At 39.9% G+C, this 267,677-nt stretch overlaps 11 protein-coding genes and 1 non-coding gene across 22 annotated transcripts; 5 read left to right on the top strand and 7 right to left on the bottom strand.

Annotated features, from left to right (window-relative positions):
• Window positions 1-71,842: 71,842 nt before the first annotated feature.
• On the bottom strand, window positions 71,843-84,137 carry dusp10 (dual specificity phosphatase 10). Its single transcript, XM_018743932.2, has 4 exons — window positions 83,841-84,137; window positions 81,714-82,543; window positions 78,216-78,584; window positions 71,843-76,214 (listed from the first exon to the last, which is right to left on the bottom strand). Exons 2-4 carry the CDS (start codon window positions 82,495-82,497, stop codon window positions 75,949-75,951), a joined length of 1,419 nt encoding a protein of 472 aa, XP_018599448.1. The 5' UTR covers window positions 82,498-82,543; window positions 83,841-84,137; the 3' UTR covers window positions 71,843-75,948.
• A 29,285-nt stretch (window positions 84,138-113,422) lies between these two features.
• On the bottom strand, window positions 113,423-119,981 carry taf1a (TATA box binding protein (TBP)-associated factor, RNA polymerase I, A). Its single transcript, XM_018743622.1, has 11 exons — window positions 119,848-119,981; window positions 119,286-119,409; window positions 118,785-118,948; window positions 118,514-118,627; window positions 118,021-118,219; window positions 117,693-117,814; window positions 116,974-117,132; window positions 116,752-116,818; window positions 116,460-116,583; window positions 115,082-115,236; window positions 113,423-113,600 (listed from the first exon to the last, which is right to left on the bottom strand). Exons 2-11 carry the CDS (start codon window positions 119,404-119,406, stop codon window positions 113,470-113,472), a joined length of 1,356 nt encoding a protein of 451 aa, XP_018599138.1. The 5' UTR covers window positions 119,407-119,409; window positions 119,848-119,981; the 3' UTR covers window positions 113,423-113,469.
• A 1,417-nt stretch (window positions 119,982-121,398) lies between these two features.
• On the top strand, window positions 121,399-139,432 carry mia3 (MIA SH3 domain ER export factor 3). Of its 2 annotated transcripts, XM_018743790.2 has the most exons (28): window positions 121,399-121,882; window positions 123,022-123,155; window positions 123,682-123,768; window positions 124,042-126,499; window positions 126,631-126,930; window positions 127,022-127,155; window positions 128,599-128,730; window positions 128,816-128,837; window positions 128,931-129,019; window positions 129,544-129,621; window positions 130,030-130,140; window positions 130,221-130,292; window positions 130,388-130,492; window positions 130,891-131,013; window positions 131,186-131,288; window positions 131,774-131,829; window positions 132,397-132,487; window positions 132,597-132,735; window positions 132,982-133,144; window positions 133,287-133,322; window positions 133,415-133,482; window positions 133,623-133,720; window positions 134,116-134,229; window positions 135,348-135,416; window positions 135,518-135,564; window positions 136,454-136,519; window positions 137,028-137,298; window positions 137,480-139,432. In XM_018743790.2, the coding sequence occupies exons 1-28, from the start codon at window positions 121,726-121,728 to the stop codon at window positions 137,791-137,793; spliced, it is 5,637 nt and encodes a 1,878-aa protein (XP_018599306.2). In that variant the 5' UTR covers window positions 121,399-121,725; the 3' UTR covers window positions 137,794-139,432. The 2 variants fall into 2 exon arrangements, with proteins under 2 accessions (XP_018599306.2, XP_018599307.2); XM_018743791.2 differs by lacking the exon at window positions 136,454-136,519 and having other exon boundaries at window positions 121,400-121,882.
• Window positions 139,433-143,206: 3,774 nt separating this feature from the next.
• Window positions 143,207-150,971, bottom strand: aida (axin interactor, dorsalization associated). Of its 3 annotated transcripts, XM_018743610.2 has the most exons (11): window positions 150,721-150,971; window positions 149,684-149,750; window positions 148,861-148,914; window positions 148,730-148,784; window positions 148,110-148,173; window positions 147,092-147,195; window positions 146,838-146,846; window positions 146,456-146,578; window positions 145,955-146,077; window positions 144,669-144,786; window positions 143,209-144,385 (listed from the first exon to the last, which is right to left on the bottom strand). In XM_018743610.2, the coding sequence occupies exons 1-11, from the start codon at window positions 150,825-150,827 to the stop codon at window positions 144,289-144,291; spliced, it is 921 nt and encodes a 306-aa protein (XP_018599126.1). In that variant the 5' UTR covers window positions 150,828-150,971; the 3' UTR covers window positions 143,209-144,288. The 3 variants fall into 3 exon arrangements, with proteins under 3 accessions (XP_018599127.1, XP_018599129.1, XP_018599126.1); XM_018743611.2 differs by lacking the exon at window positions 146,838-146,846 and having other exon boundaries at window positions 143,207-144,385; XM_018743613.2 differs by lacking the exon at window positions 148,861-148,914 and having other exon boundaries at window positions 143,207-144,385.
• A 792-nt stretch (window positions 150,972-151,763) lies between these two features.
• On the top strand, window positions 151,764-162,078 carry brox (BRO1 domain and CAAX motif containing). Its single transcript, XM_018743432.2, has 13 exons — window positions 151,764-151,851; window positions 152,490-152,609; window positions 152,816-152,922; window positions 153,117-153,213; window positions 153,407-153,502; window positions 154,011-154,083; window positions 154,261-154,366; window positions 154,935-155,024; window positions 155,513-155,598; window positions 155,823-155,904; window positions 156,367-156,517; window positions 156,900-157,059; window positions 160,300-162,078. Exons 2-13 carry the CDS (start codon window positions 152,509-152,511, stop codon window positions 160,384-160,386), a joined length of 1,236 nt encoding a protein of 411 aa, XP_018598948.1. The 5' UTR covers window positions 151,764-151,851; window positions 152,490-152,508; the 3' UTR covers window positions 160,387-162,078.
• A 454-nt stretch (window positions 162,079-162,532) lies between these two features.
• LOC108929097 (protein FAM177A1) lies at window positions 162,533-165,709 on the top strand. 2 transcript variants are annotated; one of them, XM_018743434.1, is made up of 5 exons: window positions 162,533-162,611; window positions 162,797-162,952; window positions 163,286-163,352; window positions 164,708-164,805; window positions 165,197-165,709. In XM_018743434.1, the coding sequence occupies exons 1-5, from the start codon at window positions 162,597-162,599 to the stop codon at window positions 165,317-165,319; spliced, it is 459 nt and encodes a 152-aa protein (XP_018598950.1). In that variant the 5' UTR covers window positions 162,533-162,596; the 3' UTR covers window positions 165,320-165,709. The 2 variants fall into 2 exon arrangements, with proteins under 2 accessions (XP_018598950.1, XP_018598949.1); XM_018743433.1 differs by having other exon boundaries at window positions 165,158-165,709.
• Window positions 165,710-166,053: 344 nt separating this feature from the next.
• trnas-gcu (transfer RNA serine (anticodon GCU)) lies at window positions 166,054-166,135 on the bottom strand. Its single transcript has one exon. It is a non-coding gene; the product is annotated as a tRNA-Ser (tRNA).
• A 576-nt stretch (window positions 166,136-166,711) lies between these two features.
• On the top strand, window positions 166,712-170,080 carry LOC108929270 (uncharacterized). 2 transcript variants are annotated; one of them, XM_018743649.2, is made up of 2 exons: window positions 166,712-166,853; window positions 168,692-170,080. In XM_018743649.2, the coding sequence occupies exons 1-2, from the start codon at window positions 166,724-166,726 to the stop codon at window positions 169,174-169,176; spliced, it is 615 nt and encodes a 204-aa protein (XP_018599165.1). In that variant the 5' UTR covers window positions 166,712-166,723; the 3' UTR covers window positions 169,177-170,080. The 2 variants fall into 2 exon arrangements, with proteins under 2 accessions (XP_018599165.1, XP_018599166.1); XM_018743650.2 differs by having other exon boundaries at window positions 166,712-167,397.
• A 1,753-nt stretch (window positions 170,081-171,833) lies between these two features.
• Window positions 171,834-224,051, top strand: disp1 (dispatched homolog 1 (Drosophila)). Of its 5 annotated transcripts, XM_018743807.1 has the most exons (10): window positions 171,834-171,911; window positions 189,629-189,702; window positions 205,942-206,127; window positions 206,266-206,429; window positions 217,601-217,630; window positions 217,966-218,089; window positions 218,661-218,788; window positions 219,362-219,459; window positions 219,544-219,641; window positions 219,938-224,051. In XM_018743807.1, exons 3-10 carry the CDS (start codon window positions 205,984-205,986, stop codon window positions 223,490-223,492), a joined length of 4,341 nt encoding a protein of 1,446 aa, XP_018599323.1. In that variant the 5' UTR covers window positions 171,834-171,911; window positions 189,629-189,702; window positions 205,942-205,983; the 3' UTR covers window positions 223,493-224,051. The 5 variants fall into 5 exon arrangements, with proteins under 5 accessions (XP_018599323.1, XP_018599318.1, XP_018599320.1 ...); XM_018743802.1 differs by having other exon boundaries at window positions 205,942-206,429; XM_018743804.1 differs by lacking the exon at window positions 189,629-189,702 and having other exon boundaries at window positions 171,853-171,911; window positions 205,942-206,429.
• Window positions 224,052-229,642: 5,591 nt separating this feature from the next.
• On the bottom strand, window positions 229,643-234,648 carry LOC108929385 (toll-like receptor 5). Its single transcript, XM_018743877.2, has 3 exons — window positions 233,781-234,648; window positions 233,419-233,530; window positions 229,643-232,419 (listed from the first exon to the last, which is right to left on the bottom strand). The coding sequence occupies exons 1-3, from the start codon at window positions 233,827-233,829 to the stop codon at window positions 229,806-229,808; spliced, it is 2,775 nt and encodes a 924-aa protein (XP_018599393.1). The 5' UTR covers window positions 233,830-234,648; the 3' UTR covers window positions 229,643-229,805.
• Window positions 234,649-235,163: 515 nt separating this feature from the next.
• On the bottom strand, window positions 235,164-242,353 carry susd4 (sushi domain containing 4). Of its 2 annotated transcripts, XM_018743880.2 has the most exons (8): window positions 241,480-242,353; window positions 241,027-241,236; window positions 240,078-240,251; window positions 239,484-239,672; window positions 237,333-237,524; window positions 237,023-237,164; window positions 236,531-236,919; window positions 235,164-235,394 (listed from the first exon to the last, which is right to left on the bottom strand). In XM_018743880.2, exons 1-8 carry the CDS (start codon window positions 241,610-241,612, stop codon window positions 235,357-235,359), a joined length of 1,467 nt encoding a protein of 488 aa, XP_018599396.1. In that variant the 5' UTR covers window positions 241,613-242,353; the 3' UTR covers window positions 235,164-235,356. The 2 variants fall into 2 exon arrangements, with proteins under 2 accessions (XP_018599396.1, XP_018599394.1); XM_018743878.2 differs by lacking the exon at window positions 235,164-235,394 and having other exon boundaries at window positions 235,405-236,919.
• Window positions 242,354-244,935: 2,582 nt separating this feature from the next.
• thbd (thrombomodulin) lies at window positions 244,936-247,016 on the bottom strand. The gene has a single exon (XM_018743608.2). The coding sequence runs from the start codon at window positions 246,740-246,742 to the stop codon at window positions 245,084-245,086; it is 1,659 nt and encodes a 552-aa protein (XP_018599124.1). The 5' UTR covers window positions 246,743-247,016; the 3' UTR covers window positions 244,936-245,083.
• Between the last annotated feature and the right edge of the window lie 20,661 nt (window positions 247,017-267,677).

Here is a 267,677-nt window from a genome sequence, read left to right as displayed (position 1 = left end):
TGAATGTGTGTGTGACTATGCTGCAATGGAATGATATCCCATCAAGGCCGAACCCCTCCTAGCCTGGCACACAGTGATTTCGGGATAGGCTCCAGACAGCTGCGATCCTGATAAGAACAGGCTGTTAATGAAAGAGAGTGAGTGTGTGAGCTACTAACTTTTCTTAGATTTTTTAGATTTAACCATTATTAAAAAAATCATTTGGAAACTCATTTAGATGTTAACTGGATTTTGGTAATTGGAAGAATTCATTTACATTAAAAAAAACCCAAAATCAGCTGAAAGCACGGTCTCATCCAAAACGTGTCCATTTGCTGACTTTGAACTTAGGCAAAAATGTTTCGTTCCTCGTGAATTTTGCACATCTTTTATAAAAATGTTCAATGAAATCAGACTGAGGTTTAAAATTCACATCCCCACAATAACTGACAACTGAGCTCCTGCTGCTGCAGTCATTGGCTGTTCCTGATAGACCCAAACTAATGGGTTTGTTTAACATCACTGCAGTTTCCATGTAACTCAGAACTCCAGCCTGCCAGCTCCATAGAGGAAAATGCATCTATAGTTAAATTTAAAGATGTGTTTCTCTTGGATAGTCGTTTGTGCTGCAAAAAACCAAGGGAGACATTTTCATACTTGACATTCCTCATGGTTTCTCTCCAGTTTCCGCCCTTCCTTTCTCACTCCACCTTGGCTCCAGAGTTACCTACTGCTGCAGCGCCTGTGCAACCACAGGCAGCAGGGCACCGGCGGGTTGGAGGAACGCCCTCCTGCCCCTGCACAGAAGGCCTCTCTGTGGGCCCGGCTAGTTGTGCTTGGAAAGTGCACAAAGGACGGCAGGCCCCAGAGAAGGAGCCACCTGGACACGAGTACTTAGAATCGCTGTCATCACTCACTCTTTGAAATCTATTATGTGTGCTCTTAGCTCTGATTGCCAGTGGTAATTAGTTCTAATCAAAAAGCTCCCTGACCCATTCTTGTAATGTGGCTATCATTGAACTTTCCGTTTTTTTTTTTTTTTTTTTTTTTTACTGAGGTTCAGTATACGTTTAGCCCACTCCATGAAATATAATTTACAAGTCATAGTGGAACTTGTAATTAACCTGTACCCCTGGATTTAAATGCTCACAGAGAGCAGAGGGAAAATGACGAAATGGGCGATTACGAAGACCCTCAGACGGCACTGTGCTGCAGGAAAACGAAATGTCCGCACATCTGCTGCGATCATGGATGTAGGCAGATCACCAAGAAATACCAAAACAGTATAGATGTCCTTTATAACAAATGAAAGAAAAAGAAAGCCATCGCAATAACGAATGTCACGAATAGATTAAAGAATGAATAGAGATAATAATAAATAATAAACAAAGAAAATAAAGAATATGTTTAACATTCAGAAATACTGATCCTAAATGGCCCTAAATTTCACATATACTGTATATCGGGGTTATTTCTGCTCATTTACAGAGAAATCTCAGGCACAAAAACAGCACATACACAGTGGGTTCAAATGCTATATTACATTTTTTGTGTTAATTTATTCATTAGCTTATACAGCATTTCTGAACCCATGACCCCAGTTTCTATCAAAGTATGGTTTCAACTGTGTATTTTTCACACCTGAAACCTGAGTCTGACTTTTGTGCATAAGGGACTCATGACAGTGTATGGGTTTCCACTCTGCCTTATGTTACAATTAATATGCCAAAAGCAGCTGTAAAAGTATGCCATTGTTGTGTCCTCTGTTTAACCAAACAATGCAAAGATAAACAACATATGAAAGATGGAGTGCAACTCACATTAATCAAGTTTTTATAGTTTGCTTATTACTGTTTGTTAGAAGTGAAAGAAGAGTGAATCCACAGAACAAAAAAAAAAGCCACACAAGGCACGTTCAGTAATCTTGTGTTTGCGAAGACAGATATGTGATGTTCACTTGCAAAGTTCCCGAGGTTTCCCCAGTTCCCCTTTTCGAGCTTATCGTGGCTCACAGATGCACATGTCTTGGGGAAGAGGTGAGAGGCCAAAATGAAATGCTGCAAGAGGGAGACTTTGCCTTGCACTCTTGCCTGCAGCATTAAAGGAATGATTTTCAACCCAGTGAATTTGGAGTTGAGCACAGAATCACACCGGAACACAAGGTCAAAAACGCAACGAAGAAATTCCCAGATTTTTCATTCCAAACAGCAAGAAGAGCATAAACTGAGCTTTGTTCTTCCTTTTACCACAGCACTCTAGGTCTAAAGTAATATACACTAGGACATTAGAAAAATGAGGAGACCTTCTACGTGACATTCATACTATAGAAAATCCTGCCTTTGTTGATTTTATGGTTTCAAATGAGTAACTAATTTGCTACCTCAATAAAAACATATTGGGGGACGACCTTTTTACGGTTTTAATGCCCTTCATTTACTTTATACAGGGCATCCAGTTAGAGTCTATGGCATGTTTATGATCAGTTTCGTTCAGTTAATACCCGACAAAGTGATGTCACAAGTACATAAATTTTGAGGAGTCAGAAAAAAAGGCAGTAACTGGCACGTAATCACAAGTGTTATACGGCACCCTGGTCCCTACTTTGGAGCGAAGTCAGTGATGAGATTCAGTGTTTAGACCACCCTGGAGCCTATCAGAGAGCAGACTGAACACCCTCATTCTTCATGCTCTCTTATCTGATAAGAAGCTCATTATCTAAACCCGAATTAGAGCGAGGGCCTTCGTCAAACTGCAAGGACTGAGTGTACATGCTCTGGCGATGGGGGAGCGGCCGGTGCGGTGTCAGCACCCTCCTGAAAGCACCCTCAGCCGAGACTGATAGTGACTGATTAACAAGGAATTTGTCTTCACTGTTCACCTCATTAAGAAAGCAAGCAAATAAGATGTCGCTACAGTTTGTCTGAGCTCATGTTCCAAAATAAACAAAGCAGGAGTGGATAAATAAGAGTCGTCAAAAGCGTGAATTCCAGCTGCCCGGTGCGCTTGGGCCCAGAGTTTGAACCTATGGATGCCTGATTAAGCTCTGTGCTCTCCTGCATGTCTCCGATCATCGCAACACTCACACTGACAGGGCGACGGAGCGCAGGATGCTCATTTTCAGCGAACACTGCTGAGTTTCACATCTCCATTTGCGTTTCCTTCGAATCGCCTCATTTCGGGGTTATACTTTTGCGTTACGGGTAGGGTTTTGCCTTTTTTGGTATGAGAATTTCCACAGTTACTTGTTCATTGCACATGGTAAGGAGTAATGATCAGGTCTAACCGCATTGCATATTGTGAAAAACAGAACATTAGTACCTACAGTTGTCTAAAATCTGCAGAGGCCAGTTCCAGCACTTTATAATCCATGTGAGCAAGGGGTCGAAGATCAGCTCCTCAAGGATTTGTTTGGGAACATATGACACTCTGCAGCTGGCCTAATCATTTGTGCACATTTTACTGTTAAACTTTATGAAGCATCTTGAACCCCAGCTGGTTTTATCAACTGAAATGCAGGTTTTCCCAAAAAAGACATGTTTTTTTATTGACACATTCTTCCTGTGCATTGATGTGTCATGTTTTTTCACTTAATCCTCAAAAGGGTGACACTTTTGAGCAATTAAAAAAGTTTAAACATTTTCTGGATGTGTTTTTTGCAGTTGTATGTGTTTTTTTGATGGGATGACAATGTTTTCATACTTAAGGCAATGTAAGTGTGTCTGGCCCAGTTCTGCTAAACCATGTGCTTTGAAAATATACTGCCTGCATAGGACAGCAATACTATGGTCCAGGGCATACTGTGGAGGTAAAGTAACCTATAAAAAAAACACACTATCAGAATGCAACTCTAGGAGCAATAAAACCACTTTTATCCAGAACTTTGCACTACTACAAAGCTATAATCAGACATTCTACTGGCTCTTTTCTGCATGTGCAGGCCATTATTATTATTATTATTATTATTATTATTATTACTGCACTACTACTACTACTAATAATAATAATGTTTGTTTTAGGTGAAGATGATCATGACAATGGTAATGAAAAACAAAAACAAGATTATAGTTATGGAGCACTGGGGCAGTGATTCTCAAATTACTTCAACATATATCCAAAACACAGAAAAATAAAAACAATAAAATAACAAACAAAATAGAGAAGGTAAAAATAATGGACAAATATGCTAAATTTATTTTTTTTTCATCCATATGCAATATATATACTTTTTTTAATATCAGTCAGCAGCCCACAGGAAAGCCACACAGAACTATTGTTCTCACATAAGAAAAAAGGCAACTCCATATTGTTCAATTACAAAGGCTTTAAGGAAGTTTTTCAAAGAGAATAAGTGCAACATACCACTGTCGAACAAATAAATTGTGTGAACTCAGATAGACAACATTCATCAGGTGGCCATTACAAGTCTGGGGTCATAACCTGCACCCCCTGATATTTAACTCTACATCTCTGTCTGGCATGATGTCTATGTCTGTGCTTAGCTAAAAAGCCATCCTTACAATTCCTGCTCTTAAGTGACTAATTCAGGTGACTGAAAACATCCTCCTTTAAGTTCCAAACAACATGAGCAGACTGGCAGGAATTGTACAGCTTTTGTCGACTCTGAAAGTAAAATATTTTCCCCTATGCAAACTGATGGCCTTCTGAAATTCCTTAAACTTAATGCAGGAAAAAGGCTCAATTTGAATTTCGACAGCCTTCTGTTGACACACATGTAGGGACTGATGCTACACCGGTGCCCCTCAACATCTTCTCAGACCAACAGGCTAAGTCTGAATGAGGGTGCTATTGATTATTAGCTCAAACATCTGGTTTTCATTAAGAGCTGGTGAAATGGTGCTGTGCTGGGCAGCACTGCTCTTAACAACCAGCAAAGTGAACCATAAAGTAAATGTAACATATCCCGTAATTATGGCCTGTGAAGTGTGGAGGGAATTGAAACCAGGAGAACTTAATTTAAAACTGAAACGTGTTTATTATATATGTGTCATTTATTTCTCCAGTAGCCCTTCTTCTCAGAACACGAGCCAGTACTAATGCATAAAAAAGTTTTGGAGCTGACATGTGAAAACAATGCCGAATTTCGCTGAATTTCCCTGCCTATTGTAGAAGTTTTCTCAAGATCACACATTTCCAATGTAAAGAGGTACTACATAAATAATACTCAGCACTTGTAATTATCTAGAAATAGAAAAGAAAAAGCTTTCAAGACACAAAATGAGCAGTGTCGATAAGCAGGTAATTAATATTAAATCATCTTTCCTAAAACTCAAACATTACCTTTTAATATCAGGACTGGATTCAGTTTTGGGATCTTGGATGTGTTTATTAAGTTGTTCGTGTGTTTGTTAGTTTATTTATGTTTAGAAAAAAGTAATCAGGTCAAAGAGGCTACCCAAAGTAATATTCCTCTAAATCCCATGATGGTGCATGTTTGCTGTCCATTTATGCAATTGACCTCAGTGGTTGCCTTTCCTGTGAAGTTTCTGCAACTGCTTCCTTCTTGTTTGGAAGTTCTCACGGCCATTTGCGCACATTCACCAAACCACACACGGTATGAGATGGAGTGTTTAATTCAGATGTGAAGTAGAGGTCAGCTGTTACTGTGAGACACAGTTAGGGAAGCTGCAGTAATACCAACATGTAGTTTTACTACTGTACGCCATTCTTTAAACAAGAGGAAGACCAACACCTTTGTGTGTCCTGTCTCAGTAACACTGAACATCCAGGATAAATAAATTCTTACTTAGAAGACTCTTCATTTATTGCTTATAGTAGATACTCTTAACCAGAGCAACAAAAGTGCATACAGACATTGTAAAACATAAAAGTGTAACAAAAATGGATTGAAAGTAGACACACACACACACACACAGTTTCAGAACCGCTTGTCCCATACGGGGTCGCGGGGGAACCGGAGCCTACCCGGCAACACAGGGCGTAAGGCCGGAGGGGGAGAGGACACACCCAGGACAGGACGCCAGTCCGTCGCAAGGCACCCCAAGCGGGACTCGAACCACAAACCCACCGGAGAGCAGGAGTGTGGTCCAACCCACTGCGCCACCGCACCCCCCACTGAAAGTAGACAGTAAAAATTAAAAACTGTGGGCAAATACTGCTGTAGCAGTATGTTAAAGTAACATACGTTGTACTCAAAACAAAATAATTATTAGTGCATGCAGACAAGTTAAAATAGTGTAAGGCATCTGCAAACACGAAACCACACTGGATGTCTCATTGTTTGATTTGTTTTGTTGAATAAACTATAATTAAGGAAGAATTAATGGAGAAAGGCAGAAAATTTGAAAATTACCTAAAAGCATGGGCAATAATAAGATGGACATCGAAGATTAAACTTTTATACAAAAGCTACTGCAGCACGGTGGTGCAGCAAGTAACGTTGTCACCTCACAGGGCTTGGGTGGTGTGAGAGAACATGGGTTTGATGCCAGCACACTCTTTGTAGAGTTGGCATGTTTGCATGGGTTTCCTACGGAAATGCCAGTTTCCTCCCACAGCCCTAAGACATGCGGTTCAGGTAAATTGCTAACTCTCAATTGCCCTCCATGGATGAATGTGGCTACTCTATAAAGGACTGGTGTCATGTCCTGGTTGTATCCCCTTTTGCATTGTGCCCAGTGCTTCTGGCATACGCTCTGGGTCACCATGACCATGCTCAGGACAAGCAGTTATTGAAACTGGATGGATGGATGGATGGATGGATGGATGGAAAACAAAGACTTTGAGCAGATGGGAAAACACAAATACAGAAATTCTGGAGAAGATCATGAAGTTACGGTGCATGAACTTTTATACCATGCATGAGCTGGAGAGATCTTGGGCAAAATGAGTCTGGAAAAGGTAAGTTTTCAGACCCTTCTTGAATGTAGCCAGAGTTTCTGCAGTTCTGAGTGAGAGGGGAAGGTCATTCCACCACAATGGAGCCAGAACCAAGAACCTCTGTGCTTTACCTTTCATGCGCGGGACCACCAATCGAGCAGAAGTAGACAAGCAAAGGGATCTGGCTGGGGTGTAGCAGTTGATCAAGTCTTGTAAATAGCTGGGAGCAGTTCTATTGATGCATTTGGAGACAATAACCAGGGTCTTCAATTTGATCCGGGTAGCCATGGGAAGCCAGTGCAGTGTAGAGCAGATACCTGGGAACGCTTTGGCAAATCAAACACAACTCGTGCAGCAGCATTCTGTATCAGCTGCAGAGGTTTGATGGCAGTAGCAGGAAGGCCACACAGGAGAGAGTTGTTGTAATCCAGACGGGATGTCACCATGGCCCGGATAAGTAGTTAGGCAGAGTCAGTTGTGAGGTAGGGATGGATCCTACGAATGTTATGCAGGATGTATCTGCAGGACTGCATTGTGGTTTCGATGTGTTGAGAGAAAGACAGACTTGAGTCAATCTTCACTCCCAGACTCTTAGCCGAGGAGGTAGGCAAAATGAGTGAGTTGTCCAGTTTGAGCGACAGATTGTGAAAGGAGGACTGGACAGCTGGGAGGTGAAGAATCTCTGTTTTGGAGAGGTTGAGTCAGAGGTGGAAATTAGACATCCATGCAGAGATGTTCAACAGGCAGGCAGCAATGCGTGCAGAAATGTCTGACACTTCAGGTGGAAAGGAGAGGAAAAGCTGGCTATCATCAGCATAGCAGTAGTATTTGAATCCATGGGAGGCTATGATCGGGCCGAGGGAGGAGGTGTAGACTGAGAAGAGAAGAGAAGAGAAGAGGACCCAGTACCGAGCCCTATGGGACACTGGTTGAGAGAGGCAGAGGAGAAGAATGAGAGCTCTGCCAGACCACTTGATACGATCTATCAGATAGGTAGGACTCAAACCACCTTAGTGCCACTTCTTTGATCCCAAGTTGACTAAGAGAGGAGAGTAGAATCTGGTGGTTGACAGTGTCGAATGCTGCAGACAGATCGAGGAAGATAAGGACCGAGGAGAGAGAGGCAGCTCTAGCAGATTTGGAGAGCGTCAGACACCGCCAGAAGCACCGTCTCAGTGGAGTGACCAACTTTGAAACCAGACTGATATCCATTGAGGAGATGGTTCCGGGTGAGGAAATCAGACAGTTGATCACAGGCCACCTGCTCTAGAGTTTTAGACAGGAAGGAGAGGAGGGAGACCGGTCTGTAGTTTTGGACAGAATTGGGATCCAGGGAGAGTTTCTTTAACAGAGGTGAAATGAGAGCAGTTTTGAAGGCAGCTGGGGACAGCCAGAGGAGAGCAAGGAGTTGATGATCTTAGAGATGAAGGTGGAGAGTTGCGGGAAATGTTCTGTAGGAGTGACAATGTGATCGGATCAAGCAAGCAGGTGGTAGCTCTGTGTGATATCAGGAGGCGGAGATTTTAGATTCGGAGAGCAGTTTGAATTTGGAGAGCATAACTTCACAGGGAGGTTCAGCACAAACTGTGCAGGATGATGCTGAGAGCTTGTTAGTGATTGCTTTGACTTTGTCTCTGAAAAAACAAAACAAAGCCATTAGCAATGAGAGAAGAAGGAGGAGGAGGAGGCGGTGGAGGACACAGAAGGGGATGAGAAGGTGGCAGAGTCTGTGTGGTTTTGTAGTTTAGTTGTGATTTTGTTGTGGTAGAAGGAGGTTTTAGCTGAAGAGAGAGCAGAGTGAAAAGTAGCTAAGAGTAACTGGTAGGCATCCAGGTCTGAGCGAGTCTTGGATTTTCACTATCTTTGCTCTACAGCTCAGAGTTTGGTCCTGTTAGCACATAATGTATCAGTCAGCCATTTTAATATGCTTCATGTTGAACCTAAAGGCTAAACAACATACTTTTATGTGTAATGCGTCGTACAATTTTTGTTAGTATCTGGCCTTCACCTACATTCCTCCAGGCCTGTACCTTATGATACAGCTACGGAATTTATTACATTTCTCTCCTATCTCTGAGTAACAATAAAGACCACTAAAAAACTCTCAAAAATCTGTGGTTAAAAAAAACAAATAAATATGAGACCACAAACTCTATCAAAGCTTTCTAATTATTTAATTCTGCATTTACATGTCAGGAAACAGATGCAAAGAATATGACACAAAAGAGTATTCTGGATATTTCATCCAAAAGTCAATTTTATCTTGATAAGAAAGATTGCTGCTAACATTCCTGATTTGTTTTTGTTTTTTTTTTTTCAGCGCACACACTCTACCTGCCGACAGACTGAGAAATAATGGAATTGTCTTCCTGGTGTTTCCCTTATCATTGTCTTAAAAAGAAAATCATTTATTTTGCCAGTCAGTCATCTTCAGGGAGAAATGGTTAAGTAATTACGTTCAGACAAATTTATACACCTATGTCTCTATGTCTTTGTTTTCAACATAGTTTAAACATGCACTTCATTGTAGTGATATTCATTTCTGAGTACAAAAGGCAAAATTTTATACAGAATAATTACATACAGTGTTCAGTTGAGTCAGACAGAACGCAATGGTTTCATATGTTGTAAGTGTATTTTCAAATGTTTTATGCCTTTTTTCCTTCTTCTGTTAGCATGTTGTAATGTGGAACTGAAACATTCTCTACCTACATTAAATCATTTGCATAAGATTTAATTTAAATTGCATCCTCCTATGTCAACCATGCAAATGGGTTTTTTGTTGTGGTTAAATATGTCTAGCAAACATAGTTACACATCAGTTAAACCACTTATTTTATAAGTACAAATTTGACTATTAGTAATGAATGATACATGCTTTGACACTATTGTACAACAAAGTCTGTATGGATGTCTCTCTGCATTCATTCTCAATGAATGTATGTCAAGAAGCATTACATTTCTTTAATTAATTACATATGAAATCCTAATAACTGGGGGGTGCGGTGGCGCAGTGGGTTGGACCACAGTCCTGCTCTCCAGTGGGTCTGGGGTTCGAGTCCCGCTTGGGGTGCCTTGCGGCGGACTGGCATCCCGTCCTGGGTGTGTCCCCTTCCCCCTCCGGCCTTACGCCCTGTGTTGCCGGGTAGGCTCCGGTTCCCCGTGACCCTGTATGGGACAAGCGGTTCTGAAAATGTGTGTGTGTGTGTGTGTGAAATCCTAATACTAAGCTATGTATTATTCAGACATGTCCTGTGTAATGAATGACTGATTCTGCAGGAGAAAAACCAACAAAAACATACGCACTATTTTCAAATGTGGCAGCACAACTCCCAGGAGATGAGTGTTTGGAGGTTTTTGGAGGGCACAGGAGGATGATGGACAGGTCAGGTGAGCTGCGTTGTTATAATTTACTAATGCACTTTACGACCAAACTCCCTCTGGTCGTCTAGTCCAGTGACTGATCTGTACTTTCCCAGGGATGGACTGCTGTTGATAGGGAGTGACCAGCGGTGGATGAGATAAAAAGTATTGAAGCACAGCAGCTCCGGATAACCCTGATTTAACACCGATGAATCCCTCATGGAGCATTCATGTTCCTGGAACCAACCTTTTTTTTCTTTGTCAAATTTCCAGTTGTTTCCAGCTTTGGAGCTTCCCTCTCTTATATTTCTTTACGTAAAAATCTTTTCTTGTCTCTCCTAACACCTGAGACATGACTTTCCTATCCTTCTTACTGACTTTGCACTTGTGTTTTCTATATGTCTGAATTAGATCAGTTCACCCAACAAGACTAAAAACAGAGGCAATTTAATTTGGCGAAAAATAAACACATAAGCAGAAAACGCACACGATCTGAAAGAAAAAATGGAGAAATAATGGGCTTACATTTGTTATTACATAAACAGAGATGTTTTAAGTTAAGATAACATTAAATATTGAGCTGGGGGAAAGGCATAGTTTACATTCTCCCAGGAGTAGTTTTGATAACAGGCCAAGAGAAATATGAGCTGATTTAAATGTGTGCATTAACATTATTTATTGGGCTCCCATTCAGCCCTGAAGCTCCTCAAGGTTTTTCCAAACAAAAGACAGTCTCAGGCTTCAAAATGGATGTGAAAGAGAAATCATTCACCCCCAGATAATCGCATAAAACAACACCATATTTGCAGACTAATAAGTACAAAAAGTTCCACAACTCCCTCTGATTAAGATTATTGCCCTTCTCTGTAAAGTCAGCATGATTGATGCTGAGTGATTTGGAAATGCTTTTCTTTGGGGAGCAGAGATTTCCTAACTCTTTTGTGTATGTCTGGAAATCTTCCACTCATTCTGATTTTTTTTTAACCAATTTACGTCCAGCGAAATGACCCTGGGAATTAATGAGGTTCTCACTGTCAGTTCCGCCGTCACAGGGTCAAGTAAATCATCCTTTGGACCATAATCCTTCTGGTGTGTGCTGTCTCCACAGCTCCACTTCCTGTGATAACAGACGGGCAGAGGCCACGGTGAGACGGCTGCACTGACACGTGTTGTTTTTGTGCTGCGACATATTTCACACTTTGCTCACCGCTCAGCTTTAATCTCAGTAAGTAATTACTGCAAAGCGAGTGCTGTGGATGGGGGCTGGTTGCAGCTTTTTCATTCCACAGGAAATAAATCTCAGAAGGGATTAGTGCGGTCTGGCACTTGTATCACTTTGTTTAAAGTTTCTCTTGCATTTGTTTTGGTTTTTATTTTTTCTGTGGGATTTTGTGAGTTTTAATTACAATAGCAGCATTTATAAGTAAACTGTTTGCATTTACAGTCTCATATCACAGTGCATTCTGGAGCACGGCTGAGATTTCACAGTTACTTATTGTCCTGTTTTTCAGTTGCAAGTCTATCACGCTATACGAAGCAGTTATGAACAGCTCCATTATCTTGTATTCCCTGCAAACAGGTATGGAAATGAACCTTTTTAGTGTAGTAATAATCACAGGCTGCTGTAAACAGACATCCTGTGTATCCTGCAGCTGATCTGCTATAGTAGCTGAAAGAAATAATGAGAAATACTTGAGTAAGAACTGCTAAGCTTCTTTTTATATTCTCAGTTTTATTTCACTTTCAAACCGTAACGTTCTTGGACAGTGGAAATATGTTACAATCAGTAAAACAGACAAATAATAAGGTAATAATTCTAGTCACAGGCAATCACAGTTGTTATTACTTTAAATTCCACAAATAGCAAGATCAAGCCAAAAAAGCATGTGTTCTATTTTCTTCATTTGTTCATAACAATTTAAAAAATATGTGTAATATCAAAGTCCAGATGCTTTAAATATGCTTCTTGGCCACTGACTCTGAGTCCTTGTGTCATTCTGCATGTCTTTTCTAAATAGTTGTGTCACTAAAATTTAGCCACATTTTTTGTATCTTGGGCACATTCAAAGACAGAGGCATACTTTACTTATTTAAAAGAAGGAATAAAAAGAGCCCTATGCCGTTCGAAGTAATGTGTCTGTTCATCTTCTTTATTCTTGAAGTAACAGTTAAGTTGATATATGGATTAGCTGGGGTGACAGTCCCCCATATAAATCTGACCTGTCCACAATTGGACCCATTACATACTTCAGCCACTTTTAAAATAAACTACAAGATGATGTCAAGCGAATGCTTTGAAAAGAAGCAGCCTCAGAATTCTTGGCCAGTATCTCCAGTGAAACACCTTGATGGCTGTAATTACTGTCACGTTACAAGAAGTATGAAAGATGCCAGAGATCCAAATAAAACACAAAATGGCTTTGTGTAATATATGTTAGCCGTTTTGTTTAGAAGACCTGAACTTTTAGCTTCATGTTTTCAGAAGGATGGATCCAAGCTTGACTTACTTTGTTAATATTTTTCCCGCAGTGACATTATTGCCTTAAAAAAGTGAAATGAAACAATTGGTGTGCATCTTCAGATATTTCGCCTTAGGCATTAACCATTTTAATAACTACTAGGAGGTCATTTGAAGGACATCTCCTCTCCAAACATACATATTTCATAAAGAGTCAGACAACTATGCTGGTTGCTAGAGACAAAATTAATTTTCCTTGCTCTGTAATTTACCATAAACAGAAATATAGACCAATTTCCTGTTAAATGATGATGATAAATGATGCTGGAACAGATTTCTTCAAGTTTTGAGTATATTTTTTCTAAAAGAACCATATGAACACACACGTACATTGTCTGAAACCACTTGTCCCAAGCGGGGTCGCGGCAAGCTGGAGCCTAAACCGGCAGCACAAGACGTAAAGCTGGAGGGGACACACCCAGGACGGGACGCCAGTCCATTGCAAGGCACCCCAAGCGGGACTCAAACCCCAGACCGACTAGAGAACAGTACCCAGTCAAACGTGCTGCACCACTGCACCCCCTGCCATATGAACAACACATCTGAAACCTACAAATGTTTCCATTTTTCTTTGTACCAACTATACGATTAGCCAGTTTAAGAGACTCCAGTTTTTAAGTATATACCTTTATGAGCAAGTGAAATTTGTACCTTTAACTCAGTTTATGAGCTACATTCTCCTCAGTTCCGAGGAAGAAAACAGGCAAAAAGCTGAAAGCCATCCTCTTTCATGACGCAGAGGAATTCAGTAACATTTACATTTTGTTAATGCTCGTAATGATCAGTGGTCTTACATATCTGGTCATGTATAGCAGAGAATCAAAAAACTGCAAGTGACAGTATTTATTGGAATTGGCTTGGATGAACCTTGAGAGATCACCTTAGCCATTTCCTTCTGCGGGAGCAGTGATGCATTCTTAGTCTATATTACATACCTGTAAAGCTGATGTGAACATCAAATATAGACAGCATCAGTTATTTCCTAGTTGTGGAAGCTGTACTCAAGAGGCACTGCGTTAAAGGTGCTCTGTATTCACTGCTGTATCATCCATAGCTGTAGATTGTACTATTGTGAATTCGGTTGGGCAACTGTCATGGCTTGTGTTCAAGTGGCTGACTGTTGTGAATTGTGGCTTCCCATGGTAACCTGCAGGAATTTTAAAGACTAGCCCAGCTGCTTAAAGATAAGGGTGCCAAGGGTGTTGAAAAAGATTTGGTCAATAGGTACCTTTGGAGGTGGACAGGTGGCTTGAGGGTGTTTCTATCCACTTTCAGGCCCAAGTCTAATAAGGCAGCTGGCTTGTAGCCACTATGGGTTTGTAACTACAAAAAACATGGTTCTGCAGCCTTTATCACTTTGGGAGCATAATTATTTTTTAACAACTCCAGGCCTGTGTTTAATAAATAAGTGATGAACACATAGATATAATGTATAATGTATGCCAGAAAAGCTATTAGGCATCTGTCTTCTACAAATCACTTAAGGTTTTAAGGACTGCTATATTTTACAGAGGAATGTTGCACTTGGAAGGCATAGATAAAATCTAATTTATGAAAATAGTACTAATGCATATATAATAGCAGCTCCTCAGTCACATAATTAATAGAACTATGATGTTATACGAAAGATCAACTCGATAGTTTCTGTGTCTGTTTTTACATGCATTTCCAGGGAATGATTTTAAAGAATCCTTCCAAACTGGGAGTGGGAGGTAAAATGAGTCATGCAGCGGCCTGATCCACTTCATAATGTTTTCTCTGGGCTCTCTTTTTCAGTCAGAGTTTGTCCATGGTGGGTGCTTCCAATGGGGATTCATGGCTTTTGGCAGAGAGTTTTTGTGATATTCCTCCAAATCCAGTGAGATATAAGGAATAACAAAATATTATTAAAAAATTTGAGTAACGGTCTCATTTTATTCAGAAGGAAAACGTTGCAATACTTTTACATTAAAATACAGAACAAAAAAAATTCCAAAAGTATTGTGCAATGATGTATGGCACAGAATACACAAACATACAGTGGCATCTAGTATCTGTGGTTTTTGTTAATGCACATAATGAACGGAGGTGTGAATTCTTTGTCAGGTATGGGAGAGAACCAAAAAATATAAGCATTAGTATTCAGTGGAGTTATACAAAAATATTAGGGGGGCAAATTAGGCTTACCTGAACACCATGCGACTGAGCACTATAGTCACCTCAACCAGTTCTCTTATACAGTCTCTGCACTGCTGGCCTACAGTACAAATACAATATTAGTAATGCTGAAAGGTTTATTTGCTTTCTTTGCTTTCTCATATGAATCGGAAAAACACAACACAATAAGGTGTCCCACATGAATTTTAAAACTGTTTAATTCTTCAGCTATGTTGACTTCTTTGAGTTGCAGTATGAGGCATTATTTACATAATTACTTCCATTACTTCTGGCACCATTTCACAGTTCTGAGGTATCTCTACAACTATGACATTATTATTTCATTATATTTATTATCGTTATTTACTATCACGTCAATATTTTCAAGAGTAGCCTTCTGAATACAGAGGATGTTTTGTTAGTGAATTAAAATTTCAGTGTTGACAGCTGCTGTGCCATATATTTTAAGTAGCCATTTAGAATGTATAACATATTGCAATATTTTGCTATTATTTAAGGCTCATTTAACCTATCAGTGATTAACATGGTTACAAGAATTATGTGAATTTGTACTCAAAGTGTATGTACTCTTGAATAATAGCGGAACACAAATGAAATATTTAAGAAACACTCACTGTACTCCCGTAAACTCAGGTCTTGTACTTAGATTGACATGAACTCACAGTCAAAGACATGAAACAAAAGTCCAGAGAGAATATGAAATGTTCCAAGGGACAAGTGAAGGCTCTTTGCAGCTGTAAAAAAAAAATCTTTTCAAGCGATTCAGAACCACAGGCATGATTTATGAAGCCAGGCTCATCGCCTTCACAGAATTAATGGTAGGATAAGCTAGAAAAATTCTAATGACTTGTCCAAAGTACACTTTCTGTGTGCTCCAAACCTATGGAAAGCCTGGGTGGCCCGACTCATTTCCTCTGGTTTTCAATGTTAATGTCATTGCTTTCGTTCACATAACATAACCTAACCACATGCTTAGCTTGGTGAAATAGAGAAATTTAAATATTGCTCACTTAACACAAAAGTAGAAAACGAAGGTTAAAAATGTTCTCCCCCCAAAAAAGCACCAAACTTTGGTTAGGTACTCACTAATTTAAAATGTAATTGTACAAATTGTTCTAAGTATCTGACATGTTCAAAAGCCACAAGATGCATTTTAGGGAATCGATGTTTTGCATTACTTAAACTACTAAAGTAACGGTTGCTCAGACCAATGCCGCAGAATTGTTTTAAGGCCATTTCAACCCATCACTTAAGTTGCTAAAATGAATGCTGAATGATACTGTCTGTTATTTAGATACTTTGATGTGAGAAATGACATTACATTCTAACTGTACTGCAATATCTACAAATTTTATTTTCCCAGTGGTTTTGGTGTAGTTTTCCAAAGTATTTAAGGTTTTCTCCTCACCACATCAAAGAAACCAGAAACACCTTCTTAAGGTAACCGTAGAAGTACTTTACTTCGCACTTCTTTTTCAGTTTCCTTGAGTTGGATTTAAATGCATTTGCTTGCTTGCTTTGCTTGCATTTGTCTGTTCACCCAATGATTCTGTCAAAACACACACACACACACTTTCAGAAGCCACTTGTTCCAAGTGGAGTCGTGGTGAACCAGAGCCTAACCCGGCAACACAGAGCACAAGGCTGGAGGGGGAGGTAACACACCCAGGACAGGACGCCAGTCCGTCGCAAGGCACTCCAAGCAGAACTCGAACCCCAAACCTACCAGAGAGCAGGCCCCGGCAAAACCCACTGCACCACCGCACCCTCCTCAGTCAAAACATTTCTGTTTAATTATGCTACAATACCAACACTGGGTCATAGTAAGACAATAACTGAAGCAAAAGCATGTTATCAGTACAACAGAATACAAAACACCAACACCAAGTTTCTGCAGTGTTTCTGATATCTAGTCAACTACTACTGAAGTTGAGAAATCCAATATCAAAAGTATCCTGCATTTATGTGAATCATCATACAGAATTTTTTAATGTCATTTTACATTTACATTTATTTTTTTAGCAGATGCTTTTCTCCAAAGCAATTTCCAATGAACTCTATGTAGTGTTATCAGCCGACACACCTTATTCACCAAGGTGACTTACATTGCTAGATACACTGCTTACACTGGGTCGCTCATCCATACATCAGTGGAACACACTCTCTCTGTGTCACTCACACACTATGGGGGAACCTGAACAGCATGTCTTTGGACTTTGGATTATACACTACACACACACACACACATTTTCGGAACCACTTGTCCCATACGGGGTCGTGGGGAGCCGGAGCCTACCCGACAACACAGGGCGTAAGGCCAGAGGGGGAGGGGACACACCCAGGACGGGGCGCCAGTCCATCGCAAGGCACCCCAAGTGGGACTCGAACCCCAGACCCACTGGAGAGCAGGACCTGGTCCAACCCACTGCGTCACTGCACCCCCCTTAGGATTATACACTATTCTATCCCAAATAATATCCATAGGAAGGACAGCTCTAGATTCCCGTGACCTTTAAGATGACCTGTTTTCAGTAGGAGCTATTATTTGCACACATACAAGAGCATGTCAAATCTCCAACAGTTACACATGCAGATTTGAGTGAAGACATGCATTTCACACCAGGTGAACCAGCTGCAGCTTCAAAGATTGGTGTTTGAAGGTAGTAATAATGCAGCTAGTAATGACTAAACACACACACACACACACACACACACACACACACCGAAACCACTTGTCCCATGTGGGGTCGCAGTGAGCTGGATGGAGCCTAACCCAGCAACACAGAGTGCAAGGCTGGAGGGGGAGGGGACGCACCCAGGACAGGACGCCAGTCCATCGCAAGGTACCCCAAGCGGGGCTTGAACCCCAGACCTGCCAGAGAGCAGGAGCCGATCAAACCCGCTGCACCACCCTGCCCCCCCTTTGTAATGACTAAACCTTCTGTGTAAACACCACTTTGTGATCTGAATCAATGTTGTTCTTATACAATGTGGAACACTTTAAATTGGCACATTTTTGGGTATCCTGTGTCACATTCTGCATTATAATAAATATACTATGCTGTTCAGCAGGGTGTTGTAATAAGCTAACCTGGCAATCCTAACATTGCATTTTTGATGAGAATAACAGAATCTGCTTTCTCAATGGCCTGAGAAGGTGATACAAAGCTTTGCACCGAATGCTGCCATATCCACACATCATTTCACTCCCACATTTCACATGTCAGCCCACAGAAGGGGGTTTTTCTAACTTTTGCCACTGAGGAAAACTTGGTGTTCCTCTGATCCAGCTAAACTCAGCATGCCTAAGTAAGTATCTGCTTTATCGGATCCTTTTCATTGCCTTTTTAAAACTGAATTCATTTAGCAAAGGTGTTTAATTTCTTTAATTCAGTAACAATGCAAGACAGTAATCATTTATCTTGTTTTTTAGCCATTTATCTCAGTTACCTAGTGAATACTTATAAACTTTATTGTTCACAAACCTTCATGAGAAAACATTTCATAACAGATTAATATAATTTTGTTAATGTTGAAATCGGTTCAGCGTCAAACTCATCTTTCAAGGTAATGTCTTATGTATCATTTTGGAATGGGCATAATGCGAGTACCGTGTACATCCATGTGCCTCTGCAGAATGGCATGTTATCTGCGCCTCATGGGTCATATCCCAACTCTAGGAAATCATTTTAACGTTCCAGGAGGGCGGAGGTGAAAGGACCAAAAGTTCAGCCTTGGCCGGCTGCAAAAGTGTTCAGCTGTGTACCACACAGATGAAAACACTTGTATGAGGATCAGCAAGAGTCTTGAAGCATGTAAACATGTTATTATTGCGTAACTACCGCATTGTATTGCAAACTGTAAAAATTTTACTCTATAATTAGGGATATTTTATGGCAACAAGGATATAATTCTACATTATTTTTTATTGTCTATTCACCATGGAGAATTTCAAAAAGCGTGCTACACTCAGGTTAGTGATTTTTATTTCTTTTTTAAGCAAAGTAACTGATTCTAAGTTTTCAGGTCTCCCATTATAGCCTCTTATAAGAGTTAATTTTGCTAGTGGAATATAGAATTTAGATTTTGGCAGAAGGAAACATTAAATGTGTGGTTAACCAACTGTTGAAAAGCTTACCAGAAGTAAGTCTTTCGTAAAAACGCATATAATCTATATGATAGTGTTTCTTACCCTGATCATATATAATTATAATTTGATGCCAGATGAGCAGTCATGATGGCTGAACAACTTTCAGTGATTAAGCTCATGCTATGTTTTTTTACTGCACATTAACAGCTTTTGACAAAGCAAAGCCCCCAGGGCAAAGTGAGCACGCTGCCTGAGCGCAGAGGCAAACGGAGTGAAGGCTCACGAAGGCTGTGCTAGAGCCAAAATGGCTCCTGGAGCTGGAGAGCATCCCGGTTTCTGTGGCATTAAGCCACATGACGTACAAGTACACCCCGTAGTCAAGAGGCCACATCATCCCGAGTCAGATTTACGGGTGGATATTTAGATCGCCTCCGCTGCATGAAGGCAAAAAAATAAATAAATAAGAAGAAGAAAAAACAACTTCCAGCCTCGGCCTCCAATAGCCGACTTCTTGCGATGTCTCCCATCAAAGGACTGACCAGATGAGCTTGGCGGTGCTTCTGAGGCCTGACAAGGGCTCAAACTAAATCAAAACTTCAAAACACCCAGCTATTGTAAATTACGTGAGCTGTGCCATGTGGCTTGTCCGCTGGCAGGGACACTGACTTCCTTCCATGGCCCCCCGCCAGTGCTCCAGATGAGACGTGCCAGCAGACACTGGTCTCCAGAGCTGTGGACCACTGGTGAGTCTAAACTCCATTTAGCCTGGCTTGGTGCGAAGGCCAAAAACCGAACCGGCCTTTAACATTCTTTTCAGTTTTATCATCGTTATTAATGATATTGCCCACAAAAAAATCCGTGTCACACTCTGCTGCTGTTCTAAGAATTTAGATTTGGATATTGTCCGCAATGAGTGCCGATGGTAAACATAGACATTACTGCAACATACAAAAGAGGAGTGTGAACGAAAGAAGCGCAGAACTTGAAACAAAAATAGTCCATTATTCTATTTTCATAGGCCCTTCGAACGAGATGCTCTGACTGCACAGTGTATTTTGCGAGCGAATTAACTGAAATGTTGCAGTTTTGTTATCTAGCAGACATTTAATGGGGTTGCTTGCGTTAATCAGATAAGGTGCAGAGCTCTTATATGAATTAAAGGAAGTGTTGCCAACAAATGTTGTAATTTTTAGAATGGGGAACTGAAGATAATGCAGTGGTATTAATACAGTTGCATCAAGCAAATTTAAACTGCACATTTTCAGTTCTTTTATTTCTGGGAAATACACCTCCTCTGAAATTATCTTGCATATCTTGTATGATATCATGAATCTGGAAGTCAGAGGCATTCCCACACAATGTGCAGCCTGTTCTAGCACTCCATAAAGAGTAGAGTTCTTATGGAACAGAGATACCACAGAAAAGAATAAAAGCATCTGCACAGAAATCTGAATTTCAGAAGTAACGCTTATCAGCAAGTTGCCAGAGGTTGGATGATGCCCACACATTTATTCTGAAACACAGTACTTCTTTTGTACAGATAAATAATATAATTTTACTGCATATCAGCAACCTTACAGTACAAGGTGTTTGCTGTGTATTATCTTATTTCACCGCTTACCTAACATTTTAGTTAAAGCTGCATACAATTTTTAACTGCTAAATATTTAACTGGAGCAATTCCCATTGTTTAACTTGCCAAAATGTACAATAGCAGGCCTCCCCCTCGCTCTCAGACTTGTAAAATTCTGCTGACAGGCTTATGCCTTTCATGCTTCATTTTATGTTATATATTGTATATCTTATGTACTGTATATTCTGCATTAGATGAGCATTATTGTAAAAAACTAAATGTGCAGAAAATAATGTGAACATTTTAAAAGGTAAAATATACAATTCCTCTGACAAGTTAGCAAAATCCTGTTTATTAATCTAATATAAATAGGTTATATTTAAACTACTTTACAAATGTTACAATAATTTTATGTGAATTTTTCTGAGTTGGTTTTCTCCAAAACTGCGTGTTATTTATTTATTTTTTTACATTTTGTGCACACTAAAATTATATAAAGGCTAATTCTTTTTACACTTTCTGACCATTTGAACTTCTGACAAGTTTTAACAGGAACGAATGATGTAAGTGTGACAGCAACTGCAAAAATCACTATATCTTTATCGACTGGTCTCTGGCGCTGTCTGTTCAAATGTTCATGCAGCTATAGTTATGGTGTTTTCTTGTCCGTTGCTGTCATTTCAGTTGGTAATTTAATGAAAATACAAAATTATGGCAATAGGGAAAAATGCGTGACCTTGTCAAAAGTTTTGAACTGTAGGAGATAAGTTTTTTAATTCAGTTTGTTTGTTCTAGCATTTGAGCTCCTTTGATTCAGTATCTCTGCTCTGTGTTTTCAGGAGTGCTGGCTTGAGCGGGATAGCGGTGGTTCAACAGGAGGATCGACGGGCCTTTTGCTGGTGGCATCCGGACACTCTCAAGCATCTGGCATGACACTAAAGCCTCTTTGTAACAGTAGCCACAGATACTGTAACCCTGTGAAGAGCCCTACCATCAGCAGCGTGATGGCTGTCTTCCACTGCCTTGAAGATACTACGCGCAATGAGTGAAATTCTGATCTGATCACCGCTTATTCACATAAATGCTGGATTCACCCAGTGTGCTCTGATTTTTACCTTTGTCTCAAAGCCAACATTTTTTAAATTCCAGGTTGTATGTGAAATGGAGGTAAATAACTTTAGCTCATGGCTGTTAAAAACATATTAATGTATATGCTTATATATGGACATATGTATATTAACTTTCCATCTATATGAACTTCATACTAATGATTAAAAGAAATTTATTCCCTGCAAAAGAAATTGCTAGCAGCCCTTTGCTCATTTATGTAACAATCCATACAAATAATTTGTGTGCATTATATTCGCGTTGGAGGATCACCACTGCAGCTCATTGTGATTCGTGTAAGTTTATTTGTTTGCTACCCCTATATTCCGACACGCATTCTCATTGCGTGGTTCTGCTTATAGGTAAAGTAATCTGTTGTTTTCTGTAGAAATGGTTGATTAATGGATAACCCTTTATGGAGCTACTCATGTGATGTACATTGGTTCATATGGTGGAATGCGACAAATTAACTGTACCTTAGAATCACATGCCTGCATCCAAGTCTCTCTTTCTGTTGATGTTATGCACTCATTGCATTTTCCTATGTGATGTACGTTGCTTTGGAGAAAAGTGTCTGCTAAATGAATAAATGTAAATATAAGTGTAATTTATGTAATAGCTTTCAGTTTCAGAATAATGTTTAACTAGGAAGTCAAAAATCTTAATGTTAGTTCACTACTGAACTTAATAGCGAGATTGGACAAAGACATTATTGAGCTTATGCAATAATAAGATACAGCCTCAATTTATTTTCAGTGGCAGGTTCTGACTCATTTAACTATAGCTTATTTGGTGTGCATATTGTCTATTTTATATTATTTGTGCTGCTCACTTTACAAACTTTGACATTGCATTTCTTGGTATTGTGCTATGTGTGTTTGGTTCCAATTTATTTGAACTATTACAGCCTTCGGCACCATTCCTGACCATAAGCAATCCCAGCAGCCCCATTTTGCTGGGGAAAGGGGCACCCCTTGAGGACAGCCAGTTGGACAAGCCGAGGGCCGAGCTCTAAGCGGGGCCAGGGGAAGCTGGGAAGTCTGCAGGGCTCACAGGAGTCCATGCGGCACATTCATCAAAGTCAGTGGCGGGGTTAATTTGTAGTACAGCTGTTTCCATATATGATGTGTTGAAACGCTCAATCAGAAAATAGGGCCAGACCAGCTTGTGCTGCGCTGCTTATGTGAAACTGACTCAGCCCTTAATGACCCTTTCAGAGCAGGCCGTACCATGTAATCAGTAAAAAGGCAGATGGAGAGGACCCATTTGCAGTAGCAGTGAGCCTCAGCTGCTCTAATTTGTAAACGGGAAAGGAAAGCGCTCCAAGTTGCGAAACACTGTGTGTGTGGCACTGCAGGCAGAGGCGTAGAGCAGCCACCCTTTGTGCACCACACGCATCTGATTCTTACAGAATGTAGCGTGGCGTGGCGTGGCGTGGCGTGGCGTGGCATGGCATGACGTGGCGTGGCGTGGCGTGGCGGGGGAGATACAGTAAAGCCAGGCAGGAATATGAATGGCAGCAAGCTCTGCAAATTCACCTGTGCAGTCTCATTCCAGGGAAAGGAACCCGTGCAGAAGGCAGCAGATTAACAACCCAGAACTAATCATTTAGTCACGTGCCATTACTCGCTTTGCAGATCACACAGGTCTACGGAAGCTTGAACGGTTCTGCACAAAGTCTTAACGCATACCATTTCTCAATAACGTATCTACACAGACAATACATCGGAGTGAACGTGTGTGCGTGTTTTGCCCTTTTCTGCGGAAAAAAAACCTTAAATTTTTATCATCAAATTTCAAGTACAATCTCCATCAGCGATTCTTCTCTGTGACAAGATGGCCTCTAGTGGCACCCTGGTGACTGACACAGACAGCTCAATCATTTCCTTATAGCTGCACTCTGCCAGCTCCAGCTGTCTTTGACATTAACACGGGGCTCTGACTGACAGGGGCCCTGGCCTTGGGTTGGGCCCCGGAGGCCGAGCGAGTCCATTCAGCTCTCCTTTTAGCCTGTTGATTTACTGTCCCCAGTGGCCGCTCGTTGATCCATTTCCCCTCTCAGTTTGCTCACAGGGGCACCCCGAAAAAACCATCCTCCAGCAATATATTTGCTTTATGATTTCCTGAGGAGCCAACAAAGAAAAACAACCCGCACACTGCACCTGCTCCATTTAATGTGCAGGCGGTCTCCGACGGGTCGGGATGGTAAGCCAAAGGGCTACTATGTCGCAAAATTCCATGTGGATCTTCCATTTTCCGCAGGCATGATCTTGGGGAACAGCAGGGATTTAAAATGGACAGTGTATTATACATGTCAGTTTAACACTTGGGTCACGTTAGCCTGGATCTTCAGAAAAGTAAGATGTTAAAGTCAGAAACACATGACACACCAAGTCAAGTGACTGTATTGTATGAGTGTGAACGGTCACACAACACAGAGTAGAGCAAAAAAAAAAATAAGGTTATGTAACTTAAGAATCAAACTGATACTGATATTATGTGAACTTGAAAATAATAAGAGGAGGGACCCAATCCTCATTCCAGGATGTGCAACATAATTTCGTTTCAGTTGTCTTGCTTTATTAGCTCTATAAAGTTTCTTTTTCTTCCTCATTTAATTGTCTGTATAAGCAACTTACATAATTCAAAACTGGATATTTATTGAAGCTAACCTTTTAAGGATTAAAACAGCAGTTTCCCTTGGGGGGGAATTGAACCAGTGAACTTTCAGTTCTAAGTTCAATTCTTCAGCCACACGTAGAAATTTTTTACAACATTTATTATTACAGTTTGAAAATATAAGAAATAATAATTTTATATAGCATTGTCATAATTCATAATCTGAAAAGCAGATCTCAGCATCATCTCAGTGTCAGAGGGAGTCTAAACTGCAGCTATTCCATGAAGTCCTCTGGTAAGTCGCTCTCAATGCTGGAATGTGTCAGAGGTTTTTTAAAAAAAGGGGGGTCGCTTTTTATCGGGTCAATCGTTTTAAAATCTGAAACAGCCCACAACTCTTCAGTAGTGTAACGGAAAGAAAAACCTTCTGAAAATACATTACACTCGAGCATTGTTTGTTTGCTTATTAAATGACAATAACATACCACCTGTTTAGCACTTGGGGTATTTAAATAAGCATTGAAACGTGTTTAAAACACATGACATGTTTACCAGATCCAATCAGCGCTCTACTTAAAAAGCTATTAATTTGGCATGATGCTAGTTTACATCAAGAATACTGAAGAGGTAATTGCACGTGCGTTTTTCCTGTGTGTTTCGCTTCTTGTCACTGATCAAAAGCATTGTCATCCTGCGGAAAGAAGGGACTTTCGAAGGGAAGCACAGAGAAGCGGCACATGATCTAAAACTGCGACGCGTCGACATCACACCGGGCTGCAAAATAAAAGAGAAGTGCGGCGGGCGAGAACGTTGGACAAGCTCCGTGTGTGCAGTTCACTTCGGGCTCTGAGGCTCATGCATCAGCTGGAGCAGTGAAAGAGGAAACTTCACAGGACTGCTGTGGATATACTGCTCACGCTCAGTAGCAACTTCTCTGCAGGTCCAGCAAAGCCCAAAGTATACAGGGGGTTTATTTGGCCTGATGAATCCACCTTGCTCTCAACTTCTGTTCGCATCCGTGTACCGTGTGCAGTAAAGCATATTTGATTCGTTAATGAAGAGATTTATTTTGGTCCCCACACTACCTCTATTCTCCATCCACTTCAAGCACCTCATCTCTCCTATACTTCACCGCTGGAGTCAACCACATGCAGCTCAAATTTCCGTCTCGGCAGTCCTTGAATCTCCCAGGTAGAGCAATGCATTTCCCATGTGCAGGCACTCAGTTCTGTGTACAGTCTTGGTTTTATTAAAATGAAGCTTTTTCAAAGCATGTTCTTTGTGTTCTCAAATAAATGCATGAGCCACATAGTGCTGTTCCTCCAGCACGTCCATTAACTTCTCAGCTATCAAGTCACAACAGAGATTTACAATTAATACCTTTTTATTTATTTTAATACTAACTTAAATTTATATAGAGAAAATTAGCATTTGCTTTAAATTTTTTAAATGATATTTGCAAAACAGCTATTCTATTAACTCCCTATTATGAAGAACTGAGTGCAATTATCTTACTAGCTTTCCTGAAACTGTCCCATATCCTGAACGTTGAAAATCGGTTTGAAGATATTCCCACAACATCACGTTACAATTGTCACGTCCCAGACGAGTAATGACCCCTGTGACAATAGGAGGCGCAACTCTCTCGTTCGCCCAAACGCACACATCTGTTCATAATCTGATACTCAACAGTCAACACCTATAGAAATAACAAAGAACATACACAAGGCTGTGGATTCTTCCGCTCTACTGCCTTTCTTGTAACAGCCTAGTGATCCTTGTTTACTCACTGGTTTCCCAAGTCCTGTCCCATGGGTGTTTGTGCTGGATTCCTGAGTTCTGTCTTGTCTGAGCCATTCTGTGCGCCTGTCCGTTTCCCGTGTTCCAGTCCTGTATTTCGTGACGACTCTACATTCTATTCACATATTTCTGTTTCATTTACTAACTTGTACAAATATCAAGTCCATCTCTTTGTTTTTGTTAATTATTTCACTTCTGCACTGTATTTTCTAGTTTGCGCTGTGCGCTTATGAATACACCCTGCACGTGGGGTCATTATAATTTCTGGACGTTACAGCAAGATGCGTCCGTGTCGGTCACATCCCCACGCGACACCAATAATAGCGGCTTTTAGTATTTTCCAGCGAAAGAAAGACAAGGACACCAAAAAGTTAATAACTGACAACCATACTTTTCTAATGTAAATCAGGAGTATATCCAAGTTTCCTTCAGAGCAGAGGTGAGGGGAACCTTTTGGATGCAGCTGATATTACCGGTGGTCCACATCTAAAGCTGCCATGGAGTTTGGCCCAGTTCACTGCTTTTTCTTGGACGGGGCCCAGTGGTTAATGGAGGCTTTTAGGTCAAGAAGAGAGGTGAACTTACAGAATTATGAGAGGAAGTATCCATGTGGCAAAGTCTGTTTTTTCAGTCATGTGCATGTAAGTAGCAACCTGACAGAGTAAATGTGTTTCGGAGTACTTGTCCCTAACTTAAGTCCAGTTGTCTTCCTTATGGCAGACAAATTTGAGCCTACGCTTGCATTTGTGTGTGTGCCTGGACGCGTGTGCACGTGTGCATGTGTCTGCATCTTAAATACTTTTTCCACATTTTAACAGTGTGTTAACCACCCAATCCCACTGCTATCAATCTTTATAGCAGTAGGTCACCAAAATGCACACAGATGTGTTCATTTAAAAGCTACGGTTTAAGAAATAATACCCCGAAAAGATTGTAGGCCCATTAACAGAAAAAGGTGTTTTGAAGAAAAAAACAGCCCCTGTGATTGCCACTTCCTCAGCTTTTCCACTTCATTGATGGTTATGTGACTTAAAACAACGTGCTTAATGGAGACCTCCTTGGCCTAGGGGACCAATTAGGGCCACGTGACTTCCTCCTGGGCTTCCATGAAAATAACTCTATTACAATGGTCTGTGATATTAATATCAGCTTTGGGAAAGCAAGGCCATGGCTCTGCAGGGAGCTCACTGCATGAGCAAACACAGAAGAATGTGCGGCATTCAACAGACAAGGGAGTCCGCTAGGAGGACACATGCTGTACTGCATGTTCCTCGCATCTTGCTGGACCTAGCAGGGGTGGGATTGCCTAGCAATAATGAGGTCAGGGAGCACAAAGGAGCGAGTCTGAAAAGTTTCACACATGGTTTGGAGGAAAAGGCAGGCCAAAAGTTTTTTTTTTTTTTTTAATTTCCTTGAAAAAAAATTAGAGGGTATTGTCCTTGTATTGCCCCTCTGTTTCTTACAATATTCTCATTTTGCATTTTCTAATATATTTTATAAAGCTTCTGCTGTTGTCATGGCACACCCACTTATTTAGAAACCCATTCATAAACACAAGGTTTTTTAGTATATCTTGAAAAAATATTAATTAAATGCACTTTGATTTGGGGGTGCGGTGGCGCAGTGGGTTGGACCGCAGTCCTGCTCTCCGGTGGGTCTGGGGTTCAAGTCCCGCTTGGGGTGCCTTGCGGCGGACTGGCGTCCTGTCCTGGGTGTGTCCCCTTCCCCCTCCGGCCTTACGCCCTGTGTTGCCGGGTAGGCTCCGGTTCCCCGTGACCCCGTAAGGGACAAGCGGTTCTGAAAATGTGTGTGTGTGTGTGTGCACTTTGATTTCTCAGTTGTCTATTCTTTTTAATGCCAAATGAAAATTTTATTTTCTGTATGGGTTTTAATACGTCTGCAGTAAATCTCATTGCTGCAGAATGAAAAGATGTGATTTGGCCATAAAGATACAATTATCTTCTTAAATTCTATAATGAGGTAATCGATTTAAGCATTTCTTTGTGTCAATCTAAACAGCCTTTTACTTTTTTAAGCAAAATCCTGAAATTCCCCTTGTAAAGGTTACAGGCACACTCTTAAAGAAACTTTTAACAATATATTTTAATAGGAAGCTGTTTCCGCAAACAGGCCTCGGTGAATGATATTTTGTTTCAGATTATCTTAAATCTTCACAGCTTGGTTGACAGAAGGAGGAGTGGGAGGCCTTGAACAAATGTCTAATACTAATAAACAAAGTCACTTTCGGCATGTTTCAGATAAGCCTTTTCTGTAAAGTTAAGCCTTCTCTGGTGTGTAGAATCACAGTATAAATAAATAAGCTCAGTAATGCATTGGTTCTGCCTATGGGAGAATCAATGAAGACATGCCTGAACTATGTTCACACACCCACAAATAAATATTTTTAGTATGTATTAGTGTATATTTCAGTATACTTATATAAAGCAGTTTGCTTGTAATGACCTGCATTTTCTTGTTTGTGACAGATTTTATTACTTCTATTGTGTCAAATAAGCAATACATACAGAGTGCACAAAATATAGTTATTTGACAGAAGCACAATTTCCTGTCTCTTGGCAGTGACAAATTTACTTTGCTATCTTCATTTTTTGTCACATATATATTCAGTTCTCTTAAAACATATATACCTTAGCTGTAATTACATGTACGGGTGACTTAAAGGAAGTCCGTACAAGTTGCACCACCTGGGTACTCCCTTTTAGTAAAGTGTACATATGTACATATGCCTTTCAGTAAAGCACATACTCAGATGCATAAACAGGTTCATTTCCCTGTAGCCTTGTCTCACAGATTTTCAAGTTATATTTTTCCAAAGGTACAAACATTTTCCTGTTAATTTATTTTATTTATTTTATATCAGCATTTTCTTCATCCATGCTGGCTCCTTAACTTCTGAAAACAAGTAGAAGTCCTTTGATCATATAATTAAATAAGTAAATTTAAAGTCCCTTACACCACTATATTATAATCAAGCAGACTTTAATAATACCAACATGCTTCTATTCATTTCATAAACAGGTATGACCTCCTTACTGGAGCACTCACAGACAACAAACATGTATTCAGTCCTTTACAGAGGCACTCCTGCAATGTAACATACATATTTATATGTATCTCAGAAAAAAAGTAAAATAAACTACTAGGAAGGTGATTAGGAATCGGTGATATTCTGGTAAAGTTTTATGCAGCTACTTGTGTGATGAACGTCAGTGCATATGGTGAAAGAAACAAACTAACCGTACTTAAGAGTCACACATCTGCAGCTATGTCTCTTTCTCCTAATGTAACGTACAAATTGTATTTTCTGTGAGATATATGTCGCTTTGGAGAAAAGCGTCTGCAAAATGAATAAATGTAAATGTAAATGTATGAATGACTCCTCTGTGTTTGAATACATTTTTCTGTCAGCTAGCAGCTGGGTGAAGAAACCTATATTTTTCTCTGCAACAATTTTTAGAAAATGAAAAAGTGAAGAAAATGTCATTAAAAGTAAACAAATAATCTTGAAAAAATGCTTGTATCTTAAAAAAAATGTAACGCTTGTTACAATTTCTGCTTGTTGCAAAATGAGTGCGACCATTGTTTATGTGTCCAGCCAATAGTTGGCAGTAAAATGCACGAAAATAGAATGATGGCACGGGGCTTAATTCAGCTCACTTCCACAGTATTTAAAGGCAGCGTGTTTCCAGGATAATTTATGAACAATTGACAAAGAACAGGTGAAGATACAATATTTTTTATTTTCAGAGATTTCAAATTAATTTAATTTTTAGTGTAGCTCAAAGGTAAACAAGAAAATAATTCAGCCGGCACCTTTCTGCAACATGACATAATGTTAGGCTTGTATTTTAGACTATATATAGTCTCATATATTTATTGTTACTTCAATGCTGGATAATTTCTACTGGAGCAATTCAGCATATGAACTTCAGCATGAGTAACGATCCTTTGATTTCAAGGTGGGAGTTCTATTCACTGTGATCCTAATGGCTCTAGTCATAATACTCTGCAATATTAAGATAAGAGACTTACATAGTATTTCTATTTGTTATTACTATAGCCAGGATTTTTACAGAATGTTTCCCATAAATAAACTGAGGGATGTCTCTATTATTAACCCTCTACTGATCATGATTTAATGGTAAACATATTTTAAAGTTACGTTCACAGCGGGTTAAGAGCAGATTTAATTTTCCCTTTGTGTTTGTGAGATAATGAGTCATTGTTCAGTTATTGCCGATCAACATCAGTGTTACGGAGCAGAAAGCTTCCAGTAACTGCAGTTGTCTGCTAAACATATGACTGTTTCACTTGCCCCATTCTATGAGATCCTTCGAGTTAGACTGTTTTAGTTAAACAGATGGGAAATTATATACTGTTATTTTTAGCATATGGTACATTTTTTTGAAGAAATACATCATATTTTAAAAATAAATAATGTGGCAAAATTAATTAAAAACCTGAAATACAAGAGTGCAGCCATGTCCACCTCCTGTATAACAGGCCACACCTGACTAACATTGTAGTCTTTTGTACTCTTAATTGTAGTCCTTAATAGACTGACAAAAGATAAGAATTGTCACCCTGTGGTGCTCAGACTGGTGTTGCTGCTGTCAATAGCTCCTGTTTTTTGTTTTCTCATATATTTGTTGATCTGTTTGTTTTGTGTTTTTAATAAAACGCTCCATAAGTCCACCCAATACCTCCTCATTCCTAGTAATTTCCAAAACCTGACATGTCTGGTTTGCCATAATATTGTAAAGTAGTTGTAATAATTTCTAACCTTTGTTTATAATGTGATATGATTGAGAAAAACACAGACGCTTTCAATAATAGAACATTCACCATGTTTTTAGTTTGCAATTAGTACTATTATTAGTATTTATAAGGGACAGCAAACTGGGAAGGTTTATTTTCTTTTATTTTCTTTATTTTTTTAATTAACATGTCAAGTGTATATGAGCTATCTTACTTTTTCTAGCATAAGAAAATTACAGTACTCAAAGTAGAAACTTCAGACATACACAGATGAACTCAGAGAACCCAGTATAGACAAAATAAAATGAGCAAGCCACCCCAAACTAGTAAAAGGCACAGTAAAAACAACGAAATCCATAAAAAAAACTTTCCACCTGCATAGAAACAGAACAGAAGACAATTCAGATCTTCTTTACTTAAAGTTAGATGTACATCATTAGACATATTTATTTGCAGCAAATTAGTGAATATTGGTTTTTATTCATTATACGCTTGCAGGCAATGCACATGCACAGGCTGCGCTGCCTGCACATAGTCCAGTATTACTAGTGGGTCATGCAAGTTTGGTCCAAGCTGTGGGCTTTAAAAAAAATGTCCTCATGAGCGTGGTCCCTGAACTGAGCATTAGCAAACATGGCCGAGAAATGGCCCTGTCATAAAAATTTACTGTTGCTAAACGTATGTGGTGTTAACCAGGTAATGGCTGTACTATAAGTCACTCTGAATTTCAATTTCAACAAAGAAGCAAAATAATAATATTACCCTAAATATGTTGAACCATGATGTGGATGAATGCTTAAGTTATTTTATAAACAAAATCATACATATCACTGAGCACGTTTTGCAATACATGTTCTGCCAAAAAATTGTAAGACTTACTGTCACACACGAAATTATACATGCTACTCAAAAAAAAAACATTTATAGTCTCTTACTATACTGAGCAACACAGAAAACTGAAGTTTTTGCTGCTGGACAGGTTGAATATTTTTTATTCTGTCTTTCTGGCCTCAGTGTAATGGACCTGTTCTACACCTTTGCCGTATGGGAAAGACATCCTATATTCAAGCTGAACTCTATGTCACTTGTGAAAATACCTCACTTTGCTGACTTGAAAGCCAGGCATGATTTTTTTATTTAAAGATTTATTACAGCAAGCATTTAAAAGTAGATCATTTACCTTCAACATTTCTGAAGTATTTTTGCCAGTGTTATTAATTCATTCCACATTCCCTTCTAGGGTCGTGACTGAAAAACTTGAGGTTTCATTGTAATAACATTATAATATCTTAAAACGTATAATACACTGTTCTCTGAGGACAAGACCCTACTTTTAAACAGTGGTGGTTTTTGGAAACAGCCCTCAGTACTGCATGAATTGCAGAACAGTAGGAAAATGTTGGAGAGCATACTTTCCTTGCAGTTTGTTACATTCTTATCAAATTATATTTTAAATTAGAACTTTTTTTGTATTGAAACACTTCATGCTCTTAAAAATTAATAATTTAATCATCATATGTTTAAATGTGTTGGTGCCCAATTTATGTACCTTTCCTGTCCAGGAACACTGAGTACTGAGAACTTAATGAAACGCATCGTTTAATGAAATGGACCGTATTTCTTGCGCTAAATCTGTTACCTTGGTTTTCGCAAACATGCATCCGCTTTCAGAAATCTTTTGTCCAGTTGAGGTGGTGGTCCAGAGCCAATCCTGGAAAGCATAGGGCATAGGGCAGTTTGCTCCCAGGATGGGACACCATGGCTTCTCAAGACTCAAGAAAGACATAAAAGCAATTTAGTCAGCAATTCACAAAATGCATTTTTGCACTGTGGAGGAAAGCCACATGAAACTGAGGAGACCCTGAGGAAGGGCTCCACACAAAGAGAGCTGGACTTTGTACAATACGGCAGCTGTTAGACGCAAGTATTACCTGTAGTGTTACCAGGCTGCTCCCAGCTCCTGCAAACAGAAAGCCTGACATTAGTTAATTAGAATCAGTCATTAGAACAACATTAGATATTAGTAGTGAGCAAAATGCTTTGCAAATCAATTCATTCTGCTTATTATTGTTGCAGCTGCTCTCAAATAATCAGAATCAGAATCAGAACGAGCTTTATTGCCAAGTATGTTCGCACATACAAGGAATTTGTCTTGGTGACAGGAACTACCACAGCACAGACAGAATGACAGTGACAAGACACAGATGAGAAGATAGAGTATGTGAGCAAGAGATTAAAAATATTTAAGAAATATAAAGTACCCAATATACAAAAATAGTACAAAAATAGTCGCTAGATACAAATGCAAGGGAGTGTAAGAGAAATGTGATAAATAGTTATAAATATAAATAGCATTATGTATTGCACGGTTTACTCTCTAGGGGAGAGATTTAGGTGTTCATGAGGTAGATGGCCTGAGGAAAGAAACTTTTCTTATGCCTGGCTGTCCTGGTGCACAGTGCTCTGTAGCGCCGGCCAGATGGCAAGGGTTCGAAGAGGAAGTGGCCTGGATGTGAGGGGTCTAGAATGATTTTGCTCGCCCTTTTACTGACTCTGGTCGAGTGCAGTTCTTGGAGAGCTGGGGGGGATGTGCCGATGATTCTTCCAGCAGTCCGAACTATCCGCTGCAGTCTTCTGATGTCTGACTTCGTAGCTGAGCCGAACCAGACAGTTATAGAGGTGCAGAGGACAGACTCAATGACTGCAGAGTAGAATTGCAGCAGTAGCTCCTGTGGCAGGTTGAACTTCCTCAGCTGACGAAGGAAGTACAACCTCTGCTGGGCCTTCTTCACAATGGAGTCTATGTGGGGCTCCCACTTCAGGTCCTGTGAGATGGTGGTGCCCAGGAACCTGAATGACTCCACTGTTGCCACAGTGCTGTTCATGATGGTGAGTGGGGATAATGCTGAGGTGTTTCTCCTGAAGTCTACGATCATCTCCACTGTTTTGAGCGTGTTCAGCTCCAGGTTGTTATGACTGCACCAGACAGCCAGCTCTTGGACCTCCTGTCTATAGGCAGACTCGTCGCCATTCCGGATGAGGCCGATGAGTGTGGTGTCGTCTGCAAACTTCAGGAGTTTGACAGACGGGTCTTTTGCGGTGCAGTCGTTGGTGTACAGGGAGAAGAGCAGTGGGGAGAGCACACATCCCTGGGGGGCTCCAGTACTGATTGTGCGAGTTTCGGATGAGAATTTTCCCAGCCTCACTATCTGCTGCCTGTCTGTCAGAAAGTTGGTGATCCACTGACAGATGGAGGTGGGCACAGAGAGTTGTGTTAATTTGGACAGGAGGAGGTGTGGGATGATGGTGTTGAAGGCTGAGCTGAAGTCCACGAACAGGATTCTCGCATAAGTCCCTGGTTTGTCCAGATGTTGCAGGATGTAGTGCAGTCCCATGTTGACTGCATCATCCGCAGACCTGTTTGCTCGGTAAGCAAACTGCAGGGGGTCCAGCAAGGGTCCAGTGATGTCTTTCAGGTAGTCCAACACCAGTTTTTCAAGTGACTTCATGACCACAGATGTTAAGGCGACAGGTCTGTAGTCATTAAGTCCTGTGATCTTGGGTTTCTTTGGGATGGGGATGATGGTGGATGTTAAGATGTTACTTGTCTCATCATAAATGCAAAAAAAACCTTGCAGGCTTACACATACTGTATGCCTACACTTCAAATAATTTCATGTTCTGACAATGGAAGAAAAGTAACAATGGAATTTCCTCTGGATAAGTCCAGTTTGGTCAAAAAACTGAGTTTCAAGCAAACTTGATACTGTTATTGTTGGATGGAACAGAAAACCAGAGGATTTTTTAAATCTTAAGGCATGCAATAGAAGAATGAGCCGGTAACATGCACTGCTGAAACAAGAACTGGATTTATAAGTTATCAAATAAATATTATCTACAAGATGTCCAAAATTATGTACTGGTAAAAAATGTGTAATAAAACCACCAGTGTGTGGAATTTTAGTTCTATCTGACCATTAGCTGCACACCACATGTGTGTATCATTAAATTATGACATGGACACTTATGGGTTCATAAAAATGAGTCATGTGATTGCAACGTGTGTAGCCTGCGAGTGAAGTTATGATCTGGCAAAATATTTAGGCTTATGAAGATCTGCTGGGATTTTAGTTCAGTTCCCAAAGCTACCAGTGAACATTTGGGTTGTGCTTCCCATATTGCTGGCCGTTGCCAAATCAGCTTTCCTCATCAGAATTTTGAAAAAGAAATAATGCTTTTTTCTTTTTTTCCCCATTATCATTAGTTCAAGAAGCTGCAGAGGGCCTGCTGGCATTTCCTGTAAATATCATAAGAAAAAAAGAGGATAGTTTAGGGAAAATATAATGATTCTAGTACAACGAAGACATATGTACATTTTTTATATAATGAGTAAATTGTGAAAGTGATAATGATAGTAATATCTGAGAAAAATTAATGAAGGATAAACACGTAATTTGTACATTTGTAGGTATCAGTCCAGATGTTAAGGTACTATTGAATTCTGCAAACAAAAGTGTAATGTGGTATCCCTGTTAACACTATTTGCTACATGCTGGGAAATCTAATGAGTAATGTTGCTGTGGGAAATTTTCCACAGACACCTGCACACAGTTCTTGTAGTAATGCAACACCTTGTGCAGCGGGTCACGTCTGCCCAAGCAATTTCTGCTGCCCTATTATTTCCAACTTGAAAAAAAGGCTTTAGAGGAAGTGACAGATACAAAGGCTACCATCATGTCATTACCTGACTTACCACAATACACTGATACTACATTATGTCTGATGCATGACTTTGGAACATCTACGGTTGAGCTCATATGCAGGTTTGATGTAAAAAGTAAGGACTGGAGCTTTGTCAACATCCACAGGATGTCCTGTTAAGATTTCAATCTGCTCCCACTGCTGCTTTAATGGAGTAATGACTAAGTATGAGACTATTTGATGTTGGAGGAGCATTCAACATTTCCTGGGCTATGTTTTTAGTTGCACAAGCCTTTCAGTACACCAAGTTTTGTTATCACACATCATCTTTTGCTCTCAAAGTTATTTAAGTTTACACCAGAGATACAAACATAAATTTTAAAAGATATAATATAAAAATATGACAATATATATATATTAATTTGTCCTGCTATTGGCACAAAACATATATACAAGTAAGTTTTTTTGATTGTTACAGCTTATACTCACATCAGCTCATGAGTGATTTATTTATACTGTAATGGATAGTAACTACAGAGCATTAAAATTTCACAACATTAAGCTTTAAATGTGCACTTGGCCATCCAAGATGATGTCTTACACTTTACTGGTTAATAAAAATGTAAAAGGGAGAAATGCATTTATCTCATTCAGATCATTTTGAGCAGGGGCACGGTGGTGCAGTGGGTTTGACCGGGTCCTGCTCTCGTTCATGGGTCTGGGGGTCGAGTCCCGCTTGCGGTGCCTTGTGACGGACTGGAGTCCCGTCCTGGGTGCGTCCCCTCCCCTCTCCAGCCTTATTCCCAGTGTTGCCAGGTCGGGTTCCAGTTTGCCGCAACCCCGCTCGGGATAAACTGTTTCAGCCAATGTGTGTTTGTGTGAGAGTGAGAGAGACATTATTTTGAATCACTGCAATTAGCATTGAGGAAGTCATAGTCACACCATGTATCTCGGTTAAAACACTAATGAGAAACAATTGACTTATTTTTTATATTAGTTCTTTTAAAGATGCACTACACTTTGCAGTTTGCAAGTGACTATAAAAAGTGCTACTTTTGAATACCTTTTAAATTTCCTCTATGGAAAAAGAAGGCTGTAGCTGAGTGATTTAAGATAGAAAAGGGGGTTGTTCTTTTTTAAAAGAGAAAGATTTTCTTTTGTGCCACCCTTAAGAGTTCAGTTTTAGCTTTCAGGAAAGGGATAGATTTATTGGCATATAAATTACATAGGTTTCTGTGGCAGGACCTTACGTGTAATGCAATCTGCATGTGTGCGGATATGTAAGCGTGTGGGTGAGTGTGAAGTTGATGTTATACGGCATCACTTATTCCATTTGCAGCGAAAGATATGCTTCCCACGTCGTATATTTTATTAACAGATTTTTGTGCGTGCGTCCAAGGACCTGCAAGAAATCTGTACAGTTTTATTCCTTTATTTGACTACTTTGACATTTACATTTTCACATGGCCAGCAGTCTCACATGAATACTGTAACGTACTGTTGTACAGTGCCTCTCTGGGCCACTTTTAAGTTCGTGCAGTGGCAATTTCAGCTGATAGACGCTGTTACTCATTTTGATTGATGCTGGAGAGTCACTATAATGTCTTTATTCTTTTCTATGACCACGAGCAATATTTCATACATTCGTCAAGTCAAAGCATACTTTAGGGTTATTTTGACGCCTTAATTCTAGTCCAAGTCTTATTCAGAAGTGTCGAAGGTCTTTCTCTGAAATTATTTTTCTGAAACTAGACATACTTCCAATGTAATTTGCTAACATAAATGGAAAAAAAAGCAGGTTTCCAGGTTGAAGTTACCAATTTAGTCAGAAAAAAATCTTGAATCATGCATAGCAAATGAGACAAACTGATTTTGGTTGAATGCAACAAGTAAAGCAAATATATTTACAGTATCAAACTGATATTTTGCAGATTCAAAAACTGCATTGGTATTATTTGCATGCAACTGTTTACACACTAATGGGGGTGCAGTGGCGCAGTGGGTTGGACCACAGTCCTGCTGTCCGGTGGGTCTGGGGTTCGAGTCCCGCTTGGGGTGCCTTGCGACGGACTGGCGTCCCGTCCTGGGTGTGTCCCCTCCCCCTCCGGCCTTACGCCCTGTGTTGCCGGGTAGGCTCCGGTTCCCCGTGACCCCATATGGGACAAGCGGTTCTGTGTGTGTGTGTTTACACACTTTGTACATGCTAAAATTATTTTCATGTGGGCCAACAGCAAAATAGCCAACCTGAGTGTCTTAACCTCAGAAAAAAGATTGTTCAACACAATTCCCAGCACTATTCCAAAAAGTGAATATGGGAAGGTTTACTGGCACCAGTTAAACCTGGTGGATGTTAATGGTTTCAGATGCTGGAATGTTCTGGGCATATATGTGTTATTTATTTATTGAACCATTTTCATTTCTATGTGTACAGAATCTGGAGAAAGCAGAGAGATTTGGAAAAACAATTCTAAACAAATACAACTGAACAATCAATCATATGAATTATGATGTCAGTGATACATTGATGTTGAAAGTTTAGGTAAAAGGCTTGGCAAATGCTTTCAAATTCTGAAATGTCAAAATGTATTTTTCAGAGAGATATATTACTCCAAAAAATTATTTGAGAAGATGAGCATTGTTTTTACAGGGTCAACATTAAGTGAAAGATAATGACTGCCAACAAATTAGTGACTCATTTTATCCAGTACAGAGGAAACATTTTACGTGATCAAGATAAAATTCACATGAAATCTTTATAAAATTTATAACATTCCTCCAGTAATTATGGTAAAGTGAGCATGAGAACAGATTGATGCTCCATATGAAAGCAGATTATTTGAAGTTGCCAAACTTTCTGCAAATTGGTTTTCCTCTCTGACCTTGCAAGGCTGTCGCTAGGCATCATGAGAAAATTCCTAAAGGGAACCATAACAGCCACTCAAGGCCTCTAAATTTTATGTTTGATGGCTTGAGGGTTTAGCCGGAGGATTTGAAATAGATGAAGAGGAGAAAATTGTACATCCTAAAGAAAGCACTGCGCATTTCCTTCCATGTGTCAAGGGGAAAAAAAAAAAACTCAAAAATATGTACTAATTCATCATTGGGTTTTTATGGTTCCTCCAAGGGTAATATTTTCATGCTACACTCAATTCCCTATCTGCTATATACCGTGTTTCACTGTTTTCTGTGCTGCGCTTTAGTAAACTTATCATGTACAATTTTACACCTCCCTATGCAAATTCATCACTTTCAACTTCCGTCTATAGTGAAGGTAACATATTTCATAGGAATTCATGAGATATACAGTGCTGTTATGGAATCATAGAAAAAAGGTTGCCGTTTTTTGCAGTTTAGTAGTATGCAAAAAAAATATTTAAAGATGTAATTGCATTATGGTATGATTAAAGAATGCAAAATTTAGAATTTCAAGTATTTCATCTACTTTATTAATGTATCCTTTTGATTTTAAGAATATATTAATAAGGGCCATAATGGGATTAAAATGTTTTGGTAACTAATGAATGAGTGTGACATGTTTGACAATTTCCATGAATGGTAAGCCTTTATGCATTAATTATGCTTCACAACCATATGGGAACTTAATATTGCTTGAGCTGGTTCAGTGAATTCCTGAAAAATGTCTGGTATCGTCATTGAACATCCAAAAGAAAAAGGGGAACTGATTTAGCATTCATTTCTACCTATTCCCTCCATTCCTTTTGGGGAATTATTTATTGTGTAATTGGTTTGAGGGATTTTGGGCAGGGTATCTATTCACACAGGCTCCCGAGACATTAGTCAAAATCTTTTTTTGACCAGGTTTAAGGAGTCATTTCCCTCTCTGGCTTTCAACTCTCATCGTTTTCATAATACAGCTACTTATTAAAATCAGTGGTACAGTAAGTTCCTTAACCTGGGCACACAGTATAATAATAATTTATAAAGGGCTAACAATGGAAGCATTTATTGCCACGTTAGTAATCGCACACTCCACTGGCAGTATCCTTTGGAAACTAAATCCATAAATTTTGGAACTATTAAATGTTTCTAATGGGAGTTGACAAATAGTTGAATGAAGCTGCTTTTCCCTGCACTTGGCACCAGAAGAGCAAAGGAAAATTCCATGCTTCAAAAATGAGGAACACATTAATACCACAAGCCATTAATCTCAATTTTGTTTGAGTGTGTTTTAAGACGTTTTAAACTGCCTGATGAAATTCAGTGTGCTACAGGGTAGTTGCAATCATTTTATTAGAGCAATAAAATTGCAGTTTCACACACGAAAGGGACAGAATCTAAGCACTATGTATGCATTTTGAAGCTGCACAATGGTGGTGTCAATACAGCATGGTCAATAAAAGGCTGCTAGGCTTATGTGTGCAAGCTGGCTATAATTAAGAGGATATACACTCACCGGCCACTTTGTTAGATACATCTAGCTTTTTCTAGGTGGCATTCTCTTTTCCTTCCACAATTGCATGACTTCAGAAACAAGGTGTTGGACACATTCCACAGGTTTCTTGGTCAATACTGGCTTAACAGCTTCACAAAGTTTCAGCAGATTGTTTGGCAGCACATTCATTCTGCAAACATCACCCTCCTGCTCCTCAAAGATGTTCTATTGCCTTGAGATGTGGACACTGTGCAGGACACTGGAGTAAAGTGAAGGCGTGTGAGAAGATGTGTGATTTGTGACAGAGTGTCATGTCCCCGACCATACCCCAATTACACACACTTGGCAAGAATCAAAGGGACAGGGTTTAAAAGCAGCCCAACCACTACTCTCAGGTTGTGGAATCTCCCAGAGACAACTGTCCACTCTACTCTCGCCTGCATCCCATTACTCTTCGCCCTGTTTCTCCTGTCTCTTCTCCCTTCTCTTGTTTCCTTACCCTATGACTTGACTACTCCAGTTCTGATCATCCCTCCCCACTATGACTTTGGGTAAGTCTGCTAAACGACGTTTGCACCTCGATTCCCAAAACTTCACCTATCCCTGACACAAGTCTTGTCTTTCCCCGCAATCATAAATAAAACTCAGCCGCAGTGGGGTCCAACCTCTTGCCTCCCGTATTGTGGTTGTGACATGGGGGTTCAGTGTTTTGGTGGAAATATGATTCTAAGAAAAGGCTTGACTGGCCTTGAAGAAATGCCCCTGGTCAGCAACACACACACACACATACACACACACACACACACACTGAGTGTGAAACCACTTGTCCCGAGCAGGGTTGCGATGAGCCGGAGCCTAACCCAGCAACACAGGGCGTAAGGCTGGAGGGGGAGGGGACATACCCAGGACGGGACACCAGTCCGTCACAAGGCACCCCAAGTGGGACTCGAACCCCAGGCCCACTGGAGAGCAGGACCCAGTCCAACCCACTGCGCTACCGCACCCCCCTGGTCAGCAACAAAGTTTTGTTAATTTGTGGAACTCAAAAATTCTCAACTAGTAATAGAAACCTAATCAGTGTCAAGAAAATATTCCCCACAACATTACACCACCACCACCAGTCTATACTACCAAGTGTACCTAATAATTTTACATTATAAAAGGCTTCAGCTTAATTATTTTCTTATTGCTGTATAAACTAAACTGATGTTCAGAAAACAGCAAAGCAATAAAATACTATTTCTCTCATATGTGATTAAAGGTGGCAGAGAGTGGTAAGCAATTGTTCAAACAGAGCACCTTTTCCACCAAGTTAACATACACACATGTAATGTATTTCTTTAAATAAGTCATAAATATGCAGGGAAATAACATAAGCCAGTGGTTAGCCTAAAGTTACCCCATTAGCTCATTTTGTAAATAGCATTTCTTCCAGAACCCATGGGGTTGTATGATTTATGCATGCAGTTACTGATGTACTTCAGATGCCTTTCTTTACTGGCCATTGTCTGCCACTATTATTCCACAACTGAATCACATAAGACAAATAAGTTGCTATCCTGGAGGACTCGAGACATTTATTACAGTTATACATCACACTGGACAATACTGCTGTTACCAGTTTTGCCTGGGAGACATGTGGTTCACTTTAATGGCACATTTAGACATTAAAACAGTTTTGTTCGTGGTGTCTTTCTGCACACTAGTATTATGTCTTACTTTTGCATAGCTTTTTGCATTCCATCTACTGTGCACTAGACAAACTGAATTCAGCTGGAGGTGAAACTATATATAAGAATTACCCTTGGCTCCATGCAAGGGAATGCCATGGGGATGAACATCAAGAAAAGGGTTCATTCCTTGTGCTCATGTTAAAAAAAGCCAACCACATTCCTAACATGCTTTATTAGCCAAAATTGTCAAATCATGCTGATTAACACACAAATGTCAGAACGTGAAAGCGATATGCTTATTTTTTTCAAAGAAGATTAGTTTTTTAAGATTTTTCAATTTTTTTTAGGATTCCAAGCAGAGAAGTGATTTCTGAAGGTGTAAGTTACAGTGAGAATATACAAAAATATCAAAGAATAAAATATTACTTTGTACAATGGCCAAGGTTATATTATTACCACGGTATGAAAACGTAAAATCTTATTATGTATCTCATATATATAAGAATTTTGTCTATTCAGATTTTTAGTGTGTACAAATAATTTTCTAGAACTCTTTCTAAGTTATGGCTAGATAACTCCTTGCTAGTGGCTTGACAGATTTTGTGTCTATCAGAGTAAGGAAAGAAATAAAGAAAAAGCTATGTGATGAATTTGTATCAAAAAGTTTGTTCTGTAATGCATCAGATGGTGAACGCTGCAAATTATTACAGTGTGGTTGCATGCATTTTGCAGCACTTTCCCTTTGCCAGCTGGTAGTACTCTTGAAAGTTTATTTCACTACGATGCAAACAAATGAACCATGATGATTAAAGCACATATTTACAGAATGTGAACTCTAAAGCGCAGTCATGAAAAGTCTGTTGATTACCATTAAGTTGGGAATAATGAGGTTTTGACTTTAAAGGTAACACTGAAACTAAGCATTCAATACATACATGTCTATACAGTTTATTTATTTTACCAAATTTTTAGTGCTGGTGCATGCAAAAATTAGATTTCTGATTTTATAAGTGCAAAAATTCTGCTGCAGCTTACTTCCAAAATTTTGTTAATGATGGAATGGCATAGCTTTAGTTGACAAGTTTATCAATGAAAATTACTGATTTTACTGTTTTTACCTACTTGCCCTCATCAGTGTCATAGCATTCCAGGGCCTGTCCCAGCATTACTGGTCACAAGGCTAGGGTGAGTATACCCAGGACAGGATGTCAGTCAATTGCAGAGTGGTCTTACACACACACAGACACATAATGGGCAATTTAGAGTATCTAATTCACCTGAATTGCATGTCTTTGGGCTGTGGAGGAAAACCCACATAGTCAAGGAGGTTATGTACACTCCACTCAGACTGAACTGAATTTGAACCTATACCTAAATAGCTCAGGTGCTCAGAGTCAGGAACACTACCCAATCTACCACCACACTGCCATGAAAATTACTGTTGCTCTCATATAAATTATTGTTACTCCAATATAAAGAGTAGAATATAAATAATTTCCTAGGATCCTGCAAACTGGAGAACTATCAGGAGCCTACTTGCTCATGGACTCCTTTTCCTTCTGGAAAGGGATTCCACAGGTGAATATAAAGAACTTACTGCTATTTGTAAGCCTGTGGGGTAGCTAGTAGCATAGTGGGTGGCATTGCTGCATTTGGACTCAAAGACACAGGTCCAAATCAGACCTCCTCCTGCAGCCTTCTTAAGCAGGGTGCTCAGCTTGAACTGCTTTAGATAAAATTCTTCACTTGTGTAAATGGGTGTATAATTCTAAGGTGCTTTGAAGAAAAGCATGAATAAATGCAAAAAATATGTTTTTACTAAATATGTTACAAAAGTATGTTCAGTAAGAATCAGATGGAAAACAAAGGGTTACATTCTAAGCCTCCACCTGCAGTGCTACACACATTGTTTGCCATTGTTTCCCAGGTGTTGAAAGGACAGTAATTTATTTTGTATTGCACTCCAAATTGCATCTTGGGAAAAGCATTCATTTGAGGCTGAATTTCAAGCGGAGTTCATCCATGTAAGAGAGGAGGCCTACCATTTGCTTCACAATATATTTTAGACTACACCCAGAATTGCCTCCAGCAACAGTTATGTCAAAGTTGTAAACTGCATTGCATAACATAATGCAATCGAAGTGATATTCAATTCAGCGATGCACCAAGAATTAAATGTGGGTGAATTTGGGCTACAGCTGTGGTTTACATGTTCTTTTAATGTGTGCCGGGGTTTCCTTTCCAGCACTCCAGTTTCCTTTCATGATCCAAAGATTTGCTGTTTAGGTTAACTGGTAGTCTCAAGCTGCCCTTTGTATTTTTGCATGACTGAGTAAGTGTGTCTTTGTGTTTGTTTTCCTATACCTTTAAAGAAAATGTTTAAAATGTGCCCACAAGGATAATAAACACCAGAAGTGACTGATTTTAGGGGCACCCCTGCAAAACAAAATTTTATTTAATTTGGTCTTGTTTTTTTTCTAAAGGTAGAAAGGGGTTTTGTTTGTTTCTGTTCTTTCATAGAGTCAGTGCAATATCCTTGCAAATGAAACAGGATGGTTGTGTTAGTAGACTCATCATAACATCTTGACAAATATTTTTCATCATTTGAACTAACTCTTCAAATCCAAGTAGCTTTTTTAGAAAAATGTCAAAATCTGTGTCTTAAACAGGTTGAATAAGTATGAGCTATCGGCCTTTTAATAGCTACATTTACCAGAATTTGGGAAACATAGGTAGAGTGCAATATTTATTACAACTTTATCTTGGAATGAATAACCTTCTGGGCTACCGTTCATTTTCCACGTAAGCTGCAGCGAGACATTGTCCGAGCAGTACTTGTGGAAATAAAGAAATAATAAACTAGATTAACATAATCATACTTCAATGTAAGAAACTCCCCTTTGCCTCAAATCTTTTAAACATCTGGAAAGCCCCTTGATCCGCATGGGGAGCAGCTGAAAGTGCTGCATGCGTTTTCTTTGTTTACTTTTCGACCCCCGACCTCCTTCCTCCAATAAAAAGGAAAACGCTAAGCCCTACAGAAGCAGACATCGGCTCAGTACATTACGTCTAGCTAAGTGAAGACTTCCTAATTCATAACAGCATTTAGCAACTCCTGTGTGGCTTTAAACCTGCTTACTATCAGCAATGGCCCTTAAGCAAAACTTAACACTCTGCCACTCCTGCTTAAAAAACTTGGCGCAATAATTTTAGTGTGTTGTTTTTTAAATTATAGACTGCTTAATACTTTCATTAACTAATTTGATTTTAAAGCTATTAGCACAACTCTTTTTATTGCTATAATTTCCTTTTGTACTAAATTTAAACCTTAAACATATACAATTACATTGCAAAATCAAGAACAAGGCTTCCTTCTGTTGGGATAGGCTTTGAAATGGGGCCTGGGTATATTTTTCTTTCTGCTTTTCACCTGTCTTCGGCTATGTTTTCCTTTTAAAGCTGAGCTGCAGGGACCTTCTCGGCCGCTTCCTTCCCAGACCCTGTGGAATACAACATTAAACCGCGGGGAGGAGAGAAAACCTGTAGTGCACTAAAATAAAGTTATGTCAAAACCATTCCACTCTTCCTGCGCTCCTTCCTCCGAGGACCCAGGGAACATTACAAGCCATTCACTTTATATGAATGGGCACAAACAGACTTTTTCGCCATTCTGATATATCTAAATTTGCAGGCATATCCTGTGGTCCATCAGAAACAGCCTTAGTTTCAATTTAGTGTCTCCCTGAAGAGCCCGTCTTCCTATTTCAAGTGGAAATTTTCCCCCTTTGCTTATAACTGCTTCAAAAGCTGTGGACCTCTCTTTTGCTTCAGAGACGAATGAGCTGACATTTTGATGTTTTGAGCAGGCTGGCAAATCCTTTCGAACCATTAAAAAATACTTTATGTGATAAAACTGGAAAGAATTTCACTTGGTGGTCATCCTTCTTGGGTCGCTTTAGACTATTGTCTGTTTGGAGTCAGAACTGAGATCTGGTCCATCAAGCAATTTTTTTTATCCTGACTTTATTATGATGATGAGGCAGAGTTCATTAATTCTGTAAAAGTATTTATCTTTTTATTGATGCACTGGTCCTGTATGACTGTGGTTGAATTCTATCTTGATAATATCTTCTTTTTTGATAAGAAGTACAGTAAATAATAGAATACTTTATACTATTATTTGAAAATAATTAAAATAATATTTTAGAAAATAAAAAGGAAGTTCATGAGCACACCTCTTTCCCCACCTTTCCAAATTCCCTGAAAGCAGCCATGATCGCTTGCTTTGTCCACAGAAAAACCGTAACAGTTATGACATCTGAGAACTTGTCATCAACAGGCCCCTGACAGGTAGGTCGGAAAGCCTTCTGTAGTGGCCATGGTGGAAGTTCCTATGCAGCTGTAAGCTGTACTGAAACCTGCGTCTTCAGTACACAACTAAGACAGCTCTGTGCTCCCCAGAGAAGCAGCAAAATCTCGAGTGATGAATGGGAGTTGGGCAGTAGGACTCTGTGCCTTCTCAAACAGCTTTTTTCACTAATTATTTTCTATATACGTACTTCTGCTGTTGCACATCATATTAAAAAGTCAAAACTCCAAAGCAAACTTTCAGTTACCACTCTTTAATACTTTCTTTCATTCATTTTCATTAACCACATATCCAACTGCATGATCACAGCAGTCTGGAGCCTGTCCTGGAAGCACAGGGTGCAACACAGGATACGCCCAGGAAAGGGAGCCAGCACATTGCAGACTCGTAATACTGCATCAGTTAATATATTATTTTTGAAACAATATTTCTATTTCTTAACGCGCACTATAATTAGTTGTTGTCAAGGTTCTTGTGCTTCTCTAAGCTAATTATAACTACCATTACTGTAGCAGCATCGGTTTGAAAACATTAAAACAATATTCATGTCCAAAAACCTGCGTCTTCAGTACACAGCTAAGACACCTCTGTGCTTCCCAGAGAAGCAGGAAAATCTCGAGTGATGAATGGGAATTGGGGTGTAATTAACATAGCAGGCATAATAGGTTGACGTGTCGAGTAATTACTCGCTCCTCTCTGACATGCCAGTTCCTGCGTTTCTTCTTGGTGCAGGTGATTCAGAAATCTAATCCCCCCCAGCTGCTGTTTTTAAGGGTCTCGCTGTAGTGATGTGACCTTTTTGAAAGCAGGGAGCCCTGAGGAATGTTACCATCAGTGGAGGAGTTGAGGCAGGACTGCACTGTACTCTTGTGTTACTGTTAAGTCAGTTCATATTTTCATTTTTTACAGCTGTACACCAGGATATAACACAATTTATGACATAATTATCTGATTCTCTGAACTGCTTGAATGCTGGCCATCTTTGCTGTGATGAAACCCCTTCCCTGACATTCTGAGGTCACAAAGCGGGCCTTGTATAAACCTGCTGCCTTTTAGCATTTTGACTTTTTAACTGTATGTGTCAGTAAATGCAACCTGAACATATTCGTTTACACACTCAGCAGCGTTAAATGCTTTCACGCCCAAGAGTTAATGCACTCTCGGCACCACAGTTTTCAGTGTCAGATTGTTTTCAGCAATTTACCTTGAACTGGGTAAGACGATCAGCTAGAATTTCCCGTCAGGCTTCTCCCTGCCATCTTGGAGCACTTTGAATCTTTCCCCCTACATCCTAATTAAGTCCTGAACACTGTCCCTCTGGGAGTGTGCCCTTAACCAGCACCATCCGGCGGGTCAGGTATGAGACGTTTGTACTGCCTTTGTCGGCAAACTGCAGAGAATTCCCAAAGAGAGAATCAAATGAAGCAGTTAATGAGAGCAGAGTTACAAAGAGCAAGCAGAAAACAAATCGGCATGTCTCTTGCGAAGACTACATACATACAGTACATTCAGATTTGAACACATTATTTTTATTGTTTCGCACAGGGCACAGTGTGACTATTACTACCCATTTTATTTGTGCGCTGGATTTGTTTTATGCTTTTTTGTGTGTGTACAGTAGGCTTAAAAATTCTTCCCTGGCAGTCCCATGTAACGCAAAGAACAGTCAGTCCACGTTCAGTGTTGAAATAGAAAATTATCATTACAGAATGCTGAAGACTAAAAGTCATTCAGTGCTTACACCAGTATCCTAGAAAAAAGTAGTGTCAACTAAGTACACCTGTGTTTAAATGGAAAAAAAAAAATAAATTACATGAATTGATTTGCATAAACTGTTCTATTTACTGGTAAATACAGAAAGGTTTCTAAAATCAGATTTACACAAGTTCCAGCATGCATTTTTTATCATGTCAGATTTTGTGGGAGGACTCCATTAAGCTAGAAACAGTAATTCCATAGTTATCTCTTTGCTTGCATTTATATCTATGTATGTGCTCAAGTTAAACGATCAAATCAATTTTTCTTGTTAATGCACTTGTAAGGGTACTTTATCACCTATTCAAGGGCTTTTTTTAAGCAAAAAAAGAGGAATATAGCCGCACACCGTTATCACCAGGCTGTCTTTAGGCCGCTCCCATGATAATTTGGCAGTAAAACTCTTCATGACCCTCCTTATTAATGTGGACGAGTGCCATGAAATGTGTGTAAGCTTGGGGAATGAGAGAGAGCTGTCATTAGGACGTGCTTACAGACACCAGCTTGCAGTGCTTGGCCAGCAGCCGGACTGGCAAATGGGACAGGTTTTGAAAGGAGAAACGAAGCTAGGGGGGCTAATTAGACAGTTTTGTCAGGGTTTGTTGATATAAATGTAGCAGGGCTTAGCCTCTCCCCTCAGTTCTGGATAATGATCATGTCCAACAGGTGGCAGACAAATGGAGGAACATGAAAGTGATACTACATTTCCTGCAGTGATACTTTTTTGGTTTAGTTTTCTTTTGTCCCGTTCTTTTCAAATCTGTTCGTGATGTGGGGGAGCATCCGACATTTGTCACCTCATTGCACAATATTTCTGGTATGTCTTTGGACGTCATCCATTTGTTTGAAATATCGTAATCAGGTAAAACTTTCTTTTTATGTGACAATCCATAGAAATATTGAGTCAAAAATTAATTAGTTGTTGATTCATTTAGCAAGAGCACCTGTTAAAGGTAATAGCTTTTAAAACGAGTATTTACTATAGCTGTGTTTACAGGTGCAAATGATATAAAGCAAAGAAAAACATAGAAATCTAAAAAGAATATTCCGACACTCCAAATTCATATCACACATATGTTAAATTATATTAAAATGAGACACAAATTTCTTTCCCAATTAAATTTAGCTTTAATATATAGTATAAAAAAAAACTACATATTGATAGTGCAAATAGTTCACTGTGCATATAAAATACGCACAGCAAATCCATTAGCATTAGCTTAGAACAAATAAATGGTTTTTATTGCTTTAGGTCATGGGATAGTGCATATAAAGGCATGTTCTAGACCATTTAAAAAGCAAATTCTAAATACATGATCACAATGCAGCGTTATCATTTTTAGGGAAAAACAGGCAAACTGAATTATAAAATTTCCTCTGTTGCACAAAATTAAATGCTTTGCATTTTTATTGAATGACCTTCTGAGCAGAACATCTGATCGTTTTTGTTTTATGACCACTTCAGAGCTGCCAGTTCAACAACAATTAGTGAACATGGCTTTTTCAGTGACCTATATCTGGTAGTTCGCATAAAACTAATGTGGAAGCTTCTACTCATTCCAAGAAGTGTTTCAGGGTGCCCAGCTCCAGAATCATCCCTTCAGCACTGAATTGACTGGACACCGGGTCACTTTCAGCGGTTGTGGTTGCGCTCTGCATTTTGCGAGTGCTCAAATCCAGCTGGCTTTTTCAAAACGATCAAGACCTTGAGCTGAGTGATTTATGGCGATGAGAGGCCATGCAGTGGACAAAGGCGGCCACATGGAGAGCCCAAAAACCACAGCAGAATGGCAAAAGCAAAGCAGCAGTTCATAAAGAAGGAAGAGCACCGGGCTCTCGGTGAAATACCAGGCTCCACTTCAGTGCAGTGTGTGGACTGGATCCAAGTTGACTCGCATGTGTGGCTTTCACTCTCTCCCAACAAACACTGTACTTTTGCTTTGTTTTCATTGCATGAGAGCCAGCGTGGGTGTGCTACATATTAAAGACATTCCTTTAGAGGAAGGCATACTTATTCTCAAATCAAGATTTAAATCATTTTCAGCAGCCAGCATAGCCATATATGCATGTATTGGTTTAGTCATGACCCATTTTTTTCAGTGCAGCAATGTTTTGGCCACCTTTGACAACATGAATTCATGGAGCTTTATAACTGTTGTCATAGAGCGGCGAGGCAATTTTGTGGATGGCACCTGGGTACAACATTAATAATGTTAGTTCTTTCTTCTGCCAGTGATTGATTTACGTGACTTTAGAGGCATTCAAACTGAGGGCACCCTCTGTGTATGGCATGGATCAGTCTTAGTGTGTCTATGATGAGCTGACTGCATATAGTAAGAGTCAAAAGTTTAAGTACATTTGCTGGAAACTTGAGTTTTTCACAAAGCATTCTTGATCAACAAGTCTGAAAAGGAAATCAGTGACCATGTCTTCCTAATTATTCTGCAGCAATTCCCAGAGATGAAGGATATTTGTGAGTTGCTTTGCTTTTACTGTTCTCTACAGTTAGTCCAAACAATACTGCACAGGTTACCCAGGTGTACTCGGAAAACTGGCTTGTTTTAATTAAATAGTTTTGAACTATATATTACCTCTTTTAATTTATAATTTAATTTAAAAAAAAGAATATATAGAAAAATAATGTTATGAAACAAACTTTTTATTACTGTTTTGCATTGTTACAGAGCAAACATTCTCCAAGCTTTAGTTTTAAAAGAAAAATTTTAGTAATCAAACCCATTTTTATTGTGGATTTTCTCAACTTATTTTTTACTTTTGGTCAGAGTTCATAAACTACTATATTCAGATGGGTAGTGTTTTTAAAGGATCTTTTATTTTATCCTCTTCAGTAACACAGAGATAACTCTCGGTTCTGGTACAGCTCATGGGTGGTAAGGCACAGGGAGTCAAGCATAGCTGAAGTAAAGGTCCATTGAATAACATATTGACCATCAGATCTAACGTTTATGTTTTGAAGCATTAAGGTTAAGTGAAGCAAAAAAATCTCTGTAAAATACTGGCATCATCATCATTGACATTTGCCGCATATACTGCACATCGTGTATAATGAAACACTTCAAACTAAAAAACGTACAGTTTCCAGTTTTATTACTTAGTACTCAGGTATATCTCAATATGTCCAAAATGGGATTTTTTTTACTAAATAATGACCTTCTAATTGTGACTTTACCTAAACAAAGGAATATATTTTCAGATATTTATATATTTAATAATGGATGTTTATAATGTTATTTTGGATGTTTATTTCCATAATAACAAAGAGTTTCAGTGTGAGTATACACAAAGGAAAAGCAATACCCCATCAGGTGACTGTTGCAGTAGCTTCGAGAGGCCAGTGTTAGTTTATTGTCAGACTTGTGTATTTTTGGATGAGCCCTAGTCCACTTCTAGTCACACTTCCTCTAAACAAGAATAATGGAACAAATAAGATGTCAAGGCCTCTCTTGAGCAGCTGCTAAAGTGCTCACCGTTTCCCCTAAAACCGTGCCTCATGCGTCAGTATATAAAGTGGTGAGGAGTTGACTCACGTGTGCCTAGAATGCAGGCCATTCAACGCAAGGGGAAGCAGCTTCCACACGGGCTATTATTGCGGGCATTATTGCAGGCATTATTTTAGTTCATTAATTTAATGGCCAATTTGGTGACGTACACTGCTTTATTCACAGGGTGAAATTGCCGGCAGTTGCCAAGTGGGGTGGACAAAGACAGGAAGATCAAATAATGCATTCATCACATTCCCTGGGGCCGGGGGCCAAGTTCATGTCAAACCCATAATAAGAAGAGTATCCTCAGCGCAGCTTGTTTCCCCATACGCACGTCACACGCTGCTGGAAATCTACGCAGAGGATGTATTGATCTTCCTGGCGTTTCCTTTCTCACAAGCTCAAAACAGGCACATCGCATCAGAAGCCACAGTAGAAAACAACATCCCCCCTCCCTCCTCCTTTTTAAACTCCATTAAACACAATAATAAGCTATTAGGCTGCCAAAAACACCAAGAGCCTTTGTTTTTCATCCTTACAGACATCGGCCTGGCACATGAGAGGTTTTTTTTGCCTGTTGTTTGCCTTCCCTGAAAAGCAAAAAAAAAAAAAAAAAATCAGGTAATCAGTGCATGAAAAAATAGTCAAAAACACAAAAATAGCCAGATGACCTTTCGTAGTTGACCTTCCTACGTATGATAAAACTGAGATAAACAAGGCCAGATGCATTCTTGCACGAGAATGTGTAAGCCATACCTGTTACTTTTCTTGATGTTTCATCATATACTCAAAATAAGAATTTTTTAAACATCTGGGTCTTTTGAGAACTATGTATCTGGTGAGAAAATTTTAAAATCTTTATCATCTACGAAAAAAGAAGAGTATAAATCCACTAATGTACACGACCCAAAAGGAAATGATCACTGTCATCACAAGAGACAGAAGAAAGCAGTGTTTCCTGCAGCCGCTGAAGCCCCCCACAAGCCAAGGGCGCTGTGTGCCAGGGGTAGGAACGTGGGGTGCTGTTTTCGATCGGCCTGATTAGCTCTTCGTCTGGCACACAGGCGGAAAGCCCTGATTGGGGTGGAAGGACAGAGGGGGGACACGACACACAATTAGCTGGGGATGAAGCCGTGGCCTCAGCTGCAGGATGTTTTCTACCCTCTTACCGAATGGGCCGTGGCTCTTTAGTCAGTGGTGGGGTGTTTGTGTGCATCTGTATCTGTGCGAGTGTGCGTTTATGTAAAGGGGAACACAATTTCTTACGACAACAACTCGTGCAGAAAGCTTTTTACGTTTGAGGGTGTGCGCTGTTTTTGTCAGCCGTAAAAGTTATCTCTGCATGCGACAAAATGCATGTTGTGCAAATATTTTTTTTAAAAAATGGGTATAGCTCAAGTACAAAAGTAGCAGTGAAAAATACGTCAGAACTTTGAATCATCTCTTTCGTGAATGTTGTGTGTATGACTAAATGATTTAACAGAATCGCTTAGTCATTCGTCACTCCCAAGAATGTAACATGAAAACATTTTAAAACTAAAATTTAATTTTAACTTATAGTGTTGAACAGGAAGGCTGTAGACTGCAGCACAGGTAGCATGGTGCGTTGAAGTATCTGTAACGTAGTACATTTCTGAGTTCTACATACCATAACCCCAAGCCCTTTCATGCTAGCCTTTATTTGTGGCTTTTCTCTCAGCAGCTGAAACTTGTACTTTCGCAAATGGTAACACAAACTAAAGCACGAGCCAGAAGATGTAATAGGAACCAAACTGTGGCCTTGGTGAACCGGAACACTTCTGTTAACTAGATTTCAGTATGGCCCTTCCCTGTCGCAGGCCGAGCAGAGCGTGAGCGCACACTTTCCAGGATCGGGATTTTGGGCCTGAGGGAAGAACTTTGCACTTTCATAAGGATAAGAACAACAGACCAGTCCTCAGTCCATTTCTCCTCCACAGATGGCTTGCTTACACATCCACATACAATGCAATTAATGTTCAGAGTGTAGTAGAGGAAAAAGTACTTGTCTCATAGTGTTAAAGATAAGAGAATAATGCTTAATGCGCCGCTAAAGCAGGATCTTTAACTTAGCTGAGTGTGTCCTGAAAAATGGAAAAATGTTGAAATATTAGTGAAATGTCATCACTATATTAAATTAATTATTAAATTATGTATGGTAACAAATTGTTTCTTGTAAAATATACAGCTCATTAAATGAATTTTAAAGATACAAATACTCTTTAGCATACTTAGCATGCTAATTTAGAGGGAAAAGCATGCAAGTTATTGTGTGGAAACATCACAAACAGAAGCAGCTTGTTGCACTAAAAGCTGTTCTAATTTTCAAACCATTGTCGACTGAGAAAAAAAAAAAACACACATTATACACTGATTGTCGTTTTGTATTCCAAACACAGACGAATACTGTGTAAATATCATCCATTACAGAGGCCGTGTGGGCGGCCATTAAAGGGCAGTTTACACAGAAATCCTGACACCTAGTGTCCGCCCAGAGAACTGCGCCTTCAGCCATAACGGAACATGACAGAACATTCCTGCATCCGAAGTAGAAGGAATTAGGGCATTATCTGAGGCTGCTGTATTTATTTTGTACGTTTTTTTCCCCAAATCAGAAGGGAAGCAGAAACACAGTGGCAAGATATTGTTAGTTTTGGTGATATATCAGAGATCTGTTTATTTAACCGCCGCAAAGTGCTTATATTTCAGAAGAAAAGGGAGCAGCGGGTAATCTAGGTCCTTTCGTTTAGTCAGTGTGTACAGGAGAAAAATATCTGCCCAGTGTAATGGCAATTACAGTTCACAGCTGAAATAGGAGAGAGATTGAGTAAGTGCAGAAAACTGTAAAAAGACATGGGTCCCCCTGGTCTCAGACCACCTGACCATACCGCTGATGCATTTAGCATTTGACCGTTTTATAACAACCGGTTCAGCTGCTCTGACTCAACCGTTCCATCTCATTCCCGACCTCTTTAAAAGGGGAAAATGAAGGCGGCGGGCCCGGCTGAAGGTCAGCGGCAGAATGTGCTTGTGTGTGGCCCCCTGCCCCCCACCCGCAGTCACACTCGCAGTCCTATCTGCTTCATTAACATACCGGGGAGGGTCAGCCCTTGGCTAATGAATCCGGGGTAGTGAGTTATTTCTGGGTCTAATGAGCTCTAATAAAAAGCATTTGTTTGGCAGGGAGGCCCTAGTGCTCATGCTTCTTCATCACATCTGCTGGCAGAATCTTGTTTAATATTGAATTACCTCCCGCTCAACGAAGCTCGAATTTATGGCGCAAAACTGCAGAAGGGGAGTATCAGATGCTGTAATATGGAAATTCCTTCGTAGCGCAGGCGGCTCTGCTATTTGATTGCCTAATTCTCCGAGTGAATTAGCTAAGCAAAGTTGGCGTCCTCCACACCTGCGCACCTGGATTTGTACCGACAGAATAGCAACTTTGTTGAATGTTCCAGAGAGCTGGCGTGACAGACCTGCCATGGTGTGCAGAAGAATTAGTGTGTGGTACAAGGTACTTGCAGATGTACTAAAAAAATCACAGTCATGTGGGGAGATGGTAGAGGTGCTGGTTCATAAGCGGGGAGCAGATTATTTCTGTCAACGCACTGGTTCACTAAACAAAAAAGAGAATTGAGAGTGAGATTATTTGACGGAAATGGGAAGCAAGTTAAGCGAAAGAACTGATTAATATGTTGACTCTGAAGTGATCGAGTGACCAAATCTTTAACAATTCTCTTTACTTAGCACTTTTTCCACAGTGTTAATAGCAGCCTTGCTACCGTACGTGTCACAATTTTTGCTGAATGAACACATGAGTTTTAGCTTCAGCTGCACTTCTCATTTTTTCTCTTACCCTTGAAAATTAATTCACAAAATATACACTATAAAATGTTTTGCATAAACCATAATGTTGAAAGGGGAAATATATTTTTAAAAAGTATGTTTAGAGATGCAGTGCAGTGCAAAAATACCGTAGCACGTGTGAAGCGCATTGAGCAAAGGGCAACATAATGAAGCAAAAGCAAAAAAGTGGCTGACAGAGAAAAGGGAAATATACATTCTATATTTAAGTCCCGCAACTTGAAAAACCTACAGTAGGATGAAAACAAAACTAGACCCATATCAAGCCTTAACCCTATACGTTCCAAAAAAATTGCAAAAAAAAGTCTTGGACTCTTAAAAAGTAATTGTTTGGGCTAAAAAAAAACCTTAAAAGACTGGTTTTAAAAAGCAAGAAAAAATATATATTCGTATTATTGTAGCCATTTGGAATGAAAATGATTCCATCTCCAATTTTTGAGGAATTTTCATGAAACGCGAAACAAAACTGCTCTTTAAAATGCCTGAAAAATATCATCTTAAAAGGAAGTTTCCACCAACCCATTAATTTCAAAGGTTAAAGACTGACCATACTGAAGATTTTTAGCATACATTAATCTATCTTATGAAGTTGGGTAGAGTTGCAGTTGATTTTGGTTTTTACTGATCCCAGTACCTTAAATGCATAGCCAAGCAAGTCACATTATGACTGTTACAAAGGCAAATTCTGTCATGAAAGCAATTTATTTACCTTCAGCAGATTATATGTGGGAACTATTACATGCAAGACTACAATATATCCTTAAACTAACCAAGCTACTTCAGAGAGCAATTCATTCTGAATGTAGAAAGAGGTAAATTGCCTATGTAAAACAGTTATATATAGAAAAATATTTTTAAATCATTAGTCACTAGTGGTGCTTTCTACTCCATTTGCTGCCTCTGCGAGGAGCCGCAGGTTCTCAGGGGATGTATAGCTATCAGGCTATCAGGTGATTTACAGTGAACTCTGCACATAAGTACTCAGTACACAGTATTAGTGTAACTCCACTCTCCGACTAGGGAGCTGACTTTCAAAATCACAGTAGCAGAGAGGCAGCAAAATAACCACGTCTAAGGAGATCTTAATAATAATAACCCATTCATTAAGGTAATTTCTGAGCTCAGCGGGACGCTTAAGTCAAAATGTTCCGGCAGTATTGCCATTTTGTGTTGAAAAATTAGAGTACGGAATATTTCTACAGCTAAATATTCTGACATAACACAAAATTTTAATAGGAAATATTAAGAAATATTAAGATATAGAAGAAAAATGAGGAAATTGTGTGATTGATGCACACTATTCAGCAATATAAATATGAAGATGTTGCAATGGATGATTTGTAACTTGCGTATTTACTCTGTCTCCCAGTTGTCTAGTTGAGCCTTGTAAAATCGTAGGCCTGTGTCTCTGAGCCAGTATGTTGCTGTCCAGCTGATTTAGCAGTACAATGTTAGATCCAACTCATAAATGAGCCAATTGCAGAAACTTGAGGTTATTAGGACAGTATAATATTCAGCATATCTGGGAAACTATATCAGTCTGTCAATCACCTTCTTCAAAGTTGCCCTGTAAAGGGTTGCTGCGTAACTGCATGTCAATGATTATTCCTTATTAATGACTGTCTTTTAAAAATGGCTGAAAAAGCAAGGATATGAAAATACCGCCCAAAATATATTATATCCTCTGTGACTGTACATTAAACAACTATAAAGCTGCTTGTTTTAAAGGCCACACCATTAGCTGATCACAAATTTGCATTATTCGTTTTTCAATTTATTCATGTCTACTCATTATTCAGTACTAAAGATTGTTAGAAGATAAGTGAAAGAAGCCTTTTCTGTAGTTATCTTTGTCGGCAGTGGACGAGTTCCTTTATTACGGTTATTCCGCCCCCTGGTGGTGAAATAGCAGTATTGTCCTTACGTAATGGACATGAAGGGGATGCTGAAAAATGTAACTTGTAATATGTTTTTATTTAAAAAGTGATTCACGGGTTACTGGCTACTTTACTCTTTATGTTAAGTTCACATTAAGAAAAGTAAACTTTTTCCTCTCCCCACAAATATCTCGGAATATTAGACGGTATATACTTGCATTGCGTAGCTCTAGAACCTTTTTGAATTTATGACAGACATCCATACTGTTCACGCATATATACAAAATAAAAATATTTTGTTACATTGTTGAATGTTGAATATTGCAAGAGATTACAAGAAAATAAGGCATAGATATAATAATATGGGGGGTGCAGTGGCGCAGTGGGTTGGACCGCAGTCCTGCTCTCCGGTGGGTCTGGGGTTCAAGTCCCGCTTGGGGTGCCTTGCGGCGGACTGGCGTCCCGTCCTGGGTGTGTCCCCTTCCCCCTCTGGCCTTACGCCCTGTGTTGCCGGGTAGGCTCCGGTTCCCTGTGACCTCGTAAGGGACAAGCGGTTCTGAAAATGTGTGTGTGTGTGTATAATAATATGCAATAATTTAGAGGCACCATTAAATTTTGCTAATTATAGGGACAAGCGGTTCTGAAAATGTGTGTGTGTGTGTATTTATACAGTATTGAAAATTAACAATATACTGAAATATTTACGGTACGCATAAGAAAATAAACAGCAATTGTGTATATAAAGTTGTATATGTAACGTTTTACTAGATAATGAATTTTGAATCACTATAATTTAAACTCTTTCCAAAAACAAATGATTTTAATCTAATAAATACATTAATGACAATATGCATTCAGTTACAAAAAAAGATTATTTGTAGTATACATAATTCATCTGCTTCCCCGTCTGATCTATTTATTAGCAACTGTTTTCTAATTTTTTAGACAGCCAGTTTTATACTTTATACTATAGTCATCATTTCTGAGACCACTATTTGAAGTAAATGGGTAATAAAACTCATTTTTATTTATATTTATTTTTCCAGAATTTATGCATTTCTAACAATGTACATGAAAATAGAATAATTGCAAATATGATAGTTTACGTTAACTAGAAAAAAAATCACATTTGATTTGCATAACAATCTTAATGAATTCTGGAACATCTGACACCCTTCTGGAAGTTATTGCAAAAAAGTGCTAAATGATCACACCTGGGATAAAATTGTAACATTTTGACCCCGAGCGCCCTCGCTCATTTGGATATATTTGCATTTTCCTGTTGCTCCTTCTGTGTTGTTTTGACCCAGTGTTGTGCATAGAACCAATATAATGAATGAATGAATTTATTTATTTATTTATTTGACTTCAGTAATTGGCTGCACCACGTTTTAGCATTTCTTTCCTTCGCACAAATCGCGACCATATACACAAGTGCTTCTGAAAAAAAAGGCACCATATTATACACAACTAGTGCTTCTGAAAAAGACAAACTGATTTAATACATTAATAAAACGAGGGAAATTGTTACTAAATCTGCTGCGTAGAGACTTGGGGCGCGCGGCTATGTAAAATTGCCTTATTAATTTGGGAAATGCCAAATGGGCCTGCTAAATCTATTATCAGTTCTTCGAAGGCGGATTGAAACCTGCCCGGGGTTCTGCAACGAAGCAGGGCTGTTGTTCTAGCTGCAGAAAGTCGCTTTATCATCCAATTCTCGGCTACCAGCGCCCTGCGCATTACAGCACAACGCGAGACTCTGCAGCGCCACCTAGTGGACACCTTTACCATTATTGCGGTCGCTCACAGCTCCCAGATGTTCCGAGTTCTTGGAAACCCTACAAAAATGAACTGCAGTTTCAAGAACAATGAAAAGATTAATTAACCCACACAGATAAACTACAAAGGGAGGTTAAGAAGAAACAGTGTGGGAGACTTTGCACAACTAACCGCCTTTTTTCCAGAGAGACTTGGATGGAAGTTATGTGTTTAATCTTCTCCGTGTGTCTAACGCTGCACCTCACTGTCACGTTTAATTGAAAATGACCTTTCTTTCGCATCCAGACCACAACTCCCACACACACTGGATTGAGTTTTGCTCGCGAGAATCACGGGAGGTAGAGACACTGAGGAGGTCCTTGGTTTATGGCACAGGCACATCGCCCGCTCTTGGCCTTGCCTCTGTGAAACTGGGATTTGTCGCTCACAGATTTATATTCCTCAGTAGGAGAACCCTTTACAAGCCTGGCGTATGCCAAAGGAGCTCTGGGAGCGGCAAAGCTTGGCAGGCCGGTGTCAGAGCAAGCAGCTCGCCGCAGCGCCAAGCCTCGCAATGGATGCTGATTCAGTACAAGCCTCAGCATATGGATAAGTGGCATTTATGGAGCCAGGGCTGTTCATGTATGCTCTGCAGGTACCATTCATAAAGGATAAATATTTCAAATATTTCAAAATTTCACATATTGTTAGCCTTACCACCAACCCCTATCTTCTTACACCCCCCCCCCCCCCCCCCCAACATCTTATTTTCCCCATCTTTTGATTATTTTTCCATCTTAGCATTGAGAAGGTAAAGCCATCTCTGTTCTCTGATGCTGAAATTCAGACTAAATGGATTGTTGTGAATATGAGCAACACTAACATTGGACTTATGGTCCTCTTGGCCCCTGCATTACTTCAAATATCCCTGTATCGAGAAGGTTTTTCAGCCTTTTTTTTCACATCAGCTGTTGGCATACAGGTACTGGTGCACAGTATTTCTTAAGGAAGGCATCTGAACATTTTGCTGTAGAGCCAAGCAGCACCAAAAGAGCCATTGTGGCATATTCAGACATAGGTATTTTCACATTCATCAGAAAGCACACAAATATGCAACATGCAAAGAAAACAGCAATAATCACAGATTTTAGCAGCACTGAACCAGTTATTGTGAAATACGTGACTGAAACAGCAATGAAAAGCAAACAGCAGAAGCTTGTAATTGTTTTAGTCTGGAGGTTGCCAAGAAAACTGTTATACGGTGCAATAAAACCATCCAATAACCTTTGTAATTCATGATTCCGTTCCTTGGCTTAGACAAAGTTACAGTCAATCCAGCTCTTAGCTCTGTAAAGTCTGTTGTGTATCTGAACAGATATACAAATCAGTCCAGGCATCAGCCAACTATTACGCTCAGGGAGCAACAGACATCATTTGATGACCATATGAGCTCATGAACTGGTGCTCCATGTTGAATAACACCATTGAAGAGACTCTATAATAGGTAATGTTTAAATCTGTTTAAATTAGGGGTGAAAAATGGTCGTTTTATTATGCTGATTGTCTATGCCTTTGGTGCGATTGTCAAAGGCACACTGGAAAATGCTGTACAGCTCTAACATCTTTAAAGCAGACACACAGCTGGGACCAATAAACACCTATTAATCAGAGGCAGGTCTGTGATACTGTAGTGACATTATGAGAAGAGATTGAAACGTGCCTGATACAGAACAGTTTCCAAACTTAGAGACAGCTCAAACAGCCAAACAATCCTTCATTCACATGCATTTTATTTAACATAGTGCATTTTACAAGCAAGCTGTCACAAAGTGTTTCTTCAGCACATTATTCTGGGGGACTGAAAAACAGAAAATGCTATTTGCTTGTATGGAAAAAACTGGAGACTAGAAGCAAGCATCCAAGTAAGTATCCTGGATAACAGCACCTAATTACATAAAGTATCAGTCAAAATTGTGAATCCGCTTGCTGGACAGTGGTGTTTCTTACAAAAAAATTGGTTTACACATTTAAGCAGAAAATACATTATGCAAACACGTCTTCCCAGCACTTCCGTTATGCTTTCAGGGATACAGATGTGGGATGCATTTATTTGACTGTTCTTTCCAGTTCATCCTGTACAAGTGTGCTCAAGCTTTTTTTGACTGCTACTGTATTAGTTTGTATACTCTCAGGGTATAACGAAGAGAAAGAATAAAGAAGTAAGCAGAATATGTTGATGGAACCTAAAGAGGATTTCTTGTTTTCTTTATAAAGAATGACATCAGGTGCCTTGGAAACAAAAAAAAATGTGAGAAAATATGAAAAATAAGAAAATAAACAATCACCATTCCTTTTACTGAATGTGCCACATTTTACAGAAGTCATTACAGAGACATTATATCTCACAGATGGGCACAGCAAGTACTGTTGTTTGATCATCTCTCAGTGTGTCTGCAGTTGGCATGTTCTGCCTGTCTGCGTGGGTTTCCACCAGGTGCTTCTGTTCCCTCCCACAGTCCAAAGACATGCTATTCAGGTTCACGCCTAGTGTGTGAGTGACAGAGAAATTGTGTTCCACTGATGTATGGATGAGTGACCCATTGTAAGTATTGTATCTAGCAGTGTAAGTCGCCATGGTGAATAAGGTGTGGGCTGATAACACTACATAGAGTTCATTGGAAGATGCTTTGGAGAAAAGTTTAGAGCCAATACTTTGTTGTGTTTATATCCCCTTTCCCAGTCTTGCTCCCAGAAATCAATTGTCAAAACATGAAATGTACAACCAAGGCCTCATGGGAAAGCTACTGTGACTGAAATTTTTCTACAAAACTTTACATTTAATTTTTTCTTTCAGACATAAGTTTTCATGAGAAAAAAAGATTTATGGTTTTTATATTATTATTATTATTATTATTATTATTATTATTATTATTATTATTAAGTTGAGCCTTTCTCCTGTGAACTAATGCAAATCTGACATGTAGAACATTATCAGTCCAACAGATGGCAGTCACAGCCCCTCAAGGTCTAAAAATCAAGATGAACTCAAAACCAAGGTTGTGGGCTGAAAGTGACTGAGCTTTAGTGCATTGCTGTTGTGGCCATAAGCTATTTATTAAAGCCCTGATTAGCTTTAGTGTGGTTTCTGTTGGAATTTCTGAAGAGGCTCCAGCTATTCATGTGGAGCCAGTGATAACTGACCAGTTCTTTGAACATAACCTCATTAAATCACATTGTGTTCTCCACAGATGTGTTATGCCAAGCTTCGCGTGCAGATGGGCAGCTTTGCTTTTGTCTGGAATGTGCGGGTAACTTAAATCGAATTGCTCATCTGTAAATGGATCGCCGTGATCACAGATTTAATCAGACTGTGCTGAAAGAACTGACTTCAGATACAGTGTCTTAACTGAGATCTAACCCAATGGATTTGAAACCGATACGGATATGTGTCAATACTCATAAAGGATATGTGTAAATGTTTTCTCCAGCAGCAAGAAGAGGCTTGAATCAACAGTCCACCAAGTTAGCACTGCTGCCTTAATCTGGTTTTGTAAGTATTAGTTGTGCTGATGAAAGGATGTTTCCTATAAACACAATTCCTATAAATGTGCTATGGCTGAATCACCTACACATGACATTAGATCAGAAAACTTGCAAGCTTGCAGGAAAGTTCACTTTTACCAGTCCAAATACTATGCCTATCTTGCTGACTGTTGAAAATTAATTTTTTCTGAGTTTTAAAAAAAGAAAAAATTACTCCCTCACCTTCAGTTAGAGGGATAATATTGTTCTGTGAGAGTCAATTTATTACTCTGCTTTAATTTCTTGAGAGGCAACCTGAAAAAGAAATAATGCAAGACGTATGAGTATATTGTAAATGCCTCCCACCATACAACTCTGAATGGGGTGGGGTGGGGGGGGGCTGCCACTGTTCATGATCACTTTACGCACCAGTGGTCTTCGTATCAGCTTAGAGCAATGGCAGCTGCCAACGGTCAAAAGGAGAGTTTTAGGCATAGAGAAATTTTTCCCATATACTTGAGTTAAATTTTTGAATACATAACTTCCTCATTACTGCTACCACATGGCTGCATCCAACATACAGTGTCAGCTGACAAACTCACTAGCAAGTGCGCTAAAAATGTGCATTTTTACAGGGTCACAGAGCTATTGTACTGTAGTCACAGACAACTTTATGACTAAATTAAGTTTATCATCATTACACAGGCTTTTGACTTAAAACATTTTTGCCAACAGCCTTTGGCTTGTAGTTAGAAATTTAGCACCGTGAAAGTTGTAGAAGGTAAAAAAAAAAAAGTGTGTATTTTTCAAAAAGCATTTGAAAAAGTTTCTTCACAAAATCTGTTGAGTTCCCTGCCACAACAGACACTGAAAGATGCAATAATGAAAATGTTTTCATTGTTAATATGACAGGTTTTTTTTTATTTTTTTTAAATTTAATCTTAAATGTTTTGCTTCTTGATTTCTTTCTTATTTTTACTAACTCAGAAGTTTAGGTGTGGAGCATGCTGATAACGCAATTCATAATACAACAGCGTTCAGATTTGTGCTAACACCTAAATAGAGAATAAAGCAACTGAAATCTTAACCATTTGAACAGCTGCCTCCAGGTCTGGGAATCAGACTGCAAAGGACCCTGTGTTTCAAGAGCTCTCTCATAGTAAATGGCATTTAGGGCAGCCCGGGTGTGTTTGCCATGATACAACATGTCTTTCAGTGACAAAAAGGATTGTGTATTTTTAACATTATTTCATTTTCCAGGCATGATATTAGACCACTTATGCCATGCTACATGCAATGCTTGTTAAATGCTGCAGCTGTTGTTTGTAAAAGTGTCCTAGGAAACAAGAGTAATTGATAGACCTATTCAGTTACCTCATATGATACTTGGACTGACTGAGATAAACTGCCAATACCAGAATTAAAAAAGTTTAGAAGGATTCTGACTGTGGCAGATAAGAAAAATAGTTTTTTATGAAGAGTAAAATCGAAATATAATGTGAATTTGTATACTGAACATGCTGTATCGTGCAGTTGTATCAAAGAAGCCTATACACAGAAAATACTTTTCAAAAACAAAGTGTCTAAAACAGTTAATTTTTAAATGATGTTGGACAGAGTAAGACTGCATCCAATGAACTCTGATAAGTTACAATAAATTTGACCCATGTTACCTCACCTACTGTTATAACCAAGTCCAAGCTTTAATTTGCATGGTACCAAGTACAGTATTATAAATGCAAATCAAATGTAAATTTATGTCAGTAGATGATAGGCCCAGACCACTTTCATTAGCAGGTTAAATGCTGTCTTGTGCAGATGACGGAGGAATTCAAATGTGTAGGGCGGTAGCGAACATCGGCCATGAAGTGGTGGATTTGGGAGTGCGTTTGATAGGCACTACACACAGTAATACTGCCACATAAATGTCTGCTGAAACCAAGCTTGAATCAGGCATGCCTTGTCTGCTCATCTAAAAACGCTGAAAAATAACATTTCCACATTAAAATACAAAGTCAAATAACAGCACAGCATGTGCCACTATCACAAATTTTGTTGAACTTCATATCGATTATATTCAAAAATGGAAAATGTATACATTTGCACTCTTGACAGGAAACCTAAACAGTACCTTTTATTCTGTTGTACCCATTTCTGTTACATCATCTGTTCCATTCTGTGTATCCCTCAAAATAGTGAAACTGAGAAAAACAAAGTGAGCTGCCTTAATGACTATCGTCCAGTGGCACTGACCCCCCATTGCAATGAAATGCTTTGAGAGGCTGGTGCTGGGACACATTAAGGACACCATCCCAGACGCTTTGGACCCACTGCAGTTTGCCTACTGCCACAGCAGATCCACTGAAAACGCCATATCACACACACTTCACACCACTCTGGCTCACCAGGACAATAAAAACTGCTATGCAAGGCTATTATTTGTGGACTATAGCTCGGCATTTAACACTGTCATCCCGACCAAGCTGATCCACAAACTTCTAGGTCTGGGACTGAGTGCCACATTGTGCAACTGGATCCTGGATTTCCTCACCAACAGACCCCAGCATGTGAGGATTGGCAGAAGTACCTCCTTCCCACTGACCCTCAACACTGGCACTCCACAGGGAAGAGTCCAGAGCCTGGTGCTGTATTCCTTGTTCACACATGTCTGTGGCCAGTCACAGCTCCAACACCATCATAAAGTTTGTTGATGATACCACCATTGTAGGTCTGATCACCAACAACAACGAGACGGCCTACAGAGAGGAGGTGAGGCTCCTGGCAGAGTGGTGCCAGGACAACAACATGTCTCTCAATGTCAGTAAAACTAAAGAGCTGGTTATTGACTTCAAGAAACAGAATAGGGTTCATGCACCAGTCTACATAGGAGGGGACATTGTAGAGAGGGTCAACGGCTTCAAATTCCTAGGGGTCACCCTCACTGACAAACGCACATGGACTGAGTACACAGCATCAACCATCAGAAAGGCCCATCAACGCCTCCACTTCCTCAGGTGTCTGACGAAAGCCAGGATGCCCACTACAGTCCTCACCACTTTCTACAAGTGTGCTGCGGAGTCCATCCTCACAGGGTGTATTACATCCTGGGGTGGCAGCTGCTCCATATGGGACAAGAAAGCCCTACAGAAGGTGGTCAAAACAGCTCAGGAAATCATCGGCACACAGCTACCAGCAGTCCAGGACACCTAAACCACAAGCTGCCTCAGAAAGACGATGCGCATCATAAAAGATCATGGTCACCCCGCACGGGCACTTTTCTCTTTTCTGCCGTCTGGAAAGTGGCTCAGGTCTATTCAAACCCGCACTGCTAGCTACAGGAACAGCTTTTACCCCTCTGCTGTAAGAGTATACAACAGTCACCAATGTGCCATCTTTTGTAACTAGAACTGGACTGCTTCTTCCAGGCACATTGGTAGATTACACTGTTACTTTAAGCATTCTCATGTTTTGAGTTCTCTGGCTGTCTACTTTTATTTCTTGTTATTATTGTTACTGTTATTTATTGTTATTGTTATTGTTATTGTTATTAGCATTACTCATTGTCATTGTCATTGCTATTTTGTTTTGTGCAGTATTTCTGTTGTTTCTGTTCATAGTCTGTGGAGAAGCATTCAAGAAGAATTTCATAATACTCGCACATGGTACTTGTACCTATGACAATAAACTTGAAACTTGATAGACTGTATTTATAGAAAATGTATTTGTGACAATGGAAATAGGAAAATGTAGAGAATTAAAATTACACTAGCTGACAGAAAGTACAAACTACTGTTGATGTCAAACAGACTACATTTGAGGTAAAAGGCATAGTAAGATGATGGGGAAAAGGGCAGCTGCATTTTTCTATCACTGAACTGATGAAACAAAACCGATTAATAGATATAAATGGAATCAGCCAGGTTAGAGATACAAAGATACATATATAAATTTGAAGCAGCAAAGGTAGGTGGTGAACTCAAAGGTAATTGCAGAATGTAGGCACATATGCACTTCACAGCTGATGTTGTTTTAATGTATTCCCTGCATTTGCAGAAAGCAACTTTCCTCTGACAATTGAGCGCTCCCTGAGGGTCCTCTGCATCCCACACCAAAAGTAAAATGCAATGATCAAGCAACTGCTGTTCTCATACAGAGTGGAAAAACAATAATAAACACTCCAGCTGAGGAGACATCAGAATTTGTCATAACATGTGGACACTATTGTTTGCAAATCAGATGATTAGCTTCATCAAATTCTGTACAAACATTATTGCCCAGCAGTTGGTTCTTTTTCTAAACCACAAAATATGTGCATAAATTGTTGACACTCATTCAAGTGCATAAACATAAGGAAAAACATCATACAACATCAGCAAGATCATCAGTCACAATGTCTTTTGTATATGTCTCAAGCTTAAAGACAGTTGAAAATTAGTTACAATTTTCAAAAATGTGTGCTTTGATTCTCAGAAAAAAAAAAATATTTTAAGAAATCACAGAAAATCCTCAGTATCTTCCTTTATGTAGTGTTGTTACATTTTAACTGTATAAATTAGAGAAACTTAACAGTTCCTTTAAGCGTGTCACTGTTTATAGAGACAAAAAAATGGTGAAAATGATCATGTACATATTGGACCTCGTTGCTTTCTCCCTCTGTGTCTACCTGGTAGGTAAATGGTGATGATCAAAAATTAGTGTATTTTTGTACAGAATTTGGACATTATAAGCTAAATAGTGTGCTATTTGGTCTTTGCACAGCACCTAGACTTTCCAGAGGTTCATTAAACATATGGTAGGGGACTAGCACTAATACTATGCTAATGTGATTTTCCTGCTCCTTTTACAATTAATGTCAGCAGTTTCCTTGTGGGTGGGGGGCATGGTGGCGCAGTGGGTTGGGCCGGGTCCTGCTCTCCGGTGGGTCTGGGGTTCGAGTCCTGCTTGGGGTGCCTTGCGACGAACTGGCGTCCCTTCCTGGGTGTGTCCCCTCCCCCTCCGGCCTTACGCCCTGTGTTTCCAGGTTAGGCTCACCTCAACCCCATATGGGACAAGCGGTTCGGACACTGTGTGTGTGTGAGTTTCCTTGTGTCCTTACAATGTCAACAACCGCTTGTCCTGAGCAGGGTTGCAGCAAGCCGGAGCCTATCCCAGAAACACAGAGCGCAAAGCTGAAGGAGGAGGAGGGGATACACCCCGGTTGGGATGCCAGTCCGTCTCAGGGCACCCCAAGCAGGGCTAGAACCCCAGACTCGTCACACAGTGTCACTGGCCAAACCTGCCACACCACCACCCCCCCACCCCCAGAGAAAAACCTTCAGTACAAATTAAAGTTTGCAATAGATTATTTTTCCTGTAGACGCATGCAGACCAAGAAAACTTGAGAAAAGTGGGTAAGGGTTTGAAACCAAACCAAGCTGATCACTTCCAATACCTCTTGCAGCAAAGCCCACTAATGTGAACTCTTTGGAACTGACACTACCACATTAAGTCAATTTAGGATGAACTGGCTTTTATTAATATTTTGCAAAGTCTATGTTTCTGTTCTGGCCAAGGGTAGTCTATCTCATGTAAAAGAATGAACCCAGAAATAAAGGGTCCCATTCCAAATTCTCTCTAAGGGAAATAGTTTGAGGTTGACATCATCAACAGTCAAGGCCAGACATTCATCAGGGCAAACCAGTGGACCATAACATTTCATTTTCCTTAAAAAACGCTCCTTTATGTGAACACTACAGTATTTTTTGAGCCACAGGGTGTGTGACAGTGATGTGCAGAGGTCTAGTCAGTCTGTGAGATAATGTATTAATTTATACTAGAGCCCTTTAACTGGGCTTGGGGGAAAACAACCATTTTTAAGAATATCATTGCTCTCAACTGTGTTTGTCCAGAACCTTGGGAACATTTTATCATAGTGAGTCTTCTTGGACGTGTCTACCTCCATACGTAAACTACATGCAGCCTTCAGAGGTGTCATGTGTGGTTACAGTGAATTGCAAATGCAATATATTCCATTAACAAACTGTCAAGTTCCCAATGTTGAATATTCTAAAAGTATGGGACAATATGACAAGCATAGTCAATTTCTAAGGAATTCTCAAAAGTTAAGGTGTAAGTAAAACAACCTAACAAAGCAGTCCTTTTAGGCTTGTGACCTGCTGTTGAGCTATTTCCTCAAGTTGAATGCAGCAAACCAAACAACTGTAGGCTGGGCAGGCAGGGAATACAGGTTTGGTGGTGGAACAGAAAATGTCTTCACTTGTCTTGGAGACATGGGAAAATGTTATGTTCTGGGTCATTTGTAGCAAAGTAGCAAATAACAAAAAATGAAAGATTCTCACAGTGAAGAGAAGTACTAGACTAAACACACGAACTTGTAACTATAATTTTAAAGGTCACAGCGCTCCCAGCACAGGCATCCTAATAAGCTATCCTCACTTCATGTGTTCGGCTGGTACTGTTCTCCTCATTTTCACTGTATGGATGTTATCTATTCATTAAAACCAGTTGGTGAACAAGTCATTTCAATCATTACTCCTCAGTGTTCCTGTGGGCAACTTCTCTGTGCTCATGTTGCAGAGGACAGCGAGTGTCACTAATGATTCACAACATAATAATAATCACTTCAGATGTTAACAAAAGTCATAGCTTTAATATTTAAAACAAACAACCTAAACCACTCAGGGGAGGTTTATGCAAGGTTACATCTGTAATTGAGCCCCGAGACACAAGAAAGGGGTTCATGCGGTGGCTCTAATGTCACACACACATGGCGTGTTTTGAATCAGGAAGGAGGGGGGGTGTTCATGTTTTAATTCTGATTAGGCTTAATTGTGCCCACCCGATAAGGCACAATTGAATTGAAATTGAAAAATTGAATTTATTTGCTTCTAAAACTGAATTTTGGTAAACCAGACTCTTTTACATCTGGGTAAGTGTCTGTTTTCAAAAATTGCTGTTATTCTGTTGCATTTCTTTTCTAACAAGATATGACAAAGTTATGAAGATTATTAGTTACATACAGCTTGTGTCTTAATCCAGGCATGAAATCTTATTGATCAAGTTTCCTTTTAGTGTCCTTCTATATGTCTGTTCTTTGGTGTGTGACAGATTCATATTCTGAGAATGTTAGAGCCACATCAATAGATTTCCCATCACATGCTTGGAGGCCCACTTTAATCACCTCTGTAAGGCTGTATGAAACGAGCAGCAGAGATGTTCATCTTTCAGAGAGAAAAAGTGATTAATCATTTTCCCTTGATAAAAAACAGCTGACTCCTCAGAAGCTTGTGATATAATTTGGAGACAGTTTCCACAGTAATGATTTCACCAAATGGAATTTAATTTTAGCATGCAAACTCCTACAGACAAAATTCAACAATTTGCTGTAGTTAATCAGTATGGGAGGTATGACGCTTAAATATATTTTTGGAAGTAAAACAAATGTAGGAGATGACATTGTGGGAAAAGTTTTAATTACTGTGGAAGTCCGGTTTTTGTGCTCTGAATGCGTATCATTTTATACTTTAGCATACAGTAACTCTTATCAAGAAGTAAGGGAAATAGATATCCTTTTTAGATTTTAAAAATTATAACCGCTCCTTTACGCTGTATGGTTAGTAGAAGAGGACAGCTTTCTAATCGCACAAAATGTAGTTCACCTTTTGACGAGGAAATCACACAACACGCATCCTAGCGCTGCCCCCGAGTAGAGAGACACTCTACTACTAGAGACTTGTTTATAGTGTTTGTGTATGTTATTGCGCTGTGACATTTGAAACTGTCCAATGGTGAACGCTGTTCAGCTGAAACGTCCTCTCTGGATTATTTCAGAATGTATTTTAACTATGCCCTTCCACTCCCTCTTCGCCATATAAAGCGCTGGGTGTGAGCAGGCTTCCTCTTGGGCCTGTTGTCTGAGCTTGCCTTTCCTAATACGTCCAAAAACACAGGCCCAAGGCCACATGCAGTGCCGCTAAGATCAGGGCTATTCTGGTGCCGCCGGGTTGTGGAGTGCTGATAGGGAAGGATTAATGAGCCGCTCTGCTCATCAGTTGTAATTAGAAACAACACTAAAACTATTTTGGGCCTGTTCCTATGCAGAGAACTTGACCTGCTTGTCCATGATGCCGCTTTCCCTCTCCTGTGTAACAAGGCCTAAAGGGCTGGAGTAAATATAGGATCTGCCGGGGGAAATGTGACACGAGGTTCAAAGGATAAGTTTAGACAATTTTCAAAGCTTATTTGGTGGCAAGTCTACTCATTCTTCCTTAAACTTCAGATTTAAAATAATTTTCATCATTCAGGAAAATTGTTGTATAGCTCTAGCAACGATATTAATAGCTTAAATAGATATTACTGAAGTCGTATACTGTGTGTATATCAATATACATTTTCGTGTATGTAAGTTTAAATTTAAACCGCTTTCAATTTTAAAGCAGCTCAGGAGAAAAAAGTTTTGTATTTTTAGAAATATTGCCCACCACGTTCACATCATGCAGTGAATGCATGGTACTGTTCCCCGCCGTGGTGTTATTTGGCTCGTACACTGCACAGCAGTTTGGCCAGAGTCCCCTCTGGGCCAGGCACACTGAGCAGCCCTGACCTTGTGTGCCTTAACCGCTATTTTGTCACTGCTTGCTGCAGTCACAGCATGTCATCTCTACACGTTACACGCACTCCTAGAGATGCGCAGCTGAGCCTGCACATGGCCTGGTAAAGCAAAAACAAGAGCAGCAGGCTGTTAAACTGCAATTTTTGTAGACCACTGAGATGTAGTTCAATACAACAGGCAAGTATTGGCTATTTACTTAAAAAACTTTACCTCAAAGAATAAATGCTGGTCTTTTAAGTACTACTGTATACAGACCAAATATAGATTCAGTTATTCAGTTATACAGACTTTAGCATGGTGCAGGGTGGTCAACTTTCCCATGCAGTTCTGCACTATTTAATGAAAAGGATCTAAATGTAATCACAAGACAAATGCACTCAATTTTTATCGTTAATACATTTTTGAAATTTGCTGTCTAATGTGTACATTAAAATATGCTCCCTCTATTTATACTAACATATTCACTGCACATGTTGAGTATTGTACTTCACCAGAGTGTATGTGCTTTGCATATTAAATTAAATACTGCAGACACTGTGTGCATGTGTGTGTGGAACAGACAAGAGTATATCAAAAAGTATCTGAAAAATATTCAAACTTATTCTCTTACAGTTGTATAATTTTAACTGTATGGAGATCCAGTGAAACAAAACAATATCCAGCTTCTATTGCTGTTATCTGATTTGCTGTTCTAACATTGCATTTTTTATGCCATTTCTTAAGCAAAGTTAGGTTTAATTACATTTAAGATGGTATTAGAAAATACGTTACGTAATGTTCCATAACACAAAACTATATGGAGATGACACACAAGAGGTTTATTCAATTTTTGTTTATTTCAGTCTTCACGAGGAAGGTAAGGAACTACAAAATTACAATACTTAAACTTTGACAGTTTAAGAAAAGAGAATAAATAATTTGGAAATATTTAACAAGTCATGCAAAAGATGTGGAAGAAGGCCTCCGTAATTATAGCACCCTTATGAAAAAATAAATCCTGCTGTTTATAAGTCAGTGCAAAAATATTAATGATTTATGCATAGAAATAAAATAATGAACGCAGACAATACCTATTGGACAACAGACTACAGGCACACACTAAGTGCATCTGTACTTGTATGAGCAACACAAGCAGCTCAACGAAGCAACACATTTCGGAAGCATACCTAGTGATGAACATTTCAAATCAAACAAGACAAATAATGTGTGGACCTTACACACAAAACCAGAACCAGGACCATTTCACCATTGTCAGAAATTCAAAACCACCTTGCTTGAGCATTGCAAACAGTCTGCATAAATCATGTGGCTCAGTCAGAGCCAGAACATCACGGGATATATTTGGCATGTTGTGTTCTTGTAACTAAAACACAAAATGGCCATGCTATTTTTTGCTGCACAGCAATATGCAGTATTTGTTTGAAACACAGTTATTTCTCACCTGTATATAGGAAGCGCTTCTGCTTTTAAATACAATAGGAAGAGAGTGAATATGCGTGGACAGTTAGCACATATTTTTGAATGTTATCACATTGGCTCAGAACAATGTTTCTTTCCAATTACACATACCTGCTTTTAACAGATAACAATATCGAGCAACCTTCAACAACTTTCACATTAAACATCCTTACGAGTGAACAGATACCAGCAACACACTATTCCAAAAAGGCCCATTCCACATTGTTCATGGATTGCCTCATATATCCAGTCCTTCAAACTCATCATTTGAGTGAAAGTTTACTGTTCCTATGCATATGCATATATGTACATGCACAACTCACAGTCATACTCATGAACGTATGTAAACGCAGAAGCCTTTTGCTCATGATCTCTCGTATTTTAAGCAAAAACTACGTTTGACCCAATGGTAGTCCAGAAGCTAAGTATATGATTTCAAAGTGACACTTGCAAAGATTTATAGACATATTATGAACAATAATATAAGATTAATAAGAAGAACAAACTTTGGTTAATTGCCAGTAATTTCATGTATAGGGATCCATTTCTTATTTTATAATTGTTTTCAGCTCATATTGACTGTACTGCTGACATTTTATGTCAACTGAAATGCAAGAAAATGTACCAGCTGAAAAAGAGAAATATCAGAAACGTAATTATCAAAGCCTTGGTAAAAGAATGTAGTTATCTTAACCTGGTAGCAGACTAGCTAGATGGCATCGAAATAGATAAACTGAATGCCAAGTGTGATTCAATTCATTTCAGTTTAACTCCAGTAAACATCAGAAACAAGGATATGTCCTTTGCCTTACACTACAACTTAAGATTTAATAGCATTGTAAGGGTTTCCTTCTTGTTCAGTAAAATCGTTTTATTTTTACAAAATTGCATGCCGGTCACTCCTCAGAAATCCTCTGCCATGCTATTACTGGGACATGCTTGCATATGTCACTCTTCCTCACTGTGTTCTGGATCTGATCACAAACAAATGACATGCTGGTGTTCTGTAGAGGTATATGGTATAGAGAAAAGGACAGGAGTTGAAAACATTTATTCTCTTTTGACAAACATTAGACATGGTTATGAATAAGAAATAGCTAAACAGAAGAACACTAGTAATTTTCTGTGGGAATACCACATGTCTCGAGCAAAAAAGCAAACACGTATATGCAAGAACACAGTGTGTTAAAGAAAGCTTCTTCATTTGCTTTCATTTATTAGAGAAGTGTTGAATCATCTTTGTGACAAAGGCGACGGTTTGTGCTCAGATATCCAAACTGCATAGACTGCTGTTTTCTGCAACAGAAAAACTATATCACATGCACACATAACACATATATTTTTCCATATTCACCTCATTTTACTCTGAAAGTTAAAATCCTTTTAGAATTAAATTGGATGGAAATCTGAAGAAAAAAAAAAAAAAAAAAAACTGTTTTTCCAAGATTATGTCTCACTAAGTAGGGTTCTACTGGGGCATAAATACAAAACGAGAACCACAGTCCCAAGAAGTCATTTTCAGTTGCAGAAACTCCGGCATAACATTTAATGCAAACAGGCTGCAGGATTATATGAGAAGTGCTGTAAAAGAGGGTACAAGGGAAGCACATTGTGATGCCAATCTTTCCCAGCCATTCAAAAGTTACCTAGAATTAACTCTGCAATGTCAGTGTGTGTACTGGAAACAATATGTTGCATATTGAACAATATATGCAAACCTGCCAAGTAGCATAGATAAACTTTTTTTTGTTCAAATATAGATTTGTTTCAATGTCGAAGTAACCACAGCCACCTATGTAATGATTTTGACTCTCAACTTTTTTTAAATAATTTAAAATATCTGTATACCCAATTCCCTTAGAAGATGTGTCCTCCAGTTGTTGAGAGCTTTGCTGTTCTGTAAATGTTAAAACAAAGATTTTTAATCAAACTTGGACGGACATGTGATACCATGGGGAGCTATTACTCCAGTTAAAAGTAAGTAGGGCCACTATAATTATAAAAAGTGCTGGGACGAGAAGAAATAGTACTACTACAATGTGCCAGAGAAACCTCCCTGGTATCCCTGGCTTACAAACACCAAATGTGAAACATTTTTATTCCATGACATTTGTTTTAATGCAAAAGTTTAACTTTTTGGGAAGACATCAGTCCTGAACCTGTTTTTTCAATGGTTGCAGATGAAGACTGGATTACTGCCTTAAAGAGGGCCATGAGGTAAAATATGGATTAAGGCAACCATACTGGCATTATTACAGAATGGCAACATCATGTATTGTGGAAAATCAGACTACTGCATAGCATGACCTGATGTGTCCAAAGATTAAACAAGGGCTACTTTTTTTAAAACCCAGCCTCTACCTATAACCTCTAAACATGCCGTTTAAGGTTACAGTGGTACAGTGTGTATTTATCTTAAAATTAATTTCAGAAATTCCCATATCTGTAAAAAATATATATGTATGTTACAAATGAAATCAGAGTACACTAAATACAAGAGCACTGAACTTCTGTCACTAGAGGCACATGGATTAACCAAGAAAAAAGGCGCAATGAACAACAAAACAAGCCAAAAATAGAATACTCTGCAGTGTATGGTCTTACTATATACTGTACAAAAGTAAAAGCTATTTTGGTAGCTAAGTCTCTGCAAGTGCTGCCACCTGTTTCCTTTTAATCGACATGCATATAAAGCATCTTACAGAGTTAACTTTACATTTCAAAAAGAATAAATTACACAGTTTGGGATTTCTTTACGAATAGTTCACTCTGTGTGATGACTTCAATGAAAGTGAATATGGAAATATATTAAATTGCTGAAATATACAGAATTATTTGGATACTTTCAAGTCCTTTTAATTGAACAAATGAATGAAATTATATATATAGCTGGCAACAGCAGATAGCTATTAAGTGCCAAAAAGTTCAAGAAATTTTTGCCTCCCTAACAAACTTTTATGGCAAATCATACAGCACAACACTTGTAATCCAAAACTGAACTAAAAAACATCATCATCACCCACAAGCTGGAAAATGTTTAATAAGCACTCAATTATGTACACAGATCCAGCTCCTGAAGCATTCCACGATGAAATTATTGCACAGTAAGCCACAGAGGGCATATTCTGGTCAGTGCCCCGATCCCCATGTTTAAATTCCCCATATAAAAATAGAGCAAGACCATGAACACACCAAACAAAAGTGTTTGGTTTTACATGGGCACACATCAGGCCCCTTTGGTTGTGGCCACTACGGTCATTACAAGACACCTTTTGAGCAACCTCAGTCTCTTGCCACTGGTTAGGGGACGACACTCTGGGCCTCTCACTCTGCATCTGCTCGTGCATATACCTGCACAGGCATCATGGCTCCGCCGTTCTCCGTACTTCTCCAATGCAGCCAGTATTCCAGGGCTTATGAACAGTTCCCTGCCTCGGGGAGGAAGGCCTCTCCCAAACTCATCCTCCAGCTCAGCCAGGTCACTCTGAAACCCAGCACCCCAAGAGCGCAGAGAATGCTGGGCAGGGTATTCTTCCTCAGAATCAAATGACCAAAAGAATGATCTCTCCCAAACTTTTATTTCTCTTTTTGTTTTTTCCTTTGTTAAACGATGGTCTCAACTCCAATGAGCTTTGGTGTGAGAATCCGCGGTGTGATGCCATTGTTGAGATCCTCTTCAAACTCCAGCAGCTGTCCCATAAAGTTGAGGTTAGGAGAAATTATTGGTCTCCTAGTTTTGACAAACTTGTAGGCATCAGTCATGGTCATCCACGTGTGCTTCATCAAGTATGCAATCACAATGGTGGCAGAGCGGGATACTCCAGCTTGACAGTGAATCAGCAAGCCTTGTCCAGCTTGATGTGCTTCTTCTGTTGATGAACAAAAAAGAATACCATAAACTAGATACATTAAAAAGAGTTAAAAGGAAGGTACAATAAAGCAGCACAACACCCACGTGAAGATGATCAATATCCTGTTTACAACAAGTGTGTATCACAGTAAATGGCCCAAGTGTATTCCTTAAAAACGATTCTATAGATTCTGCACTTTTATTCTTACTATTAGTATTCTATTTAAATTACGCTTGTACAAATATGCAGATTACTTAAAATGGTTGACTCCACCTGTAAATATGTGCATATGAACTCCATATCAGATATTCACGTAAGGTGTAAATGTTCATGCACTATAACTTTAAGATCATGCCCCCATAAACCTCTACAAAGCTACTCTTGTAATGTAAATGTTTATATATGTATCTCAAAAAAAATTACTAAGAAGGTGATTTGGAATCGTGGATACTGGGATAAAGTTTTATGCAACTACTCGTGTGATGAAGATTGGTTCATATGGTGGAAAGAAAACTAACTGCACTTAATCTCTTTCTGCTGATGTAGTGCACAAATTGTATTTTCTATGGGATGTATGTCATTTTGGAGAAAAGTGTCTGCTAAATTAATAAATGTAAACGTAATATTAACTCAGTCAGAATCGGAAACTGCTTGCATTGGTCTTGAATGAATACAAAAAAGGTTACATTTGCAACATTTCACTAGCAAAAAAAAAAAAAAAAAAACAACTCTCCTTTCTGTATCAGAATACACTATGAATTTCATTATGCCTTGATTTCAGTACACATCTGTACAATGCTTCAGTTTTGTTTTTGCAAACCCACTTTTATCCTCTCTTAATTAGCATAAAACTATTGTCTAGCAACAACATCAAAAGCTTTTGTTTACTCTAATTAAGTACTTGACCAGAGGTTTAAAATTAAAGGCTCATTTCACCCTTACAAATAATTACACCTGTGATATATTAACATCAAGCAGAAAACTGCTTCTGGACACAGTTAAGAAAATATGTATTCCATTTCTTTTATAGTCTGAGTTCCCTGATATTTTTTCAGTTTAACAAGAAAACTATAGTACTGTCACATCCATTTCCCTATATAAAGTGTTACTGGTGCACCACAGTAGGTGCTAAGTAGTAAGAATTCAGGTCGTTCCTATGAAAACAGGTTAACACTCCTGCTATGTGCAAGCTTCCATATACAGTGATTTTATTCATTAGCACTCCAACAATAAACTGGCATTTCAATTTAGCTCCAGCAACTGCTCTCTACTGCTGACTCTCTAGCAACGCTCAGTCTACTCCAAAATGAGCAGGCCATAAAGAACAGCCATATTTACTACTGAGCTCACCGTAGTCTTAAAATAATTTTAAACACATGTCCTGGGCCAGACAGGGGGTGTGGTGGCACAGCGGGTTTGGCCTGTGCCTGCTCTCTGGTGGGTCTGGGGTTCGAGTCCTGGCTGGGGTGTCTTGCGATGGACTGGTGTCCTGCCCAGGGTGTGTCCCCTCCCCCTCCAGCCTTACGCCCTGTGTTGCCGGGTTAGGCTCCAGCTTGCTGCGACCCCACTCGGGACAAGTAGTTTCAGACAGTGTGTGTGTGTGTGTGCACCCTGGGTCTTGCTGAAACTCATGATAAGTCATGCAACTCATGGAATTAATGTATAGATATGACTTCTACATTCAATGATGTCGCAGCAGAATAATTTTACTGCCAACAAATCAGCTTTGTTAGTCTACGCATATTTTCCTCAACAAAATTAAATTGCCCTAATTTCTTTCCTGTTTCAGAAATAAAGATAATATCTCAAAATAAGAGTCCCATTTAAAGGGCAATTTTAAACCTCCATCGCATCCACTAATGTTTCCACCTTATTTTTAACTTAATTTTTCATTTCATGAATCTTGTCTCGTTCCTTTGCATCAGTTCCACACTGCTCTTTATGTAAACATAAAATGAGGGCAAAGAGACGCAGTGAAAAAGCCAGGGCTGTGTTAATACACATGAACATTTTACATACCAATGAATTCAAAAGCCTCCTCAAAGTACTGCCTGAGGTTCTGCTTGTTGCTGTCCGTGGCAGGGAGGCGCTTGTAGTTGAAGAGGCCCTTCTCATAGTGGTACAACGGCAGATGGGTGGTTACATTGAGGATGTACCCAATGTTCAGCCGCTGCATTAGCTCCATGTCCTGAGCGTCATGCTCATTCCCCAGGTAGAGGAAGGGCAAGATGGCAGTCAGCTCTGCGTTCTCAATGTCAGGTGTAGAGGGCAGGGAAAGAGGCACCCCTGCTGACAAGGCAGATGCCCCCCCAGAATCCAATCCCTCCTGCAGCTGTAGGGAGTTGTCGCAGAGGTGTTCGTAGCTCTGTCTGAAACTACTGAGGCCTCCTGGAAAAAAAGCACAGCAATGGGGTAAATCAAAAACCATATTAAATCATACTGACTGGGCCACTGCTACAGGTGCTCATACTGGGAAACCTCAGTATCATTCTGTGTTTCACCAAGCACATATTCTTCACTTGGATATTTGTTTTAATTTTATCATTTATGTTTGCATTATTCCGTTCTCCTATTTTTAGCTTTTCAGATCAAGGGAATTAAGTTTCACTGAGCCATTCTACTCAGTACTGTATGACTGGAAAGATTCCAGTGACCTTTGCTATACCACTGAAAACAGCTACCAATTATTGAGATTTCCAATTATGATAAATATGTATACACCAAAAAAACAAATGCCATTCATATTTTCCTCAACATATAAATTACAAGCTTGAAATCAGATTTATGCAGCTTGTGAAAGCAGACTACTCAGTCATACAGCCCTTGAGCACCTGTTAGCATTACATCACTAACCGAACCCTCGACCAATACTCACAGGCTTGAGATATTAAACAAAGTATCAGTTAATATATTGTTCACATTACAAGCGATGATGACATGCCAAATGACCTCACCGTATACTCTCACTACATCGCCATGGAAATGAGCAGGTGGGGATATTTTATCCAGAACCAGGGAAGTATAAACTGTGTACTTACTATAGTATGCCCTAAAACAGTTCAACAGACCCTTTACTAAGTAAAGGTGGTGTTTTGAATTTGTAAGCAGTTTTTTTAAAAAAAAAAAAAAAAAAAAACACAACTGCAAAATTACAGCTCACAGCTGTAACTGGCATGAAGGATTTCACATGAACTATTTTCCATTTATATTACAGGAATCAATTTCTCCAGTGAATCACCTAAATTAATTTAACAACAGAATTTAGAGTAAATCATTAATCTATTCAAAATGTAGCAGGTGTTACTAAATGTATTTTGCTGCTGAGTTTATATATTTCTTTCTTTTTCCAAATGTGTTTGATCATTTCGAAAATGAAACCAACTAAACCTGTTCAAGCAAGGCTAAATGGCATCTACATTTCATCAGGAAAGTACCTTCAAGAACACATTCACTTCTCAACATCCTGTTACCGCTCTGAATTTACCACATCACAAGAAGCATCAAAAGGGCATACCAGCACTGTTTTCAGCAGCTCAGAACACAAAATTAAAGCTGGACAGTTTACACAAACTGGTTGCACTGCATGTCTAAAGGGTAAAAAAAATAAATAAAAAATGTGTGTGTACACTTAGAAAAATCCTGCAACTTCCTGTTACTGTTGTAAACAAGCAACTGTGAAGAACAGGTGGTCAATACAAGCAAAGTCGACGGTAGATGTTCAGTAAATGTTAGACAATCTGGTGAACTGCTTGACAAAACTGAGCAACTGCTGTACAACCACACATGCTTCATTCGGCCTCTAGTTTTCCTTGATGAACCTTTTGGCTGAGTAGGAAGATACAGCAAGACATTTCAAACGTGAAGAACAATAATCATAATACTGCATAAATACAGCTAAAACTAAGTTTGCCTGGTCATTTTAAGAAATAATGAAATTTTTATGAGCAATGTGCCTGAATAATTTCATTAAAACTGTTCCTGTCTTAGAGACAAAATGACAAACGCGGACACTGAAATGACATTTCAGCACAGAAAATGGTTAACACACACTTTAAACCCTTTCACTGACTATGAACCAATCACATCTTCTTTAAGCACAAAGATCTCCTAAAGGAAAAAAAAAAAAGTTAATACTGCAATGCCCAATTAAAAGTTAGTTTTATTTCATCACGATGTCCTCACTAAACTGCTAAGGACAGTAAAAAGATATCGGCAGAATTACACATAGGAAGGATTTTAAAGACTAAGGCGGAGTGCTGAAAGCCAAGAGCTTTCATCTTGCCTTTTCAGGGAACAAAAAACACATACTCCTGAGACGGTCCTCGGGCAGTCAGCCTCTCTCACCCTTGATTCTGCTCTCAGATAACAGCAATCCAGAGGGCTTCCTCATGTACTGTCTCCAAACAGGAGGCATAATGCGTGCAAATGACATTAAGGTGCTACGATCATATTCTTCCCAGCACGACAGCGTCTGCAGCACAGACATTCTTGGCCCCTGGGACTCTGCTGCTTTACACCACAGACAGAGAAAGTGGCCCTTGGCCAAAGGCAGCTGCTAAGACAGAGCTCACTATTTACAAACAGCTGCCATGCAATGGCTTCAGTATTTCGTTTTGCCAGGCATGAGAGCCAAGTTCAATAAGCCTTTTGTGTTTTGGATTCCATTTGTTCTGTATATTATACACAAATACCTGCAGACTGCATTAAACACTTGGGTGTTCAGCTAAGGACTAACATTAACCTTTAACAAATGGATGGATGTAATGGAAAATACTGCTTCAGATGACAACAAAAAGTTTCCTCGGTACATGTAATGGCAGTACATGCATACAAACATTAAGAAACACCGACACTTTGGTAACTGCTATGTATTTGATTTTGGAGGCAATCAAGCAATAAACGTGTCCTAAGACCATCTCCTCACGGTGATGCAGACTCGTATATTGCACCTAAAACACAATTAGAAATTACTTATCTTTGCAAGCCACCCATTTTTCCCCCAAATGCTGAACTTCTTCCTAATGTAACATCTAAAACATTTACAAGGAGAAACCTACACAAATCATGCATCTTCGGAGGACCAGCACACATCAAAAACCTTTAAAAGATAAAGCCAGCTTTGTACTTTAACACTTGAAACTTCCACGAACATTCTAAGAAGAAATACAAACACTACATCTCAAAAATTAAGAGTACATGTTTATTTTGCGGCAGAAAGAGTTTTGGCTTTGGACAGAAATCCCTTGGCATCTGCTGCAGGTGCACTCAGGAAGTCAAACCCCTCCCACAGCCGGCCTGCTTCAGAGCTGGATATGCTGCCTCCATGGAACTCGGTGAACGAAATTGCTGACACAATGCAGCCTTCTCATCCACTGATTAATCAATAAATCCAAACTAATGTATGTGCTTCAACTAAGCAACAAACCTTTCTCAGGCCGTTCAGAATTTTGATAAAAAATGCCCTGCCCCCTTACAGCACCCACGAGACACCAAATCAATTGGCAACATGTTCTTTACCTTTCAGAACAATGGGGTCTTTCCCTTCCCTCCTAAGTGATTCCAAAACAACGTGCAAAGGTTGCGACGGCATCACTCTGCTGGGATCGTTCGTGCTGTCATCATAAACCACAATCTCTTTAGAGAAAATCCCTTTGAAGGAGTCCTTGCCTTCCCTGCACGAGATCAGGTCCAAAACCGTGATCTTTCCCTGTTGCAGCCTACGGCGGCTGATCTTGTCTGAGCAGCTGATGTGCACGGCTCCCCGGATGTGGCTTTTGTTGTACTCCATAAATGGCCGACAATCGATGACGACTGGCACAGGGCCAATTTGATGACCTTTAGGGCACCTGGTCATCTTCTTGGCCAACTCATTGGGATGGATGACGCGGACAGCAGACAGGGTCTTTGCTGGGCCAGAGGTGAGGATTCCAGCTGGCGCACTCAGGGCCTCATTGTTGTTAACCATCGGGCTGGTGGTACCCGCGTAGCAGACTCCGGAGCTCAAGTTAGGGCTGCTGACACTGACCTGGCTCTGGGTCTGGCTGTCCTTCTCGTAGGAGGTCACCGTGCAACAACTGGCGCTGCTGCATCCGCAAGACAACGAGCGCGTAGAGCCGTTGGATGAGGGCATATAAGTGAGATTGGTAGCCCTTATCTTCACCACAGTTGTGCTGATGACTGTCTTACTGGTGGTGGTGACAGAATCCAGGTAGCTGGCGTCCAAGCAGAGTTTGAGTTCCTGAGGTCGGACAGGCCTTGGGAGCGCCACCACAATTCTGTCGTCAAGGGGAGATGGAGGCATGGGGAGGCTGAGGGCAGGCAATCCAGGAAGAACTGAAGCACCCAGTCTAGAAGTAAACACAACCAGGAAGTAATCGTATTGAGCTCGGTTTAAAATGTAAAACCAACGCACACGGGAAAGTAACAAATTCGGTGGACTCATACACAATAAGAAAGCCAGTTTCATCCACATTTTTTGACATCAGCAAGCAGACCGAAACACTTACCATTAAAATACCTGATTGTAATTACAGGCCTGTGTTTATGCCTTAAATTCTCAAGTGGTAAAAATCAGAGTAAAAATCAAACCATAATTTGAGTGTAATTTTAGTGTACTATTAATCATTAAATACCGAGAATGAATTCAAACACGGGATCCTTAATTAAGACCTAAAATTAAACTCTTCGCCTTGGTATGTATAGCCTTTCCACAATTTGCTAAGCAGTCCGTTTGGGCACCAGTGATTCCCTGTATCAAATTTATTATTAAAACAGATCTTATGAGACAAGCACCTTACAGATGTCAAATCTTAAGGACAGGAGGAGTTAAGGACAACATTCACTATAATGTTTGTTGAGTTATATTTGTCTGCCCAAAAAAAAAAAAAAAAAAAAAAAAAACAGCCAATATCCACAAGAAAATGCTGCACCCACTGCAGTCGCGTTTCTGCACAACATGTCTGGGACAGATGAAAAAGCGGTCTGTTTTCTAAAAGACGCTTCATTTCTCGGTTTGGAGTGAAGATACGCTCAGGCTCACGCATAGGCTATGTTCATAGAGAAGAACACAGACACAGTCGCAGTAACATGGGTCGATGTGCGAAAAAATGAAAGGAATAAATTAATAACAGACACCGGCATGAGGACGTGCGGAGAATGAATATATACACGGGCTTGGCACCAAGCCGGGCTTTAACAAGTTTTTTTTAATTTTTTGAAAATTGTTTCATATCATAGTGATGGCTTTTGAAGCAGCTGCATTTATGAAATGCGCATGTATCATTCTATATAATTTATATATTATTATTGACTGATATCTACTACTTATTTCAAATTTGACTGCGGAGTATCCTATAATTTCAACTGCTACAAACTCACACACAGAAAAGATAAGATTCACTACGTAAAATTATTCATTTAATGCACTAAACACGTATAATCTTACTGCTGACCTGCCTGTTCTCGCTATGCCTTTAACTTCGCTAACAAAGGCACATTAAACGTTTGAAACGGATACAGCGAGTGAGTAGGAAGCACATCTCAGTCAGTGTTAGGTTAAAAATGCCACGGTAGTATGTGCACTTCAATTAAGTGAAAACTTTTTAGCTTGCTGTGTACATTTCATATTTTAAAAGGCTTACTTACATTTTGGTCAGCCGTATCCCCCAACGAGTACAGTAGCGCGAATTTAATTGTTGCCTTTTATCAGCGGTGTTGCTTCCATTCAGCCCGTCCCATTGCCATCAACCCGCAACATTTTTACTTTCAGCATTGCGCTCCTAGTAATATTATACATAAGACGGTCAACCAACCTAGAGAAGTACTATTTCACAACTGACGTGCGGAAGAACCAATGGAGGAATTGATTAATATTAAATACGCAATGATATAAAGCGAACGCCAACCCAAAAACGTAGGGGGTGGAGTTTGTCGGATGAAAAGTCAGCTTTCTCAGGTTCGCCGACTGAACAATGCTTAGGGTCCCGTGTGTGAGAGCGCGATGATGTCATTGGCGACCAATAGGAGAGCCGCGTAGCCGGAGCGAGGCGGAGCGGAGCGGTTAGGCTAATGGTGTAGCGCCTGCGGCGCGAACCCGGATGCGTGGCGGAGGACGCGCGTCCTTTTGTGTCGTTCGATGCTGCCGCGTGCGCGAGGTTGCGCTCGGAAATGTCCCTCACTATTTTCTGACACGAGATAAAAATGGCCCTGAAGTCATACTCGTGGCCGTAGGTGTTTTTGGCAAGATTATGCTTCAGACAAATAAGTGATATATGGTGTTACCAGTAATTGAAAATAATGAATACATGTTAGGTTATAGCAGGAGTACGAGCGTCAGTTAGGAACTAGACTTAAAATCCGGTTGTTACTGGTTCAAGTGCCAAGAGAATCCGCCCGTTACTCGTCGTGTGCCCTTAAGCGGTTTATATGAGCTTCAGAAATAATAGTGTGAATGGATAAAAGATGAGGTTAAAAAAGGTTCTTAGAGCAAATGCAAGCGCGAAGCTGTGCCCAAATAAAGCCTTGCTTGATAGAGCCACTGACTGTAAGAAGAGATCTTTTCCACGAGATCAACCCCCAATCAATCATTCAAGAGATATTCATTGGTATTGTATGTTTTAATATTAATTTGTCCTTTATATTTCTGGTGTAACAACCGTTTACACAAGTTATACAAAATTTGCTTATACATACTGAAGTCCTGTTTTAATGAACTTGTGTTTATGATCTTGGAACAATTTGTCAAGTAATAAACCAATGCTACTGTGACATTAATACTCCATTAAGAAATTATTTTTATTTGCACAAACAGAAAAGTGTCTCTGTGCAATCTTTGCATTTAACAGCAAAATCAGCAATGTTAACACTGGAAGAGTTTACATAGTCCCTGCTGACTCCCCAAAGCTGATGTAACTCCCTCAGAGTGGATGATATAATTTACACTCCTCTTTGAGTTTCCTTGCAATGTTTTGTCTACAGTGACATTTTAGCCTGTTCAAAACAAGGTTAGTGTTTTTACTGTTTTTCCATAGAGCCATAAAGTGACCTATCAAGCCAATGAAAAATGTCAGGTAGTATTATTGGCAGTAAATTGTGTTTTCTGGCTGGGTCCCCAGTATGAAAGTGCCAATCTGGCACACACTGTTATGCTGTATGACAGGAGTCATGCCACTCTGAGAGGCCCTCACCCGCATCCCAACCAGAAAAACATCTACATGCTCTATTTATATACCAAGGCAGCCTTGAACAATGCTGAACATTTATTATTGCTTCTATAAATAGAATCTGCTCAAGGGTTTATTTATAAATGCACAGTCGCTACTGATTTTAGTTTTCTAAATGAAATTCTAAGAGACTGGAATGTTCTTCTGTTTTACTAGAAGAAGATGAAGTGAGAGATAACTTTTATTTAAGAAGTCACAGTGAGAAAATCTAAAAATACTGTAATGTTAATATGCATAATATTAACCATGCCTTATGGCCTTATGAGGTTTCATATTCTCTTACAAATGCATAATGAATACATTCACTGCATCTCAGTACATATGAATACTGGTTGTGTGTTTTTTTTTAAATGAAGCTGTCGAATAACTATAAAAAGACACTGCACAAAATTTCCATTGTCCAGTTTAAAGACCTAACTGAGAAGGAGTGCTATAATAGTAGTAGTTCAGCAAATTGAAAAGAAAAATAATACGGTTCTACTGGAATGTCAATAAATAGAACTTGACTTATACACAAGTTTTATAATTTTGAGGCATCTTTCATTCAATACAATGCAGCCACTGAGTTTCAATTGTATTTCACTATTGCACTTAACGAGATATAGAGAACAGTGAGAATTCCCTGTCTGTCATTCTAATATACACAGCTGACAAGTTGCTGCTGCCAAAAAGAACAGAAGAAGATGCTTGGCATACAGCATACAACATCTGCATGCTTTTTTATTGTGCCATTATTAACCATAACTTATACTGGATTCTTGGGAGTTTTTTCATTTTCATTTACAGTCATCCTGGAGTTTCAGATGAAGCCCTCTAATTCTTTGTTTCTAACTTTTCCCTGTCTTTAGCTGTTTACTTTTCTATTTCATGTTGACTCCATATTCTTTCATTGCTTGCTTCTGAAGGATTGAGGTGATGAACAGAACTAATTTGACTGACTGCCTCTCTAAGCTAAAATTTTATTTTTAATGTAAAATAACACACTCATCTACAAAAATGTGAAAATTGTAATCAGGAGTCACAAGAAAATAATATACAAATTAAGCAAATGGCTTGTACTGTATAAGTCTGCACACATAGTGCTCAGTAAGTTGTAAAAAATATAATTTTCAGAGTTAACTGGAGCCTGCAGTCTGGACATTGGTTTGTGGTATTATGAACTCACCACTGGAAGATTCTAACCTTCTTCCAAAAAGCTCCCGAGAATCTAGTACCTCCGCTGCACCTGTCTGCGTCAGATCACAGTCTTCTCATAGCTGTGTAGGTTTTGTGAAACTTGTGTGTGCCCTTTAAAATTTAGAGGTTAGTCTTTTCACCAAGTCTGCAAATTTATAAAAAACACAGACTGAGACTGCAGTTTTGAAATATAATTGAAATAATTGTTTTACTAGACAGAATTATTTGCCCTGATGCCATAAATATTATTGCCTGCATTAGTTCAATTTTTTTATAAAACATCCATTTATGTCTTCATTAGGGTTTGTCAGTCTATCCAGAGAAGAAACAGAATATTCTTTTGAATATCATTTAATTATTTAAAAATGCAGTTTTTCAGATGTGCCTTGTGATTTTAAATAATTTGTAAACAGTCATACTGTGAACTTAACAGCTTGCATAAACAATATATCCAGAAATAATGAGGAGGAAAAGGACAGCCCAATATTTTATGGTCTGTTGACCTCTGTCCCTGAAATATTTTATTTTGAACCCTTTTAGTATTCATTATTTAAGTATTCATGAAACCATTTTCACCATCTCAGTATGATACAATCAGAATTGTTGTGATTACTAATTTATTTGGAAAATATTCTTATTGAGAGATATTCAGAGGTACAAAGGCATCATATAATTTGCATTTTTTAACAAAACAAATGAGGCAAAAATGAAAATAATCTAATAGCAGTTGCATGCTCAGTGCAATACCTGAAATTTAATCTTAATGTTATTGCTAATGGCCACATTCTATGCAGAGTGAGTTACTGAGAAGAATTAATATGATTTAGAAACACCAGAAAGCAGACCTTATTGCAAAACTGAAAACCTCCACAATCAAAAAAGGTCTGGTTAAAACCCACAACGACATCATTAAAATGAACAGACAGCAAAAGTAAGTACCAGATGTAAAAGAGATCCGCTTTGAGAAGGTGGAAGAGTGGTGAATGCCTCCGGCTGCTGTTGGTCTGATAGGTAGTACACTTCATTACGTACCTGTATTCTAAGCATCGGAATTTGACAAATGGCCAGTAGTGGAGAAGGTGGGTAGAGGTGGGAATGTGTGGAGAAATGCTCTGCTAAGGCTGTGTAGGTGTAATGTGACCAAGGGTAGGCTACACACCAAGGCTTTTGAAGGAATACAAGCTACAAATAATATGCAGTGGAGGCAGAGAAGTTAAAGCATGGCTTACATGTAGGTGGAAAGGGAAAGACCAGCAATGCTACAAAGTCACAGATGATGTGGGTGGGTCAAACAGAGTTAGCAGAGAGAGATCCAAGGATAGAATTATAGCAGTGCTACAGGTGAGCAGCAGAACAGCAGCCGGTGGATCGAGTAGGCAAGTGGGATAAAAACATCAAGGTTAAGTATTCACCAAGGAGTTAGTTCTGGGTAAGGGTATATGTCAGCAGCTAAAGACACACACACACACACACACACACACACACTTTCTGAACCGTTGCAGGAAGCCGGAGCCTACCCAGCAACACAGGGTGTAAGGCCGGAGAAGGAGGGGACACACCCAGGACGGGACGCCAGTCCATCGCAAGGCACCCCAAGCAGGACTCGAACCCCAGACCCACTGGAGAGCAGGACCCGGTTCAACCCACTGCGCCACCGCACCCCCCAGCTAAAGACAGTTAACACATTTTTTTCCTTGAAATTAAACTCAGCTTTTAAATGTTCCTTGTCTTGAGTATTATTTGCAATTATACATTTTACAGATTTATTTTGAAATTAATATTCAGTACAGCAACCCTGTATATACAATTTACTTCATATTTATCTCCAAAATGCCCATCAAAATCATTTGCATGTCATTTATGGAAGTTCTTCTTCTCAATATTTTTTTTGCCTTAAGGAGTACTTTGTAACTTTATTAAACAGTCAGCTAAGTGGGTCATGAGAGGAAATGTTTAAGATCATTGACCACAGGGCTAAGTACAGTGAGTGCATTGTCAAGTACAGTGAGAACATGGTAAATTGCAGTGAGCACATGGCTACGCAAAGTTAGCACATGGTCAAGCACAGTGAGAGCACGGTTAAATATAGTGAGCACATGGCCAAGTACAATGAGTACATGATCAAGTACAGTGGTCACATACTTCAGTACAGTGCAGAGGGCCCATGGCGACGTAAGAACGCGCTCAGATACGAATCCGCACATTGATTAAAAATATCTCTCTGCCTCAACACGTGTCCTCTTTTTCATCCACCCATTTACATGCCCAAGATTCCCCAAGTTTCTCACTACCAGTCAGTGTTGGTCTTCTTCCTGGACAGAATTATCTGTTGGTCTTGTTTGGTAACTGATGGCAGTTTTGCTATGTTTGCTATTAACGTTTTCCTTGTGTTTTTCTGCTTTCATTCTGATTATTGCAATTTGACAAAAAGACATCTAAGGCATTGTGTGGTGTTGTTGAAAAGCCAAAGCATGAAATGAAAGGTCTACTATTAAGTATCAGATTTACTGTAAGTGCTGAAAATCATCATTGAAGGGGAAACAGAATTGTATTCATGGTCCTTTACAAGTATGTAACTTCATATATAGTAATTTAGGAATTCTTAAATATTGAGTGAAAAGAAGATGTTTTGGGTGGCCAGGAACATGGTATAATTTTTCACTCTATATAGGCTCCAGATCACCACAGCCCTGCACCAGAGAAGTGGTCATCATATGATATATAAAAGTGAGCGAGATTATTACTACATTTTCACCTTACAGCCACACACACACACACACACACACACATACACACATTTTCAGAACCACTTGTCCCATACGGGGTCGCGGGGAACCGGAGCCAACTCGGCAACACAGGGCGTAAGGCCGGAGGGGGAGGGGACACACCCAGGACGGGACGCCAGTCCGTCGCAAGGCACCCCAAGCGGGACTCGAATCCCAGACCCACCGGAGAGCAGGACTGTGGTCCAACCCACTGCACCACCGCACCCCCTACCTTACAGCCAGTTTTGAGGAATAAATTGTGTCTGTATATTGGTCCATGTTCATATAGTTCAAAAAGTCCAGTCATTTATAAATAACTTGGTCTTTTTACGGAACTAAAGCTTCACAGTCATTTGCTTCACGAGCGAATAATGCAAATTCCATTGCACTGTGCAATTTTGTTTCTCATGGGACACATTTTGTCACAGCCTTGCCAATGTTGAACAAATGGTTTCTGCTTTAAAGCAAACACATTCTTTGATGCTGTTTTCGTTGAGATTTGGTGTCACCTGAGCCAAAGGTCTGCTGCAAAAATGTAAAGGTTAAATATCTGCCATAAGATTATCTTTCTGTTTTTGATGGGTTATGATAGTTTTATGGTGCTATGAGAAATTTTGCTTATACCTTTGTCTCTATAAGTCAAGTCACTTGGCTTCTTTTAGTCAATACTAAAATATAATTAAAGAAGATTCATCCTTTTGAAAAAAAGGGGTTTTTCTGTATTTATTTTTAGTATCATACTCCCAAATTTATCAAAGTCCATGTTGTCACATATTGTTGGTAATCTGAGGTACAGTCTGTGAGCTGACATGCTGTAGAAAGCACTACTGAAGAAAAAGTTAAGTGAACTGACTTGCAAAAATTCCTTACACTAATCCCTTATATCCATATTAGTATCTGAACTGTGCCAGAGAAGATATTTTCAAATAGAACAAATAATTCAAATTGTACTAATTTATCCCATTTAAGTTAAGTTTGGAAGATCTGCTCCTCATTAGTCAACCAGACGGGCATACCTTTTACCCAGAAGAGGGGGTGAATCATCCTCACAGTCACTTAGCAACGGCCAAATATTGTTTTGAGAACAGTCATGGAAGCAGACACACATATAGTCTGTGCAAAAGGGACGAGAAGACAGAGAGTAAAACAAAGCGCTTGCACTCTATAATTTCACAGACTTTAAAAAATATTCTATACTGATCATGAGTGTAACACATTATAAGAACAGTGCTGTGTTCTTTGCAGCTTAGCAGTCTAACAGTGTCAAGTAGGGGTGATATGTAAGTCTGTCTTCTTTATAATATATGCAGCATTTATAAAAAATGTAGGAGGCCATTTTTTCATATTATTAGAAACAGATGTGTCGTCAGTCTTTTATGAAGAATGTAAAACAGTAAACATCAAATGAAATCGTTCAAGTAGCTCTACTGATACAATATATAGAAAATTTTTTGCAGAGTTCCATCCAAATAATGCATTTTAACAGTATGATAATAGTGTTTTTAGGTTTACTTCGTTGATTACTAAAAACATAGATTGCATTGTTTCAGTTTTTTGCATATAATCCCATATGCATTCGTGTGAAACTGCCATTTGTCAACTGACAAACACTGGATTTACTTCAACCGGCCTTAAGTCAAAAACAACAACCTGGAAACAGTTAGACTACCACTGAAATTGAAACAGCGATCATAGTTTACTATCAAACAGCACGCAGTAAAAATAACATTGACACATGGAGCGGTTGTTTCTAATAATGCAAAAGAGCAACTGCTTCTAGGACAGGAGGTCACCTGCTCAAATGTGTGTAGGGATGCCAGAAGTTTTAAACACAATGTTGCTCTCAAGGGGTGGGATCTCAGCCGTCATGAGCAGCTGTTCTCTTCCACTGGAGTACTGCCGCAGCCATGATCAACATTCCCTGACAGCAGTTCATGAGGTACATGCTGATCTGCGCTTGCCAAAGGGTACACTGTTGTAATAAATCAACTTTGTGTGGGATAACACTAACCAGAGTGATGGGTTATACAAAAAGCGAACCAAAGGATGTCTTTTTTGTTTTTGCAGTCTGTATCAATAAGAGCACTAGAGGCAAGTCAGATGTTGTTTTCCAGCAACCATAAAGGAAATTATTAGGTGACTAAAAATAATTACTATTTTAATTCCAGGGTAATGATGTAATGATTTCTTTCTTTTTTCTTCCAACAAGTAACAATTTTTTAAATAATTACTTTTGCTGTTTGTATACATTCTAAACATTTATAAACAGGCTGTTTTTTTAATTCTTTGTAAAGACAAGAGGTTATACTGTACATTTCAGTGCTAAGTTTTTATAGCTCACATTTGTTACGTTGAGCTATGTGAATGGGAAGCTTCCTAAAATAAACATGTTTGTGTAACACATCTGATTTTTATCTCTTTAATCTGTTTGGAAATGTTCAACAAAAGCACCCACCGCAATTTTGAGTAATACGTTTCAAGGAAATAAAACTCGTATTTATGAAGTAGGATAAATGAAGATGTGGGAAACTGGGAACTTATCTAGTGACGGAACACTGTGTCCTATTACTAAACAAGACATGACTTAACCCCACTGGCTAATGACAAACTAGGTGATCTCATCCTCTTCTTTCTTTCCTAGACTAATGCTATGGTACCATTTTGAAAAAGTGATGACTCTGCAAATAATAGGGTTGATTTTGAGGGAGGAGTGCAATTCTTGCCATTTGCTGATGGGGGTCGGATAACATAGTGCCACTCGTGGTGGTGGCGGCCTGAGTCAGAGGATGACATCAACCCTGTGGCCCATCTGATAGGTTGCCTTTCTGCAGAAGGGCTTAATCCTCACACTCCTATTGTGTGGCAGTTAATACTGGTATTCAGCCATGAACAGTAGGAAACATTAGTTAATCTGATGAAACACACAGTTTAATGATATGAGCAGCACAATCAAATGCTAGTTTGGATGGACCAACCGTACAAGACATGACTTAAGAATAAACTGCTACTGTAGCAGTTCCTGCTCAAAGTACAGTGTGTGCAGAGTGATTGCTGATATTTTTTGCTGTATATTGTCTGAATTACTTATTCCCATTAAGGGAAAACACTTTCTAGTAAAATACGTCAAAATGTGATAAATGGGGTGTGTCTTCATACACTCATTTACTTTACTTTGAACAAGAGAAAATTATGACTTGATGCAATCTTTTTAACTGAATGCATCATTAAAATCAATGTTCTGTTTTATAGCGAGTACATTAAAATATCCCAGTAAGTGTTATGTTTTATGCATTTACCATATGTTTCTATCTCCAGTAAACTTTAAAATTTAATTTCAGTTTTTATACAAACAAAAATCTTGTGAAAGCATCAATTGTGCCATGTTTAATTCTAATCAGTAGGCACAGGCCCTGGAAAAAAGTAAATGTAAAAGATATGAGTCACCTGGGTACTTGCTATCATCAGCAATAGAGAAGTGTTCACTTTATAGAATTTATCTGTTTACTGGGGTGTTCAGAATTGGTTCATTTTATACTTTAAAGTATGAACAGTGAAACAACCAAGATTGTGGATACAAAATTGTGTGGAATGGCGGTAGTATATTAGGAAACTGGAAGAGCAGTAATTGGAAATAAAACTAAAACTATTAAAAATTTGTTGTGTGAGCATGGGCGCAGGCTATATAGTTGTCCAGTGCTCTGCTTGGCTCAGTTTGACTACAAATATGTATAATAAGTTGTTACATAAATTGATGAATAGGGATAATAAATCTGTTCATAAATGCAGTTACCATCCTGCATGTGGCTAAAGAGAGGAAGTGATCTTTTTCAAGTTTCTGTTCACTTTTTCACTTGAGCACAAAGCATACCTGCATAAAGGTCAGATGCTAATCTTGAAACTATTCCATGAGTAACAAACCAGGATGTGAAACCATGCACAAAACCCACAAACCTGCCATGACCAGATGTATCATTACAATACATTTCAACTGTTCAAACCCACTCTGCTAATTTCACTTGCTTCACTATGACTTTGTCATATTTGCTCTTTTTTAAAAAACTACATTAATTAACAGATTAATTGTTCTGGTGTTAGTAAAAGCCCTATTTTGACATGCTCAGAAAATATCAGTGGATGTAAAGGAGTTCTGATTAATCATCTGAAATAAAAATGTTTTATCATGCAATGTTATGTAATATTTGAATTTCTATAATAATATAACACTATTCAATTCGATTTATTTTTAAAGAGCTCTCTTCTGATGGAGGGGGCGCAGTGGCGGAGCGGGTTTTGCCAGGTCCTGGTTTTTGGTGGGTCTTGGGTTCAAGTCCCGCTTGGGGTGCCTTGTGATGGTCTCGTATGCTGTCCTGGGTGTGTCCCCTCCCCCAGCCCTATGCCCTGTGTTGCTGGGTTAGGCTCAGGTTTGCCACGACCCCACTTGAAACAAGTGGTTTCAGCCAGTGTGTGTGTGTCTTCTCACACAGTGACACAGAGTGTTTTAACACAGGCATAAGGAAAGAAAAACAAATATATCAGATAAGAAACAACTAAGACAGTTGACTATTGACTATCATAATATAATACTTTTATAGAGCTATAAGTATGCCTACTGGCTACGGAGGAAAGGAACAAAAACTCCCAACTGAAAGTCGAGGGAGAAAAAAAACCTCTGGGGGTCCAAGGGCCAGCGGTTGCCCACCCCTCCTGGGCATTCTAGATTAAGTAACAATTCTAAGCCAGTTAACAAGTAATAATGATATTGTTGCTATATGGTATCTTGAATCCCTAGCTCAGCATGGTATGTCTCATCCATCATGGCAGTTGGTCATCATCTTCAGTCAGCATGGGATTCGTCTGTCACCATGTCACACTATATTATAAAACATGTATTTAATATATTATTATTCATGCAGGGGGCACAGTGGCTCAGTGGGTTTGGCCAGGGCCTGCTCTTTGGCAGGTCGGGGGTTTGAGTCCTGCTTGGGGTGCCTTGCGACAGACTGGCATCCCGTCCTGGGTGTGTCCCCTCCCCCTCCAGCCCTGTGCCCTGTGTTGTCAGGTTGGTGTAGCGTCCGGACGGGAGTCCGACACGGACGCGCGTTGCTATTACGTCCAAACACAGACGAAATATATAATGACTTCACGTGCAGTGTGAGGTTAGACGTGTACGGTGAGTATTGTAAGACACTCGGTGGAAGTGAAACAAGAAACACGAGACCAGGAAACACACACGGTGTTGGAACTACGGTGAACAGTGAAACGCTAATCTGTGAGTCTGACCGCAACCCTGAGACGTGACGAAATACCGGACAGGAACGATGGACCAGGACTGAAGAACAAGAGGCAGGAACTGACGGGACGGGCACTCGGGACTGGAACATGCACACCTAGGAAACAAACTGAGGGAACCAGAGACTACCAATCGCCAACGAAGCACAAGAGAACTGCTGATTAAGAATCCGCGACTAGTTCTGCTCCGCTGGCTCCTTTTATACCTCCATGTCCTACGAGACTGTGAGGTGATAGGTAAGCGTTAGCTAGCGGCACTGAGTGGCGCCACCTCTGACCAGGAGGGGCAGTGACCCCGTGGGATGTGACAGTTGGGCTCTGGTTTGCCATGACCTCACTTGAGACAAGTGGTTTCAGACTGTGTGTGTGTGTGTGTGTGTGTGTGTGTGTGTGTGTGTGATTATCATTCATAATAAACAGGCTGTCTAAGATGATACACATCTGAAATTTGCCACTCTTTCAGCCAAGTGCCTAAATTTTGAACACATAAGTGAACATTTTGAACACTTGGCATAATTCAACATTTTTCCAAAACCATTTTTTAAACACCAAATATATAGTTCTAATGAAGTAAATAATAACAATTTCTTGTAAATTAAACTGTGTAAATTTCATTGAGGCATGTAGGAACTCTATTTGTGTTACTCATGGGAATTATTTAAATGATACAATGCAACCTTTGTCTGTACATAACAACATGTGATTCGTGTACAGTGGTCAGAATTTTTTTCCAGCATGTAAAGGACAGGGAGTCTTTACACCCTCTAAAGGTCTGGAGGAGAACTACGCCTTAGTGAGAGCTGGATGACAAGTTGGGACCAAGGGTATGCAGGTTACCCTACCCTATAAGGGAAGGACACGCAAAGCCCCTCTCATCAGAGGTACTTACCCCCCCTTGAACACCCCATACAGTCCTACCTTAAACAACTCAACCTCTCCAAAACAGAGATCCGTTACCTCTCAGCTGGCTTGTCTTCTTGTGAAGATCTCTCTGTCACACTGGACAACTGAGGTAAACATGGGCTGGAAAAATATGGACTGCTGAGGTACTACATTTGAATATCAAAAAGGTAGACTGAATGGAACAAGAGCAGACAAGTTTCCCAGCATCTTTTTAAAATGGAATGAGGTTAAGCGTTACTGGAGGTCTAGGGTTTTACATTGAAAGAACCAGACCTAAAAGTGTTAACTGACAATTGACCCTTTTCAGATGACTTTGTTTTCTTCATCCAGAATGCATTAGGTCGTGTATTCATACATTGAAGAGATTCAGGTGCATTGGTGTGTCTTCTGCTGTGTTTGAAACTGCCTTTGCCTTCCTTCATTATTACATGAAACATCAACCTCCTCAAAACAGAGATCTTTCACCTCCCAATTGGTCCATCTTCCTGTCAAAAACTCTCAAACTGGACAAAATTATTCATTTTGCCTGCCTCCTCGGCTGAGAGTCTGGGAGTAATGGTTGACTGCAGTCTGTCTTTCTTTCAGCATATTAAAGCCACAACCCAGACCCGCAGATACACTCTGCATAACATCCGTAGGATCCGCCCCTCTCTAACAACAGACTCTACACAACTCCTTGTCTAGGCCATAGTGATATCTCGCCTGGACTAGTGCAACTCTCTGCTGTCTGGCCTTCCAGGTACTGCCATGAAACCTCTCCAGCTGATACAGAACGCTGCTGCATGAGTTGTGTTTGACTTGCTGAAGCGTTCCCATGTATCATCCCTCTTCGTCTCTCTGCATTGGCTCCCTGCAGCTGCCCGGATCAAATTCAAAAACCTTGTTATGGCCTACAAAAGCACCAATGGAACTGCTCCCAGATATCTACAAGACCTGATCATCCACTACGCTTCTCCACATCTGCTCGCTCTGTGGTCCCACGCACAAAAAGTCCAAAATCCAAAGCACAAAGGTTTTCAGTTCTGGGTGACCACCACCTCTCACTCAGAACTGCTGATTCTCTATCTTCATTTAATAAGGATCTTAAAACTCACCTGTTCAGGACTCACTTCTCCCATGATCTCTTAAGTGCATGTTAATGTATAAATGTTTCTGCTTATTAACTGTGATCATAACTGTTGAGTAACCGAAAAGTTTTTATTCATGTAAATGTTTGTTGCAATTTTGTGATTTGAAATCATTGATTAATGGATAAACTATGCAGCTACTCATGTGATGTACATTGGTTCATATGGTGGAATGTAACAAATTCACTGTGCTGTCAAATCACATGTCTGCATGTAAGTCTCTCTTTCTGTTGATGTTATGCACTCATTGTATTTTTCTCTGAGGTACGTCGCTTTGGAGATGTAACATGTACATGTAACAAGGTACTTACCGTGAATTGCTACCGCAAAAAAAAGGCAAGCTGTATAAATGTGCAGGAAATCTTTTTCAAGAACTGTAAACTAAATGAGTAAATGACAGTACAATGTTCAGTACAGTTTTAAGCCAAACAAGAATTTTTTAACTTCATTTTGAAATGTTGAACCTCTTATCTGCACCTCTTACCCACACCTATTTTAGAGTGTTGCTCATTTCAACTATAACAAGGGAATCTCATTTTTAGTAAAAAAAAAAGTTGTTTTAGTTTCATTCAGCTGTGCAGAACAGCCTTTGTAATGTTTCATGGGTGCAGTACTGTGCAATATTTCTAGGTGTCTGCATTTACAAATTTTCCACTGTTCAGAGTACTAAGAAAACAGTAACACATTTATGCAATTTTTCGACTATTTTTTTTTTACTTGAGAAGAGTTCCCATTATAGTGAATTAGAAAAAAAAAAGAACTTACCTAGCTGAAACATGTCGGAAAATTTCCAAGAAAACAACCTTCTGCAATTCCAAGTTAAATATGGTCTTTTAAATGTGGGTGAATACAACTGCGCTAAAGCTTATTCTCAAAATAAAATATAATGAAATACAAGGGGAGAGAATCCCAACCAGCAGGTGCCACAGTCGCTCTTATTGTTGCTCTGCAACCCAGAGGTTCTCGGTTTGTATTCTGATCCTTCTATAGTACCCTTGATCAAGGTATTAACTGTGAATTTCTCTAGTAAGGATACCCTGCTGTTTAAATTGGTAAATCATTGTTAATTAGCTTATGTGATATTGAAAACTGCCCAAGAAAAGGAGATCAGCTAAAGGTTAATGATAATATCACACACCCAAGAAAACATACAACTATCTGGCAAGTGTCTCATGGTGGGAGTTCAAGCCTGGGTTCTGAGAAGATGATGCATTAAATACTGACAGAGAGCACAAACTGCACGTAACTTCTTTATTCGTCTATTTAATTCCTGTATTTCCACTATAACAATATAAATAATATAAATAATATTTATTTGAAACAGTTTTTGACTGTATGTTTTTGAGGTTTCTTCTTCATCAAGCTGATTCTAAATAAAATTTTTGTAACTAGCTGACATAATGGCAATATTAAGTAACCACAGCAAATATTTTTGAGCTGATTTCTTAAAATTTTGTGTCCATTTTGCTAGTCCATTTGTTGCGGACAGCTGTTCTCCTCTTTAAGCTGTGTTTGTCCATCTGCTGACATTGGTGAACAGTATGTCTTTGCACTGTCAATATGGTACCTCTCTTAATCACCAGGAACAAGTCACTCCATCCATGTATGCCAACATACAGAACAGAATAAAAATAGAAACACTCGGTATCAATAATCACTCATCCTGTTGCAGCGTCATAGTTGTTCAGAGGCTATCCCAGAAGGACGGGGCACTAAGCGAGGCAGGGTATGTGCTGGACAGGACAATAGTTCATAGTCACACACACATATGTGTACACGATAGGCAATTTAAAGTTGCCAAGCCATTGAAATTCTTGTCTTTGAAGAGTGGACAGAAATCTCAGGACCCAGAAAAAACCTATGAGAATATTGCAACAATATGGAAAGAACATGCAAACTCCTCACAGACTGAATGGGGATCAAACCAATATCTGTCACATAGCCCGGGAGCTGTGAGGCACCTGCACTACCTGCTGCAGCACTTCGCCACACAGAATAAACTGAATCTTTAAATATTAAAGTATTTATGAATTACTCCATTCAATTCCATTTAGTTCCAATTTTTCACTTTCAGGGGGTGCGGTGGCGCAGCGGGTTTGGCTGGGTCCTGCTCTCTGGCAGGTCTGGGGTTCGAGTCCTGCTTGGGGTGCCTTGTGGCAGACTGGTGTCCCATCCTGGGTGTGTCCCCTCCTGAGTTGCTGGGTTTGGCTCTGGCTTGCCGTGACCCTGCTTAGGGCAAGCGGTTTCAGCAAGTGTGTGTGTGTGTATTCAGTTTCATTTAGTTTATCTTTGTACCAATTTAACTCTAATGCAATGAAGGGTAACATACAGATCTGCAATATTTCGATAGAATCAAGCTTTTTTATTTCATCAGCATTCTCAAGAAGGAAACTGGTGTGAGATATCTTCAGTAAATAGGAATTATAATTCTACTGCTGATCATTCCTTTTCTAAGGTTACACATCTAATCTGGTTGTGCCCTTCCTTCAGAAATGATACCACCTTTGGAAAAATTTTGCTTAGAAAATGTTTTTGTCATGTACTATCTCCAGACTGTGAAACAATTGCCGTATGTTTAGACAGTTGTGTTGCCATTTGTTTCTCAGATATACCTCTCATATGTAAAAATATATTTTATGTTTCCTTAGCAACTTCTCTTCCATAAAACATAGTATTCTAGTTATTTACTTTTGTTTTTGCTTAATGCTTCTGATGATAGCGCTACGGAGTATTGTTTCCTACCGAAGCCCTCTGGAAAAGCCTTATTCTAAGGGTATATGATGAAGATTTTAAATTAGTCGTTAAAGCTGTATCCCTTCCCTTGAGTGAACTGATCATATTGATGGAGATACATATAATATTAATTCACCAAGCTGTTAAACATCATTGTTGTATTTTGCAACCCTGTCATGACTGAGAAACAACTGATATGAACGTGTTACTGAACTGACCTCAGTTTTTTAACCAGATATAACCTTTTGTAAAGATCTGAATTACTTATTAGCATTTGGAGAAAGTGAAGTAAATCAAAATAAATGAATTCAATGTAATAATGTGTCAGTAATGTGGCAAGTCTTTGCAACCAGTTAGTGAGTCAGTGATGTATTCATTGATGCATTCGTTTCTTTTTATAGAAGACTTTCCATTGAGATGAGAATGTATAATACATCACATGACTTTATAAAAAGACAAGGGGCTTGTGTTTAGTTTTTTTGATATATTGTATCATTATGGCAACAGAAAATAATTTTACCTGTGTGACCAATAAGGAAAATTATCCTTTTTCTGAAAGCTTAATTTTATTGTTATGGATGTTTAAAAAGCATCTGTTTTATAAAAGTGACTTTATTGTAATATTTATGTTAGATAGTGCCTTGTACACAGAAATTCAGAAAAAGAGGCTATTGTATTAATTTCATTCAGAATACAGTATTGAGTAGTTCAACAATAATAATTTAAGTCAGCTGAGACTGTACAAGGTTATCTCTTTGAAATGTATATCACATTATTTACAAAACTTTAGTAGCTCCCCAACTTTGATGTATTTACCATCTCTGGTAAAATTCCAGCAACAGTGCTTTTAAAGACCCTTTCCTAGATTCAGTCTGTGATGTTATACTTAATTTTGCACTCTCTCAGGGACCCGGAATGTATTATCCAAATATATCTATATTAAAATTATTTTTGCCATATTTATTTTTGCTGAGCTGTGATTATTTTGTGTGCTCGGTGCTCATCATAACCAAAGCTACATATGATAGTCATTTAAAGGATTACCTTTCAAAAAAGAGGTAAAAACAAGTTTATAAACAACAAACACACACACATTTTCAGAACCGCTTGTCCCATACGGGGTCACGGGGAACCGGAGCCTACCCGGTAACACAGGGCATAAGGCCGGAGGGGACACACCCAGGACAGGACGCCAGTCCGTCGCAAGGCACCCCAAGCAGGACTCGAACCCCAGACCCACCGAAGAGGAGGACTGCGGTCCAACCCACTGCGCCACCGCACCCCCCTTAAACAACAAACAGATTTTAAAATTCTATTTATGTGTAAAATTTATTTGAATGTTAGCTTATAAGTTCAAAAACAGGATAAGAATTTGAAAGATACTTCTGCTCTATTCCTGTTTCTCATATAAATATCTGCCAACATGCCAGTGTCATCTGTGCACATGCCATCTGCTGTCACTAAAGTGGTTGGTAATATAAGAAATGGGCTGAAAATATGTACATGTTGCAGATTGCTGGGGGTGGAAACAGCTGTGGATGTCACCATCACGACTGTTGTCCTCATGTGCCAATGACTCAAATGCAGGTTTTACATGTTAGGCTCAGCATGTGACACTGCAGGCATGGGCTCATAAACAGGAGCTGAAGAAATTATTTTAAAGAAATTCAGTACAAAATACACCAGGGTATGATTCAATATGGAATTGCACTAAGCACAAAAAAAAGCAAATCTACTCATTGAAAGCTTGCGCAAACCTTTTGCTGAGACATGACTTCAGAGAAAAATTAAAAAAAAAAAAAAAAAAAGCTGCATTCCAGACTGAATTAGTTCATAAGGTTCAACGCTCGTGGTGTCTTCTGACAGAATGTTCCAGCCTTGCACATTTTTGTGTCGCAGTTACAGAGGAAAGTCACGTTTCGGGTAAGAGGCGGCTTCCTCTGTGCTGACTTGCATTGACACTGATCAGTTTAAGATGACCTCAGAGTTACAGCTGATTAATTTGGTGATCCAAAGCCATGAATGCAATGCTGCTGACATGTTGACACATTGACCTTTCAGAATCCCAGCACCATGAAATACTATACGCAATGCTTATTTAAAAGTTTTTTAATTTTAAAAATTTTATATTTATAAAAATCCCTAAAAGAAATTGATGGTAGTCATTGTTATCTATTCCAATGAGCATGCAGAGAACCAAAATTAGTATAGGGTTTAGCCAGGAAATATATTATAAAACAGTGCTGGCATCTATTCAGGTTGTATATGAACTGTATCTATGATCTAGTACAAGGTTTGAAAGTCATTAAAAATCCATTTTAAAAGACCAATGAATAATTAAAGTGGCTGTTAAAAATAAAATATCTTCTTCTAAATAAGACATTTAGTAGAAAAAACATTAACAACATATGCCTGCTTATTTGATAAGAAGAAATCTCACTGGAGTTAGGGAAGTAATAATAGGGGCACATTTTTGTTTGTATGCTAGCATAAAGGAACAGGAGAATCTCTTTGTGTCTTATGCTTTCTCTGGGTGCTGATTCCCTAAGCGTGATGGTGGAGAAGTTGGCTCTGGAGTTGCTGACAGCAGGCATCCTGAAAAAAAATTGAGTAAATTAAAAACCAGTCCCTGCAGAAAAAAGGATCCAGGTTAAGGCGTCCAAAGCCCCAGTGCTCGGCTCTCTGGGGTTGGGATTTGATTTATGGTGGCGTTTACACATTGACCAGCAGGAAGCTGAGAAGGAGCACTTTGTCTCTGCATCCCCTTCATTACCATGGCCTCCCTCAACTGCGGGAGCCCAGTGATTTATGCCGTCGATAGTGGAGTCCTAAGGGCCTTGCTCAGCTGGGGTCTCTAGCAGCCACGTGGGGACAGTGGGGCTCTGTTTGTCCCTAAGCTCACATGTTAGGTAGAATGCTGGGAAGAATGCTAGAAACATGCAAAATGCCTTACAGTGATACGTGTGAGAGCGAGATAACGATCCAATATAGACAAACAGTGCAGTGCTGTATACACACATACATACATACATACACTCACTTTTTTATGTAAAAAATATCATTTAATATTTCACAATGCAATCTGTGAGTAGGAGCATTACTTCTTCTCTTACACAAAGCTTATCCCAGACAAAAGTTTTTTACATTTAACATTACCATTTAGGGGGGGCCCGGTGGTGCAGCTGGCTTGGCTGAGTCCTGCTCTCTGGTGGGGCTGGGGTTCGAGTCCTGCTGGGGGTGCCTTGTGACAGACTGATGTCCTCTCCTGGGTGTGTTTCCTCCCCCTCCAGCCTTGCACCCTGCGTTGTCAGGTTAGGCTCCAGCTTGCCGCAACACTGCATTGGACACAGGGTTTTAGTATGTGTGTGTGCGCGCGTGTGTGTGCATTGCCATTTAGCCAGTCTAGGCTATTTGTGAGAGCAGACAGAACCGGCACAAAGTGCAATCCCAGTTTAGTTTCAGAGCTGGTGCAAAATGCAGTTTCAGCAATGCAAAGAAATCCTAGTACCCAGCATAGCTTCCTGCACTCTGCATTCACTATAATCAAAGGAAGAGAATGGAAAGTAGGGGCTGGCATCTGTTTCAAAATATGAAATCAGCAATGAGAATTATGCATGAGTGGAGTGAAGAAAAGCAAACTGCAGGGAAATTAATTAGCAGACAGGCAAACTTTCCATCACACATAAAGCAGCTCTTAATACAATTTAAAATACAAATATCACATAGCCTTATTTGTCATACTGAAAACATTCCTGTTCATTTTGACAAAGGTCTAGAAAATCCAGATATGCTGCTTTATCAGACGATACAGTCCTTGGATGGAACTATTTTGATCACCTTCATATTTCCTTTGCAGCTTCCTGTGTATAATTTTAGGAACATTCAAATGAATTGCCCTTTTTTTTTTTTCCTTTCATAATCAAAGCCTTACTAAACTTATTGGTGCTCAGATTAAAATGGTCACAAAGTGGATCACGCTACAATCTCTTGAGATAAATACAGCCTCCTTTGAAAGAATGGCCTTAATTCTCCTGATACACAGGACACCTTGGATGCGGACACCTGCAAAGAAAACAGAGTGACGGCCGCGCTGTCGGCACCAGGCACCGAAGCCGGAACAGCTGCCTGGAGGCAGAAGGAGCCTTCACTGACTGAACGCTCTCACACTTCACAGTGTCATCGTCACAGACGGATGCAGCTCCATATTGAAGTGTCACTCCCAGTCAGCAAGCATTTTCATCTTACTCAGGGTGTTAGTCTGTGTTTCACTGGGTTTGAGTGCATCCAACATAGCAGGCACAGGAAACCAGTGGCCCCTTTGCCTTTTCTGTATGGGTCTATCACAGGCAGAATTGAAACCTATTGTAAAGCATGTGCTCACACCGTGTTTTTCATTATTATTAGAAAAAACAATTTCCACACTTACCTCTTCTAATTTCTCCCCCTTGCTTTCATTAACCACCAGTCCTTCTCAAGGTCAGACCAGTCTAGAGCCAGTTCTGGACTTACTGGGCTTAAGGGGTCACCCTGGGCAGGACATCAGTCCATCACACGGTAGCCACACTACAGGAAATTTATCTTTGCCAAATAACCTGTAATGCATATCTTTGGACTGTGGGAGGAAAACCCTTGCAGATATGACAAGAATACACAAACGCTACATAGGCTGGGCCAGATTTGAACCTACACCCTAACAGGCCAGGTTGTAGGTTCCACTGCATCATGGTGCCACCTCTTGTGATCAATATGACACTTTAGGATTTTTGTGACGACATCTGCATTACGGATGCTGATGAACAGCTTCAAATTCTTTAATAAACAATCTGCAGTGAAAAATAAAGAAAAAAAGGTATAATACAACAATCAAAAAGATATATGCAAAATTTTATATAGCAAAACAACATCCATTTGTGGCTTGTTGTTCTCCTTTCTTTGAAACCTCAGACTGTTGTGTAACCGAGTGACCTTTCCCTTGTGGCCAATACAGTAATACTCTTGTTAAATGGGCTCATTGACATGCACCCTTTGGGCTCTTTTTTCGACAAAGAAAATCACAACACCCCCCTTATAAGCAGGTAAACAAGTTGAATAGTAAGCGTACTTTCAGTAGAGCTATGCTTTTTCCAAAGTGAATGCATCATGGACATTAGGCTGACAGAGTGCACGTTTCATGTCGCCTGACATTTTGGTGAATTGCCATGGCAACTGCAACTGAGGTTTTAAGGCGTAAAATGCAGTCGTTCCTTGCTAAACACGTGACACGCACCTCTGTACAGCAAACAAATAATTAACAAACAATAATTTCACACCAAGCCAGCGCTTTTGGCACCTGCCGCTGACAGCGCTGGTTCTGTCATCCAGCGAAACGAGTATTTTTTTCGTCTTGACACTGCCAGAATGTTTTGTGTTGCTTCTGATAAATGAAAAGTTTTGCCATCGTACAACAGCATTTTGCATGCTGGAACCAAGAGCGAAGCTGAGAGGCCTTGGGCCGTGGCTTTTCCTGTCAGACGCAGAAAATTAAAAACACATCCAGTTCTGCAGCTACAGACATAGGGTCACCCCCAACAAAAACAAAAAATGTATAATAGAACAATGATGTAATCTAGTAACATGCTCTGGCCAAAGATAACTCAAACCACAAATTCTGATACAATCATTGCATTGGTATGCTCAGTGTGGGTAAAAGAAAATAAGACAAAGGGAACTGGGAACACGAAAAGGGAACGGACAAAATGTACCCCCTCGCATATACATTATGTCTGTATATGAAAATGTGAAGAAAGAAACAGAAGTTAAAGTAACGCTGACGTTGCTCATCATATGCCTTCTATTCATATTTGCTCCATATTGTTTCTTGAAATAAGAACAAGGATGTGATATGGTGAATTTCACTGATTGTACATTAGCATAAGGCATAAGGCAGTCAAAACTACTTGTCATTTATGTTTTCTTACATTTTTTGATATGGATAAAAGACATTATTCAGATTTAATATGGAATGGACAGAATAACAACAGCAGACTCACTCAACTGTCTGTGAAAATGCAGATAGTCAAGTTTGGACAGTACCACAATAGTGCTTGGCTGTGTCACCCAGTTGCCTTGATATAAGAATTACTGGTATCACTGCACGACCACAGTGTTTGGGATAGGAAAAATCCTGAGCATTTAAGTTCAGTTCACAACGTTTTCCTCATCATGTGTCCTGCTAATAAATTTGTTAGCTTTTTCACAATTGAGAGTGAAGGTGTTGATATCCAGACTTGAGGTCCAGCTGTAGATAAGTGTCTAGGCCAAAAGTTTCGAACCCTGTTCCTGACAGAGCCCTCTGCGTGTTGAGTCTTGCAGCAGAAAAACGCTTCATTAATTATGCTTGATAAAATTATTGATTTATTGATTTGTGTTGGGTAGTAAATAACTCCACTAAATACATCAGTAAACATGTATATTAAAATTTCTTAGCCTATAATGGATAGTCCAGTACTCTTCATTTCACTTAAACAGTTATTGTGTACTTTATTGTTTAACCAATTAATACATGGAAAAATTCAAATGAGGTTTGCCTAAGTCTCTTCGGTGGGCTCACCACCTGCCGGAGAAACCATAAGGGGCCGGTGCGTTGTGATTTGGGCGGTGGTCGGGGCCGAGTGCCCGGCCGACCCAAACCTCGGGCGCCAACTCTGGTTTTTGGGACTTGGAATGTCACCTCACTGGCGGGGAAGGAGCCTGAGCTGGTGCGGGAAGTTGAGAGATACCGTCTAGATATAGTCGGGCTCACTTCCACTCACAGCTTGGGTTCTGGAACCACTCTACTCGACCGAGGGTGGACTCTCCACTATTCTGGCGTTGCCCAAGGTGAGAGGCGGCGGGCTGGTGTGGGCTTATTAATAGCCCCCCAGTTCAGCCGCCATGTGTTGGAGTCTACCCCGGTGAATGAGAGGGTCATCTCCCTACGCCTTCGGGTCAGGGAACGGTCTCTCACTGTCGTTTGTGCTTATGCGCCTAGCGGCAGTGTAGAGTACCCGGCCTTTTTAGAGTCCCTGGGGGGCGTGCTGGAAAGCGCTCCCACTGGGGACTCTGTCGTTCTACTGGGGGACTTTAACGCCCACGTGGGCAGCGACAGTGATACCTGGAGGGGCGTGATTGGGAGGAACGGCCTCCCTGATCTGAACCCGAGCGGTGAGTTGTTATTGGATTTCTGTGCTAGTCGCGGTTTATCCATAACGAACACCATGTTCATGCATAAGGGTGTCCACCAGTGCACTTGGCACCAGGACACCCTAGGTCGGAGGTCGATGATCGACTTTGTAGTCGTTTCTTCTGACCTTCGGCCATATGTCTTGGACACTCGGGTGAAGAGAGGGGCTGAGCTGTCAACTGATCACCACCTGGTGGTGAGTTGGATTCGATGGCGGGGGAAAAAGCTGGACAGACCTGGCAGGCCCAAACGCATAGTGAGGGTCTGTTGGGAACGTTTGGCGGAGGCCCCTGTCAGAGAGGTCTTCAACTCCCACCTCCGACAGAGCTTCAACCAGGTCCCGAGGGAGGTGGGGGACATTGAGTCTGAATGGACTATGTTCCGCTCCTCCATTGTCGGTGCGGCTGTTCGGAGCTGCGGCCATAAGGTCTCCGGTGCCTGTCGCGGCGGCAATCCCCGAACACGGTGGTGGACACCGGAAGTAAGGGATGCCGTCAAGCTGAAGAAGGAGTTCTATCGGGCCTGGCTGGCTCATGGGACTCCTGAAGCAGCTGACGGGTACCGACGGGCCAAACGGAGCGCGGCTCTGGCAGTCGCCGCGGCAAAAACTCGGGCTTGGGAGGAGTTCGGTGAGGCCATGGAGGAAGACTTTCGGTCGGCCTCAAAGAGATTCTGGCAAACCGTCCGGCGACTCAGAGGGGGGAAGCGGTGTTCCACGAACACTGTTTACAGTGGAAGTGGTGCGCTGCTGACCTCAGCTGAGGATGTTCTCGGGCGGTGGAAGGAGTACTTTGAGGATCTCCTCAATCCCTCCGACACGCCTTCCGTAGAGGAAGCTGAGGCTGGGGACTCGGAGGGGGACTCGTCCATTACCCTGGCTGAAGTTGCTGAGGTAGTCAAAAAACTCCTCGGTGGCAAGGCTCCGGGGGTGGATGAGATCCGCCCCGAGTTTCTCAAGTCTCTGGATGTTGTGGGGCTGTCTTGGCTGACACGCCTCTGCAGCATCGCGTGGAGTTCGGGAACGGTGCCTCTGGACTGGCAGACCGGGGTGGTGGTCCCTCTTTTTAAGAAGGGGGACCGGAGATTGTGTTCCAACTACAGGGGGATCACACTCCTTAGCCTCCCTGGGAAAGTCTATGCCAGGGTACTGGAAAGGAGAATCCGACCGATAGTCGAACCTCGGATTCAGGAGGAGCAATGTGGTTTTCGCCCTGGCCGTGGAACACTGGACCAGCTCTATACCCTCACTAGGGTGTTGGAGGGTTCGTGGGAGTTTGCCCAACCAGTCCATATGTGTTTTGTGGACCTGGAGAAGGCATTCGACCGTGTCCCTCGTGGCATCCTGTGGGGGGTGCTTCGGGATTATGGGGTTCGGGGCTCGTTGCTACGGGCTGTTCGTTCCCTGTATGACCGGAGCAGGAGCTTGGTTCGCATTGCCGGCAGTAAGTCAGACCTGTTCCCGGTGCATGTTGGACTCCGCCAGGGCTGCCCTTTGTCACCGATTCTGTTCATTATTTTTATGGACAGAATTTCTAGGCGCAGTCAGGGAACGGAGGGTGTCTGTTTTGGTGGCCGCGAGATCTCGTCTCTGCTTTTTGCAGACGATGTGGTCCTGTTGGCTTCATCAAGTCAAGACTTGCAGCGTGCACTGGGGAGGTTTGCAGCCGAGTGCGAAGCGGCGGGGATGAGAATCAGCACCTCCAAATCCGAGGCCATGGTTCTCAGTCGGAAAAAGGTGGATTGCTCCCTCCGGGTTAGGGGGGAGTTGCTCCCTCAAGTGGAGGAGTTTAAGTATCTTGGGGTCTTGTTCACGAGTGAGGGAAAAATGGAGCGGCAGGTCGACAGACGGATCGGTGCGGCGTCTGCAGTAATGCGGTCATTGTACCGGTCTGTTGTGGTGAAGAGGGAGCTGAGTCGTAAGGCGAAGCTCTCAATTTACCGGTCGATCTACGTTCCTACCCTCACCTATGGTCATGAACTCTGGATCATGACCGAAAGAATGAGATCGCGGATACAAGCGGCAGAAATGAGTTTCCTCCGCAGAGTGGCTGGGCGCACCCTTAGGGATAGGGTGAGGAGCTCAGTCACCCGGGAGGAGCTCGGAGTAGAGCCGCTGCTCCTCCGCATCGAGAGGAGCCAGTTGAGGTGGCTCGGGCATCTGTTCCGGATGCCTCCTGGACGCCTCCCTGGGGAGGTGCTCCGGGCTTGTCCCACTGGGAGGAGGCCTCGGGGCAGACCCAGGACACGTTGGAGAGACTATGTCTCCCGGCTGGCCTGGGAACGCCTTGGGGTTCCCCCAGAGGAACTGGAGGAGGTGTGCGGGGAGAGGGAGGTCTGGAGTACTCTGCTCGGACTGCTGCCCCCGCGACCCGGCCCCGGATAAAAGCGGAGGAAGATGGATGGATGGATGGTTTGCCTAAGTTTTAGAATGATCAAATGAAAAAACATTGTTGGAAGCACATATTAGTTTTTGTAGACTGAAATGAATTTGAAAAGCGAATAATTCACTCCAGCTTGTAATGATGCAGTTGTAGCTATGTTCTTTAACTGTTTCTTATAATTTATGCATGGTTTATGCAATGATTTTGATGTGTTGGTTATGTTGCTAGGCAGCCTTTCCTACTCTGCTTGGTAAAGGTGAATACATTTCAGTTACTCTCTTAGACAAGCAACCCTGTGCAACAGTCAGTCAGTCATTTTCAGAACCACTTGCCCCATACGGGGTCGCGGGGAACCGGAGCCTACCCGGCAACACAGGGCGTAAGGCCGGAGGGGGAGGGGACACACCCAGGACGGGACGCCAGTCCATCGTAAGGCACCCCAAGTGGGACTCGAACCCCAGACCCACCGAAGAGCAGGACCCGGCCCAACCCACTGCGCCACCTCACCCCACCCCACGTGCAACAGAGCTACAAAAAATAGGACCGAAATGAGTATCCTGTACTGTATGTGCTGTAATGGTGGGTTCCTATGAGCCGATATATGAACTTATTCTAGAGGGAGGTGGTGATGCAGCGCATTCAGTCAGTGCCTCCTGTGTGGTGGGTCTGGGGTTCAAGCCCTGTTTGGAGTGTCTTGTGATGGAGTGGCATCCCATCCAGGGTGCATTCCCTCTCACCTCAGCCTCATACCCTGTGTTGCCGGGTGGGCTCCAGTTTGCCATAGCCCCACTTGGGAGAGACGGCTGTTGCCGAGGTACAAATTTATTTTACTTAAAGTGGGAAATCTGCTTTTCCCCAGGTCAACCTCTAAACCTTGTCTCTGTGAAACTGCTTTCTATGATAACGTAGCCAGAGGGGGAAAAGACATTGGCTGATTTGTTTTACATCTGATTGTGCCTTTTGGCTGCTGTCGACCTACACTGACAAAACAGTCTTTGAAACAATGCTAGAGATAATCATTGGTTTTGAGAATGTAATACATAAACTAATTTATATTGGTGCAAAATCCCAAAAGAAATGCCTAAAAGGACAGCCAAGTACACAAAAGCACACGGAAAAACATGACTAACTTTTGGTTACTGAAAGTATTGTACTCTTTTGCTGAGTCTTGTATGTCATCCTTTTATTAAAAACTAAGTAATAAATTTAGCATTCAGTAAATATTGATCGTTACAGATACGACTTTACAAACCATTAGAAAATAATCACAACTTAAAGTCAGTGTGAAATGTGAAACTCAGAGGAAAATAATACAGGAAGGATCATTAATAACACTGCGCTCAAGACAAGATACAGCTAAAGAGAAAGTGCACTGCCAACTGTTTCCTTACAAAACATTAAGGTTCAATTTATCCTAATTTCCTGCAAGTGTAAGTGACTAAGATTCTTTTTGCACTACTGCACATGTGATACTTCAGCATAAATGACATGATTTATGCCCCTTAAATAATTGTGGCATAAACTACCTTGGGCAAAGGACTTGTGTTTTGCATAAAGATGCAGTTGTGGGCACTTTTACAATGTTTTTATATACCTTCTTAATCAATATCGAGAACGTCAGGTTTGTTAAATGGTCGAAAGAATGGCAGGAACAAAACAAAGCTCCACAAGCAAGGTGACAGACTGGGTAGAAGCCCTCCAATGCCCAGTTTCTAAGAAGAAATGTCTGAACTCCAAGAATTTATAGAGCAAAGTGAAACACTGAATGTGAGCTGAATCCCATCTCCACCATGCATACTGACATACTGTATAAATATCATTATGGTTCTCGGTGGTTCACTTTATTTTGCGAGTGACAAAAAGAAAGGCAGGTAGTTTGGGGGTAGCTACCTAGGCATATAAACATGCATATCACATAAATATTATAAACCTTGCAATGTGCAAAAGATTGCTACTAACTGCACCAATGTACTTTGCCATTTATGACATTTGAAATTAATTTTTTCCATTTTTTCTAAGTTGAATAACACTGATTTTAATATAATTTTCCTTTGTAAGATACAGATTTTAGTTTTTATACATTTCTGTCTATTGGCACTGGGGAAACTGGTACTATAGTATTTAGAGCTGCTGCCTTTAGACCTGAGGGTTACTTGAATCCCATCTCCAGCTATAGTTCCTTTCAACAAGGTACTTTCCCTGAATTGCTCCCGTAAAATTACCCAGCTGTAAAAGTGGGTAAATAATTGCAAGTAACTTCACATTACAAATTGCTTTGCAGAAAAGCATCAGTTAAATAAATGTAAGCACCATAAAACAGTAAGTGTTTTATTTAGTTTGGCCTCAGTATTAATGACATTCTAAGTTTCTAACAGTTTTTGTTTTCTTGTTCCAAATGCATCGCATATATATGGCAGTATGCAAGATGATGTTTGTGGACACAGACATAGCCGGAAGGCTGGCGGTCACAGTCCCACAAGAGGCCCTGCTACAGTTCCACGAAGTAGGATTCTTCACCTTAAATGCTCTAGTAAAAACATGCTATTATATAAATGAGGAAAATTCTATATTGCTTTGACTAATACACACACATTGACTGAACCACTTGTCTTGTTTGGGGGTAGGAGGGAGCCAGAGCCTAACCCAGCAACACAGGGCATAAGGCTGCAGGGGGAGGAGACACACCCAGGACAGGACACAAGTCTGTCACAAGGCACACCAAGCAGGACTCAAACCCCAGACCCACGGGAGAGCAGGACCCGGTCCAACCCCCTGCGCCACCGCACCCCTGCTTTGACTAATAACACACACACACACACACATTTTCAGAACCGCTTGTCCCTTACGGGGTCACGGGGAACCGGAGCCTACCCGGCAACACAGGGCGTATGGCCAGACGGGGAGGGGACACACCCAGGACGGGACGCCAGTCCACCGCAAGGCACCCCAAGCGGGACTCGAACCCCAGACCCACCGGAGAGCAGGACTGTGGTCCAACCCACTGCGCCACCACGCGCCTGTTTTGACTAATAACAATAATGTAATAATCTGAGGAAAAACTGAAGCGAACACTCAAGAAAAAGTTCTGAAAGCAGATTTCACCCCTTCAAGTAGTAATATAGGGCATTATCTAAAGGTGAAGGTTCATAAGGACAGTCATAGGTTTATCAGATGAATCATACTTTTTTCATGGTTGTCAGTATATGGTAATAATGCACTTTGACATTTGTATATTAAATGAGTCATAGTGATTTTTTATGTCAATTTAAAAAAGTCACAGGGAAAAACCCATTAAATCACAGAACGTGTTGCCTGAATGACAGCTGATGAATGTAAAAATGATTCATTCAGACGTTCAGATTCAGACTATGAACCATATTTGTTCAATCTGCAATAGATTAATATGCCAAACATGCACATAAGGTACTTGCAATACTTTAAAGACATTCTGTTTATCATAAGCTACATTTCAATCAATCATCTAATGAGCTCCTTTGAACCTAAATTTTTGCTGGCTGTTTCCTTTCCTTCTTTGGAAAAAAAGCTGAATGTATACAGCAATGGTAGTAATACAGTGAGCGCCACATGGTGGTCGAAGCTTCACTTGCACGAATTAATGCAAAGCAAACCAAAAAAAGTAAGCAAAGTCAACCTGGTAATGATGTTTTGGTGAAGTCAAAAATGCTACAGGCAGAAGATGAGGTGCAATGACGGTGGAATTTTACTATTTTAACACACACACTATCACTCGAATGAAAGTGTAGTTTATTGCAGGCAATTGATTTTTTGTGATCAGATGTCATTTTTGCCAACTCCAACCAAAATTGGGCCCATGGAAAGATATTTTAAATGATAGGCACTTTCAGGCAGATACAGAGCATTTCTAAATGAATAATAAACCAGCTCTTTGAAACACTTTGTAAGTTGTATAGATGGCTACTCAAGAAAAGTTGTTGTTGCCACCATTCTCAACAACCTGTTTTCATAAATCTTACTTTGCTACTTCTGAAAACAGAATCTAGATATCAGTAAATGGATTTATTAGAATGAACAATTGTCATCCTCAATCATTGGACACAGTTTTAAGCTCTATCCACATTTTCATGAATCTGATGTGCAAACTTTATTCATAGGAGAGTAGTAGTCAGGACTACACTATAGTATTCTATTTTCAAATAAAAACATTCTTTTTAATCTAAGGTAGGAATCCTTTAAATAGCATGAATTACAAGAATACATCCTAAATGTCTGTACAGAAAAATACATTAATCATTTCCATTTTTACAGTTAGTTTTAATTTTTTCACATCTCAAACTTTATAAATAAACCTATACATACATTACATATAAACATAGATATATATATACACACACACACAAAGAATATACACTTTTTTGTATTTATTACATATATACACCAATATGCAGATGGTCAATAACACTTAACTGCAGCTGAAATGATACAGGACTTTTCCACCCTAGTAGTGGCCTCTTGACACCTCCTGTGAAGCTATTGGTGATGCAGTCCGTTTCACCACATTTCTCACTTTTTTAGCATGTCCGTTACTCTCTTTAAAAAGTTCAAGTTTCTTTCTGCAATATATGCATTCTGAAATAAAGTAAAACATTTGGGTCATTTTAAATTATGTTAAGATCAATTTTATAACATCACTCAAACAGTGACAGTACAGATGATTGTCATATTCCATGTTTGCACACCCTAAAAAAAACTTCATCTAAGAAGAATAAAGGAACATTAAATTATTCAACTCTTACATTATTATTAAAATTATTTAAGTACTACATTTACTGCTGCAAGCCATACATTTTATGTCTGGATATTCTTCATTTGCTGTATACACTTTAAAATACCAAACAGTTCTTAGGAGTGATTTGTGCAAATTACTAAGCTTGTTAGTGCCAAGAAAAAAAGTTAATTTAAAATAAAGTCTCACAATAAAGTCTAACATTCCAAACATAAAACTCCATGTAAAAATGGACATGTTTTCTTACTGATGTCTCATGTACATTCGTTCCCCATTAACTGGTCCCAATTCATTCTTGAAAAGGGACTTCTTATCAAATTGCCAGATAAGGAAATTACTCAATTACTTCTTTCTGAGAAAAATTTTAATTCATCTCAAGTTCTGCCAAGTTCACTACAAAACAACTCTAAATGATGCACAATTTTTCCTCTTTTGATGTTAGGCAACACTTTAAAACAGAATGAACACTTGGGCTAAGATTACTTCATTTCATCTGATGGTGTCTGTGAAGTTTTTTTGAATCACAAAGGTGTTTGCTGAGCTTTTTTCAATCGTTCATGTCCTCAAGCAAGTTGTTAATAGCAAACATAGGTGAGCATATAAAAAGCTTCCTCACCCCTCTAAATATGAGTTTTATGTCTACATCTGGAATAGAGGTAATAAGCATGAATTTCTCTTTCATTATAACATTTTCTTCTACTCTAAATTATAAATGCAGAAATTACATTTCTAGCTTCTATTTTTTAAAGGTTTCCTAGGTCTGTAGGATACCAGCAAGCTACTCACAGAAATTTAGTGAAGGGCCACATACATAACTTTTAAAAAAACAACTTCATAATGTAAACTTACTGTCACAGTACGGTACTGAGACATGTCTGCAAATAAATGAATGTGAGCAGCTTGAGGAAGATTAATACTATATCACATTTAAATAAATGAATATTTAAAAAATACAACGGAAAAAGGACGCAAACAGAAGTACATGAGTAAGAAAGTGACTACAGAGTTTGTGGGAACACGATTCCTACAAAAGTGCGTCTCACAATGAAATTTTTTCCGTTTATCGCACCAGACTAAATATCAGGGGTCTCGACCAATGTCACAGACTGAATATATGGAAATCCATATGCATGAAAAAAACTAAATGTTGGGAGACCGGCTAATGGAGGGATGAGTGTATTCTAATAAAATTTAACTCATATAAAGTAATAACACTAAAACAATCTGTGTGTACATTTCAAGTGATATGAAGTAGAAGTGGTATGAAAGTTATTAAAATACACATTTGCAACTCCATTGATATGGAGACGATACGTCAACTTACTGTGTCCACTTAAAAGTGAGGCAGTCTTGGCTTTCAGTGTAATCAGTTCTTTGCTCTCTTCTAAATCTATCTTTGCGTGATGTGTTCTGAAATGAAAGGCTGGCCACCAGTCTTTTCTAGTCTCCCACTCCTTGGTGATTAAATGCATCAGTTTTCTACAAGCAAAGAAATACAGCAAAACTTAAAACTCTAAGTGACATACAGTAAACAACTCACAATGGTATGCAAAAACTGAGTTTTGGCTACAAGATGGAAGAGGCATGTAAACTTTTGTGCATCGATTTGCTTTCAGTTGCAGTATTTACAGGCAATTCCCATTCCAGTTACAATTTACTTCTAAAATCTGAAGGATCCATTCATCAAAAGTAACTGCTTCTACAAATGCCGGCACAGTGGTCCGCAGCCTGTCCTGGAAGCATAGGGCATGAAGCAGAGTAAACCGTGATGGGAGACCAGCAAACTATTCCTCACAATAAAGGCAATTTAGAGTCACCAATTCACCTGAAACACGTCTTTGGACTGTGGTAGGAAAGTAGAGTACCTAGAGAAGCCATACACACTTAGGGAAAACATGCAAACTCCTCACAGACTAAGCTGGATTTAATCCCAAATAAAACCTACACCACAGAAGCTGCGAGGCACCAGTGCTATTCACTGCATAAGCATGCCACCCTAAATTATAAAGCATTAGAAGGTAAATTCTACACCCGCTGAGGGATGTTGGAGGCAGCACTGTGGTATAGCGAGTAGCGCTGCTGTCTCACAGCGCCTGGGTGGTGCAAGAGGACATGGGTTCAATCCCTGTTCAGTCTGTGTGAAGTATGCATGTTCTCCCCGTGTCTGCATGGGTTTCCTCCCACAGTCCAAAGACATGCTGTTCAGGTTCACCCATAGAGTGTGGGTGAGAGAGAGAGTGTTCCACTGATGTGTGGTTGAGTGACCCATTGTAAGTAGTGTACCTAGCAGTGTAAGCCGCCGTGGTGAATAAGGCGTGTGGGCTAGTGACACTACATAATGTTCATTGGCAGTCGCTTTGGAGAAAAGCATCTCCTAAATAAATGTAATGTTATTTTTTGAATGTCAATAGTAATAAGATATTGTATATTCTGATATAGTCTGGTGAACTTTCAATATTCCCACAACTAATTTTTGGTCCAGATGACAATTTAATGGCATATAACCAAACATCTTGCTCACCCATTGCAGGGTAACAAATTCCAGCTATCTTAGCTTGCCATGTACAGTACATTTCATGTCTCACTACAAAAGTCTGGCTTATAGAAATTGGTAACTTCCACAACGAAGTACACGTATATCATACATAGTAAAAAGCCTTTCATATAAGGATAAACATTATATAGTATAAAATCATCCTTACTTCTTTTTAAGGATTTTAACAGTGTTTCTTAAATAAGTCCATGCTTCTAGGTTTTGTTTCCAGCTGCTGTAGTCAAGAAGGCTAAAAATTACACCTGTTGCTTCTTCAAGGTGTTTTTCATCATCTGAAAAGTACAAAAATTACACATTTGTATACAACAGAAGCAATCATAACATTTTGCTACAATTTAAAAAATACATACACCGAGAAACCTCTTAGGAAAATACAAAAAACAAATAGAAGACCGATAATCTAAAGAAAGGCAGCAATAAAAAATAAAAAAAATGTTTACCTGACTTAAGCAAAAGAGAACATAATTCCAACATCAGCTCATGACTAGGAACCAATGCCTGGAGAACCTGTGGCGAGAGAATCAAAAAAAAAAAAAAAAATCTGTCACCACTGCATGAATAAAAGCATCTTATGAGTGTTTGTAGCTCCTATTCAAAGGTGTTCTTTGCAGAAAGATACATTCTTAGGGTCACTGTCAAGCTTGCTTCAAGCTCACACACACCTCAAGCACCCTGATCAATTTCTTCTCTGGAGCGTCGTGCCTCTTTAAGAAGTCATAGAGGAAGACATGAGCATTAGGATTGGGTGGGAAGCTGTTGTCATAGGCATACTCTTTCAGTATACTCAGGGCCCCATCCTGATCATTGTAGAACTCTAGCATCTGAAATAATCATACAATTGTAAGATGCAGATGATCCAAAGTTACACCACACTAATTCTAAGTATGTAATCGCATTTTCAAGGCATCTATACACACCCATTTCACCAAATGAAACACACCAATGGCAAATACGGTATCAGGGAATAATATGAATTAACACAGATACTATGGAAAACATAAAAACTGATATTACACTAATAATAGTAAACAACTGTACAAATAAAGCATGGTACAGCTGATTTACTATGAAACTTCCTGATTAGAGCCATGACAGCAACATGTACCCTCACATTCCACTCTTAAATTCTGAATACTGGCATATAAAAAGAACATGTTTTGTTCAGAATGACATCAGGTATGTTTTACTACTTTTCCAAGCCAGAAAAAAAAAAAACTCACCAGGTAAAATCTTAAGCCCTGTAAAATGGAACAAATAGTTTTTCCTCGAGAGTTTCTTGTTCTGCCTCCCTCTGCACAGTTCATCTCCCAGCAAAACACCCAAGCCTACATTTGACATGTGCCATGTTTAGCACAACCAAAGATCTGAAGGTATCACTCACATTGACATAACCTATTACAAACGGATCCCACACTCCTGGCTGCTTTAGTATCTCCTGAAGATTAACTGATGCTTGCCGGAAGTAGTTGTGCATCTCTTTATGGTCAGCGACATCAGCATCATCTGGATGAAAGGGGCAGAGAGTAAGATAGACCTTTTATACATTAACTAATTGAAGTTGTTTAAAGTCAATCACAAAAGCTGCTATAGTGACTTTATTGTAGTTTCACATTCCATTAGAAGATACGACACTCCTTTGTGATTTTGGCGGTGGGTGGGAAAACAGGGTCACTCAGATTAACCAGTACAGTTTGAACACATCCTTTTACCATCTCCTGAGGTGGCGTTCTTCTTAGAGATCCAGGAGAAGTAGTCAAGGAACCCCCTATAGGCATGGATGAGTTTCATCTTGTCTGCCTGAGAGGCAGACTGTCTCCCATACCTCCAGCTCTCAGCTATCGATAGCTGTTGTTTGGCCTCATCAAAATGTCCAGTCAACAACAGATGGAAAGCATGTTCCAAAGAGACCTACAAGGAAGAAAGCTTTTTTCATGCACCTGTTTTGTGGGGGGGGGGGGGGACAAAATAATAATAATAATAATAATATATATACCCAGAAAAATGTGTGTTGCATGAAGTCTAAGGCAAAACATATAAGGGATAACTTGTTTTTAACACTAATCTCAAAACTGACATTTTATAGAACATAATTTTACCACTCGTCTGATTTTCCATTATTTATCTGAATACCTTTAAAAACATTAAACAATTATAAGAAAAACAACCCAGTCTATACTATTAATACTAGTTATTTTAAAATACCTTTAAGTAACTCTTCACTCCAATATTTTTCATCTGCTCTAAAAAAGAATTGAAATCTTCCGGATTAGAGTTAGGGTGGTGATGGAGAATCTCGGTACCTAACCTCCAAATAATCTGTAAAACAGCAGAAAGAAACACAGTAAAACTAAACATGCTTTTTGCCGTAATATTGATCTTTTCCAGGAAAATGGTAAAACGGAATGAAATACACTAACAACCAAATTTATTACAAGTACTAATGAAATTGCACTAATACTAAAATCCAAACAACCTCAGATGCCAACAGCTGCTTGGTTACAGTGGTGTCCTCCAGCGTCTGGAAGTAACTAATCATATACTCAGCAGCTTCCTGCCACCGATGTTGTAAAAGATCTTCCCGAATCTTTCTTAGACACTCTCTAGCACTTCGGTGAAATCCTGTCTCCTTGGGAGTTCCTTAAAACATAAAGAGTGAAATCAGATACAGATTTAAATATGCTCACAGAGCCCCACAATCCTAACCTTAAAACGGTGTAAAGATATGGAGTCAACGACTGAATGTGAATATGACACTTTGCACAGTTTGTAAACATATGTGGCCTTGTTTATGGGATTTATATGTTCCTGCAGACTGTTGTTAGTCTACAAGATGACTGTGTAATAAGAGCACACACAATTACACAGGAGGCAGATTGTTGTGAGTGAGAATATGTAAAAGGTATACAGCCACTGGCCACCTACGCCCTCCCATCACTGCCGACACCGAAGACCTTTAGACTAAAAACGTTCGTACTTTTGAAGCACTCTGCTGATAGAGGCACATATAATCGCCTCTTTTTACTTCGCGGTTCATCATCAACAGAGGTATCGTCTTCTGAAATACAAGTCCCAATTTCGGCACCAAGGTCATCCATATCCTGCAAAACATGATGAGAAGAAGAAACACTGCTGCACTTAAAGACAGACTACATTTTCATTTACCTCAAAGTTTAAAAATAATTTTCATCATTGGGAGTCTGTCTAAATTTAACCTGAAATGAAAAGCAAGCTCATAAATATATAATAAAAACACACATTTTGTTAAAACTTTACTTTTCATTCAGAGGAGCAAAAGTTATTGGAAGAACGTGAAGACTGTCTCTGCTAAACAGAAAATTAAAGTTTAACCCAAAACCAAATTCATTTTGACTGTAATCTTACTGAAATAATAATAACTTCAACAGACAAATTTATGAATCATCAAAGTTGCGTAAATGTCGACCCTACTACTGTGGTCAACTCATAAACACATTTTTCACCAAATTGAAATTGCTTAAAAACGCAATTTTATTCACAAACTAGTATAAAATGCTTACCTTAACACACAGCTAATAGACACTGAGAATATTCGTTTATGTTTATAAGGCACTTTCTACTGCGCACGCTTACATTAGAACTCTACTTCCTACTTTTCTTCTTGTGAGCGTTTTGGTCGTATTTGTATCAAAAATTTGCACATCGCCCCCTGCTGTACTGGTGGTATAATCCGAGCGATTTTTGAACACCACCCCCTCCTGTTCTGGTGGTATAATCCAACCGATTTTTGGACATCACCCCCTCTTTTTCTGGTGGTATAATCCAAGAGATTTTTGAACACCGCCCCTTCCTGTTTTGGTGGTATAATCCAAGCGATTTTTGAACACCGCCCCCTCCTGTTCTGGTGGAAAACTCCAAGAGATATGTATATATCGCCGCCTACTGCTGTGGCGGAACAAACCAGGACAAACGTATACACTGTCCACGTATTGTCGAGAGGTACAAACCAAGCAATGTATTCTATCGCCACCTACTGTTTTGGAGGTACAGCATTTCTCGCTTTCTGCAAACAGTGTTGCATACGTATTAGTGACGCCTATCAGCTGGAGTGAGGAAAGTTATTGTCATTTCAAACAAACGATATACTGGTGCACCTGTAAAACTTTTTAGAGCAAAACAAATTTTGATTTTCACAACTTAAAAAGTTCGTTTCCTAGTAATGTATTTAACGTGGTTTTGCAGTCGATTTTCACTGAATCGCGAATGCAGCTCGTTAAACACTGTGCCGCGCTCTGTGTGTCCGCAGCCAACAGACACCGGCGCACGTCAGGAATATATTATAAACGGGTGCGTCCGAGGACCGGACTCAGAATCATGTCCACTTTGGTCACGCGTATCTTATTCCCCACTGTCCACATAACCATTATGTTATGCATTCGTTGCAGGTGTTAAGAGATTACTGCGCTTAGAGTGTACTTAAAGATCTTTGTTTAACGTTTTTTTGTTTTATGCTTGGGGGAAATCGATAAACACTACTTTCTAGTCTTTCTTTCACTTTTTTGGGCGGATGTGCGCCCTCATCTCTTTGAGGACGTATTCTTCCTGAAGGACTGACACAATCCTACCGTAAGGGGGCGTCTCTCCTCCTAAATTCATGGAGGACGAAAATATTTTTACTTTAGGAAGTAGTTGTCATTTTTGAGTCTCTGGGTCACTATAAAATATTGGTCATAATTCATAATTGAATAAAACACGTCGTATGTTGTGTTCCGACAGGGGATAACCCTCGCTAAATGGCGTAATTTTGCAATTTCGTGTGGCAGTACAGTATTTCACTTTGGACTTTTAAATGCAAGTCATATGATCCCAAGGAGAATTTGGTTTTGTATTTTAAATAGTCTGCAAACATTTCTAAAGCGACAAATAACCCAAGAGCAGTCAATGCACATTTGGTTTTAAATAGCTGTAGAGCACTGCACTCAGTCAGTGAAGAATCTAAATGTCCATACGGCCTTAGTCGTACTCGTTCTGTATGGACAATTGTTGGTACAATCCTGCATTTAGGTGTGGTTGGTTTAACGTCTGTCGTTGGTAAACATGAACCTCCCATGTTTAATTTGTAAGTGCGTTTTATCCCAATACACATACAGCCACCTATGTAGTAGGCGAGGCGGCTTCGTCATAGCGTGCTTCTGAACAATTCTATTTTAATGTAGGATTTATTAAAAACATTTAACGGCAGCACCGAGCATTATTTAGAGCACTTTTTGAAATTACATCTTCGGCTCTTCAACTTTCCTCAGGGCATCGGGTGGCTGTAATTTGACTCCGCGCGGCCACATCCTCGAGGAACGTCCTGCGTGCTCCACGCGCCGCGCTCTGCAGATCTGCTGACGTGTCGGCTCGGCTGGCTGTGGCTCGCGCAGCGCGCACTGCTCATGCTCGGCCAACCAGCGGCTGTAGCCGTCGCACCGCGAGCCAGGATGGCGGTTCACGTCGCGCTTTTATACCTCTGTATTTTGCTGCTTTGCATAAACGCGTCGGCGGACAGGAGGTTTTCGGACTTTAAACGGTGCGCCGACGAAGAGTGCAGCAGTAAGTATCGGCGGCCAGGTGAACTTTGGATGCCGGGAGCCTCGGGCTCCCACGATCACTGTTGTTGTGTTGATACGGTTGCCCTGTAAACGTCCTGGGAAAGGCAGCGGCGCAGTGTGAGGAATGCGATGGACGCGCTTTTCGTACAACTGAGGACGACAGCGAATAAAGAAAGATTTTCGGAATACGGCACCGATGGATAATTCGCCGAGACGTCGCGTGACTCACTCGTTGTGAACACCCTCTGTTAACTTGGTTTGGCAGTAACTCTGTGAGCCCACTTTATAAACGACTCACACTTATTATAGAAGATCTTCGTTTGCGCAGCTGTCCTCGTTGAGTTCAATGAAAGTGACTCTTATTATGTAATAATTTAAATGCGATCTTGTTGCTGTCACTTGCTAATGAAGCGCTTTTTCCACTCTCGAATAACGGCCGGATACACTGATTGACCAAGGCTAGGTTTTATTTATGTTTGGGAAAAACCCATTAGGTAATACACATAAGGTCATTTAAACAAAAATATCTCTAACCTAACTAGAAATTGTATTTGTGTATATTTGGTTCCTTATAATATTCTCTCCATATAGTTTTTCTTGCCAGTAAAATATGTATATACTATGTGCCTTAAAAACGGGGAGGGGTGTCCCCCATACCCACTGCCAATATTTGTGTATATTTAGTACAATTTTTTTTCTGATGCCAATATCTGAGAAATTGTTATGCCACTGACATGTTGTAATGCAAATATTACATTTATTCCTTTATCTGATGCTTTTCTCAAAAATGACTTATGTTAATCTACCTACAATTATTTACCCCTTTGTACAGTGGAGTAATTTTTACTTGAGCAATTTGAGGTTGGTACCTTGCTCAAGGGTACTACAGCCAGAGGTGAGATTCAAACCTGTGGCCTTTGGGTCCAAAGGTAGCAGTGCTAACCACTACACTACCAGCTGTCCCCACATTACATCTTCCAAAGGGTTTTAAGAATTTATTTTTTGGGAATGTTATGTCCTTTGGTTTACTATTTCAGTGTTCCATAGACAATAGAAACATATACTGTAAGTAGGCCTTCTCAAACTATAATGTTTCTGAGAGAAATGTTGCAAATAACTGCTTTGTTTCCTTCTCCACAGTGTTGTTGTGTAGGGGCAAAGCCTCACAAGATTTTACTGGACCGGATTGTCGGTTCCTGACTCTTAAAAAGGGAGAGACAATATATGTCTACTATAAACTCTCAGGAAGAAGGCCAGATCTTTGGGCAGGAAGTGTAAGTATGAATTGAAATGATTACCTTTTCAGTTGGTGTTTAGTTGTTATACTTATGTTAAGCATCTATGGTATTTGCTACATACACACACCTGGGCTTTTGTAGTACAGCGTTCAACAGGAAGCATCTCGCTGAGTGGCAATACAACAGGAACAATGTGTGGGGTTTGAACTGGACACCTTCTGTTAAACTTTTTGGGAACTGGTAGTGCCGTTGCAGACATGTATAGGGGTTGCTGATGAACAAATAATGTGGAGTATCAATGTAGAAATAACCAATGAAAAATTACTTCCATATGTTTAGAAGTGATCTTGTATTTGTGTTTTGCATACATGAGAATATACTGGAATTTATTAGACAGATGTTGGGCAGTTTTCTTATGAGAGAGTTACCAATTAAAATGTGAAGTTGTCCAGTGAGAACCTATGGCAAAATCACTCCTTTAATCCAATCAGTAGATGTAAAGTATGAATTTATGTTCTTTGAAATAGAAAAAGCATGTGTTTAATTTGTCAATGTTTTCTAGATTGGAAACACATTTGGCTATTTTCCAAAGGACCTGCTTGAAATCAATCACATATACACAGACAAAGAGGTAGAAGTTCCTGCAGAGGTAAGCAAATATTTTTTAGCCTATTCTTTAATCAAGTAAGCAATTAACATTTTTAACAGTGACTTCCTGGCAAAGTAGACAAAAAGACATTCTTATCTCCAAGCCATATTTTGAAAACTTTGTACTTACTGTAACAGCTATTGCTTGTTTATATTGGGGTTCCTTAAATATTTTTAACAGGCTAAAACCCAGTGGCAGAGCCATTATTTTAAAACAAGCTGTAAACATTATGTAGTAATGTTCAACTGTTGTTTCTAAATTATTTTTTGACAGGAAACGGATTTTGTATGTTTCGATACGGGTCTTGATAAATTTGAAAGTTATGACCTAGATGCCTTATTGGCAGCAGCTGCATTGTTAACCAAAAATGATGGCAGTGATGTTGAGATCAACGCTGATGTGGAAGAGCTGGCCAGTGAATTGTCACGAAATGAAAATGATCACAGAATGAAGGAGGATCTGCAGTCTGTAAATAATGACCCTGTAAAGACTTCTGTAAGTAAGACTGACTTAGAGGAAAAAGAAGGGAAGGATCTTGGTGATTGGGGAACTGAAGATTCCACTCAGATCTTGTCACAAGAGCAGAATGAACCTTTAGATACTGAAGAAATGGAATATGAAACTCAAGCAGAGTTGCTAATTGAAAGTAAAAAAGATGACATGAATGGAGACCAGTTAACAGGATCTACAGTTTCAGATGTTGCTGAGCCTGAGAAAGACCGAGCTCATACTGCTTCTTCAGACAAGCACAAAACAATTTTAACCATAGACAGTGTTGATGTGCAAAAAGAGAAAACATTTTCAGAGGGAAACGTTGTCCCTGAACTGAAAACTAAGTTTGGGTCAACATTTGATGCTGTTACTTCAGATGACATAGACACTTGGCATGTGACCCCTTCAAATGAGGTGGAGAAAAAGGAGATGGAAAACCAGTCTGTAAATAATGACCCTGTAAATGATGAAACGACTACTTTGAAAGAAACTCCACTGCTTTCTTTTTCTGAGGACAACAATTTTCTGTCAGAGCCAAAGGACATTTCAAAAGCTTCTCATTCAGTGGAAGAAAGTGACTTCCGTACAGTGCTGACTGAAAACCAGGAAGACAAGGGTGTCGAAGTGGATGAAGCCGTGGGAACGTCATTGAGTGATACTGTTTTTGCTGTTGATGATGAGGAAGAGGCAACTGCAGCAACCACATTAGAAGAGGAAGATGGGGAGAAAGATTTTCAGTTGGAAATGTCTGAAAATGATGAAAGAGCAAAGGAAGAAAACGTACAACTCCTAGCATCTGACTTTAACCAAGAACACAAAGAAACAACACATACAGACAAACATCCTCCTGATGACTCTATTTCTGATGAACATTCAGAACCTAACATTAATGACCCTGAAAATGATGTGTCTAGTATCAGTTCACAAAAACCTTTACTGGAAGAAATACCTGATAAAGCTGAGTTAAAAGTTGTAGAAACATTTGACAAAACTTCTAATCAGCTTGAATTGTCAGTACCTGGTACAGATACAGAAAACTCTGAACATTTAGATGAACATGAAGGGGACTCTTCACAAAAAACAATGTCTGAACAGTTATCTGAAAAGTTCAGTGCAGGAAATGGCATCGTGGATCTTGAAATCAGCAAGGTTACAGTTGAGGCATCAGATAATCATCTGACTGAACAAGACTTGGACACAGCAGAGAAAGCAAGTGTCACTCCCACACTGACCCACAGTAAACCCTCTGAACTTCAAGATGAACAATTGTCAGGTAATGCATCTGACCCCAATTTAGATATAGCCCCTGATGTGGAAATGAGTGAGAAAGTAGATCGGGTAAAGAATGAGATCACAGACATTTTCAAACAAACACTGGACAAAGAAACAGATAATTACAAAACAGAAAATGAAACAAAATTTCGTGAAGTATTTGATTCCAAAGAAGACACAACAGACCAAGAGGAGTTGTTACTTGAAGATGAAAATGCTATGCTGTCCAAAGTATCCAAAGTAGAGCATTTAGAACCACACAAGGATATAAACATTGGACACAAAAATGCAAATCTACAGGACAAAGAAATTCAGACCAATCCAGAGGTTCAACAGCCTGAAGAATTTTTGGAAACTATTGAAATGGAAGAACAATCTCTTGGCTCTCCTAGTCAAGGTGGAGCATCTGTTTCTCCATCTGAGAATGTAGAAATCGGAAAGGAGATTGTGTCTGTAAATTCTAATGAAGTTGTTTCATCCTCATCTGATGCAAAAAGCACAGAGAAGCACACTGAAGAACTAGATGTGCAGAATGAGCTGCAATATGATGACTGTGAAAAGCAGCTTCTGCTGTTAAGAAGCCACGTTGAGGTTCATGATTTAAAGCGCTTTTACAAGTATCTGGGCCCTCAGAACCTTCTTACGGTGGAGGCTATGTTCTCTGATCTAGACCAGGAGATGAGAGTAACAAAGCTTTCACATGCTGGCACAAATGAAGAAATTCAGCAGTCACTGGAAAGCATATTGGAAGCCTCAGAGACCTCCATTCTAGATGAAATTGAGAAAATGCTGGATACTCGTGAGTTGAAGGACACAAACTTACAAGAGATAGATGGAACTTTCCTTGATGAAGAGGCTGCAATTTTGGATGACTTCCAGGAGTTAGCATTCCAGCTGCGTCAGAAGTATTCGACAGCCAGTGAAAGTACTCCTCTGGCCTCAGAGGATCCACTCCATACAGATTCAGGTAAGAAGTTGGAAAAGATGTCTACATTTGTAAAAGTATACATTTTGCACTGTACTTTTATGTAAGCAGATGTTTGTATTGTTACAGTTAAAAGGGGAAAAAAATTAAATGCATACAAACCATGTTTTCAGATGAAACAGAAATTTCTGCAGTTGCAAAGGACACAGAGAATCTTACGGTGACTACTACTGGGGATGCAGAACCAGCAAAAAATGTAGAAGAACTTCAGAATGATTCCCTGGGTAGTAACCCTGGCACTCCACACCATGGGACAGAAAGAAACTTTGAGGAGGATGGAGGTCACTTCAACAAAAACAAAGATATTCAGGGAACTTTCAAGGAATCCGAAGACATCCAAAGAAGCCCACAAGCAATTCTGGAAAACCCTTTGGATATGGGATTTGGTTTTGAGGTTGAAAACCCATCTACAGGTATTCTTTGATACGAGTAAAGCAATTCTTCAGTTTTGCGGTACATGAACTTCCTAAATGTTTAACAAAATATGTAACATAACATCCACAGGGTCTATGGATTCAGCTGGCATTTCAGATTACCAGGAAGAAGAACCACAAATTGATTCCTCCACATCTGACATTCTACCCTCTGATAGCTCATGGATTTTAGCACAGGAGTATTTGGGAGTGTATGCTGAAATGGTAAGTATAAATTTCACTGTCTGAAGTGTGCGTATATACTATTTTGCATGCCGGCGGTTTTGTATTGTAAAATGCTTTGTTTGTATTAAACAAGTAAATTGTTGGTGAAAATTACATTCGATAAACCTTGTATGTTTTAAAATGTGAGTGTCACAGCTGCTCGAGTCTCTTTAATTTTCTTAGCGTGAAAACATTAGACGCAAGTACAAAATTGTGTTGGTCTTGTCTGCAAGGCAGTACCGCTGTCGGAAGATGTTTACATGTGTAGCTGGTTGGCCGCAGTCTGATGACGCACTAGGTTTGTCGGCATATTAACGCGTCGCTCTTAGTGTGACGCGAAATGTTAGGGTCGTTCACCGTTGACGTGTTCTAATTGGGGGCCGAAGTTCACTTGCAGTTCACTTGGAAGACCTGCTGGAATTTAGTAAACTTACTTCCCAGTTTTATTTCGGGGTCCGGTGTACATTGGAAGCAGATGTTTAAAGTAGAATTTAATTTGATTTTTAGTAGATCGGTGCGGTTTTAAACTCGTACGGAGGCCTCAGAGATAAGTCTTTTCTGAGCGCGGAACCGTTGCTCTCGCGGCTCTGAGATCATAGTGCGGAGGTGGTTCGTGTGGCCTGATCACCACCATGACGGGATTTTAAAGTTTTCTAAATCCGAAGTGGATATCTGGGTTGGTGCAGCAAAAGAAACGCGCTTTTACTTCACGATGGATTCGAAAGACAGGACGACTTCTGCAAACGCCCATGGACTGGACCGCATTGCTGCATGTCACGTCTTTTTGAGGAAGACCGCCTCAGATGTGAGCACTGCGATGTGTAGCTCACTTCACTTGTCCCCGTTGATCGATTGATGCTCATTTAGCTTGAGTAGAGTGCTAGCTGTGTGTCCGTTTTGCACAGCACGTTGTGGTTGAAACGTGAAGTGGCAGAAGCCGGATTAGCTAATAAATAAATGACTTTTTTTATGCTTTCCAGTGGCTGCAAATGTTTAAATGTAAAAGTTAACTTCTTGTAAAACGTTTACAGTTCCTTCACTATGGTATTTTTAAAGGCACAGTTTCAGTTTGCATCGTTATCGTAGTCGACGTTACACTTGCTATTCTGTGTAATTGTTAGTGTTCAGTAGAAGTTTAATTCCACTTAGTTTTCACAAATTTGTTTTTATGTTTAATTTAAATGCAGATGAATGCCTGTCCTTTCCATACCACTAAGTGCTTTCTGCCTAGTGTGAGGTTTAATAGGATAAACTTAATCCTACAAATCTTTAAACTTGGTTTTGTACACAGACCTGCTGCTTCCACAGTACTATGTACATGGCTTTGCATAAATTTTTCTCCTCTCCGCATTGTACGCAGAGTAAATAATTTTTGTAACATAAATAATTAGATGTATTTATTTTAAAGCAAATCATGGTAATGAGTGTATCTGTTCTCATAAGGTAATTGCTGCGCTGCCTGAAGAATGGAAACCAGGCCCGACCTTCTACGGCTTTCCCTGGGAGCCTGTGGTAGTGACAGCTGTAGTGGGAATCTTCACCATTCTGGTTTTTACCTGGAGAACCGTTTTGGCCGTAAGTCAGAAAGTACAGCAGCCTTGAGTGATTTGTATAGCTGACTACTACTACTTCTTTTAACAATGCTTTTTCCTCTCATTAGGTTAAAAGCAGAAAGTATCAGCGTAAGTCTCCCAGTTTTATTTGAAACAAAATAATCAACATTGTGTCACTCATATAGAGTTTAAGTTTTTCCATTTCTGTTTGTGCTTCTTTAGTGACAGAGAAGCAACTTTCAGATCACATAAAGAAGCTTTCCGATGAAAAGGGTGATGCCCTCACAAGAATATCACAACTGAAAAAAAAGGTAAGCAGGGTTGACTGCCTTACTGAAATTAGTGCGTGCAAACACTGTACAGAGCCCTGAACTTCATCCTGTTTCCTGAAGCTGTAATCCAGTAATTTATTTTTATCTTGATGAGGACAGTGTTTAGATTTAAATGTTTGGTAATATTTTCTCAGATACATTTAAATGGATGGTTTTAGCCTAGGTATTCAGTTTAGTATTTCAATTATTATCCATGCTTGTTCTCTTATTTATTCAGATGCTCAGGTGAAGTTCGGTATTTATTAAAACACCTTATTTTCAGATCAGTTAACTGCTGGTGTGCTTCAAATTTGTATATTTATGTATAAATATTGGGTAGCTTATTATTACAGTTAAGCATTTTAAAGATGTCAGTTTCATTAATTAACGGGAAATCAGATTTTGTGTAGGATATGTAACACTAGTATAGGCATTCTTTTACAGTCCATCTCTGAAGTCAGGGTTTCATGATTAGGTATAAACATCTAACATTAAAGGAATTTGCTGTTTTTCTTTCTTTTTAGATCTCTGAAAATGAAGAGAAGTTAAAAGAATCTGAAAAATGTGCATCTTTGTCACAGCGTGAAAATAGGAAGCTTGAGGTGAGTTTCTGTAAAAAATTATGAATTGATTAGCCTTCAGTAATTGCTGTGCAGTGCTGTAATGTTTAGTATCTGCATGTTGTGTTTCTGGAAAGCTGTTCAGAAACAGTGCATGTTCAGATTAGTTGTGCATTAAGTAAATATTTTGTTTGTTTTTATTTTGCAGTAAGTAGCTTATTATTGCAAGTTTATATGGAGGAAAGCATAAGCTAAATCAGTAAATGTCAATGTCAGACACACTGGTACCCAGCAGCAAAATGTTACTGTTTCCCTTGGACAATTCTGCCTTCTGTCAGTATTCTTACTGAAGTTATCTGGCTACTTTGATATAATTCACTGTATGAAGTTGCCATATCCTCTGTCAGCATCACTAGGGGTTTTGTAAAGATGTTCACTTTTGTCCAAAAGAAATCTTTAAAGGAGCTCCAGAAGCGAAATGAACATATGGCTGAGAAAATAAGCACCTTGAATTGTGCCATGAAAGAGGAGAAGAGGAGGAGCCTGGAACAAGCTGATCTGGTAAGTTGATTTTCAGTAAGGGCTCTCTTTCACCATGCAGTTAAGTTGCTCTGTTTTAATTGTGTCTTCTTTGTAAACAGATAACAAAAAATGAAAAGGCAATTGAAATGTTTAACAGCATCGTAAATTCCAACAAGGATGAACTTGCTAAGGTAACTTGCCTAATTTTTTTTTTTTTTTCCCCCCAAAGCTGTTTTTTTGGTTGTCTTTGTGTAATAATCACATTGCCTTAATATTTATGCAATAGGTTCAAATCCTCCTGGATGAAGCCAGAATCAGAGAAGAAGCTCTTAAAGTTCAGTTGATGTCCTTTGAAAAGGAAAACAACTCTTTAAAAGAGCAGAAAAAATCTGTAAGTAAAATGCAATATAACTTTTTTTTTTTTCTTTTATGTGTACTTTTTTTCTTGTATTGAATAGCATTTGTGTTAATATGTCTAATGGGCAGCTGATTGTGTAGGTATTAAAACTGCTGCCTTTGAACCCCAAGGTTGCAGGTTCAAATCCCACCTCCAACTGTAATGCCCTTGAGCAAGGTACTTAGCATAAATTTCTCCAGTAAAATTACCCAGCTGTGTAAATGGTTGTAGGTAATGTAACATTGTAAGTCACTTTGAAGAAAAGCATTTCCTAAATGAATAAATGTCATGGTATTTGACGTGTTTGAGTTTACAGATCTACAGTTGTCTGAGATGGTTATAAGATAGTTTGTCTAAATACCTGATTTTGTTATTAAATTTTACTTTCAAAGCTATTATGTGATGCTAAGAACTGGGAGGAGAAGTACCAAAATCTTAGTGAAAAGATTAAGATCTTCCAGAGGGCCCAGAAAGAGTTAGAAGACACTCTTGCACATAAAGAAAATGAGATTGAGGTGAGTTACATTTTTTTCCCAGTAATCTTTTTTTTGTCATTGGTGAATTTCTTTTCAAAAAAGGCCCATTTCATCTGCCTTGCATAACTGTACTATCTTGGTACACTAAAGGAATTAAGATGTTACGCAGGTTGGAAAAGTCTGCTGAATGGACATTGTTTCTTTTGTGCAGATTCTGTCTGATTGTATTGCTGAGCTGCGGCAGCTAGAGGTTTGTGAACATGCAAACCAACAGGAAGGAGATGATCAGATCCTGGCAAATGGAGAAGCTATGAGTGAGTTCCTTACTTGTTAGATATTGTTTTCCTTGACTTCTACTGTAAAATAAGGGAACAGATCACCAAGCTAAATTTGTAGGGCTTTTTTTTTTTTTTTCCACTTCTCCCCCCCTTCATGAAGTTGTTTTAATTAAGCTCCTCATTGAATAAATTGCATTTCAAAAATGTTTTGAATTCTGTGTTTGAGGACTACTTGAAATCTTTGGTCATGATGAATTGTGTTGAGGAAATCCCATTATCCTGAAGATATCAAAACATTTGCATTTAAGTGCAAATTGAATGGTTCACAAATTAAGAATGTATTCAAAATTTTCATATGTTAGTCATTTTATTTTTTGTATTTCACCAAAAAGAAACAATTAAACTTCAGTTTTATTGGTATATACCATGACAACACACAATTATATAGTTATGTCCTGGTACTGAAAATTTGTTCTGTGGTTCTTTTGAATTTATAATGTGTTTTTTATTATTATTCAAAGACAAGAAGAGTGATGCAATGAAAATTAGGATCAAACAGATGATGGATGTCTCACGGGTAATTCCGTTTGTATATCGCTTTGCTCATACTGTGCACACACCTTTTGAGTATAGGAAATATCACAGAAAATATGAACTGTATGCAGTAAATCAGTTTATCTGCCATGTTTGCTGCAGAACACTTCATATGGTTTACACATTGACAATGAGGACACTACATAGGCATCCATGCAATGAAGGGTGGGAAGGTGATTTACTTATTCACATTAGGCACAATTTAACAGTACAGGGCAACAGAGGAGAGGAAAACAAAGGCTCCTGTAGAGAAACAGTTTAGTAAGTAGTAAATAAATCTCTGAGGAACTAAGGACACAGTGGCTGCCTCCTTTCCAGGCACTGCAGTTACATAACCAAGTGAGTAGAAGACAGAAAGCTGTAGAGCTATATAAATACTTTGTCATTTAATTAAAAATAATCAAAAACCAATATATTAACCAGATCACAGGCAGTAATGTAGTTGGTTACCTTTTTTTGCTTTCTATAAATATTTGGTTAAATTTGGATGCTTTTTCCAGATGCAATACTTGACTTCTGTAATCATATGTTAAATAATTATACATTATAGGTGAAGGCTACTCTGTCAATTGTTGAAGAGGAACGGAATACATATTTGGCTAAACTGTTGACTGAGGAGAAACAGAGGCATGAGCTGGAAGGTTGGTAATGCATTTTGTTTATGAGCAGCTTTGTGTGTGTGTGTGTGTGTGTGTGTGTGTGTGTGTGTGTGTGTGTGTGTGTATAAACTATCCTGAATTTTCATCCCAGAACAAATCAAGAAGATGGAGCATGACCGAGCTTCCTTGAACAGTGAGAAATGTCAACTGGAAAACCAGTTCAAGACCATTCAACAAAAACTAGAAATTATGAATGAGATGTACCAGCAGAAAGAGAATGCCCTACAGCAGTAAGTGAAGGCCATTTCAGTGGAAGAGTGCTTTACTTGAATTGTAAATTATGTAACGGATATGTGGTGCATTTACAAAATTTTGTAGTGCATAAATTGTGTATACTCCATTCAAGAAATATGTAAAAGGCCCTTTAAAGGGCATTAAAAAAAACATTAAATTAGGGCATCCAGGACATCAGAAGACTTACTTGGAGCTGGTCCTTGTTATAGCAGCATCCAAAGTACACATTTTGTTCATTGTAGGAAACTATCTCAGGAGAAATTTGAGCGCCTTGAGAAGGAAAACAAGCTTTCTGAAGTAGATGGGAAGGCTTTGCAGGCAGAGGAGGAACTCAAGGCTTATAAGAGGAGGATCCAGGAGATTGAGGATGAGCTGCAGAAAACTGAACGTTCATATAAGGCTCAGGTCAGCAGCTCCACTCTGTCCATTGTCAGTATAAGGCACTCAACTTTGCTGTACAAACCAAACTGTGTTGCTTAGTCATTTGCTCTATTCTTGTAATTTTGTCAAATGCACCGTGTCTTCACTGCCTCATGTTTTTCCACAGATTGCTGCTCATGAGAAAAAGGCACACGAGAACTGGGTAAGTAAGCACAGTTAAAATTACTTTCCCCTCCCCCCCCCCCCATAATGGCTACACTGTAGTCACAATCTGTGAATTGCATTTTGCTGTAGCTGAATGCACGTGCAGCAGAACGAGCTCTGGTAGAAGAAAAAAGGGAAACAGCCAATCTTCGTCAGAAGTGAGTTCAGTAGCTTCATTTGTGGGTATTAGTATTGGCAAATTCATAAAGTTATTTTAAGACCAGCAAACTGCAGATTGTGTATTTCATGATAAACAAATTAGTAAAAATGGTGGCTTTTTTGGGGTTGGGTTTCTTAGGCTTGTCGAAGTCAGTGATAAACTGGCTGAATTCCAGAGACCACTTTTCAAGCCCACACCTTCCCGCTCTGATCGACAAATGCAGCCTCTCCGTAGAGGTAGGCCCTTATCTATTTGTAGCTCTTATCCTTTCTGCCATTGTAGTTGTCACTATGGTAACCCACACACTCCTGGATTACTTTTATGGTTTTGTTGATTTTCTTCTGTCACGGTCACTATTGCTCAACACTTGGGGAAAAATAAATTAAATTAATGCATTAAATCATTGGTGTCAGCACAAGCCTTATCCTATGGTACCTAACGACGTAAATGGTCGTTATTTTTGGGAAACAAGAGAGACAACATAATTCAAAATGGAAAGTATTAAGTTGCTAATTTAGAAAATGACTATTATGGCTCAGGCTACTAACTTTGATAGAATTACTAGTATTACGCCTAACACCGGTCATGCTGCAATATATGTTTAAAGAAATGGTTTAAATAATTTGAACAGATGATTCCTATGGGCCCTCTCCTGTGAGCGGAGGTGCTCCATCACCTCCTTTAATGATCGAGGGGCCTGGAAGATCCCCCTCAGCACCTGTTGGCCGGCGAAATGAACCCTTTGGTGAGTCTGTTAGGTCATTCCTTTATCCACTTATCTTACATTTATTTTTTTAGCAGATGCTTTTCTCCAAAGCAACTTCCAGTGAACTCTATGTAGTGTTATCAGCCCACACACCTTATTCACCAAGGTGACTTACGCTGCTAGATACACTACTTACAGTGGGTCACTCATCCATACATCAGTGGAACAAACTCTCTCTGTGTGACTCTCACACTATGGGGGAACCTGAAGAGCATGTCTTTGGACTGTGGGAGGAAACCAGAGCACCCGGAGGAAACCCACGCAGACATGGGGAGAAACTCCACATGTAGCGTTTCGGACCACAAGAAGATAATAAAGGATTTTTTTAAAATAACCTCAGTGGGAAATCCTTACACGACCAGTGTCTTGTGTTATGTCTCAGGAGTAATAATTGTCTTTGGGGTAGGAAATGGCAAGGCTTGCAAACTCCACACAGACTAAGAGGAGATCGAATCCATGTCCTCTCACACTACCCAGGTGCTGTGAGACAGCTGCGCTACTTGCTGTGCCATAAATTATGGATGGAATAAAGTAGCAAAAATCACTTAGAGGTAATTTTTGCTACTTTATTCCATCCTTAATTTACATGGTCTGTTACACCATTTTTCCCAGTGCGCTCTTCATTTCTTCTCATCCATTTCTGTATTTCTGCCACCTTGTAGTTGTCAGTGATTATACTTTACCTTACTGTTTCCTTAGATGTAGCCTCTTCCCCCCCCCCCCCCCCTTTCTACAGATACCGTTACTTTGTTTGCACAGTCCTTTTTACCTATGAATAAACTCAAGTATCTTAAGGCTTAGCCACTATACTCATGCTGCTGTACTTAAGTTGCCTCCTAAGCGGATGCCAGTCTTTGTGAGCCATCCTTGCTTCTATATTTTAAGTAATATTAGTCCCCAAATGAAGGTTGCAGCTGTTCACTTGGAATGTTGACACTTTTTTTGGGATACAGGCATCCTACTATGTTTTCTGTTCAGTTCCTCTTAAATGATAGATGGAGAAACCTGTACCTGGACTGTTGGAAACAGGATGTTTTATGTTTATAAGGCTGGTAAAATAGGATGAGCTTTTTGATCAAATTTACTTTTTATTGCAGGTCCACGGCCCCCTTCTGACCCACATGGAAGATATTCAGACCTTGGACACCCCTTGCCTGCTAGATCTGGTATATTTATACTCATTTACAGTGCACCACTTATAAAAGGTATGCTGATTTCCATACATCTATTTCAGTGATTCCAAAATACTGCATTACCTTTCCCATAGATGCGTATGCCCCTCGGACATCTTCTCCCAACACTCCGGATGGATCTGTGAGTAACCCCCCCGCCCCCCCTTTTCTAACTACACATAGCAGAGGGTATCAGTCATTCAGTAATTTCTGCATTGAGTCTATACTGAAGTCACAGAAATTCAATACCTAATGTGTGTCTGTGACTCCTGGTTTTAATTTCACCAGTTTTCCTACAGATGTACATTTTTTTGATTAAAAATGCATGTACATTTTTTGGTATCCGTAGTTTAATAATACAATGATCAGCTAAACGGATTTTACAAATATTGATGTTTCATTTGCTTTTAATTTAAAAATGCATTATCTTTATGCCTCTTTTAGGTTTCTTGAGTTGTGCTATGTGAACACCATGTCACTTGTGTTACCGTGCATATTAAAAGAACAGATGCATTTGATTGTATCTATTCTTTAAGTAGAAATAAACTGTCCACTAAATCTAAGATGGTTTTCCATTTTTATGTAAATCAAAAAAGTTAATTTTTCAGACATTAAATCTTTGATATAATGGGTGGTTGTGGTTTTTGTAATCCTTTCGCTAGTGAATGCAGTGCACAAGATGATCAGGAACTCTAGACAGTTCCTTCCATAAAGAAGCCCTGAATTACTGCTGTCTGCAATGTTTTGAACATGTCACTAGGATTGATATGTTGTCCGGTGCACTGAATTAAAGCACCAGTTTTAAAAGTGGTGGGAGATAAAGGGCTACTTGTGCTAAAGGTGAACAATAAACTTAGTATTAACTTAGTACTTATCATAAATGGGTCATTTTAATAACTTTTGTAGGAAAGTGCATGCTAATTGATCCATTAGCATGTTTTCATTGCGACGATGGTGAGGACTGCAGCCTCTCTGCGTTTTGGTCACAGATTGTCTTGCTGTTTTCCCTGGTACATGTATATGCACTATAGCAGAGTGCCCCTGTAGAGTCAAAGGCTCAACCCTCTGCCGAGAGCTCCAGCCAAACAGCAGAGGCAGTGAGTATATGAGTGTGGTTCCTGATGCTGTTAGGAGCATCAGAAATCCTAGGTTTTTGTGGGTTTGAGTTTGGTGGCTGGACAACTTCACATAATGGTCCTGCTCTACATCTTGCGGCTCAACAAGGCTGGCCCTTCATATTAACGTGGAGTTATCTTTGAACGGGGGAAAAAGGGACTTGGCATATTTTCCTTTTCAAAAGATTCTACGTTAAGCTCTGTTAAAATCTTATTTCACAGCACGTGGTCTGATTGCTTGACTTGTTACATGGAGCTTTGTGGCAGGCTAACTGTACATGCATGTACATGCTAAGTGTACATTCTGGTGGGTTGCCGGGTGTGTATTAATATGATCTCAATGCATGATGTCCTTGTGGGGTTTTTTGGTTCTTTGAAAATTTGCAAATTCCTGCAGTCACCGTGAAGGAAATACATGAATTTGACCTGCTTTTTTCAGAGTTCCCCATTCACCAGTAAAATATAGATATTTGTTGTTCAATTTTTATAGGTCAGCTCTAAATCTCAAGGTCATCCATCATTCCTTGAGTCTCCAATCAGGGATGCTGCAGTCTCTGGTCCCTCCCCTCAACCTAAGGGGCATGGTCCTCCTGCCCCAAATGGACCGCCTCCTGCAGTGCTGCGCCCTCCCAATGGAGTTCCACCTTTGGTTCCACCTTTGATTCCACCTGTACCACCTCATCCTGCTATGGGCCCAGGCCCAGGACGCTTTGGCCCCACTGGACCTCCCCGCCTCTATGGGCCTATGCCTCCACCATATGGTAAGAGCTGACCACACCTCAACACTCCCTACAGTAGAATTTTTTTCTTATGTATTTTACAGCATTCTAACGCAGTCTCATGCTTGTAGTCTTCCGTGTGTGTCTTATCTGTTATGTATTCAAACTTTAATAGTTCTGTAAGGTGAGGAACATTTTAGTTCTTGCCTTCAAATTTCCTCAGTGCGAGGGCCACCTCCACCACCGAGAGGATATCCTGTAGGACCACTTCCTCCTTTTGGACCCCGAGAACTTCTCCCTGGGATTAGGAACCCCATGGCTGGTCCTCGAGAATATCCATTTGCATCCCGACCCCTGCCCCCTGGAGCCAATCCACCACCTGCTGGGAGGGACTACATTGGCCCTCCTCCCCACAATGTTCCCACAGGCCCTAGAGACTTCCCAGAGGGACCCCACTCTGGCCCTCCCATCAGAGACTCCTCCCCACAGCAGGGGCCACCTAAAGACACATCAACCACTTCGCACATCGAACCATGAGGCCACCAACATCATCAAAGCATGAATCCTGTATTGTACCAGGGATCCTTGTTTTGATTCTTGCAGGAAGAAAATAATAAAGGATTTTTTAAAATGACCTCAATGGGAAATCCTTACACCACCAATGTCTTGTGTTAAGTCTCAGGAGTAACAACTGTCTTTGGGGTAGGAAATGGTGAAGCTTGCAACTTTACTGGAGTCACTTGTGCAATATCACTTCCATCTATGTGTTGAGGATATGTTTAGAGGTTTTTAAAGAAATAGGGATAGTGTTTATGCTCTAAGATTTCCTGTGGAAATCCCTAAGAAAACTCAAACAGAAGAAGCATTGTTCATTCAGTCACTCAATTATAAAGTATTTGCTTTATAATTGTGAAGATCAGTTGTATAAAACAATGTCAAATGTTGTCTAGTGTTCTTAGAAATTTTAATAAATTTTCCAAAGGTAAAATATTTTACTGAGACCCTGTAGTACTTAAGGTTTGTTTCCTAATGGCTTTTATGGGGGGGGGCTTTAGAATTTAGTGGGAATTTTAAAAAAAAAAAAAAAAAAAAGAGTACTCATATATTGGTACTAACATTATTGATACAATGTGGCAAATGTGTAGGAATCATGGTAATGGTATATCAGTTTTGGTGAATTTCCATTGCTTCTATGGTGAATTGTAAATACTGTAAATGTCAGTCAAACACAGTCGTGATATACCCAGTCCAGACAGGCATGCTAATCCTAATTATTTCACTTTATCATAATTTACATTGTAAAGAAGTTTGTTTACGACTAATGTCTGTATTATACCACTTTTTGGTCATTTCTTTTAGACCCTAAAGTATGACTTGCGTTAATAAAAATTTCCAGCAGTATCACTAGAACAGAATTAAACTACAAATTTCTCAGAATGCTTTTGGAGTTTTATGCTGCTGTAACATACAGAATGCTGTTAACAGTTCCAGGGTCTCATCCAGTGGTTTACAACAAAAGCCTTCCTAATACAACTGCATTTTTTTTTGCCTGCAAGGCAATATGGGAGACTTGTCACATTGACAGTCTCAACATTAATGTATGCCACACACCCTGTGGTAACAGTGCAAGTACACCAGTAAAGAATGAACCTAGTAGTAATTAATCTCTGTGTGTCTTTGTTTACCACAACCATGTCCCCCGACTCCATGTTCCCTTGTCACTTCCCCAAGTGTACACACAAATTCCCCCTTATACCACCTTAAATAAAGCCTTAATGTCAATATCAAATGAAGATTATCTGGCAGTGTATTGGTTAGTGCTGTTACCTTTAGATCTAAAGGTTGCTGGTTTAAATCCCACCTACTGCTATGGTATCCTGTATTTGCACACTATGCAATTAAATAAGCTCAGGAAAAATGTGCTAATGTGCAGTACACTGAACAAAACTATTAACCCAAGGTGAAAAGAGGAAACCCCAAAACATCTACAGTTCTACAAAATTTAGCGTAAATGTGATTGTGAATCATATATCACACAAACATTCTGTGGTCAGTATCACACAGGTAGCCAGCGCATGTATTTTACAATATCTTGAGTCTGTTTGGAAAAATGGGTAGATTCTGTTAGGGGGGTGCGGTGGCGCAGTGGGTTGGATTGGGTCCTGCTCTCCAGGGGGTCTGGGGTTCAAGTCCCGCTTGGGGTGCCTTGCAATGGACTGGTGTCCCCTCCAGCCTTACACCCTGCGTTGCCGGGTTAGGCTCTGGCTCCCTGCGACCCTGTATGGGACAAGCGGTTTCAGAAAGTGTGTGTGGGTAGGTTCTATATAAGCTATGCAGATGCAAAGGCATGTTTTAGGCAAGGTTGCTTTTAAAGCTGTCACAGGTCTCCCATCTGACATCATCTCAGGAGAGAAAATGCCAAATTATCAAATGTAATGGTACAACACTGGATTCTCGCACAAAGTGTAGCAGGTCTGCATGGTGCAAATGTAGCGATCAGGTGTACAGCATCTGCATCGATTACAAAGACTTAACTTTTCTGTACTTTGGCAGATATGTGAAGCAAAAACATAATGTTATTAAAATTGTTTCCCCTGGAATTTTTTTCATTTTAATTTGTGCTATATCATTTAGCAATACCAAATCAATAACTGTGTTTGTAATTTTGTTAAAAAACAGCTGCTTCATATTTTACTATACTTTTACATTGTAAATTTACTTGTATAAATAAACTGTAAAGTTTACATTGTTAATATTTGCATAATTCAAATTTCTTAGCTTACTAATGTTGAACATTTCTTAAAAAAAGGTCTGGTATTTTCTGATTTAATTACACTGCCTGCCCAAAAAAAAGTCACCACCTGGATTTAAGTAAGCAAATAGGTAAGAGCCTTCCATTGGATAATTACTGCAGTGATTAATATGTTTCAGCTGGCAACAAGTTATTTAACCGTAACTGATGCAGTGAGTAGCTTCTCATTTCTTAAACAACCCTATTGGAAGACATCTCCTGTGGTTGTGGGGAAAAGATATTACACTGTTTCATAAGGGTCAAATTATTGGCCTGCATCAAGAAAAGAACTGAAGCAACTGCTAAATCTGGGTTAAGAGCTTTCCAACACATTATTAAAACCTGAAAGGATAGTGGTGAACCATCATCTTTGAGGAAATGTGGTTGGAAAAAAATCTTGAATGATCGAGATCAGAGATCACTTAAACGTTTGATGAAATCAAATCGTAAAAAAACAGCAGACTTCACGGCTATGTTTAATAGTGCAAGTAAGAGCATTTCCACACGCACAATGCGAAGAGAACTCAAGGGATTGGGACTAAACAACTGTGTAGCCTTAAGAAAACCACTTATCAGTGAAGCTAATTGTGGAGAAAAAGGCTTCAATTTGCTGAGGAGCATAAAGATTAGACTCTGGTGCAATGGAAAAAGGTCATCTGGTCTGATGAGTCCAGATTTACCCTGTTCCAGAGTGATGGGTGCATCAGGGTAAGAAGAGAGGTGGATGAAGTGATGCACCCATCATGCCTAGTGCCTACCGTACAAGCCTGTGGGGGCAGTGTTATGTTCTGGGGTTGCTTCAGTTGGTCAGGTATAGGTTCAGCAACATTATGTGCCCAAAAAATGAGGTTAGCTGACTATGTGAATATGCTGAATGACCAGGTTTTTCCATCAACGGATTTTTTTTTCTTCCCTGATGGCACGGGCATATTCCAAGATGACAATGCCAGGATTCATCGGGTTCAAATTGTGAGAGTGGTTCAGGGAGCGTGAGACATCATTTGCACACATGGATTGGCCACCACTGATTCCAGACCTTAACCCCATCATTGAGAATCTTTGGGATGTGCTGGAAAAGATTTTACGCAGCGGTCCGACTCTCCCATTATCAATACAAGATCTTGGCGAGAAATTAATGCCACTCTGGATGGAAATAAATATTGTGACATTGCATAAGCTTATCGAAACGATGCCACGGCGAATGCGTGCCGTAATCAAAGCAAAAGGCGGTCCAACAAAATATTAGTGTGTGACTCTTTTTGGCAGGCAGTGTGTATAAGCAATAATATCTGCTCTCCATTGAGCTACATCATTTGCATAAATACTGAGGGTGTGTTAAATTTAAGTAGTTATACTGTTAATCAAATTTATGACAAAATTAAATGTTTCTTATTAGAACTGTATTACCATTGCAGTGATACATAACAGAATATTATGTTTGTGTATAAAACTTAATTCCTAGATTTGGGAGTAGGAATAATCTTATCGGTGAAACAAAATGCCAGTTACTCCACGTGAACCTACATCCTGTGTTTAGTCCAGTGCGCATCATAACGCATCAGATTCCCTAGAAGACGCAGACGACGTCGGCGGCGGCGACGACTGGGGAAGGGGGGGGGGGGGGGGGGGGCTGGTTTACACTAGATGATTTAAAGAAAGACGGTCTGCTTAAACTTATTTTAGGATTCCGTACAAATTCATTCGATATTAAGACTTAATCTTCCAAGCCCTCAACACAGATACTTTTAAGTATTTGCATACAACAAGCCAGAAAAGAGACGCGGTTTAGTTCCTACTGTCCCGGGCTTCTCACGCGCCGTCGTCTCGCGGTCTCCTCTTTCGTGCACGCGCCACCTCGTGGCGACTGATCGGACGAACGCCACAAATTTCCCTTATAAGGGATTTAGCCTGTTTGATTTCTCCAGTGTCGCAGCCTAATTCGTCCCTGCAAATCCGCCTGTAAAGCCAGGGCCCGCGTACAAAAGAAGCTCTTCCCAATATTTCTTCATGGAAAAATTCTGTCGTAAGTTATATCGAGTTCATTGTCACTAAAAAGTACTGTGTTATGGATTCTCTACCAGCAGACTTTACAATTAAAGTTTGTACGGTTTATTTCACTTTTAGCATCTTATTCAGTAATAACTATTGGCAGTGTTAAGGAATGTGCTAAATCTGCCCTGTACGAGTAGCGCGTATAATTTTGAAAGGCGGGGAACACAAGAGAACCTGGCCACGGGTTATCAACAACAGGACTGAGAACTTCAACAACAATCTCAACCAAGTGTGCTGGAAATAACTAGAAATGCGCTTTGATAGCGTATGATATAATACAGTTATCGTCAAAACGTTGTTTCCTACACTCAGTGCTTTTTCAGCGCTTCCAAAATGTCCACTTTTTCTTTTGCATTATTTTTTTATTTCATTTGGTTTATTTTGCTGACGACTTAGTATAGCGTTACGTTTTGTACATTTTGTACAAACGACTCTAATTACCCATTTGCAGCAGTACATTTTACTGTAGTGATTCAGGAGTAAAGACCCCAGCCAGCATCCAGCAGCGTACTACCGCAGCCTGGTAACACAGTTCGAACTTGGGACCTACACATCACGGCAGCTGTAACCAGCACACAGCGGCTACTTAAGAATATGCACCGTTCTTTCTGGAGTTTACATTTTTACAAATACACCCCCCAAGTTTTTTTTTTTTTTCTTTTCTTTTTACTTTCTTTGTGCTCACAGTAGACCCAACAATAACCCAAAAAAGTAGCACCAAAATCAATTAAACGAGGAGGTGCACACAAGAACATGACACCGTGCTTCAGCACGCACACGCAGTAGGACAGCGCTGTTCCCAACCGCCTACTCACACCCTGTACACAGCCTTGTGTTCATCCGCCCGAACCACTGACCGCGCAGGAGCGGGCGCCACTGTGTCCGCCTGTGTGACGGGGAGGGTTAGGCGCGTGCGCCCTTCGCAGGGAACGACCGCCTCACGAATAGGGCGAACAGAAGCTCAAGTTGCAGTAACTAGGATGTGCAGAAATTTGTGAGGCCGCGCTCATGTGGATATCATGTTTGAACTGTTTGCCAAATGGAAGCGTTAGGGATCCCAACACTCTTGGCAAAAATGTGCTACGGCCTGTTAGCTTACTGAACCTTTTGAATGAATGCCCATCATCTCGCCTTATTAACTAGAGCGAACAGCAAGAAATCCTCCACGATGTACATTACCTTACTCTTCCTATGTCACACCAGGCACATATTAAGCAGCACTTGTATTATTTATTAGAACTTAAAGCACTGTAAATATGTGATTTGATGGTAAACAATACACAATGCATTATTTCATGACAAATCAACAAGCACAAAAACGTCATGAATAGTAAATCCACACAAACTGCACACACGCACACATATCCATCTGCACTAATTTAGTGTATCTTTAGTATATTCTGCTATAGTCTTCATTCTCTGACATTAAAAAAATAAAACCATCTTAAACAAAGATTAAGGAATACAACATTAGAACAATGGCTGAGGGGAAAAACTGCCATGTTTCGTATACTCAAATTGCTTCGGTGGCAACAACATAAAAAGATAAATAATCCACATGCAGTACATGCAGCATCCTTATTTAAGCCCTTTTTGCCAAGATGACCCAAAACTTGTCTGTATCAGGGACTTGATTCCACTTTTCCGCCACAGAACAATCACTCTTTGAGATCCAGGTTTAAAGGAAAAAAAAAAAAAAGCGAGCGACATGAGAAGACCCTTTGATCATCCACTGTACGAGAAACCCTGTTAGTGAGCTGTTACATTATTGGAAATCTCGCTGCGAGGGGATAAATCCAGTTCCATACAAAAGATTACAGGGTAGGGGAGAGCGAAACCGGTAGCCGCAACGTTCATTTCTGCGGTTTCCTGACTTCCTGATTGACAGGTTACAAAACTTTTACCATTTCACAAAAAGAAAACTGAAAAAAATGAATAAGTAAATAAAGTACCCTGCATCTGAATGACTTTGAACATTTTGCCATCTAAAGCTGGTAGGTATTGCATGGCTAAGAGGCCATTAAGTCACTTTCATTTTTATAACATAGGTGGTGTCACTATGCCCTACACTTGATCTGAGTTTAATATTGCTGAGTTCTGTGGAGGTACACCAAATCGGTTGAATGAGAGTTGTGTAAAATGGTGTGAATGTTTTTTATTTTTCTCCTTGCCCTGCCTTAGGACCTTGCTTAGTCTTTGTGCAAAGTCTGATGGAGATGAAGATAGAGTGGTTTCTTTGTAAGGAGATGCAGCTTTTTCCTCTTGAAGTCAGTTGGCTTCTTGTACCTAAGATGACATAATTAGGTCAGTGCTGCATTATGATGCATACATATGAGACTCTTAGAATAAATAAATCAAAGTATATACTTTACATGTTCAACAAAAGTGAAAAAGCAAAAGCCTTTATAGGGAAAAAACCCCAAACTTAGATATTATACAACTATGGAAAACAGCTGGGAAAAAAAAGGAATTTTATTTATAGAAAAAAAAAGAACTCATGAATCTTAATTTTTAAAGATAACTTTACATTCTGAATATACTGCAGATTCATAATTTTAGATGTACTCACAGTTCAATTACAATTGGACCAGGTTTTATTTCATCCATTTCCATGAAAGCAAAACATTTTGTGCTGGTGAATTTTTTCTTGGGTTTGTAGTGTTTAAACTCAAAGAAAATAGCTGCCCCTGAAACAAGAATTACAAGAAATGAAATCATTTCAAAATACAGTACATAGTGTAAGGTGAAACAGTTTAACATTATAGATTTCCATCTATTGAAATAATCATTCAGTCATCCTCAATAACCAGTTAACCTAATGTAGTGTTGCAGTGGATATGAGGGTATCAAAAAAGCTTAAGGCACAAGACACTGTACACCCTGGATGGGGCAGCACCCCATTGAACCACAAACACATTCAGTCATGCATTCACACACTACAGACCATTTAGAGTCACTATGTCATCTGAAACGCACTTGTTTGGACTGTGGGAGGAAACCAAAGCATCCAGCGGAAATGCAAGTAAACATGGTGAGAACATGCATATTCTGCATAAACTAAGCCAGACTCAAACCCATGCCAGACACACAGCCGTGGTGCTGTGAGGCATCAGTTCCACCATAAAACTCATGTAAAATATTATAGTTCAATAAAGTTTAAAAAGCAAAGTTACTTATCTTTCAAATCAATTGTGATATTATTTAGTGTTTAATTAGATTACATAATCCATATGCAGCTACTCATATGATGTAAATGTTACAATTTTGTGATTAGAAATTGACAATTAATGGATAAACCTTTATGCCGCTACTCGTGTCATGTATATTGGTTTATATGGTGGAATGTAACAAACTGCTTAGATTCACGCATCTGCACCTAAGTCTCTTTCTGTTAATGTACTCATAGTATTTTTCTGCAAGCTGTATGTCGCTTTGGAGAAAAGCATCTGCTAAATGAATAAATGTAATGTAAATTTTATAGAGGATTAAATGTAAACAAAGCTTGCCTATAAAGTTTGTGTTCATTTTTAATGTGGAATACTTTGGAATGAAAATAGACATTTACTGTCAGATTATTTTGCAGGGAAATAGGAAATGTCTTTACAGATCATTTTTTACTTGTAGATTTTTTTCAAAATCCAGCAATACTAAAAAGTAAAATCTACAAAATTCAGCATGCAACTGGCCATGAAAGCATGAATATGTGCAATTATGACAAAATTAGCAGTTTTCCAAATCTAAAAACCTGTCAGTCATACCAGCAGCAACTGAGACATGCCAACAGCAAACACTTCATATTTGTTATGAAAAGTTACAGTACAACATAGACAAATGAAAAACTCTATTAAGGGGGACCTTTTGATAATTCCTCGAGATGTTTCTGGATTTCCACATCCACACTGAAGTGAATGTATGTGTCCTCCTTCCTTGTGGCCACAGGGGTGTCCTGCACTGGGTTCAAATCCATGCCGTTCAGGTCTACGAGTACACAAAACTTTGAGTATCGTTAGTTTCAACAGAAGAAACAACCATACAAAATTAAGAAAACTACTCTGAAATAGTGAAATATCTATCATAGCGGTACAGCAGCTTGTCAGACATTGGAGGAAACAAAAAATACTAGCAATTCTTTTTAATGGAATTATACAGAAATAATTAGACGAACATTGAGGGACATCCCCCCCATTATAGTATGAGCTAATACACATTCACAAAAAAATCTGATTTAATGAAAAGAATTACAGATTCACTCACATCCAACAGTTCTGCATTATTATATTACAAATTACTTCTTGGTTTAAAAAATAAAAAAAATTACATTTAAAAAGGTCAAGCATAAAAGGTGTAACTGAATACCTTTTACACTAACTGTAATGTATGGATCGATGCACTGTCCTGCATCTTTGAGGCCAATCTTCTCAATCTTTATTGTGAGAAGTGTCATTCCTGGCTCTGATGGTAACCTTGGCAACAATGTACCTATCAAAAAAAGAATTTAATAGATTATAATTTTTATAGGTTATCTTATTAGTAAATTAAAGTCACAAAAAAATCAGTAAAGTTTCAGTAAAGACTGAATGAATGATCAAATTATTAATCTTAACATTTCATGAAAAAACAACTCTGTGGCTTGATCATTCAGAAGAATACAGCCAATGTGCATTATTTATGTACGTGACTCAACTATACTCTGAAGGGGGAATCCCACCTCAGTGGAGAGCTTTCAACATATCCATACCTTGCAAAGCTGCAAACGGGACAGGCAGTCAGGACAGAATGACAACGCCATGCACAGCACCGAAAGAAAAGAACGGAGGATAAAACAATAACTGGACTACAATACCACAAGCACACTGGGAAGCATATTTCACTGTCAACACTTCTCCTGCACAATTCAAAGCAACAAAGGCAGCATTCACCAGACAGAACATAACACGCCAAACCAAACTGCTGTGTGCTCAGCCTTTCCCTGCATGGCGGGTGGGGGAATACCTGGAACTCTGGAAGGAAAGGATTCGGGTGAGCCTGCACCAACAGCTGCTTCTTCTTCTTCCTCCACCTCCAAATTTTCCTCCTCACCAGGGGCAAGGATTTTCCTGCAAGCAGAACAGTGACAGTACTTTTCTGTACTATAATTGTTCCTTGAAACAAACTTTACAGGTAGCTACACTTCAACGTGCAGGATTATTTTGCAATTAAGCTCAAATTTGAATAAACTGTTGATTGAATTCATGACACAGTTCAGTCAGTGGTGAACCTTTATATAAATGCTAGCTCAGACATTTATCATTTGCAAAAGTTATTATAATTAAAAACATAATTGTTCTTATGAGTCAACATATTTAAAGTTCAAACTAACTTAATCAGTTCTGCTTAAATTTCAGAAATGAGCAAAAATTTTAAAAATCATTGGTGTATCTAAGCTCATACACCAGAACAAATGTGGTATCACATAGTTGTATTATGTCTAGTTATTACTGAATTCAGTCATTAGCTGAACTGTACTAAATTAATGAAGCTGGAGCAGAGACCAGCATGCCCATGGGACTACAAGCACCAGGGCTGAAAAGCAATGGTCTGGTGCCGTTTTCTATATGTAATTTGTTCCACTTGTTTGTATAGCTTTTTGTCTTCCCCCATTGCATTCCAGGGTCCGATGTGTAACGTTAGTCCGCAATGTCAAGGTGATTTTGAAGGAATGTCACAAAATGTTACCCATGTGCATCTTGTAATTTGTCCAGTTCCTTAACACAATACACCGAGTTCTTTTAAACTGATCATTTTTACTAAATCCCTTTTACAATGCCGTTTTTTACCTTTTATTATCATCTACTGCCTTTCACATCAAAGTAAATTATCATCAAGTAAAATTTTGAAGTTTTTTTTACCACAATCTTTGCTTCTGTTGTAACACAAAAGCAAAGTGTTAACTCAGCACCGCTTGTCTTTGTACAAAAGAGATGAGAACTTAAGGGAACATTCTAAGAAACAGATTTTAAATTACTTTTACCTTAAAGGCACCGGTTGTACATCAAAGGGAAAACTTTTGTTATACGTAAGAATATTCTTTATGACTGTTAAAAGAAGGAAGAAAAACAATTCATCAAAACATTTCATATTTAGAAAATGCACTGAAATACCATGCACTTCAGCACTACTATGAAAGCTGATTTTGTCAGGAGTGCACACTCTGTCATAAAGAATCCTATAATATACATAATCCTTACATGAAATAGAAGATGTAAACTGTGGTTTCTGCCTTTAAACTGCTTATATAACAACAACTACTTTTACTATTATATTTGTTCGCTGTCTTTATCTAGTCCTTTAACCCAAAATTAGATTTATTTCTGATACATTTCAGTCATGACATTTTCATTATATTCAGTCAAGTTAACTGTAAAGCTATTAAAGTAGCGTTTCTGTTTATTGACACAGACTCTTGTTACCAATAAAAATGTACATGATAGGTTATTCTTTCTCCAGAAGGGTCCAAATATTTAATACATGCCTCTTTCTCCAGCAAGGCATTTAAGATGGAAATGTGCATTATTCCATTTCATTATTCTCATGACGTTACAGACCAACAAGATTAAAACTCAGTTGTGCATGTCTGTTGAAAATACATACTGGGTTCCAGTTTCTTTAAATCTTCCAGCTTGAATTCCTCACTGGATTGTGTGCACTAAAAAATTAAATATACATTAAACAAAAAACTGTAGCACTCTGGATTAACATGTTTACTTAATTTTTGTACATACCTGCAAGGCTGCACTTCTCATTTCAAGACATGTTGCACATTTCCCTAATGTTTTCTGCAGAGGAAAGATTACATACACAGATTGTTTTGTACAATCCTAGTACATCACAAGGAACATAACAAATATGAAATTGGTTTTGATGCAATTAAGCATAAACAAACTTCCACACTGCAGGTGTGACTTGCTGAACAAACAAACAAACAGATAGGGTTTGACTTTGCATTCATCTAAATTCTTGCAGAGAAAAGAACATAAAAAAGGTGTAATGGGCAAATTAAGGGGCTCTGAATAATCTGCTAATGGTATAAACACTGGATTTATACACTGGAACAAGGAATGAACATGGTGAACGCTCATATTTATGAAACATGGTCTATTTATTTTATTTTTTAAATGCATTCTGGAAATACAGGTTTCTGCAAGGTCTGAAAGAGAAGCAGGACAAACCAAATGAGAGTGAGCAAATGTAATTCTTTTGCTCATAAAGTGCTGCACTCTTCCCTCAGATGGGTTCATGTATTTAATACATTGCTCTATTGTTTCAATCATCTGTGATACATGTAGCAATACTTGCTAAGTAAGTCTAGTTACAAAAGATGGCTTTTTCTGCTCTTGGCACTGAGTTATAGAATCTCTGATTTAGTAGAGTTTATTATCAGAATAAGACAAAGCCATTTTTCACTGGATTGCTTCCATCCTCACTCCGAAGAAGTGCAATGTTAGGTGTAAGACAAGAACATGCAGCAAAAAAGTTAATAATAAATCATCCTTAGATGGAAGCCTTGCAAAAACATGTTTCATAAATTCTATGAAAAATACATACCTTTTGATCCTCTGTAAATTCAGATGAATTTGATGACTGAACTTCTTTCTGCAGCTGCCTTGCAAGTCTGGATGGAATATAACAAAATGCAGTCTCTAAGGAGACATCGGCTATGTTCCCTACACTGTTCAGCTATTTTGACGAGCCTGACATGTACACAACAATAAGAAACAAAGCTCTTCGCTCCTGTATGAATTGCATCAATTTTCTGGAATCTGGCACTTTTTTTCAATTGTCAATAATTGCTCAATTAAATCCTAACTAAGTGTCCTACGTACAGCTGAGGAAACATTAATGATTAAACACTGTGACAGCATTGCATCTAATTAATTATTTGGGGTTTAAAAGGCTCAAGGAAAAAAAAAATATATAAATAAAAGTTCATGTCATGGTTACAACAAAAGAGTGGTAAAAATAAAAAATACACAATGTACTTATGGCTATTTGAGCGCTGCAAGCTACTTTGTGCAAATCGTGCTTTTTTCATAGCGGTGTGACACATTTGGTGCTGGCAGTTTTAACACAGAATGACAGCACAGCACAGCTCCACCCAAAACAATAGGGTTAGGGTGTGGCAGAGTTTTGCTGAGGTCTCCGAACATCTCCACAGCTCGCACTTGCCAGTTGCCTGGAAGTGTCACCAAACGTACAGTGGTCCAAGAAAAAAAAAAAAAAAAAAAAAAAAAACTAACTTTGGTGGCTCCACATCCATGTTAGAAAGCTGCAGGAAATAGGCAAGGCTGCAACTTCTCCGCTGTACATGATGATGTGAATAAGTTCATCGGCAACTTGTCAACATTTCGGAAGAAGTTACAGTAGAAAATGTTATCGGTGCTCACTTGAACCCTGCATAGCTACCAAAAAGTGCAGGAAACGTACATTTATCAATTGGAAAAATAAGTACAGTACGTGATCGACACCCTCACCACACAACGCACAATAAAGGCAAGCCGCGGAACAATCAAAAGTGTTTATTTCGCCCCCCACCTAATTCCTAACCGGCCAGTTTAATTCACAGAGAAATGTTTGCAACTTACATTTGGTATTCATCAATTGCTTCCACTAACTGTCCCCAGGAATCAAAGTCCGTGCCTTTCTTAAAACTCGCATGCCATTTCTGGATCGTCTTGGTCACATCCGACATTTTCACAAAAGTCGAGACGAGTGGCACGATGTGCTCTCACGTTGGCATCGCCGGTAGGATTTGATTTCCCTCTCCCGTGTGATCGAGTCCCAGGTGCGGGCGCTCCGACTGCCCGGTGTTACAGTCCACACCGACCCAGCCCTTCTGTCCTCTCACCCAAACTTGGCTCCGGCGAGAGAAACGGAAGTCCCGCCCCCCGATCTGCGTGGAACGTCCATGTTTGAGAGCCCCCTGCCATAGAAATAGTGCATACATTTTTCGGAGGGAGCCTCTAGCTTGTCCGTTCAGTAAAAACGAGCTACTATTTATGTAAATATAATGGGACACACGTATGAGAGAGGAAACCCAACGTATTACATTATTTTACACGTGCTGTGCAATAAAAGTCTTCTTCAGGAGGAGCCGGTGTTTCACCGAATCGTCTAGCAAGAGAAAAGCCCCATCAGTTACGAAAACGTAAAACAGCATGTGCTTCATTGTGGCTTGTTGTGCTTTGTTTCACTCCCACTTATTTATTCACATTACAGTCAGCTTAATACTTGTGGGTATGTTACTTTCTAAGCTGGTTCAGTTTAATTTCTAGTTACCAGTCCTGAGACATTTCGAAACGCCGGTGACATTAACTTTACATTTAACATTATTGGTATAAGCTTTGGAGCATAAACACGTATCGCATGATCAGTTCTCGGCATTCAGAAACCTAATACACGATTAGCTGGCTGTATTTGGTTAAATGTCCCTTCAGTCAAATTGCTGCACGTCGTTCGTTTGTACCGTGACAGAATCATGCTAGTGTGACAACACCTAGCACGCCTCGTCCTCAGCGAGCGATCCCACCAATAGTGTTTTGCATGTGAGAAGCGAGGACTCCAATAAAAAGACGACGACATTACGTAATTCTGAATGAGCCAATCGTAACGTAGAAAACGAAAACAACTTCGCAACGTCATTGCGTCAAAATACAGGAAGTGGATGTTGCTTGTTTTTATTTCCTCGGAGGAATTTCGTCGAAGTAACAAGAGAGGTATGACGAATTGAAATACAATCGCTACTTTATTCAACTGTAGTTAGAACAGTCTTAACGGTGGAAAAGTGTTAAATAATGTTATTACTTTTATATGTTGAATTCCTTTGTAGTAATATTTTTACCAGTTCTGTCACTGCATTGATGACTGTCGATGTTTACGCAAACGTGGGCCATGGACATAGCCATGGCGATAGTCCCTGCTTCCCTGCCCGGGCCGTGGTGTTAAGGCTCTAGCTCCAGCGGGTTTTCGTGTGTAATACTTCTAATTGCGGTAGTATTTTACATTTTAATCCGGGACAAATTATTATAAAAAAAAGTGGTTTCTAGTCTTTGCTGAACGTTGACTTTGTTTATACATCGACGTAACGTAGCCTTGCCCAGTGTGAACAGACATTTTTGAATGGAAAATAACTCTCTCTTTTCGATTTAATTACGCCGGTGCAGCGTGTATTGCAAGTGTAAAAGGACAATATTTGCCACTGTTATTCTTAGCGTTGTCGATGCCTTTGGCCAAGGCAATTTACAGAGGGGTGAAATGGTCTGGTGAGACACACTGATTAGTGAGGCTTCCTCGTGCCCCCTGCTGTTGTGACGTGTCGCGCTGTCGTTGTCGTGACGTTGTCGTGACGTTGCAGGTTCCAGCGCGATCGCACAATGGCGCACTGGTTCCACCGGAATCCCTTGAAAGCGACGGCGCCCGTCTCCTTCAACTTCTACGGAGTGGCTTCAAGTCCGGCTGCCAACAAGATATGCAAGTAAGTGATACATTACATTGTTCTCCATCTGATTTTCCCGAAGTCACTGTGTGTGTGAGAGTTTTTAGTGACTGCTGCATCCTCAACAATCTTTCTTTTTCAAAATTGTCTGTACTCATCCAGAGTTAAAACCTGTACATTTGAAGTTAATAAGTCATTCCTTTTTCTTTTTAGAAATGTTAATGATTTTTTTTTTTCCCTCGCAGTGACTTGAGGGCTACAAGAGCAAGACTTTTGGAGATGTTCACAGACCTCACTTGCAATCCTGAAATGATGAAAAATGCAACTGATGCATACTTTGCCCTTTTACAAGGTGAGTCATTATTTTTAAAAATGTGTCTGAAGCTTCCAGTTACCATCACTTCACTTAATTTTTGTGATTTTCAGTGGGAGATGTTTAACTGTCTGCATTACTTTTAAGTGGACTGTTTGGAGACGCTTTTTTGCCCTGGACCTCTGGTACGGAATCATGTTTGACCTTGTCTTTACCTGTGTGATCTAACACAGGATTTATTGTTTCGTTGGATGGAACCACACAAGAAAACAAGATGCGATTTATTCAGAATTTCAAATGGACAGACACTTTACAAGGAAACGCAGCAAGGTAGTGACTCATATTTGGCCATGTTAGGTCCTTATAAAGGTCATCATCCTCTGGTGGCAGTACCTTGGGTTTGTGATGTCAGTTCACATTTTAGCACTTTTCCTACTTTTTAATACAGTTACATGAAACAAAAAATACTCCCTTTTTACCAACATAACAAAAGTAACAAGACTATTTTATGTTGCTTTTCCAGTGCCCAGCAAGATGCTGTCTTTGAGCTGGTTTCAATGGCTTTTAATGTTGCAGTATGGTACACTAAGTTTGCTTCAAGACTAGCAGGAAAAGAAAAGTAAGTGTTGGCATTTCATGCTGACTTTTGAAGAAACATTTTTGGATGCAAGGATGTTATCAATCCACACAATAATCTTGTACTTGTTATAACTGAGTGATCTATTGTAAGTAGTGTATCTATCAGTGTAAGTCACCTTGGTGAATATGTAGTGTTATCAGCCCATACACCTTAGAGTTCACTGGAAGTCGCTTTGGAGGAAAGCATCTGCTAAATAAATAATTGGAAATAAATGTAAATGTGACTGCTCAAGCTCATTTGCATCTGCATCAGTATGCCTTTTGATAACTGGATATATACATGTTAAATGTGGTAATACAATTGTAATTATTTCCATTTTCTACCAAAATTAGTATTAGTTGACCTCTAACTGCAAGTATTATGTCCAAGGCAAAAACAAAATGTAGTTTTTGCACTCAGTCGAATAGCTTGATAAAATATTTATCCAGATCTCCATATTGTTTTATAATGGATATGTTTTTAAATATTTCTACTAATTCATTTACAGCATAACAGAGGCTGAAGCAAAAGAAGTTCATAAAAGCCTGAAAATTGCAGCTGGAATATTCAAACATCTAAAGGTGACAGCTTTTGTGTTTATACACTAATAATTTTCACATTGATGTATAATCTCAGTTTTTTTAAGGATAGATTTTATATTGTGTGGTTAAAATAAGGATTTTACATGGCTGCCAAACTATTAACCAAGGTGATGGAAGGGTTTCAAGGTTGTTTAATTAATATGTTCCTTTCACCAGGAGGCCCACATTCCTCGACTCATAACTGCAGTTGAGAAAGGCAGAGATTTGGAGGCCCGAGTTATCGACACATATATTGTCCAGTGCCAAGCAGAAGCTCAGGAAGGTATTGCAGTTAAAAATCTTATTCATCTGTCTTTTCTGCTTTTTTAGAAAAGAAATGAAACATTTATTCTTGATAATTTGTAGATGTCACTGTTCTGCATTAGTTTCCTATATTCTTTTATGCAGGCCGTTTTCTGGTCCATTAAGAATCAGTCATTTTGTTGTACAGTGCTCACATTAAGAGTAGGTCCTAATAATGTGTTCAGTTTTAACAAATGCAAATGTTATTGAAGTAATCCGACTCTACCTTTTTGCACCTTGCAAAATTAGTGGTTTAAATTTACCTAAATATGTTATCGTTCTTAATTGATCCGCTGGTACTTATGTTCTTGTTTTGCTCTGATGAAATCATATTCTTTTTGGATGTGTGATTAACTGAAATCTTGATGCTTATGAGCATACAGCATATTTAATAGCATTTCCACACTCCAAGTGGTACAAATTTTGCCAAAGTTTTAAGTTTAATTTCATTCATCGTTGTTGAGTAGTTGATGGGGACATCTGCTTGATTTTATGAAAAGTGAATTGAAGCTGCCATAATGTCATAAAAAGCATTGTTTTCCTTTTAGTCACTATTGCAAGAGCTATAGAGCTGAAGCATAATGCCACTATAGTAGCTGCCCTGGCATTTGAGACAGCAAACTTCTATCAAAAAGCTGGTGAGTTTCATGATCTCCATTTTGATTTTTAAAACAAATAAACATAGCCATAAAGGTTTTTCAGAAATGAATTTGTTTAGAGATCAATTAAACACAATTTATAATTGAAAGATGAGTACATATATTTGTGTCCTGATGCAGGATGTCAAGTGCAAACACGGTAGTACTAAAACAGGATGTTATTTGATGTTCTGATCCATAATGAAATTTTAATTGATATACTCTGCTGCACTTGCTGTATGTTACAATAGGGCAGTGTCTTTAATATTTGCCTGCTTCTGAAGTCCACTACCATTTCTCTGAGTAATTCTGTAAAAATTCCTTTAAATGTCAAAGTATTTAGCTTGAAATATTTGTCCAAAAATATGAATTTTCATACCTTTTCTGTTTTTTAATTAAGTAGTAAATCCTTTTTTCTAAATATGGTATTTCTGCCTTCTGGTTTTGTCCATAGAGTGTGACTTTAAAGCTGAATTTTGTGTTTGCAGATCACACTCTCAATACTCTAGAACCCGACTACAGCAGCAAGTGGAGGAAGTACTTGCAGTTAAAACAGCACTTTTATATGGCCTATGTAAGATGTGTGTTGTTGGTTATCATCTGTTATTGCATTCTGCTGTTTTCAAACTTTTACTGTTTTTAGTTGTAATATAAGAACAACATCAGATCATTAAATAACACTGGAAGTTGACATTTCTTTACATCATGTCAGTGAGATGGGAAAAACAAAAGTTATAATAGATATGATGTTCCCTATGTAAATTGTTCTTTTCTTAATTGTTCCTTTCTTTGCCTTAGGCATACTGTTACCATGGACAGACTCTTCTCTCAAGTGACAAGTGTGGAGAAGCTATCCGCTCTCTGCAGGAAGCAGAAAAGTGTGAGTGACCTTCTCCATTTTACAGGCTTTAAAGTGCATTTTAAGAAGAATCCACATAGTATGAATCAGTTTTGTCTTTCCACATGAATGGTTTTGTAGTTAAAAGAATAGCAATTTTACAAATTATTTGTATAATGCAGTTGAAACATAGGCTGGTTTTAATATTTAGCTTTATAAAGTTTTTTTTAGATTTATATGATAAATTAAGTTTTTGATTTTTTTAATTTAAAAACATGAATAAATCTTGGAAAAACATTATTATTATTAACAAGCTGTTATTCAGGATAAAACTGTGTTTGGAGTTTGAAACAGTGATCTTTGAAACATCCTCTGGTCCTGATACTGTTCATAATTTGAGCAACCAGTGTATTTTGTTTTGAGTATGTACTGTCCTTTATAATATTAAGGTGCCAGAGTGTATTCATAATTTCTGAGCTAAATTTTCCCTATTTGTTTTCTCAGGCTACTCCAAAGCTGAGGCCCTGTGCAAAGAATACCGGCAGACAAAGGGCCCTGGCAGCACAGCGAAGCCTTCAGAGCAGCTTTTCTTTCTGAAGCTTGGTGGCTTGATCAAGAACACCCTGGAGAAGTGCCAGCGGGAGAATGGTTTCATGTGAGTGTCAACCCATCAGCCGTAAAGCTGACAAAACCAGTTCATAAACCGCTATGAGATGCCGTTGTTACATGGTTGATATGTTAAGTGAGGCTAACTGTACAATGTCATACAAGTGTAATGTTCATAGTGGTGGGGGAAGCTCATAGTCCTTACTGACCTCACTGCAGAGTGACGATTGACCTAAAAGTAGAGCAAGTCTCAGTGTTAATTCACTAACTTCTGTTACACTTGTGTATGCCAAGATAAGATTGGTAGCTGTATTTGGACATAAAAGTGAAGAGGAAAACACCGAATTATTGGGCTGCTTAAATATATTGCTTTTAAAATAGCTTTAGTACTTCAAATGGAGTTGCAGTAGTGCTATTTGTTTGTCAACTAGATATTTCCACAAGATTCCCGCTGATGCCCCTCAACTGGAACTGAAAGCCAGCTATGGATTAGCAGAGCCAGTTTCCTTTGAGTTCCCTGCGTTGAGTGAACAGTGGAGCCCTGGAGTGTATGCCACCTTTGACCTCACCAAGGGGGCCAAAGATGACAAGGTGATCTTATTCTCCCATGTCATTCCACAATAAGAAAAACACTGTTTATGTTTACATTTACATTTATTCATTTAGCAGACACTTTTCTCCAAAGCAATGTACATCTCATAGAAAATAGTGTGTGCATTACATTAGCAGAGAGAGAGACTTTAATGCAGGCACGTCATTTTTAAATTCAGTTAGTTTCTTTCCACCATATGAATCGGTGTGCGTCACATGAGTAGCTGCATGAAACTTTATCCGAATATCGACAATTCGTTCCTTGTAATTTTTCTTTTAATATGTATATGTAAAAATTTACATTACATTACAGGAGGAGTAGCATGAAGGTTTATCCATTGTTTAACAGGCATCATCTCAAGGTTATACAGCATGAACACTTACACGTTATATGAACTTAGTAGATAATGTTCGAACTGAGTCTGTTAGGGGTGAGTTTTAAGACCCTTTTTAAATGTGGACAGAGGTTCGGCATTTCTGAGTGGGAGGGGAAGTCATTCCATAACAACGGAGCCAGAACCGAGAACCTTTGTGCTTTACTTTTCGTGCATGGGACCACCAGGCAGGCAGATGTGGAGGAGCGTAGCAGTCTGGTTGGGGTGTAGCACATGATCAAGTTTTGTAGATACCTGGGAGCAGTTCCATTGATGCTTTTGTAGGCCATAACTAGGGTCTTGAATTTGATCCAAATAGCTGTAGGAAGCCAATGCAGAGAGACGAAGAGTGTGCTACGTAGCAATGCTTCGGCAAGTCAAAAGCAACTTGTGCAGCAGTGTTCTGTATCAACTGTAGAGGTTTGTAGTCCAGACGGGATGTCACCATGGCCTGGACAAGTAGTTGCGCAGAGTCTGTTGTGACATAAGGATGTATCCTCCAGATGTTTGACAAGATGTAGCTGCAAGTCCAGGTTGTGGCTTCGATATGCTGAGAGAAAGATAGATTTGAGTCCATCATCATTCCCAGACTCTTAGCCGAGGAGGCAGGCAAAATCAGTGAGTTGTCCAGCTTGATAGAGAGTTCAGAACAGGAAAACAGGCCAGCTAGGAGGTGAAGGATCTCTGTTTTGGAGAGGTTGAGTTGTAAGTGGTGATCAAACATCCATGCAGAAATGTCCAACAGGCAGACAGCGATACCCATGGAAATGTTTGATGCTGTAGGTGGAAATTAGGGAGAGCTAGACATCACCCGCATAGCAGTGGTAGTTGAATCCGTGGGAGGCAATGACAAGACCAAGGGAAGAGGTATAGACTGAGAAGAGTAGAAGGCCCAGTACAGAGCGCTGCAGGAAGTTTTGGAATGTTTAAATGACATAGTATCGACAACAAGTACAGTTGTTTGTGTGTTATTAGTTTAAACAGATGGTGTTTGTCTGTTATTGTGACTTTTTTGAAAAACTACGCCATATTTGATGAGTAATTAATGCAGAAATACAGGTAATTCTAAAGGGTTCACAAACTTTTATTTAAACTGTATATGGTGATGTGACAAACTGGTGTCCCCTCCCCTTCCAGCATTGCTCCCTGTGTTGCCGGGTTAGGCTCCGGCTTGCCACGACCCAGCTTGGGACAAGCGGTTTCTGTGTGTGTGTGTGTGTGTGTGTGTGTGTGTGTGTGTGTGTGTGTGTGTGTGTGTGGTGATTAGCCTTCACTGATTTATATTTACATTTGTATTTTATTTCCTTTGTGGATGCAGAGGTGACCTCATAACACATTATGTTTTAAGTGCAATAGCAGTAAACACCAGGAATCACTTCAGCAATTTTAAGTCAGTGTAAACTCTGTGAATCAGAATCAGAACGAGCTTTATTGCCAAGTATGTTCGCACATACAAGGAATTTGTCTTGGTGACAGGAACTACCACAGCACAGACAGAATGACAGTGACAAGACAGGTGAGAAGATAGAGTATGTGAGCAAGGGATAAAAAATATTTAAAAATATAAAGTACCCAATATACAAAAATAGTCACTAGATACAAATGCAAGGAAGTGTGAGTAAGAGATATGTGATAAATAGTTATAAATATAAATATAGATAGCATTATGTATTGCACGGTTTACTCTCTAGGGGAGAGATTTAGGTGTTCATGAGGTAGATGGCCTGAGGAAAGAAACTTTTCTTATGCCTAGCTGTCCTGGTGCTCAGCGCTCTGTAGCGCCGGCCAGATGGCAAAGGTTCGAAGAGGAAGTGGCCTGGATGTGAGGGGTTTAGAATGATTTTGCTAGCCCTTTTACTAACTCTGGACGAGTGTAGTTCTTGGAGAGCTGGGGGGGATGTGCCGATGATTCTTCCAGCAGTCCGAACTATCCGCTGCAGTCTTCTGATGTCTGACTTCGTAGCTGAGCCGAACCAGACAGTTATAGAGGTGCAGAGGACGGACTCAATGACTGCGGAGTAGAATTGCATCAGTAGCTCCTGTGGCAGGTTGAACTTCCTCAGCTGGCGAAGCAAGTACAACCTCTGCTGGGCCTTCTTCACAATGGAGTCTATGTGGAGCTCCCACTTCAGGTCCTATGACATGGTGGTGCCCAGGAACCTGAATGACTCCACTGTTGCCACAGTGCTGTTCATGATGGTGAGTGGGGATAATGCTGAGGTGTTTCTCCTGAAGTCTACGATCATCTCTACTGTTTTGAGCGTGTTCAGCTCCAGGTTGTTATGACTGCACCAGACAGCCAGCTCTTGGACCTCCTGTCTGTAAGCAGACTCGTCGCCATTCCGGATGAGGCCGATGAGTGTGGTGTCGTCTGCAAACTTCAGGAGTTTGACAGAGGGGTCTTCTGCGGTGCGGTCGTTGGTGTACAGGGAGAAGAGCAGTGGGGAGAGCACACATCTCTGGTGGGCTCCAGTACTGATTGTGCAAGTTTTGGATGAGAATTTTCCCAGCCTCACTATCTGCTGCCTGTCTGTCAGAAAGTTGGTGATCCACTGACAGATGGAGGTGGGCACAGAGAGTTGGGTTAATTTGGACAGGAGGAGGTGTGGGATGATGGTGTTGAAGGCTGAGCTGAAGTCCACGAACAGGATTCTTGCATAAGTCCCTGGTTTGTCCAGATGTTGCAGGATGTAGTGCAGTCCCATGTTGACTGCATCAGTAGTTAATTAGTAAAGTATATAGTCAGCCAGTACTCACTGGGTTTAACTCAGCCTTTATATAGGTCTGCTCTAGTTTTCAAGACTTTAAATCATATTTTAAGTATATACTCACTGCAAAAACCAAATTTTGTCTTATTGAATTGCAGGCTAAGCCAAAGCAGGAAGAAGAAGTGAAACCAGTGAAGGAACCAGATCTGAAACCTCAGAAGGATACAGGCTGTGTCGTTTCCTAAACACAGGGGAGACCTGCACAGCCATAGACAAACATATGTGCTGTAAATATTCCACATAATTGTGACTGCATTCCTGTTCATACTGAGTAAATTCACATATGCAAGCCTTTACAGTTGAGTCTCTTTGAATGATCTTGTAGGTGTTGTAGATTCAGGTAATATCTTGGATTCTTAACGTTCTCGTATGTTTACATTTATCCATTTAGCAGACGCTTTTCTCTAAAGAGACTTACGTCTCTGAGAACAATACAAAAAGTGCATTACATCAACAGGAGGGATTTGAATGTAGGTATGTGATTCGTGAGTACAGTCATGTAGGAAAGTAAATTTGAACCTCTAGAAAAAAACTGATTTGAAGGTTTTAAAATACAATACAAATAAGATACATATAAGAGAAATAAGTGAATATTTCAGAATAGGAAGAATACATTTTTATTTATAGTTTAGGAAATAATTATACAGAATCAAATGATGTTTACTACAATCAGCTGCTGGTAAAGTTTATATTTGTTACTTTGCTGCCTATCTTAATCATTATTTTCAGTAATTTCATCATTTTGAAGACCTTTATAACAATCTGACTGCTAGATTTTAACTATTAAAGATTCTGCAGCCTTTTATTGGAATGTTAATGAAATGAAATGTTGCAGTCAACTCCCTTTGATTAATAATGAAGCGAAAACCTCATTAAAATGACGTTTTGTAAGCATATGTTTTTGAATATAAATATAACACGTAAAAACTATTTACTTAAAATTAATATTTGTGTTTCTAGTTGCTGTTGTCAACTTTATCAGGAAGATCCGGAAGGAGCAGAACTTATTTTACAGTATTCATACCAGTTCATTCCTAGGCTCTGAATGACTAAACATCCTATGGTGTAGTACCTTTGATGTGTACTCGTGAACCAAGAGACATATGACATGGGCTGTAAGCACTGGGCATGTTCAGAGTATGTATATATTGTACCAGTGATTCATGATTTCACATTTCCTGCAGTTTAGAGTGAACCCACACTGTGCTTTTTTCAATATGGTTTGTCATTATTGAATGTGTTGTGCAAAAGACCCAACAGCTATCAGCCTGGAGGCAGTACCCTCAAGACACAAAAAAAAAGACAGTGGTTTCATGGATGATATTGAACTAGTATTCAATACAGCTTCTGTAGTTGCTGATTTAAACAATAAATCAAACTTACAATATCATTTCTTACTATATGCATATTTTCTCTGTAATATATGTCCTTAAAGTTTGTACACTACTACATTTATATGCAATCTCATCTTCCAGATATAACATAAAGCTCTGGAACTACTTATGAAAAAGGAATTGAAAAGTGCATTAATTGAGCTGTGTTGATCTTAGAATGCTGGTTTTCAAATCTGCGTTACTTTTCAGAACTGAGGATTTCTGATGTTCACAGCTGAAAGCATGTGAACATTTCAGTTTATTATTGCACTTTATGAAATAAAAAAGCATGCAGTTTTGTTTGCAAAACTCGATGTTTGTTTATATATATAAAATATTTAAAGCCTTCTGCATATCTCCCTGTTATGTGTTTGTCTCTGTCCTTTGTCTTTGATGGACCCATACAACTATTTTATTTTGCTCCTCAAATCAATCATCCCATTGATAACTGCTTCATTTCTTTTACCAGTTCTTGATCCAGGACTGTTTCCCCCCCCCCCCCCCCCCCCCCATTCTCTCGTCTTATTTTTTCTAACTTTGAATAAATATATATTATGCTGTACTACTGTATTACAATGCTGGACTGTGTTATTCCTTTTGTTTCTTAATATATTGTATTTTGAATGGTTAATAAAAAGACTACATTCAGTTATTCAGTCTTTTTGCAGTTCACTTTTGAGAAATATATTGTTGGTAAAATCACGGGAAAGACCAGTCTGCAATGTGACTGCAAGGTTGACAATTTTCAGCAGTAAGGCACCAGTGAGCTTAAACATTTAACTTGGTACAAAGAGCAAAGTGCACCGTGTTACGGCTTTAATAATGAAGTCTTTTTAAATGAACGTCACAGTTGCATTCGTGCAATATTTTACTTTGGCACACCTGCATACATGCGTATCGGGTTTCAGCATAGAGCTGAAGCAGGACCTAAGAATCCGGTTTACAGTCCTCAGCGGTAGGGTGTTGTCACCAATGAGGAAATAAATGCTTTTGTTCTGCACTTTCCAATCTGAAGAGTGAGCATGGACGTCAACAAAGTAAGTGCCTCTATTTTCTTGTAACAATACATTTACAGTACTTTTATTAGACCTGCAGGTCATTTTTGAACAGTGGTCTGATCAGGCAGTTCAAAAACTTTCAGTTTTCACAAAATAAAGCCCTCTTAACTTTGATTCTGAACAAGAAGAAGGTACTCGGGGTACGGTATGTTACAACCTCTTAGGGTCCATCTGTAGAAGAGACGCAGTTTGGTTTTCCATCTCCGTCTCAACGGAAACGGGTCCTTCACTTCGCCAGTGGCGAGACCCTGGAGGAGGACAGCAGCGGTGAAGAGGACAAGGAGACTCACAGTGATGTACACAGCGGCCCTGTGAACACGGTGAGGTGAAGCAGGGTACCACACAAGACAACTCTTGTTTTTGAACCAATGGAGCAACACTGAGCTTACACCAAGACAGTTTTCAATATAGTCCTCATGGATTTATTGCTTTAAGAAGTGATCTCATTCTGACAGTCTGTCATTTCTGACGCATTATATCCCTGTGAGCTTGTTATCTGAAGATGACAGTATAGATGGGATGATAGACATTTTTACTGTATGATCATGAGAGGTTCACTTCAACAAGCTGAGGAGATGTTAACTTAGGGGGTTTTCTGAAGTCAAATGCATGCCATTATCATTACTGTCAGCTATAGTTTTCCTATTTTTCAGTCTCAGCAGTCATGGAAGATGTATTCTGTCCTTCTGTGGAGGCAGTTTTGCAAGAAGTCATTACAAAGTGAGTATGAAGTGAACATACTTGCAGTGGTTTATGAAGAACTCTCAGGCAGCGATTGTGAAGAACATTTATTACAACACAGTGAGAAATATAGGTGCGAACACAAGAAAATGTTCTGCGGAGAACCGCTTTTCCTCAAACACATGCCCCTCAAGCCAGTTAACTTTAGCAAATAAAGTTTTTTTTTTTTTTTTTTATCAATAATACACAACCAAAACAATACATTAAAATCCACAATCCAACAAACCCAACACCATTTTCCTACAGTTGGTCAACAAAGTTACTAAGCAACCATTACATAAAACACATTGTCAAGACAAAGTATTTCCCATAACAATCCCTTTCTGACTTCAAAAAAAAAAAAAAAACTGACCCATGTCTTCCCCACACCAACATACCGAAAAGGACTGCCCCCCAGTAGCAGCTCAACCAAAGGCATCATCATAATACATGCTTCCTTCAAAACACATAAAATACTTCTAAATTACAACATAAAACTTGATCATACACCTAAAAACAGACAAATAAATACAAAACAGACATATACATGAGTAATCATCAGTATAAAACTCAAAGGGCACAGAATCACATGAGAAAACATGGCCATTAAAATCTATAGACAAAACACTATACAAATAAAACCCACACAAGTTAAAAATATTAGTTAAAAGTGCACAAACCCAAACCCTAAACTACTAAAATCTGTGAATAAATACTACACAAACCACAGAAACAAGTTTAAAAATACACACACACACACACACACACACACACACACACACACACATAAAGGAGTAAGATACAAGAAAGTGCAATATGTTTTATAATTAATTAATTAATTAATTAATTAATTAATTAATTAAAAAAAAAATCTTCGCCACTTGCTCAACATCTCTCAAACATCTTTCGCTGTTTATTGGCCAACACAGTTAACCCCCCTTATATTCCCTGTGAGTTCCCACAGCGGTTGAACACAATTCCCTTTACCCACAATCCAACTATTTAGAATAAAGCAATTTTCCCGCTCAAACTCCCGGTAACGCAGATGGTTTCAATATATATTATATGGGAGGAATGCTCTTCACAGTTACGAAATGCACGGTTATTTAGTCATAGTTGTGTTGCTTTGTTAGAGAAATCTCTGCTAAATGAAAACATGTAAATATAAGCAATACAACAACGGAGACTGTAGCTGTTATAAATAAACGACTCTGCACGAGATGCAACGAATGTTTTTGCGAATGAGTGCAACATGCTGGATTTCCTCTAAATACAGCTGGAGGGAACCCTTGTATGTAGTAAACAATACAATATGAATATAGCGCTGAACTGTGGACTCCTTCATGTGCACACAGCCTGCGATTACCTAGGAGAAAAACTTGCAAGTTTAGCGGGATTGAACACATCTAAGTACCAGTATGCTGTTGACGAATATCATCGTAAAAACAAAGAGGTAGGAAAAACTTTTTTTTTTTTTTTTTGTCCGCCAAACGGACTGGAACGGATTACTAGAGCGCTAAAAGTGTCTGGTACCACAGACTGTCCAATAGACACGGAATCTCTCCATTGGCTATACCGCCGCTAAACTTAAGGAAGCATGAGAGTCTAGAATGTCTTTAATATAGCTCGTCTTTGAGTATTGAAGTGTTTTGTGATTATATTATCGCGAAACGCTCTGCATCTTAAGAGGAAAATGGTTGATGGAAATGTCTGTTGTTAATATACATCAGCTGCGGTGGTTAAGCTCCAAGCGGAAACGGATCGTCTCGTCAGTCCCTGGACACGTTGGTGTGATGTGTTCACAGGGGTCGGGACTGGAACAGAGCAGGTGTTTGTCTTCCCAGAGGAATACGGACTATGGCTCGATGGGCCGAGCGGGCGGCGCTGCGCACCTCAAGTCCGACCGCAGTGCGGGACTGAGAGCGGAGGAATCTGCAGACGCAGCACACCTCCAGCACGGCCACTGAGCTGCAGCTCCGCGTCTGGGGCCACAAACACGAAGCATCGTTCTTTTTTTTTTTTTCCTCATAAGCGCTGTGATTTTCTCCGGCTCTTTGGCTTTGTTTTTCAGTTCACCAAGCCCCTGTTTAAAATATGTGTTATCATAGCATAAAATAAAGTTCAAAATGTTTCGATTATTCTGGATTTTTTTTTTTTCTCAAATTAAAAACACTGGCATGTCTGTTCACGTTACTGTTTCTGCTTAAAATGATCATGTTGTAAGATATTCACTTTCTAAAGCTGAAGTTCTTTTCTGTGAGAAATGTTCGAAGCTTTTCTTCAGGATAAGGTAAAGTTTTATACGTTTTGACAGGTGAATGTTTTTTGTTCGTGCACTTGTGTTAAAAGTCCTTAAAATAAAAACAGTCCTCGTATCACTGTGTCTGGCGGTTTCACTGACAAGGGGCAGCACGCTGAAACAGAGTTCAGAAAAATGAACTTTTTAGATATGAAGAACAACTATTTTTGATGTCGGATAAATCCTATCAACCGGATGCAACTCAATGTCAGTACCCATTCAGACCGCTAGGTGGAAGTAGAGTCAGGAAAGTCAGAAAAAGCACTGCACGCGCTTGAAAGTGAAATTAAAAGGCAAGTCAATTAAATGTACGGTCAAATTGTGAAATTTAGACTATAACTTTTACTGTAAAGAAACTGTAAACAACGTGTATAAACATTATCAGAGGGAGAAAAAAGTTGTCGACGAGGATGGGATTCGAACCCACGCGTGCAGAGCACAATGGATTAGCAGTCCATCGCCTTAACCACTCGGCCACCTCGTCTTAGATAGTGAAGTTTTCTTCTTATGCGTATGTATACATCTATACATAAATATATCTATATACTACATCTATATATATATATATATATATATATTTTTCCTTTAATATTTTCAAAGCTAGTTTTTTTCCGAAGTGCGAATGGTGCTTATGAAACTTTGTAATGAAATCAGTATCTGACACTGTTCTTTATTACATTCACTCATGTGTCCTGCTAAGAATTTTTTCCAGCAAAAACGTATCGGTGAAAAAATGCTTGTTGGCAAAATAATTCCCATGCAGAACTTTCCATTGAATATTATCATAATTATTATTTTAAATCACGTGTTCAGAGAAAAACGTTAAACACGAGTATTGTGTTGGCAATTTGTGTGTATTAATACATTTTCCATGTACATTTTATGTTATTATACAATTTACAAAAACAAATCCTAAGTTTCAGTCACAGCAGACAAAACAAACACCAACAACAACTGTCGCTCCCTCTGACACACACGGTCACACACTCACACGACCACAATGCTGCGAGAAAAAGGTTAGTGGATGCGCGTGCGCATGCGCAAACTGTCGACCCAAACCGACGCCAGGATAATGGAGGAAAGGTTGATATCCGCAGTGTCTGATTACCCCGAGTTGTATAACTCAACTTTAAATTCATACAAAGACGTCGACAAGAAAGCGAAAGCGTGGAGAGCTGTTAGTCTGCAAGTGGAATTGCCGGGTAAGGAGGATCGGTTAGAACGGGCGCCGGAGTGGCTAGCGAGCAATGCTAATCAAGTGGTCACTGGTGAATGAGCCACTCACAACACAAGGCGAAGCGGCCGTTGTTTCTGGAAATTAAACGCATTAGCGACCCCCTTCGCATGTCTCCACGGTGTAATAATGCATCGTAATATCATTATATCAGTACAACCCGAAGATATTACTGCTGGATTCTTAAAACAAAAACTCTGCTCGCAAGATCATGCTGCTGCTGCTCGTGTCGTTAGTTAGCTAGGAAGGAATACCAACCTGGCCGCTCGGTATCAAAAAAAAGTGTCGAGAGAGACAAACCCTGGAAACTGGGCTTTCGGCCTCATTCATTCAGTGATGCTTCAACTCGAGCCAAAGACCCGTGCCACGGAAAATACTTGCTCCCCCCCTTTCCACCGGTTTCCACTTTTGAACATGTAAAGCTGCACTCACTGGAGTTGAAATTGACCTAAAAATGTTGATGATATGCTCGTGCCGCAAGTTCGCAGCTCTTGAGTTGGGAATTTTCCAAGGTACATGTGTTTTTTTTTCAGTTTTTGTTTTCAATAGCATTGTCCTCACGTACCCATTTTGTGCTTTTAATAATAGTGAGCGTAACCTGCGTTGACCCTCCGCGTCAGCAGGTGGCAGTAAAGTGCACACGAGCGCAAGTGTGTGATCGCCTACTTCACATCTAGCGGTCTGCTCAGCTAGACCGATTGAGTAAAGCCAGAGAATGTGACTGACTAGTGTTTTACCTTTCTTTGGGTTTTAACCATTTCAGCTGACTAGTCTTTTTCATGTATTACTTACTTGAAAAGTGCTACTTTGTTTGTGTGCGGTTTTCTTATTATGGGTCAGTAGTGTAACACTTAAGGATAATGACTTGTCATCTACAAACTAGATTGTTTTTTAATCCTTGTCCTCCACTGCTGTACTGCCTTTGAGACAAGTGTTTATCCTGAACTTCTCTAGTACGGATACGCTGTTGCTTAAATAGGTGAACGGTTGTAAATCATTTTGGATAAAAGGTGTCAGATAAATGGAGTTACATACCTGCATTTGAGGCTGTTGGAAGCACAGTGGTAACACAGTTTTTTACCTTGCAATGAAAAGTACAGGAGTTTGAATCTATGCTCGCGCTGTAGTTCACTTAATCAAGGTACTTGCCTTGAATTGCTTCATTAAAGTTACCCACATACTGTACTTATTATTTTAATGTAACAGTAATTTTTGTATGATTACTGTGTTTAGCTACTTTACTGACCTCTGATTTTGTCTGATGTTTGTGCTACAGAACTTACCCGTGAATAAATGGAGGGAAACCTGTGTTGTTTAGCTTTTATCAGTTACATTTACATTTATTCACTTAGCAGATGCTTTTCTCCAAAGCGACTTACAATGGATACTATGTAGTGTTACTAGCCCACACACCTTATTCACTGTGGTGACTTACACTGCTAGATACACTACTTACAATGGGTCACTCGTCCATACATCAGTGAAACACACTCGCTCTGTAACTCACACACTACGGGTGAACCTGAACAGCATGTCTTTGGATTGGACAGTTGTAACATAAGGGTAAAAATGACATCAATGTTAAAGAGAATACGAATTACAAACAGCGCTCCATTTCCAGTTGTGTTGATAAGGTGTGGACCCAGTGTGCTTAATTAATGGCATGACAAGAAAGTACTTTAGAGTTTTAGACTAAAGTAATATGAATGCATGACTCATTTAGGATCCCCCACACTGCATTTGTATGGCATCTAATTAATTGTCAATTTCTTTATGTAGTAAAATGCTGTTTCTTGTTTTTGTTAGAGGAAGACTGTCGGAGGAAATGGAAGAGCTTGAGGGACATGTTCATTAAGGACAAGAGGTCTGAGCAGCGGAGGAAAGCCTCAGGAGGGAATCACCGGAGTTGGAAATATAGCTGGCACATGGCTTTTCTGACTCCATTTATACAGTCGCGGTCAACTCACGCTGCGGCCACTGCAGATGACCTGGATGAAGAGAGGGAGGAGGATGAGAAAGAGGATGAGAAGAATGAGAACAGAAATGCTGCTTTTGCCATTCATGAGCTGGAGGGAGAGCACAGTGGTATGGAGACTCCCCCCCATTTCCCCACCTCAAGCTCACATGTACCCAGGCGGAAGCGGAGACTGCAGGTGGACAGTTTGGAGGGTGCTGAGGACGAGATGTTTCTTTTGAGTCTGCTCCCTTACCTGAAGAGGCTGCCTTATGAAAAGAAAAGTGCCATCAAACTGAAATTTCATCAGTTGCTTTATGAAGCTGAATTTCAATAAGTTTTTGGGAAAAATACAACAATATTTGCTGTAAATATTTGTTATAACAGGTCAGGGTGCAAGACAAAAATAGGCTCTTTTTTGAACACTGCAACAAGAAATTACTAGTGTTGATCGTTTTGCATTTTCCTTCAGTAGTAGGTGGGGCAGGTGCACTGACAAAATCTGTTTTTATTATATGAAAAAGGTTGAGAAGGCATGTTCATTTCCTATTTCATTTTATGATTTTTTTTTTTTTTTTTATATTTTTACATAGAGGAAAAATTATGTTCAACTAGTCTAATTACTACAGAAACTGTAATTCTTAGGGAGATACTTATTTGGCAGTTTTTGGGATGTGTGGTATACACGTTTTTAGTGTACAAGAGATGAACATGATTGATGTGGTTATTTTTTTACCAGGTGTCTGGTGAATAAACCTTGATATTTCATAAATACATGGACATAATGGGGGTGGCTTGTCTCAAGCAAGCATTATGTCCCCCAGAATATATATGTGCATAACTCCATAGAGTACTGTTACTAATGTTTTTTTTTTTTTGGTCCTTCATTACCTGAAAAGATGTTATGACACTGCATAAATCTGTAAGACTGTAGTATGGTTGAAAAAACTGTTAACATAAAAAGAAGCATTGTCGGTGTCGGAGAACATTGCAATGTGAGGTCTTTTACCAACCTCTTCTGTATGAGAACATCTTTGCCGTTTGACTGTGTGTCATGGAAAGTGTCTTTTGGGCGCTTTTAGACGGTTTTTAATGTTTTACACCTGACGTGTGGAGATGGGTTGAAGACAAACCACCTTTCAACCATGCTATCAGATAACTTCCTCCAGATAACCTCCTAAATGCAAAATGATTTAATTTGTTTCACTCTAACAGGAATTGCATTGGACTCTGTCTGTAATAAAGGCTTGATTGGCAAATTTTTTCAGGCTTTTGTGTGCATTTATCTCCATGACCAGCTGCATGTAAGTTAATTAGTATTTCTATACATTGGGGTAGGAAATATTTGAGTTTACCATAAAGTAATGTAGATGTTTGCTGAAGTTTAATTTTTAACTTTTTTGCTTTTTTTTGTTAATAAATGGGCTGTCACTTTACATAAAGTATTAGAATTCATACTGTAGTTTTTCATACTCCTGAAACTCATGTTGGTTTAGTAAGATAATTATGAATTGAAACTGACGTTTTGGTGAATGAATTTGTATGACATTTATAGATTGAGTGTATATTGCAAGAGAGCTATTAATGCTAAAAGCACAGAGAATTTCAGAAGGCAAAGTTCTGTAAGAAGTGCCCAGAAATCATTGCAATGAATTAAACTTGGTCCAAAACACACTGATGTAACAGTGTTTAAGGATGTAGAGTAGTAACCAAACATCTGTTTATTCAGCACAGAATTGCATAAATGAGTGCATTAAACTTTGTAGTTAAACATATACATTTAAAAATGCTCTGCAGTGTTAAACATCCAAAATTAAATGTAATCACATCGCTTGAATAGTTTCTTAAATGTGTCATGCTAAAATAAATTTAAAAGAATACATGGTTTTTTATTTTTCTTTACTATGAAAAGTATTATACATAATTTTGGCTGATAAGTCATCTCTAGCTCAAAATACATGGGTCGTGTTAGGAAGGGTTGAGATACGAATTTTTAACTACAAGTATATTTCAGTTTATTTTAAATTTCATTTTCTTATCTATATTCTGGCGGGCGCGGTGACGCAGTGGGTTTGGCCTGTGCCTGCTGTCCGGGGGGTCTGGGGTTTGAGTCCCACTTGAGGTGTCTTGTGATGGACTGGCGTCCCATCCTGGGTGTGTCCCTTCCCCCTCCAGCCCTCCGCCCTGTGTTGCTGGGTTAGGCTCTGGTTCGCTGCAACCCCACTTGGGACTAGCGGTTTCAGACAATGTGTATGCGTGTGTGTGTGTGTATGTGTATATCTATATTCTAAAATTTCCTTCTGCTACAGCACAAACCTGACCTGTGCGTATCTGACCAGCCGATATATGTCGGTAAAATTTAAACAGGTAAACTGATTAAACGTGTGGAGCTGCAGCAATTTACCTCACTTCCACAGTGTTTACAGCTCATGTCAGTGTTCCTGAGTGCTGGCGGTCATACAGTAATAATCTGACATGCAGTATAGATGTTCATGTGATCAATAGATCCACATTTGGCATTGAACAGGAGTTTTAATTTAATGTATATGGAAGTTATTAAAAATCTAAAATGAAAAGTATTTTGTAAATTGATTATAGTTATGTATCAGACTTATTACTGAACTTAAACTCTATTGTTTTTTAAAGGGACAGACTTCCGATCTACTGTGTTCCTAAATTAAGGGACCAGCGTAAATCGTACTAACACGCATTTTCCTTTGCATCTAGAATATTACTGAGACCCGACATTGCTGCCCACCCAGAGAAATTTTATTTGCTTCATTTTTTTATTTCAGATGTCTGGTGTACATGTTTACATCCTGCATCAGTTTCTTGAGAAAAAAATCGACCCGGAAAGTTCTATTGATTCAAACTCCGTGTCGCACTACATATCCATGAATGCACCGCTCTCGACGTTACGTCCTCCAGCTCGTTCCCCGTCCAGCTTGATAACGGACTGCACGGCGCGTGAGTTCACTTCCTGTCTGTTGTGCGCAGGCGCAGACGCTGTGGAGTCGCACTGAGCTGCTCTGATTCATGGAAGAACTCCGTTTAGAGTCGGCATACGTTAAAGTAAGGCATTTGAGATAATTATTTTACTGTCCGTGGAATTTTCCCCTCCAACACGTTCTGAAGCTGTTCCTTTGTATTAAACGTAGGAATTGTGATGGGTTATGAAATGAAGTTATTCACGACGCGATAATCCCCCAGTCGACCTTCTCTCTCTGGCTCTGTTTTCTTTGAATAGAAATCCGACTGTTGCGCATTTTTCATATGAGTGATGTTCGGGGCCAGTGAGTTATTAAACGTTTTCAGGAGTTACAGAGTTATTCTCCGTAGTTGCTTTGTAGTGACTAGGAGCAATGATGCCTTTTCTCGCTGACCTAACGTTTTGTGTTGTTTTTAGTTCCTGTGTATTATTATAGTCTTATGAGTCAAAAGTTAAGCGAGCTGTGGCACATTGTTGTTGATCATCTTCTTTGGATCTTTGTTCATTCGGTTTCTTAAGTCTGGTGCCCTTCCTTTTTTTTTTTTTTTTTTTTTTTTTACTCAGTTTTAATAGTCTTTGACAAAATCTCCAGTCTGGAATATTCTGTAGATCATATTGTTGAGTGAAACTTGTTTTTCAGATTATCATAAACAACACGTGTGACTAGAGGAGTCTAGGGAAATTTTTCTTAATTATTTGCATTATGTAAACCAGTTTTTGCAGTTTTGAAACTAAACTATTTTATCTTTTTAAAAAATCCACCATGACATAATTCCATCATGTTACAAGTCTGTGTGAATTTCCTCTACAGACAATTTAAGTAGTAAAATAAAGCAGTATTTTTCCTAGTCTTGTAGCAAAGATTCCAATCAGTCTTTAGATCTATACTTAGTTTAATATGATCTGGAAGATCTGCGTTCGTCTTCGTTGTTATCACTGGAAATCTGCATCTGCTGGTTCTTCGTCTTTCTGTGTTTCAGCAAAGTTTTCTGTCAGTCTTTATTTTGCATTTGTCAGATTTTATGGTTCAATCTTACCCTTGAAAATGCTTGGCTATGATTCATCTGGGATGTTGCATTTCATAATATTTAAGATCTACCCCCGCGCCCCTATTTTTGTATGCTGTTTTGTGCTGCTGGTTTCCTAGTAATGGCATTGGGTTAAAATGAGCAGCAGTCAACCCTTTAGTTTTTTTTTTTAATTTTTTTTCCCTTCTGGTGCCGTTAATATTGTTGAGTATTGTTATTGGTTTTGGCATTTTGTGTGAATTGAGAGATGCATGCACATTTTCCAGTTCCCTCCAGTTCAGCTGTGATCACGTAATAGCAACTGGTGCCACCCTCATTTCTTCTCAGGTCCTTTTCTTTACTGCATCCCCTCCCTGAAGTGGCTGTTCTGCTGGCTCCTGCTCCCTGGCAGAGTCCCAGAGGGGCTGATTAAATCAGGGGAGTCTGCAGCACCCACTCGATTGAGAGCGGTGAGAAATTTGTTTGAACCCGTGCCCTGTTTTTTTTTTTTTTTTTTTCGTTTTTTTTTTTTAAATTTAGGGTGGAGAGGAAGGGTGGATGAGGAATTCTGCTCTCAGCTTTGAAAGATACCCCCTGTTTTCATTACAGCTAGATGTGTGAGCAATGAAGGTAACTTTGTCCTCAGTAGTTTTTTGTGGTGTAATGTCTTTTCATCAATAAACCCCTCCAGCTCAATACTGTATGAGTACTGTATGGCCACTCAGCACAAAGTCAATTATTATTGGATGTGTTCCCACCAGTGATCTCAGAAATATTAAAATGAAGGCACAGCTTGTTGTTAATATTAAGTGAGCAAAAAATGTTGAGAAATAGTTTTGTAGGTCAAACTTAGACATAAAACTTTCAGCATTAATACAGATTTTATAGACATAGTATTTGCATTGTTATATGGGCAACAGGTACAGTAGTGATTACTGACAAGTGTTTCTAACCCAAAGGCTGATGTTTAGAGTAGAAGGCCACCGTTTTGAAATTCTGAACAGATGCTTAACTAAACTTGCAATTATATCTTCACATTATATAAGTAGGTACATTTGTATGTACCTTTTGATTAAAAGAAAAAGGAAAAAAAAAAATCAGCCAGGCAACAACAATCAACATTAGAATGAGGTCTTTTGAACATAGAAATCATTTGCTTTTCTTCAACAGCTTGGAGAGAATTTCACACTGTTAAGGGCTGTACACAGGTTTAAGGTTCATAATGAATCTTTGATGGAATTGTTCATATTCCACCATGGTGCCTTGTCTGCTTCGATGTATGTTCTCTGCATTTCTTCAACCTTTTCTTTTACCACAAAACTTCTGGATAAGCTAACCCAGCTGACAGAACAAGAAATTGGTACATCATGTAGCATCGGTTGCAAAAACAGATTGCATTAGTTTTTGAAAGCAACATCCTGCTTTGAGGTACCAGGAGAGATTTCTGTTTGGCTTGTAATCTACGCTTGCAGTAGATTTAGCATTGTTATTGCTAAAGTTTTGAAACCTTGTCTGTTTTATAAAAATAGCTCAGTGATTAAAAGGGATGGTCTGTTACTGCGTTGACTGGTTTCCCTCAGTTCTAGTACTGATGACCATTTCATTCCATGTAGATTTTTTTGTTTAACAGGATTAAGTTTTAAAGGGTTTTGTGAAAACTTTTCTTACCATACCACTGAACAGTTGTGAGTTTCTAAATTATCAATTTTTTTTTTTAAAAACCTTTGCTCATTTCAGAAACCTTGTATGTTAAATTTTATTGTCTGTGATTAAAACAGGATTATGTCCCTTGATGCTTCCTTGATGTGAACTGAACGAATACAAACATTTTACCATGTTGTTTCCATAGTTTAAGTCTGTCCTGTGAAGCCAGTAAAGTTAGGATGCTAGTGGCACAGTGGTTAGAGCTACTGCCTTTGGATTTGCGGATTTGATCTCGACCTCCGGCTGTAGTATCCTTAAGCAAGGTAGTTGGCCTAAATTGCTCTAGTAAAATTACCCAGTTGTATAAATGGGTAAATAAGCTTGTAATAACTGTACCCTTAACATTGTAAGTTGCTTTGGAGAATACCTAAATGAATAAATGTAAAATGATCCTTTCCATGGCATTAGCGACTATGCATTGTGCTTTCTGTAGAGGGCGCTCTCATGCTTCTAAGGCTCTTGCCCAGAGAAGTCATGTGGCCTTTTCATTTCAACCATATACAGCAGCTGGTACAGTACACAGTGAAATGAAACAATGTTCCTCCAGAACTATGGTGCTACATAAAATCTCTCCACTGCCAAGTGAAAGTAGCCTTATTCAGTATCAACCGCTACACCCTAACCAGACCCCTTTGCTCGTCTACTTCTGCTCGCTTGATGGTCTTGCGCACGAAAATTAAAGCGCGGAGGTTCTCGGTTCTGGCTCCGTTGTGGTGGAATGACCTCCTCCTCTCACTCAGAACTGCAGAAACTCTGTCTACATTCAAGAAGAGTCTGAAAACTCAACCTTTTCTGCACACGCTTCACCCAGGATCTCTCCAGCTCATGTTTGGTGTAAATGTTCATGCACCATAACTTTATGATCATCCCCAGATAACCCTTTACATAGCCACTACTCCTGTATTGTATGCAAATGTTTGTGTACCTTAAAAAAATTTCTAGGAAGGTTATCAGATTCATCTACCCTGCGTTTGATGCACCTACTCAAGCGATGAACATCGGTGCATAAAGTGGAAAGAAACAAACTAGGTTTACTTACCAAATGCATGTCTGCAGCTATGTCTCTTTCTCTTAATGTAATGCACAAATTCTATTTTCGCTGAGATGTACGTCGCTTTGGATAATAGCATCTGCTAAATGAACGAGTGTAAATGTAGAATATACTGTAAGTATCAACACCATATTTATAATTTTGTGATCATAGTGGTTTTGGAAATTTCTGATTACGTGTTAACTTCATTTATATTGGTACATTTGCTAGACTTTCCTGTTAATCACAATACTGTATCACCGTTAATTTTGTAGTCTCTTGTCTGGAGTGGTTTTTAAGATTACAAAAATACCTCTTCCCAGAGACAGAAGAAAACTTATGAGAATGAGAGGCCACAGATTTATGGCCACAAATTTAACTTTTTGAAGTATTTATCTGTTTTGTAATGTGAAATGACGATCATTTTTCTTTCTGTGGGTGGGTTGGATTTGAGACCAAATTAATGAAACTAAGGAAAAGATCAAGCGGTAGAAACAATTGGCAAATTCAGTTTGTGACATTCAACCAAATAAACAAGCAGGTTGGCATCAATGTTAATATGAAAAACAAAAAATGGAGCTCCTCTTATACAGCAAGATGTACAGTAGAATTCTTTTCTGGCCTTGCATAGGAAACGTATGTTTTGCCCTCTTAATTACAGCCACTGTGTGTTCAGTGCTTGGCATGTAATGATGATGGATGGTTAATAATATAAAGTACTTTATGGGAGACATGCATTTTATGATTATAGCTGAAAAGGTCAGTGCTTTTCACTTATTCAGCCAAATTATCTACACATGTGAGCTGGAGTTTAACTATCCAAACTCATCTTTTTTTCTGAAGTCTGATTTTATTTATTTATTTTTTAAATTGTAATTATTGCCCATCTGGTGTTCCAGAGTATGCAGAGTGTTCTATTCATGTACAGAAAAAACAAACATATTCTAAGTTTTATTAAAACTTCAGAAGCTTATTTTCAGTTTTTTTCCCAAAAATGGCAAATGCACCTGTTTGAGTCTTTAATTTTGATTTGCTTCAGCAGGATTAGTACATGAGTTTGTAAAATGGAGAGCCAATTTGTGTTGTCCCCCCATCTCTGCGCATCTGGTGTTATTTAGTGCACTGGTGCCTTTACCACAGTACAAAGGCATGTGAAATTGTTCTGTTTTTCCTGCATCTGTCATTTGCAGGTTTATTACCTCACTTAAATAAAGGTTGGTGATGCTGTGGAAGGCAGTAATGTGTGCAGAACAAAGGGAAAAGAGAATAAGTACTTACAATTTTTATCATTTGATTTAATTTTGTACCAAATGAAAGCAACCTGAATATAAAAGTGGAATTCTTGCAGAAGTGGTTACTTTTTCAAGAAGACAAGTGTATCTGCCAAACTTTCGGAAATATGTGACAGGGTGACACTAAAGTGTGGGATTTCATGGGTATTGACCCATAGTTGTGGTTAATTGGCTTGTTGACTGACACAAGGCCTCTGGGTTCTCCTCTGCCCTAAGAAACAATCGCTGTCTTTGTGACTTTGTATGGAAGGCCAACTTTGAACACAGAGAAGCTGTTCCACATGTTGGGCTTGCGGCTGCAACTCCATCCTTGGCTTTGGCATCTTAAAAGTTCTGCATTCCAAACACTTCCTTCTCGCAGTCACGCAGCTGGCCGAGACAGCTGCTAATAGCCTCAAAACCCAGACTTCCTGCTGCGAGCGTTGAACCACTGCCATATTATCCAGTATTTTCAAAAGAATCGGGGGGTAAGTACCAAATATTTACATTGTAGAGCATTACAATTAAAGTTGAGATCTTGCAAAGCTCCCCCCCTCCCCACCCACCCCTTGTGTACTCATGAAGGAGATTTGAATTCTCCCTACTGCGTTGGCGTCTTTAGTGTAGCTGTTTTCAGGCTGGAAACTTATTCCAGTCATTTACTTGATGATAGGCAAGGAGATGAATCATGAATCGTTGTGTATCTTTTTTAAAAAAAAATGGTTGGTTGTTTACAGTGAAATGTCTACTTCAGATTTTTTTTTTTTTTAGTATGTTTTGTCACTGTTCATTTTAAATATGTGTAAAATTAAACCTATTTTTGCTGCTCATCTGAAAGTTGGTTACTTAATGTTTTTATTATTGGACATTGCTTTGAACTTATACTAAGCAATGTAAATTGTGCCATTAGGCTTTAGATGCTGTGTGTATTTAAAATGGAGTACTGTACGTTATTTGTTCTCGGAAAGATTGAGTTTTGCTGCATTGAGTTCCTGCTGTGGGACCTGTATTTTTAATATAGTAAATCTAAACTGTTATTAATGTTACATAAGAGCAAATACCCTAATTGTCAACTTAGAAATAATCCAATTACTGAGAGGTGATACAATTTTGAATCATTTCACATTTAAGTGATATTGAGCAGGGGTATACTCATTTCTGTTGTATACTGTATACACACACACACACACATATTTAGAAAGGGGTGTGGTGGCACGGTGGGTTTTCCCTGTGCCTGCTATGTGGCGGGTCCAGGATTCGAGCCCTGCTTGTGGTGCCTTGCGGTGGACTGGCATCCAGGGTGTGTCCCCTTCCTCCTTCAGCCTTGCACCCTGTGTTGCTGGGTTAGGCTTCGGTTCACCGCAACCCCGCTCAGGACAAGCAGTTGTAGACGTGTGTGTGTGTGTGTGTCATATATATAGACTGCTGGTTATATTACAATTGCTCTGATCTTTTTGAGTGCATACAACACTTATTTTAGAGTACTGTGCAAATGATTGTAGGAAGGGGAAAGTGCTGGTAAGGATCCAGATACCTTGATTAGGAATTTTGACTGGTTAATTAAGGTTGACTAGAGTGCCTAGTGAAACACGTTACAGTAGTGCTAGCTACGGTTGTCTGTTATTTTAGAGGAAAGTTGATATATATGTTTATTTATTTAGCAGTCACTTTTCTCCGAAGCAATTTCCAATGGATACTATGTAGTGTTATAAGCCCACGCACCTTATTCACCAAGGTGACTTACACTGCTAGATACACCACTTACAATGGGTCACTTCATCCACATATCAGTGAAACACACTCTTTCTCTCACATACTATGAGTGAACCTGAACAGCACGTCTTTGGACTGTGGGAGGAAACCCACGCAGACGTGGAGAACATGCAAACTCCACACAGACTGACTGGGGATCGAATCCACGTCCTCTCGCCCCACCCAGGCGCTGTGAGACGGCAGCGCTACTCGCTGTGCCACCGTGCCGCCACATGATGTATACAAAGGCAGTCTGTTACAGTATATAAAAGGAAATCATTTTTATAACAGGCATTGCTTTATTTCATATACTGTAGTATAAGGGTTTTAAGATTTTTGTTACTGTTATTTATGACCCAGTAATGATGCATTAAAGTGAAGAAGTTTCAAGAAAGTCTTCTCTCTTAGGGGATTTAATTTTGCCTATAACTGTGTGGGAGATGGTTAAGAATTTCTTGTGTTTAGAAATTTGCATAAATGGAAAATGGAGGTAATGATTTTATAATTTAGCTGCTAGTCATGTTTTCTGCTAATGTCACTTAGAAATTACTGGTGCTTTGTCTTTCAAGGTCTGTAAGGCAGCTAACTATAGCTGTGTTACAATGACACTGGAAACAGTAGTATTTCAGGATGACTTGAACCATAGCAGCCTTTATGTGGAAGTAGATATCATTGTGACAAAGGTCTTCTAAGAATGTTTTATTCAAGCTAGATATTATCAGTGTTAAATTTTGGATCGCTCTACATAAAGTAATGGTATTCTTCAAAGAGATATTTGAGATATATGCTTCAAATAAAATTTTGCAGTCTTGGCTATTACTCTAGATCCAGTTATTTGACCAGGGCAAAGCTGAATGCACTAGCTGTCATTGGCATTTCTGGCTTATTTCATTCTGCTCTGCAGCTGTCACTGTTTGTACATTTGATATACTATGGATGCTGAAAGGAAACAGGTGCAGTGTATTAGTTCAACCTGTTATTTGCCAAAGAACGTGGACTGGAGTCAATAGAGTTGTCAGAGTGTGTTATGATAATATATTGCAATCTGATGACTAGTTTGACCCCTACCACAAACCAAGGTGCCCCTCTTGGGTGAAAGAGGGAGAAAATATCTTGTTAGGTGAATTGAGCACCAAAAGGCATCTGAAAATGGTAGTTGCTTTATGTCTTTTTCTCCTTCTGGTTTGAATTAATTATTTGTTACTCCTGGGTACTGTATCGGCATATCCTTAAATTGTTCCAATTTCTCATGCAGTCTTCTGGACTTTGTTCATGTAGTGCAAAAATAGTGCCCAATGGGGCGGTTATGACTCTGATGTACCTGTCGTACTCTCAAAGATTTATGATTTACGGTTACATTTTCATTAATTTAGTTTGAAAAGGGTTTACTAAATATTAATCTGATTTTTGCTGTAATTTAACTTCTTCTGCTCTGCTTTAACCAGAAGCCAGTAGTCATATTCTCTTTGTCAAAGTTTCATTAGTAACCCATACCATTGGTTTTACCCAATGTATACGATTATTCAGTCAGACCTACCTTAGTCAGTTCCAAATCTGATTGTTTATGCTATCCAGAAAGAGGCATTATGCTCTCTCTTTGTATGGACATGCTGTATTTGATATTTTCACTCATTAATCCACCCATTTTCATGACATACTTGTTTTTCTCCTGTTGAAGACTAAATACACAGCCCTAAGACCCTTTCAGCTAATTAGATAAATTATGTACAGCTGTCAATAGAAATTATAATAGTTGCTCCCTTAAATTTCCAGTTGTACAAGTAAGAAGCACAGTTTAAAGCAGAGTCAGTCTAAGTTAAATATTTAGGGATTCAGTTATGGATGTTACCGTATATAGATTACGGAGAAGATGATTGTACATTGTGAATCTGTACGGTTTACAAAAGTGTTTTATTAGCAGAAAATGTTTTAACATCACATATCTTTGATACAGAGGCTGAACTCCTGTAACTTTTAGAGCAGGTATGTGGTGCTATTCTTAACTGTATCTTAGGAAAATTCTGACAAAGCAAAAGACGTCGTCAGTGCAGAAATCGTTCCAGCATGTACTCTTATGGGACTCGGACTTGGTTTTTAAAATGTGTTTTGAGACATTGAACTTCTCCCTTTTTATTATGCAAGTTGACTTTGTACGCTCCTTCATCCGTCAGGGTAAAATTGGATGCCATCATGTCACAAGAATATTAACTATTTATGCAGTGCAAGGATAGTGCAGTTCAAACTTGTAGTTAGGACAGATATGGAATCAGTGTACAAATGAAAATATGCATTTTAGACTCTTTTAAAACTGTAAGCCTATATGAGTGTTCCTGTTAGTCTAGACTTGTAACAGTTAAAAAGGAAATGGTGTTTGACTGACACAGAAAGGTGACCGGTAAGTGGCTCAAGTACCTCTCTGAGATAAATGCATGTGGTCTGTTGCTCTGGCGCCATCTGGGAATAGCCCCGGCATGTTAGCGCTCAAGGTTAAGAAGATGACAGTGTAATTCTTTATTCTTGCACTATTGTTTTTTAATACTGAAAAATTTATTAGATTGTACTTTTCAATTCAGTTTGAGACTTTATAGGCAACACAAGGCAATCTGTTTTGGTTATAGAACTTCAATACAACCTTCAGTTTACTAGTTAGTGGTTGTGCATCAATTTGAGTTAAAAGGTAGAAACTGTTACCTGTAGAAGTCCATGTTTGCATCCTCTTAGACTGTAAATGAGTGAAAATTCCTGCGAAGGGTAGAAGTAATCAGTTTCAAAGGTTGAATTGTAGTAACGTGTTCAACTGGTAGAACTTGTAGTTTTTCTTGAACAATTGGTCTATATATATATATATATATTTCCATATTTCCATGTGTTATTCTTGAAAAAATTTGCATGTATCGTTTTGGACAGGTTCCAAAGCATTATGATAGTTTTGAAAATAAGCCCTCACTCCCATGGATGATGAACCTAGTGTTGCTCCAGTAATTTTCTGCTGTCTGCTGATGAGGAATGGTTGTCAAATTCAAGCATGAATCTTTATTCCAGCTGAATTTTCCCATGGAAAACATGAATATCCATGCACACAGGAGTGGTAGGTCTGTATCTAGTGTCTGGTTTTCATCATTTACTGATCGGAGAGCTCTTGGAGGGGGGGGGGAGAATATGTTAGCAACGTTTGCATTCCCCACTGACTTATTGCACAAGCATTCAGCTAAGTATTTCCCCAATACATCATTTGCAGAGATGGAGGTTTCAGGAATTAGTACTTTAGAACTGGACTTGAAGATTTCCAGTGCATTTTATCTAGTGATACATTAATTTTGTGTATTTTTCTTGCAAAGTTTCCTGTTCAATTTTTTTTCTCCCCCCCCCCCCCCACCATATATTAATGTTTTCATAATAGCAGTACCAGCATGTTAGGAAGGAGGTAAACCTGATACTGTAAACAGGAGTTTTCGTCTTTCTTTGCTTTAAACTTTTGTGTTTGTGCGGATGTGTGAGTGACCTTCATACAGCTTTTGTTACCTCCCCCATATTGAATGGATGCTCATTTATTTTGGATTGTTGCCATAATAGCACCCCTGGTGCCCAACAAAGCAGATGGCTTGACATTGCGCAGCAATCAACTGACTTCTGGGGGTTTTTTTGGCCAATTTTCTCAGTGCCAAGGTCTGAGTCAGTATTAATGAGAGTTTCTGTAAAAGTGGCAATGGTGTAACAGAACGAAGCATAGGACACACAAGACTTTGTTCACCACATCTTGACAAAACTGAGGGCCAAATGCTTTTTAACCACTTCCTGTGTGTGTAGTAATGGCTTTAGTTTCTGCATCGTGTCACTGTTTTAACTCTATGTCATGGTTGACTAATGCAGTGAATTCTCTCTAAAGGGAAAAAAACCTATAAATGGCATCAGTGATCTTATAATTAATTATTTTTCAAGTCTGTTCAGTGGTCACAAAACCAGATCTGTTTAGCTGTCAGGTTATTCAATGCTGGTTATTCAAATACTGACATTGCTTTCCAATACAACTCAGTCATGCCACCTCCTTTGTTTGTAGGAAGTTTTTTTTTTTCTTTTCTTCCCCCCTCCCCAGTTTTCTCTGCATCCCCAAAAATATGTTGTGTGTTAAACTTTTGGTGTCATTACTACTGGGGCCCCACCTTAGAATAAAGAAAAAAACTCTCTGGTCATGTCTGTTAAATCTAACTACTAGGTCACAATTAATAAAAATTTAATAATAAGGATGTCCCTTGACTTACTCATAGACTAGGTTCTGGGGGGAAAAAAAACCTCAAGCTTTTTTTTTTTTTTTTTTTTTTTCCCCCTTTTTTTTCCTTTTTTTAAAAAATTGTCATACTAAGCAGGGCTATTGTGTTCCTTAGCCTACTCTGGAAACATGAGGTTTGAGGCAGGGTATTCCATGGGTGGGAAGCCAGTCTGTCCAAGGATTTTGTAATAACTTGAAACAGCATGTGCAGTGTTGGTCAGCATCTGTCCACTTTGTTTTATTACCTATGCAGTCAACAAATTGTAATATTAATATAGGTGTGCCTTGACTTATTTGCTGACAAAGTTGATGAGCTTTTGCTCTATTGTCTAAGAAAACAGAGGATGTATTTGTGGTGTAAATCCAAATTAATGCTTGACTTTGTCCAGCGTTTTCATTTCACTGTGTTGGATGGACGTGTGACGTTGCAGTTAACAGAAGCACTCGGGAAAATCCAAAGGGTTAATGGAATGCATGAGTCAGTTTTATTAGCTCGTTCTGTCATCCAGGTGTCCTCTGATTTTAACCCTCCGCTGCTCAGCTGTAGATTCTGATGACATACAGCTGCCGTAAAACCTTCTGGATTTCCTTCTTCTCATTCTCCCAGACCACTACCCTCTTTCTTGCTTAACCTGAAAATGAGTGCTCTTTTTTTGCTAATGTCTCATGATCAATGCAATTTAACACTCTACTTACCCAGTCTTATCGAATTGCAGTTCAGCTCTGATTAAAAGACCTATCCTCACTTCACATGTAACAGTTTGTCCTTCTCTTGTTTCTTGTAATTTGGATTTTTTAAAATGGTCTTGGAGAAGAGGAGAGGCCTGTTTTCCCGATGCTGCCAAATTGCTTTTTTTATGATACAGTACTAAGTTGGTGAGACTCTCAGAACGAAAGGGATCAGGTATTAACAGCTATTTTTCCGTATCGACTTTCTCTAAATTAGAAGTTGAAATATGTCTTAAACCAAAAATGGTTAATGCAGTCAGGCAGACATTTAGGCTTCTCAGTAAACTGAAGTTTCACTGTTGCAGATTGATGTGGATTAAACAAGTATTTTTACTAATCGTATTTGTACTATTCAAGTCAGTGAAAATGGTTGGAATGTCAGAAATTCATGTAAGCTGAATTTTGCACAAATTGAGGCGAATTATCTGTTACAGCAAAATCAGTTCTTTGCTAAGTTTTTGGTTTGTGAGGGGAAAAATGAAATTGACCAAGTTTCTTCTGGCAGCTGTTTTAGTGTCATACTTACTATTTACGCAAAATACATCTAGGAGTTTTTGCTATGTCTCACACCTTCTAGTTTTGGCAAGCAATTTGTTGAAGTACCAGAAAGGAAAGGGGGCAAAACGCTTTTTAAAAATATAGAAAGCGTCACAGATGTGGTATCCTTACAATAGACAGTGTCCAAAGTCCATGTGCAAAAGGGATGTAGGCAAAAATTGCTTTACGGGAATTCCATGTACATGCAACTTGAAGCTTACCAGTAAACATTTATTCTTCCTTAGTCCTGTATGTTCTTTTTTTTCCTGTTCTTCAATCCTACAAAAGTGATCCTTGTGTTAAGCTTTAGGAAAAGCTCTATAAATGTAGTGTACACATCTTTTTAGTCTTTCTTTAATGGTATGAACTGTTTTGCAGGATTCATTTGCAAAATTTGTGTCTTCAGTTATCCAATTCAATTGAAGTAATATAACTGAATCGTTGGATTAGTGGAATGAGATGTTTTCATTTTTCAATTAGTCTAGCTCAGAAATTGGAAATTTTCATGTTTTTGAAAGTTTATTCTCTAACATGTTTACATTGGACACAAAGAAGTATGGTAAGAACTGCAGCTTTATTGTTTATGCCAGTACTCTTTATTCTTGTCTAACACAATTTTCACTTGGCTTTTTTCCATTTAGAATGCAGCCTCAGCTGCACAGTTGTGGGACAGGGTGTGTTTTTGTTTGAACAGGGCAGGACTTTGGCCAGAAGCTCATCATTGACTCAAAGCTTATAACCAAGATGGGTTGGTTGGCAAAAATGGCAAGAAGTGGATTTAATTTCTGGGAAGTTAGATGGCTATGTTATATAGAATAGCAAAGTACTAAAAGATTGTGTGTGTGTGTGTGTGTGTGTGTGTGTGTGTGTGTGTGTGTGTGTGTATTGTGTACATATTTTAAATGTATCCATATTACAGGCAGTCCCCAAGTTACGAACATCCAACTTACACAAAACCCGTACTTATAACCCCCCCCCCCAGTAAGGCTTCCTATATTTAAAAAATCTGAGTTGCGTACAATGATTCGTAATAAAACGGGTTGTACTTTGCCACCCACATCAAAACATTGTGCATCTACAGCGATTGTCAACTCGTGGGCACGTAAGCCCAAGGTAGGACAAAGACCTTGTTCTTTTCACTCAGATCAGGTTGCTGTTAAGTGTCTCGTGTGTTACTGTATTTGGCTTTGTTTTTGTTAGCTCCTGACGTCCACGGCTCCCGACATTTGCATCACCTCCTCGACTATGACATCGGCTTCTCCTCAAGACCTATCTTTGTGCATCGACTGACCCACTCCTGCCCCCAACCACGAGTCTCATCCGCTCCCTTGTATACCAATAATGATCCCACGATTGGGTCCACACACACATACACCTCAGTCTCCTGCCTGCTCAGTATGACATGGACCACATTAAGTGTCTCGTGTTTTACTGTATTTGCCTTAATTTTTTTTAGTTTTTACCCTCCTAACCATGGCACCAAAGTGTAAATGTGATGCAATTGATGGTGATACAACAAAAGGAAAAGCGATCGAGATTGAAACTAAAGTGGACATAATAAAGCGACTGGGAAAAAAGGTGAAATACCTCTCTATTATAAATACTGTACAGCTGGTCCCCGATTTACGTGGTTCGACTTGCAATTTGTTTCGACTTTACGATAGTGAGCTGGCAGTAGACATTCAGTATAAACCGTACTTCGCATTTGGATTGTTTTTTTTTCTTCCCGGGCACGCGATACGCAGAGCTATACTCTCTCACGATCCTGGGCTGCAACAGTGATCCGCATCTCCCATTCTGTCACGCAGAAGTATGTATTAAATGCATTTTCGACTTTCAATATTTTCAATTTATTATGGGTTTTGGGGAATGTAACCCCATTGTAAATTGGGGATCACCTGTAATAACATTTATCTCTGTCCCTCGCTATTATAAATACTGTAGTTACATTTATTATCATTACATTGTATTACTGTATTTTGTTAGCTGTTTATCTGGAAGTGTTTCTTTAATGTTTATTATGCTTTGAAAGGTACGCTATATACCAGGACAATCATTTGACTGACATTACACACAAACCTTACCTAAATGTTCTGACTTGCGTAGAAATCCGCCTTAAAGACAGGCTTAAGAATAGAACTTCTTCGTAATCCAGGGATTACCTGTGCTCCATGTTTTGTCCTATTCTAATGAACTGCTTCTGATTGTCAAAAGCAATTTCTTATACATGTGTAGTTTAAAATGTAAGAAAAAGGACTGAAATAGGAGGCACCAGGAAGTCTTGAGCTGGCAGACTGCCATAATGGCTTTGGTTGGTTGTCTGTTTTCTGTGCTTGCTTTCTCAATGTCCCTGTCTGTTTAGAAGTGGGAAAGTGCTTCTGTTCCATTAAGTTATACCTAAGGTTTTTGATTACATTGAGATTGTCAACAAAAGAGATGCCAGAGTAGTCCAGACACATGGCAAATACTGTTCTAAAATAGTTGTATAGTTCTGGTAGGAAGTAATAAGCATGTAAGAGTTTGTTTCTTGGATGTAATTTCTTTTGGATTTGCAAAGTTGAAGATATCAGTACATGTATTCTGATTTTACAGATGATGAGAAAAGACCAAATTTGAATGTAGTAATTTGATATTGGCCAGTACAGGAATGCAGCAGCATGTTGATTTGGTGCATTAGCCTTCAATTCTCAAACCACCTTTCAGGTAAATTGGGTCAAGCTTCAGGTTCTTCCTTTAACTTTTGAGTATTTTATGTTCAGCATAGTTTTATAGGAGTGTCATGTTATTCAGATTGTATTTATTTTCCCATGTTACTCTATACTCCCAGAATTCTTTCCTTTCTCAAGGGATTTTGTTTCCAAGGCAAAGGGTGGAAAAATGTAGGGATTGAGCATGTAATAGAGAGGATCTTGGTTGTGTTCTCCTTTGGAATTCTGCTGTTTGCTGTGTAGTGAATCCTATTAATCCTGAGGAATGCCTTGAGTCTGCCATCAGAGGCAACACTTTACATGTAAAAGAGACATAAAAAAAACAGAGGTTCACAGGAGGTTGAATATATTCCTTATCAAAAACAGTGATGGTAATTTTTAAACAACTGATGTATAACAGCATAAATGTAAATTTTTCAGTTGTTAAAAGAGTGACCTTGGAAGGTTCTTCACTACTTCGTGGACTGCTTAGATAATACTAGGAAAAATCATGCTCATGCAGAGTGACTTTATTGGAAATGAGGATTGACCAAGGCACAAGTTCATCGAAGTAATTGGCTTACGCTGTACTTCAGCTGCCATGTTCAGTGATAAATTAGCTTGAAAATATTTGCTGTGGGGGGAAATGTATCGGCGAGGCTCCAAGGGCCATACAATGTGAATAGGAAAGCATGTGGCCAGTACGTATACATGACAGCTGTTTGAAATATACAGGAATATCTACACATTCCTCTCTGTGTATATGTAAGTAGGCTGCTCCTCACTTCCGATATTAAGAGCCAGTTTGGCTGCCAGGGCAGAGAAGGATTCTTGTGGATATGCCAACCGAAGATGTATGACCAATCAGAGTCTCTCCGAAGCATGGCTTCGCTGCCCAGAGCAGACTGTGTTTTTCACTGTGTACTTAATGTCTGCTTTTTAAACGAGTATTTTGTTAAACAAGTACCAAAACCAGTCCCTTGTAACTGTGTCTTTGAATTAAGATCATTTGCCATTTTACTTGCATTGCATGATTTGACACATTTGTCTACTTCCTCTTAAATTTATTCTATAGCTCCTGCTATATTATAATGCACCCCAAGAACACTAAAGACTGTGTAATTGCATTAAATGCTAGGTATCAACTTTAAAGTGCTCTAAGGAAATCAGTAAAGATGTTAGTTGGCTGTAAATGTGCATTGAAACACAACATGTATAATATTGTCAGATACTAATGATTTTCCTTCCCTAATACACTCCACATGTTTCCTGTTGGTAATTACTGAAATACATACAGTATAAGGAATTTTTAAAAATATGTGAAAATTTCTTAAATTAAAAACTAGGACCTTGTTTTTGGAAATCTTTTGTGCTCATGAGTTTACTTTTCTAGTCACATTTGTGGCAAATATTTTGTTTAAAGCTTAATTTTTCTTAAGGTCTGCATTGATCTCTGGAGCAGGAAGGTGTGTAGAGGTGCACAACACAAATTAACTAGAATAGCATGCACAACTCATTCCTTTTAAAATATTACACAGATTCAATTTAAAATCATGGATTGGACTAAACGTAAATTATATATTAAATGGTGACTGTAAATCTCATATCAGCAAATACACAATCCTGAGCGGAAATAGTGGAAAGTTTTCCGAAATGCTGTAAGAGTGAAATTTAATTGTGCCTGATATTAAATGTAAAATATCTGAATAATGCCCTCAAAAACATGTTAATGTAGAAAATGCCTGTCATAAGGATTTATTCTGCATCTTGTTGAAAATATGAACATGAAGAGATTAGCTCTCCTCTGTAATAATGCACTATTTTTGCATCAGTTTTGCTTTTATGCATAAGTTGTATTGTGAATGTTTATACAGAATAAATTGGAGTTGTTTAAAAGTACTTATGCAGGGGACCCGTCCCTGTGTTTTGGTACATTAAACTACGTATAAATAAAGCAAGTTTAGCCTCAAATTTTTTGTTGGCAGATGGTTTCAGTTCTTTTCAGTCTTACAAATATTTTCTAAACAAAACCTATTTTCTCACCTATTTCAGTGAATGAGCACCCCCCCCCCATGTACTTAATTATGTACCTCAAACACCTTTTGTAATTGGTTGTGTGGACCATACGACAGCTTTCAATGGCACCCAGTTCTGAGGTATTGGAACCTGCAATGGGCCATTCAGCAGCTGAGCTTTGTAACTGTTTGCCAAGGCTGTTCCAGTGCTGCTAATCTTCACTTTGACCCCACGACCTTATTAACAGTGTAAAAGCAGCAGGGTTGTGGTGACCTTTCCCTCACGAAGGTCAGTGTTTCAAACCGCACACAGCCATTAGCACAAGGCCATTTTGATGAACAGCTTTGAAAACCCCAGGAAACCTGTCTTGCTTTTGCTTCTTTGCCCCAATTAAAAAGATTTCTGTTTAGTTTCCTTTAAGCACATTGATTGGTGACGATATTTTCAGGAGTTGCACTCCAGTGCAATCTCTTTTTAGAATGTAAATTGTGTTCTTGATGTTCAAGTTCAAAAAATAATCCTGCATCTGTATGCCACTCCTATGTCTAGGTTTATATGTCTGTGCTGACACCTCTGAGTTCAATATGAACAAATAAATAGGGAACTGTTAAGAAAAAAAAAAAGTGCCATTATCAGGACTTTGATTTGGTGTATGCTGCAGAGGAACATCTTGTTTACATCTTGTTTTTTTGTTTTTTTATTTTAAATAAATATAGTTGTAGAGCTTTTTTTTATGTGCTGGCTTTCAACAGGTTTTCTTTGCAGTTTCAAATGTTTGTCCTCATTTTCATCTTTTCTAGCTGCCATTTGGTGGAGATATTGCAACTCTGAACGTATGAACAGTGTCCTCACCACATCCGGAAACATTCCCTCGGTAAGGAACTGAATACGATGCTGTCCTTCCCCTTGTGCACTTCATGCCTCTGATTTATTATGGGATCTGTGAAAGTGGCAGCTGGAAACACCGGTTCATTCAAGGTCCGTTTGAGCCGATTGCCTGCCCTTGTGGGGTATCTTGCATCTCTTTCTATACATTTTCCACGCATCCTGCACCTTGCTCATTTTACCAGCCAGCAAATAACTATTTGATCTTGGTTGGCAGTTTGTTGCACATTATGTGGGAAGTGCATCTCAATCTAAAAACCAGCACTTTGCTTTTGTTAAGTTGTGACTGTCAGGAAGAACAGCTTGGTTTGGTTTTTTTGAATTATAGAAGCAACATCTGGGTTTTGTACACAAACGCATGAAATGATGTCCATGCATCCTGGGGAAGGTGTACAGGGTTTGTTGCTCTATTAATGAGGTGATGAGACAAATAAAGGATTAGCAGGTTTACCACTGTTGGCAATTAGCTCAAAATTTATAGGATTGTACCAAAATATAGTCTTTCTGTAAGCTTGATATGTGCTCTCCCATCATTGCTCAATCTTGTATACAACAGGGTGTTTCAAGCACCCAAGCCCTTCAGTACTTATTTTAGTACAAATTGAGTGTCTTTGTTTTTTCTAATAAACTCACACTTGCCATCCCAAAGCTTCTGTGGAGATAGACATGTCCACCATCATCAAATCTTTTGTGCCTTTTTGTTTATAATAAAAAACACTCTAAAGCTTTTCAGGATGCTATTCCCTGCACTGTGAGATAAATAATAAAAGTAACTGCATTCCTTTGGCCATATTGAAGAAATTTATCTTGCAGATTTACTCTCCATATTGGCAGATATATCAGGTATAAGCAGTTATGCTGCCTTGAGCAGAGACTGATTTTAGATTTAAAAACTTAAGACATAGGTCATGTTTGGGGGGAGGGAGGACTGACTCTCTATATCTACAGCAATTAGCATCTCAAATTCAATTAAGTCACTTAGTTGGAACCAAAAGTAGTTGCATCCAGCAGCAAAGTGTTATCAGGACTGCAGATCAACTTGGATAATGTTGGGTATTTAAAATGATGTTTAAATAATAGCCTGTCTTTTTTTAATATTAAAATTTTATGTAAACCACAGTGTGAAATACTGAGAGTTATCCAGTGCACAGTCATTGCAAATGTAGTGTCCCAGTATTGTTTGGTGCCTCCCTCATTCCCATCCCCTTGCTTTTCCCTTTTTCTCCCTGAGTTGTCTAGGCAAGCTTCTTAGTGTTAGCCACAAGTGGCTTATCCCAAGTCAGTAAACAGTGAAATGCAACCTCTTTGGCCTGCTCTGTAAACAACCTTGTTGTCTTGATTTTCTCTGCTTCTTTGGTTCAATTCACCTTCCTGAACATCTGCAGAGAACAATGCTGAAATGGATGGAGTTTCACTGTAGGCTAGATTCTTCACTGTAAGCTGTTCTGAATCACAAGATGTCCCCGTACCCCCTTGTTTGTGGACAAAGAGCAGTCTGCACAGTTGTGGCTACCCTATGGCTCACGTAATGCTTCTAATGAATCACCAACACACCTTCCCTGTCACAGCTGCAGAAAAAATATCTTTACATTGATGTTCAAAGGTCCATCTGCTTGCAGCTTGTGGGGGCAGTTATCTGAGCTCAAAAATGTATCGCTGTATAGAAATAAAGCAGCTGTGTTGACCATCTAGCCAAAGGTGTTGATTATAAACACCATTTTGCCAATGTAGTGTGCCAAGTGAGCAGGTCCTTTGATCGTTCCCTATTTTTAAACCCTCTAGGCCCTTATAGGCTTAAGTAGTCTGTTGCTTTGTTTGCTTAATGAATGCCCTGAATTGTTTATCTGCAGTGGAATTAATGCTTTGAAGCTCATTTATAGATATCTTTTTCTATGATCCTGAGTGGTGTGGCTCTTTTGAGAAACTAATGTTGTTCCTTTACGTGCCGTATGTGCCGAGAAGGTTTGTTTTTTTTTTTTTTTTTTTTTTCTCCCCCCTTGTCTGCTGATTGGTGGTGGTGTGTTCAAAAGGATGCTGAAACTCTTGTTGACATTAAGATTTGTGACAGTTCCAGCTGCTTTACCCAGTTTGAATAGTGGCCAAACCAGATAAGGATTCCATGACATGTAATGGAGAGAGCATAGTGATTGATATCTGGTCACTTCATTCAAGAAATAGTTTGTTCTCTTTAACAACCTATTTTTTTGATACTGTCAATCCTTACCTATATGTAGTTACACATCTAGGTAAACATACTAAATATTAGCTATATATTGATTAAATATGGGCAACTTCTTAATTTAGAAACAAAAAATTCAAATTGTACAAATCCTACTTAATTCTTTTGTTATGGCGGTGCTATTGTTGGACTATGTGAGGTCTGCACAGGGATTTTAATAGCGAACAATCCTCCAGTTTAAATGACATAATTGATGGCTGAGGTTGCATAGTCCTGGTGTTTGGTACGAAGAAGGAGGTGGATTCCTAGACCCTACCAGTAGCAAGGAGGTCCTCCCATCCCTCTCTTGCAGAGCTGGGAAGAGTAAATATTTAGCAGGGCTCTACAACAATGGCAAGCTGAGTCACCAGATCTTATGCCAGGAGAAGTCTGAATTCAGGGGGCTTTTTCCTATTCTGGAATTGAATAAAGATCATGATGTCACTTCAAAATTACATTATTTTAGAAGAGATGCATATGAATTTTAGTAATTTTCAAAAAATTCTGTTCTTTGTGATAATTTTCTGGTATATACACTTAAATTCTGTACCATTTTTAATACATGGAACTTGTAACCACTACTGAAATGGCAAACTTGGTAACCCTTGCATTAATACACTTTTTCTATTCATGGATTTGTAAGTGATGTTAACAGCCTTCTCAGTTGCTGTACTAGAGGTACTTAGAATGGTCCCACTTGCAAAGCAATGAGCCTTTTCATTCAGATCACAAACCAGTTTACTGTAACTCATAAATCTCCAGGATTTACTGTAGTAATTACTTCTCACTAACTGTGTGAAGTACATCAGCAGATGACTTGAATGCAGTGTCTCACTGTGGAATGGGTCAGGACTGTTTATATTTGAGAGGGATGAAACAAGATGACTTGAGTCTGAAAGGTAAGGAATGAAAAGTACTGTGTAATAGTGTACTTTTGCTATCTCCAAAATGTATTTGACTCAGACCACTACACATTGTGAATAAGTTTAGTACAAAAGGTGTATTTGTAATGCATTTCTCTACAGTACTCTTAATATGTGTAATAAAAGCTGCTTTGTTGTACTGCATGATGAAACCAATGCCTTGAGGCAGTGAGACAGATTGGTACCATAGGGACGTGTTGAATTCATGCCAGTCTTTGTGGCTAGTAACTCGTTTTTACAAGCCATCTTGGCTCTACCAAACAAGGTGCTACACTTCTCTCTGCTTCAGGAAAAAAAAAGAAGCATTCAGTACAGTTGAGGAGGAAAACGTGCTCATAATTTGGAAAGTGCCTTCTGGGAAGGCCTGGTGACCTGGTGGATGATGTAATTCGATAACCCTGTCACTAATAATTTCCCTCCGCTGTTAATGGTTAGGTGATTAATTCAGGTCTTATTTAAAGGCCCCATCATTTTAGGGTGGGGAAATTTCTGTTAAAATGACAATGCATGCACATACATAAATAGGAGAATAACATAATACTTTAGTAATCCCTGCTGGGAAATTCACACACAGCAGCTCAATACAACCCATAACAAGAAAGTGCTGTTATGCTGGCAAAAATAAAACAGCAAAAGGAAAATGACAATCAGCAGTTACTAGTTACAATTGTACAGAAAGACAAGTAAAAGACTAAACCAGTTCAATGAGTTCAGGTACTTAATGCTTCTCCCTATAGCACCGTGTTGAGGAGTTAACAAGGCACTAACAGGCTGGCATTATGTAGGAGTATGGCTTTTGGTAAGAAGGAGCCCAAAAGTGCCTCTTTGTGCACCGTAACCGAACAATCCGGTGACTAAAGTAGCTCATAGTGATCACTTCGTGGAGAGGATATGGGCTATCGTCCATAACGGACACTAACTTTGTCCTCATCCTGGCCTCTGTCACTGCCTCCGCTCAGTTGAGGTCAAACCATGACAGAACCCGCTTCCTTCAAAAGCTTGTTGAGTCGGCAAATGTCACCAGCAGAGATGTTTTCCCCCAGCACATGACAGCAGTGAAGACGACATTGACAACTACATTCTGATGAAACATGTAGAATCTTGCTACACATGTTAAACAACCTTAGTCTTCCAAGAAAGCACAACCTGCTCTCTTTCCTTTTTGAAACAGTGTATAAAAAAAAAACCTAAAGTTTTAGCTTTAAAATGTTAATGTAAATAATACTGGGCATCCATAAATGGAATGTACTTTTGTAATGCTTTTCAAGAATGAATTTCAGTAGTGAAATTTAATTTGTTGAAATGTCTTTCAACATGTTTGTTCATCCAATTTTTTTTTGTAAATAAAGTACTTTCATAGCAAGACCTGTTTTTTTTTCTCTCTTTTCCTAAAGCCACCTACTGCCTTTCACATATTTTTGTGGCTTTGTTTGTTTGGGGTGAGGGTGATTAGAAAAGGGTTTTTTAATTTAAAAAAAAAAAAAAAAAAAAAAACCGCGTAATGTGCAAATCCTTCTCCATGACCTTTTAACGATAGTGAAGCCAAGATGTTTCTCTACAGTGTTTGGGACCATAGACAATGGCAGACAGCAGTACCCACACACAACCATTAATGGCCCACATTTGTCAGAGAACACATTTATCATTTTTTCCCCAGCGATGTCAGACAGGGTGCATTCCCATGACATAGTCTCTTCCACATCTGCTGGTATTCTCAAAGCTTTTCTCTTTTCCACATGATTGCCCAGCATCGATAAATGACATTTTAGAAAGTCACGGGTAAGTTTATTCTTGTATTAAATGTCATTAAATCTTCCACTGACTTGCAGGTAAAAGTACGTTCTTATGTGTCCCACTCTTGCGGTATGGAAGAAGTGATTGTAACAAAGACATAACACCATAATGCTTTTTGTGTCCGTTTGCCTTAAGCAGCCAAATTAATTAATTTGCTTGGTGCATCGTGGTCACTTTGTTTGGAGAGGACAAAACATCTTGGAACTGGAAGAAAGCAAGATCACTAGAGTAGCCATGGCTCACTTGTTAGTGCTTTAAACTGACAATGCTTTTAACTATTGACAATTTCAACATCAGAAACCTGCTTGTTCATAATGTTCTCCTGTGGGGGTGGGGAGGAGTGTTGCTGTATTTCATGAATACCTAAATACTACAAGTAGTAGAAGGGCAGAATACAAGTAACCCATTGAGCACCTTGTTCATGTTTCCTAGAAGGCTTCAGTGAATTTTTTTTTTTTTTTTTGGGGGGGGGGGGGGGGGTGTTGTGTGACTTTAGAGATTGTGAAAGAGTATATTATTGGTCAACTGTGGATAGATCTAATAACTGTGCTTGCGCTTTAAATGAATTTAGGAAGGGAGATGTGAAACACTCATTGTGCTTTAAATGTCAACACATTTGTGTCTGGCGGAGCAGCTGTGGGAGTCGGACCCCAGCCCCGCTCCACGGGGAGCGTGACACAGCCGAAATGCCAGGACTCCCCCCCCCCCCATCCCACCAATACTCCCGGTTCCGTTAACAAAGACCTGCATGTCCTGTGGTCCCGTCTTCCTGTCCTCAGGCAGATGAGTGACATGGGCCAGGGTGAAGTCGCATAATTTGGCAAGGTTTTTTAGGCAGCCAAACTTGTCTATCTTCATGCTTAATGAGCTCTGAAAACAGCAACCATTGTAGTATAGCGGTAATGTGTGTGTGTGTGTGTGTGTGTGTGTGTGAGAGAGAGAGATATGAATGATTGTTGGCTTAGATGTTGGACTTTCCCCCCATATTACTGTTCATAATCAAAAGGTGGATTTAGTTCTTAGCGCAAAGCCTTGGTCTTGTTTAATTGGCTTAAAATCAGTAACCATTTTGTTGCACTTCTTTTTAGCCTATTGGTTAGTGTGCAGATGTGATTGATGTACATTAGTCCATTAAGTGTCTTCATGTGCAGTGCACAAATGCAAGGTGGGAGTGGCAGATGAACTTCATTGAAGGGAATGAGCTCATGACCATTTGTACATGTCATTTTCCTTGCCAAGGCTTTGCACTTAATGTCAGGGTTGCATTTGTATGGAAACCCTTATCTTTTACTTCTGAAGCCTTATCCTGCAAGATAGTGGGAAAAAAAGGTTTCCATAAACTGAGTAGTTCAGTTGCAACATTAACTTTTTTTGGAACCAGAATGTTCGGAAGAAATTTGATGTCCTCCTTCCAAACTTGCACAGATGGTTTCAGTGTGTGAAGGGTGTAGGTCATGATTTATCAGAATGCAGGAGCATTGCATTCCAGAGGTCCTCTCTGTTTGCTTAGTACTGGCAGAGGGCAGGTTGACTCTGGAGGGTCAGGATGGTGTTTGGGTACGTCCTCAAAGCTGTACCGAGCTGTTGAGTAAACGTTAAATTTGGTCTGAAAGAAGTCCTTTCCCCTGTCCCTCACACACCCACTCCTGAAGCCACCCTTCCTTTCCATCTCAGACATTAGTTAGCAACTCGGCAAGCCCGAGATCAAATACCTTGTCCGTCTTGTTCACAGGCTTCCTCTGCTGTGCTGTTAAAGCGGGCAGTTTATCCGAAACGCTCATCTGCCATTGTATGGTGCCTCAATGTCTAGTTTTTCACATGGTTGGTACAAGATTATTCATACTATTTATGGTTAATCGCTGGATTTTCATTTATCCAGTCTGCAACATCCAGTCCAACTGTCACTTTTGGTCCAGCTCGATAAACTGAGATTGCATCGGAAAACTCTGCCGCGTGGCTGCGAGAAAGACCGATGCCTTGCTTTGTGACGACAATGTACTCGTGTTCTGTTGCATTCTGACATGCTATGATGTCATTTGCATACTCGCTTATCTGTTTTGCACCATTGTGCTTTAATTTTCTAATTGCTCATTTATATAAATGCAACATAGAGCCTTTCTTTTCCTCAAGCCAGTCCACACACACATGGTGAGCTTATTTTCTGAAGTCATGACTTTTTAAACTTATTTTGTATACGCTAAATCTTTCATGTTCACCCTTCATGAAAATTACTGTTCCTGCAAATACCTTACTACTTACCCTATAGACCCAGAAACCCTTAAAAGCAACAATATAACATTTCTAATTTCTACATTTATTTGTAATTTACAGTAGAATGAGAAAAGTTAAACAAAATGTATTGAAATAAAATTCATTGTTCTGTTCCAAATAAATACTTAGTCAACTTCTACATCAAAGTTTTTCCAAGTATTTTACATATAGCAGTTCAGATTTAGGTTAAAATTTAGCTCCCTCTGTGTAAAGTTTGTATGTTCCCACATGTCTGCATCAGTTTACTCTGGGTGCTCAGGTTTCCTGCCACAGTTCAAAGACATGCAGTTCGAATGCATTGATGTTGAATTGCCAGTGTGCGAATGGGTGAGTGAGTGTGTACGTGTGTGACTACACTGCAACTGACTGGCTTTTTTCCAATGCAGGAATAAGTGGCAAAAAGTAAAATCATGTTTAAAAAAGTATATTAATATGAATGACTGAGTGTATCATATCATCATTGCTCTTTTTTTTAATGTTTGGCTACCCTTTTGTTATTAGGCATCGTTTCAAGTGATTTTAAGATGGCCCTGGAACAAATTGCAATTTTTCACTAACATACAGTGGAACAAGTATTTTCATAATCCGATTTTTCAATATCAGGTCTGTTCCCAAGAACAAATTAGGACAAGTTAACAGTATATAAATGTGTAAGGTTGTGTGGTTCTCTTGGTCTAAGTAGGAGGACAGCCTCAGGTGGCTTGACCATAGATAGAGGACAAATGCTTAGAGGAAGCTCTTTGATTTGCTGTCCCGAACTTCAAAACTCTTGTGAAATGAATAGTAATTAGAGGGAGGAAAAAGGAACTGAAGCGCTTGAGCAGGGCGTACAATAGCCCCCGTGTGTTTGTCCCGGGGAACCACTCGGAAGCATGCCCACTTTTGCTTGGACACAGAAAAACCTCTTCAGTCTGTGTGCATACACAATATTGAGAGCTCCCATTGTAAGCCCTGGACAGATGATACATTGTGAAGCAGGAAAGAAGAATTTGTTTTTGTTTATGGTGTGAAGTGTCATGTTTAACGTTTTACTTTTATCACTCTGAGTTTCATTAGGGGTTTTTTTAATTTTGATTAATTTTATTTTTTTTGTTTTATGTGAAATCAAAATGATTCCCTTGTGACATTTGGCATCAGCCCAGTGTGTGCTATTAAATGTGGTCAGCGATGCCCTGATACCAAAATTGGACCAGCTACTTTTTGAACCATGAGTGTAGAATTGTGAACCCCTGCCATGGTCTGTGAAGCATTTATGTTCTAACATGCTGATCCTCCTGACAATGACTTGTTACTGTTAAGTAAAGAATGCAGCTAAAGCCTTAATGAGTTACTGCTTCTTAAATTGTTGGCATATTTCTGCTAACACATTGTACGCTTTCCTCGTGTGCCACTCTGTAGTCAACATGAGGCTCAACATACTAGGTATAATATCTGTAAATTATTTTTCTATGTTTTAAGTTCCGAGTGTGTTCCTTTTTTAATTCAAATGTTTGTTATATTTACACTTTCTAACATTATAATAGTTCTAATGTCATTCAGATTTTCACATCTGAACCAAAGTGTTCTCAGTATACTTGCAAAGCATTATATTAACGTGTAACAGAGCAGCACAAATTGATACAAAGTATCAAGATGATTTATAATGTACTTGATTAACCACTGTGGGGAAATTTACTCAGGCAGCCACTGCAATAGTGCCAAATATACGTCTTTGGGCTGTGGGAGGAAACAGGAGTACCCCAAGAAAACCCACACAAACATGGGGCGAATATGGAAACTCCATGCAGACTCAGCCAGGGTTGAACTTGTTTTCTCCACCCGGGCACTGTGAGATAGCAGTGCTATTCGCTATGCCACTGTGTTTCCCCAAAGTGCATTTGAAAGACATGTTTTAAGACCCTTTGTGTGTGGTGAGAGGAGTTGAGCAGTTCTGAGTGGGCAAAGCGGTCATTCCACCACGTTGGAACCAGAACCGAGAATTCTTGGGCGTTTCGATTTTGTACCTCTTGTGCGTGAAACAACCAAATGGCCAGCAGTTTGGCCTGAGCACAGTGAGTGATGAGGTCCTTTTGGTATCGGGGAGGAGACCCGTTGATCTTGTTGAGCATAATATTGGCTATTATAGGCAGCCATTGGAGAGAGACAAGGAGGGGAGATACGTGGAAACACGTTGGCAGGTCAAACGCAACTCGTGCAACAATGACATTGATCATAAGGCCAGTCAGGAGAGAGTTGCCGTAGTCCAAGTCGTCTGGACCAAGATCTGTGTGGAGCTTCTTGGAAACGGAGGGTAGATCCTGTGGATGTCATGCAGAATGTTTCTGCAGGACTGAGTTATAGCATCAGTGTGTTGCGAGATGTAGTGGCCTCAGTTAATAGCTATATGGCATGCTTATTTAAGTGTAATACGCTGATTGAAAACTTATCAGTTATTTTACCTGCAGTCCAGCACTGCTGCCTACTGATCTTAATCTGTTTCCATCCTTACAGTTCTGGTGTATTTGTTTGATTACATCTGATTAATGGTGAGTCACTTTGGGCAACTTTTTCCAGTTAAGTGAACAAAGTATACCGTAACCGTTTCCTGCGACAGTTCAGGTCGTGTTCTCAATGAGCTTGGCTGAAATGCATACGTCACTGGGACAGGTGCAAGCTTTTCAGGAATATTTTGGCATTGTTTAATGGAGTTCAGGGTAAATAAAGCTTGCTTCGTGGCTTAATTTCTTGCTTGCTAGCTAGCTAGATGCCACACTAAATGTGAAATAGCATCTCGTGAATTGTTTACTTGGAGAGAAAGATTAGATGAGGTGGATGACTTTTTATAAAGTTGATTACTTGAAGCAGAATTCTCGTCTCTGTTTACAAATATGGCTGAGGGTAACATGCAACATATTGAGTTGCCTGTCTTGATATTTTAGATAGCTGGAATACCGGCCACGAAAGGTAAAAAATTTTTGGCATGATCCTCATAATGAAATCTGTTCAGTAAAGACTTCAACAAAAGGACAATGTGAGTTGTAATTAATGCTCTCGAAACATTTACTCTGCAGGATACGATAAATCAGCTCTGGTAATGTTTACTTTGTGGTGTGGAGTAATACATGAGTTTGAGGGGTTTCGATCAACTGGTAGGGATCCATTTTTACTCTAGAGGATTTACACAGGCTTCTGTTTCCCACATTTCCCAAACCCAGATGAAGAGAAACCACAGAGCAATCTTAGTGTTGCTGCCTGCAGGCCTAGTTACATGTACTTATGTAAGTTTATTTTGATCACCATAAGGCTGCTATATGCCTGCAAATTTTACCGTTTTGGTTCTTGTCACTGTCTTAAAGTCACCATTAAAGCACCCTGGAATCAGAAATAAGTTGGGTCACGTTAAGTTTACTGCAGGAAGCCGTTAAGCTGAAGTTTTATATACAAGGAATGTTTAAGTGAGCATGTCTTAGGTATGCTTTGAGGTACATTTTGCACTGTATTCCCCAAGATTTTAATGTAAAGCGTAAACCGCAGAGTAATCCTTATATTAAGTTGACTGTCGTTGCAGCCAGGGTAGGTGTTTCATATTCCAGATACCTTCAGAAGCTCTGAATTTGCCTGGCAGTCAAGATTTATCCCCCTTAGCCCAATTATCTTCCACACAGACTGGGCCCTTCATTTGTCTGACTGGCAGTCTGTCTGATGAGTCGCTGGAAGTCAGCGGCAGAGCGCTGTGCTTGGATTATGGTTTCATCCAGCATCGCTGCCCTTTGATGTTTTTTTTCCTGGAATTGACGACCTTCTGCATTTCAAAGAGACATCCTTGCTCAACTCAGATGGCCATGAACGCTAAGCACATGATCGTGTGCAGACTGACAGGGTATTAAATGTTATGCTTTAGCAGGGATAATCCTCTCGGGGAAATTCTTCAATGATTTTATACAGCTTGGAAGATTTAAGTTTGTGTGAAAGCATTAATTAAACCTGAACCGAATGTGCCTGATTGATATATACATGTATTTGGGTAGGTTTTTATAATTACTTAATGGCCTTATGCCTTGTTTACATTATTACAGTCATTTTTATATTTTATGTATCTCTGTAAGACACTTTGGACAACAGTGTCAGCTAAATAAATAATATATCAGAGTGAAAGAAAATTTCAACAGTGTTTTGAAGGCTCAGTTTCATTTGCAGATTGTTTATAATGAAATTTATAACGATGACTTCACATTCTGTGGTTTTAATGAAATGGTACAGCTTATGTGGCAAAGATGAAAACTTTGTACTGCAACATGATTCAAATACATTTTCTGCAAGATGCGGAGAACAAGAAAATGCAAATGGTCAGTAATGGCAAACTTTCCTCAAACAGCTTTTTTGGGCAGTAGCACTGGATGCTTATTGATGGGCAGTTAGGCACTTTGCCTTGCTGAAGATATTGCACTGCAGATTATCCTTACTGGTTAGAGAATACTAACTTTTCTCCTGCAAACTCTTCCCAACATGGTTTTTTAACTGAATGCGAGCAGATTCCAACCCTATCTGTCAAGATGTGAAATAAAAAATTTAACCTACTGGTGCCAAGAAATGAAAAACCTTGGATAAGGTCTTCTGTTCAAAATATCTAAAATCTACACACTATATATGAGCTGTTTGAGCTGCTTTATGCAGAAGGAAAGGGGTCCCATGTGGTCACTGTGCACAAGTTAAATAACTGGATATGGAAAGAAGTGAGATGTTCAAAAGCAGTTCTGTACTTCCTTGTAAATGTAATTCCAGTACAAGTACTGTAGAAAATGTCAGAAAATTCTGCTTTGGGGAAAAATTAGACCAGTTCCTTTTGTTCTGGGGGGGGGGGATAATGAAAATACATCCAATATGTTAGGAACATATTTACTTGTCTTGATGTTCATCACCAGCAGTACTTAAAACCTTGCAACATAAATTTATTGTAGATGCCTTAAAGATTCATACATAGATTGTCTGTAATATTCATTACAGTGAGGAAAGAATTAACAAGGAATAAATGAGAAATGCACTCCTGTAAGCAACAGGAAAATAGCTATTTTACCAGCTGCCAGCATCACCATATAGTTATTTTGCAAAATGAGCTGGATTCTGATGGGGAGGGACAGCTGAAATTAAAGCCAGGTATTGACTTTCTTCTGCCGTGACTCCATGTGATAAAGCTTCCCCCTGCTGCTCGGAATGTGGTGCGCTTGGATGTGTCCAGTGATTCTCATGACCTGAAACATGTAGGATTTGGCTGGGATAGAAAGTTCTGGCTTTTCTGCATTGAGTTTTAATAGCTTTATTGCTGCATGAAGCAATATCAGATGGAAAATGTGCAGTTCTATAACTTTCTAAAAGCAAGCAGAAGAAGTTTAATCTTTTGGGCAATTCTGTGCAATTCTTCTAATCAACACACACTCACAAACATACTGTATCCCTACAATTAAAAAAAAAAAAGAAAAAGAAAAAAGAAAAACTAATGGTGTGTGTACAGATTGCCAAGTGTAGTCAGTTCCCTAAGGTATGTTTTCAGTATGGTCTCTAATTTGGTTTACTGTAGGAGGGTGGAGTTTTGCTAAATGGTGCTAATAAAACGGTGAAAGAAAGATATTTTACAGCCAAAGAACCACCACACTTTTGTCAGGTTTCTGAGCCTCCCTTTCAAGTCTTCAAAGACTCTTGAAACCCAAACGTTTTTACTGTAGTTGCGTTAGATTTGATGTTTATCGTCCTTGAAGTTGTTGTGAGAAGAAATATATGAATATCCGTGTATCCATCTGTATATTCAGTGCTGTCATGTTGAAAATCACATTGATTTTTAGTTTCTTTTATCCCCACAGCAGTAAAGCAGGTGATGGAAGGTTCTTTGTAATATGAGAATCTTCATGAAAGATCTGTGACAAATCATGATGAAAATCTTGGTGCGCAGTGTGCTCCGAGACATGGCTAACAAAGCTAGGAGTTTGTGTCACGATCTCCCCCTTTTTAAGATTCTGCGTAGGAGACGTGTTTATTACGCCACTTTGTGTGTAAGCGCCGTCTGAGATGTTTATTCCAGCAGCCGGTGACGTTCGAGGTACGTCATTAAAAGTGAGGAGGCGCCGCGTCGCAGTGGAAGGTGCTGAGAGTGCGGGCAGGAGAAGGTGCGCTGTTCCTGCTGCGGTGTCGCTGAGCTTCGCTTCGCTTCGCTTCCACCCGCCGTGCTCCACCGCGGACGTCTCAGCTCGCCGCGCGAATCCGCGCGCGCACGACGCCTCTTCCTTTACCTCCTCCTTGCCTCTATCTCATCTTCGCGCGGCGGCCAATGCGTTTCGTCGCCGCGCGCGCGCCGAGTCAGCCGCCCTCTCAGACTTGTTGCTCCGCTTCCCCGCGGACTCCGTCCTGAGGCTCTTAGCGCCGCATACCCTGGAGAAAGAAGAAGGCAAGGCGCTGGGCTGCACGGTGACTGTAGCCCGGTTCACAGGTAGTACGGCTCGTTCCTACACACGCACGTTCTCATTTCAGACAAGCGCGCTTTCAGGCTTTGTCGAACCTTCCAGCGACTGGCTCAACGGTTCCGCTGAGACTCTGGAAATCCAGCGCCGCTCACTACGAACTAACTGACCCCGCGCCTCACGCTCCTGCACGGACCGCTGCTTCCGCTAATGGATGCGTCCGCGCGCTCGTAACCCTGTCCATATCCGTCACTTTTTGTCGTGTTTTGCCTGGCACTACTACCGTGGAAAACGCACGTTATCCGTTTTCGTGGTGCTGCATTGTGATACTGTTTTTTTATTTTATATTATATATATTTATATAACGCCATATGATTGCCTTCCAATGACTGATTTAATCAGACACACACTCTCTCAGAAGGTGGTTGATCTCCTGAAAGTCCTCGTTTGCGGCACTGTATATATTGTAACCGACCCGCGTGTCCACAGCACTGCCGGAGAGAGAGCGTCTTCATTCTAGCACGGAGACGTGCACAGATGTGCTGTGTTTGCAGTTGTCTCGGAATAAATTTCACCAAGAGGTACGAAATTAATGCACTCCGTTATGCAAACATGAGCAAGCTTCGTAGAATTGCAGAAGTGCGAATAACGCGTGTTAATGTCTTATTACTGGTGGTTCGTGTCGGGGTTGTGCATCATGGTTCAAGGAAAAAGGGTTGAAATGATTTACCTATTGTTCATTTTCCAGAGTGACTTGCAGTGATTTGCCCATTTGTGTAGCCCACTATTCTTACTTTATTTATTCAGGGTATGTACCTTGATCAAGAGTACTGTAGCAGCACTGGGATTCAAACTGACAACCTACAACCTTGTTTCTTCAGCCTAAGTCTAGCTGTATAAAAGAGTTTCTGAAATTTAGGGCTTCAGTGTTTTTGGCCAGGGAAGTAGGTGTATGGAAAAAGATGGCTTTATTTACTGTCAGTATGTTTGGCTCAAAAAAAAAATCTGTCAATAATATTGATTATATAATAGTTTTATAGCTGTAATGCACATCTCCGTTTTAATCTGAACGCTGTAAAGAAACACTGCCTAGTTAACTGTTTAATAGACTGTAATAGTTAAGGACCCAAAGTTTAACAGTTGGGGGCATGTGTCCCAGAAGGGGCACTGCTGCCATACTCTAGGTGCTTATGAAACTTAGATAAAAACCTAAAACTACAGTATACACCTTCTCTAACTGTGCACTTTTAATTCTGAAAGTGTGCGAAGTAGCTACATTGTAACATTTGTACATTTTGAGGCATGTAGATGAAAAAATTGAAGCAATCTAACCTGGGTAGCAAAGAACTTATGTGCTTATATAATCCTACACACCTCTAGGTTTGATCTTATTAGTGTCTGTATGTATGCGTGAATGGCCCATCTGTTTGTTAATGTGTAACTCTGGTCCGCAGAGGCTCTGCAGCAGTGCCTGACAGCAGGGAAAATGGTGATAGTGTGTGTTTGTACTTAGTATAGTTCTGCTGAAGGCAGCCCTGCTCAGAGCTTCTGACAGGAACAGCCCAGAACACATTGCTGACATTCACTATGTTTCTTGTACTTTTCCCATCTGAAGATTAGTGTTTAGGGTCTCCCTTTAATTTTATGTTTGGAAGTCAAATGAATAAATCCAGTTTGTCGGTGGGATGATATTTTAAACACAGTGCATACAAGGTGACGCCCAGGTGGGGAACCCAGCAGTATGGGTTCTTTCCTGTCAAATAAACCTCTTGTGTTATTTGCAATCCTGTTACTTATTTAGAGTTTGACTCATAAGGTAAACTCTGTTTTTCTGTTTGTCTTTTTAGTTATGCTGTTCCATAAAATATTTAAATACTGATGTGGTTATAGAAGACAGCTAGTCTTCACAACATTCATATTCACAATACATCTTATTTTTACATGCTTATTTAATTTGATAGCTTTTATTATGTTTACATTTCATTAAATGTATATTACTAGTTAAATTTTTTTCTAGAGACATTAAATTGATTTAAGGCAGGAGCATTTATAATTGTAAATGTTATAATCAATATTCCATTCTCATCCTGAAACATTGTACATTGCCTTGCATCGCTTGTGTCATAACTCATTTAATCTGTAATGAATCCAGACCACAGACATTTGTTTTGTACAGCTGTTACCATTTTTGTCAGTGAGAAGTAGCTCTAGTTTTTAATTTCTCCATATGTCTAGTCCAAGCGTCTTATGCGGTCTGGTACTGGAACATTGTGTTTAGATAGTGGTGACTAGTGGTGTAATTGCTAAACTGAATATATGACGAAAGGAATGCAGGTTTACCTCCAAGAAATGAAGTCTTATACCTTTTGAGAAATGTCCTTGCCGCTTAACCCAAATTGACTAAGGCAATATTTTATGGAAGTGTTAAAACTGTGAAATTGTCAGCTATCTAAAATATTTTAAATATCTAATTTTTTTAAATGAAATGAGACCCTTGAAGGAATCATTCTTTTAATGTTATAATTGACTGCAGACACTTCACCACTTCTCAGGGTCAAAAAGATTAATCTGCTGTGGTTATTTCTGTCTTCTAGAGGAGTGGAACAATCTTGGAGAGGTGAGCAGGAGAGAGTAACATGGCCCTTAGTGATGGGAATGGTGACACTCAACTTCTCAGCAATGGCAGCATCCCGTCAAGTGCTCCCAACGCCAGTAGCACCCCTGGACCGGTCAAAGAAGGTGCCTCATTGCAGCACCCTGGGGAAACGGGCCTCGGAAAAGTGAGTCAGAATGGTGCTGTACGAACTTGTAGTATACGCAGGCTTCCCCAGCTGCCCGCCTGTGCTCAAAGGCCAAGCGCACTTCTGCAACCCTCCCTGTCCACCGCGTGCTGCCATTGTTGCCCATTCCATACCCAGCTGTGCTGCCACAGCAACCAGCAGGAGTGCCACATCATCCAAAACCATTCGCCCATCCGCCCAGGCTCCTGCTGCCTTCAAGCCTCCCCATCCGTCTGTTTGCACCAGCGCTGGCAGGAGCACTTGCAGAGCCAGCCTGGCCCTCCCAATATGGCCAGCATAAGGTATGTGTGTCTCACCCTCTCCCTCCTGGTTGTTGGATGTAAAAAAAAAAAAAAAAAGTAGCCACAGAGTAGTTTCTCCTGTCTGAGAACAACTCCAATGTAAAGAATTTATAATTGTTCATATGTGCCACCAGGTATCAAGTATTCTTCAACAGGCAATGGTTTTGATAACTTCATACTGTAGTAGTTATGAACACCTCTACAGAGATATGAGATTTTCATTCAGGTTCAGTATGGTTACTGCCAGGTAATTGCCACATAATTCACTAGACAAAAGTGCAACAATTTGCTGTCAAAGCTGGAAAAAAATCTTAAGGTGAAAATAGAATTCCATAGCTCTTGCAAAAAATGTGCATTCATTACCCACTTGCAGCACTTTTTGATTGATAAATTTAACGTATTTGAATTCATAGTGAATGAGTAACAGTTTTGAGAACCACAAAGTAGAAAGGACTTCAAGATGTGTGGAGACTTCACTGAAAGAGCACTCTCTATGGAGGAAGGAGCACTGTGCCTCAAATTCTTTACTGTCCCACCCTGTCAATCCACACAGCGTGTCTTGCTGCCTCTTGGTATCCCTGCCTCACTTGCCAGCTGTCTTGGTGTTATTCGAGGTGCTGAATGATGATCAAGCTGTCCATTCCCAGGCAAACATAGTGCAGACCTTGCCAGCAGCTTAGGAGGGCAGATAATTGTTTGAACAGCAGTCAAGCATTCTTGTCTTTTATGCTGCATTTTCTTGTAATTGTCTGTCAGTGTCCTTTTCATCAAGACCTTTTATTTATGTAATTATAGCTTTTTGTGTAAGAACACACAACTTGCCTACAGTGACGCAAACTTGTTTGCTCTTGGCTGGGAATGTGATATTGTACTTGTTTATGGTCATGTTTTTGTGCCATATTTAGTAACTGCTCCCCATGAACCAAAGCCGTGATCAAACTTTTCATCTTTAATGTTCAACGTTGATCACTTCCTTTCACGTCTTATTTCAGTTCTCAGCTGCCTCTTGTGAACAAGTGCATCTTAAGGTGTCCAATCTATACTGCTCTGCAGTCTAAACTTTTTTTTTCTTCAGTGCATTGAAGCTTCAGCAAAATTTAAACCTTTTTTTTTAAATTTTTTTTTTTTTTTTTTTTAAAGTACTCCTTAGATGTTTTGAGCAGCTGATGCTGAAATGTAGCAAGCTGCATTCACTATTTATGATGTTGGTATGTGGGAGATAGCATTGCAGTAATTAAGTATTTGCAGAGGTTCATTTTTTGGTTCTCATTTAATGAATTACAGATGCTTGTTTTCCCTCAAACTCTTAAGTGTACCCTTTGGTAAGGGGTCCTCCCTTCTCCAATGATAGATTTAAACCTTGGGTATGGCAAAATTGTTAGGTTACCTGTATAGTGCTTTATGTCTCCATATTTAGGTCTAAAAGATGTGGAGAAAGATAAGCATGTATGCTGGAGATGTTATAGCCTCAGTATTAAAAAGTTCCTGACTTGCTTATCATAAAGTGAACTGGTGTGCCTTAACCATAGGCATCTGATTTTCGGATTTAGTCGAACATCGGGTATAATCAAATCAAATGTCACTTCATGTGTTTGCAGAAAGCTTAGTTCAGGTGTTCAAAGGGTAATTTATGCTTTGCATAGTTTGGCTCAAAGGCCATTTAGTGTTTCATGTATGAAATGACATGTTGGGAAAATCAATGCAGGTGAGAGAACCAATAGGGAGTAGCTATTAATTTAATTCCGTGAAGACTAGTACGCTGTTTGTAGCTTGAAGACCTTGTGCAGCTTCAGAAATCTTGCTTTTACAGCATAATCTGGAGCAGTTTTTTTTTTTTTTTTTAAAGCCAATTTGGAAGAAACATGAGACTTGCTGACATGCATGAATACTGGAAAAATTACTAGAACCAGTCAACAGGGTCTCTAGGATTGAGTCATACCATCACAGGTCAGTGAAAATGTGTGAATAGGATATTCTTGGCTGGATTTGTACTGCCAATAGAGCAGAAGTATATGAGGGCTACCATACTTAGCTTGGATAACTGTCATTTTGTCACTTAATGTATGTGTTTACATTTTACATTTAAATATCATTGCCTTAGCTCAGCTTTATTTGACATACACTAAAAAGCATATGAAAGCTGTCTTTTATTTAGCAACAACATGCATACTTTTTAAATAGTCCTGTCCTGGACTGTCCTGTCATTTGAATATAAAAGGAATTGCATAGTTATTACTAGACTAATATTCCATCACATCTGAATACCTTTTTCAGGCTACAGAGTCTTTGTAATCTTTGGAAGCCATCCGTTCCATTGGAGTGCTTCAGTTGGCTTTCAGTAAAATCCCAACATTTTCAAGAATGTGTCCAAGGTTTTTTTTTTTTTTTTTTTTTTTGCTTGATTTCTCATAGAACCCACACGCACACATTGACTGAAACCGCTTGCCCCGTGCGGGGGTGCGGCGAGACAGAGCCTAACCCAGCAGCACAGGGCATAAGGCCGGAGGTGGAGGGGACACACCCAGGACAGGACGCCAGTCTGTCACAAGGCACCCCAAGCGGGACTTGAACCCCAGACCTGCCAGAGAGCAGGACCCGGTCAAACCCGCTGCGCCACCATGCCCCACTAGTCTCATAGAACCCGTAACCTAAATATAAAGGAAGCCTTGACCTGTAATAGCTTAACAGTAAGGTGTCTCATCATGTTTGTGGTCTCTTTCCACCATTTTATGTGTGTCCACAAAAAAGACATTAGATCCCAGTAAACGCTGACAGAAACATAGAAATCTAAGATTGTTCTGAAGCCTTCCAAAATGCCAGCAGCCTTGAAATTTCCAACAGAAGGTCATGTTTTGTCATATGCATTTATTGCACAATTCACTTGTGCCTTACATAGCAGAATTTTATACAAAAAAACCAGTACAATGGCTAACAAAGCTGGTAGCGTTGTGGTTGGAGGTTTGATTCCCACTTCTGGCTGTACTATCCTTGAGCAAGATATTTATCCTAAATTGCTCCAGTAAGATTTCCCAGCTGTATAAATGGGTACATAACTAAGTAACTTAACCTTATAAGTCGCTTTGGAGAAAACCCTCAGCTAAATGAATATAACATATACAGCATATATACCCTTCTATTAGTTTACCATGGGTATTTTATTCTAACAGCTTGTATCAAACAATCTTGGACAGAGATGCACATTGGGCATCAACTCCTACAGGTTTTTACCCCTTAGTAGCATCAGTTGGGCTGTTGGTCTGGCTAAATATAGCATTTTAACCCCTACATTGCCCTAGAAACAATGACCTCTAGCATAAAAAAAGCATTAATCTTGGCGATTAGTTGAAAGTCATCCAGCAAAAAACATTTGGTTCCACAGCACCTCTTAACAGCATAGCATGTGCATGCTTTGCAGAGTGAAAGACATAGGCACTCATTTTATTTCTTCATGTGATAAACATTTGTGAGTCAAATTATCAAAATACCTCCATCCAGGTTATACTCTGCCTCATGTCCCATTTTTCCTGCTTAGCCTCTGTGATTCTGAATTGGACATGTTATTGATAATAAAAAAGATACAACATCAAAAGACAAGCTATAAATCATTTTGTTAGAAAATATATTGTCATTATTTGTAAAATCCATTTTATTTTGGTATTTTAATAATAGGTGATACATTTTTAATTTGGAAACCAAATATTTTTCCCCTGCATATGCAGTAATGATAATTTAATCTCCTCACAATAGGAATTTGAACTGGGGTGATTTCATTGAATGAATTAACCCCATTATATGAAGGACGGGCTTATTTAATTTTCTGTCTTAAATCGCTGATTTCCATGATGCATTGAAAATGTTGTAAAAGCTTAAAATCTTTTCTAAGTAAATTGCATGGGGAAACTTGCTGGTGCTGTTTATGAATGGCTTACAAATTGTCAGTAATACAGCTAGTAAACATAGTCATGCAGATTGAATTTCACTGGGTTCTTAACACTCCGGTCTATCGGAGGCTTCTGCATTTTCTTGTAAAACAGCAGCTAAATAAATTTTCTTCCATTACCCAGATCCAGTTTAGTTACCTTATGAAGATCAAAGGAATTATGAAATGTTAACCATATACAGAACATAGTTGTCTGTCTGAAAGGTGCAAGTCTCAACCAGCACGGGTGCCTTTAAATGATCTCTCTTCCCATCAGTTTCAGGTGTCCTTTCAAAAAGTCCCTTACATTATCACAAAAAAACGTGTGGTTTCTGCTACTGTCTGGGCATTCAACTTCAAGTGAAACAGTCTGGAACTCTTGACATTTGTGATTCAGGTACATTGCTTTAAATGATTTAATGGGCAAAAAAATGTAAGTGGCATTTTTCCAGCATGTGTTTCTCTCCTGAAAACCAGTGAGTAGATATGCTAAAGCACTTATGAGTGTTGAAATGTGAAGTGTTGTTATTTCCAGTATTCAGTAATTCAGTGATGTTAAGTTATTTCTAGAACTTAGTTTATTACAGGTGAGGCAACATGGATTTTGGCAGATAGCATGGTGTAGTTTATTGCTTGGTAGAACATGAGCTGTGTATCATTGGAATTGGTACACGTTTGGTTCTCATTTCCATTCTACCAAGATGAACCTTAAGGTTTCTTTGCAGCATTCATCCCTAGACTTAAAGTGGATAAACAGCTCAATTTGAAATTAGTTTCACTTTTCACACTCCTACATAGTACTTGATGGAAATATAATTGATTGAATTCATTTGTTATAGAACATTCTAGCATCCTTAGGTAATGTTAATTTATCATGTTATTCATTTGCACAGAATAAATGTGTAAAACCAAGCAGCTTCTTAAGGCAGCCCTAGAAATGCTGCTTTGCATTAGGGGGTGATGACACATGGCCTCATGCTTGGGACATTGTTTTCCTGGAAAACATCAAGGAATCTAGATCATATTGTAACTGTGCTTCACGTACATTGAGGTGGTTTGACGCCGAGCGGGGAAATGTTCGACACACCATTCTGGAATGGTCTCGTAACCTTCTGCTCTGGATGCCAGACTCTGAGGTATATAGTTCTGGGCTATGTGCCTAAGTTGTCCTTCATTTAGCCAAGCTTATTGCCCCCTTGGACTCCAAAAGGGTATTGCCAGTTTTTTTATAAGTGGTGAAGTCATAGGCAGCTGCCTGTGCTGTTTGCCTCTATAAAGTCACATTATTGTTCTGGATGCTCATGACCCACACTAAGCTCTAAAACCACTTTTATATTGTTGTCTCTCCTCAAGATCACTTCAACACCTGCAGATTGTTTTCAGTGCACTCTTGTCCATAGCTTGTCTTTGACATCTTATTTTTTCCCGCAACTGCTGTAGAACCCCTGACACAGATCCCTTTTAAACATCAGCAGCATCTCCTCTGTCTGGCAGCCGTGACGCTGGAGTTAATGCGCAGTCGTCTTATGTACCACACATCAAGAGAATTTCTGATTACAGACTAGGAAATTCGCACATCAATCACATGTATGTTGTGGCTACAGATTGTGTGCATACGTGTGCACCGTGTTGCTAGATTTTCATTAATTCAGCCTTGCTGAATGTTTTCTGTTTTCTTAAATGACAGTGTTCTTGGTTTCATAGACTGGAAAAGCAGAAGGATTATAACGTGTGAGATCGTTTGTAGCAAAGATCTTGATTCTTGTCGTACAGTAGAGCCTCTGTAGATGGAAGTCAGACACAGAAGATGAAAGGAAATATTTTCCCATAAAAACAAAAGCTGTACTTAGGGAAGTGTCATAGCCTCAAATTAGTATTGGTTAGTCTGTGTTTTTGGGAGGAATAAGTTTCTGGTTCGTATTATGTTGATGTCCAAGAGCGTCAGCTATCCTCTATAGGTTGTGATTCATAGTGGAAGCCTTAACTGCCCTATAAAAGGAAATATGTTAAGGAATCTAACTAAGACTGTACAGTAAATGATTCGAGAAAATAAATACCGAAGGATCAAGTGATTAATGTTGACCTCATTCTTACCTCAGAGTGTGTGGATGTTTTAAAGTTAATTTTTACGAGTCTGTAATTGCTGATGCGTTCAATAGTTTGGTCTCAGCAATTCCACAAGGCATGTGTTATGATCAGTGTTTTCAGTCCTTTATTTAATTTACTTACTTACTTTTTTTTGGGGGTGTACCTTGAATTAAAAAAAAAAATTTCATGACAGCCCCAGGCAATAACAAGAAAGACGGAGGCCCAGAAGAGGTTTATAATGTCTCTCTACGCTTTCAGGGTGTAATATCTCTCCAGTCCTGACACTGCCCTTCCTTGTACTAGAATACAGTGGACTTTGTCTGCTTGAAATTTCAGGTTTCTGAAATTGTTGTTTGTAGGCATTATCCTCATGCAGTGGTGGAATGGGTGGGTAGGGTAATGATTTTGGGTGTGATTTTTACTTTTTTTTTTTTTTTTTTTTTAAAGATTCTTTAATAGTACATGCCATTCTGCATGGAAGCAGGCAAAATCTTTGTTTCCTGGGCTCAACGTTGCAATGCTTGTAGTTCGGCATGCAGACATTTTACAGCTAATAAATAAAACTGAAGCCATTTCATGGGTTTTATACTACCTAACTTTAGCCAAATATTTCAGAGTTATAAATTTCTGAATTTTATTATCTGTTGAATGTCAATAAGGCCAGTAAAAATATGAAGAAAATGTTCCTTTTCTATATGTGGACATGGTCTGGCGTGGGGAAAAAAAAAATGTTTAGTCAGAGCAAATGAACAGCGGAACTATTCTGAACTGCAAATAACAGAACAAAACACGTCCATATACTGCCGGACCCATGTTGTGCGTAAGGGAAAAAATACCTATATAAGGGTAATAGAGAAAATGTGTCATCGTCAAACATCTCGTGATGGAGTTAATTTACTAATGCTGTCTTAAGGTGGTGTTTAGTAAATGGCAAGACTTGTCACACTGTAATGAACTATGAGTCCAGTCCATTTGACACGTGTGCAGCATTGAGTCTGCTCCTTGATGTGTACAGTGTACTGCTGGCAAGCATATTGAAAGCACTGCAGTATTGTTTAGGATCTTCTGTTTAAACCATAATGAAAGAATAATGTTGGCAAGCAATGAGGTGGTATTTATCACTAAAGTTATGCTGTAATGTTTTTCCTCTGAAAATGATTAGATGAGAAACTTTAACGGCTGGGCACAAAGGAGTCATTATGGCCATGCAGCTGCTCACAACTGGTTGGGCTCCCAGCATGTGTACAGATGAAGAATGGAAGCACAGGCTCAGCAGGGTAGAATCTGTCAGTAGTACAGGCCAGATGTTCATGACTGTCCAGAAGTGGCAGCTGGAAGTTGGTCCAACTACTAGAGCAGACGTCCTCTGTGCCAAGGGTTCTCTCATGGTGAAAGGTCTTCAGCTCATGAATTTAAGCTCCTTTCCACCTGATGGAGCTGACCCTGAGGGGTGGATTTGACTATAGGTTACTGAGCTGTTGCAGTGACGCCGCACTGGAGGACACGTAGACGTTCTGGAAAAGCAATCTATTCCCTCCGCTTCCATCCCTGTTTTATAGGAGTGCAGTCTTTACGAAGTGAATTATTTTGTTCTTAAGAAATTTGCTAATTTTATAATGCAGCGTTCTTTAACACAGTTGGGCCTTACAGTTTATGATCAGTTTTTACCATTTACTGCCATGTTGTGTTAGAAATGGCATTTTGATAATTTGGAAAGATGTTACATTTACAAGAAATTAATACTTTGACATAAGCAGTAACACAAATTTTTTCATTTAAAAATTTATATGATTAAAAGTACTGATTTATAAAACTTTAACTTGCATATATTCATCTAGGCCATGGTTGTCTTCAAGCTATAGCAGTATTGCTTTGCCTACACCTAGCATGCCTGCTTCCAGTGTACCTGAGCAAGTCCTGACTTGTATATGTGACTCATTGTGTTTTTTTTTTCTTCCCTTTTTTTTTTTTTTTTTTTAAAAGAAAAAACACATACTGGAGTGTGTGCTCTGCTGTATCCTATAAAGGCAAACCTGTATTCAGGTTAAGGGGGGCGCGGTGGCGCAGTGGGTTGGACCAGGTCCTGCTCTCTGGTGGGTCTGGGGTTCGAGTCCCGCTTGGGGTGCCTTGCGACGGACTGGCGTCCCGTCCTGGGTGTGTCCCCTCCCCCTCCGGCCTTACACCCTGTGTTGCTGGGTTAGGCTCCAGCTCCCCGCAACCCTGAATGGGAGAAGCGGTTCAGAAAGTGTGTGTGTGTGTGTGTGTGTGTGTGTGTGTTCAGGTTCAGTAATACTGTATTGCATCAAATTATTTGAAGTTGCCATAATTGTAAGTAAGGTGCAATTGCTAAACAGAGCCAACTTAATTTCTTCTACTTAGCCTCTTGTTTAAAGAGGATTTAATGATTTTAAATAATCTGCATAAACATCAAATATGCTACTTGAAAGTTTGCCATCTGCGTTGACTTGGATTCACTTTTTTGTTGTACAAACTCATTAAAATTGACATACCATAGCATACATACAATAGTAGTGTTGAAAGTTGTGGTTCGTATTAGTTTTTCGCAAAAGAATATTCAGTATTTGATTTGAATAAAGGTCAATTAAATTTAAAGTTCACGCCACCTTATGTATGGCTGCCGTATATGTCAGGGGCTACAAGAAAATTAAGTTACTTTCTGGACAATTCCTAGCCACAGGTTATAGTGTTTGAATTCTGCCTGCGTGCCAGAGATCTGAGAAGCTCTATTTCAAGCCGAGGAATGTGGAGATGGCAGCTGTGACCTCGAGACCCAGTGCGTCTGCGGATATAGCTGTCTGCATCCCCTCGTGTGCACACCAGCAGGAGCTGTTTTCACCTCCACGAACCTCCACTTTTCCCTGGGCCCTAGAAAATGTCATGGCTTTGCTCACAAGGCTACTGGCCCTTCAAGTCTAGTCCTGTGTCAAGATGGAAAATGTTTAGTCATGATTCTTGACTTTTGTAAAGTGTAACAAAAAAGGAAAATATGATTGTTATGAGCATGGTATGAGATTTCTTATTCCATTAATTTATTTTTTAGTCTTTACTGTTTCCATAAAGGTGCTCATAAAACCTATGAACAGATCACATAAAGTAACAAAATTATTTTACTGAATAAGGTACTGACAAATGGTATCTTTCAGCCCTGCAAGTGTACTTCCATTTAGTCCCCAGTAGTTTCCTATATTAATATCAGAGTACCGCCTGCTTCATAATTTTGGGTTATGAAAATAACAAATTTCTAATACATTCTTCTCTCTTAGTCAGGTGTGTGATTTGTAACGATGCAAAATTTTAATTTTCTCTCTATGCACAAGGGCATCAAAAATCTGTACAGACACTGATTAAAGTCATGACCAAACAAATATATTTGATTGCAGTACTAAAACTTACGAACTGTATGAAACCTTATTTTTACTATTAGGGGGGAAAAAAAATCTTTTAATCATTGTTTTCAGAAACAATTTGGAAATCTTGTTAAAGATTCTAAGGCACGGTTTGATTTTTTTAAAAAATAATCCTATGTCGACCATGTTCTTTTTTTCACTCTTATCATGCGAAATTAGTTTATTGGGTTTGTCTTGAAAGCCTATTCCACAAGTAACTGCCTGCCTGTGAGTAGTTTTCTCCTTCTGTGACCTTTGACCTTAGAAACCCCTGGCTTTCCACAACAAGTGTCCAGAATGCCCTTGATACCTAATATTTGTCTTCTTGATTAACCTAGTGATCTATAAACATTACATGTATGTAAATAGAATAACATTGTGATACTTAATGTTGGAGTCATGTTTTCATAAGTTAATGAACAACTTTGTAGTAAATTAGTGGATGTACTGGACACTGACGCATCATTTGTTAATTAGTAATGCTCACTTTCTTTGTCACCAGATCTGTAGTTTCTTCTACATCTCAGCTACCATGTATTTTGTTTTTAAATACATTAATATGTTCATGGTGTTTGACACACTGTTGGTGACTTCAAGAACATAAGTATTTAGGAACATATTTGCAGTGCTTGTTTTTGCACTTTAATTTGTGTTTGCTTTTTTCATAGAACATTTGAAAATTAAGTTCTGTTAAACGTAATTTTTTTGAAGGAGAATTAGAAGAACTGCATTTAGATTGTTGTCAAGATTATAGTGCTTCCATTAAATTTCATATTTGTCAGTTTGTCTCAAGTTCCACAAATAAGTCATGGTCATACTACAACAAATTCATGACCCCAGTTATTCTGCAAAAATTTTGCAAAAATCACCGATGAAAATGTCTCTGCTGTATGCAGATGTTCTTATTTTCCATTCATAAGCCTTAACGGAACTTACCTTGTATAGATGATGCAGATCTTTAAAGGTCCCACCTATGACATCTGGTTGTCGTATTAACATGTCCAACTACTTTAAAGGGATTTACAGCCTTCCCAGAAGTTACCCTGTGGTGAAAAATTCCTGCCAATAGCTTTTGTTCATCTGTGCCTCACAGTGCCATAGCAACCTCTAATTATAGCATTCCATGGATTCTCTTTAAAGAGGAGAAGAAGGAAAAATACAGCCACCTTTTGGCCTCTTGGCCATATTACTTCAAATCATTTTAATGTTGAAATGCCCTTCGTGCACATGTGCTTACGGATAGTGACAGATGGCCTCGGTGCTCTTATCCTCTGCTCGAGTTTGTTTCCATTTTTTGCTGGACCTTTCTAGGTTGTAGGTGTCACTTGGGGGATAATCTGTTAGCACACCAGTGTATTAACACACCAGTATTTGACAAAATTAAGAGTGTATGCTTGTATCTAGTGATGACAATTGTGGGATTCAGCAAAGTAAACGTGAGTATTTCTCTAGGAATGGCTTTTTGGTCTTAGGTGCACAGTCTAGGTAGATTAGCAGTCCGTTTTTAAAAAAAAAAAAAAAAAAAAACCATCTGTTGACATTACACAAGCGGAGAACTGGGCTATGTTGGTATCTTATAAATTTGCAAAATACAAGCCTTTGTACAGTAGTAGTATTGAGTGTTGAATATGGGGGGAAAACAGTATCTTAACAGTGATAACGGCTGTGGTCGTCTTCAAAAGTGGAAGATAATCTGTTTTTCATTCTGGTGTACTTAGCACTTAAATGTGTATCTGTTTTCTGCCTTTGTCTTTCAGCCCTGCAAGACCTTTCCGATTCCCCAAAAGGTAAAGCCTGCCAACATGTCTGTTTCTAATGTTTTGAATTCTATTTTATTCAGACCTTGCCGAAGTATCATTCCTAGGCAGTGAGTAATTTGAAATATTGACCCGAGATATATTTTGCATCTTTTTCTATGTACCAACCTCTTTTTTTGAGATTAAAATTTTTCCAATCTTCTGATGATTCTACAATGATGCAGCTTTGATTACACACATTAGATTATTAAAACACGCTGTAAATCTTTTAATACTGTGTATATGTATTAAATTGAAATTAAATTTAAAATGTCCAGTGTCTTTCAGGCTTTCTAGTCTTAACTGTACCTGGATTTGTTCCACAGCTATGCAGAGCTCATTGCTGACTGGCCAGTTGTCGTGCTGGGAGTATGTACAGTCCTCATTGTAGTGTGTGCCCTGGTAGGAATTTTGGTGCCAGACCTACCGGACTTCTCAGACCCTTTGCTGGTGAGTGTTGCACGCCTAGGTGGGGGTACTGAACAAACACCCTGTTACCTGGGGGATGGAAATTCTCAGTTTGTGCCTGGTTAGGGTTAACGCTTCTCATAATGTGAAATAGTTCTTGGACTTGGACATAATAACTGTGAAAAGCTAAAAGTGTAAAATACTTCTTTGTGTGTACCTTTGCCCTGCTGAGAAAATTATGCAAAAAAAGTTGGTGTCACAGCTGTTTACAATTGGAAAACAGGAAGGGGTCTTTGGGAACTCCCTCTGTGCACTTCAGTATCTGACCTATTAGGGAACAAGGCCTGAGTCGGGACGGAAAATGTCAAGCTTCGAAGTGAATATGGTTAAAGGGGGGAAGACCATGAGAGGTCTATCTAAAATTACTTGCAGATGCAACAGCTTTTGATTGATAGGTTTTCCTGGTTTTTGTAAGGATATCGCTCACTACTCATTTATTTGATGCATCTGTTCACGTATGCTCAGTTTCATGACTTTTTGGGAAGTCTTATCAAGTTAAGTTGTTTCAGGATATAGTTTTAATTTTGCCTTACACATACCTTTTGTCATTCAGGGGTTTGAACCACGGGGTACTGCCATTGGACAACGGCTAGTTACATGGAACAACATGGTAAAAAATACGGGCTATAAAGCAACGTTAGCCAACTATCCCTTCAAATACGCAGACGAGCAGGCGAAAAGGTATCTGTGCCATAATTTCAGAAATCTTTTGTTTTGAGTTTGCTGTGGAATATTGTGATTTCGGTAACAAACACTGACAGTTTTAGTTTAGAAAGGTAGGTCTACCAATGGTTGTTTCTCAAATATGATATTAAAAATTTTAAATTACTTTTCACCATAGCCACAGTTGCCTTGCTGTTACGTTCCTTGTTGTTTATCTGCATTTCATACCCCTGGTCATTTCCAAGGGAGATCTTGGTAATTAAGGCCATGAAAACCTGCTTATAGGCAAGCCTTTCATCAGCCTCTTGTCTCTCTGTCTGGGTTCTACCATTCCAGCTCTTCTGTCAAGTCTTTTATTAAAGAGGAAGTCCAGTTCTGAAAAACAGACAAATGTCTGTTGACCCTGTGGCCTGTCAGCCAAAATCTTGCTCCTTAGACATTTTTAGAATAGTGTTTTTTCCCCCCTCTTAATTTACCTCATTGCTATTCTGGATCTTGATATCTGTTGCTTTGTGAATAATGCAGTCCAGTAGTATTTCCATGAGTTCATGTTTCTTTAATCTTTTGAACATATTTTTATTTTGCTGACAGTCACCAAGAGGATAGGTGGGCTGAGGACCACTTTGAGAGGGATAAAAGGCAAGCAGAATGGGATTTCAGTAAAGACAGTTTCTTCTGTGATGTACCAGGTGGGATTTATAATACCAAATATTTTAAAATTTTACTGAAAAGCCAAATGTTTAACTTGAATTTTATGTATTTTGTACCAACAGGTGACCGCTATTCTAGGTTGGTTTTCACATCTGCAGAGGGCAAGAATTTATGGAGCATACAGGCAATTAAATCCATGTGTAGTTTGGATAACACAAGGGTATGTTCAGACATGTTAACTTTTTTGTATAAAACCCTTTGTTCAAGTTAAACATAACCATGTTTCATTATTACTCTTCTGATTCTTTCCTATAGTGTAACTGCTTTATGGTTTATGCTATTGAAGATATTTCATGCTGTGTGAAGTTAGGTTTTATGTTTTTGCCTGAATTAAGTTTTCCCCCCCTTATCAAACCATTATAGCCCAGAAGTACAAACTGACCCAACAATATTAATATGAATGTAACTTCCATACTTATATAGGTGTCCATATGAACATAACCATGTTGTGTGCAGGTACGCTCCCACCCCCAGTACTGGAATCTCTGTCAGCGCACTTCTGATGCATCCTGTTGCCCCAGCTGGACTTTGGGGAACTATATTGCAGTTCTGAACAACAAGTCCTCCTGTCAGAAGATCACAGAGAGGGATGTTTCTCACACGCTTAAAATCTTGCGCTCTTGTGCCAAGTATTACCACAATGGAACTCTAGGACCAGACTGTTGGGATATGACCACTCGCAGGAAGGATCAACTCAAGTGTGCAAATGTGCCTCGCAAATGCACAAAGTACAATGCTGTCTATCAGATTCTTCATTTCCTTGTGGATAAAGACTTCTTGAGTTTTAAGAGCACAGATCACCAAGTCCCGGCTTTAAAATACAGCATGCTCTTCTCTCCAACTGAAAAAGGTGAGACAATGATGAATATTTACCGGGACAACTTTGAGAACTGGAACTCATCTGATGGCATCACCGCTGTCACGGGCATTGAGTTCGGAATCAAACATAACTTATTCCAGGACTACCTGTTAACGGATACTGTGTATCCTGCCATTGCGATTGTGATCGTGCTAGTGGTAATGTGCGTGTACACCAAATCGATATTCATTACCTTGATGACAATGTTTGCCATCATCAGCTCCTTGATTGTGTCCTACTTTCTTTATCGTGTTGTTTTTGACTTTGAGTTCTTCCCCTTCATGAATCTGACCGCACTCATCATCCTGGTGGGGATTGGAGCAGATGATGCATTTGTACTTTGTGATGTGTGGAACTACACCAAGTTTGACAAGCCCAACTCTGAGCTGTCACAGACAGTGGCCATCACTCTTCAGCATGCGGCCCTCTCTATGTTTGTGACGAGCTTCACAACTGCTGCTGCTTTCTATGCCAACTATGTTAGTAACATCACAGCCATCCGGTGCTTTGGTGTATATGCCGGCACAGCGATCTTGGTGAACTATATACTAATGGTGACGTGGCTGCCAGCAGTGGTTGTGTTGCATGAACGTTACCTGCTCAACATTTTTACCTGCTTCAGAACCCCACAGCACCGAGGCTACAATACCAAAACCTTCTGGACATTAGTGTGCCAAAAGATGGACAAGTGTTTGTTTAACATTTATAAAGTTTCAAGAATTTTTTTTGAGAAAATCTTGCCTTGCATTGTGATTAAATTTCGTTATGTTTGGTTGATTTTATTCCTTGCCCTCACTGTTGGAGGAGCTTACGTTGTATGTGTACACCCTAAAATGAAGCTCCCGTCACTGGAGCTCTCCGAGTTCCAAGTCTTCAGGTCTTCGCACCCCTTTGAGCGCTATGATGCCGAATACAAAAAACTTTTCATGTTTGAACGGGTCCACCATGGAGAAGAGCTTCACATGCCCATAACAATCATATGGGGTGTCATTCCTGTTGACAATGGAGATCCCCTCAACCCCAAAAACAAAGGCAAACTAACACTGGACAGCACCTTCAATGTAGCCAGTCCAACCTCTCAAATGTGGATTTTAAATTTCTGCCAGAAGCTGCGGAACCAGAGTTTTATCCAGCAGTCAGACAAACAGGACTTCACCAGCTGCTTCATGGAAACCTTTAAGCAGTGGATGGAGAACCAAGACTGTGACGAAGCTTCAGTGTATCCCTGCTGTAGCCAGTCTGCCTTTCCCTACAAACAGGATGTGTTTGAGCTGTGCATCAAAAGAGCCATTATGGAGCTGGATCGAAGTACAATATACCACCTAGACAGTAAGACTCCGGGCCCAAGGTTTGATATCAATGACACTATCAGGGCTGTTGTGCTGGAGTTCCAGAGCACTTACCTGTTTACACTGGCTTATGAAAAGATGCATCAGTTTTACCGTGAGGTAGATGCATGGATAACAGAGGAGCTGAAGAGCGCCCCAGCTGGATTGAGCTATGGGTGGTTTGTGAGCAATCTGGAGTTCTACGACTTGCAAGACAGTTTGTCAGATGGTACTTTAATTGCCATGGCTCTTTCTGTGGTTGTTGCTTTCAGTGTAATGCTCCTTACTACCTGGAACATTGTTATAAGCCTTTATGCTATTATATCTATTGCTGGAACCATTTTTGTCACAGTGGGATCACTTGTTCTCCTTGGGTGGGAGCTGAATGTATTGGAGTCAGTCACCATATCCGTGGCTGTTGGGCTCTCGGTAGATTTTGCTGTCCATTACGGAGTGGCTTATCGCCTTTCCCCTGAGCCAGACAGAGAGGGAAAGGTTGTCTTCTCTTTGAGCAGAATGGGCTCCGCCATTGCCATGGCAGCTCTCACCACGTTTGTAGCCGGCGCCATGATGATGCCATCCACTGTCCTTGCTTACACACAGCTGGGAACATTTATGATGCTTATTATGTGCATCAGCTGGGCCTTTGCCACCTTCTTCTTTCAGTGCTTGTGTCGATGCCTGGGTCCTCAGGGCTCCTGCGGCCAGATTCCGTTGCCTAAGAAGCTCCATTGTCAGGCCTTTTCTGAGCAGTCCGTACCAGCTCCTGCACCCCGGGGTCAGAATAAGCTTTGCCATGTAAGTAAGTACCAGTTGGACAGCAGAGGAGGGGATGTGGAGCATGAGCATTATGAACTCGAGCCCTTGGCTTCAAATCCGGGGAGCATGGAGAAAACAGCCAGCGAGGACATGCAGCTCTGTACTCGGATTTACAACGGAGGGCCACCCTGCAGTACTGGCGTGCATGTGCACTTCAGAAGCAAAGAGGAATCCGGGAGCACCAGGGGCCATGAAAACAGATCCAGGACACCTCCAGAGCCAGGGCATGTTTGTCATTATGCCAAACCCAGCAAGACCTGCACGTGTGAAGATGCTCACCCGACCGTAACCTTGCAGTGGGCACCACACTGTTGTTCCCAGGTTGGAGATGTTCCCTGTGCCCAGTGCTTCCCTAACTCTGTTAGTGCCCCCAAAGGTCAAAGCATGTACAAACAGCAGGCAGAGTGTCGCATGCACTATACCAACCACAACCCTGCACATCACCCTCATTGCTCTCAGAGTCGAGCAAAGGGTCATTGTTCTCACAGCTGCCAGCTCAGAAACTACTGCGTGCACCCAGTGCAGTTCCAGCAGCCGCCACTCGATCGACATGGGTCCCCAGAGAGCACAGGTGCTGCCGAGGGGCCCCTGCAAATAGGGTCCAGCCCAGCTGTCGGCACTGGTGCAGAGCCTGCCTCCAGAACTCTGAGTGGAAGCTCAGCTCGCAATCAAGGGGCCTCTACGGACAGCTGCAGAGCACCGGACAGAGCTAAAGCGGACACTCGGACCTCAGAGGACCTCGCATCGGAACGCAAGGATGCATTTTATGAGACGCGAGTTAGTGGGGAAGAGCATGCCTCCATTCCACACGAGCAAGATATGAAAAACTCTAAGCAAACTCAGAAAGACAGGAGGGAAAGGACAACCTTGACCTCTCCCAAAACGCTCTGTTTCAACAGAACTTTAAAAGTTAAGTGCAATTCTCTCGATTCTCAAGTACCAAACTCTGAAGCCAATGTGCCTGATACAATAGATTCAAAACACTCATGTGAAAGTTTATGTTAATAGTTAGTAGAGAAATACCCACTTTAAAGGCAAATCTCAAGTCACCATGTGCAATGTCCATTTTCAGTGAAATGCTTGAGATTTTGTAGACCAACTGTACTCTCATTCATGTTGCAAATGTCTTTTCATTCTTACAAAACTGACCTTCAGAGGTCTGATTTCAGTTAACGAAAACCAGCTGATTAGATTCAAGCAACTGCAAGATGTGTACGCTTTCATCCCTATCAGGAATTCCTTGGTTTTACTAATAGAATACTCCATATTTTTACAGTAAACTGTTTTATGCCCATTGTGATTTTTTTTGACTGGTTTAACACATTTTCATGTACAGCAAAGAAAATGTCTCAATTTCTGAAGCGCATTTATACAGGTTTCAGTACATTGTATGTGTATTTATTAACACTAATTATCGGCATACTAAGCACTTTATTATTGCTCTTTTCTCTTTTTGTACTACAGATGGATTTTCACATTTCTATATAATACCTTGTTTAATTGAAGACTGGTTCAAAACAGCCTTGGCCCTAAGATTTATTTCCAGAATGAAAATCTGTCTCCCTGCTGGTTTTTTATTTTTTTTTTTTTTTTTTTTTTTTTAAAATAAAGGAAAATATATTTTTTTGATGTTACCTTGTTGATTAAAGTGGTGGTGTTTTATTTACTTTATTTTACAGGAATATGATCATACATCATAGCTGACACTTCACCAAAGTAACTTTGAGTCTCTAGGGTATTTACAGAGTGTATTTAACCTAAGATACTTGCTACGTATCTCACATGATGGGGTTATAGCAGCAGTGGGGATTGAGGCTTGAACTGGTAACTTATAGGTTACAAATCCATGTTCTACTTGGACCCCCCACAGATTCTTGTGGCTTGTTGACAGTGTGATTTGCTTATGTATAATGTGATAATTTTGAACCAAATCAAATGAAATTGTGCACTTTACAGTAAAATGACAGTTCTTTGCACTTAAACCTGTAATATTTCGGTTACAGATGCCTTGCCTCAACTACTGTTTTTATATACATGAATTGTCTAACAAATGTTTAGGTACTGATGGAAAAACTTAAGTCTTGGTTTTGAGGCCCACCGCATGGAAGGAGGCACCTTTGATGCATCTTAGTTTGAGATGAGAACTGAAACAGGTGCAAAGGCAGGTAAAGTGCATTTCCACATAATCCTGGAGCACCCAGTATTGGTCTGATTGGAGCTTTGTGTGGCATTCAGCCACACAGTCAGGTGGGTTCTTAGATCAGCAGTAGTTGTCAGGGCCTGTTTTCCAGGTATAACAATACAGACCCCATGGAGCAGGCTAATGCTGTTTCAGCTGTTATCTTTCATTGTGCTCTTCGCAAACAGCTTTTCCCCTTTATCTGTCAGCCTCTTGAATGCCTGCTTTCATCACTGCAGTATTTTACCCATTTCCAGCTGGTGATCTTCAGAAGGACATGGTACCTGTGTCTAAGGTCCCCGGGGATGCGTGTGGTGCACAGTGGAATTTCATACCACATGCGTGCAAAGCAGGTTAGCCCATCAACGTAACAGTGTTTCTTATACTTCCCCTTTATATGCTTTCATTTTAATGAACTACATTTTTCATTTTAATTGTATTAGTTTTGAGTTGTATTTTCCCAAAACAGTTCTGCCCAATCTTAGAGAGTTTGAAGTGTACACTGGCTCAGTTATCCATTCCACATTAAACTATTTACATTAGGGTTTCCAGCAGCAGTCCAATCCTTTCTCGTCCGCAAATATTCTAGCAAAATGTTTCACGCTACCATGGCAGACTTTATACAAGTAATTACAATTGAATCTAGTTTCTAAATATATTTTGGAAATTCCCTTCTGATTGTTATATTATAATGGAAGGATGTAATTACAAGACAGGTCCTGACATAGTCTTGCTCTGCAGGAAAGAAAGCATCATGGTATGACAGCTGAAGAGTAGCTCTTTGTGTTTTTGGAGATAGTAATGTTTGTTGTCTGTGACATCGTGATAGTGGTTCTTGCAGCTCCTGCCTTCCTTTGAGACAATGGATTGGTGGTGGTGCAGTACAGTATATTGTCTTGCACCACCTGTTTTTTCATAAACTGTTTTCTGTGCTGCTGTCAACTCAAGGGGGCTTGGATAGCAACTCTTACTTAGCCTTATGGTTATTAATTATTCTGATGTTTTATTTTTCCTATATCATCTTTTCAGAATGCCTTCAGCACTTTTAAATGCACAGCCAACAATTATTTTATATTACTTCATTTTAGTCTGCTACCTCTTAATATTTATTAGACACTGGCTCCTCAAATTATGTGCGCAGCCGGGATTGGACGTCTGTTCCTTTTTATTTCTACCTCCAATTTCACTTCTACCCTAAGACAGGGAAAAAAGCATATTAGTACCAACATCCCTTAGTTTATTTACTGATTAAATTTGGTAAAAACCTTGGATGTAGATATGTACTCTAAGGCTTTATATTTTGACACCAAGAGGCACTAAAACTAACTTAATTACAGAAAATATATGCAAAAAGCTCTTATTACTGTCATTTGGTTAAGCATGTGCAACTTAAATTACCACTTTCCACATGTGAGATTTGGTCCCCACGATACCAGTACACTTCTTCTTTCTGGTGCTATTAGAATTGCTGATACAAACAGCAGATACAAGCCACACATACTCTGAAAGTGAGTTAATGTAAGAGGGTCCCATACGACTTCAATGTGTTTCACTCCCCTCTGTAGGTTTGGCAGCAAACGTGGGTCACCTTTGCTGCTTTTGCTTCACTAGCAGCATGTAACTCTGGTGCCTTACCCTACCGGAGCTGTGCATTCACATATAGGTTTGAATCCCACGCGGGGTGTCTGGGGTTTGTATGCTGTCACTGTGTCCGCGATCCAAAGGGTTGAGTGGAAGGAGGCAATGATAAACCACTTCTGTAGCCGTAAAAAAACCGCCCCGGTAGAAACTGAGTCGAATTCTAGTCGATAACCCTTACTTTACCATGCTCCAGTATAAAACTGAAAAAAGCTCTCTGAAAATTCACAACATGACTGTTAGTAATTTGAAGATGGGGACAGCTGGTAGTGCAGAGCTTTAGACCCAAAGGTTGCAGGTTTGAGTCATGTTCCCAGTTATAGAACCTTTGAGCAAGGGTACTTACCATAATATTACCCAACTATATAAATTGATAAAACAAAAAATTGTATCTTGAGTGTAAGTTGCTTTGGAGAAAACTGCCAGCTTAATGTTTCATTTTGTGTTCATTTCATGCAACTTATTGCATTGTTATATGTTATTCATATCATACTTTATAAATTTCTGTATTTAATGCTACAGCGTTAAATATTTATCACTAGAAACAGACAGATGTAAATGAATCTAAGCACATACCAGAAATTTTAAAATTTCAAAATGAATATTGGTCAAAATAACTTTTGTCTAGTGTAGATTGGCCAAAAAAAAAAACATGAAATCAAGTTTGGAGCACTTAAGTAGAAAACCAGTTTGCCTTTTTTTTATTGTTCTGCTCTATTAATCAAAACTGTGACGAGCTTCAGGCCATACATTTTGGAAATCTACTACCTGGATATCACCCATGTGACCAGATGCAGCATTTGACCTAAGTTTCTCTGTACCGTTGAAGGCACAATGTCAGGAACTCTGCATCCCCCACAACTGATTCATCACTACCAGTTCCAGTTATTTGATATATATTCTTCCTCTCTCCTGTCTTGTTAGTCAGTACTGAAGTCTTCACCTTTCTCTCGCTGAAATCTCTCCTGTGTAAACTCACCTGTTTGCTTCAATGGTACGGTGGAGGAGACTGATGAAGTGACAATGGGTTTCTTTGACTGGGAAGGTCATTATTCATACATTGCTGTGAATTACAACTATATGCAGAGAACTACATATTCTGCAAATTATGCAAAAATTTATCTCTATATATATAGTCCTTTCAGGAGATGTTTGCTAGTAATGTTATGCATCCCTAAAGAACATTGGACCCTTTCCAATTAGCAAAATATCCAGATCTGTAAATGAGTAAAAATCTTAATCTTTGTCCCAGCCAAGTTGCTCTGGAGAAAAGAACTAGCTGAACACTACAGCAATTATGAAAATATGCACTTGAACTTAATAACAAGCTCAGCTAGCATTAAAGTGGGGATCACACTGCCTGAGCTGTGTGTTCAGACAAAGGTTTGAATCTAGCTCAGGATGAGCAGAGTCTGCATAGTCCCAGTGTTCCAATCGAAGAATTCGCAGAGAGAAGGAAAGGGAACGGTAAACCATTTCCAAATAGATATATTAATAAAGCAAATCTATAATGACACTATTCACTATTCAAAGCCATGGGAAATGCCCAAGCCCACACAGTGCTTGTTTCAATACAGCCCACTGGGATTGGTCTTCTTCTGTTACCTGTACTTCTGCTTGGGGCAAAAGAGTTGATTTTTGTGGACTGCATAAAATATCTCCTCACTGAAGGCCTGGAGCTGCACCAACTCACCTCCCTTCCACAGGACAGGCAGGCGGGCTGATGGGAAATGCATTAGAGGTGCTTAAACTCCTGCTCCCTTCACAGCTACTTCAGTTTCCTGCCAAGGATAGCAGAGGTTGGACTTCCCTTTCTGGCACTTTCTCTAAGCTGGAAGGGCAACATCCTGAGTTTTCTTTTTTTTTTAATATGTCACATCACTGTTTTCTCAATATTAGCCCATATGTTCCAAAATAAAGTTTCAGAGCAATGCTTGGATTCACCTTAATATGGTTTCCTTTTTAATGTGAGCATCATAGAAAATGTAATAGTAAGGAGGTCATGAATGTGCAAAAAAGTAAAATTTATTTTTAACCTTGGAATAATTTTTAGGCAAAGTGATGAGAAATTTCCCCTAGGTTAGTTCTCGTAAACAGAACTATTAATCTTATCCTTTCTAATAATAGGAGAGAGCCCCGTTTCTAAGCAGCTGTTGAACTTTGAGTACGGTATTGTTGAGAAACTAGTAGGTTTCTCACAGACTTGTCAAAGGTGATGTACCTGACAGTGACATCAGGCTGTGGTTGATGGCCACTATTGACAAAACCCAAGGACAATTACCAGATGCAAACCATCATTAAAATAACCCACACATGCACAACTGTGCAATAAGAGGGTGAATCTTATCTACTGGTAGCTAAAGGAAACTGTTCCCAACTGTGCCAATTTTGTGTGTAGAGTAAAGTGCACTGGTATAATGAATAGTTTGAAGGGTGCAGTTTTCAGCACACTCAGAAATTCATACAATTAGCAATTTCTGAATTTGGCTGTCAGTTTTGTTATTGTCTTTAGCATCTCCTGATTGTCTTGTATTTTATATGAAAATCAGTGCCGTTTCTCACTGAAAGATTACAATGACGGGAGAAAGTCCATATCAAATGACATTTGATGCTGAGAGGAAGTCTGACTCAGCCTCTTGACATCCTGTTTGGCCACTGAGTCTTTACTGAGAAAATGGAATGAAAAGAGTGGAATTTATGTCTCATTCTAAAGTGTCATTTCATGTACATAGGGAGAGAGAGAAAAAAAAAAAAAAACAGCATAAGTGTCCAACTATAAATGTGTCTTTGTAGCAGCAGTACAGAAGAACGGCACCCGTGCTGCACACAGCTTGGAGTCGCAGTACTGTGCTGAGAGCAGTGTGTCCGACGCCTGACAGTAACTATACTGAGAGCGCCTCCTACTGCATCGTATTGTCTGGCTAACAGGAGGGTTACAAAATAACGGCACATTCCTCAAAAACAGTTCAGTGAAACGGCATCTTAGATTTTGTGTGCCATTTGTACAATAGGATTGGCATGTGTAATGACAAGACCTTTTTCAAATCTTTCAATTGCCGTATTGACAAAGTACATTAAAATAACATGCTCTGGGGTCAATTTTATTAAAAAAAAAATTACCCAACAGTAATTCCAACACAATCCAAGAATCAAATTTTGTATTAAAATTCAGTTACAGCATCATAGAAAATAAATTTCTGGATCACTTGAACTTTAACAAATACATTACCTTATTCTTTAATACCAATTTTACAATGATATAGTACAATGTAACAGCAAAAAAAAAAAAAAAAGTATAGGAAGAGTTGCAAACTGCAAGTAATTTGCTTCATGCCTGAACAGAAAAAAGATTCATGAGAAAATAAAAGCGCAATACTGTATACATGAGTGACACTGCATACCTCTTATTTGCTTCCTGTGTGAAGCAAATCACAAATAGTATTAATCACAGACTGGTGAAACAAAATATTAAATGTTATACAACAGTCAAAGCACAATATTTTAGTTGGTCACAACTGTTCTGATATTCTGGAGTTCAGTAGCATTTTTGTTTTTGAATTTTTTTTCTAAAATCTTTCCTGTTAGCTTAGCATAAAACCATTCCAGGTCTTGTAAATCTTCTGGCCATCGTAAATACTCTTTCTTTTTGACAAATGCCCTAATTGCCTCATGTTTCATTAATCTGAAGTGTGGGATGCTTCCAACAACCACAGCAATGAGGACATCCTTTACCTCATCAAACATCCTGCTTTGGGCCAATCTGAAGGTCTCTAAGCACCAGCCATCTTTCAGAAACGCTTCAGTCACAATGCAAATAGTTTTCCTGCTGGACCAGATTGCATCGCTTATACTTGAGATGTAATCAACCCCTGGAATAAAATCTCGTGCCTCAAAACAACAGCGCAGCAGGTTTTTATCTGAAAACTGAGAATCAAGTCTTTTAAGCAAAGCCATCTCCACCCATTTGGAGTCGCTGCTGCAAAAACACAAAAAAGCATCATACTTGCATCCAGTGTCCAGTGAAGGCTTCTTCTCATGACCCTCAATAACTTTTTTCATTGTCCTCTTGTAAAAAATGAAACACTCTCCCCGGAAATGTGCGAAAGTAATGGTGCATATCAAGAACCACATGACGAGTATTGAGCAACCTATGGATAATGTGAGCCTTAGTTTTGATATTAACCTTTCGTCCTCTTCCTCACACAAATCTGCATAGAACTTGATTTGGACTCCACGTAAACTTTTGGGGTATTCACATGTTAAACTGTCTATAGGAGTGAAAAATATCACATTTGTTTGATTCATCCACAGGAGGAAATCTTTTAAAGCACAGTTACAGAGAAAGCGATTCATGCCAAGGTCAAGAACTCTAATGAATTGGAAATTGTGGGGATCAGGAGAGCTTAGAAAGTTATGAGACAAATTGAGCTGTTCCAGGCTTTCTGGGAAAATGTTTCGTGGGAGATACGTTAATGAGTTGTAAGACACATCTAGCACTTGCAAAGAAGTCAGACCTTTAAAAATACCATCTGGGAGAGAGCTAAGAAAGTTATGGCTTAAAAAGAGATATAAAAGCTTACTAAGATTGTCAAAGATGTCAAAGCAAATGCCTTTTTGCCAAACTGTCTGTAATGCATTATGTTCCAAGTCAAGGTAAATCAAACTATTTTGGGGGGGTACAGAATATTCAGGTATGCACTGCACTAGCAAGTTGTGACTTAATGCAAGTATCTGAACAGAGGGCATTTTATTAAGAATTTCATAGACACATTTTAAGTCACTTAGCCTGTTATGAGACAAGTCAATGATTGATGAATTACGAGAAGAAACAGAAAGACCATACACTGATGTCAGCTTATTGTCACTCATGTTCAAGAGTACCAGATTGGGTATTGTTTCAAATGTGTGAAGTTGTTTTAGAGAGTTCCCAAAAATATTTAAGACCCTTAATTTAGACATTTTGCTGAATGATTTATATGCAACTACACCAATATGGTTGTATGACAAATCCAGTTCAACAAGATTGGGTAAATTGTAAAATGTATATTCATAGATTTCCCCAATAAGATTATATGAGAGACTAAGCTTCTGTAAACTGACAAGTCCAAAAAATGCATTTCTTTGAATCTGGTTAATTTTATTGTCAGACAATATAATCTCCTCAGCATCCTGCAACGCACTCAATACTGAAAATTCTAGAGAAAAGATATAATTTCTCGACAAATCTAGAGTTTTGACAGAGCTATTCTTCAGGCCACTGAATATCTCTCTGGTAGGGTCTTTTAAATTTGAAAATCCAAAACCTTTGCCCATCGTATTTGAAGAAAGAATAAGATGACTAATGTTTGTGCCCTCTATTGCTTTAAAAAACAATCGTGCTTTATCATCATACAATCCATTCCCTGACAAATCTAGCACTCTGACAGATATGTTTCTGAATGGGTTTCCACATTTCTGCCAGTTAAAGTTATGCATTTCCATGTCATTCAGCTGAAGGCTTGAAAATTCAAGAAAGTTAAAATCTTTACCTTGAAAACCCAGCAAGTCTTGCTCACACATGCTGCCAACTTTGTTAAGTTTCAGACGTACTACTTTGAGCTTTGTCATATTCTGAAAAAACAGACCAGGTCTAATTGTTTCTATTTTGTTAAAGGAGAGGTCCAGTGTTTCTAATGACACCAGAGGCTTAAGGTATTCCTCTTCTAAAATCAACCTGTCCAGACCATTGTTTAGTAAAACAAGATTTTGCAGCCGTGACAACCCTACAAAAGCATCTTGTTCAAGAATAAGCAAGTGGTTGTCTCCCAAATGAAGATATGTCAAATTTGACAGTCTTCTAAAGGTACCTTCCTTAATTGTGAGCTTTTCTGTACGCTGGGACCCAAGATCCAATATTTGAAGTTGCTCAAGTCCAACGAAAGATGCTTCGTTAACTTCACCTATATTGTTAATGCTCAAATCCAATAGAATAATGTCAGAGGGCAACACCGGAACCTCCTTGAGTGAATTCCAAGTACACATGGCTCGTCGTTCATTAATTCTGCAAGCCAATGCCGCCTTTTCACCCAGAAGACAGCTTCCCAGAAAAAGTACAATATAAATCTTCACTGTGTTTCTATTTAAAAAGAAAAAAAGAAAAAAGTCATACTAAATTCAATTCAGACATGAATATTAGACAATATGCATAAAGCAGGCCTTCTTTATTCTGGTGCTGTGGATCTTGGTTCCACAGCGTAAAGACATCACTTCCATGTAATTACAAAATGAAGACGAATAAAATGTAAATGATTTATAAAAAACTCTTGAAAATCTTGATAATTTTCCTCAGACTAACAGGCAGCCAGCTATGGAGCCCTTAAGAAAAGATATTGTTCAGTTTTGTTTACTTTAATAATAATAAAAAAAATTTTTAAAAAAAAAGGCAGATTTGAGAACTACTTGTACACAAAGTACACACTTGTAAACAGAACTGTACCAAACACTGTTCTTGGAGCAATACCTCATACCTCTTCTGAAAAGAGCCCCATATAAATACACGTATTTTTAGACCCCAATTGATCAGGAAGTGTTCAGGAGGCTGCAGGCATTTTACTTTCCAGTGACTACTGTAAAAGTGGTGAAGTCTGAACATTCTTGCTGCTTTTCTCATTAACAATTTCTACATGGGGGGGTCAGTCAAGTCACATACTGAACATAAGGGCTCCTGTATTTCTGAAGGAGAAATAACTGGTGAAAGTGGTACAGTGAGGTTAACTCATGAGCTACTTCTATGAAATAGTATAAACTGACATTTAACCAGACAGGAAATGAGTGACACTGGGCTCCCTGGTGTTAAACAGCTCCCAGGGATCTTGAAGAAGCGGCCAGTGGAAGGTGAGCTGCTGTAGTTAGTAACCTGGACTGCCTGAGTCTCAGGTGCTTCATGTTATTTGGTTATTTATATTTTTTTTATATGAATCTCTCATCATGTGTACACAAATACATTTTTTTTTTTATCCTTTTTAAATGTGTATAAGTTGAAAAATTTTAAACTGTCTTAAGTTATTAAACTAAAACAGCCGATATTTAACATCTTCGTGTGGTGAAGCTGTGGGGACTCGAGCGGGACACAGACCTTCGAGACTCTTCGACCACGCGGACCTCACGCATAATCGGTGCCAGAGTTCGCGGAGACCCCGCCCCGCCGACTCGAGCTGAGCTGCGGGCGACGCGCCTCGCGCTGTTACCTGGTCAGAACGAAAGGACATCCAGCCTCCTTATGTTGACGGTAAATATCCCCAAACCAACGTTTATTACACATCCATAAACCAGTCTTCTAGAGACAGCGCGTGTTTTCCACATGGAAAACCTGCACAAGGCTGTTTTGGCTAGGTATTGCGCTCATTCCCCCCTTCCCGCCCCCGCATCCGTTGTAATTCAGGCCACCGGAAGGACACGTCACATTTTAATTAGCGCGCGCAGGTGGGGATCGCTCACCTGTCTCCTTCGTCCGCTGTACGTACAGGTCAGATGTGCACAGTCGCATTTTCTGGCGGTTCAGCTGCAGTCTAACACTTATACGTGAAAGACACACACCCCTCTCAACCCGGACAGCGACCTACCCTCGTTGACACGCCTACTCTCTCTCGTTTACAAGTGCACGGGTTGCGTTTGACGAGCATGTGACTCTGGAGAAGTTAGGACCGTGCACGTTTCGGGGCGGGGCGGTGCGCTCCGCTTCGAAGATGCGCGCCTCTTCCAGACGGAAGTACAGTGTCATCGACTCCTAAAGTTGCGAACACAGTTGAGACGGTGGGCGTGGGGGGACAAAAATGAGTTTTCCTTCTGAATCACAATCGGCAAAACTTTAATGATGCAAACGTCACACGATTTATTTGCGGGTAGTGTGCTGTATAAATCTCGGATATATCTACGTGCACTAATATGTGCATGTTGTTATATTAAAGTTAAAACTTTTGCTTAAGGTAAAAAAAAAATGTCTCCTCAGACACCTGTTTAAACGCAATTACTGGTGATTTCATTCAATCATTGCACATAACAAAAAAGTATGACCCCCTACTTTGAACTTGTTAATCTCCACTCGTTTTCATTGGTACTGGTGCTGGTGTCAAGAAAATGCCATTTAAACCGAAATATAAATTTAAAAAAACTGCGAAGTCTGTAGCTCAACCTATTGTAACTTGAGTTGCTACGGTACCGCTTTCCTATTTCTAACAGTTTGTGTAGTGAGAATATGGGTGCTGTCCAATGTCAGATATAGGGCCTAAACTTTTGCTGTACCTGTCAAGAATATGTAATCTTTTTTATGTTTGTCATGACAGGGAAGTACATCATATGGTTGAGGAAGATGTTTTCCATGTTTCAATCTTTTATGCACTATCACTATGTGCTTATATGATGTAGTGCCTTATCTGGTGTGGTAAATTGATCCATTTTATTTGTCATAGCAGATTTTCACGAGTCAGACATTTGCAGCTTGCTACACACATCTGTCAACCATGGCATGTAAGATGTTAGGAACTGATAAAGTTATCAAACTTCATAGATTTTTTTAAAGCATGTAAGAGTGTATCTGTCTTACAGATCTCTTGCAGAGGGTCAGTTCATTTCCTGAAGATAGCGGTAAACGCGTGAAATGAGCTAAAAATGCTCCATTTTTTAGGATTGTTGAAGCTTGGCATAATGATCAAGTTTTATATGATAAAGTATTTAATGTCAATGCACACTGAGGTCTCCAGGTGTTTCTGCACTCTTTAGATTACGAATCAGTGCGATTTTATCGCCCAGCAATGTTATTCAATCTCAGCTAAACATAATGCATACTTTAAATTTTGATTAAATAAATACAATAATAAAATAAATATATAAGAGAAAATTACCAAGGTTTGAGTACATACAGCATTGGTCTAAGAAAAGAAAACACAGATAATCACAAAAAGCTTTGCTGAGATATTAACTAATAGGACATACACATAATCTTATTCTGTAATTACCCTCCATATTAAAAGAAACTTCACTGTTTAATATCTTCCGTATTGAAATTTACATTTCATTAACAGTCTTCAGTTCCATCTTCCACCAGTGGCATTTCTGAAAAAAAAGATGAACACATTCATTCGTAAATGTTATACAAACACTGCTACCAAAATATCCACCGTTATTTTCTCTTTTTTTGACGTAGAACTACATCTTTCTCCTCACTACTAGGTAGAGGGGGTAACTTGGGAATTGACTGTCACGAAAAAATGCAACCCCTCTCGCCGCTACTGCTCGCAAATGAAAAGACACAGAGAAATAACGCATATACCGTTGGACAGAGAAAATAACACCGCATCAAATGAGATATGATCGGCCGCTGCCGGTTCAGCCTGAGCGAGTTGGCAACATTGTGAAAATGCCCCACATTTGGCTCGCTGGCAACGTTGCGAAAATGCCCCACATTTGGCTTGTTATGGAGTTGCTACGCGTTGGCTACATGTCATCACGTTCGAACCACGTCATAGCGTTGACGTCAGCACCTCAGTTCATCGCTGGAGAACCGCGCTATGGGACACGTATCGCGCCGGCAGGAAAACCTTCATTTAGACCGAGGTAGGGGGCCCGAAGGCGGATCATCGAATTAAACATTTCAAAGATGCCAAACAAACATGATGCAAAGTACTATCGTGACCGAGGAGCTGCACTAAGTCTTAGGGAGCAAGCCGAGGCCTCTGGGATTCCAAAGACACCAGCCAAGACAAGACACCAGCAGCTCAGTGAAAGCGTGAGCAGAGTGCGCGGGAGGTTGCAAAATCGTCTCAGGCGGCCTCGGAGCCTCAACCATCGATGCTCGTCTCGCGCACCCAACACGACATAGCCGTGCAGCATGAGCCCATGTACGAGGATGCGGCAGCGACCGACCTGATATTTGGTTGAGTGGGTTGGGGCTCACCACCCACACGTAGTTCTACGTGAAGACATGCAGCACAGTAAAGCTATGCACCTGTGATCTTTTTTTTTTGGTAGTAAAGAAGCACAATCCTGGTTACGTGGCTGAAGTTATCGTTTGCATATGACCACTTGATCAAAAGCAAAATGTTACACAATCTGGCAAAAATCAGTGTTGTTAAACAGTATGGGATCTGAAAATTCCATCAGAATATATCTGATAACCTATGTCTTTCTACGGGCTAAACTAGCTCATAAGCCTTTAAGATCTTTTAACAATGAGAAGATGAACAACATACCATCTGCTATATCAATACTGGGACTTGTTGAATTTGTATCGGCCGAAACTGAGACCACCACATTGGTTCTCTCAGACAGGTTGCTCAGGCCCCCTGTATACATGGATGAAGGACATATACTTTGGAGTTGTTCCATGGAATCTGAGAGACTCTCGCATGTTTCAAATTCATTCATGCTGCATGCCACCCCTCTGATTGTTGGCACATGGCCTGGATATGCAGGAGGTCCTTGGTCTTCAGGATGCAACACAGACCCCATACTGCCAGGAGTCTCAGCATTAGGGGGCATGCTGTTATCGTTGCCCACAGCCTCATCATATGATGGAAGCAACACCGGGATGCCATCCACCACCAGGAAGTTTGGAGAGCTAGAATCTGGATTCTGATCTCTGATTGAAAAGAAAAATTGGCATTTAATAATTTTATTCACAAAATGTTTGTTTGACTTTGTATCTACATGTTATATTCTGAGATTAAACTGCAGTTTTGTACCTTAGTTGACAGTGGGTCTTGCCTCTAAACGGGAACACCTTTATTAGAGTGACTAAGAGTAATGCCAACAGCACACTGGTGGCTGTAAATGACATCAGCTTCCATGTTGTTAAGGACTCCTCCGACTTTGGCCAGGAAGTTTCTGGATTGAAGAAAACATCAGTAGTCACAAAAGTGATTGGCACAGTATATATCAAATTCTGAGTCACTGCGCTGCAAAAGAAAAAATAAAGAAAAAGCATGCACACTCTTTCATGCTTTCTTTCACAACTGCAAGTTAAAGGAATTTGGAAACTAATGTCAGACCTACCTGTCTGGACACAGTACACTTGAATATGAGGAAACCACTGTCCATACTGGCAGGTAATGTACCTGTAGTCATTTGCAAGGGTGTAGCCAGGGTCGCAATAGAATTCCACTACTGTTCCATGGATGTATCCATCACAGGGCTGTGGGTGGCACACATAGTCTCCATGTTCCACCATTGGGGGTAGGCTACACACTGAAAATGGAAGAAAACTGTAAACCAGGCATCCTAGAACTTGTGAAAATGACTAGCAGAAAAGTTGGTTGAAAGGTTTACCAGCATTATGTAATCATCTATGTTTTACAGTTGCTTTATAAACAATTATAATTTGTTATAATTAGTTTGGATGGGAGGCTGTCTCTAACACAGCATAAGGGTTAAGCACGCGGACTAAGAAATGGTATTTTGCAAGCACTTTCTTAATATCTTAATGATAAGTTAAATGTTTTGAAAGAACTATAAAAATGTAAGCAGGTTAAAAAGATTAAATACAATCAAATTTTATTGGTCTGAACCATTTCAGTTTACATATGACTGCTTGGCATGGTCAAACCTCTGACCTTTGGCTCTAGAGGCAGCAGCTCTAACCACTACACTACCAGCTGTCCTACTCCTCTTATTTACTCCTCTCCTCTAGTGTATGTCTACTAACTATACACAGACATGCTAACAAGCCTGTGTGCTTTCTAAAGATTTTCCAACTGAATCCTCCTCCTGCAACTGTTGTTCTGCCTTCGAGCAACTAATATGCGCTGCTCTGGTATGAATATCATTATTTTACATTTTCACCAATCACTTTTCCTATGTAGGCTTGCAGGGTCTGAGTGAGTGAGTGTCTCTGGCTACTGTACCATCCTCTGGTCCTTAGCGATCTTTTCAAATCAATGAAACAAATTACAGAAACAACACATTTGACTCATGGCTTATTCAGCTTTGCAGTGTCCTCAAAGAAAATTTCCGTTATCAAATGAAAAGCTCATTTCCTCTGCTACTGCTGACTTCCTCCTTCATGTGCTAAATATGCATGTTAAAGCATTTACTGCGGCTTCAGCAATACTTCACATGTAAGTTCTGCAATTCAGTTCCATCCAGTGTTTCTCAAGGCCACAACATGGACACCAGTGCACTTCAGCATAATAATGTGATTTACTTCCTACCATTGTCAATTTAGAGAAACATGCTGACACCACATTTTGCTATCAGAAATCCCAGCAGACTGGAATTAGGAGTGACTTCCTTAATTGCGTATTTTTGGAATTGAATGCATTTACACTTATTAATTTAGTTGACACTTTTCTCAAAAGCATCTTACTGTGTTAAGCTATTTACAGTGATTTACTCATTATACAGTTAAGATCCATGCTCTCCATGGTAGTTTGTACTGGAGCAATTTAGGGTAAGTACCTTTCTTACAGATACTACAGCAAGAACCATGATTTGATCTTTGAATCCCGAAGCAGTTCCTCTAACTGCTATGCTACTGGATGCCCTGCGTTTGTACTGTATTTAATGAATAAATGTTGAAGTCAATCATTTTCATTAAAGGTATACTGCATAATGTAAAAATAAGATAAAGACATTACATTGTTTTTACATTTACATTATTTTGTTGAATAGACAGCAGGTTAATCCAAACAGACTTTATTTATTTATACAGCTGGATTTTTATTGCAGTAATTTAGATTTAGTATTTTTGGTCAGCAGGGCAGCCTGGTCCTTGCTGAGACTTTAAGAGAAAAACTTTACATTTTAGAAATGTGTCCCAGGGAAACTACAGTCCTTGTACATTTTTTTTGGAGACCCCCAAGGTCACTAACAACCACAGGCTTATGGTCCCATGACTTTTTAAGAAGGACCAATTTTGTACTTGTCATTTTCTGAACTGCTGGATCCCCTTATTCTCACGTCTCCTTAACTTGTCAAATGAATGTTACACCCCTGCTTAAAATTTAGATTTCAAATCATTTCATATACGGAACCACTACAAATGTACATGTACAGCTCTCCGTACAAATCTGTGCTTCACTGGATTAACTCAATAGTGAGGACTTGAGAACTAGATATGTGATTTGTTATACACTCTACGCTGCACTCCTGCTCCTGCTCCTGCTCATATCTGAGATGGTGCAGTAGGCAGAACAGTAGATAGGTCACCTTCAACCTCAAGGCACCGGGGTGGAACACTGGACCAAATGAGACTGTACATGCACTCAAGGAGCTCCGTGCCATCCAGCTTGTAACCTGGGAAGCACTGGTAGTGCACCACCGTCCCCACAGGCAAAGAGAATTCCGTCTCAGACAGGTTTACATAGCTGTGAGGCGGAACCATGGGACGCAGGCAGCCTGAAGGAGAGGGGGGAAGAGAGGACACTGCTGAAGTGCTGCTGTGACACCTACAGGAACAACTGGGGAAATCAGATCATAACTAAATATGTGTAAGCACGAGCACAGCTTTAAAGTACTTCTACACGTGCACCAAAATCTTTGCAATATGATCGTCCATGGATCACGTGCAGCTGAATAGGTGCGTTGGTGCTGCATTGGAATAGACTGCTCTGTAATAAATAGCTTAGTAATTTCTTCAGTTCACATTTCTAACAGATATTTGCAAATATTCTTTTCCAACAACCTTGTCTGACATGTTTCTGGACAGATGCGAGGCTCTTTAGGCACAAGGCAGAAACAGGTTAAATTTCACAGGAAAATAATGCCAGGTGATTAATGGGAATGGTCCAGTATTTACTGCACCTTGACAAATAGGCAAGTTAGCCCATGTTCCATCATCCTGACAGACCGATTGCATAGTGTCTGTATCGGGGTAGCGAATCTGAAATCCTCCATGACAGCTGACTATCAGTTGGTCTCCCGGTCTATAGGTCTTATAAAAAACATCAGCATCCTCAACATATGGAACTGCACAATCTGCAAAAGGGATGGATGGAGAAAAACAGCAAACAGTCTTACGGTCTAGTTTTCATTTCAAGGGCTAAAATACAGGCATATAAAAATTTGAATAAGATTACAAGTGACCTTTATTTTGTACTATTGCTTTGTTTTGACATCATCATCATCATTATCGCTACAATGTCTGAATTCACACAAGGGAACTTATTACTTCTCTGTTACAGTGCAGCGTATGGGAGACATTTCGCACAAACCCAAGTTCAGAACAATATAGTTTCTCCTCAACTGGACCTATGGAATTTAAAGAAGTATCAGACACAAATTCCATTTTTAAGAATTTTTTTGTAATTTGTATTTGAGTATCTTCATCATGTACCTATTCTTAACCACAAGCCATGCGTGTAATTCATCTTTGATTCAGGCATTAACAAAGGTGGGAGGAATTCCTGGACTGAGGAATGTGAGTCTGCAGTGTGGGAGTCGCCACTCCCACATTGGTTTTACCAAGTACATAATGTTAACAGTACCTTTTATGTGGTTCTTTTGCTTTTTCTCGGAAAATAGCACCGTTTAGGATTCAAAATAGAAGTTTTTGTTTGTGTCAATGCCACGGAAAGCCAGTTCACGTGTGAAAATTATTCTACGGTACATATTACATTGAAATCGAGTCTTAATAATATACTCATTTCCGTGGATGTTTCGTCAAAAATTCTACTGGAAACATTAGCAGTGTATAATCAGGTACACACACCCAGGGATGTATATAGGGATTAAGAAAAAAACACGTGCATACCTTCAGGAAGGCATACTGGTTTCACATTTGGCTTCCAGCCCATGGTTCCATCATGAAGCCGCGCACAGACCATCTTTGTCGGACCCTTGAGTCGAAAGCCCTCCGAGCACGAGAATCTCACCACGTCATTCTCCAAAAAGGCTCTGGAACTCAAACTCAGGATCCGGCTGCCATGCTCAGGGTAGCCAGGGTCTGAGCAGATCTGTTGATCTAAGACGGCATCACGTAAATCAAGGTCATAACTGTGATCACTGAGCTCCCAAATAAGGAGCACAATACATATGAGGAGCAAGCAGCTTTCAGGCAAAATCACATCATGAAGCTCTTCATATCTGTTTTTACTTGTGCGTGAGCTCTTTCACACTCCCTATTTTGTCACACACAGCTGTGCCATAAGCCTTAGGCTACACATGAGAAGGCAAAGATAGGAGATTTGCAAACGCCAGATCTCACCTACAGTGAAGTCAGAGGAGCTGGACTGCGGCTGTAGATGAAAGATGAAAAGAATGAGCAGTTTGCGGCAAACTGTAAAGCATCGGCCCCACAATGGATCCGCACACCTAGAGCTTATTACATGATGACACATCTTTCACCGGCGCGCGACTCATCGAATCACGGCGCTCTGAAAGAAAACATGGGGCAACACAATGGGGGGGCGGGGGGTGGACAAAAAAAAATCGCTCGGGGCGACTATTTTTTTGGAAGCATCCTTATTATCTTCGCTTTTCTCGGAACGTCTGGTCTGACATCTACGAAAGCGGATGATGCTGTTTCTACCTGGATGGAGGTATTTAAGTCGCCGGGTTATTTTCGCGAAAGCCTACAAAGTGGAGCATCGCGACACCACGTCCCATGATCGCAGCGCGTTATAATAAGGCGGCCGCCACCTGTCCCGATCGCACAGCCGCGTCATTCGCGCACCGCCGAGCCGCGCCGCCTCGTTTCGCCACCGAACGAAGCCCACAGCCTCAGACCGAAAAAAAAGCAAAATAAATATTGAGAAACGCCGGACCTCTACGCACGCCTGCCGCAGTCATGCAAGAACACGAAATGCGTTTTTTCTCCCCTCTTCTCCTTCTGGTGCGTCAAGGCTGCCTTCCATAGTCGGCTCATTTCCAGCAAAATTGTTACCGTCGGAGCGCGGGCGCGTGCACGGCAAGGGAGCGAGAGCTGCGGCGGCTCGCGCGTCACTCGCACTCGGGCTGTAGTCGCCGTAACGCGTGTCGTGCGCGTCGCTCCCTCTATCAGGGGTGACGCGCGCCGCACGCGCACGTCTTGAACCTAATATACTGTAATACAGTATCCATTGCCCTGCCTATAGCCAGCGCGAGTGACACCGGCGTGACGTCACCAGCTCCGTTCGTTCTTTACCGGCATGACACGACTTTTCTCTCTTTCTTTGCGGTCCAGTTAGTCACCGTTAAAGGACAACCGTGAGAGCGGCCGATTTAATATTCAGACTCAAATGTTTAATTGCTCTCCTCGTCACTGAACAAAATTAGTTTTATTTTTTAAATTTGATTTTTTTTTTAAATACCACCTTCAGGAAGATAACGAAACTGTGTTTAGTTTTCAGGAGGCACGTGTCTGCCAGTTTTTATAGCTACAGGATATATACGAAATCTGCCTGGTCTTGTTTTCTAAAGGAGACAGTTTTAATCTGAATGTAGTCTGAAGTTAATAAAACAACGTTAAAATGAAAACAAGTCCTAAAAAGTGTTTCATGTCCAAGATTTTACGGAAACTAACCTGTAAATAAATTTAATAATACAGGTATAACTGTACTGTTCAGCTTTTATTGATAGTGTAGAAAAATGAAGAAAGCTGAAAGTGGTCGGAAGCTGACAAACTTGGACAAACTTGTTGGATCGAATGAGCAGTGAGTGATCAGGATTGAATAAGAGGTAGTAGAGACAACATTTTTTTTAATTTTCAGCTCTTGCTTTTGCTGTCTCATATAATAAAGAAATTGCACTGGGTTTTCTAAAAACTTAACGCAGGAAAAAAAATTCTGCCTTTCGTTATGCTATAATAAAAATAATAATAATAAGAAGAAGAAGAAGAAGAATGGACTGGGCGCGTGACGAACCGGATACTGGGAGACGGAATGTCTCGAGACGAGTACACTGACATGCGCAGGCAAAGCCATGCGCTGTGGGAGAGGACTCTCCGCACGCCTCGCTAGGTACTGCGTTGCCAGGACACATATTTTGAATTGAAATTCCTGTTGCCCTGAGGCATCTCTTCTAAGCCATCTTTGAGAGTTTCATGCGCTCGTTAAAGTGAGGAACGATGTAAAATGAGCCTTTGTTACAGGAGAGAAAGCTGTGCCTTGAATTAAGTGACACGGCTGTTTTGACAATTGCCCACTAGGTGTCACTGTTATCCAAGTTTTCTACCGTGACAAATTGGCCCCATAGCCGGACAGCCCGTGAATGTTTATTGTTTACAGCCACGTGCATTCCCACTCTTCTCCTAAAAACTGATTATGGCAGGATAAAACTTACATTCTGTAAGTTTTCACATTACAGTAAGGTTCTGTTATTTCCATAACATGATGGACAGAAAATAATTTTATGGAAGGAAGTTTTTTAATGAAGTGCATTTTCAATCAGAATTTCTAAAACACACAAAGTGGGACTGTGTCGTATTTTTTTTTTGTGACAAGACATGATTTAGGGTGAGATGCAACATATGTTTTACAGATTTGCAAGCGTATATTTTAGCTGCATAGAATGACAGCTAATTGATTCCGTAAACAATCTCATTTTCTCAGAAATTTTATTTGGTATTGTGGTAATAAAATGTTACTGACTAATTGTGACTCAACAAACCTGGAATGTGACCACGGCTGTACGAATGGAAGATTTCTCATTTTAAGATTGCGTCAAAAAATATACATATTTTTAGAGACATGTGGCATTCTCCTCACTGATCTCGTCTTTGAAATTTACATTATATATTTTTTTTAATCAAATAATGATATCAGGAACCATAGTTAAAAAGCTGCAAATGTTGTTTATAGTTATTTGAAATCACATCTTGTAATAGAATGGTCTGATGTTAATTTAAATTTTATAAGATTGCATCAGAAGAGATGGTGTATGTGCAACTACCACATCTTGCCATCTCATGTGATAGCCCAAGTCCTCTGATAGCAGTAATATGGAATAGTTTGTTTTTCTCCAGATAACCTTAGTTTTCCCCATTTACACAGCTAGATGTATACCACGATATAAACCTGTATGTACACAAGTGTTTCTATACTTTCTGGTTTGTTAAACGAATGAATTACAAAGATAGATGTGTGTGTTCTTTGAATATGGGTATACCACAGTAATTTTATAACAAACAGCTGACTTTATAACTCATTTATATTATATCCATACATAAATTGAGTGCAAACAGACATAGGACAGTCAATAAGCAAAACATCACTGAGAAGATAATGAATAGTTATGTTTAATAAAAAACATGCATACTGAGACAAAATTGATGACATTCAGAAGACCCAAATCCTCACTGCATAGCTTCAGTTTTTCTCAAATAAAAAAAGTAAAAACTTGAAATTAATAAAACTCTATTTCGGCTTCTAATAGCAGCAAAATAACACAACGCATGAACAGAAGTTGCCAATAAACATTAAAACGGCTGTAAAGAGAGCGTTTGGCAGCTGTCGAGACCTGGTGTCCTCAGTGTTCACACCTGTCATTAACCCATACTCATGTGCTGCTGCTGTCGAGCAACAGATCTTTTCATATCATAGTATGTACAAATGCCAAAGAGTTTAATTTCCCCGAAAAAGCAGTCGCAGGGAACTTCCTTCACAAGGATCCACAAAGTGCAATGACAGTTCATTCATTCATTCATAATCAATTACCATTTGTCCAGTGCAGGATCATGGTGGTCTGGAGCCTATCCCAAAGCAGAGGGCATGAGGCAGGGTACACCCTAGATGGGATGCCAGTCCTTCGCAGGGCAGCAACTACAATTCCATTACCAAAATACTTTTAACCAGGTAGTGCAGAGACACTGAAATGCAACTGAGCCCAGCATGTTATGCAGAATTCTGATTTAAATGTCTGTTGGCGAATGTTTTCATGTCCTCTTCCGTAGTCACTTGCTGCAGGTCCTTCGAGTGTTCATCGTGGGGCTTGTGAGCACCTCGTCCGTTCATCGTCCACCGTTTACGGTGAACCAGGAACATGAGCACCACAATGATTAACAAGATGCACACTATGATGCCAACCATAGCCCCTGGGGTCATCAAGGAGGCATCGCCTGGTGTCTGCTTCACCGTCGGGGTGGAGGAATCGCTGTAGGTAGGAGTTGTAAGACCACCATCTACCAGCCTGCACATACCGCCATCATCCATATAATATCCCTTGTAACAAGAACACGAGAAGCTTCCGAAAGTGTTGTCACAGCTTTGGTCACATGCGTCCATTTCACATTCATTAATATCTACACAAACTCCTTGTGTGGCTTTGACATCGTAGATATACCCGAGGGGACATCTGCACTGCTCGGGGTTGTTGGGGTCGCAGATTGCAGGGCACTCATACGAAGGACAGTGCTGCACACATTCGCGCCTGTCCTTGGGGTTCGGAGCGAACCCATCCCGACAGGAACACGTGTAGCTGCCGTCCGTATTGTGACAAATGTGCTCGCAGGGGGCAAGCGAGCATTCGTTGATGTCCACACACTTGTTGTTCTTCTGCTGGTAACCTGAAGGACACGTGCACTCGAAACTCCCGGGGTTGTTGGAACACAGCATACCCTTGCAAACCCTCTCATCCTGACACTCATCAATGTCCCGGCACCCTTTCCCATCTTCCTTCAGCTCGTATCCGGGCCAACACTGACAGCCCACGTGCGGCAAACACATGTGCTCGCATCGCGCGCTCGCACACGGGTCACCATTCGGCGCCTCGACGCAGCTCAGGTTGTTCCTTTCGAGAACTGCGCCCGGCGGACAGATGCACTGCGGCCTCATGTCGTGCGTGCTGCACTTGTGCTGGCAACCACCCATGAAGACCTCGCAGCTCCACGGACCCCGAAGCCACGGGCTGTCATCCTCCTGCGTGCAGAGGAATTTGGCCCTGGAGGGCAGGAGCACAGCGATGCTTCCCGCGACTGCGGAGCAGCGCCCCTCTCCGCCCTCCGCGGACAAGTTAAAGAGCGCGACCTCGCCGGACCCCAGAGGCAAAGCCAAAGGGTCGCACGCGCTGGCGGGACTCTGAGCGTGAGCGCAGATGTATCCGCTTATCTGGTCGTGGCACGGCCGTTCCGTTAGCGTGAAGTCTCTGGAGAGAGACACGCAGAGCGGAGCACACGCCTGGCTCTCGGTGCCTGTGGCCGCTGGGAAGTCTGCACCGGACAGCTCTTCGTCCATCCACTGGAACCTCCTCCTGCTGGGCTTCAGCAGCGGCTCCGCGCAGTTCCGGTTGGGCAGCTGGAGCCCCGTCCACAAGTCCCCGCTAACCGTGGCGCCGTCGAGCAGAACGCGAAGGGCGTCACGCGACTCCGCGCTCATGTCTCTCAGTAAACGTCCACCTTGCTGCTCGCACGAGCGCCGAGACGCGCGAGCGTCCGCCGCAGTTTGGAGAAGCACCACGGAGTAGCAGCTGCTCCCCGCGCAGGAACAGTTATGCGGGACGCGCGCCACCGCGGCGGCCGCCACGAGCGCGACTAGAAGAAGAAGGAGCTCCTTCATCGTTCGTGCGTCGGTTCGCTTTCGTCGAGCTCAGCTTTTCGGCTCGGCGACGCGGTGTGTGCCCGTCGAAGCCGCCGCGGAACGTGGACCCTGCTTTTATAAAAAAAACGCCCCCGTCGAGAGTGTGTGGTCTGCAGAGGAAGGAAGTTCCTTTTTGGTGGTGCACAGTTGCTTAATCATCTTCCACCGCCTGGCTCTTCCAGTCAGAGGAATGCCCGGCTTTTCCTTAACTGAAGCACCTTTCCTTCTTCCTCCTGAGCGCCCGCCTAGAAACGATTAATAAACTGTTAATTCTTTGCGAAAGCGTGCGGGAATTTAACAACGCCCAGAGTGCAAACCGTGTGTACGCGCTGCTCGCGTGATTTAAACAACAGAAGCAAACAAACTTTGCTCATACGTTGGCAGTTACGTTACAGTAGTTGTGTCGTTTGCTTCGTGATGATGCTCCGTTCCGCAGTAACTTACACTTATATGTCCATTAATGATTAAATAGCCGTTATTTGTTCCTTGTAGCGGGCGGTACCCCGTACAAGTAATTGGGTACCTACACGCGTGGCGAGTGTCACTCAAAGTGTGTGTGCGCAGTAATGTTAGGTCTTCTTCAAAAATAAGCGCGGTTAATCCGTCGGACACTTTTTTTCGACTTTCCCTCGCAATTACACTTGGAAATTGTCTCCATCGTGCCCCCCCCTCCATGATTCTCCGTGCACAGTTTGGTCTTTTCTCCCCAGTCCCTGTCGACGTGTTCTCTTCCACGGAACAAATGTGAAATATTATGAGATGAAAGATAAACGTGCGCAGCGGGTTATTGTGAAATGACACAAACTGTGACACCGAGACTCTGTGGACACTGCAGGGCAGAAGTAAGTTAGGTGGAACTCGAACCTGCAGCCTTGGGTTACACGAGTAAAGCACCTATTCCTATGCCCTTGTTTTTTACAGGGTTATATAGAGGCTTTATGGCCTGGTTTCTCTATATTATTAAGTAATGCAACATATTTCTGCAGCGTTTGGAAAAGATATCCAAGGACCAATAATCACCAGTTCTCTTACTCCTTAAATAGAAAGAAATGCTGATCAGGTTTAAAAGACATACATACATACATACATACATACATACATACATACATACATACATACATACATACATACATACATACATACATACATACATACATACATACATACATACATACACTTGTCCCATACGGGGTCACGGGGAACCGGAGCCCAACCCGGCAACTCAGGACGCAAGGCTGGAGGGGGAGGGGACACACCCAGGACGGGACGCCAGTCCGTCGCAAGGCACCCCAAGTGGGACTCGAACCCCAGACCCACCAGAGAGCAGGACTGTGGGCCAACCCACTGTGCCACCGCACCCCTCAGTTTAAAATATAGTATCCATTATATCAATAGTATCCATTGTAAGTCACTTTGGAGAAAAGCATCTGCTAAATAAATGAATGTAAATGTAAAAATGTGAAGAAGTTGCTCAAATCATTGTTTTAAGTTGTTCAGGGTTGTGCTGTATGTGTGCATCTGTCTGTCTGTAGGCCTGAGAGCAGGAAGGCAGCTCTTAGGCAGTTACTGTCATGGTTTATTTTGTTTCTTTGGATCCACACTGTGGAGCTGTTTCCTGCTTCAGTGTTTAATTTAGGAACTTGGAGTGCTGAACTTGTGTGCATCAACTAACACTGTTTTTAATTCATTCAAGCCTTTTAAAATTATTTTCTAGATCACTGGTGTGTTAGCTGTTAACACTTTAAAGAGCATTTTTATTTGTTAAGAATCACTTGGCAGAGCCTGGGTGAAAGCATTGCTCAAGCTCTTTTCACATCGCATACAGACTGGTCTGACTTTAGAGGCTTAGAATATCTAGCATTGTAAGTTACTTTGTACAAAAGTGTCAGCTAAATAATATTTGCTAATCAGTGTATTCTGCTGTGGGGGTGTGGTGGTGCAGTGGGTTGGACCACAGTCCTGCTCTCTGGTGGGTCTGGGGTTCAAGTCCCGCTTGGGGTGCCTTGTGATGGACTGGCGTCCCGTCCTGGGTGTGTCCCTTCCCCCTCCGGCCTTATGCCCTGTGTTGCCGGGTTAGGCTCCGGTTTGTTGTGACCCCGCAGGGGACAAGTGGTTCAGAAAGTGTGTGTGTATTTATTCTGCTTTGAAGAAGCGCAATCGATAAATTAATAAATGTAAGAGGTGAGCCAGCAAAAAATCAACATGCCCTATTCCTTTTCGGGCCTCTAGTCTCGCACCCTTGCTGTAGATTCTAAATATTCATATTCATTTTAAAATTGTGCAATTGCATAGAGGGTTTCATCGAGTATGTGTCTTCAAATACTTGTCATAAAAATTATGTACTGTGATATTTTCATAGTAGTTTCACTGTAGTTTATATAAAACATTTAGCTAAAGGTAACACAGCACTTTCCAATGAAAAGCAACATGGAAGGCTCTCTTTTCTTTGCCCGTCTTGCCTTCTCACTCTGTGCTTTAACAGCTCAGATGTCACTCAAAGCTTAGATTCTCATGTTTGCAGGCTTTCTATAAATAGGATGAGAGTCCTGGACCCTGCCACCGAAAGTAACCTTCAGTGCTGTTCACATTATTCATATTTTCGTTAGTCACCTTTTGAATTATAGCCTGGAAAATGGCTAAATCCGAGCTTTCTATTGCATTCTGCAGAGAAATTAACACATTCATAAAGCTGTAGAATGACATGTTGCATTGAAAGTTAAAATTTTGATCAGATTCTTTTCCCTGCATATGCCTGCTTTAAGAAAAAGAAATTATTAAAACTTTTATTTGATGCCTATTGTAAATTTTCGCTCTCCGAATTTATCGTGTGTCTGTGTGTTTACTGACATGCTCATCTTTTTGTATTAGACAAATCCACGCAGAGCACCTGTCACAACGTTAGAATTCCCTGGAAGGGTTGCCAGGCACTGACACTTTAACCCCCACATGTTTGTTTTTCTCCCTTACTTTGTAGTTTGGGAGCTTTCTCTCTTGTCCTCTGCTGCTAGCTCACTTACTCTGTTGTGAACTGTACCTGTTGTAATTGTAATCTGCATTATTTACAGTAACCTTGCACTCTTTGACACCCTGGTGAGAAGAGCACTCTATAAAAATACACTGAAGTAGCATTACAAGCCTAAAAATTTAAGCTCCAGTTGATACAGTTAATGATTTTCGTATAGGCAGTACGAAGGGTAACAATTTTCAAGTACCAGTTAATCACTTCTGCTAAATTTTTGTCTGTTTCAGGCTCGTGGAAATGTGGAGCCTATCCTGGAATCTCTGAGCACTAGGCTAGGAGGGGTATACCATGGACAGGACTCCAGCCCATCACAAGGTAGTCGCATACACTACATGCAATTTAGACTCACGCATTCACCTGAAACACGTCTTTGGAATGTGGGAGGAAACTAGAGCACCTGGAGGAATCTCCACACAGAGTGAGCCAGATTTATACCTACGTCTGTGCAACACTACCTGCTGCACCACTGTGCTGTCCTCAAATCACATAATTTGTAAATGAATTTGTCAGTTAACTAATAATTAAATTTCATATGCTGTACTTGGATGCACAGATACTTAGTCTCCTTGCACAGGACAGTCCAGCTGATATCAGAAGTTATGTAATTCTAACAATGGTCATAACAGTAGAAGACCAACCTGCAAGAGGTGTGCTATCACATGCACAGCTTTCCACCTTCAACTGACTATGCCTTGCACCTGTTAAGAGATGTAGTTTCATTGTACAACAGCTGCACCACATGTGTAATAACTTCGGATAAAGTGGAGACTGAACAAGGCAGGAAAATTGATCCACCCTAGTTACTGTGTGACCTGTAAAGACATTTTGTGGATTTCATGGCTTGCTGCTTCTTGATTGTATTGCAGTGTGTCATAGTGGGAAGGGCAGCCATGGTTCACAGGAGGAAGCTGGGCTGTTCTGGAAAAATGGGAAGTGTGCTGTATATCCACAGGATGAACTATGAGCAAAAAACACAAGCCTTTGACATTAGTCCTTTTGTCTTATCTCACAAGGGATGGGTGGGTTTCTGTTTGAAACAGGTGTGACCGGAACGTATAGAAAGTGAGTAACATTGATCCGGTATAGTAAAAATACTGTGAGGAGTAAAGGATAAGATAAAACTGTTTCATCCAGTGATCTAATGGGATTTTTCAATCTCCTGGCGGTGCTTTGGCAGAATTCCCTGGACTTAGATAATCATAATTGCACCACAGATTTTGCTCTTTTGGACACAAGCACAGATTTGCCTTCTTGTCCTGCCCTCATGCCGATATGTTGTTTTAGGAGAAGCTTGGAATTCGCTGGCTTAGTAGTGTGGTGGCTAGGGGGATGTGGTGGTGCGGTGGGTTGGACCTCGTCCTGCTCTCCGGCGGATCTGCGGTTCGACTCCTGCTTAGGGTGCCTTGCGACGGATTGGCGTCCCGTCCTGGGTGTGTCCCCTTCCCCTCCAGCCTTACGCCCTGTGCTGCCGGGTTAAGCTCCAGCTCCCCGCTTGGGACAAGCAGCTTCAGGTGGTGTGTGTGTGTGTGTGTGTGAGAGTATTGTGGTGATCACTACAAAGGGATGACTCTGATTCCTAGTAGAGCAGATTATCCTTTTGTTCAGCATTCCAAAGTTGAAAGTGAACTTAACCTTTGGGTGTTGGTATAATAGTGAAAAGTTGCATGTCACTCCTTCAGCACAGAATTACAGTGGCAGCTGGAAACTTCAGAAATCCGTACACTGACAGTGTCTTTACCTCCTGTGAGTAGCTGAAGTGGTAGTTCATTGTACTGCTCGATAGCTTCCTGAGACGGAACATGTTTGGGAAGGGTATTTGTAGTTCCCTACTCCTGGCTGGCAGAAATGGCAGCTTGTTATTTCCCTTTAATTTGACTGGTAACACTTACCCATTAACACCTCTGACCCTGTGCAACCCTGATTAAATAATGTTTTTATGTTTAATTAAATCCAAGTGGAAAAATGTACAGTATCTACAGCACATAAGCTTGAAAAAACAGACAGGACACACGACACTCAGGCAGACGTTGGCAGTGAAGTCGACCTACTTTTTTTTTTGGAACGATTTTTGAGCGCAGCTCAGTGGGCATGACGCACGTATCCAGTGTGTGCAGCCCAGCCATTTAAATAAATGTGGAGAGAAACTGAATATTGCATCAGATTACATGCTTTAATTTAAAAAAAATAATAATTAAAGAAAAAACTCTGAGAAGAAGCAGAGGGAAGCTAACATCGCACTCCACTGTTGACAGGCAAAGAAGTAGCTTGTTATTTTGTCTTACATAAATACTGGTGAACTTAAAACAAAAAAGATGGCAATGCTGCTGAGCAAACTCACTAGTATTAATTTACATACATTTTATTGACATGTAGAGCATTAAATAATTTTGTTTAAAAAAAGTTTTTGTTTTTTTGTTTTTTTTTTTCGCAGAAATACATTTCCTCTAGGGGGGGTGCGGTGGCGCAGTGGGTTGGACCATGGTCCTGCTTTCCAGTGGGTCTGGGGTTTGAGTCCCGCTTGGGGTGCCTTGCGACGGACTGGCGTCCCGTCCAGGGTGTGTCCCCTCCCCCTCCGGCCTTACGCCCTGTGTTACCGGGTAGGCTCCGGTTCCCCGCGACCCCGTATGGGACAAGCGGTTCTGAAAATGTGTGTGTGTGTGTGTGTGTGTGTGTGTGTGTGTGTGTGTGTGTGTGTGTGTGTGTGTGTGTGTGTGTGTACATTTCCTCTTCAGACACCGGCATGTTTTCTAACTGCTTAAAACAGATGATATACTTGTCTATTCTCCCAACTGTCTGCTAGTGGCAATTCTTTTCTTGTCCTCACATACTAACTTTGATAGCTTCAGAATTTTGTTTATAAGAATTAAGAATTTTACGGTAAAATGTCATTATAAATAGGAAGCCTCAGCAAAGAATATCACATGAAGTCATATGCATGTAGTTACCCTGTGACAAGTTTTTTGCCATCTGCTGTATTCATATTGACTGTAGATTAAACAAAGCCTTGCATACTCTATGTACAGACAACAGGAAATTATGGCAAGATTTAACTTTTAATGCTGAAAAGAGCAGTCAAATAGCAATAGAAAGCAACTTTGGTGAGGAAATAATCAATCTATCTCCGGCAATTCCTTGCCCAGTGTAGGGTCATGTGGACTGAAGACTCTCCCGGAAGGATAGGGTGTGAAGCAGGATACACCATGGATGGGACATCAGTCTACTTCAGGGTAATGACGTGCCCAATCATTTACTCAGGCCATAAGGCCTATTCCGAGTCCCCCCCATTTATCTGAAACATGTCTTTAGACTATGGGAGGAAACCTGAGCACCGGTATGAAACCCGCAAAAACACGGCACCACTTTGTTGCCCTTGGGAAATGATTTTTGAACAAAATTTTATGGAAAAACAGCTATGCCCTAAGAATCATAATGGGACACTATGATGTCACACACTAAATATCAGTCATTAAGCCAATAATATGACAATTTGGCTGCCCTGCTTCCCTGAAGCTGCGTCTACTGCGGCTGGCATAGCAGTTGACCTATAACAGGAACAATTACATTCAAGATATTCATCTGACAGAAGGAAGTGGAGTGTTGGCATGGTTCTTCGGTAATAAAAGGTGAGATTCCTTTGGGGTTTCCTTTAAAAATAAAGCAGGAAAAGACTTTAGGTATTATACAATGGGCACATATTGTGTCAAGCTGTTTAATGTTTTCTCATTTTTTATTTAACTTGTCAGACTTCCATGATGACCAAAAGCTTTCCATGGCAAATTTTAAGTGGCGTAGGTAGTTTTGATAGTTTTGATTGCATATCAGATGGTGACTAACTTTTATCTTCAGAAATGTGTTCAGTCTCTGCCCACTTATATATACTATATTTGGAATATAGCAACATTTAAAAAGGAAAATGTTTTAAGAGAATGTTTAACTTTTACAGATTGCCATAGAAAAACAAATGATACCAAGAGAAAAATGCCCTTCATCTGAAGCATATTCTTGTTTTTACAGCAGCGAAATCCAGATACATTGTTGCCATCAACAACATGTTTCAGAATTATCACAGTGTGGGAAAACCATTGTTGCTTTACACAGACCGCAAGACATTTATGTTGAGCAGATCTGAACTCATCTCCATCTGAGGAAATGAGTGTATTTGCACTGTTAGTAAGGATGTTGTAAAAGGACAAGATCCATGTTAAACTTACCTATTCATCTTTCTCTTTGGAAAATGCTGTCACTAGATAATTATTTATATTCTTTATACATATCAGAACAAAGGTACCAAAAATTAGTAGATAAAGGTCATTTTGGACCTGTAAATTCCTTTCTTGATATCTTCGCTTGCTTAACTAGAAAGTATTTAATGGCTGTGTTAGACATAAATTGGACAAGACTGGTGTATTAAATGAAATATATAATTTTTCTTCAATTTGTAAATTACATACTGTAAATAAGTACTCATTATAAAGAGGCATACAGTACTTCAGAGTTTATAGATCATGCTTTTGAAGACCGTGGTTGAGTTTCGCCTTATGCTGTTACGTAAGAAGCAGAATTCCCCTGCCACACATACCCATTCCTTTTTTGTGAAATACCAGCACCCCATCCCTGAACTTGTGGTGAACTTCACTGGTAGAACAAACTGTCCAGGTCCATCTCATTCAGTTATGATGTTGCACAGCTTTCCATTGTCCTTTCAAAAGGGAACTTGTATTCCAATATTTCAAACAGTCTTATTTCAGTGTCAGGAATGTTTTTGCTGGCTGGATAAGCACAAAGACAGGCTGATGTGAATTACCGAGAATAAAAACAAAAATGCGTAAGCGTGAGTTTTTCCACCGATAGTAAATAGTGTCTGCTCTGACAGCAATGGAAGTGTTTAAATGTTAAAGTTTGTTATTTGAGTGTAGGGTGTGAGACAAAGTGCGCCACTTGCATCTTGTCAACTTTGGAGCAAAGGCTGAGTAGTCTTGTGTATTACGCATGGAAAATCCCACTCCAGACAAACCATTTATTTAAGTAATGGAAACTTTTCTGCAAATGTAACCTCTGACATACATCACATAGCAGAAGGGTGGGTAAGTGCCATGGATGCCAATTTGTCTCATGACACCACTCACACAGTCACCGATTGTGATTAACTGCTCGTCCAAGGCAGGGCCACGGTGATTCAAAGCCTATCCCAGAAGCCCAGGCTGCAAGGCGAAGTAGGGTACACCCTGGACAGGATGCCGTTCTATCGCAGTCATGGCAACAACTCATCTTCCACATGTCTTCCACCGTAAAAACATTTAGCCTCTGGAGCCACAAGTCACGATTCTCCACCATCTTTCCTGTTTTTAATTTTACACTCTCATGTAAATAAATAGGGCATTTTGGAAGAACAGTATGCGAGAGGCATGTTATGCCTTGTGGATCATTTTGTTAGCATGTTCACATATATCTGGTAGAGTAAGGTTTTGCTCACCATTTGCTGAAATGCACAAAAGATATCTAAAGGAAATGTGAAATATTCATAAAATTGTTGTAAAATCATTCACTTCATGTGTTGTACCTCAAAATATATTCCTTTCATGCTGTGTAAACTTTGGCATCAAGGCCTTAACTGTTAATGGCAACAGGGAAAAGAGTTTTTTTGTTTTTCTTACTGTTGTGGCAAGCTGAAATCCAGCAGTCTTGCTGATGATCATTCTTCATGAAGTAAGTTCTTTTAAAAACAGGCACACAAACCAGCATGCACAACACACACACACACTTTCAGAACCGCTTGTCCCATACAGGGTTGCAGGGAACCAGAGCCTACCCGGTAACACAGGGCGCGAGGACACCAGTCCACCACAAGGCACCCCAAGCGGGACTTGAACCCCAGACCCACTGGAAAGCAGGACCCAGGCCAACCCACTGCGCCACCGCGGCCCCAGCCCAGGAACAATGCCCACTGATTTGGTTGGACAGATTTACCATTCCCCGAGAGACAAGCTCAGCGTAGTTTATAGACCCATCTCTTCTGCTCGTGTTATGGTTTCTCACAACTATATGAGTTAAAGCCCTACTTCTTTACACCGCCAGCAAAACACATACATTTTTTGCTGAAGTTCTCTTCCTTTAAGGAAGTGAGTGTGGCACTATTAGGACCAAGGATACTAAAGAACAAGATCCTTGCAGAAGTTCTCTATGCGTCCTTCCTGTGGAGAAAGCTTACAGAATGACAGGGGTGTTTCTCATCCTCTTTCCATAAACTATTGTTTTGAGACATTGTGAATCTAAGGAAAATGAAGAGTCACATTTGCCGTGCTGGGCCTATTTACTCCTGCTACTTTCATACTGGCTTAACTGTAACGTGCAATCGATGTGAATGAAATACTTTTTCTACATAAATTACATAAATCACAATTACAAGACGGCTACAAAACTGCCAAATGTCTCTGTTGTTGCGTAAGGACTCTGAGATGTAACAGTTGCAGAAAAACTACGGGAGTTCATTCCTGTGCATCCTCACACTAACAGGAAGAATATCTAAGAAACAATACGAGACCTCCGTGCCACAAAACGAAAACAAACAGTGTGGAGACCTCTCTCATGTTTGGAACACATTTCGTTTCTGCTTCCAAGCTCTACTTCCCTGTGCTCGCCAACACGCTCCAAAGCCCCCCAAATGGTTAGAAAGGCCTCAGAGAAGCAGTTGTTTTCAATCTACATGTTCATCTGCAAATACTGTGTGCATCTGGTTCCATTTTGTTAGCTCTCTGACGCTGTTAAATTATTAACACGATTCATCCTATATATTGATTCTGTTTTATCAAAGAAGGAAATATAATGGATTTAATGTTAACAACAAATAACTTTTGTCTATATCAATGCTTCCTATTGTATTTATTAGATTTAAGCATTTATTGATGTTACTAATAACAGAAGTAGAAACTTTTTTGCTGTGTTTTTATTAAATATGTATATGAAAGCAAAACATGCGCAAAAGTTTTGTACTGTTTGTCACAATATATGTTGCCAGATTAGAATTTCTAGAGTCTAATTATTTTTATATTGATTAGCAGAGCAGTAATGGGTGAAACCAACACGGTGTCTAATGCTCTGTGGGGTTTTCTTTTGTAAAAATATTTACAGACCAAATTTTGGCTAATTATGACTTCTCTTTAAAGTGTTGATTAGTCAATGTCTGTTTAAAGAGGCTGGAGCAGATGTTCGCTATTGCCGGGAAGAAAGTCTTAGGTTTTGGTCAATGTGAATCAATGATGAACGTAATCCAGGAAATGCCTTGGGGTTTGAATTTTGAATGAGTGTAACTATTTCAAGTAATTCTGGAAAGTAGTATTTAAGAAAAAGGAAGATCATGAATCTGAATATGGGTCAACAACAACAACTGAAATATCTCATAGAACATTTATGAAAATTTACAGTAATATGATTGTTGCCTTTAACTGATACTGTTGTAGAGTCTATCATCAGCCTTTTTATCTACAGAAAAGACCGACGCATACAATAATAACATATTATTTATGATTTTGCACTGAGAATCTAAATTTAAACTCCTCACATTAACAAGCAAACAATTCTGTCCTTTTGTGTTATTATACACACACACATTTTCTGAACTGCTTGTCCCATATGGGGTCGGGGGGGAACCGGAGCCTACCTGGCAACACACAGGGCGTAATGCCGGAGGGGACACACCCAGGACAGGACGCCAGTCTGCCGCAAGGCACCCCAAGCAGGACTCAAACCCCAGACCCACTAGAGAGCAGGACCCAGTCAAACCCACTGCGCCACCGCGCCACCACATCATCTCCCATGTTATTATACTTGTACCTTAATCTCTAAGGAGCATAGTTTTTATATCCTTTGAACAACCAGACAGGCTACAGTTCACAGTGCTGAGAGATTAGATTGTCAAGGCAAGAAAAATACAGTGGGGCAGACCTTACCCTCTTTGATGTTTTCCTTTTCCTGTGCAGAAAAAGTTAGGACATCAACTTTTTTCTCCTTAGTTTATCAGCAGCACATGTATTGTTGAGCAACATGAAGTATGCATTGTTTCTGTACCCTCTCTTTTTTGATGGATTGGTACAGTGGAAAATGGGGGTTATTCCTTCTACATATCATTTCATGATAGTGTTTGGTGAGCAAATATTCATTTATTTTTTGGAATTTAAACAGATTGGGAACATATGTTTCAGCTGGCAGAAACAGAGTAAACATTCCCAAAAACCTCACTGTTCTCTTCCGCTTTCTCTGGAATTGGAGTGAAAACATCATTGTGCGATGGCAAAACAGAGCATGTTTGCATTTGACTGAATTGGCAGCTGAAGCTAACATCTGTAATGACATAACGGCAGCCCAACAGACAAAGGACTCATGGGTATGTGGCTGTGTGTAAGTACTGTAAATTGGCTACACCCAGGATTGTTGTCATTGTTGACCAATTTGACCTCATACGGGTTACGTCAGCACAGAAGTCATTGGGTACATTTTGTAACTTCACTTTTAAAAATAGTGAGTATGTTGTTGAGTCAGATCTATCAAATGCCACAAACTATGAATAATAAAAAATAATATGTAAAATCTAGACTTGTAAAATGACAGCAAACTTGTCATCAGATTAAGCAATACAGCATACACATGTATCCTTAATTAAATGAACCCTTGACACCATGATATGAGCAGTTTGCAGAACAGGCTTTGCCATCATGGTCAATCTAAAGTAGTTTGCAATCAATCTATAGTATAAGAGTCTATGTTTAACTCATGTTCCCTCAAATGTTATTCTTGGTGGTTTTGATCCAAACTGATCCATTTTATATTTCTTGCTGTGCAACATTCAGGCCTAAGCATAGAGGACACTAGTGTAGCGAGACTTGATAATAACTTATATTGCTTTGTTTGCCAGTAATATTTATTTGATTTTTTTGACAGGTTTGTGGATAACTTCTCAGGTGTCAGCATGTACTTGTAACCTTGACTGCAATGGTCTTATTTCCTGCAAGTGGTGCAGAACCCTTGAAAAAAGTGCATTCACTTAATTGCTTCAGTAAAATACTCAGCTGAATGAATTGGTCAGATACTGCAAGTTGCTTCAGAAAAAACATCAGCAAGAAACAAGCTGAAAAATAATATCCTTATATTGGTAAAACCAATAAGGAAAAAAAGAATCTGTCCACATTTTTTTCTAGTAGTAATACTGGTTTTCTACAGCACATGGACTTTAATTCCTAATAAATCTCATAGTGGACATTTTGTTAAATTTAAATAACACATTTTAAATAACAAATTTCTTTAATTTAAAAAACAAAATTGTTCTTGCCGGGTAGGCTCTGGTTCCCCGCGACCCCATATGGGACAAGCGGTTCTGAAAAGTGTGTGTGTTCTTGATATATTAGACATTTGCAAGATCACTTAAGCCAAACAGTGTTTGTCAAAAGTGTAAAAATAAATGTTATTACTGCCTTACACCTAAAAATAATTCTCTTCACAAGCCTGGCATCAGAAATATTTAACTGTCACAAGACTATGCTTGTACATTACATTTAGTTGAGTAAAACACTGTCTATATATTTATGCACAGCTGCACCATTCACATTCGGAGACTCAGAATTATAAAGGGGATGACAGTAATGACACAGGGCTCCATATGCAGCTCGGGAGTGTGATATTTAAAGAAAGATGTGGAAAGGTACACACTGATAAACATTTATTGATTTAGCAGGTTTTTTCTGTATTGCATTTACTCACTTTTTTTTCCAAAGCAACTTACAATATTAATGTCACGACCCACAGGGTTAATACCTCTATGGGCCAGAGGCGGTGCCACTCAGTGCCGCTAGCCCAGACACATGCACCTGTTCACAATCTGGTAATTGCTAAGGTATAAAAGGAGCAAGTTACAGAGGATGGATTGCGGATTCTTAATCAGCATTTCTATTGTCCTCTCTTGGCAATCATTAGTTGCCTGGTTCCTCAGTTTGTTCCATGGGTGTTTATGTTCCAGTCCCGAGTGCCCGTCCTGTCTTCTCCTGTCTCTTGTTCTCCAGTCCTGGTCCAGTGTTCCAGTCTGGTATTTCGTCACGCCTCTGTGTTCAAATCCTACTCAGATTCACGTTTCACTTTTCACCTTTGTGCAAATGCACTGTCTCCTTGTCCCACGTTCATTGTTTCACCTCTACCTGGTACTTTACAATTTGCACTGTGCACTTATAAATACAGTCTGCACGTGGAGTCATTTTACTTTTCGTCCATGTTTGGACATAACGGCAACGCCGCGTGTCCGTGTCGGACTCCCGTCCGGACACTACAGAAGAATCCCCTTTTTAACATGACCTCAGCAGCATTGCATGAGCTCGGGGAGACGGTGGAGGCGAACGGAGAACTTCTCACTGTGCGCCGAAACCAGTGTCTCGCGTCTCCAAATCACAGAGTCCTTGTTAGTGTTAACACACCTGATACGCACCAGACCCTGTTTTCCTGGTGTCAGTCTGGTCGGTCCACAAGTGCGTATGGAAGCAACCCCCACCCCCCTTCGTTCTCTAGTACTGAACATCAGCTGCCCAGTGTGAGAGAGCAAACGAAAATACGCTGTGGTACGAACTACGTTTCGCTTGAGGAGCCACATGCAAAACAGGCAGCAGTTTGATGTCACAAAGGACATTTGACAAAGGAAGACAGAAGACACCGTTTCCAGCAGAATCTGTGCTTTTACTGCGGAGCTGCAGACCACATTCAGGTTTACTGTCCAGCGCGATCTTCCGGTGGATCCCGACGACCCAGTCTACTGGTGAGTGGTGTCTGTCACAGTGCCTCCCAGTTATTATTGCCCGCTACAGTGTCATGGGGTTTGCAGATGCTTGAGGTGAAAGCTCTGGTGGACAGTGGTGCCACCGGGAACTTCGTAAATAGCGATATTTCTGAGTCTTGGGGTTTGCCCTGTACTCCATGCTCAAAACCCATGGCTATTTGCACTATAGATGGAGGACCAATTGGGTTCAGGCAGGTGGAACACAGTATGGAACCTGTCACTCTGCGGGTGGGACCGTTTCATACCAAACAGATCTGGTTTTATTTGGTCAAATCCCCCTTCAACCCCATTGTTCTAGGATATCTGTGGTTAGTCACCCATGACCCTGTCCTTTCTTGGGGAAAGCAGTATAGAGAACACTTTCTGAATGTACCTTGTAGTGCCACATCCATAGAGAGTCCTAATGCAGATATGCCCCTGCAGATGCCTAGGGAGTATTGCAGAGCTAGCGGAGGTGTTTAGCAAATGCAGGGCTGCTGAACTACCCCCTCACAGGCCTTGAGATTGTGCCATAGACCTTCTGCCTGGTATGATGCCCTCTAGGGAAAGGGTTTATCCCCTCTCCCAACCAGAACATGAGGCCATGGAGGCTTACATAGCCAAGGTGCTAGAAGCAGGGATACTCCACCCATCCACTTCTCCGGCATCTGCTGGCTTATTCTTTGTGGAAAAGAAAGATGGGGCTTGTGCCCTTGTATTGACAACTGGGGGCTAAATGCATTTACTGTTAAGTATCCTTACCCCTTATTACCTCTGCCCTTGAACAGGTCTCAAGAGCTAAGAGATTCACAAAACTGGACCTCAGGAGCACATAAAGTTTGATCTGTATTCGGGAGGGGAATGAGTGGAAGACTGCTTTTAGACTGGGCTATTATGAGTATCTGGTCATTCCTTTTGGCCTGGCCAATGCGCCCTCAGTATTCCAGGCATTTGTTAACAAAGCACTCTGAGATGATTACTCGATCAGTGTTGGTTTATTTAGATGATATCCTAATCTTTTCTCAGTCTTATGATGAGCATGTAGCACATGTAAGGGGGGTTTTACAAAAGCTGGCAGCACATAAGATGTACATGAAGGGAGAGAAGTACTAGTTCCATATGGAATCTGTGGACTTCCTGGGTTTCGTTCTTACACCCAATGGGGTTACTATGACCCAAAGAAGGTCTTGGCAGTCCTGTCCTAGCCACAGCCGAAGACCGTAAAGACCTGCAAAGGTTCCTAGGGTTTGTGAATTTCTACAGGCGCTTCATAAGAAACTTCAGTTCCGTTGAAGCCCATTTGACAGCACTGTTACAAGGAGTGTCCAGGTGACTGAACTGGACTCCTGAAGCTATGCAGGCCTTTGAAGACCTGAAGAAGCATTTTACCTCTGCCCCAATCCTGAAGCAGGCTGATCCCAAGTTGCCGTTCATCAAGTTGATGCATCGGAATTTGGGGTAGGGGCAGTGCTCTCACAGCATCAGGGAAATCCCCTTAAACTCTATCCATGTGCCTATTTTTCACATAAATTGTCACCCAGAAGGGAATTACGATGTTGGAAACAGGGAGCTCTTAGCCATAAAGTTAGCCTTAGAAGAGTGGAGGCATTAGTTAGAGGGTGCTACTCACCGGTTTCCAGTGTTGACCAACCATAGGAACCTGGAGTATCTATAGAAGGCAAAGATGCTCGACTCCAGGCAGGCACAGTGGGCTATGTTCTTCACCTGGTTCTGCTTTACGGTGACTTATCGCCCTGGCTCCAAGAACGACAAGGCTGATGCTCTCTCCCAGTTGTTTGAGGTTTTGCCTAGACTCACACCACCAGACACCATCCTGCCACTTGCACAGTCTGCAGCTCTCATCCGATGGGCTTTGTTGGACGACATTGAAGCATCCCAACTCCAGGAACCTGGTCCCAGCAAGCAGCCCCAAGACAAGGAATATGTCCCTTCCACCGTCCGGTACAAAGTTTTACACTGGGCCCATTATGGATGGCCCCAGTGCAGGGCACCCTGGAATCAACCGAACATTTAAACTCCTCTTTGAATGCTTCTGGTGGCCGTCCATGAAGCAGGATGTGAGAGACTTTGTCCTTGCTTGTACTACGTGTGCCCAGGCTAAGGTTCCACAACACCTTCCAGTGGGGCTCCTTGAACCGTTGCAAGTCACAGATTGCACATTGTCCCATATAGCGGTTGACTTCATTACTGACCTACCTAGTTCAGATGGAAACACTGCAAAACTGGTGGTGATCGATTGCTTTTCTAAAGCCTGTCGACTTGTCTCATTGAAAGGTCTGCCACAGCCCTGGAGACTTCTGAATTGTTTTTTTCAACATATCTTCCCGTTTTACAGCATACCAGAGGATGTTGTCTCAGACAGGGGACCCCAGTTCATCTTGAGAGTCTGGAAGGCCTTTTCCCACTTGGGAATCTGTCAGCCTCTCCTCTGGCTATCATCCGCAGTCCAACAGGCAAGTGAAGTGCCTCATCCAGGAGATTGAGTATTATCTGCGGAGTTACTGTAGCCAGAACCAAATCGATTGGAACAGATTCCTCCCCTGGGCAGAGTATGCCCAAAACTCCCTGGTCCATTCATCAACTAACCTACCCCCTTTCCAGTGTGTGCTAGGTTACCAACCGCCATGGACGACAGAAACCAGCAGTTGTGCCACCTGTGGGCAACTAGTACAAGAGGAGTGCATCGGTGTGGGAGTCTGCACATCTGACTCCAGAGGACGATGTCCTCCCAAAAGGAGAAGGCTGACAGAAGGCACAGGATGGTGTTATACCAACTGTGGCTGTCTACACAGGACATCAAACTGCATCTGCCCTCAAGGAAATTAACCTCCCGCTTCATTGGCCCTTTCAAGATACTGAAAAGGATCAACTTGGTTTCTTACTGCTTACAGTTACCACCTCGTTACTGTATCTGTCCCACATTCCATGTTTCACACCTCAAGCCCCGCTGTGTTTCCACCCTGCAGAGTCCAGCAGTCTCCCTTCTTCCACCTCTAGACGTAAACGGTTCCCCTGCCTACTCCCTCAGGGCCCTCCTGGACTCCAGATGATGCAGAGACACACTGTACTATCTGGTTGACTGGGAGGGCTATGGCCCTGAGGAGCAATCCTGGATGCTGGCACGTGACATATTAGACCCGACTCTCATTGCAGACTTTCACAGGTCTCATCTGGACCGGCCAGTTCCGTGACGAAGAGGGTGGCCACCGGCCCGTCGGCACTGAGCAGCTGGAGCTGCTGCTAGTGGGGGGATACTGTCACGACCCACAGGGATAATACCCCTAGGGGCTAGAGGAGGCACCACTCAGTCCCGCTAGCCCAGACCCATGCACCTGTTCACAATCTGGTAGTTACTAAGGTATAAAAGAAGCAAGCAGTGAAGAATAGATTGCAGATTCTTAATCAACATTACAGCTGTGCTCTCTTAGTTATCATTAGTTCTACTCAGAGATTCACATTTGACCTTTCACCTTTGTGCAAATACACTGTCCCCTTGGTCCACATTCATTGTTTCACCTCAACCTGGTACTTTACATTTTCCACTGTGCACTTATAAATACGCTCTGAACGTGGGGTCATTTTACTTTTCATCCATGTTCGGACATAACAGCAATATGCGTCTGTGTCAGACTCCCATCTGGACGCTACAGTTAAGATTAGTTATTTACACAACTGGATAATTTTACTGGAGCAATTTAGGGTAAGTGCCTTGCTCAAGGGTACTACTGCTGGAGGTGGGGATTGAACCTGCAACCTTTGGATCCAAAGGCAGTAACTCTAAACACTACCAGCTATTTCCACTATGTAATGTTATCAGCCCACACATTATTTACTCAGTGACTTACAGTGCTAGATACACTACTTACCATGAGTCACTCATCCATATACCAGTGAAACACACTTTGTCACAGTCACTCACCCACTACGTGTGACTTTTTTTTTGAACAGCATACCTTCGGACTGTGGAAAGAAACCAGAGCACCTGGAGAGACCCCACACAGACACAGAGAGAACATGCAAAAACAGAGTGAGCAGGGATCAAACCCATGTCATTGTGCACCACCCAGGTGCTGTGCCACTGTGCCACCTGATATGTTGGAAAACTGCTGTACTAGGGATCTGCCATTTAAAGCATTTGAGGATGGGACAATAGAAAGTGACAGCATGGTGAACATAATGATACAAGGGCGGAAACTAAATGTTTTTGCAGGCTTTAAAAGCATATGAGAACTAAAAAAGAGCATAGCAAGCACAGCAAATGTTAATTGCCAAGGAACACTTGACAAAAAATGAGTGAGCAGGGAAAGGGAATAGGGCAGAAACAGATGATAGGGTTCCAAAAGGAGCAAAGGAGGCCAAGATAAGCTATCCGCTGGGATTTGGTTAGTTTCCTTCCGCTAACTACCAGTTTTTTCTGTGTTCTCAGGGCAGAACAAAGCAGAGGATTGGACAGAGATAATAGAACAAGTCAAAAGCAGCCGAAAAAGTTCAAGATGTACTTTTAGCATCAGTCAGCCTTAAGTTAGACACTTTTGCGTAGTGTAAAAATTCACAAGGTTTAATCATTTTCTGCTCATCAGCTGCACTGTACATGAGGCAACCATGTAGCACGTTAGTGTTGGAAAACATCTTTTAAATATTTGTAAAATATAATGCATTGTCAGAACTTTAAGAAATATATTCTGCAGAGCTATAGAGAATATATTTAATACAGTTATATCAGACATGGAGGGGGGCGTGGTGGTGCAGTGGGTTGGACCGGGTCCTGCTCTCCGGTGGGTCTGGGGTTTGAGTCCCGCTTGGGGTGCCTTGCGGCGGACTGGAGTCCCGTCCTGGGTGTGTCCCCTCCCCCTCCGGTCCTACGCCCTGTGTTGCCGGGTAGGCTCCGGTTCCCCACGACCCCGTGAGGGACAAGCGGTTCAGAAAGTGTATGTGTGTGTATATCAGACACACACATTGTTCAAATGTGTGAACAATACAACATGTGTGTCTGATGTAACATTAGCTTCAAACTTTTTTGTACAAAAAAACAAGCTTTTCCAAAGAGAAAGAGGACTGACATCCTGCTTTCTTAGTGTTATTGGAGAGCCTTCTGCTTTGCTCAATATTGAAATCTTAAATTTTCTGTGACAATTTTTATTAGCAGGCTTAAAATTTAAATGTTGAAACATTTATTCATTTGGCAGATGCTTTCCTCCAAAGCCACATACATCTCAGAAAATACAATTTTTGCATTACATTAGGAAAAAGAGACATAGCTACAGATGTGTGATTCTTAAGTACAGTTAGTTTCCTTCATCATATGCACCTATGTTCATCACACAAGTAGCTGCATATCACTGATTCCTAATCACCTTCCTATTTTTTTTTTTTTTAGAGATACATATAAACATTAAGGGGGCGCGGTGGCGCAGTGGGTTGGACCACAGTTCTGCTCTCCGGTGGGTCTGGGGTTCGAGTCCCGCTTGGGGTGCCTTGTGGCGGACTGGCGTCCCGTCCTGGGTGTGTCCCCCTCCCCTTTCGGCCTTACGCCCTGTGTTACCGGGTAGGCTCCGGTTCCCCGTGACCCCGTCTGGGACAAGCGGTTCTGAAAATGTGTGTGTGTGTGTGTATAAACATTAACATTACATCTCACGGAATTCCCAGTTGAAAAATGTAGCTACAAAGTTGCTGCGCACTTATGACTCGTTGCATTTGGCTGAACTAAATTATATTCCGAAGAAAAAGTTGTGTGTTCAGTGACAACAACTGCCAGGACATCCAACACTGATGTAAATACCCAGACTTTAGTGAGTAAAGTCTAGCAGAGAAAGAACTTGCATGACTAATTTCAGTAAAACATGAAAACACTTTTTAACAAGCATAAATGTCAGACACTTCTGAAAACAGCTTTAGACATTACTCAACAGAACACATTCTGTCATACACTGTGCTACAAGGAACATAAGATAATTAGTGAAATAAATAAATGTAAAGGTAGACACCTTAAGAGTCTTTTCCCCAGTTTTCACCAGGACATTTTCTTACTTTGTTTTTCACACTTGTTGCCAGCCACAGCTGGTGAGATCATGCTTCATGCAAAGTTGGGTTCCAACCCTTTTCGAAATTTAAATCTGACTAACAGGAAAGAAGCAAATAAGGTACATGCGGGCAGAAAGCATCACTGCTTTGTAACAATGTAAACATATTGCATTTGCTCATATTGTGTGCATTTGGTGACAGTGGAGCAGGAAATGTCAAAACAGTGACCGCAAACATAGTACATGCTGGCTGTTGCCTTAGCGAAGAAAAACAAATCATCTCTAGGTTAAGACTGCCAATAACATTGCAGGAAATTATACAAATTTTTCTTGGGCAATGTGGCTCTTGAAGGCATTCCTGTCATGCTCAGATGTTCCAGTACTCAATCACAAGTATTTGAACCATGATTGCAGTTTGTCTTTTATCCAAGTTTAATCTATTAATAAGGTTAAATTAGTTGAGGTAATATTAATGTTATTGTTTACATCACCCACAGAAAAAGGCATTGTCCCTTGAAACTGGGATTGCTCGTGGAATAAAATGGAATCATATACCATTACTGGAACTTTCCTTGGGAGAAGTGTTATATATTATTTTATACATAAATGAAACACAAAGAACGTGTTTTATTTTCTGTATTTCATTTTTTTCACTTTTTTTTGCATTCTACATGGAAAAAATCCTTGAATTTATAATTTGTTCATTATATATTGAACAGAAGCAGAACCAAAATATTTTTATTGCTAAGAAAAACAACACATTTAAGAAACCAAAATGGGGGGAATTTGTTTGCTGAACTTTGCATATTAAATGGAAGAGGCAGTCATGTCATACAATATAATACCCTGCAATTACTACATTCTTCAGATTTAAAACTGCCACAGCATTGATTAATTTGGCTCAAAACTGTACTGAATAAATAGTTTAACTGAAAAGAAGATCACTAGAAGGTTCATTGTGAGGTTTTCGTTCATAATGGGGTTATGACCCATCCTCTTGTTTTTTTAGTGCTGCTTAATGTTGTCACCACCATCTAGTGTACCTATCAACTCTGGCATTTC

Source organism: Scleropages formosus, chromosome 1, assembly GCF_900964775.1.
Source record: "Scleropages formosus chromosome 1, fSclFor1.1, whole genome shotgun sequence".
In the NCBI taxonomy this organism is placed as follows: Eukaryota; Metazoa; Chordata; class Actinopteri; order Osteoglossiformes; family Osteoglossidae; genus Scleropages; species Scleropages formosus.
Note: the sequence above shows the minus strand (reverse complement) of the source record. Positions and strands in the feature narration are given on the sequence as shown.

Coding starts and splice junctions, on each gene's coding strand:
- dusp10 (XM_018743932.2), bottom strand. CDS start 82,497: ATGCCTCCATCTCCCCTTGACGACAGAATTGTGGTGGCGCTCCCAAGG. Junction 78,585..81,713: donor AGACCCCATTGTTCTGAAAG/GTAAAGAACATG, acceptor CTTTTTTTCCAG/GAGGCCTCAGTAGTTTCAGA. Junction 76,215..78,215: donor GGAGGCTTTTGAATTCATTG/GTATGTAAAATG, acceptor GTTCATCAACAG/AAGAAGCACATCAAGCTGGA.
- disp1 (XM_018743802.1), top strand. CDS start 205,984: ATGGCCCTTAGTGATGGGAATGGTGACACTCAACTTCTCAGCAATGGC. Junction 219,460..219,543: donor TTTCTTCTGTGATGTACCAG/GTGGGATTTATA, acceptor TTGTACCAACAG/GTGACCGCTATTCTAGGTTG. Junction 219,642..219,937: donor GTAGTTTGGATAACACAAGG/GTATGTTCAGAC, acceptor TGTTGTGTGCAG/GTACGCTCCCACCCCCAGTA.
- taf1a (XM_018743622.1), bottom strand. CDS start 119,406: ATGGATGACCTTGGTGCCGAAATTGGGACTTGTATTTCAGAAGACGAT. Junction 118,220..118,513: donor GAGTGAAGAGTTACTTAAAG/GTATTTTAAAAT, acceptor TCTTCCTTGTAG/GTCTCTTTGGAACATGCTTT. Junction 117,133..117,692: donor TTGTAATAGGTTATGTCAAT/GTGAGTGATACC, acceptor TGATTATTTCAG/ATGCTAGAGTTCTACAATGA.
- thbd (XM_018743608.2), bottom strand. CDS start 246,742: ATGAAGGAGCTCCTTCTTCTTCTAGTCGCGCTCGTGGCGGCCGCCGCG.
- susd4 (XM_018743878.2), bottom strand. CDS start 241,612: ATGTGTCATCATGTAATAAGCTCTAGGTGTGCGGATCCATTGTGGGGC. Junction 239,673..240,077: donor TAACTTGCCTATTTGTCAAG/GTGCAGTAAATA, acceptor CCTCTCCTTCAG/GCTGCCTGCGTCCCATGGTT. Junction 237,525..239,483: donor CCGGTGCCTTGAGGTTGAAG/GTGACCTATCTA, acceptor TTCCATTTTCAG/TGTGTAGCCTACCCCCAATG.
- aida (XM_018743610.2), bottom strand. CDS start 150,827: ATGTCGGATGTGACCAAGACGATCCAGAAATGGCATGCGAGTTTTAAG. Junction 148,785..148,860: donor TGAGAAGTGCAGCCTTGCAG/GTATGTACAAAA, acceptor TTAATTTTTTAG/TGCACACAATCCAGTGAGGA. Junction 146,078..146,455: donor CATTACAGTTAGTGTAAAAG/GTATTCAGTTAC, acceptor GTGTACTCGTAG/ACCTGAACGGCATGGATTTG.
- LOC108929097 (XM_018743433.1), top strand. Junction 163,353..164,707: donor TTGCAAGAAGTCATTACAAA/GTGAGTATGAAG, acceptor ATGTGCACACAG/CCTGCGATTACCTAGGAGAA. Junction 164,806..165,157: donor ATCATCGTAAAAACAAAGAG/GTAGGAAAAACT, acceptor ATGTGTTCACAG/GGGTCGGGACTGGAACAGAG.
- LOC108929270 (XM_018743649.2), top strand. CDS start 166,724: ATGGAGGAAAGGTTGATATCCGCAGTGTCTGATTACCCCGAGTTGTAT. Junction 166,854..168,691: donor TCTGCAAGTGGAATTGCCGG/GTAAGGAGGATC, acceptor TGTTTTTGTTAG/AGGAAGACTGTCGGAGGAAA.
- LOC108929385 (XM_018743877.2), bottom strand. CDS start 233,829: ATGCGACTGTGCACATCTGACCTGTACGTACAGCGGACGAAGGAGACA. Junction 233,531..233,780: donor ACAGCGGACGAAGGAGACAG/GTGAGCGATCCC, acceptor CGTTCTGACCAG/GTAACAGCGCGAGGCGCGTC. Junction 232,420..233,418: donor GTGGTCGAAGAGTCTCGAAG/GTCTGTGTCCCG, acceptor CTTTTTAAATAG/AAACACAGTGAAGATTTATA.
- mia3 (XM_018743790.2), top strand. CDS start 121,726: ATGCTCGGCCAACCAGCGGCTGTAGCCGTCGCACCGCGAGCCAGGATG. Junction 123,156..123,681: donor CAGATCTTTGGGCAGGAAGT/GTAAGTATGAAT, acceptor AATGTTTTCTAG/ATTGGAAACACATTTGGCTA. Junction 130,141..130,220: donor GCCTGGAACAAGCTGATCTG/GTAAGTTGATTT, acceptor CTTTGTAAACAG/ATAACAAAAAATGAAAAGGC.
- brox (XM_018743432.2), top strand. CDS start 152,509: ATGGCGCACTGGTTCCACCGGAATCCCTTGAAAGCGACGGCGCCCGTC. Junction 152,923..153,116: donor ATACTTTGCCCTTTTACAAG/GTGAGTCATTAT, acceptor GATCTAACACAG/GATTTATTGTTTCGTTGGAT. Junction 155,905..156,366: donor TCTGCAGGAAGCAGAAAAGT/GTGAGTGACCTT, acceptor TTGTTTTCTCAG/GCTACTCCAAAGCTGAGGCC.